General features: G+C 59.9%; 10 protein-coding genes, 2 long non-coding RNA genes and 1 other non-coding gene across 66 annotated transcripts; 6 read left to right on the forward strand and 7 right to left on the reverse strand.

Annotated features, from left to right (window-relative positions):
• Positions 1-734: 734 nt before the first annotated feature.
• CHAF1A (chromatin assembly factor 1 subunit A) lies at positions 735-27404 on the forward strand. 5 transcript variants are annotated; one of them, XM_070622610.1, is made up of 15 exons: positions 735-1044; positions 4299-4349; positions 5877-6739; positions 11544-11600; positions 13217-13446; positions 14169-14229; positions 14626-14694; positions 17025-17251; positions 17722-17890; positions 18066-18146; positions 18618-18710; positions 19654-19906; positions 20650-21140; positions 25842-25938; positions 26944-27404. In XM_070622610.1, the coding sequence occupies exons 1-15, from the start codon at positions 744-746 to the stop codon at positions 27042-27044; spliced, it is 3144 nt and encodes a 1047-aa protein (XP_070478711.1). In that variant the 5' UTR covers positions 735-743; the 3' UTR covers positions 27045-27404. The 5 variants fall into 5 exon arrangements, with proteins under 5 accessions (XP_070478711.1, XP_070478712.1, XP_070478713.1 ...); XM_070622611.1 differs by having other exon boundaries at positions 842-1044; positions 18069-18146; XM_070622612.1 differs by lacking the exon at positions 735-1044 and adding an exon at positions 1073-1366.
• Positions 27405-29346: 1942 nt separating this feature from the next.
• UBXN6 (UBX domain protein 6) lies at positions 29347-40341 on the reverse strand. Of its 10 annotated transcripts, XM_070622624.1 has the most exons (11): positions 39606-39630; positions 39262-39297; positions 35928-36091; positions 35458-35522; positions 34391-34519; positions 32488-32585; positions 31762-31837; positions 30834-30918; positions 30406-30756; positions 29961-30109; positions 29347-29497 (listed from the first exon to the last, which is right to left on the reverse strand). In XM_070622624.1, exons 3-11 carry the CDS (start codon positions 36013-36015, stop codon positions 29369-29371), a joined length of 1170 nt encoding a protein of 389 aa, XP_070478725.1. In that variant the 5' UTR covers positions 36016-36091; positions 39262-39297; positions 39606-39630; the 3' UTR covers positions 29347-29368. The 10 variants fall into 10 exon arrangements, with proteins under 10 accessions (XP_070478725.1, XP_070478716.1, XP_070478722.1 ...); XM_070622615.1 differs by lacking the exons at positions 39262-39297; positions 39606-39630 and adding an exon at positions 39939-40341; XM_070622621.1 differs by lacking the exon at positions 39606-39630 and having other exon boundaries at positions 39176-39569.
• A 10091-nt stretch (positions 40342-50432) lies between these two features.
• Positions 50433-70560, forward strand: HDGFL2 (HDGF like 2). Of its 3 annotated transcripts, none has more exons than XM_070622640.1 (16): positions 50433-50605; positions 53209-53285; positions 53382-53520; positions 59638-59829; positions 63678-63794; positions 63878-63949; positions 64992-65154; positions 65230-65305; positions 65375-65687; positions 66884-66981; positions 67769-67842; positions 68041-68111; positions 68470-68571; positions 68817-69030; positions 69738-69870; positions 70286-70560. In XM_070622640.1, exons 1-16 carry the CDS (start codon positions 50534-50536, stop codon positions 70374-70376), a joined length of 2004 nt encoding a protein of 667 aa, XP_070478741.1. In that variant the 5' UTR covers positions 50433-50533; the 3' UTR covers positions 70377-70560. The 3 variants fall into 3 exon arrangements, with proteins under 3 accessions (XP_070478741.1, XP_070478740.1, XP_070478742.1); XM_070622639.1 differs by having other exon boundaries at positions 70283-70555; XM_070622641.1 differs by having other exon boundaries at positions 64995-65154; positions 70283-70555.
• Positions 70526-81613, reverse strand: PLIN4 (perilipin 4). Of its 8 annotated transcripts, none has more exons than XM_070622631.1 (8): positions 81524-81613; positions 81338-81401; positions 80763-80910; positions 79903-79958; positions 74923-78574; positions 74613-74800; positions 72853-72939; positions 70526-72781 (listed from the first exon to the last, which is right to left on the reverse strand). In XM_070622631.1, exons 2-8 carry the CDS (start codon positions 81383-81385, stop codon positions 72449-72451), a joined length of 4512 nt encoding a protein of 1503 aa, XP_070478732.1. In that variant the 5' UTR covers positions 81386-81401; positions 81524-81613; the 3' UTR covers positions 70526-72448. The 8 variants fall into 8 exon arrangements, with proteins under 8 accessions (XP_070478732.1, XP_070478730.1, XP_070478733.1 ...); XM_070622629.1 differs by having other exon boundaries at positions 79903-79961; XM_070622632.1 differs by having other exon boundaries at positions 81338-81398; positions 81524-81577.
• A 2830-nt stretch (positions 81614-84443) lies between these two features.
• PLIN5 (perilipin 5) lies at positions 84444-92919 on the reverse strand. Of its 8 annotated transcripts, none has more exons than XM_070622644.1 (9): positions 92806-92901; positions 92194-92306; positions 91945-92006; positions 91246-91441; positions 90471-90553; positions 90023-90203; positions 89255-89454; positions 87714-87836; positions 84444-85419 (listed from the first exon to the last, which is right to left on the reverse strand). In XM_070622644.1, the coding sequence occupies exons 3-9, from the start codon at positions 92002-92004 to the stop codon at positions 84889-84891; spliced, it is 1374 nt and encodes a 457-aa protein (XP_070478745.1). In that variant the 5' UTR covers positions 92005-92006; positions 92194-92306; positions 92806-92901; the 3' UTR covers positions 84444-84888. The 8 variants fall into 8 exon arrangements, with proteins under 8 accessions (XP_070478745.1, XP_070478744.1, XP_070478752.1 ...); XM_070622643.1 differs by having other exon boundaries at positions 91945-92009; XM_070622651.1 differs by lacking the exon at positions 92194-92306 and adding an exon at positions 92340-92456 and having other exon boundaries at positions 92806-92869.
• Positions 92920-93911: 992 nt separating this feature from the next.
• On the reverse strand, positions 93912-96409 carry LRG1 (leucine rich alpha-2-glycoprotein 1). 2 transcript variants are annotated; one of them, XM_008511911.2, is made up of 2 exons: positions 96259-96409; positions 93912-95274 (listed from the first exon to the last, which is right to left on the reverse strand). In XM_008511911.2, exons 1-2 carry the CDS (start codon positions 96309-96311, stop codon positions 94293-94295), a joined length of 1035 nt encoding a protein of 344 aa, XP_008510133.2. In that variant the 5' UTR covers positions 96312-96409; the 3' UTR covers positions 93912-94292. The 2 variants fall into 2 exon arrangements, with proteins under 2 accessions (XP_008510133.2, XP_070478743.1); XM_070622642.1 differs by having other exon boundaries at positions 93912-95304.
• A 3152-nt stretch (positions 96410-99561) lies between these two features.
• On the reverse strand, positions 99562-123792 carry SEMA6B (semaphorin 6B). 2 transcript variants are annotated; one of them, XM_070622638.1, is made up of 17 exons: positions 123653-123792; positions 110072-110217; positions 109830-109953; positions 108498-108558; positions 108272-108334; positions 107748-107849; positions 107313-107403; positions 106917-107036; positions 106516-106604; positions 104561-104778; positions 103924-104055; positions 103590-103739; positions 102942-103124; positions 102712-102858; positions 101968-102045; positions 101793-101851; positions 99562-101462 (listed from the first exon to the last, which is right to left on the reverse strand). In XM_070622638.1, exons 2-17 carry the CDS (start codon positions 110187-110189, stop codon positions 100549-100551), a joined length of 2649 nt encoding a protein of 882 aa, XP_070478739.1. In that variant the 5' UTR covers positions 110190-110217; positions 123653-123792; the 3' UTR covers positions 99562-100548. The 2 variants fall into 2 exon arrangements, with proteins under 2 accessions (XP_070478739.1, XP_070478738.1); XM_070622637.1 differs by lacking the exon at positions 123653-123792 and adding an exon at positions 110732-111058.
• Positions 123793-125329: 1537 nt separating this feature from the next.
• On the forward strand, positions 125330-130212 carry LOC103544294 (uncharacterized). 2 transcript variants are annotated; one of them, XR_011540725.1, is made up of 4 exons: positions 125330-125625; positions 126940-127167; positions 128241-128305; positions 129610-130212. It is a non-coding gene; the product is annotated as an uncharacterized lncRNA (long non-coding RNA). The 2 variants fall into 2 exon arrangements; XR_543113.2 differs by lacking the exon at positions 125330-125625 and having other exon boundaries at positions 126626-127167.
• Positions 130213-149039: 18827 nt separating this feature from the next.
• On the forward strand, positions 149040-161936 carry TNFAIP8L1 (TNF alpha induced protein 8 like 1). 5 transcript variants are annotated; one of them, XM_070622666.1, is made up of 3 exons: positions 150952-151075; positions 154032-155672; positions 159714-161936. In XM_070622666.1, the coding sequence occupies exon 3, from the start codon at positions 159719-159721 to the stop codon at positions 160277-160279; it is 561 nt and encodes a 186-aa protein (XP_070478767.1). In that variant the 5' UTR covers positions 150952-151075; positions 154032-155672; positions 159714-159718; the 3' UTR covers positions 160280-161936. The 5 variants fall into 5 exon arrangements, with proteins under 5 accessions (XP_070478769.1, XP_070478766.1, XP_070478767.1 ...); XM_070622667.1 differs by having other exon boundaries at positions 150973-151075; positions 155536-155672; XM_070622668.1 differs by lacking the exons at positions 150952-151075; positions 154032-155672 and adding an exon at positions 149040-149393.
• Positions 161937-163348: 1412 nt separating this feature from the next.
• On the reverse strand, positions 163349-175436 carry MYDGF (myeloid derived growth factor). 2 transcript variants are annotated; one of them, XM_070622670.1, is made up of 6 exons: positions 174146-175436; positions 173051-173101; positions 167710-167771; positions 166111-166192; positions 165148-165220; positions 163349-163834 (listed from the first exon to the last, which is right to left on the reverse strand). In XM_070622670.1, exons 1-6 carry the CDS (start codon positions 174323-174325, stop codon positions 163755-163757), a joined length of 528 nt encoding a protein of 175 aa, XP_070478771.1. In that variant the 5' UTR covers positions 174326-175436; the 3' UTR covers positions 163349-163754. The 2 variants fall into 2 exon arrangements, with proteins under 2 accessions (XP_070478771.1, XP_070478770.1); XM_070622669.1 differs by having other exon boundaries at positions 163349-164029; positions 174146-174403.
• Positions 175437-179346: 3910 nt separating this feature from the next.
• DPP9 (dipeptidyl peptidase 9) lies at positions 179347-217634 on the reverse strand. 17 transcript variants are annotated; one of them, XR_011540733.1, is made up of 24 exons: positions 217388-217548; positions 216649-216701; positions 214365-214449; positions 213821-213868; positions 210770-211023; positions 205853-205965; positions 204247-204420; positions 204002-204170; positions 203274-203387; positions 200821-200949; positions 199474-199535; positions 197784-197884; positions 196478-196655; positions 196066-196228; positions 193529-193608; positions 190931-191083; positions 190355-190490; positions 188855-189000; positions 187777-187923; positions 186094-186246; positions 185842-185973; positions 185398-185540; positions 183759-183870; positions 179347-180142 (listed from the first exon to the last, which is right to left on the reverse strand). XR_011540733.1 is itself a non-coding variant. In XM_070622658.1 (23 exons), exons 5-23 carry the CDS (start codon positions 210990-210992, stop codon positions 180050-180052), a joined length of 2589 nt encoding a protein of 862 aa, XP_070478759.1. In that variant the 5' UTR covers positions 210993-211023; positions 213821-213868; positions 214365-214449; positions 216649-216701; positions 217388-217555; the 3' UTR covers positions 179347-180049. The 17 variants fall into 17 exon arrangements, 9 of the variants coding, with proteins under 9 accessions (XP_070478759.1, XP_070478760.1, XP_070478758.1 ...); XR_011540732.1 differs by having other exon boundaries at positions 185842-185976; XR_011540731.1 differs by lacking the exon at positions 213821-213868 and having other exon boundaries at positions 217388-217620.
• On the forward strand, positions 198610-205480 carry LOC139083795 (uncharacterized). Its single transcript, XR_011540734.1, has 2 exons — positions 198610-199554; positions 201350-205480. It is a non-coding gene; the product is annotated as an uncharacterized lncRNA (long non-coding RNA).
• Positions 217635-217786: 152 nt separating the features above from the next.
• On the forward strand, positions 217787-217858 carry TRNAG-UCC (transfer RNA glycine (anticodon UCC)). The gene has a single exon. It is a non-coding gene; the product is annotated as a tRNA-Gly (tRNA).
• Positions 217859-272923: the final 55065 nt, after the last annotated feature.

Below are 272923 nucleotides of genomic sequence, written 5' to 3' on the forward strand. Positions count from 1 at the left end.
CACTCAAATATTTATGGAGCATCTACTAATGTATCAGTCACGAATAGGTCCTAGACATATACTGATGAATGACTCCTCCCTTCATGGAGCTAATGGCAAAAACAGTAATTAATTCATGAATCAAATAATACGGTAGTAAATAAACCTAAGTTGTAACTGCTTCAAGAAAAAGAACAGCGTTGTATGAACTTCATTTTGTTGGGGGTAGGGGAGGAAAGGCTTCTCTGAGATGTCGATCCAAGATCTGAAAGTTAGGTAGAAATTAGCCAGGAAAAGAGCTGCGGAGAGTTTTCCAGGCACGGAAACAGCGTGTGCAAAAATCCTAAGGACTAGATCAGAAACATCCATTTCATGCATTCCCCCTGATTCTATTTACTGTGTATGTAACGCTTCTGAAGCGCTGCCCAGAGTTTATTTGTATTGCCATATAAAAAGCAATTTGTAATTTTAATTGCTGTTGCTGTATTCAGCCGATGTCCAATTCGGATAAACTCACAACTTCAGGCTTCCTCGAAATCGCAGCTTCAGGTTGTCACCCGTCGCCCTACGTAAAACGCCTCCTCGTGACGTAAGAGCCTGGTCCTCCCTCCTCCTACCGACCTATCCCACGCGCTCAGCCAATCACAGTGTCGAGCTCTCAGCTTGACACCTCCCACCCCCAATCGCAGGGCGCCTCCTCTCGGCCAATGACAGGCCGCCGAGAGGAAGCCCCCTCCCTCCGCGGGAATATCAATAGGGGAGCCATGGGAGGAATGGAAGCCTCGGCTCTCGCGAGGATGCTCCCGGCGCTGGCCTGTTCCCGAGGCGGGCCGTCACGTGACGCGGCCTCGCCCAATCAGCGCACGGGCTGCGGGGGTCGCCGCGGTTCCCGCCAAATACGAGCGCGGCGGCCGCGGCAGCAGCGGCGCGGGCGGGAGGGCGAGCAGCAGCGGCCGCCGGAGCGGAGCCCGCGCCTCCGCCGCCTGAGGGGAGCTCGAGCCGCCGCCGGAGCGATGCTGGAGGAGCCGGAGTGCGCGGCGCCGGGCGCCAGGGCAGCGGCGGCAGGTCGGTTCGGGCCCGCGGCCGGGGGAAGGGGGCGCGCGGCCTGTGCGGGCCGAGGCGGAGGTCGGGGGCGGACGGGCCTCCGGGCCCCGGGCCCGCTCCTCGGCGCCGGGCGTTCGGTCCGTGGGGCCGTCCAATCCCGAGGAAGGGCCTTGCGGCGCGGAGGGCGCGCTCCTTGACGTTATTGTTGCGGCCGCGACCATTTCTTTCCGGCGCTTTTGCGTCAGTTCGTCCTTCCAGGGCCCTGTGCCGTGACGGGTCGGAGCGGCCGGGAGGGGAAACTGAGGCCCGGGGAGGCGAAGGGGCCGGCTCGGCAGGTTACTGGGTGCGTTTGGGGCTCCTGAGCGAGTTGGACCCTGCAGCGGCCCTCTGGCCGAGTGGGGAAACTGAGGCCCGGGGTCACACGGGCTCGGGAACTCGAGCGGCTGCGTCTGCGGGGCCGGGCAGGCCCAAGGAAGAGGCCGGACGGGGGGATGGTCAGGGAGCCGGGTCTCCCGGGGTCTTGGTCCTGCCGGGTATGCAGGGTGACCTGTCCTCTCCCTGTGGCTTGGGGGGGAGGGCTTGCTAGCACCCCGCCGGTCCCCGAAACGTGGAAGGCAAATCAAGGAAGACCCGATTGCCCTCCTCTCCTGCCCGACTCTCATTTTCTCCCCGCCCATGCACGGTGCTTGGCACATAGTAGGTGGCCGAGAAATAAGTGTTGGTTGAATGAATAAGGGTTGGCCGGGACATCCGTTAGTCTAGTCCAGGGTTTCTCGACCTTAGCACTATTGGCATTTGGGGCCGTCCTGTGCCCTGTGCCCTGGCCTCCACCCCTTGGAGCCCCATAGCACCCCCTCTTCCCCAGTTGTGACAGCCCCAATATCCAGGCATTGCCAAGGGACCCCTGGGGGCCAGAATCTCCCCCCCACCCAGTTGAGAGCCGCTGCTCTAATTGTTTCCAGACTTTGGGATTTCACAGAGGCATAAAACTCATATAAATGAAGTTGGGACTGATGGTCAGGGACAGTCGTTTGGCCCAATAAAGATGTTTAAAAAGCACCTCTTGCTGCGACGGTGCTGTCATAAAAGGAACGAATGTTTTCATGCCAAATAACACGGGGAGGGGTGTATCTCAGCACTCAGAGCATGGCGAGTTTATACACGATGCGTGTTCGTTGTGTGTGCGCCTTCCAACCATCGGGATCCCTGCATGGAGTCCCTTTTTATGTCCACCTGAGGTTGCTTCCCGGCCTAGGTCACTTCTGTCCCACTTGCATCAAAGCTGGTGACTCAGGGCCATGCCAATGGATCCTTGTGGTTGTCCTAAAAATAAATTTAAGTGGCTAAAGATTATGTATCCTTCAGTTAAGGTGGGGCAGGAAATCCATGTTTTTGATAACTGAAAACTTGAGACCTATATTCTTTTGAAATGGGTAGAAAGGAAATGCGAGTCTTCTGGGTACCTTTCTTATATTCCAAGCTGGGAAGCGGGGGAGGGCAGTTTCATTTATGCACAATTGAATTTTGGGGTGGTTTTTTTTTTTTAAGATTTTATTTTTTCCTTTTTCTCTCCCAAAGCCCCCCGGTACATAGTTGTATATTCTCCATTGTGGGTCCTTCTAGTTGTGGCATGTGGGATGCTGCCTCAGTGTGGTTTGATGAGCACCCAGGATTCGAACCAATGAAACACTGGGCCGCCTGCAGCGGAGCGCACGAACTTAACCACTCTGCCACGGGGCCAGCCCCTGGCGTGGGTTTTTGTTTTGTTTTGTTTTATTTGGCGAGGAAGATTGGCCCTGAGCTAACATGTGTTGCCAATCTTCCTCTTTTTGCTTGAGGAAGATTGGTACTGACCTAACATCTGTGTCAGTCTTTCTCTATTTTGTGTGTGGGATGCTGCCACATCGTGGCTTGATGAGTAGTGTTTAGGTCCGTGCCCAGGATCCGAACCTGTGAACCCCCAGCTGCTGCCGAAGCAGAGCATGAAAACTTAACCACTACGCCACTGGGCCAGCCCCCAGTTTTTTAGAAAGCCTCGATCTGCTTTTAAAAAATACTTGTGTGTATCTTTTTAAAAAAATACGCAGATTGCCCAAAATAACTAAACTAGATTTTCTCCAAGCCAGAAGTAGCAGGTGTGAGCTTCTAAATTTATTCTAGCCGTTTAAAAATATTTATCCAAAGGCTCGGTTCTATTTATGGTCATTTCTGCATCGGCTTTGATATTATTAGATGCTTTTCTTGAGATTTCTTTGTGCAGGAAAAACATTCTCCCTTCTCATTTCCTTTTTTTTTTTTTTTTTTTTGAGGAAGATTAGCCCTGAGCTAACTAACTACTGCCAATCCTCCTCCTTTTGCTGAGGAAGACTGGCCCTGAGCTCACATCTGTGCCCATCTTCCTCTACTTTATATGTGCGACGCCTACCACAGCATGGCTTGCCAAGCGGTGCCATGTCCGCACCTGGGATCCGAACTGGCAAAGCCCGGGCCGCCAAGAAGCGGAACGTGCACGCTTAACCGCTGCACCACCGGGCCGGCTCCCCCCGTTCTCATTTCTTGACGACAGCACTTCAGCTCCAGCCTGGCAAGCTCAAAATGCTACCTTCATAAACTCTATTTTAAAAGAAAATAAACCCTATTGGAATTGTACAGATTTGGTGGCGGGAGGGGTTGCATTGGAGGAGGAAGTGTTGGGGTCCTGGTCATGGTGAAGTCGGTAAGACGCGGCTTTCTCTCACCTCTAGCTTTGCTCATTCCTCTTTTCGTTGCTCCCGTTCCTGTGGTCACTCACTTCCCGCGATGTGCCAGCCCCGGGCGAGGTGCTCCGGGACAGCGTGGAGCCAGTCTCCCTGCTGTCGCAGAGCTGGCGATCTGTTGGAGAGGAGACGTAATAAACAGCATGAGTCTCAGAGTGATCAGTGCTCGAGGAAAATAAGATGAGAAGAAGTGACAGTGTCCAGGGCACAATTTCTCAACCTCTTAACGTTTGGGGCCAGAGGCTTCTCTGTTGTGGGGGCCATCCTGTGCCTCGCAGGTTGTGTAGCAGTAACCCTGTCCTCTACCCACTAGATGCCAGCAGCACCCTCCCCCCAGTCGTGACAACCCAGAAAGTCCCTAGACATTGCCAAATGTTCCTCGGGGAGGCGGGGGGGGGGGGGCAGGTGAAAGAATCCCCCCCGCTGGACAACCGCTTTGTACAGGATCGGGGCTGCGTATGTATTTGCCGCTTCGTTATTGCCAATATTGAGTAACTTATCCTCGACTCCTGTCCACAGCCATGGATTCCAAAGACAGACCAGCTTTTCCAGTGAAGAAGTTAATACAAGGTAACTTTCTGGGAATGGGTTCAATATTGGTTCCTAATTTATATCCTTCATTGTGCCCTCAATTATATATATATATATATATATATATATTTCTTTTTTGAGGAAGATTAGCCCTGAGCTAACATCTGCCGCCAATCCTCCTCTTTTTGCTGAGGAAGACTGGCCCTGAGCTCACATCCATGCCCATCTTCCTCTACTTTATATGTGGGACGCCTACCACAGCATGGCGTGCCAAGCAGTGCCATGTCTGCACCCGGGATCCGAACCGGCGAACCCTGGGCCACCGAAGCAGAATGTGCGAACTTAACCACTGTGCCACTGGGCCAGCCCCTCAATTATATTTTTAATTCCCCTTGAGCAGAGGCCATCTATCGGGGTCCTCAGCAGAAGCGTCCGGGGGCTGGAGGGGAGCGAGACAGTTGCACCTCCCAGTCGGAAGCTGGGAAGCCCGTTTCATTACACTCCTGTTCCCAGGAGCAAATCCAGAGGGGGCTGCATTTGCATAGAGTTTCTCTACGTCAGCACTGCTGACACTCGGTAATTTTTCATCCGGGGGCGCTGTCCTGTATGTTGCAGAGAGTTTAACAGCACCCCCAGCCTCCCCTCCCAAGTTATGACAGTAATGTCTCCAGACGTTGCTGGATGTCCCCTGGTGGGCACCGGGTTGAGCCACTCTTGTACAGGAAGATAAGTGGCCCCCAATCTTTTTGTGTAAAATGGGGACTGCATTTACCCTTAGGCCAGGTTAGTGACTGGATTATATAAAAGACAGTGGCTTCTGGTTTGTAAAACTTGCTCCTCTGTCCCCTGTAGCAGTTTGCCTTCTCCTGTGACAACTCATAGCAGGCTTGGTGTTGGTGGGAAACGTGTCAAGGACAGGAGTCTTCTGAGGTTAAAGGGTTCGGGCAAACTGTAGAACCAAGGGCATGATTGGTTTATAAACTGATTCGGGCCGGGTTTATTTGTTTGGTCTATTACATCGTGAAAAGTTCACCCGATGTTTTGGCTTTTAAGTAAAAGTGGGCTCCTTAACAAGTTCCCTGTCTGACTTGGCTCACTCTCCTGAGGGCTCACCATGCGTCTCCTAGCCGGCGGCAGCCCAGCCAGCAAGGGGGGGACGCTTGTTTGATTGACAAGAAAAGCTAACAGCCTGGGATGCTGGGGGCAGAGAGAGGATCTTTCCACAAGTGGGTCTGTGTCTCTTGCTCTTGAGAACCTGTTGCAGTATCTTCAAACAGGATTTCCACCCATTGTAAATAAATAGGGAATTTGAACTGGATCCTGAACAGATCAGAAAACGTCTCTTTCAAGATTCTGGCACCCTCCCTGCTATAAAAGCCTGTCAGTTTGTTTTTAATTAGCATGTTGAAAAGGTACAGATTGAAAAGATAACCCCTCTTTAGGCCTTAAAATCGCCCCCTCCAAGCCCGCAGGTCGATCATTTTCAAGTGTACGGAGTATTAAAGCATCGATTGTCGCTCGTCACACTTTCACTAAAGAGACGGCCTCCTTCTCTCTTCCTTTCAGCTCGCCTGCCATTCAAGCGCCTGAATCTTGTCCCAAAGGAGAAAACCGATGAGGGCTCAGATGACGCGAGAAGCTGTCGGACTGCCCCTGCGCCAGGTCGCATCCCCGAGTTAGAAACCTCTTTGGACATCTTGGAGAGTGACTGTCACATGGGTTCTGATGCAGATTTTAGGCCAAAACTTGTCAATGGGAAGGGTCCCTTAGATTACTTTTTAAGTAGAGACAAAGCCAGTATTGAGCAGACCACGGTCATCATTGATTTGACGGAGGACTCGAATGACCAAACAGACAGCACTGTGGCCCACAGTGAACTAAGTGCTGCCGCCTCTCCCTCTGGGGCGCCTGTCGATGCGGTCAGAGAAGAAGCCGGACAGGCGAGGGGGCTGGCCAAGGCCCGTCTGAAGGATGAGCTGGCGTTTCCCGAGACTCTGGCAGACACTCCGTGCGAAACAGAGGAGGAGCGTGCTGGCTCAGGGGGCGCAGAGAGCAGGGTGGACGCGCAGAAAGGCTCACCCCAAAGCTGCCCCAAGCTGCCAGGCGGCCCGAGAACGTGCCCCAAGAAGGACCAGGACGGTTGGAGCAAAGCCGGGGGCATCCTGTTCAGAGGGAAGGTGCCCGTGGTGGTCTTACAGGATATCCTGGCTGCGAAAGCGCCTGGTGCCCAGTCTCCTCCTGGCACACCCCCCAGCCAGGCCGCGCCCTCCGAGGGCGAGGCGCTGGAGTCCAGCCCCGAAGAAGACTCTGTCCTCAGCCATTCCTCTCTGAGCTCTTGCTCTGCCACCAGCTCCCCCGAGGGGCAGTCCGCTCCCGAAAAGCAGTGCGGCCGTGCCAGTCCCTTCCCCGCCTGCACGCCGATCCACAGAGTGAGTATGTCCAATTCAGAGCCCTTCTAGTTCCGTCCCCTCGCTCTTCACCCGGGGACCCGTGTCACCCACGGGGCTGGTGGCCGACGGGGTGGGACCACAAACGAGGTCTTGTGACTTCCAATGCAGGATTCTCTCCCAAATCAAACACCACTGGGGGGTGTTCAGTGGGTGTCACTGCGACGTGCCAGGGGCCCGGGCACTCACCAGCGTCTGGACGCCATTCTGGGAGCCTGAGGCGTTTGAGTGAACGACGAGTGTGAGCAGGCAGCCGTAACCCCTCGTGTTGGGCTGTAGCTTCAGGCCCCTGCCTGCCTTCTGCCTGTTCCAACACAGACTAGGGGTGTTGGTGGTAAAAAGGCAGTAAGCATCGGCGGAGAGACCCCGAGACGACAGGAAGAATAAAATGGGGAATTCTGTAGCGTCAGCTCTGGTCAGCATGGCCACCCATCTTAAAAAGCTCACCCAGAGCGACAAGAACAAAAGGAGAAAGCTGGCACCATTTTTAGGGACCCCAGAAGGATGACTTTGGAAATGTGTGTTTCTGTTGCTGGTTTCCGATCAGCAGTGACGAACGTCTCTGTTCTCACCCATCCTTAAGGCCTTGTGGGTACCACTGAGAGACATCAGTCAAGAGTCCCACTGCGTGTTTAATGGTGTTCTTTAGTTTGGATCCTGGGGTGGCTCCTTCAGTCTGCTGTACCTGCTTAATTTGACCATAAACCACCAACCTTGATCGCTTTCTGAAATTCCATCACTAAGCAACCAGTTACTTTTCTAGATGATTCCATGTCTTTTACCTCCCGAGATTAGACAACAGAAAAAATGGCTTCCTCTTTAGGTTCACAAAGTGCCAATCAAGAGTAGAGTTACCTTTTTTAAGTTAGTGTTTTTATGCTCGTCGGCACGCCTGAGAAGTGGGGAGCCCCATAGTTGGGCATTGTCATGAGAAGTTGTACTTCTTGTCCACTGGCCCGGGGGGCCGGAAAACCGCCGAGCACGGGAACCAAGTGCTGCATCTGAGAAGCCAGGTCTTACTCTGAACACGGGCTCCGAGTTTTGAAATGCTCTCGAAGGCAGTGTTGTCACACAGCTTTGCAAAGAATTGATGCTGCAAGGGGCGAGGGCTTCAGACCAGCCCAGAGCCTGCGGCAGAAATTTGCCCCCGTCACCCACCGCGGGGAGTGAGAGCCGCCTGCAGTCGGGCGACCCCACAGGCCTGGGTGAAATGATCCTCCGAGGGCCTGGCTGGACACAGGCCACCTCCGGCCACACGCGCACGGCCTTCTAGTTTATGTCCTTGCCCCTCGGGAGCCTGGACTCTGGCTTGTTCTTGGCCTGTTAGTTTCACAGTTGGTACCTAGCACCTCTCCCTGCCGTGGGCCCAGTTTCTCCTGACCCTGTGCCTGGGGACGGTGCTTTTTCTCCATTTTCCCTCTCCACCTCTTCCTCCTCTCCAGAGTCTAGGCAGGAGCTCGTCGCAAGCTTACAGGTGGTTTCATGTTACCATGTAATGTGCGGTTTCTGTTGGGTTCTGTTGGTACCATGCACTCGCTGCGTTTGGAACCCCTAGGCGCTCACTCGGCCTCTGTTTTGTGTGTTTGTGTTTTTTTGGGGGTTTTTTTTTTTCCTTCCAGGGAGCTTGTTAAGGCACAGCTCTTGCTGTCCCGTCCCAGGGAGTCCGATGTAGTCCCCTGAGAGAGCTTTGTTTCTGTTGTTTTTTGTTTTTTGGTGAGGAAGATTGGCATGGATGTTAGCTCAGGGCCAATCTTCCTCTGTTCCATCTGGGATGCCGCCCAGCGGGGCTTGACAAGCGGTGCTAGGTCCACGGCTAGGATCCAAACCTGCCAACCCCGGGCCGCCAAAGCGGAGAGCGTGAGTTTAACCACTGCGCCCCCGGGCTGGCCCCTGTTTGTTTGTTTTCAAGTGTTCCCAGGGATAATTTAGGAACACCTCTTTTAGATGATCCAGGGTCTTTTCACTGGCCAAGGAGTTGCTCTTCAGCATTAGAGCTTTCTCCCATTTGGGCTGGAACTGTTTCTCCCGTTTGTTTGCACTTAGATGAGTCATTTCCCCTGCTTTATCGATGATTCCAGATTATCATTCCATAGATGATACTTTTTTTTTTTTTTGAGGAAGATTGGCCCTGAGCTAACATCCACTGCCAATGCTCCTCTTTTTGCTGAGGAAGATTGTCCCTGAGCTGACATGCGTGCCCAGCTTCCTCTATTTGATATGTGGGACACCGCCTCAGCATGGCTCAATGAGCAATGTGTAGGTCCACGCCAGGATCCAAACTGGCATACCCCGGGCCTCAAAGCAGACCACACAAACTTAACTGCTGCGCCACTGGGCTGGCCCCAGTAGATGATAATGTTGATACAGCGGTGTCCCTGGCATCTTGTCCTGCCTCTGTACAAACGAGCCCAGGTCGCTGGAACTTTTTCCCGTACAATCTAATTTATACAAATCTTAAATGCTCCATGTTTTAAAAAAAAAAGCATTGCAACATTGCAGCCCCCTTTGGCATTGCAGCCCCCTTTGGCTCTTTTCTCTCCCCCAGATTGTCATTACTGTCATCTTATATTTCCCCGTGTGGCGTGGATGTGAGAGAGCCCTTAGGAACACAGTCTTGTTTTCTGTACAGCCATACGCTGTGAATACGTTTCTTTTCCTTGGCCGGGTGTCAGATATTTCCTACTTTGGCGTTGGAAGGTGGGTGTCTTTAACTGCTGTGTACACGCCTGTGCTGTGGGTCTGTGCAGTGTTTCTGTTGTCTCTGATTCTCGGCCTTGACCCACGATAGTTGTAACGAGCGTCCCCCTGCCGTGCCCAGGCCGTGGTCTCGCAGACTCGCGGGCCCATGGGAAGGCGCGTTGAGCTGTGCCCGCTGGCGCTGCAGTGTGGCCCGGCCGCTGGATTTCTGTCTCTTCCCTCTGCCTTCTCCCCTCGGCTGTCGGGTCTTGGGCTGCTGCCGGCCTGCGTGTAGCCTCGTCTCCTCACCTTTCACTGCTGCTTCTCTGCGCCGGGCTTGCAAATCACGTGCCTTGTGGAGGAAATCAGATAAGCGGGCTCCGGGATCCCCGAACAGCGTGCGGGAGTTTCAGTGCCGGGCGTCCTTCCATCCGCCTTGACGGCGGGGCGGTTGGTGGCGCGCTTCCGCTGCCTTCTGGGATCCCGGGTCTGCTTTTCGGCAGCTGAGTTCCAGATAGGTAACAGGTATGGCCTGTATTTTGCGAGAGAGTTCCATAAGAACTTGGGCCAAATGTCAAGAGTTACAATTATTGGAGACCAGTAAGGTCCACCTGAATCTCCAGTGAAGGAATCAAGATACTGGTTTGAAATTGTCACGATTGCTCTGGTTGTTGGATGCCATTAAGCTGGCTCCTGGTAGTCGTGTCACCCCCGTAATTCCTGGACTCGCAGCAAAGGGGAGGCGTTCTAAAAGGCACTGATTCTGCAGCTGAGTTTCCACAAGTGCGGGCGAGACTAAGTAAATGGGTTTGCCGCAGTCTGGGGTCACGTTCAGCACTAGGATCTTTGAACACAAAGGACAGTGACAGTGAGGCGCCTTATGAATTCTGTGAGATCCTCTCCTGTGGGGGTGGAGCCGCTGGCGTGGCAGGGGGAGCGGACCCTGGAGAGCCACGTGCTCTTGCTTACGCGCTTGGGGAGACTGCCCTCAGAGCTGGCAGCGCTGTTGGCGCTGCTCCGTGGAGACGGGGAGCCCCAGCGTGCTCTCGGGGGCCTTCGAGCTCCTCCCAGCACGTGGCTTCTTATGCCTGTGCTCGGCCCTCTCCTTTCCTATAGGAAGGCTTAGTCCAGAAAGGCGTGCCAAGCAGGATTGCTGTCCTAAGTTCTTTCATCTGTCGCTTTTATTCGTGAGAAGTCTTAGGGCCGAGGTTTCCCCAGGTGGAGAAATAGCTGCTACAGTTTTGTCGAGACAGCAGACCGTTCCAAGAGCAATGGGCCTTCGCGTCTTCAGCTCGACTTCAGTCTCAGCTTTGGCTGCCTCTCCTGGCGCTTCTTTCTTCGGGCCCGAACTCTCTCCGTGGTTCTCCAGTCTTCTGGTGGTGGGCTATGAGGATTCCCTGCTCCGGAGAGAGCTCAGGCCCGCTTCTGCGCTCCTGGCTCGTAGTCCTGCCTGGGACCATCAGCCAGCGTGGGAGCGAGTCCAACCATGTGTCTGGTGGGCCCTGCGAGCCCACACTCCGTGTGAAGCAGGGCGCTGGAGCGTGCTGTGCTCTAGAATCTAGGGCTGTGGACCAGACCGTTCCGCTAGTCTGGTTGACCTCCGCGTCGTGGAAAGCAGAGCTGTGCCAGGCAGAGAGCGCAAATTGTGGCCCCCGGAATCCAGTCTGTAGACGCGTCTTATTTGATCCACATGGTGTTGCCTTTTAAACGTTACCTACAAAATTCATGTAAAAATCCCTCTAGCGGGTTCTTGGGAAAATCGGCCGTGCCGGGCTGCATGCCTGCAAGAGTTCCGTCCCCTTTGGCAGGGCGGGTCCTCTCTAGTTGGCCACCGATCCCACCACGCAGTGTCGTCTGCCTCCCCCATCTGCCCGCTATCCCCAGATGCTCGCCTGCCCTCGTTCACTGGGGTTGTGGGACTGCGACATTTTGGTTCTGTGGGTGGAAACTGGTCTCCTGGACAGCTTTCCATTTTTCTCATTGTGCAAAACGGTTTTTGAAGTGTGAGTCCCTCTTCCCTCCTCCCTTTCCCCCTGGACTGTGCGGGACAGTAAACGGGTTAAAGTGGTTAAAAACCGCGCATGTTTAAAGATGACGTCTTTCATTTCAGATAACTAAGAAATTGGTCAAAGGTTCTGCCGAGAAGAACAGGATGAGACTGCAAAGAGTAAGAGATTTCCCCTGAAACAGACACTCACCCACTGTGCTCTGTGCACTGAATAGTGAGCAGAGCCCCTCGCATGCGCTCTGGCCCGGGGCACACCTCTCCCCTCTGGTTCTCACCACCGTTGGCTTCATTTTACATAACTGGGCTTTGTGGATCGCATCGCTTTGGCTTTGCTCAGTCCTAAGGTTTGGCACGTAGCCTTTCTAAGCCATTGTTATTATTATTATCTTAATAGTTGGGCACCCGTTGTGGCTTAAAATTGCCCTCGCCCTGGTCCCAGTCTCCTGGCAGGGGTGGAAGCCCCTCCCCCGCGCTGTAACCTGCTGGCGGCCCTCACTCCCCATGGCTCACGATTGCTCAGTGCTTCTCTGCTAAGCCTTTGACTCTGTTTTCTAGAGTTTCTCTCTTTCTTCGTTGGAACTTCAGAGCTGGGCACAGGCCGGTGAGGGTGGGGAGGGGACTGAGAAGGAAGAGATGTGGTTTCCCATGGTTCCCAGCCCCCGTCCTCCTCTTTAGCAGTGGGCAGAGAGACTCCCCTCCCACCCCACGTTACGCTGCTGGGCTTGATGCTCGCCCAGACCAGGCACCTCTGTAAGTGTCCTGGTGTCAGAGGCGGGTGCGGAGGACAATTGGCAAGATGCGAATGTTAGACCTGTCTGAGGGCATGCCACCGGGGCTTTTGTGCCATCGACCAAGGGTTCCTGAGGGCGAGGGGGGAGTATTCTCTGGGGACGAGGGCACAGTCACACGCCCTCAGAAAGCTGAGCTGTCGGGCTCTTGACAGGTGGGAAGCCCATCCTTGGCGGGAACAGCCCTTGACAATGACCCTGAGCTGTGTCAGAAGCTGGCCAGCCCTTCTGTTGGGCAGGTGAACTGTTTAACATGAACTCACCGTGACAGAATGACTCAGGGTCCCAGGCCGCGTGCCACTGCTCTGGAATGAGGAACCGATGTAATAAAGGGACGTTCCCTCCTCAAAGACTAGAAAAGGAGCTAGCTGTTTCTTCCCGCGGTAACGACAAGATGCTCCCATCGGAATAGAGCCTCTGTGTCCTTTCTGACTGTCGCATCTTCTTTTCCCATCCTGAGAAATGGCTTAAAGATGTTTTCTTTTTGCTCTTTCTTATGTGTTCTCATCTGTCCCCTCCTGCTTTAAGACTCGCTCATCAGGGTCCCTGTCCTTGCCTCATCCCAGGCTTCTATTTCAAAAGAAATAAAGTAAAGCCTGTCATCGGGTATGGTCCTGGGGGGCCGGAAGAGAAGTGCCTCTGGTCTAAAGGTAGCGAGGGAAAACCTGCAGGGGCTTCTGTCTTTATTTTGCCACGGCTTTCTGAGTAGATAAATGCAGCTCAGACGCCACCGCGGGCCCCCTGCCTAGGCAGCCCAGAGGGACTTATGTAATCGTTTTTTATTCAGTAAAAAATAAACTTCACCCCACGTCGAAAGGCGGTATTTTAAATGAACCTTATTTTGAATTGCCCACGAGGCCCAGAGAAGGAGCTGATTGTCCTTTGCGCACGACAGAAGGCAGTGTGATGGCTCAGAGGATGCGGACGGGCGCGCAGGCCGCCCTCCCCGCAGCTCCGTGGCCGCAGCTGTGCGCTGTCTCGGTGCAGGATCAGGAGCGGCTGGGCAAGCAGCTGAAGCTGCAGGCCGAGAGAGAGGAGAAGGAGAAGCTGAGAGAGGAGGCCAAGCGGGCCAAGGAAGAAGCGAGGAAGAGGAGAGAGGAGGAGAGGGAGCTGAAGGAGAAGGAGAGGCGCGAGAGGAGGGAGAAGGACGAGAAGCAGAAGGCGGAGAAGCAGCGGCTCAAGGAGGAGCGGCGCAAGGAGCGGCAGGAGGCGCTGGAGTGAGTGCCCCACCCTCCTCCCGCGTCCCCTGCACGGGGCGGCCGGCTCCCCCTCCACGCCTCCCTGTGTCCTCCACATGAGGCAGCCGGCTCCCCTTCCACGCCTCCCTGCATCCCCTGCATGGGGCAGCCGGCTCCCCTTCCACGCCTCCCTGTGTCCCCTGCATGGGGCAGCCGGCTCCCCTTCCACGCCTCCCTGCGTCCCCTGCATGGGGCAGCCGGCTCCCCTTCCACGCCTCCCTGCGTCCCCTGCATGGGGCAGCCGGCTCCCCTTCCACGCCTCCCTGCGTCCCCTGCATGGGGCAGCCGGCTCCCCTTCCACGCCTCCCTGCGTCCCCTGCATGGGGCAGCCGGCTCCCCTTCCACGCCTCCCTGCGTCCCCTGCATGGGGCAGCCGGCTCCCCTTCCACGCCTCCCTGTGTCCCCTGCATGGGGCAGCCGGCTCCCCTTCCACGCCTCCCTGTGTCCCCTGCATGGGGCAGCCGGCTCCCCTTCCACGCCTCCTGTGTCCTCCGCGAGGGGCGTACACTGAGCCCCTGCTGGAAGGGAGGAGAGGAAGCCTCTGTTCTGTTGTGCTCCCCACTCCCCGCCCCCACCCTCCCGGCCCGTGTGTCTCCAGGGACACTTCTTCAGCCCCCAGCGTGCGGGTCTCACCAGGAACGCAGGCTTGGTCCTTGCGCATCAAGGGCTGGTCGGCTGACATGGAGTTGTGTGTCTCGCAGGGCGAAGCTGGAGGAGAAGAGGAAAAAGGAAGAGGAGAAACGGTTGAGAGAAGAAGAAAAGGTAGAACGTTGTCCCCGAGCCTCCACGTTCTGGCCTGTTCGACAACGGTCCTAGAGACGGCGGAAAGGGGATTTTTGCTTAATTGCTGCCCGGTGTTCCCCAGGTCGTGGGAAGCCGTGTGGCCCCACAGGGACTGGCGTGCGTGTGTAAATAGGTTCTTGTCCTTGTTCTCGTGCTGGCCTGTCACGTGCCTTTCGGTCCTTCTGCCCACAAGAGCATCTGGCACTTTGCAATTGGCTGGTGCCCGGTTGCAGGTCAATGGGTTTTGAGAGCTAAGATCAAAATAATGCTTTCCCCTGAAAAATTTTTGGGCTTCACTTGGGGGCCTTTGCACGCTTTAAACCCACGTGGTCTCTCTCCATTCCTGCGTCCTCCTCATCTTCTCTTCACTTGCAGCGCATTAAAGCAGAGAAGGCCGAAATCACGAGGTTCTTCCAGAAACCAAAGACTCCACAGGCCCCCAAGGTGAGCGGCTGGCTTCCCCTGGCTTCACTTCTGCTGTTGGTTGGCCCTTCCTTCTGAGGAGCAGAGGGCTGGCTTCCAACCAGCTGGCTGCCCGTTCGTCAAGGGGCCTCCGCCTGCACAGCAGCTTCTGTTTCCGGAGGCTCCATATTTTGTCATTGTCGCTGTCCCTGAAGAAGCGGAAAGTGGCACATTTGCTAAAACTGCCAGGTGTTGAGAGGTGGCCTCACGAGCAGTTTTGTGTTAGGAGGTGTGTGGGAAAGGGAGGGACGGAGACTGGGGCCTTTCCCCCGGGGAGCCTCCGCTCCGGGTGGCAGCCTCCCTGAGCCAGAAAGCCACGGGGTGGCGCTCTGCAGAATTCCCTTCCCCGCCGGCCTCCGTCACCCGCTGAACCAGCCTCTGCTCCTCGAGACCCCACACCTCCTTCCCCTCCCTCCCGGCTCCAGAGGTCACCTGTCTCCTCCGACGCAGGGTGTCCTTCCAGATCTTTCTCTGTGTGCTTACAGCCCCGTGTATATTTATGTATTGGTACACATATGAATCAGGAGTGTTCTGGATCGACGTTACTGCTCGGTGTACTTGCTGTATCTTGGATTCTTGCCATGTCGGCCCACTTCGATCTCCCTCATTGTTTTCCATTGCTGCGGGACATTTTGTGACGGGGATGGTGTCACTTCATACATACATTCCCTGTTGACCCCCTCAGCAGGGCGCACGCCCTTCCTCCAGGGGGCCACCTGCCAGGGGGCTTGCTGCTGGTCAAGGACACGCACATCCTCAAAATCGTAGCGGTTACTGTCCCGGGGCCCTCCCAGGGGAAACTCGGGGGCATGGTCCCCGCCACTCGTGCAGATGTGCTCTCCCGCCAGCTGCCAGCTCTGCGTGTGACGAGTTCTCTTTCCGATTTGCCGACCTGATGGGTAAAAAAAGTCATGTCCTTGTCCTACTGAACGTCTGTCCTTGGCCTCTGGTACAGTTCACCAGCTTTCCAAGTGTGTTTGCCATCTTCTTTCTCCTTCCGTGACTTGCCAATTCCTGTTTTTCACCCAGTTTTCCACAGGATTGGCTCCCCCCTCCCCCCGGATCTCTAGGACTTCTTTATGTCGCCTGGACTTGCATTTTTGGTGATAGACACTACAAATATTTCTTCTCAGCCTGTTCCCCACCTTTTAACTTTGTTTATGGGGTCTTTTGTTGCCCAGAAATTTTTTGTTTTAACGTCAACCTTTTTATTCTTTCACGGCAATTGGCTTTTGGTTGGAAAGCCTTGCATATCCTATGGTTATAGATACATTCTGATTTTTTTCCAGTTTTTGCGGGGTGTTTTTTAGCTTAAGTCTTATTTTTCATGTTGTGTTCCTTTGCTGGGACGCTTTGGGCTCATGGTATGGGGCATGCCCTCACTTTTTCCTCCTGTGGATCCCAATGTCCCCAGCACCCCTTTCTTAGGCAGGAGAACTCTGCTGCTTCTTGGCCTTGGCTCCGTGTTGGAATCACCCGGGAGCTTTAAAGAACACTGGAGCCTGGATCTTATCCCCAGAAATCCCACAGGCCTGGTCTGGGCATCGGGATTTCCAGCAGTTCCGCGGACGACCTCGTACAGCCAGTGATGAGGCCAGTGACGTTGGCTTTCACATGCAGATTTCATAGACGTGGCTTCTCCCCCTGCCTCCCATGTCGCGCTCACGTGCTCCAGGTTTCGGACCCCTAGACACAGACGTTAAAGCTGGTGGAGGAGCTCCGGGAAGAGAAATCCCATCCATTCTGTAAACCAGAATTTGCAGTGGGTGGTTCTTAGGAAATAGACAGTGATGTTCTGGGTTCCTGTCTGGCTTCGGTGTTGGAGTCAGCCGTGTCGTAATGTTGCATTGTCATGGGGTGGCTCCGGGTAAGCAGGTCACTCTCCTGGGTCTCTGTTTCCTTCCCTGGATCTCAGGCCTTATCGTCTTTTTATCTAGGAAAAAAAAAAAGCCAGGTTTATGGAGGTATAATTTTACAGTAAAATTCACTATTTTCAGGAATACCATTCAATGAGTTTTGACAATACACGGGGCCCCACGACCGCCATTGTGATCAGATCTAGAGTCTTTTCATCATCCCAGTGGGCTCTCTTGTAGTTGTCCCCTCCTTCCACGCCCAGCCTCTGGCAGCTGCTGTTGTCATCTCTGGCCCCCTAGCTTTGCCTTTTCCCGAAACCTGGGTAAATGGCATCATACAGCTGTTTGTGTGGCTCCTCTGACGCACCAACCCGGACGAATCTGAAAGCGGCTGCCACGTCCCGCGGCCTCCCCGCCCTGCTGGCTGGTGTGCCATCTCTCTCCTCTCCGTTCCAGACCCTGGCCGGCTCCTGCGGCAAGTTTGCCCCTTTTGAAATTAAAGAGCACATGGTCCTCGCCCCTCGGTGTCGGACCGCCTTTGACCAAGACCTCTGTGAGCAGCTGGACCAGCTCCTCCAGCGGCAGAGCAGCGAGTTCTCCTTCCTGAAAGATCTGAAAGGCCGGCGGCCCCTCAGGTCGGGGCCCACTGTGGTTTCCACCCGCAGCACGGGCATCGTTAACAGGTGAGTGCCGTGGGGGAGGCCAGGGCAGCTCGAGCCCTGGGGGCTCGCTCCTTGGGGCCTTGGGCCAGCGCCTCCTTCCCTGGGCCCGGACTCCAGTGCTCCACTGGAGCTCTCTGCTGGCTTCCCGGGGCCTCCGGAGTGTCTCGGCGCGGCTTTGCCGAAGGGCGCTGCTCTGGAGGGCAGCCCGGCCGGCGGCCTCCGGCTCTCTCCCAGCGGGGATCTTCCTGCTGGCCCCTCCTGGAAGGGCATCTCCCGGTTCTTGCTGCTGTGCTCGCTCCCCTCATGCCCTGGGGCACCTGTCTCCCTCCTCCTCGCTCCGTCCCGGGAGTAAAGGCTCCTTAGCTTCTTCCGGAGCAGGTGCTGCTGAATGTCGCCCGTCTTTGTCACACGCTGTGGCCGGGTCCTCCGGAAGGCTGGGTGTGGGGGAGCGCGTCGCGGGCGCGTTCGGACTGTGCGTCCTCCCCTCTCAGTGACGTGGTGATCGTGGAGAGCGGCAAAGTGGACGGCGTGCCTGACAGGAAGCAGTTCGGCAGGATGAAGCTCCTGCAGTTCTCCGAGAACCACCGGCCAGCGTACTGGGGGACGTGGAACAAGAAGACGGCGGTCATCCATCCGAGGGACCCCTGGGCCCAGGACAGGGTGAGCGTGTGGGCAGACGCGCCGATGGGCCCGGCGCCTGCCCTTCCGGGTTCCCTTCTCGTTTGCCTTCTTTTACGCTGGTCTCGGACTCCGTAAGTATTCCAGCTCCTCTGCCCCGCCTTTTCTTGCCAACGCTGGGAAGCGACCATAACGCCCCGCGCCTGTATTTCCCCAGAAGCTCCTGGACTACGAGGTGGACAGCGATGACGAGTGGGAGGAGGAGGAGCCGGGCGAATCCCTCTCCCACAGTGAAGGGGTGAGCACGGGCGGGGACCACTCCGGTGTCGGCCAAAGGCCCCAGCGTGCCCTGGGCGGGGCTCAGCACGGGCAGCCTGGGTCTGACCTGCGGTGCTGTCCGGACGCTGCAGCCCGCGTTTACCATCCGGGTTTCCTGTTTCTCTTGGAGAACCTCATCTGGTGTCACTGGCAGTGGTGGATGATCCTTTTAGACGGGGCGCCCACGCCTGGTTCTCCTCAGTCCCCACCGCTCCCTCTGGCCTTCCACCTGGGCGGCTTCACTTCCTCGTTTTCTGTCTGCCCTCCACCCCCAACTGTAATCTAGTGGGGTTAACGAATGGGGATTCTCCTGGTCCTCACGGTGTCCACAGGAACCACACTCAAAGCTGTAGATGGCTTTTTCTCCCTTAGATGACCACAGATGAAAATTTTAAATGAAGCGTATATTGTTTCCACATATTATGAACATCCTTCTTTTCCCCTTTCTGAGGATGATGATGATGAAGTGGGAGAGGATGAAGATGAAGACGATGGTTTTTTTGTGCCCCATGGGTACCTGTCCGAGGACGAAGGAGTAACCGAGGTGAGGGGTGGGCGAGGGGGTGACCGGCTCAGAAAAGAGCTCAGTTGGGGGCCGGACCGCGGTGGCTGCTGACCTGGGACAGTGATGGCGGGTCCTCTGCCCGCAGACGATGCCACACATGCCTCGCTTCTCATGCAGTCATCGTCATTGGTGGGGCTGCTTGAACCTGGGCTGGAATTTTGCCTGTGTGGGAAGGGGGTACGAGAAAATTCCAAGTGAGGGGAGAGGGTGAGAAGAAACCCTGCTCAGAGGGTGGCCGTGGTTTGTGGGTCAGGACACGAACTTTCTTTTCGCATCTTTTAGCTTAAGTATAATTAACATAGAACAAAACACAGATCTTAATTATCGAGTGTGATGACTTTGGACAATTGACTACATTTGCAAAACTGCCACTCAAAATGCAGTCTAGAACTTTCCCACCTCTCTGGCAGGTTCCCCTACGCCCCTCTGAGTTAAGCCCCCGCTGCCAGCTTTCTAAATTCTTCCAGATGGGGGAACTTTGGGATCAGCCGTTTCTGGGGTCCCGGAGGCCTGTCGGGTTGCAGTGTTTGGGTGGCAGAGGAACAGAGAAAACACACCACGCCCGGGGAACGGGCGTGTCTTAGCCAGAGCTGCGGGGCGTGGGTGCCTTGCACGTTTCCCACCAACGGGGTAGGCGTGTCTCGTCGCACCGCAGCAGCCCTGTCACTGAGCGGGATCGGGTTCAGCGTGGAGGCGGCCCGGCCCCGTGCGGAACTGGGCGTGCGATTGGGGGCTGGTGACTTGACAGCCCGTGACGAGAGGCGGGATGGCCTGGACGTGGCGGGGGCCCTGCAGGCGTGGTTTCCACACTGGCCCCACTGGAATAGTTCGGTCCCTTCCTCACCGTCCTGGGGTGGGGACCGGGGCACCCGGGCAGAGGGGAGCGGGGACCCCGAGTAAGCGTCTGCTCCTGTCCTGCAAGGAGTGTGCCGACCCCGAGAACCACAAGGTCCGGCAGAAGCTGAAGGCCAAGGAGTGGGACGAGTTCCTGGCCAAGGGGAAGCGCTTCCGCGTGCTCCAGCCCCTGAAGGTCGGCTGCGTCTGGGCCAGCGAGCGCGACGGCGGCGCCGACCTGAAGCTGCTGCGGCAGTTCACGGCGTGCCTGCTGGAGGCCGCGCCCTCCGAGGAGGAGCAGGCGCCCAAGGCCTCCAGGAGGGAGAAGAGAGACCAGCAGAGTGAGTGCGGGCGGGCAGGGCTGGAGGGGCGCCGGGGCCCGGGGAGCAGGGTAGGCGACCGGCTCGAAAATTTAGTTCTTTCGACAAAGAGCAAAAGCCAGCGCTTGCCGAGCACATCTGTTCGCTCTCTGATGCTCACGAGAGCCGTGCGAGGCAGCTGCTTCACTCTACCTGTCTCCCTGCGGGGACCCGATTCACACGCCGTGATGCCTGTCTCCCCGCGGGGACCCGAGCCACACGCCGTGAGTGCTGTGCCGCCCTGCTCTCCAAGCCCGGGAGGACCCGTGACTCCGCGCGAGCACCATGCCCGTTACTCAGGAAAAGTAGGCCCATAGAGTGAGGCGCGGCAGTTAATCCACACGAATGCCGCCATGTGAGGCTTGGGCTTCTCAGAATCTTCTGGAGCTGGTTCTTGTGTCTTAAATCTGCCCTGTAAAGGCCACCCCAGGGGCCAGCGTGGTGGCATAGTGGTTAAGTTCATGTGCTCCTCTTCAGTGGCCCGGGTTCCCCAGTTTGGATCCTGGGTGTGGACCTGCACACTGCTTGTCAAGCCATGCTGTGGCAGCGTCCCACATGTAAAATAGAGGAAGATGGGCACGGATGTGAGCTCAGGGCCAGTCTTCCTCAGCAAGAAAAAAAGTCACCCCAAAGCCAGCTGTGTCTGTCAACCTTGGTGACAGATTGGGAGACCATGTGCCATGTTTGTTCCGTGTCTCACACGCGCCCTGTCCCCTTCTCCCCAGTCTTGGCGCAGCTGCTGCCGTTGCTGCACGGGAACGTGAATGGGAGCAAAGTGATCATCCGAGAGTTCCAGGAGTGTTGCCGCCGGGGGCTGCTCAGCAAGGACGCTGGCAGCCCTGAGAGCAGCTCCGCCAGCCCCCCGAGCCCCGGCTCCTCCCGCCCACAGACCCCCACCGCCGGCGAGGATGCCACCGTCCCCTCCAAGGCCAGGCTCAAGCGGCTTATTTCTGAGAACTCGGTGTACGAGAAGAGGCCTGATTTCAGGATGTGCTGGTACGTCCACCCGCAGGTCCTCAAGAGCTTTGACCAGGAGCACCTGCCCGTCCCGTGCCAGTGGAGTTACATCACCATGGTGCCCTCGGCCACCAGGGAGGACAGTGGCAGCATCCCGCCCACGGGGCCCGTGCAGGGGACGTCCGTGTCGCTGAAGCGGAAGTCGGCGGGCAGCATGTGCATCACCCAGTTCATGAAGAAGCGCAGGCACGACGGGCAGGTGAGCGGCGCGGCCGGGAGCGCCCGCAGCGGCCTCCCGGTGCTCCACGGAGGGCGTGCTTTAGAGCAGTGTTAGATTCACAGCGGAACCGGGGCCAGAAACTGGTCCAAAGTTGAGGGGGCGATGCGGAGATTTCCCAGGTGCCCCGTCGTCCCAACACACTCAGCCTCCCTACTCCCAGCATCCCCAGCAGAGGGCGCATCTGGCACAGCCAAGGAACCTACACGGACCCGTCGCGCTCCCCTCAAGGCTGTGGGTAGGGGTCACTCTCGGTGTGGTACCTTCTGTGGGTTTGGACAGATGTAGAACGACATCGGCCGTCAATGTCACAGGCTAGTTTCACTGCCCTAAACGTGCTCTGGGCTCCGCCCTCCGCCCGCCTTCCCCGTCACCCCTGGCAGCCACCATCTATTTACTGTCTCCATAGCTTCGCCTTTTCCAGAACGTCCTGTGGTGGGAATCACACAGATCGGCTTCTTTCACGGAGCAACGTGCATTTAAGGTTCCCCATGTCTTTCCATGGCCTCCTGGCGGCTCGTTTCTTTTTAGCACTGAATGACGTTCCAAGCACTGAGTTTTTACTTCTTATTTATTTGTTTGTTTCTGCATTCATTCAACACAGCCATTAAGCACGTATTCTGCCCCAGGGACCCCGCTAGGCCTTGTGACGCGGTCACGAGCAAAACACTATCTAATGGGAGACACGGGCAGGAGTGCGTCAGGCCAAGTGCTGCATGATTGCAAACCGACCGGAGCGGAGGGGAGCGGGTGGGAGCCGAGGGCGTGTGCACGGGTGAGCGGGCTCCTGGGGCCACTGTGCTCCGTGGGCCCCAGCGCGGTGTCGTGCTCGGGGCGGCCCAGCCGCGGGGGCCTCTGCCAGTGTGTGAGCCGTGCGGTTCGCCGTGCTGGAGTGTGAGCGTCGGGGGGCTGCTGTTCCTGCGCCGCCTCTTACTGCAAACGTGTGGGGGGGTGAGCACGCGGCCCCGCTTTGAGCAGGCCCCCCACGGAGCTACAGACTTTGAGAGACTCGGTTTGCGAGGAGGATGAGCTGATGGTTTGCGAGGAGGATGAGCTGAAGCGTCGGAAGAGCTGGGCCTCCCGCTCACGTCCGCTGGCCTCTTCAGGAGGGCGCTGTGGCTAGGGGGATGGAGATGGTGACGGAGAGGGAGGGAGAGCAGCCCCCAGCCCCTGCCCACCGCTTCTGACGTCCGTCCTGTGCAGCTGAGAAACGAAGCAGCCGTCAGGGTGGGGGCCCTCAGTCGCTCCTAGAGGGGTGCCTGGTCTCCCTGCCTCCCGCAGGCGGATGAGGCCTTGGCTGCGTTGCAGACTTCCTTCTCACACTGCCACGGCAGAGGAGACAGCAGAGTGGCCCAGTGTTGTCACATCGACTGTCCCCGGTCCCTTCCAGAGCCTGTGTCTGTGCCAGGCTGTGTGGCCAGCTCCGCCTGGCCTGGGGTGACAACCTGGCACGGAGGGGAGCCCATGGGGTTGGGAGTTAGGGCCCCAAACCCACTGACACCCCCTCCCTGGGCCTCGGCGAGCATGAGGGGCTCCGCTAGCTGTGTGTGCTCAAGCAACAGAGCCCTTTCGTGGCCGACAGCGTTACCGAATGGGGTGGGGCGCCCCGGGTCAGGCTGCTCCGGTGGAGACCAGTGTGAGGCCCAGTTTGAAAATGGCTCAGGCCGGAAGACACCCCGATTTGTTTCCTTGTCCAGGCAGCGTCCGCGGCCTCTCCCCCCTCAGCCCCCCGGGGCCCCTCTCACCCTCTGAGCCCGGGGGGCTTTCGTTGGGGTGAATGTGGGGTCCTGCACAGTCTCGTGGGAGGGGCGCAGCTGTGTCCCTGAGCTCTGCGGTGCTCTTGCCCTCAGGGTGGCCGTCCTCGTTCGTGTTCACAGCCGTGTCCGTCCACGGGTTCTAGCCCAGTGCATGTGTCCTCACATGCGAGGCCCTGTGCTGGGCGCTTCACGGGGCTCCCTATGCTTCCGTGGTGGTAAGATACTTCCTCATCTTCTGAGCCACCAGGAAAGCGAGGGCTCCCGGGAGAAGGTGTGTGCCCGGGGCTCAGTGAACAGGCTTCCCCATGACACACGCATGGACAGCCCGAGTGGCCTCTGCTCCCCGTCCACAGGCGGGCGCCTTATAGAGGCTCAGTGTGTGGGGGACTCAGCGATAGCCACCCTATGAGCGAGCTGCACCCTGGGCCCACCTCACGGCTTAGCCACTGTGTCTGCAAGTCTAAAACTGCTCTGGCAGAAGCATCACCCCGAGGGCGGGACAGACCGTCCAGGTTGTGGGCGTGCTGGACCTCGTCTGCATTTTAAAAGTCCCTCTCAGGATCCCAGGTGAGGGGCCGGGACACAGCCTGGGCCACGTCACAGGAAGGGAAGCCTGAGCACCTGGTTCTGGGCCAGCTCTGTGGGCTTCGGCCTTGCTGCTGCTCCTGCGAGGGCTCGTGGGGGCACCTGCTTGACCGCACTTGGTGCCCTAGGATTGTGTTGGGCCACAGGTCACAGCCCCAGTCACAGGGTAAACCACAGGCTTTGTCTCCAGCAATAAGTAGTCCTGAGCCCCTGTAATGACACCGTCGTCCAGGGGCCAGGCTCCTCCCATCTCCCACTCCCTCCTTCCTTAGTGTGTGGCCTTTGTCTTCATGGTCGCAAAACGGCTGCTGCCCCTCCAGCCAGCAGGACCAGCAGCTGAAGCTGCCCATTTGGCTGGAAAGGGAAGCCCTGCCCAGCAGACCCCGCCTGTTTCTTTCTGGCTGGAATGCTTGGGCGCAAAGCTGCAAGAGAGGCTGCGGAAATGAGCCCTTGGCCAGCACCCCTGCCCCACAAAATTGCGGTTCTGTTTTGGGAGGGGGGTGGGAGAGTCGCTTTGGGGTGTGCATCGAGCGGGCCTGCTGCTGCACAGCACCTGCACGGAGTGGGGGACCCGGGACGGCTTTCTGGAAGGGAGGCCAGAGGCCGGGAGCAGTGGCGTGCTTCCCTGCGTCTTGGCAAGGCCGCAGGCTGAGCCCCCGACCCCGGGATGCTTGTGGCCAACGCCACGGGTGGACCCATGTCTTCAATTGGGTTGGGCTGCCTTACTTTGTGAGAAGTTTACAGTGTTTTCAAGTTCGAACCAGTCATAATACTCGTGGGTTTACAAGGTGTCAGGAGCTCGTGGGACAAACAGGCTGAGTTCAGGTGCCACTTCTGCCACCACGTATCTGTGTGGCCCAGGGCAACTCAACTGTGGGCCTCGGGGTAATTTTAAAGCAGGGAGGGGCTCCATTTGCACTCAGTCCAGGGTATCCTGTGATGGAGACGAGGGTCACAGAAGCACGATGTGACAGCCCCCCCCCCCACGTCGTTGCCGAGTGTCCTCCCGCTCTGCGTCCACCCACTGCGGAGGGACAGCAGGGTGACGAGCTTGCCTGTTAGGATGCGCTGCCGGCTCAGCTTGCACCTGGGAGGCATCGAGGCCTGTGCGAGCCTGGAGGGCTGTGGATGGTGACCCCTGAGCGCTGGTGGCTCCAGAGGGGACCTCGTTTGTCTGCACTTGCCTCTCCTGTCTGGGGGCGCGGGACTTGGAGGGGCTCTAAAGGTCCTTCCGCTTAACAGAGCACACCCCCCCGAATCAGCGTGACTCAGAGCTGGGCTGTTCTGCCGGCCAGTTGGGGGTTGCCCTCCGCGTCCCCTCCGCCCCGTGGTAGTGGCGCACCTGGGCGTGGAGCCCGGGCACCAGGAACTGCTGGGCTGCGCTGGGGACCCGGCTGCCAGGCCAGGAGCCAGCGTGCACGGCCGCCTTGTCACGCTGCTGCCCTCTTGCAGGCGGCAGATGAATTCCGGAAGCCTTTGGGGAAATGGCCTCCCTGTGGAAACTAGCTGGCTCCGCCGCCTCCGCTGCCTCTGTGGCCGCGGACAGGGCGCCTGCGCGCTCGCGGGGGTGGCGATGGGTACAGCCAGTCCTACCTCCCGCCTTCCGTCTTCCCCTCCGGCTCCCCGGAGAAGACAGCCCAGGAAGCTCGCTGGAAGCTGTCCTCGGTCTGGACCTTCCAGCCCCACCAGCCTGGCCTCTGCAGCCGCGGCGGCACCCCCTCGGGCAGAGGGTCTGAGCCGCTGGGCCCCGTCCTCAGCCACTGCTGTCAAACAGTGAGCAGGGGCAGGGCGTGCTCTGTGAGTTCTCCTTCACACCCAGCGCGAACCCGGAATCTTTCTAGTGCACGAACAGTGCACCAACTATTTTTGGAATAAGGTGAGTAACCGTGGAGGCAGGTTTCAGAGATCGAAATTTAATTCGTTCATTGGAGAGAAGCCCCAAGGTTTCCTTTGGTCACAGGCTGTCAAACGCCTCAGATTTGTTGTGCGAACGGCTAGAGGGGCCGCCCCGGGGCCGAGTGACTAAGCGCGCGCTCCACTTCGGCGGCCCAGGGCTCGGCCGGTTTGGATCCTGGGTGTGGACATGGCACCGCTCATCAGGCCACGCTGAGGCGGCGTGCCACATGCCACAGCTAGGAGGACTACGACTAGAATACACAACTGTGTAGTGGGGGTTTTGGGGAGAAAGAACAAAAAAGATGTTAGTTCAGGACCAATCTTTAAAAAAACGAAAAGCAACAGGTAGAGGCGGTCAGCAGGAGGAGTGGTGGCAGCGGGGCCACACTGTCCCGTGTCCCCATCCGCTGCCGCTCACGCCGGCCGTGCTCCCTTGTCTGTTCAGGTCGGAGCTGGGGACCTGGACGGCTTCCAGGCGGACACGGAGGAGGAGGAGGAAGAGGACGGCGACTGTGTGATGGTGGACATCTCGGCCGTTGGGGGTGAGAAGGGCCCCAGCACCCCCGTTTTCGTTCCACTGGCAGAAGGGACGAGCGCCCCCCTCCCCCGCTCGCCTGCTCTGTAAAGAACGGGGGTCGAGGCGGAAGCCCGGAAGGGCGCTGGGCAGGCTGGCCTCGGGGGCGGCAGGGCGCAGTCCGGGCCCTGGACGGCCTGGCTCGGTCTGAAGGCTACGTTTAGGAAACCAGAGAACGGGCACTGGTGGCGGCCGCCGAGGTGGAGGGTGGACGGGCCGTGTCAGAGAGGGAGGTTCCAGGTTGGGGGGACTCAGTCACCGGTGAGGGGCAGCCTGAGGCCCGGCAGTCCTCGATGGCATGTGCCCTGGCCAGCCCCTGGGCCTCGGTGCCCCAATTTCTCTTGTTTGCTGTGGGGCCCCTCCCTCCCTGGGGGCTCAAGGGTCAATCTCACTGAGAAGTGTCACTGAAAGCACACAGGTGCGAGAAGGACACAGCCCACACGTGAGCGAGCATCAGGGCTGCCCCTCCAGGTTCCCGGGTGTGGCTGGCGCCCTCTGTGGCGGCACGCATGCTCGCCCCAGGGCAGCCACGGCGAGGGCTGGCGGCGGGCGGGCTGAAGGTTCTGCCGCGTGGACGTCAGCACCAGACCTGCGGTAGCCCTCGCAGTAACAGTTACAAGAGACTGGCCGTGGGGGGCTGACCACGTCCTGGCACTGTTCCAGAAGCTTCCTACAAAAGCTGCACCCTAGGGGCGCTGACCCGGGGCGGGAGGGGACTCGGGAAAGCCCTCACTGCGGAGCAGGGACCTGAAGGAGGAGAAAGGGGCGCCCAGGGGATTCCAGGGGTCAGAAGGACGGGCTCAGGCGGTGAGGCCCTGTGCAAGGCATGTGTGTCAAGCAGGGACCAAGGGAGGTGAGGGAAGCCGGGGCTTGATGCTCGCTCCGGATCAGGCTCTGAGGGCGGCTGGGGGTGGGGAGCGCGCCCACCTGGGCTGGGGCTGCAGCCGGCTAAGTGCCCCCCCTTGCCTTGCAGAGGTCCAGGCCCCGTGCGGAACCACTTCGGGAGCCGGGGGCCCCGTGGGGCTGGACGGCAGCCCGAGCCCCGTGCCCGCCAGCGCGCTTAGCCCCTCCTGAGCAGCCGCCTGGCCGTGCGCAGGCTGGTTAGGGTCCTCCGACGCCCCTCCGATACTTGAAAGCCCTGGTTCCCGTGTAAAGAGCACTTTGTCCCGCGTCACAGACCTCCGCGGAGGTTTGGAAAGTTTTATATAGGATGCTTGATTAGTTCTCGATCTCTGTAAAAATCCCCCAGAGCTACATATCAACCCGCCCTCTAATAAAGCATTATTGCCCCGCGGGGACCTGCTCGGGGACGGCCGGCCTGGCCTGCGGACCCGAGCGGACGCCAGACGAGATGCTTGTGGATGAATTGTCCCGCGTGCTGCGGTGTGGCGCCGGGCCGGACGTGGATGTGTATAAACCTGCTGTCTCCCCCGATCCGCGTGTCTGTCGTCCTTCACACGCGTCGTTTCTGCGAGTGCGCTCCAGCCGCACTCGGTGCTGCGCTGTTGCTGTCCGGGGTCCACTCCCCCGCCCCCTGGGGCGCGCTGGTGTCCGTATGAAGGGTTACACTGTGGTGCTCTCCCCTCTCTTTGCTGTGGAGTCCTTGGCCTCCCGCCCACCCGGTTCAAGATGCGGGTGATGACGCTGGGCAGCGCCTCCTGCCCCTCGGGGAGGCGAGGACCTGAGTCCTGGCTTCCAGAGCCAACTGGCCCGGCCCACACCTGAGGAGCGGAACCCGCCAAGGACGCCGGAGCAGCCCTGCACTGGGGCTGGGAGCCCCCCGAGGTGTCTGAGCACATGCTAACACCCAGGGGAGCCGAGACTCGGGGAGAGTTCAGACGCCATCCCACCTGGACCCCGGTCCTCGTTTCGTCCCCGCTGCCCCCGGGAGATGAGCCAGCTGACACGTCAGCACACAGAGCACTTCAGCGGTGAGCCAGACCCCCCCAGGCCTGTGTCCTGCCAACCCCGATCCTTCAGGGGCCCCCAGCCCCCAGGCCCCATCTGGGAGGGGCTGACAAAGGCCCCCTGCAGGCTGAGGGCCCGGCCCGGCCCCGCCCCACCAGGCATGCCGCTGGCGGTGGCTACAGCTGTGTCTAAGGGCAGGCCCGTGGACCACACCTGGGGCCGCGACCGCCGAACCAGGCAAGGCCCCTTAACCCGCTGCAGGTGGCCACCTGACAACCTGCAGGTGGGGACAGGGGGGCGATGTGGGCGCTGAGCGCCAGGCCCAGGTCCTGCTCCCGTAGGAGAACCCAGCTGTGAAGCACAGCCACGTGTGGAGGCTGCTCACTGGCGGGGGGGTTGGCAAGACTTGGTTTTGGAGTCACATTTGGGGCCTTGCAGCATCGAGTCTGTCCATCACCCAGCTGGCAGTGGCCACAGGACCAGCCACCTCAGGTCTCCGTGCAGCAAAGGGTGGAGAAGGGCCTGGAGCCGGGGGCCAGCGGGGGGAGGAGGAGGGGACAGTCTGGGAGAGTGCCTGTGGTGCTCCAGGCCTTGGCTCCCCGTTTGTGGGCTTCCTGTGGCCGCTAGAGCAAGTCACCGCAAACTCGGTGACTTCATATGAGCGTGTTCTTTCAGTCCTGGAGATGAGAAAGAAGTCTGATACGGGCCCCACTGCGTTAAACTCCAGGTGTGGGCAGGGCTGGGGCCTTCTGGAACCTCCGGCGGGGAGTCCGTCTCCACCCCTTGGCCAGCTTTCAGAGGCGCCCGCTCTCCTTGGCTCGAGGCCCCTGCCTCCTTTGAAACCTGCAGTGCAGCGTCTTCCATCACTTCCTCCTCCTTCCACGTGTGACGACCCATGATGACGTGGCCCTCCGGGACGGCCACCCGGGACGGCCTCCCCGTCTCAAGGTCCTGCATCACATGCAAAGTCCCTTCTGTCACAGGCTCCAGGGCTGAGAACACGGACAACCGAGGGGAACCTGCTCTGCTGAGCCTGGAGGCCCCGGGACGCCCACCCTCAGCTGGGCGGTGGGGACAAGGTCGTGGGTTCCCCTCAGGAAAGCAGCGAAGTGGAGGGCTCGCCCGGGCTGTGCGGGGCCCTGGGCGCCCAGCCACCCACCACTGGCCCTGCCACACCACGCAGCCCCAACTCACTACCCGGAAGCTGGTCGACGCCCTATTTATTCGGGTTCATAATTTAGTGCTTACAGAACTGCGTCCTGGCAGCCCCACGTGTCATGCCCTGGGGCTGGCGAAGCTGAGACCAGCACTACCGAGCAGGACGGCACGGCGGGCCCCCGAGAGCCCTCCCCGGGCAGCGGCCACAGGCACGTGGCCCCGACCAGCCAGCACCCTCCGTGCGCCTGCGGGCTCTGCGGGCCCGGCCTCCGGAGCGGGGGACACAGGGGAGCATGAGACGGAGCCCGGCTGGAGCCAACCCTGCTTTTATTTCACGAGAGCTTCTCGATGGCCGCCAGGAGCTCGGGCTTCAGGATGGACGAGTCCAGCTCGGTGCCCGCGGCCCGGATGTCCTCCAGCACAGCCGCGTCCCACGAGAAGGTCAGGAGGGCTGAGGGCACCTGCAGCGGGGCGAGAAGCTGCAGCCTGGCCCTGGCCTTCCCGTGACAGCTCACATCTCCACGGGCGGTGCCCCGCCCGGCTGGCACAGTGGCACAGTCAGCCCATTGTCGCAGGGGGCCCCTCTGACGACGACCGGGGCTCGGGGACGCCCCCCGGCCCGGCTGCAGCCATGCCAGCGTCCAGACCTCCTTCCTGCCCGGTCTCCCGGTGTCAGGGTCTGCCCGCCCCCCGCCCCATCTTGCTTCTGCTCCTCAAAGGACTCCAACTAACACTCGCCACGTGCCCATTCGCCAAGTGGGAAACAGGCATAGAGAAGTTACTCACTGGCTCAAGGTCACCCCGTGAGCAAGTGGAAGGGCAGGACTTCAACCCGGGGGGCCTGGCCGCAGGCACCCGCTCCTAGCACGCCGGCACCAGAGAGCGCCGCCCTGGTGGGGAGCTTGTGCCCCGTCACCCACTCACCAGCCCGCACTCGTTGAAGGCCAGGTTCTCGTCCTCCGACAGCTTCTGCCCGCCTGAGGCCAGCAGCTCGAACGGCAGCCAGTCGCTCTGCAAGGCCTCCCGGACGAACCCGTACAGCGCCGCCACCCGCTCACGAGCGTAGAAGGTCCCTGCGGGCAGGACAGGCAGAGCGGGCTGGAGCTCGTGGCGGCCCCGGGCCCGCCAGCGCCGAGCCATCAGCGTCTAAACATGGAGCTGAGGGCCTCCTCCTAGGACGAGCTCAGAACAGAGAGGCCTCGGGCCCCTGCCAGGGGGCACAGCAACAGGCAGCAGGAGCTAGCACCCCGCCCAGCGCAGCTCCGTCAGCACAGATGCGGCTCCTGGGCCTCAGCTCGCACCCTTCCACACAGCCCTGCCCTGCCGGCGCCCGCCCTGGAGGGGACACCGCCGCGGAGGGGACACCCACCCTGGAGGAGGCAGCCGTCAGGGAAGCGCACGCGCAGCAGAGTGTAGGTGTATCTGCGCATCTCCCTCTGCTCCTCCTTCTCCCGCATGGCCTTGGTCCGCAGCACGCTCAGCCGCTCCACGGCCTCGGCTCGCAGCCTCTGCTCCCGCCGCAGCTCGTCGGCCGTGAGGTTGAAGAAGTCCCCGGGCAGGTCGAACTGCGAGGCCATGGGCGAGGGCCGGAAGACCCGGCGCTGGCGGGCCAGCGTGGCGCGCACCGGCTCGGCGTGCAGCAGCTGCTCCTTGTGGCGCTCCAGGCTCTGCGGCTGGGCCAGGGCGGCCACGCTCAGCACGTAGAACTCTTCCGGGCTCTCTGGGGCGGCAGGACGTCACTGCGGCGTGGGCAGACCCCGGAGCCGGCCCTCCCACCCCACTCTCCACTCCGCTTACCCTGATCAGGAACCGGGAGCAGTGCCTTCTGGAAGCCGATGGCCTCGAAAAACTCGTGGGTCCCTTCCAGGCAGTTAATGCGCTCCTGGGAGTGGAGCCAGGGGTCAGGGGGGCCCTGGGGCCCCCTCAAGCCCCACCCATCTGGTCCAGTCCCCGCTCTCGGAGCGCCCGCTGACCCCTGGATGGACTGGACCCCAGGAGCCGGCCACAGAGCTGAGCAGTAATACACTTGTCTAAGCAGAGGCTGCAGGGTCCCAAAGGCGGGGGGCTGTGTGTGATGGCGGGCATGGGGGCACCCGCAGGCGCCCTGCCGGCTGCACGGGTAACATGGGCCATGATGGCAGGACCCTGTGATTTCTCCACAGAAACCAGAAATCTGGGTTTGTGTGAAAAATTTCCCCAATGCTGATACGTTCCCAACTAATTCAAATTAAAGTCAAAACACGCCAGAGGAGGCAGCCCTGATGGCCTAGTGGTTAAAGTCGGGCGCACTCTGCTTCGGCCGCCTGGGTCTGCTTCCCGGGTGGGGAACCACACCACCCGTCCGTCCGCAGCCATGCTGTGACAGGGGCTCACAGACAAGAACCAGAAGAACCTACAACCACACACGACTCTGGACTGGGGCTTTGAGGGGAGGAAAAAAGAGGGAGGAAGATTGGGAGCAAATGTTAACTTAGGGTGAATCTTCCCCTGCAAAAAGGAAAAGGCACCAGGGGCGGGCGAGCAGACAACACGCACATGTTGTGCATGACCTGTGTTCACAAAGCTGCCCCTCACCACCTGCCAGCACTCTCTGCTGCCTCAGCCCGCACCCCTGCAGGAGGCCTCCCGCTGCCTGCAGCCCAGCCACCCCAGCGCCCTCAGGTCCCGTGTGACTGCGCAGCTGCGGTGGCCGTGCCAGGCAGAGGTCCTGCGGCCGCAGCCTCACCTGGAACACCTTGTTCTGCAGCTTGATCTTCCGGTACTTCTCCTCCTCGGGGTGCAGGTGGATGTTGTCCAGGTACCTGGGGCAGAGTCGGGGGCAGAGGACAGGCCCGGGTTGGCTGCCTGACTCCTCTGTACCTCCCGCCCCTGGGGGACAGCAGCTCAGAGCCACACCCGGCCCTGGGGTAGAGGGGAGAAGGGGCGTGGTGATGACAGGGGGCTGCCACCACACCCCGATGTCCCACAGAGCCCGAGCCCTGGTGACAACAGCCTGGGCCAGCGCAGGGCGCCACTGCCCACCAGGGGCCCGTCACGGTGCCGCCTCCTTGGTCCTGCCTCCCTTTGAGGCACCAACGAACCACAGAGGGGGTGGAATGGACGGAGCCAGAACAACGGGCCGCCAGAGCCAATGCTGGCTCGGGCTCACGAGCAACACGGATTTCTGGGGCCTCCTGGACCTGCCGGACCAGGAGCGTGATCCCAGGGACCCTGCCTCCTTCACATGTCCCTGATCGTCCCCAACGGAAGCCAGGGTGGGAAACCCCTGATCCAGGAAACCCCTTCATTTTACAGACAGGTAAACTGAGGCCAAGCCCCTCCCCCGCAGGCTCGGGGGGAGTGAAGGTGGGGCCCGGCCTCATGCCCAGTGCCCTGCTCGTTCCGGCCCCTCAGCAGGTCCTGATGGAGGCCCTCGGGGCTGGGCCCCCGTGCGAGAGGGGCGCCCACTCACTTGGCGATGGTGTCCACGCCCAGCTTCACCTTGTCGCGGTCCTTGTTGAACGTGTGGATCTTCATGATGGAGGCAGCCACGGGGTCGGTGGAGAAGTGCTGGGAGGAGGGAGGAAGGCAGGTCGAACAGGCGCCCCTGGGGCCTGGGGGCCACACCAGCGCGGACGGCCTGGCCCAGCTCCCAGGCGGCAGCAGTGGTAACAGGGGCGACCGTCCAGGGCAGGCCGGCAGCGTTTGGCCGGAGCAAACGCGACTGTGTGCCCGTCAGCTGACAGGCCTCTGCCGCCCCAGGTGCAGGTGGGTGCTGCGCTGGCATGGGAAGGGCACGGACACGGAAGGGCAGGGTGCACAGGTCTGCAGAGGAGCAGCAGCGGGATGGGCCATCCTCAGGACACGGCCGAGCCACGCTGGCCTGGACCACGCCAGGCTCCTCGGGACCGCAACCACCCCCCGGGAAGAGCGGCTGCTCACAGATGCTCCCAGGCGACCCACAGCCACGTTCACATCAGGCCCAGGGCGCAGGAGCAGACGAGGGACCAGGGGACAGAACGTCCGGAAAGGAACCAAGTCCCCACAGGGATTTACTCTCTGCGACGGGGAGATGCCACAGCTGGGGCCAAAAGTCAGGTGTTCTCAATAAAAGGCAATAAAAGGGAAAAAGTGGGTAACGATCTTGAAACAAAAAAATACCAGTCCATGTCTCATACTCTAGACAGCAGTAATTTCTATTTGGATCAAAGCTTTTCACGTTAAAACAAATGACAAAGGACAAAAAAGAAAAGCGCTGGAAAAACTGTGGCAGAATCTTTTTTTTTTTACTTGAGAAAGATTAGTCCTGAGCTAACTGCCACCAATCCTTCTCTTTTTGCTGAGGAAGCCTGGCCCTGAGCTGGAAAAATCATTTTAAGACCAACATGGGGAAGGCCTTTCTAAGTATGACACAAAACCCACAAGCCAGAAAACAAGACCAACACATTTAATTATACAGAGATGAGAAATTTCTACATGGCACAGTACCCACGAGCAGAGTCAAAAAACAAACAACTACGGGAGAAATATTTGCAACTCTTATCATTGGCAAAGGCTAATTTCCCTAATATGTAAAGAGTGCTGACAAATCAATAAGAAAAAGACCAACTGCCAGGTAGAAAAATGGGAAAAGGATGTATTCTATAAAAACATGGCCAACCTAACCCAAAATAATAAAAGTGGAAATTAAAGCTATCCTGAGATGTGATTTTCACCTTCAGTTTGGGTAAAGTTCGTTAACCCGCAGCAATGGTGAAGGAACGGCAAAAGGGGGGCTGTCCCACACACAGCCAGTAGGAGTGTGACCGAGACGACCCTGTGGAGGTTCACCTGGTGACAACTATCCAAAGCCCTATGCACACGGCCTCCGTCCCACAACTCCACTTCTGGGTCCGAGCCCACAGTGCGCAGTGATGCACAGATGAGGTTCCTCATCACGAGACTATTCTCCCCAGCAGAGGACTGGAACTGCCCGCGTGCTCGTCACAAGGGGCTGGCTAAGCAGTCACGGAACAATTTATGGCGGAGCATTACGCAGTCGCCCACGAAAAAGCAGAACTTTCAAATGGTTCAGAAGAAAACGGGTGACAGAGCAAACGGGGCAAAAGCGTTAACAGCCGACAAACTTTGGGTCAGGTGTTAGAGTAACAAAGACACCTGCGTCCCAGCCCCGGAGGCTGCGCAGGCGCTGAGAGGGAGGAAGTGGCAGCGGGAAGGCAGGCTGCGCGCCAGCAGCCATAACACGGGAGGGGGCCCAGAGGATCCCCAAGGCCAGGGTCGCACGAGGGCCCTTACAAGGGACAGGCCCACAGAGACGGCAGCCTGAGAACCACACGGCCGGGCCGTGAAGGGGGAGGCAGGGGCCACGGGCTCACCGAGAGAATGGCTTCTCTGATGCGGGCGTCGCGCTGGTCCTTGCGCAGGGTGGCCCCCGTGAGCGGGCAGGTGAAGTACACCCCAGGCACCGCCAGGTGCGCCGAGCCTTCCTCTCTGGGCTCCGGCGCCTGCGGGATGGGGTGAAGGGTCTGAGCCGGGGCTGTGCACACAGGCCACCCCAGGCCACAGCCCTGAGCGCGTGGCCCTGGCAGCCCGACGTCCCCGGTCCCAGCGCTGTCCCCTCGACCTGTCTGCTTGTCCACCCAGCCCCTCGCGCCTGGTTTCCGCCCACAGAACCACGCGGAAGTCGGTAAGGCAGGAAGGGGGCGCCCAGTCAGCGGCCGGCGGGGCCAAGGAAGGACAGTCCCGGCTCCCTCGGGGCCGCAGTCCTAGGCAACGTCTAGCGTCTCGTCTGTCCAAAGACTCAGTGAGACCTAGACAGTGGAGCTGCTCGGAATGCCCTTTCTGCCCAGCCCTCCTGTGAGGCCCGCCTCCTCCAGGAAGGCCTCCCCGATGACCTCAGTCTCCCAGGAGCCCTCCTGCGTCCCAGGAAGGCAGCAGAGGGCAGTGCTAAGGGCACGGCGTTTCGAGGTAGACAGACTGGGGATCCCGTCCTGCCCCTGCCGGATCCCAGGTGAGGGACCGAGAACAGCTGGCTTCACCTCTCTGAACCTCAGTCTCCTCTTCTGACAAGTGGGAACTATGCCAGCACCCACCCACGCGGGGTGACCGAGCAGACGGGACCCAGCCCCCCCCTCAGCGCCCAGGCCTGGCGTCATGAGGTGCCGAGTGTGGAGGTCCCAGTCAGCACCACACCCACCCGCAACCTGCCCCCAGTCAAGGCGGGGTCCCCAACCTGCCTGTGCGCCCCGAGGCCAGAGGGAACCTCCATCCACCCTGACGTCTCTTGCATGTCCCCAGCGCCCCCCACACCGGGTGCTTACGGCCCAGGGCTGGCACTCAGCTGCTGATCAACACAGGTGAGAACCTGGGAGGCCGTGTGGGTTCCCAGCCCCCCACCCCAGGCCGCCCCAGGGGATCAGGGTGTCACGCGAGGATGCTTTACCACGTTGGTCCCCGGGGCCTCCGTGCTCCCACTGACGGTGGCTTCCGCTCGAAGCTCCTTTCTCACTGGAGGGAAGGCAGGAGGGGGTCAGCGCGTGGGCCCCGCCCTGTCCCTGGGGCTGACCCCGGGGCCCCTCATCCCCCACGCCGCCTGAGGGCGACACACGTCGCCCCGGACCCTCGCGTGGGTCTCGTCCTGCGTCCAGCTCGGCCCCTCTGCGTGAACCACCTCTCCACGCCCCCCGCTTCATCCCCCTGGTCCCAGCGCCCCCTTCTCTCCCTCCCTGCTCTGCCTGCATCCCCACTCTCGCCACTGAGATCCCGAAGCCGTGGGCCGTCGTGATTTTCACCCCGGGCCTCGATCAGGGCCTGGGCCCGGGCACAGTGTGACCGCCTCGAGGAAACAGGGCGTGAAGGCGGCGGGCAGGCGCCTCGTCCCCCTCCCCCACGGGTGGGACGGCCGCGGCTCACCCTGGTTCCGGATGGAGTCCTGCGACGTGGGGCCCCGGGCCCGGGGCTGCTTCTGCTCGAGCCGGGCCAGGGCCGCAGCGGCCGCCATCTGCGCCTCATCCGTGGGGCCCTGGCGGGGCTGCCGGAGCGCCGGCGGGTTGGGTCTTTCCTTGGGGGCCTTCTCCCTGGGGAGAGACGGAGGAAAAGGGAGGTGACGCGGGGTCAGCAAGGCACTGCTGTCCCTCTCCCGCTCCTGGTCCCGCTCGTCAGTCAGACACGTCCCTCTCTCCAGGGGCCACCCACGGCCACCCGAGGGTTCTAACAGACAGCACAGCCCCCGGAGGCAGAGGTGGGTTCTGCTCCCAGCTCTGCTCCTCCGGGCAAGTCCCGCCCGGGCCTGCGCCTCTGGCTCGTCATCTGTTCAGTGGGGGCAACGGGGGCCGGCCCCCAAGGGGACCAGCACAGAGGAGCAGTGTGAAGTCACCCTGCACATGTGCAGGAAGCCATGAGACTCAAAGGCGTCCCCCATCTCCTCGCGCCCTGCCCTGGAGCCTGCGCCCTCACCGTCCACACAGCCGGCTGGCGCGGCTTCCTCATTGAGCGCCTACTGTGTGCCGGCAGTGTGCTCCCCTCCAAGCCCCAGAGGGTGGCAGAGGCCCAGGCAGCGTGCCAGGTCACAGGCAGGCCCTGGGTTACGCACATGACCCGGATCCACTTTACTCCCACCTCCACGCGGGAAACCGGCGCCAGAATGAGCCACACAAGGGTGGATGGGCGTCTCCCCAAGCTACTCGGGCCGAACCCACCCGGCCTGGACCGTCCGTGCAGAGAAGGACTTCCTCCCACCCCGTCCGACTCACCTGCCTCGCCCCCCTCCCTCAGGACCCTCTCCCGACCCCAGGAGTTGGAATCCTCTGTGCTTCGTCTCTAGAACCTTCTTCAGAGCCAAGGCTCCCAGTTCACAGCCCTCCTGCCACCCGCTCCACTCAGATACAGAGGCAGATGTCTTTTCTTGTCCCAAGGCCCCGGGGCCTGCTTCCTGCTGACCCTGCCCCGCCCCCACACGCTGAGAACCTCGGGTGGAAGACAAGACGGTCGCGGAGCCCTGACCCAGATCTTCCTAAGAAAATGCCACCTATCCCCTTCCTGGCTCCGCTGGGCGCCGGAGGGATCTTCCTAAAAGCTAAGCGAGCGCCTGTCACCCCTCGGCACCACGTCCTCCCAGCGCACGCACACCAGGACCCTGGAGGCTCCCTGGAACCCTCGCACACCCGGGGCACTGCGAGCTGCTGCAGCCACGATAGAAACGGTAGGGAGAGTCCCCAGAGAATTAGGAAGAGATCTACCATATGACCCAGCTATCCCACTGCTGGGTATTTACCCAAAGAACTTGAAATCACGAATGCAGGAAGATACACGCACCCCTGTGTTCACTGCAGCCTTATTCACAATAGCCAAGACACGGAAGCAACCCGGGTGCCCATCAAGGGATGGATAGATAAAGATGATGTGGTGTGTACACACAATGGAATACTACTCAGCCATAAAAAAGGATGGCGTCCTGCCATTCGTGACAACGTGGATGGACCCTCAGTGCATTACAATGAAGTAAGTCAGAGGAACAAAATCAGATACCGTATGATGTCACTCGTAAGGAGAGGATGAAAACGACAATCAAACACATAGAGACGGAGCTTGGCTTGGTGGTCACCAGAGGGGAGGGGGGAGGACAAAAGCGGGTTTAGGCCCATGTGTGGCGATGGGTGGACAGTAATCAGTCTTTGGGTGGTGAACACAATGGAATCAGAAATCAAAATATAACGACGTACACCTGAAATTCAATTGGTAAAACCAATTTTACCACAATAAAAGGGTAAATAAATACAAAATAGAAACAAAAGTCACACCTCCCTCGGCCTGCGGGCCCTTCACCCCCTGCCGTTTCCTATGTTCCCTCCGCTCTTCCCACGCTGGTCCCTGCTGTGCTGGCACAGGCCCCGCTGGCTCCCACCACAGGGCCCTGCGCCTTCTGTGCCTTGTGCCCAGAATGTTCCGCCTGGGGGGACGAGGAAAGGAGGTCTGGGCGGGGCTGGGGCTGCTTGTGGGGGGAAGGGGCGTGAAAGCGGTTGCTTTCCACAGAGCTGAGTCTCGCCTGTCCAGCTCTCGGTCAAATGTCACCTTCTCACAGCCCACCCAGGGTCCCACCGCCACTCGCATCCCCTGACTCTACTCATTGCCCCCGTGGCCCCGATCCCCACTGGAGCCTTGTCGCCCATGTGCTGGTTTATCGGCCCCCCGCCCCCCACCCAGAAGGTGAGCCCTGGGAGAGCAGGGATGTCCTCTGGTTCCGCTCTGACGGTGCCGCCCCCTCCCCTCCCCACCTCCAGTCTGACACACCATCACCCCCATGGCCCAAGCTCTTCAGGTCACTCCCAGGCCCAGGTGCCCCAGCGCCCGCCCCCACCACCACTCACTCAACAAACCACAGGACCCCCTTGTCTGGCCCCCACCCCCCACCCTCTCCCTGACCCCCCTTAAGCGGCCATCCTCTCCCCCTCAGGCTTTTGGGACTGATTCTCCCTACTCACGGACCTGGCCCTCATGGGCCTCCTGCAGCCCACTCAGCGCTCCCCGCTCAAGCAGCCCGGGAACCCCCAGTCCGCATCACGGATGCGCCGATGCCCCTGCCCCGCACCCACTCTCCCTCGCCCGCCCCACGCTTCACCAGTCCCTGACCACCCTCTCCTGCCCGCCTCCCCGCCTCTCCTCCCCACACAGCCCCCGGCTCTTCACAATCCCCTCCATTGTTGCTCAGAGCCCCCGCCCCTGCTGACCTCTCCCTCAGTCATCAGTCCCCATCCCAGACCCCCAGCGCCCACAGCCCCCTCTGCAGCTCCCGGCAGCAGCCCCGCCAGCCCAGCCTCAGTCCGGCACGCTCGCCTGCTGGGCCGCTTCACCATCCTCTGCACAGCCCCGGCCTCCACGCCGGCCCCACGGTCCACTCTTGGCCCGGCCGTCCTCTTCTCAAGTCCTCCCCAAGTCCCCCTCCCTCCCAGGGCTCCCTCAGGGCCTCCAGTCCCACCCACCCCTCACCCTCCAGGCCCGTCTCTTCCTTTCACAGACCCCCCAGCTCCCACCTCCACCCACCGCCGCCTCCCCCTCTAGAAAGAGCTTCCTGAGCACCCCGAGCCCCCCTTGACCCAGCCCTTCCCAGTCCCCGACGCCCCTTCCGACGGCGCGGCAGGCTCCCCGGCCTTCCAGCCTCTCACCCACTCCTCCGTCTGGCTCCAGCGCCAGGGCCCAGACCCTGTCGCCCCGGACCCTAAGCCTCCGGACTCTGCGATCTCAGCCGCACCTGCTTTTCCAGGCTCAACGTCCAATCTCTGGTCACCTAGATTCCCCCAAATCTGAGTGATGCCTCTCCAGGGTCCCTACTCACCCCCAGGCCTCTCCTTGACCGCCCTGCCCCCAAGGTCTCTTCACTCACCCCTCAATCATTGTAGCCCCGCGCCCCACCCCTCGTACCCTCGCTGCACCCCCGCCCCTCCTCCGAGACCTCCACTCTTCCTTACTCCCTCCCCCACCGTGCCCCGCCCCCAGGCCTGTCCACTCCCCCCCTGCCCCGCCCCCCAAGTTTCTCCCCTTCTATTCCATGTCCCACCCCCAGGCCTCGCCCCCCCACCATGCCCCGCCCCCTACCTTGCCCCGCCCCCGAAGTCTTCCCCCCCACCGTGCCCCGCCCCCTACCTTGCCCCGCCCCCGAGGTCACCCCCATGCCCCGCCCCCAGGCCGCTCCCTTCCCCCCTCCCTGCCCCGCCCCCGAGGTGTCCCCCATCCCTGCCCCGCCCCCGAGGTCTCCCCCCACCGTGCCCAGCCCCCGAGGTGTCCCCCCTCCGTGCCCCGCCCCCGAGGTCTCCCCCCTCCCTGCCCCGCCCCAGGACTCACCCCTCCCCTAACTCTCCCCCGCCCCTCCCCGCCCCTGGCCCTCTCCGGCCTCCCCCGCCCGTGCCCGCCTCAGCGCGCGTCACGCACCCCGCCGACTCCGTGAGCTTCTGACCGGGCCCCGCGCTCTTGAACTTGATGTCGGCCTTGATCTCCTGGAAGAATTTCTTCATGATGGCAGCGGGCCCGGCGGCGGGGGGCCGCGGGGGGCGGCGGGCGCAGGGCCCAGGCGGGGAGGAGCCGGCAGGCACCAACAACCGGAAAGAAAATACCGCACTGCCGGAAGTCCCGCCTTGGCGCGGCTGCCCACGTGACAATCGGCCGGGCGCGCCTCTCTAGCTCTCCGCGCCTCGCTGGCCCGCGGCGACCGCTCTGCATTCTCGGGCTGTGACTCGGTGGTTCTTCCGGACTCCGTTGCCAGGGGCGACGAGCGCGCTTCTCGCTGGAGGCTGTGCCTGCGCGCTTTCCGCGGGGTTCCCCAGGGCGAGAGGGCGAGGGAGGGCGCGGCGACTGAGCTAAGGGAAGAAGCGCTGGCCCTGACCTTTTCCCAGCTCAAGAACCTTCCCTGGCTCCCCAGGGCTTACGTGATCAGGTGCCAATTCAATGTGGAATCATTCAAGCCCCGCACAACCCAGCCCGGTAGTCAGCCCTAGTGGGAGAGGATGCACCCAGTTAGGGCTTGGGGACCCAAGATGGCGGATCCCCAAGGGGCTTAAATTAAAGAGATCGGAGTTTATCCTGAGGGCGTTGACGGGATTTAAGGAAGAATCCGGTGCAACCCAAACTTTAACCTTCCTGAGCTTCAGTTTCCCATCCGTGAAACGGGGATGAGAATAGCACCCGCCTCAAAGGATGGTAGGGATGATGGTGCAGTTGGAAAGCTCTCCATCAATGGCAGGCGTTATCATGATTTACTCCTTTAATATTTCAGGATAGTCCGCTCTGTACCAGCAGTGAAGAAAGCAGAGGAAATTCCCTAACCTTGCAAACCTCCTGATTTTTTTGTTTTTAGGTGGATGGGGAGGAAAGACAGACAATATGATAAATAAAATCTATGATAGGTGTTAAGCGCTATGGAGACAAAGTGGAAAACAGGAATAGGGGAGCACAAGGTGGGGGCAGTTTGCAGCATCAAATAAGGGGGTCAGGCACAGGAAAAGGACATTATTGAGAACACCAGGGAAATCTGAATGCGTCTGGGCGTTAGATGACGCAAAGGAGCTCTTGTTCAATTTGTTAGGCTTGATAACGGCAGGGAAGTTATGTTTAAATTTGTTTTTATCAGTTAGAGATGCATTCTGACATGTTTATGGGTGAGATGTGTTGAGAAATTCTCCAACAAAAAATACACACACGCGCACACACGCACTTAGGTAGGAATTGTCATGGCTGCATTTTCTCCCTGCAATAGAGTGCCGAGTCTATGAGCATCTGTATGTGTCGGGCCATCTGGATGTGTAGACTCATGGCAGACGCTCAAAGTCAGATAGGGACTGTGGAAATTAATAAAAGACACCTTAAAAAAATTAAATTTGCTATACTGAAAAAAAAAAAAAAAAGAAACCACTAAATTGAAGTCCCGAGGGCCTGCATGGGGAGCTCTCAGCCACTAGCATACATCGTCAATTACACCAAACAGGAAGTGACGTCATCTCCCAGCTAAGTGAAACTACTTTCCCACCGAAGGGAGCTTTCTCTCCGCCCCAGCAACAGCCCAGCCAATGAGACGCCACAGCTCAGCCAATGAGAAGGAGCCACTGCCCTGAACTGTTATTTTCTCCCAGTCGATTTTCCTTTAGAACCGCCTCTCCCCACGCCCCCTTTTCTCTGTAAAGGCAGCTCCCCTTCTTCCTTTGCGAGATTTGCCTGTGGTTTGCCATAGCACGCACATCCCAAATGGCAATTCTTTTGGTTATTCCCAGATAAACTCATTTGGACATAAAATAACAGGCAGATTTGCTTTTTAAGCTGACAGGACGTAGCTATTAAACAAATGCGTAATGGCAGGTGGCGAGAACTACCGTGAAGAAAAAATAAAGTCGGAGGAGGGAATCCTGCTTTAGTAGGATTGATGGGAATTCTCTCTTAGACAGGCTAGTCGTGTCTCACATTTGAATAGAGACTTTTGAAGAAGATGAGGGACCGATCCACGGGGGTATGTGGGACAACAGCATTGCAGGCAGAGGGAACAGCATAGGCAAAGGCCCTGAGGTAGTAGCTGACCCACAGAACAATGTGCCTGGAGCAGGGTGAGTGAAGGGGAGACTAGATAGACTCTGCTCTAAGAGCCAGTAACGTGTGATCTGATCATCCCCTGTATGGAATATTCTGTAGCCACAAGGCAGTGTGGTCACGGGAACTAAATAGGAGCAAGGGAAAAAAATCCTTGAGGAGGTGTATTAGTTGGTAATTACTGCATAACAAATTATCTCCAAATTGGGCAGCTTAAAGTTACAAACAGCATCTCATCACTTCTGGGTATCGGGCATCAGGAGGGGCTGAGCTGGGTGGTTCTGGCTCCCGGCTCTCATGATGTTGCAGTCAAGCTGTTGGCTGGGGCCAGAGTCCTCAGATCCTCCCTATAGGGACCCTCCTCTAGACTGCTCGAGTGTCCTCACAATATGGAAGTCGGATTCCTCCAAACGGAGGGGGGTGTGTGTGTCTATGCATGAGAGAGACAGAGAGAGAGAGGGGACAAGAAGAAAGCCGCAGCCTTTTTATAACCTAATGTCAGACTTGCCGTGCCATCATTTCTGCCATTTGCTTTGGGTCCCACAGACCAACTCTGCTACAGTGCGGGAGGGAACTCCACAGCGATGTGAATACCAGGAGGGGAGACCACCAGGGTCCATTTTGGAGGTGGTGTGCCATGCTAGAGCATTGAGTAAAAATGCCATGGACCATGCTGTCTGCCCGCTGGTTTACAGTGTGTAGAAAGCCTGCGATGGAAAAACAAGGCAGAGAAGAAGAACAAAGTTCTAACGTTGGTTATTTGGGTTGGGGGATTATAGAGGATTTTTCTCCCTTAGTTCCTAGCTTCCCAATTTTCTGTACTGGGGCTTTATGACTTTCACAATATAAGATAATATTTAAAAATACAAGACAATTGAATTAACCATCTAGGCCTAACTAGAAAAACTGCAAAGGGTGGAGAAACAAATGAAACAGCATCGTGAGGAAACAGATGAATCCTGAATGTGAGACATTTTCTAAGCCAACTGGGCTGGTTGCTCCCGGAAGTTAAAATTGTGAAAAATAAACAAGATTCTAATTAAAAGGAATTAGAGAAATACAACTTTTATAGGCAGTGCATGAACTTTCATTCGATCCTGATTCAAAAAAAAAGCTGCAAAAAAATCTCTTAAAACAGTTTTTGTTAATTTTTAAAAATTTTAAATTAACAACATTTCTTAAAAAAGAAAATTGAAAATGGACAGGATATTAAATACTATCATGGGATAAGTATGAATTTGGGGGGTGATAAAGATATCATGCTTATATAATAAAACGTCCTTATTCTTAGGAAATGCTGAAGTATTTAGGAGTGAAGTGTCAAGATTTATGAAACTTACTTTTAAGTATTTATAAACAAATACCTACAAATATTCACACACATATATAAATAAAGTACATATGGAAAAATGTTAATAATTGTCAAATATAGGTGTAGGGTTGTGGTGGTTTAAAAATTTGTCCATAAATTCTTTGACACTCTTCCCTTCTGAAGGTGGAGTTGAATTCCCCTCCCTGTGAGTGTGGTCTGCTCTTAGGGACTCACTTTTTTTTTTTGTTTTGAGGAAGATTAGCCCTGAGCTAATATCTGCTGCCAATCCTCCTCTTTTTGCTGAGGAAGACTGGCCCTGAGCTAACATCCATGCCCATCTTCCTCTACTTTATACGTGGGATGCCTACCACAGCATGGCGTGCCAAGTGGTGCCATCTCTGCACCCGGGATCCGAACCGGTGAACCCCGGGCCACTGAAGTGGAACGTGCAAACTTAACCGCTGAGTCACTGGGCTGGCCCCAGGGACTCACTTTTAACAAATAGAATAAGGCAGAAGCGATAGTATGTGATTTTGATTCAGATCATGAAAGGCACTGCATCTTCCTCCTTCTCTTTCTCTTGGATCCCTTGCTCTGGGGGGAAGCCAGCTGCCACATTGTGAGGATGCTCAAGCAGCCCTGTGGAGAGGCCCACGTGGTGGTGACAAGCTGGTGGTGACAAGCTGAGGCCTCCACCAACAGCCATGTGAGGGAGCCACCCCTGCTGGAGCCTTCAGAGGATGGAGCCCTGGCTGGTGTCTTGGCTGCAGCCTCATGAGAGACCCTGGGCCACCACCATCCAGATCCCTGACCCTCAGAATCTGCATGGGATAACTGTGGAAACTCATAAGAGAAACCTGAACTAAATCAGAGTGGGGAAGGCCTGTAGGGGGAGCTCTCATGCCCTATCACACATCGTCCATTGCACCAAACAGGAAGAGACAAAAGCTTGCATCTTGGACAGGAAGTGAAAGACTTTCCTACTGAAGGGAGATTTCTCTTTCCACCCGGCAACAGCCCAGCCAATGAGAAATGCCACAGCTCAGCCAATGAGAAGCCTCCACAGCTCAGCCAATGAGAAGCCTCCACAGCTCAGCCAATGAGAAATGCTGCAGCTCAGCCAATGAGAAGCTGTTGCCACCCTGAACCATTACTTTCCTCCAATGGACTTGCTTTAGGATAGCCCCTCCCACTTCCCTTTTTTCTCTATAAAAGCAGCTCCCTCCTTTGTTGTATTTGCCTATGGTTTACCATAGCCAGAACGTCCCAGATTGCAATTTTTTTTGGCTATTCCTGAATAAACACATTTTGAGGCTTTTCAAGTTAACATAACAAATATTTGTTGTTTTAAGTGACTAAGTTTTGGGGGGATTTGTTATGCAGCAGTAGCTAAATAATAGAACATACCATGTTCCTTGGGCTGCCCTTTTTATCTTTTCTAAAAATTTGAAATATTGAAAATTACAGTTTAGCTCTGTGAAATAAAGGATCATATTCCTTATAACCTCAAATAAACGTGAAGAGATGGCCCAAGGTCGCAAAGCCAGGCAATGGCAGAGACCCACCTCCCTTCCCTGAGAGGCAAGTCCTAAAAGGATGCTGAACCTGGCGTTCAAGATCCTGACGTTCATGGGAGTCTCAGAAACCTCATCTCTTGTCACCACTCATTTTTCCTTCTCTGCCTCAGGTACCTGGAGCTACTCACAGCTCACCTCCAGGCCTTTGCCAAGGCAGTCTCCTCGGCTGGAAGAGATCTCTCCTTGATCTGTCTAACTCAATCCTCTTCCTCCAGGAAGCCCTCCCTGACTACCTTCCTTACGCTGGATGGAGTCTACTCTGAGCTCCCGAAGCCCCTCCCTCTTATAATAATCATTGGTAATATTTACTGACCACTGACTAGATGGGAGGCACTTTGCTGAGGGCTTGGTCCGTATTCTATATGTAATCTTCACGGCAGCTCTGTTCATAAATCAAGCGCTGTTGTCACTCCCATCTTACAGATGAGGAAACTGAGGCCCAAAGAAATAAAGTCACTTGCCTAAGGTCACCTAGCTTATAAGAAGCAGACCTATGACTTCAACCCAATGGGGCCCATCCTCTTAATCCCTGTGGCCAGCAGAATAGTGCCCCCTGAAGATGACCACGTCCTGACCCTGAGACCCTGTGAAGGTGGCAACATTTGTGACAAATGAAACTTTGCAGGTGGGATTAAATTAAGGATCTTGAGATGGGGAGATGACCCCAGATTATAGAGCCAAGCAATGCGGGTGGCTTCTAGAAGCTGGAGAAGGCAAGGAAACGAATTCTCCCCTGCAGCCTCCTGGGGTGCAATTCTGCCCACACCTGGATTTTAGCCCAATGAGACCCATTTCAGGCTTCTGACCTCCCGAACGGTAAGAATAAATTTGTGTAAGTTATCCTCGCGGCTCACGTCGGGGGAAGCTCTGGGGCAAACGGACTCTGACACTTCGGGGTTCCAACCCCCGGTGCTGTCCCTCTGCCTCAGTTTCCCCATCCCCAAAGCAAGGATGAAAAATAACAACTGACATGGGAATGGAATTATCCATGTTAAACGCCTACTGTGTAACGTGCCCTGGTCGATAAATGTTCATTATCCCACCCGGGTAAGTGCACAGATTCTCTCGGAGAACCCTGCCCCCAGCTTCCTTCACAGCCTGATCTGTTTCCAGTTGCATGACATAGCTCAGCCAGGTCTGGGCAGGAAGTCGGTGGCAGGCTGGATTTCTGCACCGGCTCAGGGTCTGGGGGAGAAGTGTGCACTGAATAACTCTGGAGGGGCACGTCCAGCAGCATAGTGGTTAAGTGCATGGGCTCCACCTCGGCGGCTGGGGTTTGCAGGTTGCATCCCCAATGCAGACCTACACTCCGCTCAGCAAGCCATGCTGCAGTGGCGTCCTACATACAAAATGGAGGAAGATTGGTACAGGTGTTAGCTCAGGGCCAATCTTCCTCACCAAAAAAAAAAAAAAAAAAGTCGGGGGCATGCTTTGGAGGTAGGGGCCTACACAAGCAGCATGCTAACTCTTGGACTCAGTGTATGACCGCAGGTAAGGCATGCCCCTCTCCGGGCCTCAGTCTCCCCATCTGTACCCTGGCCTGGTTTGGGTCCCTGTGCACCATCTTCCTCATTCACTGTGTGACTTCCGCCCCTATGTGAGGGTGACCAGATGTACCAAAATAAAAATACAGGATGCCCAGTCAGGCTTGAATTTCAGATAAATAACAAATACTTTAATGTTATGTGTATAACATTAAATTTACAATTTTAATCATTTTTAAAGAAATATGTCAGCTACTTTTACTGATGATTTCTGTTATTAATTTTTTCAACTGTGGTAAAATATCTATAACATAAAATTCACCATTTTAATCATTTCTAAGTGTACAGTTTAGTGGGATTAAGTATATTCACCTTTTGGTGGAACCATCTCCAGAAACTTCCATGTGCCCAGACTGAAACTCTGTCCCCATGAAACACTAACTCTTCAAGAGATAACAACGTGTTGGAGAGGGTGTGGAGAAAAGGGAACCCTCATCCACTGCTGGTGGGAGTGCAAACTGGTGCAGCCACTATGCAAAACAGTATGGTGATTTGCCAGAAAAACTAAAAATGGAACTATCATATGACCCAGCTATCCCAATACTGGGTATTCATCCAAAGAACATGAAAGCAACAATTCAAAAAGATTTATGCGCCCCTACGCTCATTGCAGCCAAGACGTGGAAGCAACCCAAGTGCCCATCGACTGGTGATTGGATAAAGATGTGGTGTATACATCACAATGGAATACTACTCAGCCATAAAAAAGACAAAAGCATTTCATTTGCAACATGGATGGACCTGAGGTTATTAACGTTAAGCGAAATAAGCCAGACAGAGAAATACAAACGCTGTATCATTTCACTCACATGCGGTTACCAGAGGGGACGGGGGTGGGGATTGGGCACAGGAGACGTGTATGGTGACAGATGGGAGCTGGACTGTCGGTGGTGGGCATGCTGTAGGCTATGCAGAAAATGACGTGTAATGACGTACACCTGAAATTTCACCATGTTGTAAACCAGTATGGTCTCAATAAAAAACAACCCAAAAGGGGCCAGCCTGGTGGCGCAGTGGTTAAGTTCGCATGTTCCACTTCTCAGCGGCCCGGGGTTCGCAGGTTCGGATCCGGGGAGCAGACATGGCACCGCTTGGCAAGCCATGCTGTGGAGGCATGCCACATATAAAGTAGAGGAAGAAGGGCACGGATGTGAGCTCAGGGCCAGTCTTCCTCAGCAAAAAGAGGAGGATTGGTGGCAGATGTCAGCTCAGGGCTAATCTTCCTCAAAAAAAAAAAACAAAACCCACTGACTCCCCCAGCCCCTGGCCCCCATCATCTACTTTCTGTCTCTGTGGATGTGACTCCCCTAGGGACCTCCTGTGAGTGGAATCAGCCAGTATTTGTCCTCTGTGTCTGGCTTATTTCACTGAGCACAATGTCTTCAAGGTTCATCCATGTTGTAGGATGCGTAACAAATAATTTTTCAGTATAGTATATTACAAATATTGCATGGGACATGCTTATATTAAAAAAGTAGTTGCTGTGTTTCTGCAATTCAGATTTTACTGGGCATCCTGAATTTTATCTGACAGTTCTACCTAAAGCCCTTCTCCCCATAGCAGCCTAAGGGAGGTTTTTTAAAAACAGCTTTTTAAAAAATTATTATTTTTTTTGAAAGATTGGCATCCGAGCTAACATCTGTTGCCAATCTTCTTTTTTTCTTCTTCTCCCCAAAGCCCCCCAGTACATAGTTGTATATTCTGGCTCTAAGTCCTTCTGGTTGTGGCATGTGGGACGCCGCCTCAGCGTGGCCCAATGAGCGGCGCCAGGTTCGCACCCAGGATCTGAACCCACGAAACCCTGGGCCACCGAAAGGGAGCGCGTGAACTTGACCACTCGGCCACAGGGCTGGCCCCTAAAAACAGCTTTATTGATATATAATTTACACACCCTAAAATTCACCTGTTTTGTGTGCAATTCAAGGCATTTTACTGTATATTTACAGAGTCCTACATCCATCCCCACGATCCAATTTTAGAATATTTCCATCACCCTAAAAAGAAACCTCACATTCCTTCACACTTACTCTGGACCCCTAGCCCCAGCTCAAGGCAAATACTGATCCAGTCTGTCTTGAAAGATCTGCCTTTTTTGGACTTTCCATGAAATGTCATATGATGCTGGAATCATAAGCTATGTGACCTTTAGTCTGGCTTTTTGCACTGAGTATAATGTTTTTGTGGTTAATTAATCCCTGTCGTCACGTGTATCAGCGCTTTGTCTCTTTTTATTGCCGAATAGTATTCAGAATTAGGACAGACCACATTCGGGTAAGCCATCTTCCTGTTGATGGACACTTAGGTTATGTCCCCTTTTTGACTGTTACCAATAATGCTGCTGCGACTATTGGTGTCCAGGTCCTCGTGCGGATGTTTGACTTCCTTTCTCTCGGGTTGATACCTAAGGACGGAATTGCTGGGTCATGTGGCACGTCTAGGTTTAATTTTGTAGAAGAAAGTCTTTTTGGAGATATATTGCACATACATAAGGATTTTCTTGAGACCAAAGTATTATCTTTGCACCCTGGGATGAAATCTCGCCAAGAAAGCTTTCCCAAGAAGTTGAAGTAAAACCCAGATGTCTCCCTGAGGTTCGCAAGGCACCATGATGGACCCTCAGCAGACCCCTCCCTCCTTTCCTCCCTCCCTGCCTCCTCCCAGTGACTCAGTCATCCCAAACTCTGACTTCTGCTTTTGCTAATCCCTCTGCCCCAAATGCCCTTCCAGCGCCCATCTCACTATATCGGCCGATTTCTATTCATCTTTCAAGTCTCTGGCTAAGCCGCCTCCTCCAGGAAGCCCTCCCAGTCCCCCAGGATGGACGAAGGTTCCCCCATCACTCAGCCTTTTTCTTAAGCCCTCTAGCTCCTTCACTCTGAGTTCCCAACGCGGGTCCTAATTTACAAAAAAAATTAACATTTCTTTGCCCAGCTAGACATTGAGTTCTTCAAGAGCCTGGGAACAGCATGTAGCGCTCCCGGTATTTCCTATTGGCGGCCACAGGTTCGACCGTTTCTGGGGTAGGAAAGTCATTTAATCCCCACGCGCCTCTAAGATCCGAACCATCACGAGTCCCATTTTACAGGAAGGGAGACTGAGGCACAGAGGCATTAAGTGACTTGGCCACGCAGTGCTCAATACATTTTTCTTGACTAAATTAACATGTATATTGGATACGTCGTGGCTCTGGCACATGGTACTCAATGCACTTTCCGTGAGAGAAGAAACAGGACTCCTTTGTATTTTGGGGCTGTTTGTCCTAAGACCCACCCCTCTTGCCCCGCCCCTTTGCCTAAGCCCCGCCCCCTTGGGCAGGCAATGGCGCATCCTATTTTGAGTTCAACCTCTCCTCTTGCGATAGCCAATGGCGGAAAGTTGCTTAAGCCCCGCCTCCTGTGGTAGCCAATGCCCGCTCGCTATCTTGAGGAACGCCTCGTGGTATCCAATGGCCTGCAGCTCTATACAAGTCCCTCCTCTGGGGAGCGGTCTATCAATACCCGCCCCCTACATTGATTGGGCCTTCTTTCCTGTGGTATCCAATGGCCTGCCTCCTACCTAAAGCCCCTCCTCCTGTGGCGGCCCATGGGCCGCCCCCTACCTAAGCCCCGCCCCCGAGGAGCCTGGCTACCCTCCTCTTCACTCCCTGAGAGGAGTTTCCCTCCTCCCACTTTTCCCTTTCACCTCCCATAACCTCCGCCCCCTCCCATTAGGCCCCTGGGTCACGCCCCTTGGCTGTATCCGTTATCCAATCCCGTTAACTTGCTCTGCTCCAACCCCTCTTCTCATTGGTCCCCGCGCTCCTCTATCCCCGCACGTGGCCCTGAGCGACGGCGTCGCCCGCCCATGACGGCTGGAGGGCGGGACTTCCGGTGGCGCCCAGCCCAATAAGCGCGCTCCGGCCCGCTACCCGAGCCGCCGCCCCCGCCCCCTCGGCGCCCCGCTCCCGCCCCCGGCTTCGCCTCCCGCTGCCGCCGTTGCTGCCGCCGCAGCTTCCCGCGGCCTGGGCCTCCCGCCGCCAGCATGCCGCACGCCTTCAAACCCGGGGACTTGGTGTTCGCCAAGATGAAGGGCTACCCGCACTGGCCGGCCCGGGTGAGGCCGCGCGGGAGATGGGCCAGGCCGTGGGGGGGTGGGACAGTGCGGGCCTCGGGCCTGAGGGGCCCGCACTCCGGGGGTCTGGGGGGACCAGGGCCTGAGGGGCCCGAGCTCCCGGGGTCTGGGGGGACCAGGGCCTGAGGGGCCCGCTCTCTGGGGGTCTGCGGGGACTAGGGCCTGAGGGGCCCGCGCTCCGGTGGTCTGGGGGGACCAGGGCCTGAGGGCCCCGAGCTCCGGGGGTCTGGGGGGACCAGGGTCTGAGGGGCCCGCGCTCTGGGGGTCTGCGGGGATCAGGGCCTGAGGGGCCCGCGCTCCGAGGGTCTGGGGGGACCAGGGCCTGAGAGACCCGCCCTCCAGGACTCTGGGGGGACCAGGGCCTCGGGGACCCGCCCTCCGGGGGTCAGGGGGGACCAGGGCCTGGGGGACTCGCCCTCTGGGGGTCAGGGGGGACCAGGGCCTGGGGGACTCGCCCTTCGGGGGTCTGGGGGGACCAGGGCCTGGGGGACCCGCCCTTCGGGGTCTGGGGAGTCCAGGACCTGGGGGACCCGCATGCCTGGAGGTCTGAGGGTCCTGGGACTGGGGTACCCACACGGGGGTTCAAGGGCCGAGGGATGGGGTTCGCGGGACCTGGGGCCTGAGGGACCAGGGTTCAAGTTGGAGAGAGGTCGGCGGGTTTGAGGGGAACTGAGGGGCGGGATTTGAGGGGACCGTGAAACTAATGGGAGGGGGGTGCTCCAACCTGAAGGGCTTTACTGGGGGGCCAGGAGAAGCCACATTCTGAGGAGCTGGGGGCAGAGAGTCACGTGTGAAGGGGGGCTAGGAGTGAGGGGTGCAGTAAGGGAGGGGGGTTGAGGGTCAAGGCTGAGGGGGCTGGGAGAGGCCAGGGCTGGAAATGGGGCTGGGGGCTTTGTTCACGAGGTCTCTGGAGCTGAACATGCGGGGCTTCAGGGACCAGGGGTTGGAATAAGACTTGTTTGGGGGACCCTGGGGACTGGAGCCCTGTGAAGACCCCCACCGCAACGCCCCCCCCACCCCCAGACCCTGGTGGAGGGAGGCTTGGGGTGGGGTACTGTTCTGTCCAGCTTGAATCCGAGATCAGTGCCACACCGCAGGGGCTCACGCCCCACGGAGAGACATCTAAGGGAGGGGGCTGGGTAAGGCGACTTTGGGGTTCCCCTTTGGAGGGAGCTGGGATCCAGAGGACCCAGATGGTCCGAGGGGTCCGGGTCTGGAGGGCATCGTGAGCCTGGGAGTCCCAGGTCTGCAGAGAGCGGAGATCCAGGCAGTGTCCAGGGCAGGGCCGTGTGGAGGAGGGACCCAGAGGTTATTGTCCTCCCAGGTCTTAGGGCTGAAGTCACCCAGGGCTGAGGTTGGTGGAATATGCATGGTGGGACTGAAGGAATTTAGGGGGGTGGGGGCGGGAGGCCGAGGCAGCAGGAGGGAACAGTGGAAGATGGGGCTTCAATAGAACGAGCACGGGGAGTGCCCAGAGATTTCAGCTCGCTCCCTGCCTGTCGCACCCTCCCTCCCTCTGGAACGAAGGGCATCACAGAGCTGGGGGTTTGGTGGGAGAGGCTCCCACCGGATGCCAGGCTGGGGCTCGGGGACCACCCACTGGGCAGGCCAGGGCTGCTCCCGGAGCGGAACGGCTAGGATGTCTGGGCCTCACGCTCCGAGGCAGGTCCTGGGTGAGGCTGGAGCAGAAGCGGTGCCTGGAACGCTGGCGGGGCTGGTCCACAGAGTGATGGAGTTGGGGATGCTTCTGGCGGGAGCAGGATGCTTAGGCTGGATGCCTGAGGCCCACAGCGCGGCCCGAGGACTTTGGGAGAACCAAGGAAGGAAGCTGGTGGGGGGCGGCGGGAGGATGCCAGGAGCCCTCCAGGCGTTGAAGAGAATAGAAAGGAATTAATGGGGTCCAGGGAACCCGCTCTAACCTGATTGGCTCGTGCTAATTTCTTGGGGGACACGGGAGCGAGGAAACTTTACGGGCACTTCCTTTCTTCCCGGAGTCCCAGCTTCACCCTCTCCTCCGCCCCCCCTCCAGCCAGCTCTCCGAGCCCGGAACATTTCCAAGCACCTGATTGGAAGTGGAGGGGCTGCTGGCCTCCTGTGGGGAGGTGACTGACAGCTGCCGGAGCCCATGGGCCTGTCGGGAGAGGGTGGGACTTCCTGGATGCTCAGGGCCTGGCTCCTGCAGCCCACCCGCCACCCTCTGCATCCTTGGAGCTGCCAGCTGCGGGCTCTGCGAGACCCGCCAGCCATCGCCTCTTTGCGGGAGGGGGTCCGTGGGAGGGTCCTGGGAGTTCCTAGAAGCTGAGCTCGGCCCCGCCCCCTGGCTGCCCAGAGGACCATATTTGGCTTTGCTCAGGTGAAGCCCCTCCTTTGGCGACAGAGCAGTGTGGGGGAGGGGACAGGTGTGCAAGGGGGGTGGGGTGCAGAGAAGAATGCAGGTGCTTGACTGGCAAGTGATGCATCTCCCTAGGTTGAGGGCTCCCCTCCTCCCCACGTGCTTCCCCGCAAGTAACTTGGCTGATTTCTGCGTCAGTGGGTGAAGCCCCCCGCCCCCCTCCCGCCACCCCCTGACCCGCCTCTCCCTGCAGATCGATGACATCGCCGACGGTGCCGTGAAGCCCCCGCCCAACAAATACCCCATCTTCTTCTTCGGTACACACGAAACGTAAGTCTCCCCAGCGGGGGCGCGGTTTCCCCCCATCCCGGTGCCTCCCGGGCTGGCCCGGCTCACCTGGGACCGGCCCGTGGTTCCTTTCTCCAGAGCCTTCCTGGGCCCCAAGGACCTGTTTCCCTACGACAAATGTAAAGACAAATACGGCAAGCCCAACAAGAGGAAAGGCTTCAATGAAGGACTGTGGGAGATCCAGAACAATCCCCACGCCAGCTACAGCGCTCCTCTGGTGAGTTCCCGGGCGCAGAGCCCGCGTCAGGCAGGGCCTCGGCGCTCTGGGGCCCAGTGGGGGCTGCGTCACTCTCTGGGGGGCCGTCCTGGGGGCTTCGGGGAGTCGAGCAGCATCCCTGGCCCCACCCACTCGATGCCAGGAGACCCCCAGGTGTGACACCCACACATACCCGCAGACATGCCCCCGTGTCCTCTGGGCAGGGCAGAGGGGTGTAGGACCCCCTCGGTGAGACCCCCGCTTTAGGGTTAGCCTGCATTTAGAAGTGTTGTTATAGCTCTTACAGAAACTTTCACTTTCTTAAGGAAAAACATTTTTTTCGTCCGTTAACACCCTCTGCCTCCCCCCAGGTTTCAGACTCAAAAAAAAGCCACAGTTCGTAGATGTGAGAGTTCTTGCTCAGGTGGAAAAAAATGCAAGGGGGACAGAGATGACACCTCAGTGGCAAGTCGGTGTCTAGAAAGCTTCAGGGAAAGGAAGGCGTGGAGAAAAGTGGAAGCTGAATTCGTGAAGAATCCAGCCGTGGAGGGCCGCTGGAGGGTGGCAGAGGGGTTCCTCAATCGGGTATTTTGGGGTGCAGGGCAGATGTGGGGAGGCGGGTCGGGCTCTCCGCGCTGCTTGTGCCCACCACTTTGGGGGTTCCTGTGGGAGCCGTGCGGGGCGGGCTAGCCTGCCCTCAGGAGGGGCGGGGTGGGCTCGAGGGTGGCTGGGGGCCAATGGGGCTGACTGCGGGGGCAGAGCTTGACTGTTAGGGACAGAAAGGACCCTGCACGGTCTGGGCAGGGGGCAGGCATCGGAGAGGGTCTGGTTCTTGTGAGCAAAGGATTGAGCAGCTCCGTGGTATGGGCACCGCCTGAGAACGCGGGGTCTCCCGAGGGTCTGGGTGTGCCTCTCCTGCAGCTGAGGCCACCGTGGGTCCGGCACAGACTCCTGTGTCGCCACCTGCCACTAGTGCTTGTACTAGGGACCAGGAATCCGAAAGGACTCAGACACAGTCCTTCCCTCCCGGGAGCTCGAAGTCCAGAATCCGGGGTTCGCTCTGCAGATGGCTCTGGAGCGCCAGGCATTTGGCGGGCCCGCTGGAGGGGCCGGGCCCCGGTGAGCGCACGTCGGTGCCGGTCTCCCTCTGTGATGGGTCCCCCTGGTGTGGTGCCCGCCGCCTCTCCGCGGGCTTGCGTGGCCGCGACTTGGGTAAACAGATCGGAAGGTCTGTAAGGTGGCAGAGTTTCCGAGATCCTTTTCTGGCCCCAGCTCCAGCTCTGTTTGGTTACGTCCTAAGCATGTGCCCGCCCGGTGAGTCATGGCGACGTTTAATATTTGCCACACACCCCCAGCTTGCCAAGTAGCACACAGGTGCCTGCCCTGGAGGAACGGAACTTGGAAACGGTGCGGCCTTGACCCTATACCCGCCCCTGACAGCCCCCCAAGGTGAGGATGGCTGTTAGCTAGAGCTGCTCGCTGCCCTTCGGTTCTCTAACCTGGCCGCCCCTCCAAACGGCAGGCGGTTGGGAACGCAGCTCCCTGGGCCCCTCGATGGGGGGTTTCCCAGTGGAGGCCGGAGGCCTGCGCCCTCGAGGTGTGTCTTCCCGCTCGCGGTCCTCGATGCCTCCGAGGGAGCCGGCCGCAGGCGGCTGTTGCAGGCGCCGCCCCGGGGGACCTCAGCCATCTCTTGGTCCTTCAAGTTTGTCCTTTATTTTGACTTCTCGAGTGGAAATAGAGTCATGGTCCAAAACTGAAAAGGCCCCAGGCACACGCGGTGCGGTCAGTCCTGCCTCCCGGACACTGTTTCGATTTCCTCCCCAGACGGCCACCACTGCCGTTTCCTTCTGTGTCCTTCCAGAATTCCTTGTTCCTGTGAAATCCCGGGTAGCTTTCTTTTTTAAAGCATGGGAGTCCCTCCTTTGCTTTATTCCTCCAACCACATATCTTGATGACGGGTCCACGTCAGCACGCTGAGAACGGCCTCATTCCTTGCGACAGCCTTAACTCAGCAGGTGCTCTCCCCAAGGGTTTACAGCCAGGCCTGTCCCCACGTCCCCTTGCCACTCCAGGAGGTGGGAGGTGGTTCCAGCTGCACACACTAAGCCTGAGAGTGGGCTGGGCAGGTGGCGTCTCTTCCATTTTACAGGTGAGCACACTGAGGCCTCTTTGACCTAGACTGGGGCTTTTCAACATTCGAGGCCGGATCATTCTCTGGGGGGGCCGTCCTGTGGGGTGTTAAGCAGCATCCTTGATCCCCACCCCACGAAGTCAGGAGCATCTCCCCCATCTTGGTAACCAGCATGTCTCTGGACATTGCCAAGTGTGCCCCGGGGGACACGTCCCCCCTGGTTGAGAACCATAGACCTGGAAGGATCCGCCTAATGCGCCTCATCACGTGACAGAGGAAGAGGCACCTGTCCAAGGTGCTCAGGCTGGTTGGGGCTGAGCCAGGGCTGAACCCAGGCCTCCCGCCTCCCGCGCCGAAAATCTCTTCCTTCTGGTCGGTGCCTGGAGGAGGGGTCTGGGCTTAGGAGCCCTGCTGTGTGGACGCACGGCCCTGGGTTCGAGTCCCGGCTCTCCACCTTGCTCACCGTGCGCCTGGGGAGTTGAGGTCACCTCTCTGAGCCTCGGTCTCCCCTGCAACAGAGGATCGTGGCAGGACCGGCTTCTCACAGGCTTTTCAGGCGAATCCAGAAGCGGATGGGCATCCGGCACGTGGCACGGTGACACGCAGTCTGTGCTCGGTGGGAGATGGCGGGGGTAATGGGGAAGCAGAGGCCGGCTGGCTTTGCCCTTCGCTTCCCTGCAGGCCCCTCCCGATCCGTCACCGCAGTGGGAGGAAGGTGTGCTGGCGTGTCACTCAGCCGGCCTCGGGAAGGCTGGAGGGGGCCGGCTCTCTGCCTTTGTCCCCGGCTCCTCTCCGTGCGGCTGGCATTCCTGCCCCCCAGACGTCTCTATGTGGCCCAGGGGCCCACAGCCCTTACTGGCAGGCACTTGGATCCCCTGGGCTGGCCCCAGGAGACTCAGAGTCCTGGCTTCATCTACAAGCTCGGTGTGGGGCAGTCACTGACCTCCCCGGAGACTCAGTTTCCCCCATTGTGGAACCTGCCCATTCATCCCGGTCGCCTGACCTGGCTGTTGAGGCACAAATCGGATCACAGCCAGTCAAGAGCTGGCCAGGAGCACAGAGGGGTTTTGATAGGCGGTAGCTGTGTCCAGTGGCCCAGGCAGAGGCCGGGGCAGACACGCTGGCGTCCGGCTTTGTGGCTTAGTCGCTGTGTGGTCCTGAGCTGTCACGCTGCCTCTTCTTATCTGCACGTGGGGATGGCAGCCCCCACCCGGCACACAGACGATAAGCTCGCTGTCTGGCGCGTCGCCCTTAACCAGCGCCGGCTCTCGCCGCTGTGCTGCCACCCACCAGCCGTCCCGTCGTCGCTTCCCCTCTGCGCCGCTGTGCCCCCGAGGGGAGGGGGGATGGCATCTCGCTTCTACTCAGCAGGGACGCTCCCAAGAGAAACAGCGCCCTGGAGGAGAGGGGGCCCGACCCCACTGTCATAGCCTGACTTTTCTCTCCCGCCTTTAGGCTTGGGGCTTGACCTCCTCAGTCTTAACGTTTTAATCTTGTCACACATTACACAGACGCGGCCCTGTCACTGTGCCTCAGGGCCCCTGGTCACAGTGACTCAAGGGAGATGAAGGTGTTCGTGCTGAGTGGGAGGTCCTCTCGACACCTGGTCGCCCTTTCTCTCGCCTGTTCATTAGGGCTTGTGCATGAAGGCTGGGGGGCTCCCACCCGCTCGGGGGGTAGGGCGGGAAGCACACAAGTGCGATGGAGCCAGAGGAACGGCTGGACCCAGTTCCCTCCCGTCCGCTCCCTCCACGGGGCTCCCGGCTCCTGTGTCACCATCTGGGCCCAGCTCTGGTGCCCGCATGCTCCTGCCGCACTTCCATGCTCTTCCACACCCTTCCACGTGGTGTGCTCGCCTCTGCCTCCGGCCGGCCGTCTGGGGCCCTGTTCCCTCCTGTGGTCACGCGGCTGCACAGACTTCGCCTCTCGTAGCTTCTCGTCCCCATCTCACTCCGTGTGCCCGTCTGGGTGCCCCGGGAGACTCCTCTCGTGGGATCTCGTACACTTCGGGTCCTCCTCGCTTTCTTCTTGGCTGCCGCGCGTGCCCCATTCCCATCCATTGCCCTAACTATAATCGCACCAAGAGAAGGGGCTTTTTTTCTTGGTAGTAGTATTCTTTTTATTTTAGTTGGGGTAAAAGTCACATAACAAAATTCACCATTTTAACCACTTTAAAGATACACTACAGTGGTTTTTAGTACATTCACAATATTGTGCAGCTATCACCACTCTAATTCCAGAACATTCTGTCACCATACAAAGAAACCTGTTTCCATCAGCAGTCACTCCCATCCTCCCCTCCCCAGCCCCTGGCGCCCACGAGCCCGCTCTCTGTCTGTGGATCGGCCTGTTCTGGATGTTTCTTGTCAATGGGATCACACGCCGTGTGTCCTTCTGTGTCTGCTTCTCTCCCTGAGCGTCGTGTGTGCAAGTCCGTCCACGTGCAGCTGTGTCAGGGCCTCGCTCCTCTTCACGGCTGAATAGTATTCCATTCTGCGCTTTCCCACGTTTTGTTTGTCCATCAGTAGACGGACATTTGGGTTGTCTCCAGAGAATGTGGCTCTTAAAACTCCCAGTCTCTTTCTTTCTTTAAAAAAAAAAATCAGTTATTTAGAGAAGAAGTTCATGAAATAATGAGGTCAGGTTTCTCCCCGGACTCGGGTGGGCTGACTGCCTTGGGAGCCATAGTGGCACCCCATCTCGTGCCTGGTTGTAACTGTGTGTACTTGTCTGTCTCCCCATTAGACTGTGAGCCCCCTGTGGGCAGAGACCCTCTCTCACCCGTCTGTAGTCCCCAGCACGGGGCCGAGTGCATAGTAGGTATTCCATCGTGTTGGTTGGATGAGTGAGTGAGGGCTGGATACGACCAGGGTGTGTCCATTTTCCTCCCACAAACATACAGCATCCAGAACAAGTTCCCAAAGGGACCCAAGAAAGCCCGGTGGCCTGACTGTCATTGTGCCATCTGCCTGATGCCCCAGGTCCTCGATAACTCTGCATGATCCGGCCCCGGCCATGCCCCATCCTTTCCTCTGCCGTTTTCTTCTCCTTCACTTTGCTCTGGCCACACCGACCTCTCCTGCATCCAGGGACCTTCCCTCATGCCCTTCCTGCTTTCTGGAATGTTTCTGGCCCCCACTTTGCCACATGCTTGGGATGGCTCCTCAGCTAAGACGTCACGCCCTCCGAGGGTCCCCCCCAGCCGATCACCCACCGCGAAATACTCCCATACTTCGCAGCCACATACCAGTGGTTTCCTTTCTGCCGTCACCACGCTGGGACGTTGATCTGTTTACATGGCTGTGTTCGGTCTCTCCCGCTGGACTGCGAGCTCCGCGGGGCCAGGGACCACACCCCCTCACATCTGTGCCCGCCACCTGCCTCGCACACCGCCCGGCAGCCAGCCGCTGCTCACAGACGAGCCAGCACGTGCCTGGCACGGAGGAGGCGCCGGAGAAGTGGGGGCTGTCCTTGTGGCCATTTCTGCGGAGCGGGCATTTTGGGCAAAACAGAAGCAGCCCTGCTGAAAGCTGACGCTCTTCCGGAGGCCCAGTCCTGGGTCAGCGGCCCCCGCATGATAATCACAACAATAGTTACAGGAGCGAACACTGGCGGACCTCTTGCCATGCTCTGGGCCCCTCCTGAGTATGTCACGTACCACTTCTGTCTCATCCTTACCTCAGCCCTTTGAGGCCAAAATGGTGCCATCCCCATGGCTCAGATGTGGAAACTGAGGCCCAGAGAGGCTTAAGTCACTTGCCCAAGATTTGACCTTAAATCTGGCAGCCCTTGAATCCTGGCGCCCTCCACACGTGTCCATCGCACCCTCCTGCCTCAGCTCTCGGGGCTTTCTGTGCCTCAGTTCCCCCATTTGGGAAGCGAGGAGGCTGGACCCTGACATTTGAGACCCCGCCAGTGGGTGCTGTCCTCTGGGTCGCCATCCTGGTTGGGAAAGCCCCCCCCCCAAGCCTAGTGGTGACATGCTGTTTCTGCCCCTCCGCCCCCAGCCGGTGAGTTCCTCCGACAGCGAGGCCCCCGAAGCTGACCCGGCCGGTGGGAGCGAGGACGACGAGGACCGGGGGGTCATGGCCGTTACAGCCGTGACCGCCACAGCCGCCAGCGACAGGATGGAGAGCGACTCGGACTCAGACAAGAGCAGTGACAACAGCGGCCTCAAGCGGAAGGCGCCGGCCTTGAAGGTAGGGGTGGGGTGGGATGCCCTGGCCCTTCCCACTCCCACCCTGAGGTCGCATCCCACAGCCTACTCTCCCGCCCTGCCGCTCTTTCTTATCATGCTTTCTTTTAGAAATTAAAATACCATTCACATGCCGTAAAATTCACCCCTTTAAAATATATAATTCAGTGAAGTTTAGTACATTCACAGAGTTGTGCAGTCATTACCACTAATTCTAGAACATTCCATCACCCCAACAGAAACCCCCTTCCCATTAGCAGTTACCTCCCCCAGCCCCTGGCACCTATGGGCCTGCTCTCTGTCTGTGGATCTGCCTGTTCTGGACGTTTCACGTCAATGGGATCACACGCCACGTGTCCTTCTGTGTCTGCTTCTCTCCCTGAGCGTCGTGTGTTCAGGTCCATCCACGTGCAGCTCTGTCAGGGCGTCACTCCTTTTCACAGCTGTGTAATATTCCAGAGTGTGGGGGGACGTGTGTGTGTGTGCATTTGTTGATGGCCCCTGGGCTGGCTTCCTCTTTGGGCCGTCATAAATCACGCTGCTGTGAACAGGCGGGCACAGGTTTCTGTGTGCACAGGTGTCTTCGGTTCTTATGTATAGATTCTCTTTCCTGCCTCTTTTTTCCTCCTCTGCCCTTTGACTACCAAATATTTGGGTGCAAAATGAAAGGACCAGGTTCTAGGAGCATTTTTTTGTGACTAGAGTAAGGCATTCTTCTTACTATTTTTAAAAATAATATTTGTGGCTCCAATTATAATGGTAAGCCATTCTCGTTGTAGATAAGTTAGAAGATGCAAAAAGCGTAAAGAAGCTAGTCAGAAAATACCCATATTATCCGAGGGGGCCTCTGCACCAAGGACTGGACATCCTGATGTATTTCTCTGTCATCTCGTATGTGCCTCACCCGGGGGTGTGTGTAAAGTACAGAATTGGCCATCACACATCCAGTGTGTGTCTTGCTGTTTTTCTACCCAATATGAGCATTTCCTTGTCATTAAATATTATTTTTTAAGATGGAATTTTCAGTGTTTGAGAAGTAGTCTGTGATGTGGATATTATTAAGATTGTTGAGCATTTAGTTTTTTCCCTCAACTTTTTTTTTTTTTTTTTTGGTGAGGAAGATTTGCTCTGAGCTAACATCTGTTGCCAGTCTTCCTCTGTTTTCACTTGAGGAAGATTTGCCCTGAGCTAACATCTGTGCCAATCTTCTATTTTTTGTATGTGGGTTGCCACCACAGCATGTCTGACGAGTGAGTGGTGTAGGTCTGCGCCCGGGATCCAAACCCACGAACCCAGGCTGCTGAAACGGAGCACGCTGGACTTAACCACACACCACGGGGCTGGCCCCTTTCCCCCAACTTTTAATGATGTAGTTGGCATTGTTTTTTAAAAGCCCGTGTAATTTCTGTGTATAGTTGTTGGAGAAGTTCAGTAGAAACCTGTAGAAAACAACCCCCGCCATCCCACCCCCGAGACAGAAACCACTGTTTATGGGTCCGTATGCCAACTTGGCATTAAATAGAGGTTGTCATCACACTTTTTAACCACACTAGGGAAAAACTTTAAAAACCTTTTCACTTGGCGCCCCACCACCCAGCACGTCCTCGCTGTTCCTTTCCCGGTCTGCGGGGGGCTGTGGTTTTCCTGTGGGGCCCACTTTATGCTCTCTCCAGTGAACACTGTTTTGTTGGTGTTTTTCTGTGGATCCACGGACCTGGTCTTTGTAGTTATTCTTCTTAACGGCTCCACAGAAGACCTCTCATCAGGGTTTTCTGACACACCTCGGCCACCAGGTCTTGTGGTCGGAGGTCCAGCCAGGCACTGCCCACCCACCACCCAGGTCGCTCCTGGTCCTGGGGTCACAGGATCTCGCCCTCAGGGTCCCTCCTGACGCCTCTCCTTCGACCCTGGCGTGTGGACGTCAGGAGGGAGGGTCCTGCGTGGGGTCATCTTAGTCCTCGCGATTCCGGCCCTTTTGTCTGGGGCCCAGGCCACATCCCAGCTGGAAATGCTTAACCTGGAACTGCTTCGAGTCGGAACTCAAGTGTGCATGGGAGGCAGAAATGTCCAGCAATTCTGGAGGGTTCCCCGAGCGCCAGGCTTAGGAGTCCCTTGCTCATGGGGATGAGAGGAACACACAGGGCCCCCAACTCACATACTACTCTCCCCGCCGCCGGGCTGGGGTCCCGCCCGCCCCTGTGATGAGGGTGGCGGGGTGCAAGGTCCCTGACCACTCGCCAGCCACTCCGGCCTCCTTTCACGTCTTTGAAAACGCCAAGCTGCCTGCCACCCCAGAGCCTTTGTACTCACCGACTCCTCAGCCGGGAAGCTCCTCCGCCATCTGTCCCGCCGTCGTCCTGCAGGCTTTTCGGCGGCTCCCTCTGACCCCCCTCAAGCATCCTGTCTCCCCCGCAGGGCCCCCTTACTTTCACAGGACTCCCTCTGCTCTCGGGGTTCACTGAGCGCTGTGGGCTCTCCTGCCTAGACGGGAAGTTGCAGGACAGTGGGAGCTTCCTCTCCCATTGGCTTGTCACTCAGTGGAGTTGCTCACTTGGGTGGCCGGAACAGAGGACCACAGGCTGGGGGCTTCACAACAGACCTGTATATTCTCCCGGGGCTGGAGGCTGGAGGCCACGACCCAGGTGTCGGCAGGGCTGGACCCTGCGAGGCCGCTCAGCGTGGTGTGTGGATGCCAGTTCCTCCCTGTGTCCCCTCGTGGTTGTCCCTCTGTGCGTGTCTGCGTCCTCATCTCCTCTTCTTACAAGGACCCAGTCCTGTTGGATCAGGACCCACCCCAATGACCTCATTTTACCCTAATCACCTCTGCAAAGGCCCCTCTCCAAATGCAGCCACATCCCGTGCGCCTGGGGTTTGGCGACACAGTTCAGCCCATCACACCTTGGCCTTGGACAGGGCACGGGTTGGGGAGCCGCTAAGTTAACTGTTGTGACGAGAACCCCCAAGTCTCAGTGGTGACAGAATGGAGGTAGACGGGCTTTGTCACTGAGCAGACGCCCCGGCAAGAAGTAGCTGGTTGTCCCCAGGCAGGGGTCTGTTTCCAGAGCTCATTCTCCATGCTTTCTCTGTTCTTCCTTTGTGAAAATTCCTAAGTCGGCTTCTTTGGGTGGGTGTCACGGACTCCATGAAGCCCTGAAACTGAACTCACGTTGTGGACACGTGTATGGACGTATGTTTTTAAATTTCGTATTGAGGTGAAATTCACATACAACGAACCGCTCTGAAAGGTACGCACAGCGATGGTCTGTCGCACATTTACAGTGTTTTGCAGCCACCAAAACGTGTCCACGTGTCTTTCTGGGGAAAGGATCCCTGGTTTGGCTTTTTCTTTTTTTTTTCCTTTATTGCAGTAAAATATACATAACATGAAATTTACCATTTTAACCATTTTTAAGTGCACAGATCATTGGCACTAGGTACCTTCTCATTGTTGTGCAACCCTCCCCACCATCCGTCTCCAGAACTTTCCATCTTCCCAAACTGAAGCTCTGTCCCCATGAAACACTGACTCCCACCCCTCCCCCAGCCGGTGGCCCCCCATCCACTTTCTGTCTCTGTGGCTGTGGCTCCTCTGGGGACCTCCTGTGAGTGGACCACACAGTGTGTGTCCTTCTGTGTCTGGCTCATGTCACTGAGCATCACGTCTGCAAGCTTCCAGATCCCTGGGTTTTATCAGATTCTCAAAGGGGTGGCCCCCTGCCACCGCCCCCCCCCCCAAAGGTTCCAGAACTACAGCTCGTCCCCCGGCCGGGAGCGCTCAGGCGGGAGATGGCCCTGCCGAGTACGCAGGCTTTCCTGGTGGCTGATCGCTCGCTTGGGCTCCTCCCCTTCCAGATGTCCGTCTCAAAACGAGCTCGAAAGGCCTCCAGCGACCTGGACCAAGGCAGCGTGTCCCCGTCCGACGAGGAGAACTCGGAAAGCTCGTCTGAGTCAGAGAAGACCAGCGACCAGGTGGGCAGGTGGGGGGATGCGCAGGTGGGAGCAGAGGTGGCCAGCCCGTGCAGCCTGCGCTCAGCTCCCTTCTCTCCGCGCAGGACTTCACCCCGGAGAAGAAAGCCGTGGTCCGGGCGCCGCGGCGGGGCCCCCTCGCAGGACGGAAGAAACAGGTACAGGGGCTCTGGGTCCCTGTGCCCGCCTCGGGAGCTTCCCTCCTTGGTCACCTGCCCGCAGCCACAACTGGAGTCGGGTCCTTTTGGACGTGGGTCAGGCAGGGGCCGCCAGCTTCCGCCTGTGCCTTCACGATGGCTCACCCTGTCGCCCCAAGTGCTGTGTGGGCAGAGCACCTCCCTGAGGGGGCTTAGGGCCAGCCTGGAGCACGGGCTGCTGGCAGAGGCACGAGGGAAGCCCTCCGGAGGCGTGGGGGGCGGGAGAGCATGGGTTCCTGTATAGCTGTGTTGTGTGTGGTGTGCCTGTGTACACATGTGCTGTGTTTGTATGTGTGTTATGTGTATTTGTGGGTGTATCAGCGTGTGTGTGGATGCATGAGCATGTGTGTGGTGTGTATGTGTAGGAAGCTGTTATGTACAGGTGTGTACAGTGTATGTGGTGTGTGTGAGTGTGCACATGTATGAGTGTGTGCATGTACACGTGCATGTACATGGATGGTGTAGTGTGGCGTGCACACATGTGTATGCAAGTGTGCGTGTGTATGTGTGTTCTCACGTGTACAGGTGTGTACAGATGTGTGTGCAAGATCAGGGGCATGTGTTCGGATGAGTGTGTTGTGCGTGTGTGGTGTGTGTGCACGTGTATGAGTGGTGTGTGCACGTACATGTGTGCTGTGTATACGTGTGCATGCATGTGTACATGGATGGTGTGTGTGGCATGCGTCCACGTGTATGCAAGTGTGCATGTGGTGTGTGCGTATGTGTTCTCACGTGTACAAGTGTGTATGAGTGTGTGCATGATCGTGGGCATGTGGAGTTCCGATGAGTGTGTGTTGTGCGTGTGGGGGGGGTGTGTACGCATGTGCATGTGAGTGTGTGCTGTGGGTGCAAGGGAGCCGGGGCGGGGCCCCTGGGTGGCGCAGGCGGGGTTCCCGTCCGGAGCTCGGGTCCCCGGGAGGCCCCGCCGGCCGGGCCTGGGGGAGGCGGCCTGGCGGTGGGTGGGGGCGCCCGGCTGCCCTCCTCTCACCCTCCCGCCCCCCAGAAGGCGCCGTCGGCCTCGGACTCGGACTCCAAAGCGGACTCGGACGCGCCGCAGGGGGAGCCGCCGGCCGTGCCCGCGTCCGCGTCGTCCTCCGCGTCGTCCTCCGCCTCCGACTCCGACTCGGACGTGTCGGTGAAGAAGCCGCCGCGGGGCCGCAAGCCAGGTAGGGGGGCGGGGCGGGGCCGGCGGGGGCCCCCGGGCGGCGGGCGCGGGACGAGGCCGCCCTGCTCTCCCGCAGCCGAGAAGCCGCCCCCGAAGCCGCGCGGGCGCAAGCCGAAGCCGGAGCGGCCGCCGAGCAGCTCGAGCAGCGACAGGTGGGTGCCGGGCCAGGGTGGCCGCGGGCGCGGGCGCGCGCGGGCCCCTCTGACCGGCCCCTCCCGCAGCGACAGCGACGAGGTGGACCGCATCAGCGAGTGGAAGCGGCGGGACGAGGCGCGGCGGCGCGAGCTGGAGGCGCGGCGGCGGCGCGCGCAGGAGGAGGAGCTGCGGCGGCTGCGCGAGCAGGAGCAGGAGGAGAAGGCGCGGCGGCGCGCGCGGCCCGAGCGCGAGCGCGGGGAGGCCCCGGCCGCGGGCAGCGGCGGCAGCAGCGGCGACGCGCCGGGCGACGAGGACGAGCCCGTGCGGAAGCGCGGCCGCCAGGGCCGGGGGCCCCAGTCCTCCTCCGACTCGGAGCCCGAGGCCGAGCTGGACAGAGAGGTGCGGCCCCGGGGCCCGGGCCGGGAGGGTCACTCCGGGTGGGGGGCGACGCCGCGCGGGGGAGGCTCGGCCCCAGGGCCGCCGCTCGGTGCAGCCGTGGACGGGGCACCTGCTGGCTGCCCGCTGAGAGCGCCAAGCTGGGGCTGGAGCAGACACCCTGAGGGGCTGCCCCCGAGGAAGGGAGACAGGTAGTGGACGACAGGAGGACTGGTCATGGGGCGTTCTGTGCTCAGGAGGAGAGCAAAGCGAAGGAGACTGAAGCGTTAGGGGACAGGCTTCCATTGTAAGTAGGGTGGCCCTGAAGGCTTCAGAGGAGAAGGTGCCATTGAAGTAGGGATCTGAATGAAGTGAGAAGTGATCTGGAGGAAAGACGTCCCAGGCAGCAGGCACAGCCCATGCAAAGGCCCTGGGGCAGGACCAGGCCTGGTGTGTGACAGGAACAGCAAGGAGGCCGGTGTGGCTGGAGCAGAGGGAGCGAGGGGGACAGAGGGAGGAGGGAGGGCGGGGAGGGGACAGGGCAGGTCGTGTGGGGCCTGGTGGCCGCAGGGAGGACTCAGGCTTCTCCCCCGAGGGAGGGGGATCCTGGAGGGCTGCGGGCGGAGACTCAGGTGTCCGCAGGTGTCCTCTGGCCCCTATGGCAGAGCAGCTTGTAGGGTGAGTGAGGGGGCAGTTAGGAGGCTGGCAGAGGCGGTGGTGACCATCAGCTACCGTGTGGTCCCCTGAGCCCATCAGCTGCCCGGCCCCCTGACGTTCACAGTCCAGCCTGAACCAGAGTCTGCCTCCCAGGCCCGTCACCTTCTAGCCCAAGCCCAGGACCCCATGTGGGGCGGGAGGCAGGACGACCCCTGTTTTCTCCCCATCGCACTCCCTTTGGTCACAAAGAGGGGACTGAGTTCCCTGCCCCAGGAGGCATTGTGGCCACGGCTTCAAGCCCCTTGGCGGGGGGATGGGGCGGGGCTGCCCCTCGGCTGGGTGGCGGCTTGGACTCCAGCACCCCCAGCTCCTTTCAGGGCCTGAGAAGCTGCTGCCCGGGTATGGACTGGACGCGGGTCCTTCCTGTCCGTCCTGCCCGGTCCGCCAGCCCCCAGCAGCGCGGAGGTGGTGGCAGGAGGGGCCGAGTCTCTGATGGCAGGGCCGGGGTCTGGGGTCAGCCCCTGCTGCCACCGCTCCAGCCCTGCTTTCTCTGGCCGCCGCAGGCGAAGAAGTCGGCTAAGAAGTTGCAGAGCGCGGAGCCCGTGAGGAGAGCCAGCCAGAAGGAGAAGCGAGGGCGGCCCGACGACAAGCCCCGGGCCAGGTCCCCCACTCTGCCCCGCTTCCCCCGGCCCCCTGGGCCCTACCCGTCCTGGTGCCCAGCTTCCGAATTCATTCAGATCCAGTTGAAGTGTCTGTTTCTCGGGGCCCCATCAGGTCGTGTAGGAGCCTCTGATCCAGGGCTGGTCCTTTCCCTAGGCCGGGGTCTCGCCCAGGCGGGGCTGCCCCAGACGACACCGGGCCACATCTGTGGCTGTCACACTGGGGGAGCTCCTGGCATCGGGCAGGTGGGGGCCAGGGATGCTGTTCAACCCTCCGCAGTGCCCAGGACAGCCCTGATGTTCACAGGGCCAAGAGGGAGACCGTCCCCCAGACCAGACGTTTTAAGTCTGAGGCCCGCCGAGGTGGGGGACAGCCCATATCCCTCCCCACGGGGAGCTGGGCAGCCAGACTTGCTGGCCAGGATGTGGGCTTCTGTCATTGATCCGTGTCAGTTCGGAGCACCCTTGAATAACTCATTTGCTGAGTTTCCCATAACTAGATACTAACCCTCAGCCAGGTGTGAAAACAAAGAATTCTGGGATGTCACGTTGTTTGCTCGCAGGAACCAGAGGCAGGGCTGGTGTCTTTGTTCCCCTCGAGTGCCTGCCCTTGGCCAGGTCCCGCGCGGCCTTGACCCCGCCTCCAGGGCCTCCTAGAGGTTTGCTTACGCAGCAGACGTGGGTCCCCTGGCGGGCCCTGGCCCTCAGCGGGGAGGATGTGGTGGCCGCGGCAGGGTGGTCTCGAGGATGATGGGGAGGCGCCCGTTTGAGAGGCATGACTCTCCGCAGGCCTGTGAAGGTGGAGCGAACTCGGAAGCGGTCGGAAGGGTTCCCGCCGGACCGGAAGGTCGAGAAGAAGAAAGGTAAGGCCCGGCTGCCCTGGTCACGGTCTGAGGCCCCCGAGGTGGTGGGGAGGGAGGGCCCCAAGCAGCTGGCTCCTGTCCCTGGGGTGGTGCTCGGGCAGGTCCTCGGCAGGGGTGGGGGTCAGGCCAGCCAGTCCCCATAGCCTGGGCCTCTGTGGCCCTGCTCAGACCCGGGCGGGCTGTTCTCTCCTGGCCCAGAACCTTCTGTGGAGGAGAAGCTTCAGAAGCTGCACAGCGAGATCAAGTTCGCCCTGAAGGTCGACAATCCGGTGAGACGCTTCTCAGGGCCCTGGGGTCACCTCGCAGCTGCCTACCCTGAGCTACCAGTCCGTCTTTGCAGACCCAGGACCCTCGGGGTGCACAGGGTGGGGTCCCTGTTCCTACGTGTGTCCCCCAGCTTGGGGCCAGGCTGGCGTCCTGAGTTGCAGTGCTCGGCGTCCCCACCAGGGGGCGCCACAGGCAGACGCCAAGATCCTTCCATGCCATAGGTCCCTCCGCTTGTCCCCGGGTTCCCCATCGCTCAGCCCTCCCCTGCAGGGAGAGCCCAGGGGTCCTTCCCTGCCCCACTGGGCCCCCAGGACCCCATCAGCCTGCTGCTGCCCTCCTGACTCCCCTCCCACCCCACAGGACGTGAAGAGGTGTCTGAACGCCCTCGCCGAGCTGGGGACCCTGCAGGTGACCTCGCAGATCCTTCAGAAGAACACAGATGTGGTGGCCACATTGAAGAAGGTATGGCACGAGCCCGAGGGGGAAGGGCTGGCCGGCGGGGCCCAGTCCACTGAGGGAGACCACGTCCCCGGCCACAGCCCTCAGTCGGCGAGGAGGAAGCCAGCAGCGGGGCGGGTGCGGGGGTGAGCGTGGGAATGGCAGTCTCCAGGGGAGGTGCCCCCGCTGGGGGTGGCAGCAATCGGGGAGGGTCGTGGGGCGGGGTGAGACCAGCTCCCCGGCCTGAGCCAGGCCTCTTGGCGCGCCAGATTCGCCGTTACAAGGCCAACAAGGAGGTGATGGAGAAGGCCGCGGAGGTCTACACCCGGCTCAAGTCGCGGGTCCTGGGACCAAAAATCGAGGCCGTCCAGAAGGCGAGCAGACCTGGGACAGAGAAGGAGAGAGCCGAGGCGGAGAAGGCCGAGGAGGCGCTGGCCGGAGAGGAGGCCCCCACAGAGCAAGCGGAGGACGAGGCGAGCACTGGTGAGGAGCCGGCCGTCTGAGCCCGGAGCACAGCGTGGCGCCCTGTCCCAGACAGCCGCAGTGGCCTGTTCCTGCTGGCGCTCTGCGCGGGCCGGGCTCTGTCCCCAAGGCAGCGGAATGCACGCCTTCCTGCACAGGCGGTCAGGGGAGGCGAGGCCTCTGCTGGGCCTGAAGGGCCTCCCGAGCAGAAAGGGCAGCTCTGGCAGGGGCAGTGGCCGTGGGGGACGGGAGAGCGTTCCTGCCTGCTGGGGTCACATGGTCCGAGTGACAGCTGCTCAGGGCAGCTCTTAAGCCTGGTGTCAAGATGGCTCAGGGCTCGGGGCACGCCTCAGCCGCCGAGGGACCGCAGAGCAGGCTCTGCTTCTCATTTCTGTCCCAGGCTGAGAGGTGCTTTTCTCCACTGTCGCCCACGGCCACTCCTTTCCCGCCCCTCCCTGCTTCAGGTTCTCGGGGTCGGGGCCCAGCCGGCTGGAGAAGGGAGCCAGCCTCAGCCGGGCCCGGCCTGCTGGGAGCTGATGGTGCCCGTGCGGCCGGGGAGGCGTGGAGGTGGACGCTCACGCGGGCGCCTGGGGCCAGGGCCCTCGAGCGGGGTCCAGGGTGCTTCAGGACCCCTGTCCCAAGGCCGGCTCACTCGCTCTCAGCAGGAAGGGGTAAGGGGTCCCAGACAATAGCCTGGCGGTGTCCCACCCGCCCTGTCTCCCACCCAGACCTCTCGGCCCCGGTGAACGGTGAGGCCACGTCCCAGAAGGGGGACAGCACCGAGGACAAGGAGCAGGAGGAAGGACAGAACTCGGAGGGGGGGCCGGGGGGCGGGTCCTCCGAAGACCTGCTGCACAACGAGTAAGTGTCGCGGGGCCGCGGCCGTGGGGGCGACTTCCCGAGGGGGCGGTGTGAAGGGCTCCCAGCGTCTGTGCTGCTCCCAGTGGGCTGCTCGTCTGCTGAGGTCGCAGACACTTCGCCCCCCACTGCGCTGGGCCTGCCCCACCTTGGCAGCTGACCCCAGGCCCCTGGCGAGGGATCTCTGGGCTCTGGGCCACCCCAGGCCGGCCCTTGGGCGGGTGGCTCCCTCCTGGCACTCTGGGAGGGGGCACGCAGGCTCTTGCGCCAGCACCCGTCCATTCCGCCAGGCGGTGATCCTCTGTCTCCCTGTGGCCCCGCGTGGTGCACTGGGGGCGCGCGGGGCGGGTGGGTGCTGTCGGGTGCAGGTGACAGACGGCAGGCGGCCCGCTCACGCCCCGCGCCGCGCTCCCAGCAGCACGCGGGAGGGCCCCGGCCTGGCCGCGCCCGGGAAGGAGCGCGAGAGGGCGCGCGCGGACTCCGAGTCCGCAGACGACGAGGACAGCTGAGCCCCGGCGCTGCCTGCCACCCGCCGCCCGCCGCCCAGGGAGCAGAGAACTGTTGGGGAAACGCCGTGCTGTTGTTTGTATTTGTCCCCCTGGGTTTTTTTCTGCCTAATTTCTGTGATTTCTGACCGACATGAAATGACTATAAAGGGTTTTTTTAATGAAAAAAAAAATCACTTTTATTGGCTTGGCTTTCTAGCGTTACTGGTGCGGCCAGGCTGGAGCTGGGGAGCGGTTCGCCGCTCTCGGGCCCGTTTGGGACAAAGGGTTTTAAGCCATAGGGTCACCATGAACAGCGAACGTGAACTTGGTTCTGACGGTGTGCCCGGCCGGGCCCCGCGGGGCTGACGTGAAGGGGCTGGGGGGGTGAGACCTTGCCAGAAGTAAAGGGGACATCAGACACACCGTTTGCTCTTCCTGCCCAGGCTGCAGGTGGCTCTGGGACCCCCAGGGAAGGACCCAGAGTCCCCAGCAGTGCCAGCTCAGGGCATTCAAGCCATTTAGGCTGGGATGGGTGCTGGCGGCTGTTGGTTGCCCTTAATGTTCAGAGGGCTTGAGCGTTAAGAGTTGGCTTTGCTGTGTGACCTTGGACAAGTGGCACTCTCACTCTGGGCTTCTCTTTTCTCACCTGGATATGGGATGACCCCTGCCTCACAGAGCTGACTCAGCACGTGTGCGCAGCTCCCAGCCCCTGCTCATGACAGTTACTGGTTGAATAGCGGCCTCTGCTGTGTCCCCTGCCCTGCCGGGGGCCGAGTCCCTCCGTCCCAGCTGAGAGAGGCCCGTGGTGTGCGTGGGACTTCCTGAGCCTGGCGCCCTGTGTGGTTTGGCTGGACTGAGGTCAAGTTGCTGTGCTCAGTTTCTGTGAGTGGCTGTGTTTCCCGTGTCACCGCCTCTGACAGCCGTGCGTGACAGAGACTGAGGGCGGCAAGGCTCTGGGGGCTTCCTGACCCCTGTGGCTCCCCACGCCCGGCGCCCTGTGCAGAGCCCCTGGTGGCTCCTGGGAGCCGAGGGGAGAGCCAGCCGATCCGTCCAGGCGCTCAGGCCCTGGCTCCGTAAGGGACCCGGCCAGACGGGGGGCTCGCCTGGGCTTGGGCCGCTGGCGCTCTGACGCAGCGGCGGGAGCATCTCGTGTCCAGGCATCCTGTTTTCACAGGGCCGGGGCGGGGGGCGCAGGAGTGGGGGCCTGGACCTCTGCGGCCCGCCTCTCCGCGCTCAGCCCACTTCACAGGGCTGCCCTGAGCATCTGGGGCAGCACGGCCCGCTGGCGCTGTCCCGGCCCCGTCTCCAGCCCAGGGCGAGGGATGAGGCCTGAACTCGAGTCGAGTCTGTTTGCCACATGCCCCCTAAGGAAGCCCTTTAGTTCCTTCATCAGCAGCCTCTGGCCAGGCCCCTCGGGACCACCGGTCATCAGGTCTGGGAGTCTGGGTCTGATTGGCCATGCGGGGCGGGCCAGGTGGGCGAGGGGCCAAGGCAGGAAGGCGCTGGTTTTGTCACCCCGCCCCAACACTCCAGTCCTCCAGCCTGGCCAGTGCCAAGCCCAGGCGATGGCTGCTGTGGCTTTGTCCTCAAGAGGCCCCCTGGGCCGCACAGGGGTCAGCGGACGCAGTGGGCCTGCTTCGGGATGACGGTGGCACGCTGGTCCACTCCGGTCAAGGGAGCACGGCCTGCCGAGGGCTGGAGCATGGGCCTTCCGAGGGGGCCGGGGATGGAGGGCAGGACCGCCTGCTCGGGGCCACTGCAGGACCCAGACTGGAGCGGTGACCCCGTCAAGATAAAGGGGCTCCTACTCGGGAGCTTGCTGAATGAGCACCTTCCAGACCTCGGCACGGTTCCACCTGCGTCCTGACTGGAGTGCTCGCTTGACGTCCTCAGGCGAAGGCCCTCTGTCCGCGGCCCCCGCAGCCCGGCCCCGGGCCTGGAGAAGGGCCTGCCTTGCCCGTGCTCAGGAAGGAAGGGCCACCGGCTCAGGCAGACCCGGAGCCGTGCAAGGTCGGCTCAGAGGGTCCTCGGGCCCTCACGGGCACGCTCCTGCACCAGCCCGAGGGTCCGGCGCTTCGGCAGTGGGGGGGGACCTACAGAGGCTCCCCGCCAGGGTGCAGGGCGAAGGGCCCCACGAGCCAGCCGAGGGGGGGGCTGTGCTGCATGCTCTCCAGCAGCTGCTCCAGCCCCTGCCACGCCCGCCCAACGCTCTCGCGGCTCTGCGCCAGGCGCTCAGCCGGCAGCTCGGTGACGGAGCCGGCGGAGGACATGACGCTGTAGAGCGCGCACAGGCTGCGCCGCGCCTCCCCCACCGGGCGCTGGAGCTCGGCCGGGAGGCCCTGGAGGCCGGCGGCCAGGGCGCTGTAGGCCACGTGCAGCTGCTGCAGGAGCCCGCGGGCCCGCGACAGCGCCCCGGCGGCCAGCGCCTGCGGGAGGAAGGAGTGGGGTGAGCTGCCGTCCGGGGGCAGGAGAGCCCGCCCCCGCCCTGAGTACGCACCTCTCGGTCACTGGCATCCGCCACGTGGCTGCTCGGACCCCGCTCTGGCCCCGGCTGCGCTTCTGGAACCTGCTTGGCCGTTTCAATCTGGAAAGAGAGCCCAGCAGAGGAACGATGGCTTGTTGGCAGGGACCTTTCACACACTCCCTGGGGCGCCACGAGGGCCTGGGCGGGCATCCTGGCCGGGCCCGAGCCTCGTGTCAAGACCTTTCCTGTGGTGCGGTGGACAGGCCACCAGGTTAGAGCCGGCCACACAGGACGCACTGTCTCACGTAAAGAGGCAGGGTCCACGTTCCCCGCGAGGTCATCTGGGAGATGGACTGTCACTTGGATGGGTCCTGTCGCTGCCCAGCTCCAAACCCTCCCATGGCTCCCCAGTGCCCTTTGGCTCAAACCCAGCTCCTCACATGGCCTACGTGGTCTGGCGCCCAGAACGTCTCAGACCTCATTTCCCGCGGATACCCCAGCGTGCTCTCTGCTCTGGCCACACTGACCCGCTTTGTCCCCTGACCACTTGCGGCCGTGGCTGCCTGTTCAGGCCGGAGCGTGCTTCCTCCACCCCTTCCCCTGGGCCCTTCACCCTCAGCTCCAGGTTCCCTCCAGGCAAAGCTTCCTGGCCACCCAGTGCGGTGGCCCCAGCCGCTCCTCCGTGTCCCCTGCTAAAATTCTCCGAGGCCTCCTGGGTCTTCTCACGTCCCATGTCTGGCCTGACGGCAGACCCCGGCCGCTCTGCTTTGGAAACACATCTGGAACGCAGCTGCCTCCTGCCCCGACTGGTGCGATTCCCAAGGCCCCGTCGTCCCTTGCCGGGAGTTCTGCAGAATCCTCCTCGCTCAGCTGCCGGCTCCGGGCCGCCACCCCCCTGGCCCGTCCTCCCACAGCAGCCAGAACGATCCCCTTAAACAAAACCTACTTTGGACCAGGCCACTCCTCGGCTCGTGGTCCTGGGCACCGCGGCCTGAGCAGCATCCTTGGCCCCACCCACTCGATGCCAGGAGCTCCCCCAGTGTGACAGCCACAGATGTCCCCAGACTATGGCCCGGAGTCCCCTGGGGGTAGGATTGTCCCTGTTGAGACCCTCTGGATTGGAACAGTGGTCCTCAGGCTGCGGTTCACCACAGACCCCTGGGGCGCACCTCACGGATCCTGATTCGGGGAGCACTCCCGGCTCTCCACCACCCACGTAGGCGGGACTATCATACAGCTAAGCCCCGGGACCTTGGGAACTCGGAGGTCCTCAGAGCCGGTGGCCATCGCCATCTGCATCAGGGGTTCTGCTCGCCTTCCTGCCGTGCGCGTCAGCCCCCACCCCCACCCTGAGAACGAGGGGGCACGAGTGTCGGGGGAGAGCAGGCCCGCTTGCCAGGCGTCCGACCCGCGGGCATCCAGGTCACCTCCAATTGGGTCCTTTCTCGCATCACTGAACCCCCACCGTGTCCCCACTGTCGCCCCGTCACCCTGGCCCCTGCTCTGCTCCTGGGACACATCCAGCTTGTTCTCAGGGCGCTGTCCAGCCTTGGGCCCCCTCGGCATTCCCGACATAGCTCAGAGGAACACCCGCTGCCCGGGCAGACCCTCGTGTGCTTTATTTGCATCCCCCTGCTGTCTCCCTCCCTGGGACGTGGGCCCCTGAGAGCAGGTCCGTGGCTGTCGTGGTGGCCACCGGGCGTGCTCTGTCAGTGTCAGTGGAGGGGACGGGACGGGAGGGCCTGAGATGTCCTGAGGAAGACGCCCGCCGGAGGGGTGGGGGCGGCTCTTACCAGCCTGAAGGAGTCCTCCAGCTGGGCCAGCGCCGCCCTGGCCTGGAACTGGCCGTGCTGCAGGTGGCTCAGCGCGTGCTCGAAAGCCCGCTGGCGGAAGCCGGGGGCTAGGTCACCCAGACGCACGAAGTAGCTGCCGTGGTCGGCCGCGGGCACCCTCGGCCCGGGCTGGGAGGCAGCCAGCTGAGCTGGAAGGGAAGACGGCCTGACTCGATCTGCCAGGCCCCTCGGGCATCGGGGGCGTGGGTCACACAGACGACAAGCCCCCACTAGGAGCGGGGACCCGGGCCCCAGCCTCTCCTGTTCTCACCTTGCTCCTCGGCGTCCATGGGCTGGAAGATGTCCCCCAGGTCCTCCAGCTCGTCCCGGAGCACCGCGAAGCCTGTGGCTCCTTCACGACTGCCCGTGGGGGCCACGTGCCCTGCAGCCTCCCTGCCCAGGGTGGCCCCTTCGGGGAATGTCGCCACAGTGGACACAGGGCCCTTGGTGCCGGCAGTGGCTTGCCCGGCAAGGTCCAGGCCTGAGCACAGAGGGTCCGGGGGGCTGGAGACCCCGCAGGAGACAGCCGGTTGGGGGCTGAGAACAGTTTGTTCCCCTCCTTTGTCTGGGGCCCTGGAACTGGTCAGTACACCCCAGGCGGGGTCCTGGGCACCAGGTAACCAATTTTGGATGGCGCCAAGGCCGGTCTCCATGGCCCCCTTGGCCGCGCTGCCTGCCCTGGGGAGCCCAGCGGACATGGCATCTTTGGTGCCAATCAGGGCATCCTTTGAAGTGTCCAGGCCCCCCTGGACGGCCCCTCTGGCCACATTCACGGTACTGGTCACTCCACTGCAGAAGGTGTCCTTGGTGCCAGGCAGCACAGTCTTAGTGGTGTTGATCCCAGTCTGGACGGCCCCCTTGGCCACACCCATGGCCCCAGTGAGCCCAGTGGACACAGTGTCCTTGGCGCCCGTGAGGACAGTCTTGGTGGTGTCCATGCCCATCTGGACGGCCCCCTTGGCCACACCCATGGCCCCAGTGAGCCCAGTTGACATGGCGTCTTTGGTGCCTGTGAGGACAGTCTTGGTGGTGTCCATGCCGGTCTGGACAGTGCCCTTGGCCATGTTCACTGCCCCTGTGAGCCCAGTGGACACTGTGTCCTTGGTGCCCATGAGGACAGTCTTGGTGGTGTCCATGCCAGTCTGGACGGCCCCCTTGGCCACACCCATGGCCCCAGTGAGCCCAGTGGACACTGTGTCCTTGGTGCCTGTGAGAACGGTCTTGGTGGTGTCAACTCCAGTCTGGACAGCGCCCTTGGCCACACCCATGGCCCCAGTGAGCCCAGTTGACATGGCGTCTTTGGTGCCTGTGAGGACAGTCTTGGTGGTGTCCATGCCGGTCTGGACAGTGCCCTTGGCCATTTTTACTGCCCCTGTGAGCCCAGTGGACACTGTGTCCTTGGTGGCCGTGACGACGGTCTTGGTGGTGTCCATGCCGGTCTGGACGGCCCCCTTGGCCACACCCATGGCCCCAGTGAGCCCAGTGGACACTGTGTCCTTGGCGCCCGTCAGGACGGTCTTGGTGGTGTCAACTCCAGTCTGGACAGCGCCCTTGGCCACACCCATGGCCCCAGTGAGCCCAGTGGACATGGCGTCTTTGGTGCCTGTGAGGACAGTCTTGGTGGTGTCCATGCCGGTCTGGACAGTACCCTTGGCCATGTTCACTGCCCCTGTGAGTCCAGTGGACACTGTGTCCTTGGTGCCCGTGAGGACAGTCTTGGTGGTGTCCACGCCGGTCTGGACAGCGCCCTTGGCCACACCCATGGCCCCAGTGAGCCCAGTGGACACTGTGTCCTTGGTGCCTGTCAGGACGGTCTTGGTGGTGTCCATGCCAGTCTGGACGGCCCCCTTGGCCACACCCATGGCCCCAGTGAGCCCAGTGGACACTGTGTCCTTGGCGCCTGTCAGGACGGTCTTGGTGGTGTCAACTCCAGTCTGGACGGCCCCCTTGGCCACACCCATGGCCCCAGTGAGCCCAGTGGACACTGTGTCCTTGGTGCCTGTGAGGACAGTCTTGGTGGTGTCCATGCCAGTCTGGACGGCCCCCTTGGCCACACCCATGGCCCCAGTGAGCCCAGTGGACACTGTGTCCTTGGCGCCCGTCAGGACGGTCTTGGTGGTGTCAACTCCAGTCTGGACAGCGCCCTTGGCCACACCCATGGCCCCAGTGAGCCCAGTGGACACTGTGTCTTGGGTGCCTATGAGGACGGTCTTGGTGGTGTCCATGCCCGTCTGGACGGCCCCCTTGGCCACACCCATGGCCCCAGTGAGCCCAGTTGACATGGCGTCTTTGGTGCCTGTGAGGACGGTCTTGGTGGTGTCCATGCCGGTCTGGACAGTGCCCTTGGCCATGTTCACTGCCCCTGTGAGCCCAGTGGACACTGTGTCCTTGGCACCTGTCAGGACGGTCTTGGTGGTGTCAACTCCAGTCTGGACGGCCCCCTTGGCCACACCCATGGCCCCAGTGAGCCCAGTGGACACTGTGTCCTTGGCGCCTGTCAGGACGGTCTTGGTGGTGTCAACTCCAGTCTGGACAGCGCCCTTGGCCACACCCATGGCCCCAGTGAGCCCAGTGGACATGGCATCCTTGGTGCCTGTGAGGATGGTCTTGGTGGTGTCCACGCCAGTCTGGACGGCCCCCTTGGCCACACCCATGGCCCCAGTGAGCCCAGTGGACACTGTGTCCTTGGCGCCCGTCAGGACGGTCTTGGTGGTGTCAACTCCAGTCTGGACAGCGCCCTTGGCCACACCCATGGCCCCAGTGAGCCCAGTGGACACTGTGTCCTTGGTGCCCATGAGGACAGTCTTGGTGGTGTCCATGCCAGTCTGGACGGCCCCCTTGGCCACACCCATGGCCCCAGTGAGCCCAGTTGACATGGCGTCTTTGGTGCCTGTGAGGACAGTCTTGGTGGTGTCCATGCTGGTCTGGACAGTACCCTTGGCCATGTTCACTGCCCCTGTGAGCCCAGTGGACACTGTGTCCTTGGTGGCCGTGACGACGGTCTTGGTGGTGTCCATGCCAGTCTGGACAGCGCCCTTGGCCACACCCATGGCCCCAGTGAGCCCAGTGGACACTGTGTCCTTGGCGCCCGTCAGGACGGTCTTGGTGGTGTCAACTCCAGTCTGGACGGCCCCCTTGGCCACACCCATGGCCCCAGTGAGCCCAGTGGACAGAGTGTCCTTGGCGCCCGTGAGGACAGTCTTGGTGGTGTCCATGCCGGTCTGGACAGTACCCTTGGCCATGTTCACTGCCCCTGTGAGTCCAGTGGACACTGTGTCCTTGGTGCCCGTGAGGACAGTCTTGGTGGTGTCCATGCCGGTCTGGACAGTACCCTTGGCCATGTTCACTGCCCCTGTGAGTCCAGTGGACACTGTGTCCTTGGTGGCCGTGACGACGGTCTTGGTGGTGTCCACGCCGGTCTGGACGGCCCCCTTGGCCACACCCATGGCCCCAGTGAGCCCAGTGGACACTGTGTCCTTGGTGCCTGTGAGGACAGTCTTGGTGGTGTCCATGCCGGTCTGGACAGTGCCCTTGGCCATGTTCACTGCCCCAGTGAGCCCAGTGGACACTGTGTCCTTGGTGCCTGTGAGGACAGTCTTGGTGGTGTCCATGCCGGTCTGGACAGTGCCCTTGGCCATGTTCACTGCCCCAGTGAGCCCAGTGGACATGGCATCCTTGGTGCCCGTGAGGACGGTCTTGGTGGTGTCCACGCCGGTCTGGACGGCCCCCTTGGCCACACCCACTGCTCCTGTGACCCCGCTGGCCACAGCCTCCTTGGTGCCCGTCAGTGCGGATCGGGTCATGCCCACACCTCCCTGGACCACGCCTTTAGCCGAGTCCACCACAGTGGCCACCCCGGACGAGATGGCATCCTTGGTCTTGGTCATCTTGGAGCACACCAGGTCCTTCGCCCCAGACATCATCTGGTGAGAAAGGACACCTGTGGTCAAGAACCGAGCTGGGCGGCACCCCGCCCCCGACCCCTCCGCCGCGCTGATCCCTGAGGTGACTTGGGGAGAGGGACCTGTCACCAGAGGCCCTGCCCCTCACCTGCCGCCCTGACATCCATCCCTCACCAGTTTTATCCAGCCATGATGGGGACCCGGCCTTCCAGGCCCTGTCACAGTGCCAGTCCTGCCCTGATTCACTAGCTCCCCGTCGCTGACAGCGGGGTCCTGCCACCTCTGGGACCCTTGCCGAGGTCCCTCGGCCTTGGGCTCAGCAAGCCATCGAATTGCATCGAATTGCTCCTCTCGCCTAATCTGTCCGTGGCCTGTTTTGAGGCCGCTTTCCCCGTTACAGCGGGAAGAATTGCTCCTTAAAGTGAACGTGGTCGCGACAGAGGAGGGGAGCGGCGTTCCGTTCAGAAACCGACAGCCGGCCCAGCGCGGGGCCGAGGGCGGGTGTGGGCCACAGGAGGCCATCTGCTTTGACCTATCCGAGTGCTCCCCTCCTGCCCCTCTCCCAGCACTGACTCGAGCCGAGCAGGCACCTCGGGCTCCGTGCCTGCAGAGACCCGCGTTCGAATCCCGGGCTCTCCCCCGCTCGCTGTGTGACCTCAGGCAAGCCACCTCCCCTCTCTGAGCCTGGGACGGAAACAGCACCTCCTTCAAGGGTTGTGGCGGAAATGAGTCCAGGGGCCTGACGCCCTTTGCAGGCGGCAGGTGCTCAAGGAAAGCGAGCGCAGAGGAGCCGCGGAGGAGGGGCACAGGGTGGCCTTGGCTGCTGGGGTCCCTTTTAATTTGGGCCAGAAATTCCTGCTGCCGGTGAGCCTGGTGGTTCTCCAACCTCTGAGATGCTCCACCCTCAGAGCTGGCCGAGCTGAGGCCAGAGGCGAGTCAAGGAAGACTCTAGAGCAGGGCACGTGCTGGGCGGAAGAGCCGTGTCGGGTCTCTGCCAGCCTGCCGTGGCCCTCAGCTGCCTTACGTCGGGGACACCATAATGCGGACAGTCCCCGTTTATCCAGGACCGAGTGTCAGTGATTATTCACCCTCTGACCGCCCAAGGTTCGAATCTCACGCTCCCATGAAGGTCCTGCTGTGTGACCTTCGGCAGGTGGCTCGCCTTCTCTGTGCTTCAGCTACCATGTGGGGCCTTATTGCTCCCTTCGCCGCGGGGCGGCTGGGAGGGTTAAAGCATGTAGCCCGCACCCTGACCCATGACGGGGTGTCCGTCCCCTCCTTGGGCAGGAACTGAGACGTCCCGGGAGGGCCCCCAGGGAGGCGGAGACCATCAGCCCAGCCCCGCTCACCTTGTCCGCAGGCGGCAGCAGCTTCGCCCCGCTGGCTGTCTGCTCCGGCTCGGTGGCTGCTGTGGGGACAGGAACCGGTCAGGCACCCCAGGGAGGGCGCGGGACGCGGGCTGGCACCAGCTGCCCGTTGCACAATCTACGGGCACAGCCCGAAAGGTCAGGCGTGTCCCAGCCAGCCCGCCAGGGACAGCAAGAGGTGACATCGCCGGCCGGGGACCGGGCTCCCCCGACCCCCCGGGGCCTCGTGGCCTGGAGTAGGGGCTCCCTGGGGTTTCGTGGGTGCTGGGTGCCCACGCAGGGGCCCCGGGGAGGGGAGTCGGGCCGCCCGCTCCGCCCCCTGCAGCTGGCGGCCTCGGGTATGTGGAGCAGGCGTCAGCTGCCTGCGGCTCGGGGCCCGGAGTGAGGCCCAGTGGGCAGCGCCCCAGCCCCGGGCCTCCGTGCGCCAGCCCCTCCGCGGGCCCCGGGGCCACCCGGGCACCCCCGCTCGGCAGCTGGAGGGTGGGAGGCCCCCCGGGCTGTGTGACCCCAGGGAAGCCTCCACCCCTCTCTGGGCATCCTCGATGAGCCCCTGGTCCACGGAGCTGGGAGCTCGGAAGCAGGGGACGGGGTGGAGAGCCCGGGGTGTGGCGGGCTGTGCTCACGCCCCCACTCTCGCTGGTGAGGCCACCTTGGGCCACTCCCCTGCCGTATTTCTGCCTCAGTTTCCCCATCTGGCACTCAATGAGCATGCCAGCCTTGTAGCGTCTGTTGAGACGGTGCGGGCATATACGAAGTGCCCCCCCAGATGGCCAGAAGTCCCAGCTCGGGGACTCCTGTTCCCGGGGTCCGCTCCAGAGCCCCCCAAGGAGCTGTCCGCTCACCCTGAGCCGGAGGCTGGGCCGCCTCGGGGGCGGGCGCGCCGGCAGCATCCGGGACCGGCTGGGCCTCTTTCGCTGCGCCATGGGCGTTGGCCACCAGGTTCCGGGCAGAGCTGAAGCCAGGCAGGGACCCGAAGAAGCTGCTCAGCGTCTACACGGGGCAGGGACAGCGTGAGCAGGGCCAGCCCGCGGCGGGGGAAGCATCGGGCAGCGCCTCGGGCCCTCGCTGCTGGGCGACCTCAGGAAAGTGTCTTAGCCACTCTGAGCCGCAGTTTCCTCGCCTAGGCAGTGGGCAGATTCCGCCCACCTCCCACGTCCTCTGGGACGTCCTCCTTCCTTCCACAGCCCCCGTTTCACAGATGGGGATACTGAGGCTCAGAGAGGGGCCGTGGCTGGTCCAAGGTCACACAGTGGGAAAGGAGCTGAGGTCTGCGTGAGCCGCCCACCCCCGCCGTCCAGCTGGGGGCAGCAGGGAAGACTCGGCCCTCCCCACCCCGGGAAGCCCCTCCGGCCCCCAGGACAGAGGGGTCACCCTCCCCGGGTGCCGGGGGTCCCCAGGCCGCCACCCCGCCCCTCACCTTGCCCTTGGGTTTGGGGGGATCGCGGCCTCCTCCTTGAGCAGACATGGTGAGCCTCACGCTGCTGGAAGGGGGCAGAGAGGTGGCGTGACGGGGGGCTCAGGGCCCTGTCCCCAACCCCCGGGACCCTCGCGGCCCAGCGGCCCGACCACCCCCCCAGGCCTGGCCTCCCCCGGTGTGGCTCACCCGGGCTGCACGCCCTGGCCCTCAGAGCGACGGGTGGCGCAGCGGCTGCCTCTGCCCTCGGCTCCCAGGCCTTATAGGGTCTGGGCGGCAGGGCTGGCGGCCAGTGGCGGGGCGGGCCCGGCGGTCATGTGTCGCCCTCCCTCCCGGCCCAGCGTGGGCCCGGGCCCAGCACCTTTCCCCTGCTCCCCGCGCCAGGCGGCCTCTGCCCATGGGGCCTCCCCCGCCCCGTTCCCATCCATGACACGGGTGCAGTCCAGGTCACGCCTCGGCCAGGTCACCGTCCTTGTGCCTCAGTTTCCCCCTCCAGACTCTTCATCAGGGCCCACAAGGTCCTGCTCCCTCACTGCCCTCGCTCCTCCCTCTGTCCCAGCCACATGGGCCTCCTCGCTGCTCCTCCCACACGCCAGGCCCGGGCCTGCCCCAGGGCCTTTGCACCTGCTGTGCCCTCTGCCTGGAGCTCTGTTCCCCAGACACCCACGCAGCTCCCTCCCTCACCTCCGTCAGGCCTGTTTGGTTCTCTGCTGCGGCCCCCACCATAGAACAGTACCTGGCATACAGTTGGCGCTTAATAAATGTTTCGCCAAATGGGCCAACTCCTAGGGTGGTTGCGAGCTGAAGCGAGATCACGCTGTCTGCCCTGGCGCTGGGGCCCCGGCAGGTGCTCCGCCAGTGCTGGTTTCGCATCGTGGGGGCTGAAAGGGGGCCGTGGGGAGTGGGGCTGTCCCCAGCCAGGCGGGGGGCGGGGGGGGGGCGTCACCCTCCAGAAGGGACTTCGCTTGAGAGAGAGGCGGGTGCAGCCCACGGTGGGCACGGCAGAGCGGGGGGCGCCCTGGGAGGGAGACGCGCCCCTGGGGGGCTTGGGCCAACTCAGGCGGCTTCCTGGAGGAGGCGTCCAAGGCCTGGTGTGAACCCGGGCGCAGGCGGCAGGGGAGGGATGCGCACGCTCCCCGGGCTCAGTTTCCCCCTGTGCGCCCTGGGCCCGGCGCCCAGCCCCGTGCTGGTGGCTCTGGGCCCTGCGCTGGGAGCGGGGAGAGTCCACCTCGGGGTGGTGACCCCCAGGCCGTCTCCCTGGAGCCGTGGCTTTGTTTGCCAAACAGTCGGGGAGCAGAAGCTCGGGGCCGGGCCCTCTCCTCCCCGCCAACACTTCCCAAAGGTGGCGGGAGGGGGGACCCTGGCGTGCCCGCCCCGCCCCCCCCCCCCCACAGGGCTGCCACAGCACAGAGCGGAAAGCAGCCAAAATAACCCAAATCCGCATAAACACTGAGTCAGGGCTGCCCTCCTCCACCCGCAGCCCTCCAGGCTCCCCTCCCTCGGGGAGAAACCGAGTCCTCCCCGCGGCCCCCCAGGCCCCGCACGACCTGCCCCGTCCCCTCCCCGCCCTCCCTCCTCCCTCTCTCCCCCTCCTCCCTCTGCTCCAGCCACATGATCCTCCTCACTCTTCCTCCCACGCGCCTGCCCCAGGCCCTTTGCACAGGCTGTGCCCTCTGCCTGGAATGCTCTTCAGTCTTTGCTGATATGTCGCCTCCTCAGAGAGGGCTCCCTGGCTCCCCTCCTCTTGTTTAAAATGCACGCCCCCTCCTCGTCCCCCCGCACACTCTCCATCTCTCTCTTTCTCATCCTCTGCTGACGCCAAGACAAGTAATCCCCTCCTTTGTCTTGTCTTCACTCTGTCGCTCCTGCGGCGTCATCGTAAGGGCCTGGAGGGCCGGATTCTGTCGGTTTTGCCCACCGCCCCGTGTCCCCAGGGCGAGGAGCTGCCCGGCACACAGCAGGCGCTCAATTAGTGTGGAATGAACAGACAGTGAGGGAATGACGCGTTTACTGGGATCGGGCCCCTGCCACCCTCGGACCCTGTCAGGGAGGAGGGAACGGGGGCAGCGTGCCCGCCCGGCTGGAGGCGAGGCCCCCCGCTTCCAGTTGTCCCCCCTCGCCTCTGTCTGGTCTAACCCGTCCCCCCACTGCCTCAGCCTGAGCCGCTCCCTCTGCCCAAATGCCCTTCTGCCCGGCCCGCCAGGAGCCCAGCTGCGGGGGCTCTAAGGCCGGGAGAAAGGACTTGGCGCCCCAAGAAGGGGGCGCTCCCGCTGGGGTGGAATCAGGGGGAGCTTCCTGGAGGAGGCGGCGTAGGGTCTGGGACTGGGTCAGATGTGTTTGAGAAATGGGTGGGGGAGTGGGAAGGGCATTCCCGGCGCAGCCTGAGCAAAGGCCCTGGGGTCAGGGAATGTGCCCCGTTCAGTGGGAACGCAGCGGGGTCTGTGCAGGGCCCATGGATGAAGCCGGAAGTCCTGGGTGGGGACTTGGACGTTTGGTCTGAGGGCCACAGGGAGCCATGGAGGGTCCTGAGCAGGGGCAGGGAGGTGAATCAGCCGGCGGGAAGTGCTCCGGGCTCCCAGGGCTGCCCCTGGGCCGGGTCCCAGGGAAGCCAGGGGCCACCCTGACCTCATTGCCGCAGACCGTGGTTTCCCAACACCCCGCCCAGCCGCGGGGGAGCCTGGGGGACAGCCGAGAATGCGGTCAGAGGACAGGAGGGCCCCCGCGAGACGGGCCTGTGGCTCTTGGCCTGCTTCTGTCTGCCCCATCGCGACGGGCGCAGCTGGAGAAACACAGCGGGTCCAGGGAGGTGGGCACAGGAGGGGTCACCCCGTCTGACTTCTTCCTCCTCCTGATCCTGCAGTTGCCGAGGAGTTCATTTACACTAAAGTGTGAACAGCTGCCAGTCCAGGAAGCTGCAGCTGAGTGCTTGACCCAGGTGGGCTGGGTGCTCCTGGCGGAACGGCAGACAGGGCGACAGGCTGGTCAGGGAGGCCTCGCTCCGTCCAGATCTCGAACCCCGGCTCGTGCCACGCAGACACGCACCCCTGCGGCCCCCAGTGCCTTGCCACCGAGTCCCACCCGGGCCAGAACAGAGGCCACAGCACAGGCCTTTGGACGACACGCAGCCCGTTTATTCTTGAGAGCCACCCCTGAGCGGCCAGGCGGGCGGGTCTGGCAGGCCCAGCAGGTGCGGCGGGCGTCCGTGGGGACCCGTCAGGCCAGAGGGACGAGCTGGGGGCGGGGGGCGGGGGGCGCTCACTTCTCAAAGCTGGACACACTGTGTGCTTCTCTGGGGGGGGTTGATCCGCTTCTTGGGGTGGGGGCCACAGACAGATGCACCCAGCTTGGGGACCTGACTTGGGGGTTCAGGTCCCCACGTGTCCAAGGGGGAGGCCGGGGAGGGCGTGCGTGCTATCATGACCCGGTCCAGGGTTCCGAATTCGGCCACACCGCGAGTCCCCGCCGGGGCCGAGGGCCAGGCGCTGGTGTTGGCGCCCGGGTGTGGCCACCAGGGGGCCGCAGGGACCTCGAGGCCAGGAGGGTGGCCGGTGCGCTCAGAAGTCCAGCTCGGGCATCAGGGTGTGCTCGGGGCGGCGCGGCTCCGCCTCCTCCTCCGGGATGTCCCCCGGGAGGTCCCCCGGGAGGTCGCCGTGCTGCGCGCGCCAGGCCCTCTGCTGCGCCGGCCAGTCTAGGTGCGCCCAGCGCGGGTCGGGGCCCCCCACGACCTCGTCCACCAGCGCCTCCAGGTCGGGCGGGGGCGCGGGCCGCTCCACGAGGACGGGCGCGAAGGGCCCCACGAGCCAGGGCAGCGGCACGGCGCGCAGCGCCAGCTCCAGCAGCTCGTCCACGCAGGCGTGCGCGCGCGCCACCCGGCCCCGGCCCTCGGCCAGCGCGGCGGCCGGCACGTCCCCGAAGCGGCGCGCGTCGGCGAAGGCGGCCTGCAGGGCGTGGGCGCTGCGCCGCACCTCCGCCACCCGCTCCTGCGCCCCGGCGGGCAGGCCGCGCACGCTGCTCTCCAGGGCGTCCACCGCGCCCTGCAGCTCCCGCATCAGGCTCCGCGACAGCGCCAGCGTCTCCAGCTCCGCCTGCGGGGGGCGGGGGACGGGGGGCGGGACGGGGCTCAGCGCCCCCGGCAGACGCGCGCCGGGACCGCCCCCTTGCCTCGGTTTCCCCGGGGACACACAGCGGGACTGTGGCTCTGCCTCAGTTTCCCCCCTGGACCCACAACAGAACTGATGCCCTGTCTGTTTCCCCAGTGGACACCCAATAGGACTGCATCACCCTGCCTCAGTTTCCCCTTGGACGCCCAATGGGACCATCGCCCTGCCTCGGTTTCCCCGAGGACACACAGCGGGACCCGTGCCCTGCCTTGGTTTCCCCGGGGACACACAGCGGGACCATCAGCCTGCCTCGTTTTCCCCAAGGACACACAGCAGGCCGTGCCCTGCCTTGGTTTCCCCAGGGGCACACAATGGGACCGTGGCTCTGCCTCAGTTTCCCCCATGGACACACACTAGAGAACTATTGTCTGTTTCCCCAGTGGACACCCAATAGGACTGCATCACCCTGCCTCAGTTTCCCCTTGGACGCCCAATGGGACCATTGACCTGCTTCGGTTTCCCCGTGGACACCCAGTGTGATAGTCTCCCTGCCTCAGTTTGCCCAGGGACACATGACAGAGCCATCAACCTGCCTCAGTTTCCCCAGGGACACCCAGTGTGATCATTGCGCTGCCTCAGTTTCCCCAGGGACACACAAGGGGACCCGCGCCCTGCCTCAGTTTCCCCGAGGACACACAGCAGGACCCGTGCCCTGCCTTGGTTTCCCCGGGGACATACAGCGGGACCATCAGCCTGCCTCGTTTTCCCCGGGGACACACAGCGGGACCATCGCCCTGCCTCGGTTTCCCCGAGGACACACAGCGGGACCCGTGCCCTGCCTCGTTTTCCCCGGGGACACACAGCGGGACCATCAGCCTGCCTCGTTTTCCCCAAGGACACACAGCGGAAATGCGCCCTGCCTCGGTTTCCCCAAGGACACACAGCAGGACCCGTGCCCTGCCTTGGTTTCCCCAGGGGCACACAATGGGACCGTGGCTCTGCCTCAGTTTCCCCCATGGACACACACTAGAGAACTATTGTCTGTTTCCCCAGTGGACATCCAATAGGACTGCATCACCCTGCCTCGGTTTCCCCTTGGACACCCAATGGGAACATTGACTTGCTTTGGTTTCCCCATCGACACCAAGTGTGATAGTCTCCCTGACTCAGTTTGCCCAGGGACACACAACAGAGCCATCAACCTGCCTCAGTTTCCCCAGGGACACCCAGTGGAATCATCGCCCTGCCTCAGTTTCCCCAGGGACACACTGTGGGACCTGCACCCTGCCTCGGTTTCCCCGGGGACACACAGCGGGACCCGTGCCCTGCCTCGGTTTCCCCGGGGACACACAATGGGACCGTCGCCCTGCCTTGGTTTCCCCGGGGACACACAGCGGGAATGTGCCCTGCCTGGGTTTCCCCGGGGACACACAGCAGGACCGTCACCCTGCCTAGGTTTCCCCGGGGACACACAGCGGGACCTGTGCCCTGCCTCGGTTTCCCTGGGGACACACAATGGGACCGTGGCTCTGCCTCAGTTTCCCACGGACACACAACAGAACTATTGTCTTCTCTGTTTCCCCAGTGGACACCCAATAGGACTGCATCACCCTGCCTCAGTTTCCCCTTGGACACCCAATGGGAACATTGACTTGCTTTGGTTTCCTCATCAACACCAAGTGTGATAGTCTCCCTGACTCAGTTTCCCCATGGACACACAACAGAGCCATCAACCTGCCTCAGTTTCCCCAGGGACACACAGCAGGACTGTGGCTCTGCCTCAGTTTCCCCATGGACACATGACAGAACAATCGCCCTGCCTCAGTTTCCCTGGGGACAGATAATGGGACCTAAGCCCTGCCTCAGTTTCCCTGGGGACACAGAGCAGGACCCGCGCCCTGCCTCATTTTCCCCAGGGGCACACAACGGGACTGTGGCCTTGCCTCAGTTTCCCCATGGACACATGACGGGACAATCGCCCTGCCTCAGTTTCCCCCATGGATACCGAATGGGACCATCAACCTGCCTCAGTTTCCCCACGGACACCCATTGGGATAGTCTTCCTGCCTCAGTTTCCATCAGGGACACAGGACAGAGCCATCAAACTGCCTCAGTTTCCCCCGTAGACACCCAATAGGACTGTTGACTTGCCTCAGTTTCCCCGTGGCCACCCCAGCCAGCTGACCTCAGCCCTTGGTTCGCGACAGCTCGAGCCCAGCCCCTGGCAACCCTGGGCCGATCCAGAACCTTCTCCACCCCCCCGCCCTCCCCCATCCCACCTGGCTTTGGCGGCGGAGGCGGCCGTTCTCGGGGGGGCGCTGGCTCCAGTCCTCCCACAGCTCGTGCACCTTCCCAGGCCGGGCCGGGGCTGCGGGGGTGGCCCCGCACTGCACGCAGTCGATCTGCGGGGTGGCGGGCGGGGGTCGTCAGAGCGGGAGGGTTTGGGGGCGGGGTCCGCTGTGCGAGCTTCTGCGCCTCCTGGCCCGGCCGGGTCGCCCGCCCGCTGTGTTCTCTGTCCTCAGAGTCACCGCCCGCCCTTCACCCACGCTGGGGCCTCCGCCAGGTGCGCTGTTCCCTCCACCCATCCTCCAGGGCGAGCCTGGTGGGGACATCACCTCCTCCAGGAAGCCTTCCCTCCCCTTCCGGCTGGGCAGGTCCCTCCTCGGGGTCCTGCCACATGTGGCGCGTCCCCCGTCACAACCCTGATCCCCCTACTGGGCTGTGAGTGTCCCGAGGGGGCCACTGTGCCCTCAGCGCCAGGACAGGGCAGGTATCAGACGACGAACAGAAATAAGCCATCGTCCATCACCCCCTGGAATATTACGCAGCCATGAAAAGGAAGGAAACTGACACCTGCTCCCACGTGGACGGACCTGGAGGACGTGATGCTCAGTGACATGAGCCAGACACAGAAGGACACACACTGTGTGGTCCACTCACAGGAGGTCCCCAGAGGAGCCACCTCCACAGAGACAGAAAGTGGATGGGGGCCAGGGGCTGGGGGAGGGGTGGGAGTCAGTGTTTCATGGGGACCGAGCTTCCGTTTGGGGAGATGGAAAGTTCTGGAAATGGATGGAGGGGATGATGGCACAACCATGTGGATGTGCTTCATGCCGCTGAGCTGTGCGCTTAAAGTGGTTACAATGGTAAACTGCGTGTCGTGTGTTCACCTTGCACACAAACAGCGGGTGTTAGCACAGCGTTGGTGTGAGATCCTCGTACAGCGTTGTGTGGAAAGCATGCGGCATAGTGCCGGGCGCTCAGTTGAGTCACCGAACAAGCATTTATTGAGCTCTTGCTGTGTGCTAGGTGACAGGAGTAGAGCGGTGAACGGGCCAGCCATGCAGTAAGCACTCAATAAATGTCTGTTCAATGATGGAGCAGGTAGGTCCCTGCCCTCATGGAGCCATCAGTCTGGGGGGACGCGATCAACGAGTAAGTGAAGAAGCAGATCACGTGCGTTCTAGGAGCAAGAAGCACCAAGAAGGAAAATAAAGTGTGCCAGGTAGAGGGCACAGCGTGTGCAAAGGCCCTGGGGCAGGATTATGCCTGGCATGTTGGAGGAGCAGCGAGGAGGCCCGTGTGGCTGGAGCAGAGGGAGGAGGGAGGGCAGGGAGGGGACGGGGCAGGTCGTGCGGGGCCTGGGGGGCTGGGGGGAGGACTCGGCTTCTCCCCGAGGGAGGGGAGCCTGGAGGGCTGCGGGCGGAGGAGGCGGTCCTGACTCGGGGCTCCCGGGCGCCCTCTGGCGGGGGTTGCGGGGAGCACAGGCTGCAGGGTCCAGGGAGGAGCCGGGCAGCAGGTCCCCAGCCCGCGCTCTCACCAGCTCCAGAGTCTCCTGCAGCTGGGCCAGCGTGTCCTGGGTGTGGTGCTTCCGCTGCCTCAGTTTCCCCAGAGAGTGCTCATAGGCCAGCTGGCGGAGCCGCGCCGACAGGGAGCCCAGGCGCACGAAATAGCCCTGGTGTCTTCTCTGCTCTTCCACCGAGCCCACTTCAGGGCCCTCGGCCTCGGCCGCGAGCGCCGCTGGAGGGTGGGACCCGGGAGCCGGGGGTCAGTGTGGCCACGCCCTCCTCGTCGGCGCCCCCTCCCTCCGGGTCACCCAGCCTCCCCCAGATTCAGTTTCCCTTTAGACGGACCGGCTCAGTTAAGCTTCCCCAAACCCTACTGTCATCAGCCCGTTTTACTGATGGGGTAAACTGAGGCAGGGAGTGGCATAGGCACACAGTAGGTGCTCCATAAATGCCTCGCAGCCCCCCGGCCAAGGAGGGAACACGCTGACATGTTCAGCTCGCGCCATAAGGCGGGGCCGGGAAGTCAGACTGTGTCAGGTCAGCAGATAAGACGCGAAACGTTGGAGAACGTGGGGTATCGGGGAAGATGGGGCAGAATCTGATTGTCACACGCGTGCGACAAATTCAAGCATCTCGTAGGATGCGGGCCGGGGTGCCTCGGAAGCAGACCGGAGCTCTGTGTGTCCCGCAGGTCTGCTGTGTGGCTTTGGGCGGGTCCCCGCCCTCTCTGGTCTGTACCCTCCGGGCATGGGGACGGGGCGGGAGGATCCGGGGTGGGGAGGGGAGGACACTGGCCTCACCCAGCTCGTCCTCGGTCATGGGCAGGAAGTGGGCCACCAGCTCCTCCGACTTGCCCAGCACGACATCCACCGCGTGGCTCACTGAGCGCTTCAGCTCCACACTCCAGCGGCGGCCCTGCCGGGCCAGGCCCGCCACGCCCGTCACGCCGCTGGCCACCGCGTCCTTGGCCGAGGTCACCACCTGGTGGGAGGGCCGTGGGTCTCTGGGGCTGAGGGTCAAGGACCCGTCGTGGCCCCTTGCTGGCTCTGTGCCTCAGTTTCTCCTCTCAGGTAAAACGGAGGGAAATCAAACCTCGCCCGCCCCTGGGGGCGCATCGTGAGCACTCAACAGTGTGGGAGCCGATGCTTTCAACCCGACTGGCGGCTTTTGAGGGCGGGTCGGGGACCAGGGACCTCTTCCCTCCCACTCCACCCCCGCAGGGCCCCGCGGGCCGGTCGTGCCGGGTACCGTCTCCGACGGCTCATGGAGAAAAGGCAGCTTTTCCTCCAGTTTGTCGAGGCCCCTGCAGGCGAGGTCATTCACGGTGGCCACTGGAGAGAGAGAGAGAGGCCAGGGCTGAGAGTCGGGGGGACGTCGAGGGAAGAAGGGACACATCGAGGGTCATAGAGGGAGGGGGTGCTGGAGGGAGAGGCAGAGAAAAAGGAGGGGGGCAGAGAGACAGGGAAAGGGACAGAGTAACAGACAGCGAGGACGGCTTGGGGCCACAAGGGGGACCTGGCTGGCCCCCGGGGAGGGGCTGGGGACCCTGAGAGCGAGCGCGTGGGCCACCAGGCTGGGCCCCTCCTCGCCTCCGCCCTGCCACCGGCTGCCGCCAGCACCAAGGTGACTCCTCACCCACGCCCGGCTCAGATGGCTGGGCGAGCAGGCTCAAGGTCACGCCAGCCGGCCGAGAAGGTGTGGGGGCACCCCGGGGACCCCCTTCCTCGGTTGGACGTGAGGTCCCCGCACCAGGTTGGACCCCTGAGCTGGTCACGGGCTCGGGGCAGACGGCGGTGGCGGGCAGGCTGGACAGTGAAGGGACCACGGTGCGCCAGGCCATCCAACAGAGAGGGGGCGCAGGTGGCACAGGCAGGCCTGAGCGAGGCTGACACCCCGGTGGCCGGGGGACAGGCGGCCCCAAGGCACGCGCGGACTCGGCGAGACCGAGGAGGGACACCCAGTGCGGGCGGGGTGCACCCCCGGGGCGCGTCCCCCCCGGCCGGTGGCCGAGGGGCGGACTCACGCTGGGGCTGCAGGTGGCTGAGCAGCGGCTGCGCGCGGTCCAGGGCGCGGGCGGTCAGGCCGCACACACAGCGCTCGGCCAGGCGGCACGCGGAGCCCAGCAGCGGGTGGCTGTCCTTGGCGGCCCCGTAGGCATCGGAGACGGCGGCGCACGTGGCCCTGACCAGCGGCAGGGCCGCCACGCGCTGCACCGCGCTCTGCGGGAAGGGGCGGCGTCAGAGGGGGGGCCCCCCCCTGGGGAGAGGTGGGGGGCTCGGCCACACCTCCGCCCGCTTCCCCGCCCGCCCTGGGTGTTGCCTCGGTCTCCCCATTGGTGCCGTGGGTGCTAGGGCTGTGATGGGGGCTCTGGGGCCCTGTCTGATGCGGAGTATCTGCTGTGACTGCTGCTATTATTACTGCCGTCGTTGTTGTTGAAGGGCGCCATGATGGTGGACACAGGCCCAGACGTGGGACAGGGGCGTTGGGCAGAGGCCAGGTAAACCGCTGGTGCTCGGAGAGACCCCCCCCCAACCCCGCCCGGGCCTCGCTGTGCCCCTCGGGGAAATGGGTGGGAGGCGCCACCCCATCCTGGGCCAGTGTCCTTCAAGAAGGTGCTGGAAGCAAGGATGGAGGTCGGGGGTGCCCGGTCTGAAAGCATCCCAGGAGGGCCTCTCCCCACCCCTCCGGGTGCCCCTGCTCCATGGTGGGGGCAGCCCCTCACCTGCTGGTCCTGCTCCCACACGCTGGGTCTGGGGGCCTCGGCCGCCTCGTCTTCTGACATGCCTGCTGCAAAAGGGGGGTCACCGTAGGGGGCAGGGCAGAGCGAGGGAGGGGGCCCTGCACGCGGCCCTTCCAGCTCCCACCCAGGCCTTGGGTTCTCTCCGCGTGGGCTCTGTGACCCAGGCAAGGCTCTTTTCCTCGTGCGGCCTCAGTTGCCTCATCCGCAAAATGGGGTAATAATAAGACCGACCTCAGAGCGTCATGAGGGGCCCGGACAATGCGTGCACGGGGCTCTGCACACAGTAGGTGCACACCAGAGAGCGTCTGGCCGGGGGGGCGCTGTAGTGACTCAAAGCCTGGGCTCTGGGGAGAGAAAGGCCTGGGTTCGAATCCTACCGTGACCTGCTGTGTGACTTTAGGCAAGTGCCTTCACCTCTCTGGACTGTTTTCTCTTCTGCAAAGTGCGGGAGGTCCCAGCCGCCCGTCCCCCAGACAGAACTGCACAAGCAGCCCCTGCAGGGGTGCAGGTGGCAGCTGCGGAATCCCAATACACCCACAGTCCGTTTGACAGGCGGGGAAACTGAGGCACGCAGCGGGTTCAGGCTGGGCCCAAGGTCACTCCGCTAAGCAGGGTCAGAGCGGGGAGTTCGACCTCAGACTCCCCGGCTGCAGTGCTAACCCTGTCCCCACCCCGCGCGCCCTCAGAACCCTGATCCCCGACCAACTGGGTCCTGAGCCTCCGCCAACTGGGCCAAGGGTCTCGGCCACCTGCTCCGGCCCGGCACCCCCTCTCCTCCCCACGCCCCTGGACCCTGTCCCCCGACCCGATCGGGGGGCCCCCGGGCCTGCGTGTGGCACTCACCCGGGCGCGCGCGGCCTCAGCGCCCAAGTGTCCCCGCGGACCCCAGATTCCCACTCGCGTCCCCGCCCCGCGCCGGCTCCCCTGCCTTATAGCGGCTCGGGGGGCGGGGCCTCCGGGGGCTGGCCAATGGGGAGAGGCCTGCGGGGGGCGTGTCCCTGGGGGCGTGGCTCCAGGCTCCTCCCCCTCCCCGGGGCTCTCGGGGCGCTCAGCGGTTGCCACGGCAACCCGGGGACGCCGGATGCTCTAGGATTGCGCTACTTTCGCTGGCCGGGTTTGGCCCCCTGTCACCCTCGCTGCTGTCACCGCGGCGACAGGGGAGGGCACCCACAGCCCCCACCGCCTGGCCAAGTGACCTTGGGCCAGTCCTCAAGGTCTTTCTTTTTACTTTTTTTCAAGTTGCCCTTTAACGAAGCCAGGAGCCAGGCTGGCCCATTCCCTGGAACCCCCGTTTTGCAGAGAAGCAAACCGAGGCTCAGAAAGCTTTAAACCGCCACCTCCAGGGCCCCCAGCGATGGAGGGTTCCGGTTCAAACCCGGCTCTGCCGGGCTCCAGACACCCCTGGCTTTCGTCTCCGTGCCTGCAATGACCACGGACGTGGGCACGACCCTCCTTCCAGGGAGCTGGAGAGAACGAGCATGGCCCCAACCAACCCCCCCAGGGGCCCCCAAATCTGACCCCGGCCCCCAGCATGCCCAACACTGTGTCGGCAGGTGACGACTCAGGCCCTTCGGCCTCTGAGCATCTGTCCAACCCCGTCCAGCCTGCCCACGCTTGCCCTGGGTGACTGTCCCCTGGGTTGTCACCAGCCAGCATGACAAATTGTTTGGAGACCTGAAGCAATCCGGTTTAATTTCAACCTTCCTCGGGACGAGCGCTGGCAGGAATCCACCCGTAAAATGACACCCGGGCCACGGTCAGGATTTTCTTTCCAGTTAAGCCCCGGGAAGGGGGAGGGGGCGGAGCAGCTGCAGGCCATCAGATGACCCCGTGGAAGCTCCTGTCCCCACCCCAGGCTCTGGGTCACACTTCTCCTTCCCTCCTTCATCCCGGAGACCCGGGACGGCGACTTGGGAGGTGATGCAAGGAACACAGCGAACGCCAGTCCGTCCCGTTCCATTCAGCGGCTGTTTATTAACCCCTCGGGTGTCACCCTGAATGGGTGACGCTGGGTGACAGACAGGGGCCTCGGTGCCAGGCGCCGGACTCAGAGAGCCCTGCAAACTGGGGGAGGCGGAGCCGGGGAGAGACAACACCTGTGCGTGGGCCAAGGCTGGATCCGAGGGAGCCCCGAGCCCAGGAGCTCTGGGAGACGGAGGAAGGACTTTCTGGAAGAGGGACAACTCGAGCGATGACAAGGAGGCCGGCCGGAGAGCCCGTGGGAAACATGGGCAAAATGGGTCCCAGCAACAGTGGCAAGGCCTGACCCTTAGAAGGTGTGGGCTGCGGTGTCCTGCCAGGCCCCGTCCCCTCGCCTCCAGCCCCAGGCCTCAACGGGACTCGGCCACCTCCAGGAGCGTCTGGCCCTTGAAGGCTTCCGGGCCAGCACAGCGCGTGTCATTCTGAAAGAACATCTTCTCTTTGTTGTCCACGAGCCACCGAAAGAGGTCGTGCAGGTGCCCGTCACAGACCCAGGGGTTGCGGGAGAGGTCGAAGCCATACTGTAGGTTCTGGGTGGGCCGCCCCAGGCTGGCCCAGAGCCCCTTGGGCACGCTGGTCAGAGAGTTGTTAGACAGGTCCAGCATGTCCAGCCGCCGCAGGCCCCGGAAGGCGTCGGGGGCCACCTTGGCCAGCTTGTTGTCACTCAGGAAGAGGTATCGTAGGTCCGCCTGGGGCGCCAGGAGGTCCTCTGCAAGAGCGCGCAGTCTGTTCCCCTCCAGGTGCAGCCGTTCCAAGCACAGGGGCCCCCTCAGGAAGCCGGAGGGCAGAGCCTCCAGCTGGTTGTCACTAAGGTCAAGGACACGCAGGTTGGGGACGTTGGCCAGCAGCCCGGCGGGCAGCGTCCGGAGCTGGTTGCCGGACAGGTCCAGGTGCCGCAGGGCCGTGAGGCCGTGCAGCCCCGAGGCGTCCAGGGCCCGCAGCTGGTTCTCCTTCAGCACCAGGGTGTGCAGGGCGGCGGAGGCCCGGAAGAGCCCGGGCGGCAGGCGGCTCAGGGCGTTTCGGGTGAGGTCCAGCACCTTCAGCCCGGGCACCGGCTGCAGCAGCTCGGCCGACAGGTTGTGCAGCCGGTTGCTGGAGAGGTGCAGCTCCTGGAGCCTTGGGGCGCCCCGGAGGAGGCCGGCGGGCAGCCGGGTGAAGTTGAAGAACTCCACGGCCAGGTGGATGGTGTCAGCCGGGAGGCGGCGGGGGACTTCGGCGGGCGGCTTGCAGGCGATGGAGGTCCCGTTGACCGACTGGAACACCAGGCAGGCGGTGGGGTCTGGGGGGACCCCCTGGGCCGAGGCCACGGAGAGCAGCAGCAGGAACATGGTTCTAGAAAGATGGGGGTTCAGGCCCCCTGGGCTGCCGGCAACGACAGAAGGGGCTCAACAAGTCAAAACGAAGATATCCCCAGATGGGTGGAAATACCCCAAATGCGCCTCCCTCTTTCCGTCTCTGCTTCCATCACCCTGGACCATGCCGCCTCGTTGCTCACCTGGACCACCGTCCAGGTGCCGTCACCTCCTCCTCCTCCTCTGGTTTCCACCTTCGCCCCGCGACAGCGGCCATAAGTAGCCTCTATTACAGGGAGAATTCTAATCCTCTGAAACCTAAGTTTCTTAGTCTGACCCCTAAGTGCTACCCTACCCCATTGCCAGCTCAGCCGCAATGGGCTGTTACTTATCTGCAGTCCAATTTGCTAATGTCTAGCTGGTTTTCTGGGTCATTTCTTATCTCCCTGGCCCCACGTTTTGAAGGCAGAGCCAGTGAACTCCTATTCATCCTGCAAAGCCCTAACTCCAATGCTCCCTTTTCCATGAAGCTGTCTCTGACCTTCCCAAGTAGAGTTCTCAGTTTCCCCCTCTGGGCTCCTCCTCTTTCCATCCAGCCCTGACCAGACCAGGTTAGGTAACCTGGGCCCAGCTCCATCCTGCTCCTAAGCACTCAGGTGCAACCCAGGTACATAGAGGATTCTGAACATGAAAAGTGCATCCTGGTTTGCGCAGTTCGGGGGGCGGGCATTTGGCCTTGGGATGGCATGGTTTACAGTTGGCACCGTAACCCTTAGGGGGCTGGGGCTTCTGTCCCTCTGGGTCCTTCTCTCAGGTCTGTGATGGGGGCTGGGCTCCCGCTCCCTGCCTGGCCCGGGGCCCACCTGGGGAGCCGGTCTGTCATAGTTCGAGCCCGAGGGTAGGTCCCTTCCAGCCTGCAGACCTACATCCGGCCCTTTGGCTTCAGTGGGTCAGACAGAATGTCTGTGTATCCCGTGCTGCCTGGCGGCCGGGCCTGCCCAGGATGGATGGGGTGGGGACCTACCTCTGGTTTCGCTCTCGGCTCCAAGAGGACATGGTGGCCTCTTTCCCTCCCATCCAGGTTCCTTTGGCCTGGCGAGGTGGCCTTCTACCTGCCTGGGCCGGGGGAAGTGGCACCAACCCTGGGGGAAATCCCTGCCCACATTCTGTTCCCGTTAGGGGCTGGACCTGGGCCAGGCAGGGGGAAGGGAGGGGCAAGGATTGCAAAATTCCTTCCTGGCAGGGGGTGGAGAGCAGGGGGGCAGGGTCCGCCCATTTCTTGGCCCTGCTTCTGCCCGGTTTCTCCTTCCTGATCCCTGCTTTTGGGGAGTGGGCACCCATGAGTCTCTGGGGCTGAGTTCCCAGTGCCCCCAGCCCAGGAATCAAAGTCAAGTTTGCAAGGGGGCCGGCCTTGGGGATGGAACAGCCATTTGAGCAAGATGTGCTATTTACGATAAATTTGAGCAACCAGGAAGCTCGCTCGGTAAAAAGAACAAAAAAAAAAAAACAAAAAACCCACTCGTCTTGAATTCGTGACATATTGCTGTTGGGTTGCTTTTTTTTTTTTTTTTCTGTAATGAAATAATTTTTTAACAAATAGAATTCAAAAGGGAGCAGTGCCAAAATGCTCTAGGGTCTTGGAACAAAGGCTTGGGAGGGACTCAACCTGGCTCTGAATCCCGGCTCTGCCAGGAACTGCCTTGCTTTGTGACTTTCGGCGAGTGGCTTAACTTTTCTTGGCCTCGGTTTCCCCATCTGTGAAGCTCAACCTCAGTCTCCAAGGGTCCCTCCTGCTCTTTCTTTTTTCCTCTCAAGCTGATGTGCTGTTTATTTGGGATCTTTCTCTTTCCTAATAAATGCATCTGGAGGCTAGAAATTTCCCTTTGAGAACGGCTTTGGCTGCACCCCATGGGTTTGGCTATTGAGCGCTCTCATTCTGGTTGAGTTCTAAAGATTCCGGTGTGATGTGTTATCTTGATCTGCACCCAGGACTTCTGTCAGGCCTGGCCATGGCCTTTTCCCCCCAGCCTGGTCTCTGAAGGAATTCGTCTCTGTTCTGTCTCAGTGGACACACAGGTTCAGAGACAACGCACAGGCTGGCGTAGACAGGCACAGATAAAGACAGACAGACAGACATGCACATGGATCCACAGCTATAGATACTGACACAGAGAGAAGCAAAAATACACAGACAGAACCAAACAGAGACACAGACAGAGCAGGAGAGAATGACAGACCTGCAGAGACAGACACACAAAAACAGACACACAAAAATGGGCAGAGGAGGGGCCGGCCCCGTGGCGCAGCGGTTAAGTGTGCACATTCTGCTTTGGCAGCCCGGGGTTCACCGGTTCGGATCCCGGGTGTGGACATGGCACCGCTTGTCAAGCCATGCTGTGGTAGGCGTCCCACATATAAAGTAGAGGAAGATGGGCACGTATGTTAGCTCAGGGCCAGTCTTCCTCAGCAAAAAGAGGAGGATTGGCAGCGGATGTTAGCTCAGGGCTAATCTTCCTCAAGAAAAAAAAGAAGAAAAGTGTAGGCGAGGATGTGGAGAAAAGGGAACCCTTGTGCATCGTTGGTGGGAACGTAAACTGGTGCAGCCACTATGGAGAACGGTATGGAGATTCCTCAAAAAAATTAAGTCGATCCACCACAGGATCCAGCAATTCCGCCGCTGGGCATTCATCTTGAAAAGCGATGTGCACGCCGTGTCCACGGCAGCATTATTCACAGCAGCCGGGACAACAAGATGATCGAAGCCCGAGGCCATTATGCTCAGCGAAATAAATCAGGCGGAGAACGACAAGCACCGTGTGACCTCACTTCTATGTGGAATCGAAAAAATCCACACTCAGCCACCGAGAGGAGAGTGGCGGTTGCCAGGGGTCGGGGGTCGGGGGTCGGGGAGATGGCGGCCATGGGATACAAGGTTGCAGTTGTAAAAGGAGTCCCGGGGGTGGAAGGTACAGGCGGTGACTCAAGTTACTGATACTTTATCGTATCCTTGAAAGCTGCTCCCAGAGTAAATCTTCAAAGTTGTCACCGAAGGTAACAGTGTGACTGAAAGACGCGCAAACTAACCTCATCGCGGCCACTGTGTTTGCGGCACACGCGTGTCACGTCATCACATTGTACACCTGACACTCACACCATCTTCTGCGTCCCATGTATTTCAATCGAGCTGAAAAAATCAGACGCAGGCGCGGGAGGACCTGGCAGATGCCATCGTGACGTTTTGTGGATTTTCTTTTGTTGTTTAAATCAGTGTCCCCATAACGAGGGGACACCGGGGCTGTCTTGTTCACCGCCCCGTCCCCGGAGCCCAACACACACAGTAGGAGCTTAATGGACACGGGCTGGAAGAAGGCGTGTGAATTGTAATGACATAATTACGACCATCTCTCGAAATGAAATCGGATCATGTTCCCTGCTTAAAACCCTCTGATGGCTGCTTGTCCCACTTAAAATAAAACTCCTAAGGCTGGGGGTGGGAAGGAATGGGAAGCTGGTGTTTCATGGGGACAGAGCTTCAGTTTGGGAAGATGGAAAGTTCTGGGGTGCTTGCACGACAATGCGAATGGACTTCATGCCGCTGAGCTGTGCACTGAAAAATGGCTCACACGGTGCATTTGAATTTATGTGTACTTAAGTATTTTACAATGCAAAAAAAAAATTCATACTCCTTACCTTCGAGGCCCTGCCTTCCTCTCTGTCCTCATCTCCACCCCCTGCCCCCTCCCTCACTCACGCTGCTCCAGCCCCACTGGCCGCCTCACCCCTCCTCCCAGCTTGCTCCTACCTCAGGGCCTTTGCACTGGCTGTTCCCGCTGCCTGAAACACTCCCTCTGCACACGTCCCCACGGGTGCTCCTTCTCACCCATCCCATCTCGGCTCAAATGCCACCTCCTCCGGCAGGCCCTCCTTGACCACCCCGTCCCCACCCCCCACCTTCCTGACACATCATCTGCCTTTTTCTTCATTACATATTGCAACCTCAAATCAAGTCCTAAGTTGCTTGCATGTGGTCGGTCTGCCCCACCAGGCTCTGAATTCCACGAGGACGGGGTCTTTGTCCCCACACAGTGCCTGGCACATGGTAGATGCGCGATGAATGTTTGCTGAAGGACCAATCGATGGCCCGGCCCCCTCCAGATGAAGACGGGGACCTCCCCCCAACTCTCTCTCCTCATTTCCACACCAGCTTCCCAGAAGTCGCCGGGATGACCCAGCCCCGAGTCTCTCGGAGGCTCCCAATTGCCCCGGGCCACGCCATGATCAGGCGGGTCCCACCCCCAGGGGACAGAGCAGACCCAAAGCCTTGGGGGCCGGTGGTTGTAAACAGTTTTATTGACGGGGAGGGGGTGGGGGAGGCAGACTCCAGAGAGGAGCCAGGGCTCAGCCGGCCACTCAGCTGGCATGCATGGTCAGCTGGAGGTCAAAGGGGGAGGTCACAAGGGGACAGGTGGCGTGGGACCCTCTGACCACCCTGGGGCCATATTTACAGGGGGGCCCGCCCGCCTTGGCCGCGCCCCCACCCCGAGACCGCCGAGCCCTTTAGACAGCTGCTGCCACAGTGACTTTTGGGCAGGCCCTCCCAGCCCCCCCTGCCTGAACCCCCGTCCCCAGCTCCCCCTGCGACTTCGAACCGGCACCTCGACGGCCCCCCGGCCTTCTGGAAGCCCCGGCGTCAGCTCAGCGACGCCCAGGCCGCTGGGGCCACCGCAGTCGCACACAGACACGCGCACACCGCACGCGCACGCGTGGCCCGCCCCACGCACACGCCGGCAGCAGCCCTCGCGGGCGCACACACACGCACACGCCACCCTCCCCTTCCCGGCCCCTTGCACACGAACACAGCATGCACACGCACACACACCCACACACGCCAGGAGCCTGGGGGAAGGAGGGACTTTTCGGGGGCGGGGGGAGGCGGGGAGGGGCCTCGGGTCTGCGGCTGCGGCCCCCTCTCCCCATCCCACCGCCTCCAAGCCCCCCGGGCCGCAGCCCCGAGAACGGACTTGTGCAATTGAGTAGAAAACAGCAAAAGAAACGCAAATCGAAAACAAACCAAAACCCACGCGCAGAAGGTCACCCGCAAATCGTGGCACGTTCCTCCCGCCCACCGCCCCCCCCAAACTGCCTCAGTGTCCTGCGGCCGCAAGCAGGTGGGGGGCCGGGCTCGTTGTGCTTCCGTGCGGCGGAGGGGGCCTCCCCCGCGGCTGGGGTCGGGGGGCCGGAGCACCCACTCGGAGCCGGGCCCCCGTCCTAGGTTCCTGTGGCTGGCACCGCTGAGGCGTCCGGGGACCCCGGCCTAGGGCACGGGGGGCGCAGTCCTGTCCGGCCCCCCGTAGGACAGCAGGTGGGCCAAGTCCGTGCCGGGCCGGATGTGGCGGCCGCGGTGGCGGTCCCCAGGCCGGCCCTCGCCGCTGTTGAAAGTGTGTGTGCGGCGCAGGGCGGCGGCCGGCGGGGCGTGGGGACCCGGCCTCCGGAGGCTGCCCGTGGGCGGTGGGCTCCAGGGCCGCGGGAGGCTGTCGGCGGCTGAGCTTGGGTCCAAGGGGCCCGTGGGCGCTGACACCACCCGCCGGCGGTCCGGGCTGGCGTGGGGGGTGAGCGGGAAGTCGCCGTGGGAGGCCCGGCCAGGCCGGGTGGCATAGAGGCGGGGATCGGGGATCGGGTCGCCGGGCGCTGGGGGCTGCTCGGGGGCCCGGGCAGGGGCCAGCAGCAGGAGGGAGGACGAGGCGGAGGCGGGGAGCAGGGGGTGGCCGTGCTCCCAGGTGCGGGGGCCCAGCGCATGGGGGTGCGGGGTGGGCAGGCGCTTCTGCGGCAGCGGCGTCTGCTCGGGCGTGGGCAGCAGCCCCGAGTCCAGGTCGTGGGGGCCGCCCTGCAGCAGCGTGGCCTTGGCCCAGCCGTTCTGCATGAGCGGGGCCAGCAGGGCCTCGGGGGGCCCCCCGGCGCCCCCAGCGCCGCCCCGGCCCCCGGGGCCGCCCGCCCGCCGCTCGCCCAGTCGGCTCACGCTCAGCACGGCCTCGCCGCCCCCGTGCGCCAGGATGGCCTCCTTGTCCTTGCGACGGGCCAGCTCGCGCCGCTCGCGGAGGCCCACGTACCAGCCCACGCTGAAGCCGGACACCACGGCGCCCACCACGAAGGCCGCCACCGACGACGTCACCAGCAGGTTCACCGACACCAGCCCGGCACGCTCCTCCGAGAGGCTGGCCCGCAGGAGCCCTGGCCGGCAGAGGGGCGTGAGAGGGGACAGCCAGGGCACGGTCCCCGCGCCTCCCGCTGCCTCGGGCTTATCCGTCCATCCGTCCGTCCGTCTTCTCAAAGTTCATCTGTCTGCCTTGGGCTGTCTCTTTGTCCCTGTCTCTCAGCGTCTCTGTTCCCCTGGCGTCTGTCTGTCCTTCTCCTGCCTCCCCGCCCGGGAGTGGGACCCCCTGCCCGCCCGAAGTCCTGATGGAAGCCAGTCCCCCCACCCCTCTGGGCACAGCGGCAAAGGGTGTGAGGACCAGGACCAGCGTTCAGGGTCCCCAGGCCTCCTACCCACGTCCCACTTACCCGTGCAGTCCCCTAAGCCTGCCGTGCTGGCCCCGGACACGTCCTGCTCGAAGGGGGCTCTAAGGGGGGGGGGGGGGGCGAGAGGCATGGTCAGCAGAAACCCCCGTCAGGGCGCCGAGGTGGGGGAGCCCCGACCATCAGGAGGGTCAGACACCACCCCTCCGCCCCCCGGTACCTGGTGCCAGGGCTCAGGAAGACGCAGGCGCCGTCGGGGGCCCACCCGCAGTAGGGGTCCTGGCTGCCGATACAGTTCCTGGAGCAGACAAGGGGCCCGGGGGGGCCATCAGCCTCGGTCCCTTCCACGGCGGCCCCTGCTATCGACCCCGGGAGTCCTCCTGACAAATCTTTGCAGCGGGGGCCACCCCTGCCCATTTTCCAGATAATGACACTGAGGCTCAACAAAGTTCAGTTTCATCCAAATGGCAGAGGCGGCACCGGAGCCCACACGGTCTGCGCCCTGGCTCCGGGCTGTGGCAACATCATGGCCATGACAGTGGGCGCGGGGTGGGGGTTTGCGTGTGGGGGCCTCACACCGAGCCGAGGGTGGGCTGTGCTTTATCTGCGTGTGATCTTTCCACCTGTTTTAGAGGCAGAGAAACAGCCGCCTCCTTGTCCCCTGGATGCTGCTGCTCTTAAAAATGTCAATCACATCCCGCCCTCCTCCGCCTGCAGCCCTCCAGGCTCCCCTCCCTGGGGGAAGAAGCCGAGTCCTCCCCGTGGCCCCCCAGGCCCCGCACGACCTGCCCGACCCCTCCCTGCCCTCCCTCCTCCCTCTGCTCCTCCCACACGCCTGCCCCAGGGCCTTTGCACAGGCTGTGACCTCCACCCAGCTCATCAGTCAATGAGTCAGGATTGTGCCCTCTGCTCCCATGCTCATCTCCCTGGCCTCCCTCCCCAAAGCCGGCCAGGGGGCACTCACTTCATGCACCCCGAGTACTGCTGGCAGCGGGCCACGGGTACCCGGACCACACAGCGGGGGAAGGCCGCCAGCAGGCCACCCGAGGCCACGTCCAGCTCCAGGCTCAGCAGCCGCTGCCCAGTCTCGCTGCCGCCGGTTCGTCCGCACCTGGGTGAGCGGACAGGTGAGAGTCACGACAGGCGCCCCACCACCCCGCCCGCCACCCCGCGTGCGGCCACGGCCACTCCCACCTGTCGGGCCGGTAGGTCTCGAACTCCTCCAGGAGGACGCTGGGCCCAGTGGCGCCCGGGGCGCTGGCGTTGGGCCACACGAGGAACTTGAGGACAGTGCCCACCTCGGAGCCCAGGAAGACCACGGTTTCGTTGCCCCAGGGCCCGGCGGCCACGTCCACGGCCACGCGCGTCAGCTGGTGCCTGGGCCGGGGCAGGTGGGGGGTCAGGCTGGCCCGCAGCCCTGCGCACCCCCAGCCCGCCTCCCACCTGCACCTGTGGCCCTGAATGTCCCCATTGTCTGGCTCTCTGAGCGTCTCTGTCTCTGACTGTCTCTCTCCATCTTTGTCTCTCTGTGTCTCTCTCCGTCTCCTCGTGTGTCTCTCTGTCTCCATCTCCCCGTGTCTCTCTCTGTCTCTGTCTCCCCATGTCTCTCTCTGTCTCTACGTGTCTCTCTCCATCTCTGCTCCCCCAGGTCTCTCTCTGTCCCTCTTTGTCTCTCTCCATCTCTGTCCCTCTTTGTCTCTCTCCGTCTCTGTCTCCCCGTGTCTCTCCGTCTCTCTGTCTCCGGGCAGCCCGCGCCCACAGCCGTCTTGAGCGCCTGGCTTCAGCGGGGCCGCCCTCCATCCTCCCGCCGTCCCCGGGCCCTGGCCACGCGCAGGCACCCACCGCATGAGGGTGCGCACGATCCAGGGCCCGTGGCCCAGCGAGGGCACGGCCTCGTCCATCAGGGGGTGGGTCTTGACGAAGCTGAGGATGTCGTCGGGGAAGGCGCTGGATGCGTTGTACTGCATGCCGGGAGCCGCGCAGCAGCCGGGCCTGGGGGACGGGGCGGGGTCACGGCGGCCGCGGGGGTCCCGCCACCCTGCTCGGAGGGCTGCCGTGTCCCCCACGTGTGTCACAGGTGCAGCCGGACTCAGCCACGGCTCAAACCCCGTGTGGACGTCCGGCCGTGGGGACAGGCCCCCACATGACACCTGTCCTGGGACGAGGGGGCTCTCACCGGGGCCGCGGCACCTGGTCCTCGGGCACCGGCGTCCAGATGGACTCCGGGGACTTCTGCTCGCGGAAGCGGCCTTCGAACACGGCGGCCACCTGCGTCATGTCAAAGGCGCAGACGGCTGAGCCGGGGATGCTGGTGGGGGGAGTAGAAGAAAGGGAGGTGAGCCCGGGTCGGGGCATGTGGCGGAGGCTGCGTCCTCTGAGCTGCCAGAGGGTCAGTCCCCTGGGCCGGAGACACCACCCACCCGGGTCCTCTCTCTGTTGTTTAAACAACCCAAGCTCATTGCAGCCTCAGGGTCTTTGCACAGGCTGTCCCTCCAACTTGGAACACTCTTCCCTCTTCCTTCATCTCACACCCATTGAAGCCTAATTCCAATGTCCCCTCCTCCAGGAAGCCCTCCCAGATTTCCTCCAAAGGCAAGAGATGAGGACACCCCCCCCCCCCCCACAATCTGCCCAGTTCTGACCAAAGGGCCTTGGAGGGTCAGTGTGTGGCTTTGTCCCACCCTGGCCTGGGGCTGAGACCTCTCCAATCTTTCCGAGCCCAGGACCCAGGGAATGTTTGCCGAGTGACTGTGGGGCCTCTCGGCTCACGTCCACCCGAGGTCCCCCATCCGCTCCCGTTGGGGCACGCTGACCTGTTGCTGGGGGTGGAGAAGACGGCGAGGACCACAGGCCGGCCGCCCAGGCTGACCACGCCCGTGACGGCCTGCAGCACGTTGAAGTAGAAGTGGGAGTCACCGGGCACTGAGCAGTTGAGCCTCGCCTTCAGGAAGGACGTCCACTGCTTCTCCAGCACGCGCGGGGAGCCGCCCACGTCGTTCTTGCACACCCGGGCCACGCGCGACACCACCACCTGGCGCCACAGCGGACACACGGGCGCCTGAGCCCCGGGTCCAGGAAGGCCCATCCGCAGGCCGCGCTGCCCGCCACCCCGGCCGGGAGGAAGGACGCTGGCCCGGGCTCACTGCCCCGTAGCCATCTGGGCGCCAAATCCCCCAGCGGAAACGTGGGGACGACAGTGACGGTCAGAGCAACGTGACAATCGTAATCATCACCGCTTCCATCTATTGGTCGCTCAGTATGTACCAGTACTTCATCCCCATCTTTTCTTGCTGTCCTCCCAAAGCTCTATGAAGGAGGGCTCACTGTAGGGATGGGGAAACTGAGGCACGGAGAAGGGGAAGTGACGAGCCCAAGGTCACACTGGTAGTAAACGGCAGTCTCTGCACTTAACTGTCTGGCTGCGTGATGAATTGAGGGGCCGGATGGATGGGTAGATGGATGGACAGACGAACAGATGGATTGTGGATGGAGGGATGGATAAATGAGTTTGAAGGAGAAAATGATGGATAATGAAGGAGATAATCAATAGATGGAGGGATGGAGGGGTATGTGGATGGATGAATGGTGGATGGATGATGGATGGATGGTGGATGGATGGATGGATGGATGGATGGTGGATGGATGAATGGTGGATGGATGGGTGGGTAGATGGATGCATGGTGGACGGGTGGGTGGGCGGGTGGATGGATGGATGGTGGATGGATGGATGGATGGATGGTGGATAGATGGATGGATGGATGGATGGTGGATGGATGAATGGTGGATGGATGGGTGGGTAGATGGATGCATGGTGGATGGGTGGGTGGGCGGGTGGATGGATGGATGGATGGTGGATAGATGGATGGATGGATGGATGGTGGGTGGGCGGGTGGATGGATGGACGGGTGGAGGGGTGGATGGACGAACAGAAGAGCAGATGGATGCGTGCGTGGATGAATGGGTAGATGGGTGGGTGGGTGGGTGGGTGGATGAAAAGACAGGTAAGTAGATGAACGGTGGTTGCATGGAGAATGAGTGAACGGGTGGGTGGCCCATGGCGATGGGTGAGCAGATGCATGGCTGGACAGAAAGTGGAACAGAATGGACGAGCAGGTTATGAGAGGAGCTGGGTGGCTACGTAACTGGCTACACAGAAGGGTGTGGAGGGAGACGGAGACACGGATGGCGGATGGATGAGCAGAGGGTAGGAGGACAGATCAACGGATGGTTAGGAAAACGAATGAACGGACAGTAGATGGACAAACGGGTGAATAAGTGAGCGAGTGGGACATGCGAGGACAGATATAGAGGAGCATGGAAAAGGTGGGCGAGCGGCCGGCCGGATGGAGGGTGTCTGAGCTGGTGGGTGGGCAGGTGGGTAGCTGGGCATGGCCGGGGGGCGGGCTGAAGAAGAGACAGACGGGCGGCGGAGCAGGCGGGGGAGAGGGCAGATGGATGGACGGTGGAGGGAGGATGGCAGGCGGATGGCGGACGGGCGGGTGGGCAGCACCAGAACCGGATCCCAGGGGTGTGTCGGACTGCAAAGCCGAGACCCTCGCCCAGGGCTGTGCACCCAGGTTCTTCCACAGATGGCTCCACCTCGGGCGCCCGGCCCTTGAGGACCGGGGTTGGGGTGGCACCCTCTCACCCCCCGTGGAGACTCATGGATCCGCCTCTGCTCCCCGCTTCCCACGATCAGAGCCTCTCAGCCCTGCGCCCCGCTACGCCGGCCTCTCTGGGGGGCCGAGGGGGGGGCGTATGGCCTTACCTTCTCCAGAAAGTTAAACTCCATCGCGATCTCCCGGAAAAAGAAGTAGATGTGGCTGCCCCACTCCACCGCGTGGACGAAGTAGGGCTCTGTAGGAGAAGGGGGGTCAGAGCCCAGCCCCCGCCATGAGAAAGCGTGTGCTGGGGCTGGGAACACATCCGCCTGGGTGCTGCTTTTATTATGAAGGGGGGACATCACCCTGCCATACCCTTCTTATAGTTCCATTTCAGGCTTCTAAGCCACCCATTTCCAGCAAGTTCTACTTTAGATCCAACTTAAATCTTTCCTCTAGCTTTAGCTTCAGAGAGACCAGTAGGTTCCAAACACGAGATGGGAGGCCCCTCCCTGTCTCCTTGGAGACTCTTATTCTGGTGAGGGGATTTGATGAATGCCCACCCCACCTTTGAACCACTTGGAATCGTGTTTCACGGTGCGCAGGGTAGGCCGGTCCCCGAGGCTGCGGTAGATGACGGCGTCGATGGCTAGGAAGTCCGTGACGGTGGCCGTGAAGAGCATCCCTTCTGGATGGGGGTGAGTCGAGGGGGAGGCAGGTGAGAGATGAGATCAGAGAGGCCAGGGGCTGGTGGGTCAGAACTTGATCTTCCAGGACTGAGCCCACGTGAATCCTGTCCACACTCCAGGGTATGCCCCAAGCTGAGCCCCGACCCCGGCTGACCCCAACCGTGGTCCCCTAGCCACCTTCTAAACAACCCGGACTCCATTTTCCGGTGGAAAATGCCACCACGCCTTGCTCGGGGACGGGCCCCATCAGAGGGTCAGAGCTGGGGGACACTCACCAGAGAAGAGGGCCACGTTGGCGTGCTTGGGGTCGTACGGGCAGCGGGCCATGCCGCTGATGTTGTCCCCGAGGGGCTGCAGCGTGTCCATCTGGGGGGGGACAGGGTCTGAGTGTCAGGGCTCCTAGCAACTCCCCCGCTCCACCAGCCCCCATTGCAAGGGGAATCCTGGCTCCTGTTGGATGCTGTGTGACTTGCTCAGTCCCTTAACCTCTCTGGGCTCAGCGTGTTGGTCTGTAAATGGCGCTGAGAGTCAATCCTAGTTAAGTGGCTGGGGTTCCCTGACCCCTGCACAGGCCTCCTTTGGGAGCCTCATCCTTAGCTCGAGGTGAGGGGGCAGGAGGGCATATCCAGGAGGGCTTCCTGCAGGAGGTGCCGTGGCCGAGGACAGGGGAGCACAGGCTGGGAGCAGGGCTCCGAGGGGCGGAGACTCACGCTGTAGTTGGCACAGACGGGGTTGAACGCATTGGATCCGCATACGAACAGCGTGGATTCGTCCCGAAGCAGCAGCACCTTCACGAAGTTTCGACACTCGCCCTGGGGAAGCCAAGGTGGGCGTGGCCACGGGGGCGGGGGCGTGGCTACGGCGGAGGGCGGGGCCAGGGAAGACCTGGGGCCTTGCGGGGAGGGGCCAGGGATGTAGGCGTGGCCAGGACGTTAGGGGCGTGGCTCAAATAAAACTGGGCTGGGGGCGTGGCCATGACTGAGGGCGGGGCCAAGATAGGGAAATACTTTGTATCAGCGGCCATTGGAGGGGGTGGAGCTACGGGAAGACCAGGGCTGTGGGCGTGGCCATAACTAAGGACAATTTTGGGGGCGTGGCCAGGCTCTGGGCGTAGCCATGGCAACACCAGGGTCCTAGCCTGGGATGAAAGCCAGGAGGATTTTGCAGTGGGCGTGGCCAGGACGGATCGGGGCGTGGCCAGCGCGGGCTGGGGGCGTGGCCAGGGCCCACTCACCTCCTGCTTGCCCTTCATCCGACACACGTTGATGTCGCTGGGGTTGGAGCGCCAGGTCAGCTTCTGGGGGCACAGGGAGCTGGTGAGGGGAGCGGGGTCCCTGACAGCCCTAGGAACCCCCGCCCGGTAGCCCCGAATCCACCTTGGTCCCCAGGAAAGTGTCAGGTCCCCTTGGTGGGAACCCCGAGCGCTGTCCTCTCTCCCCCCACCTGCAGCCCATCCTCACCCGCTGGTACCGTAGCTCCGAGGACGTGGGGGGCTCCAGCTCCACCCGGTACAGGTTGTCCCTGGGGGGTTGTAGTTAGTGAGACTGGGGGGGCCTAACCCCCCACGTTCCATCCTCCTGGTGGCAGGTGTGGCGTGCAATGTGGCCCATGCCCTCACATGCTTCTGCAACCCCTAACACGCTTCCTCGGGCCCTAAAATGACCCGCAGGTTCTAGCACACCCCGTGGGGCCCTGACCCACCACCTCAGGCTCACACGGCCCCGCCGAGGGCCCTCACTCAACGTGACGAGCTGCCGTGCCCTCAGCTCCTCTCAGTTCCCCGAGGCTGCAGAAAATGCCCCGGCCAGGGTCAGTGGCCACGTCGGGTTAAGTCCAGCGGTCACTTCTCTGTCCTCCTCCCCGTCTCCACAGTGTGTGACCCGGCCAGTCCACCCTCCTCCGGGGAACTCCATCCCCACGCAGCCCCGGACCTGCCACCTGTCCGGCTTCCCTCCCATCTCTCTGGGCCCCCCTCGCTCTCCCTCTTTCTCCCTCATGGGCCCAGGGCTGGGTCCTTGGGTCTCTTCCCTCCCCCACCCGCACCCCTCCTGGGTGGTCTTGTCCACTCTCAGGGCTTGGACCCCATCGATGCCCTCCACGGCCACCATCTTGGTCCAGCATCCATTACTGCCCGCCTGGACCAGTGCAGTCCCCTCTGCCCTGGGGCCTGGCTCCCACCTTCACCTTCAGTCTGTCATCCCCAGAGTAGCCACCAGAGGGCACGTGGAGCCCCCAAGTCAGGGCCCGCCCTCCTCTGCCCGCAGCCCTCCAGGCTCCCACCTCCCTGGTGGGCAGGAGAAGCCCGAGTCCTCCTGTCAGCCCCCCAGGCCCTACCCCACCTGCCCCATCTCCTCCCTGCCCTCCCTCCTCCCTCTCTCCTCCTCCTCCCTCTGCTCTGGCCACACGGGCCTCCTCCCTGTTCCTCCAAAACACCAGGCCCACTCCTGCCCCAGGGCCTTTGCACAGGCTGTGCCGGCTGCCCGGATTTCTCCCTCTCCCCCAGATTTTCCCCATGGCTGTCTCCTCATCATTCAGGTCTCCACTCTAATGTCCCCTCCTCAGGGAAGCCCTGGGGCGCCACTTCAGCACCCTCTGTAGGCACCCAGTGAGTTTTAACTAAACAGGTGTCGCCACCTGTTAACACACCATCACAAGCTCTGGGCTCCAACCACACCCAGAGTCCAGCACCCAGGGGGACACAGTCACACTCCAGCCCAACAACAGGCCCCACCACGCAACGCCCCCAGGAGGACCACCACCGGCTCCCCACACGGCCCGACAGTGCCCCATACCTGTCCCCAATGAACAGCGTCCTGTTGACCCGCAGGACGCGCTGGATGTTGAGGTCCTCAGAGCCCTCTGCGGGGGTCAGGCGGCCCGGCCCGCTGCCCACGAACACGGGGTAGTGGTTCAGGTCTGGGGAGGGGGTGTGGAGGGGTGTGATCCAGGGCTGGGGTAGGCCTGGCCCGGGGAGCCCCCTGGGGGAAGGGGACCCTCCCTCAGGACGCCCCCTGCCCCAGGGACCCCCACTCACAGTCCCTGGGGGCGATGCTGAGCGGCGGCGACTCCTCGGGGAAGAGGCCGTGGGCGCCCCCCAGGAGCAGTAGGAGCAGCAGCGCCGGGCGGGGAGGGGGCGCTCGGGGGGTCCGCATGGCGAGGCCGGGCGACCGGAGGGGACACCTGCGGGCGGGGGCGGGACGCTGAGCGGCGGCAGATGGCGCTCCCGAGCCACGGTGGCCCGGCCCTTCGCTCCCCAGAAAAAGCCCCACAAAGATCCCAATTCAAACAATAACATCCGCCGGGGCAAGACAGTAATAGTTCCAGCGCCTATTTTATTATCCGAACGGCTTTCCGATGCCATTTGCATTAAAACACAAAAACCTTAAAATGAAAGGTTCAAAAAAAAAAAAACACATTTAGAAACCACAATCTGGGAAGCCCAAGACTTTAGAATTGCAGAATATTCCAGCTGGCCCGGGCCTCTCAGAGACCCCCGGTCAGAGTGATTGCCTTCCCGAGTTCAGACTTTCGGGCCTCTGCTGGAATACCTCTGTGATGGGAGCCTCACTACCTCTCCGGGTGGGGGGGCCGGTCTCCCACGCCGGTTCAAAGGAATTTGAAGAACCTTCCAGGCGTTTGGAGCAGAGGCGCCCCAGGGGGTGACGGGGTTGGTGGGAGTGTGGCCAGAACTCACCCGCTGGTACCCAGCCCTCCAAGCCCCTTCCAGAAGGGGGGGCAGCCCGGAGGTGCCGAATAAGAATGCATCAGCCTCGTCCATCCGGGAAGTCTCTGGCGAGCCCCATGCCTCAGTTTCCCCGTCGGAGCAGCAAGGACATCTCGGAGCCCTTGCCCCGACCTGGGGCCCCAGGGGTGCGCCCCGGGGAAGCGAGGGCGGTGCGGGAACTTTGGCCCCGGAGTGCCTGCCTCTGAGGACTCGGGGCCCAAAACAGGAAGGCCCTGCGTGGCCCGGCACGGCTTCCTCCCCGTGACCCTCGACTTCCAGGATTTGTGACTCAGCGGACGCCCGGATCCCACGTGTGCGCGGTCACGGCCCCACTTCCCCGGGTTTCCTTCCCTGACTCCTCCCCGCCTCCTCGGCCTCTCGGGCTCCCAGGGACCCCCGAGCCAGGGCCCTGCCGCCGCCGCTCGGCATTCAAGGCCCCCGCTGCCTACCCCGCCCCACAGCCCCTCGCCCGCCTGCCGGGTCAGCCTGGCCTCTCGGGCCTCCGTCCACTCTGTGCCTTTTTTGTTTTTTTTTAACATTTTTTTACATTGTGGCAAAACGTATATAGCATGAAATTGGCCGTCCTCACCATTTTCAGGGCCCAGCTCAGCGGCATGAAGCACATTCACACGGTTGTGCCACCGTCCCCTCCATCCGTCTCCAGAACTTTCCATCTCCCCAAACTGCAGCTCTGTCCCCATGAAACACTGACTCCCACCCCTCCCCCAGCCCCTGGCCCCCCATCCCCTTTCTGTCTCTGTGGCTGTGGCTCCTCTGGGGACCTCCTGTGAGTGGACCATGCAGTGTGTCCCTCTGTGTCTGGCTCATGTCCCTGAGCATCACGTCCTCCAGGTCCCTCCACGCTGGAGCAGGTCTCAGGATCTCCTTCCTTTTCACGGCTGCGTAATATTCCAGGGTCTGGATGGACACATTGTGTTTCTCCATCTCCATCCGTGGACACTCGGGTTGCCTCCACCTCTTGGCGATTGTGAATTCCGCTGCTGTGCACACGGGGGTGCAAATGTCTTCAGGACCCTGCTTTCAAATCTTCTGGGTCTGTCCCCAGGAGCGGGACTGCCGGGTCACGCGGTCATCCTAGGTTTGACTTCTGAGGAACCACCATCCTGTTCTCCAGGGGGGCTGCTCCCTTTTTCATCCCCGCCACCAAAGCCCAGGGTCCCAATTTTTCCACCTCCTCACCGCCGCGTTATTTTCTGACGGCAGCCGCCCTAAGGGGTGTGAGCTGTGCCTTCTCCCCCGCCCCGATGTTTCATCAGAACAATATTTAACTTAAGAAACTTCGAAACGACAGCTTCCATTTACCGTCCACGCAGCATCGTGGCTGGGGGCGCGGCTCCAGAGCCCGGCGGCCAGGGTTCAAACCCCAGCTCTGCCGTTTACATGCTGTGTGACCCCCGGGCAGGTCAGCCCCCTCTCTGAGCCTCAGTTTCCTCATCTATAAAACGGGCATGGTGACAGGACTGACCTCAGAGGCCTGGGGGGTGTTAGCACGGCTCCTGGCACACAATAGGTGCTCAAGAAACACTTATGCTCATTGCTGTTGGTGGTGGTGTCATGTTAAGCACCGGACGCTGGGCCGTGTGGCTTCCAGGAACAGTTCATGACCCCCCTCCATGGCTCTAGCGGGGTTGCTGCCACATTGAGCGCATTCTGCAGATGGGGAAACTGAGGCACCGATGAGGGGCCTCGAGGGAGGACCGGGCCCGGGGCTCTCTGGCTCCGGAATCTGGCTCCAAGGTGTTGGGCACGGTCGTAGCAAGATTAATAAGGTGAGGGTCGCTCGTCCCTCACCCCCGGGGGACCAGTAGCCATTAATACCCAGCTCGCAGACGGGCAGACTGAGGCCCAGGTGCGGAGGGGACCTCAGGGCTCGTTTTCCCCAACTTTGCGACGCAGCCACTCGGGGTCCCCGTCGTCCTCGCACCACGGCTGCCTCCAGCCCCACAGAGCGGCCCGAGGACCCCGCGACCCCAGCCGGGCTGTTCCGGCCTCACACTCGCTTTTCCTCCAGGATCGCCGACGCAGCGACGGCCCCAGCGTCCCTGAGCCGAAGGCCGCGGCGTCCGCCTCCCTGTCCCCTGTGTGGCCTGTGTCACCACTGCTCTGAGCGCCCCCTAGCCCGGCTCCCGCCTCCCACCCGGTCCCCAGGCCTCCGGGCCTCCGCCCCTTCCACATCCTCCTCACGGTGGCAAAGGATCTTTCTAGAACTCAGACCTTCTCTGCTTCTGCCCCGCCCTAAACCAGGGTGTCCCCTCGGCTCTGCTGACATCGGGGCCGGGTCATCTCGGTGGGGCCGTCCTGGGCGCTGCGGGGGGCTGAGCAGCATCCCTGGTCCCCACCCACTTGATGCCAGGAGCACCCCCAGTGTGACAGGCACAGATGTCCCCAGACATCGTCCTGTGGCCCTTAGGATGGAAACCCACCCCCAGCTGGAAACCTGTGCTCTAAACCCTTCTATAGCTCCCTAGTGCCCTCGGAATGAAATCCCAGCTTGCCCCCTCCCTTCCATCTCCACCTCTGGGCGTCTAGCACATGCTGTTCCCGCTGCCTGAACACTTTCCTCCTGCTCCCAGGAACCAGGTGAACCCTGAGGTCTCAGACGCCTCCTCCAGGGAGCCTTTCCAGATCTGCCCGGACTGGCTTCGCCCTGGGCACCCCCCCGACGGTGCGGCCCCCGTCAGCGCCCCGATCACCGCATCTTCTAAGCGCCTGGTTAAGCGTCCATCTTCCCCCCTGGACTGGGAGGCCCCTGCGGGGGTGGGACTGGGTCTGTCGCGGCCGCCACTGCGTCCCCATCACCGGGCATGCAGTAGGAGCTCAATAAATAATAAAAACAGTGAACACCAAGCACTTGTTGTGTGCCTGGCATTGCGGTGAGAACTTAACTCGTTAATCGGCTCAACACGCCCACGAGGTGGGTGCTGTCAATACACCCCTTATACACGTGGGGAAACTGAGGCACGGAGCGCCAAGGTCATTGGCCCAGAGAGAAGCGGTGCGGCCGAGCCTGAAACCTGCTGAATCAGCCTGAGTTCTTTCCACGATAATGCAGAACTGGAGCCCACGTGCTCTTTTGGGGGGGTCTGGGCCACTTCGGGGCTGCCTCGCAGGCCCTGGCCTCAGTTTACCCCCCTGACCCGGAGTTCCCGGAGGCCTCAGCACCTCCCCCACCCTCTCCAAGACCATCTGCTTCTCTTCGTGAAACTCGAGGCGCCCCTGCCAGCAGCCGCCCGGCGCCCGGCGCCCGGAAGCGGCCCCACCACCTGCCCCGCCACCTGGCCCCCCGGAGCCACCCAGGGCAGCAGAGGGGGGTGCCGCGGGCATGCAGGGCTCCCCCTGCAGCCCTGGGGACACGCGTGCACGGCCCCAGGGACGGTTACAAAGCCGTGAGCGCCAGCCCCTACCCATGCCGCCTGACCCCTCAACGGTCACTCAACTCTTGGCACACGGTCCCACTGCTCAGATGGGGAAACTGAGGCAGAGATGGACATTCCCTCGAGGCCACCTGACTTCATCGCCTCCCACCCTCCTGAGGCCCCCGGACCATCCTCCTAGGGGACCCTGCCGCCTCAGTTACTATCACTTCGTCATAGCTTCGAATTTCCTTCTGGAACATTCCTCCCACCTGGGGCGTCTTCGGGCCGGGGAGTCTGGGCTCCTTGTGGCCCCTGACCCCCCCGGGTATAAATTTTAGGGTCAGCTAGAAAGTTCCGAGAGCTCAAGTCACGTCTGGGACTTGTGCCCCGACCCCCGGGCCCCCAGCCTCCTTCCCTCACCCTCACGTTCGAGGCCAGCAAGGCCCGTGCGCTCTGCCTGCGAACGGATCCCGAATTCTGGTCCCTTCCAGGGCGGCCCCCTCGTCCAGCGGTCACCTCCGGCCTGGACCAGGGCAGCCTGTGCTCCCCGCAGTCGCCACCAGAGGGCGCCCGGGAGCCCTGAGTCGGGCCCGCCGCCTCTGCCCGCAGCCCTCCAGGCTCCCACTCCCTCGCAGAGAAGCCGAGTCCTCCCCGCGGCCCCCCACGTCCTGCCCGTCCCCTCCCCGCCCTCCCTCCTCCCTCCCTCCCACTCCTCCCTCTGCTCCAGCCACATGGCCTTCTCGCTGCGCCTCCAAACACGAGGCCCGTCCTGCCCCAGGGCCTTTGCACGGGCTGTGCCCCCACACCTGTCTCTTCTCTCAGATACCCACATGGCTCTCCCGAGATTTCAAGTCTCACCTCCTCCGAGAGACCCCCTGGCCACCATCCGGGATCCGCAGCCTCCTCCCTCCCCGGGCACCCCCACCCCCATCTGGTGTCACACACCCTTAGACTGAGAGGGGTCCTCCGACCAGCAGCCTCAGTCTCCCTCGGGAGCCGCAGGGAAGGCAGAGCCCCGGCCCCCCCAGACCTGCCCAACCGGAGCCCGCGTCTCAGCCGGATCGCGCAGGGACCCCGGGGCACAAGAATCCTGAGACGCTCGCCTTGTGCCCGGATGTCCCCCCAGGAAGGTGCTGTCTGGATCCCCCCACCCCCCACCCCGTGGTGGCTTTGGGGCCGTCACTTTCCGAGGCCCAATTCACGGCGGGCGCCAGGCTGCCCAACGCGCATGCGCACGCGCCCTCCCACCCCGCCCAGCCCCCTCTCGCTGGCCGGCTGGGGAAACTGAGGCCCCCAGAGGGAGAGCTGGGCGGACGACACGGGCCGCTGAAGAGCCTCGAGTCAGCAGCTCGGTCCCCGCGTCACACGGCCCGGGTTCCACCCCCGGCTCTGCCTCCAGCAGCCGCCACCCCCTGCCTGGGCCTCAGTTTCCCCATCGACCACCTGTGGCTGTTTCACTGCAGCGAGGGACGGAAGGCCCAACGGAAGCCACGCACGTGGGTGGCCTCCGATGTCCCCGAGGCTGGGGGCGAAACGCGAACCCCGTTATTTGCAGCGTCATCAACGGAGTCATTATTATTATTAATATTGTCACTGTCGTTGCTATTATTCAAGAAATAATAATATGTTTCAATTCGGGCGCCGGAGGACCCGGCCGCATGCTCCCTGGAATCAGCCGGCTTAGGGAGGACCCCGTCCATCTGCCACAAGCCCCTCCTGGGCCAGAGGCTGCCGGCAGCGCACGGCGGGGGGCTGGCGCTCGGGTCCCTCCTGTACTGGCGTCACCAGCTCCGCTCAGGCCCTGCGCCTGCCCTGCTCTAACACCCTCCATGGCTCCCTTGTACCCAAGGAGGAACAGCCGATTTCCCCGCCTTGACGCTTAGGGAGCCTCCCGGCCTCCTCCCGCTCGCCCTCCCCGCCTGCCAGGCGCGCCCCGAAGCCACCAGCCCGCCCCCCGGCCCTGGCTCAGGTGGTGCCCTCTGCCCCCGGGGCCCCCGCCCCATCACCCAGACGTAGTATCGTCACTCTCCCTCCTTAAAGCCCCACAGCCAACTCCCACCCACCAGCCGAGGCCACATGTGCACGTCCCCTCCTCCAGGAAGCCTTCCCTGACGGCCCTGGCCTCCAGCCTCAGTTTCCCCGGGGCTCCCGGGAGCCATGCCTCCTCCCTCGGCAACCCAGGAGCGTCTGCGTCCGGCTCTGGCTCCCTGTGCCCGGCATCGGGAGCTCTTCATCGGATCCTTGTGTGAGCCATTATTGAGCGCCAGCTGTGTGCACCAGACACTGTTCCAGGCGTGGGGACACTGCTGTGACCAGGACAGCGGCAAAGTCCTGCCCTCGGGGGGCTCCCGGTTCCCTGGGGAGACGGAGGTGCGCACGGTGCCAGGTAACAGGGCTCGGAAACTTCTGGTAACGATGAGGAACACGACGGCCCAAATCCACAGAAAGACAGCAGTGATGGAGGAGCTGGAACCGCTCAGGGAGCAGCAGGAACGTCCCGGGGGGGCTGCCCTTCACGACGGGGACCCCGGGGACTCGGCCCCTTTTCCAGACAAGACCCGGAGCCCCGAGTTTCTCGTCTGTCCAACGGGGCGCTGGAACCCGACCGGGTCCACGCGCTCGCTCTCCGTGAAATCACCCTGCTGGGTGACCTTGGGCCAGCGGCTCGCCCTCTCTGGGCCTCTCTGCACCACGGCAGGGCCTCGGCGACGCGGGGCCAGGCTCGGACCCCCGTTTCTCCATCTGCCACGGCAGCTCCGGTTCCACAGGAGGAGCTGCTGTCGCCCGGCCAGCGTCCCCGGGCGGATCGGGTGACCGCGCAGCCGGGCCCGCGCCGTCCAGGTCTGGTTACGGCCGTGCTTCCAGCTGCCCCACAGCTGCCGCCGCCGCCCGGGCTGTCTAGGAACGGGGCCCGCAGCCGGGGGTCCCTCTCCTGCCCGGGACGCGCCCAGGGCGTCCTCCCCTCCATCCTCAACCCTCCTCCCTGTGTTCTCGAATCCCGGAGCCTCAGTTTCCCCATCAGTGAACCCAGAACCCGCGTCGGGTGATCACGAGGTGCTCAGAAACGGTGCCAACTGCTGTGCAGCCTTGGGTTACATCCTTCCCCTCTCTGGTCTTGCTTCCTCCTCTGTAAATGGCGCACGAGGACATCGGCTCCCCAGGGCAGTGGCCTGACACACAGTAGATGCGAAGACTCGATGAAGCCCCTACTGTGCGCCAGGCGCGGGCCAGCCCTTCCCGGGTGGGAACTCGCCTCCTGCCCACCCCAGCCCCGTGCGGCAGAGACCGGCACCCTCGTCCCCATGCCGCAGAAGGAACAAGCGAGGCTCAGAGAGGCGAAGCCACTTGGCCAAAGTCACACAGCACGGGAGGCTGTGGACGAGACTGGAACCCAGGCCCGGTGGGTTGGGTCTCCCGCCTCTCGCGGACATTTGCTGAGCGTCCCCGAGGAGCCATCTGTCGCCGGGGCCTAAAGGAACATTCTGGAGCAGAGACCCAGACAGAGGCTGCCCCGTGCCCGTCCCCGGGCCACTCAGGGAGCAGCCAGGTGGCAGAGGCGGGACCTCGAGGCTGGGACACGGACCGGGATGGGGGGCTCCCGGGTCATTAACTGGAATCTCGGTTCGGAAACTGGGCCACCAGGAGGCAAACCGGAAGCAGCAACTGGTAAGGGGGGGTGGGGACACATTCCGGGGCATTCCGCCACCATCGGAGGAAGCCCCAGTGTCACTGGGAGGGGACCGGGGAGGGGGCCGGGCGCCCACAGGTTCCCAAGTTGGGGGGCCCCCCGGGCAGATAGACCCCGCCCTCGGCCCCAATTTGGAGGAAATTCGGAAAAAGTGGGGCCCCATTTTGGGGGACACAGACGTGGTCCCCGCCCTCGGGGTCGCGGTCTGAGGGCAGAGGAGGAGTCGGTCCCCTCAGCGGGGTTCTCCCCTCCCCCAGGCTGAGCCCCCCACCCCACGGGGAGGCCACGGGGGACCCCCACGGGGGACGGCAGGGGGACAGAAGCGGGGCAGGAGGCAGGCGGGGCCCCGCCAAGCGCTGCTGGGAACGGAAGACCTGGCGAAGGAACTCGGAGAAGACAAAGGCGGGAAACAGGTCCCGGGGGGGACGGCCCCGGGGTCAGAGCGGACCACAAGGCCCGTGAGTCAGGGCTCAGGAATGGCAGGCGGAGGGCGGGGGACGCGGGCCCCGGGGGAGGGGGCGTGAGAACTGGGCCTCCGCGGGGCCCCCCGTTCGCTGGGGGACCTCGGGGAATCGGCCACCCCGGCCCGGGCCCCTTTTCTCCACAGAGCTGGGGCTCCGAGCTTCAAAGCGGAGTAAGAGCGGACACTTATGGAGCGCCGACTGTGTTCCAGGCCCCGTGCCACCGGCTTTCCGGAAAGCGCTGCTGGGAGGGGTTCTTCGCGTCATTTTACAGGCGAAGAAACTGAGGCCCAGAGAGGGCGAGTGAGACGCCTGAGGTTGCACAGCGAGGAAGTGGCCGTCCTGGGATTCCAGCCCAGGCCATGGGGTACAGACGCCACCTGCCCCGGAGAAAGGGGCTCCCAGTCAGTCCCCACGTGCTCCCATCAGCGAGTCCAGAATCTTCCCCGTCCACCCGCTTCTTTCCCCTCTACCGCCGCAGCCTGGCCGGCCCCCAGCATCCTCCCCTGGACCAGCTGGGTCCCCTCTGCCCTGGTCCCCTGGCCCCCGGCTCCCATCCTTGCCCCCCGCAGTCTGTGCTCCCCGCAGCCCCCGCCAGAGGGCACTGGGGGCCCCTGAGTCCTTCCCACCCTCCTCCTCGCGCAGCCCTCGAGGCTCCCATCTCCCTCGGGGAGAAGCCGAGTCCTCCCCGCGGCCCCCCAGGCCCCGCACGACCTGCCCCGTCCCCTCCCCGCCCTCCCTCCTCCCTCTCTCCCCCTCCTCCCTCTGCTCCAGCCACACGGCCTCCTCGCTGCTCCTCCCACAGCCCAGGCCCGGGCCTGCCCCAGGGCCTTTGCACGTGCTGTGCCCGGTGCCTGGAATGCTCTTCCTCCAGATCTCTGCACGACCGGCTCCTCCTCATTTTCCAGCTCTTGGCTCAAATGACACCTCCTCAGAGACACCCTCTGTGACACCAGCAGCTAAAACGGCCCCCCCTTCTCAGCTACAACACCCCGCTTACTGCCCTCAGGGCTCGAGTCATCCAGATTTATTTTTTTTCCCTGAGTAAGTCCCCCCCTCCAGCCAGGAGCTCGACAAAGGCAGGGCCGGGTCGGCCTCGGTCACTGAGGTCCCCAGCACCTGGCACAGTGGAGGGGCTCATGGGATATCTGTCCACTGGTCACACGACAGCAAAGACCCCTCCAGCTCCCATGAGACCTGGGCTGAGGCCACAAGTCTCTGCTTTCCAAAGTTATTCCTTTTTCCAGAAAAAACCCACAAAAAGCCAGAACTATGCCCGGCATGTTGCCGGCCTCCTCTTGTTTGAACGTTTAACCCTAAGGGAGAGAGAAGAGCAGCATCTATATATTACAGAGGGGGAAACTGAGTCTCAGAGAGGGTGCGTGAGTGAGTGAAGAGATGGATCCAAACCCAGGTAAGCCTGATCCGACCAGGCAGTCTCTGAGGGCGAGAATTCAGAGTCTCGGCTCCCTGGGGCCTCTGACTCCTTGGGCTCCGGGTAAGGGAGCAGGTTCTGAAACCATCAGCAAACACGTGGCCTCCTCGGGTGAACTCCTACATATCCGTCACGGCCCTAGCAGCAATGCCCCTCTTTGGTGCATCTTCCCTGATCCCCTGGGCAGAGCCCAACCGTCCCCAGCCCATTCGCTCCCTTTGTCCCGGCCCTGAGCCCACGTAGCAGAGAGGGCCACTGTCTGCCTCTGTGTCCCCTCCTCCAGCCCGGAGGCGCCTTGAGGGCCAACTAGTCACCACAGCTGAATCCTCTCTCTGGGATCACAGTGTCACCCAGCACCGGGCATGACACACGGGGGGCCCCTGGGAGCGTCTGTTGAGTGACTGATCTCCCCAACGGCCCCGGACCAGGGCGCCCCCAGGACCCCCTGAGTACCCACAATCCTTCGGGCTCCTGCAGTCGGGAAGTTCTCTCCTAGGTCTGCCCTTGGACGGCAGGCTCGGCCGGGGCCAAGGTGGATCCTGGGAAATGTAGTCCTCACTAGGCTGGGCCTTCCTCCCAGCAGGTCCTGGGGCGGCCACCTTTGGTCCCTGGGGCCGGACAGCGAAGGGTCACCGAGGGCAGCTGGGGGGAGGCCCCGTCTCCCTGCCCGGGGGGACGGAGGAGGGGTCCCCCACCTCCCGTGTCCCCTCCTGACGCCACTTTCTCTGGACGTCCCCAAAGGACAGGGGACAAACAACCTGGACAGTAAAGGAGAATCATATGGCTTAGGCCGCTCACTGAGCCTGCGCCGTCCGCCACACTGGGGGTGTTGAGGCCGCCTCGAGCCTCAGTTTCCCTTTTTCCACTCAACACGGCCACCCCGACAGTCCACCAGCATCCCTGCTGGGTCTTAGAGGAGGATCAGTCTGGGGGTCCGCGGCCCCTTCAATGGCTTAGAACTTCAGAATGATGGGCTCTTAAACGTGACGGTTCAGAAAACCCGCAACCCCTGGACATTTCAAAGAAATCTGGATGGTCACCTGGGCCTGATGGGGATCAGAATGATTCTTCCAGGATTCTGGAAAGATGGCTGTCCAACCTCACTTGCTTGCCTCCAAGGACGGGAGGCTCAGCACCTCTCTGAGCAGCTCGCTTGGTTTCCAGGAGCCTGTCTCTGTGGCTGCTGCAGGTCTGAAGCATTGCCCATTCCCTCCTCTGCTCTAAAACCTTCCATTGGCTCCCTACTGCCCTTGGGATAAAGCCCGCTCTGCAGCCTGGCGTTCCCGGCCCCTACCCACCTCTCAGGCTTAAATGCTCACTGTCTCCCATCCTTAAAACAGCCCAGGCACTCAGCGCTCCCCCAGCACACCCCGCCGTGGCTATCCTTGCCACTCCCGCCATCTGGAGTCCCTGTCCCCTCTCTCCTCCTGGCAACATGCTTCTCAGCCTTCAAGCCCAGTGCCGGCACCCCCTCCTCCAGGCAGCCCTCCCTGCCTCCCCCTCTCCTGCCTCCGCCCGAGGCCTCTCCGGGCCCCCAGCATCGCCCATCACAGGACAGGGCCACACCCCGGGGCCGGCCAGGGACGCCTCCTTCCCGGGAGACGGGCAGCGGCCGGCGCGTCCTTCAGCCCCCGGGGACCCAGCTCACCTGGCCCGCCGCTGACGTCAGGGTTACCTTGCCAAGGACACTTGGGTTTCTGTCTCCCGGGCCAGCCCCCGGGAACCCAGCAAGGCCCGTCCCAAGGCCAGGTCACACTGCGGACGCCAACCCCCCACAGCGCCCATCTCCAGAACCTTCCGTGCCCCGTGGACAGCCCGGAGCCCAGAGGAGGAACGGCCCCTCCCAGGGGACAAATTCCCTCTCACCTCACAGCACAGGAGGCGACAGGACCCTGAGGACCCACGGGCCACGGAGGGAGGGGTAACAAACAGGTCCAGGGTGTTCTCGGGTGACTTCTCTCTCTGCCTCGTCTCCCTCCACTCAGGTCCTGAAACCAAGAGCTCCTCCCGGGGTGACCACAGCCCAGAGAGGGCTAGCGACCGGGCTGAGGCCACACAGCGGCGTCCTGCCCTCAGTCCCCTTCTGTGCCCTCTAAGCCCAATTTTAGGGGGGCCGGGGGCGGGGCGTTGGAGCTCCAGGCCCAATTTCTGCCCAGCCCAGGCCCAAGCAGCCCCAGGGACGGAGGGGCCTGGCTCCCCTCTTCGCCCCCTCTGCCGCCTGCCTGGGCCTCAGTTTCCCCATCTGCTCTTAGGACGGACACACTACAGTTTAATGCAGTTTCCGCCAGGCTGCCACCCACCCACCACCCAAGGGGGTCTCCTAGGGGCCACCGTGACCCCCAGCTGCCACTCCCGGGCCAGCCCTGACCCCGCTCACGACCCCCAGCCACCCACCCACATCCTGTACTCGCTCTAAATCGGGTTGACCGCCATTGTCCAGGAACACCCCAAATTTCACCCCTAAAAGAAACCGTGTCGGCCAGGATGTGGGCCAGGGGCTGGGGGCTGTGTGAGGCCATGGGGGAGGGGGTGTCCCAGGGGGGCTGACTTTTATTTTGGAGAGGGGATTTGGACCCCTTGAGAAGGAACCCAGAAAAATAAGAAGGGATGCAATTTTGCAAATAGAGTGGGGGGCAAGGGGGGCCTTCTGGAGCACCAGCCATTAGGCCCCTGTTCCCCCAAAGCTTGAGGGCCCCCCTCCTAACGCAAGCCCAGGTCCCCTCCAGCCTGGGGGTCAAAGCTGACAACCTCACGGGGAGGCTGCTAAGAGCTCAGCCCTAAAGGGCCACACAGGGGCTGAGGGTCTATGACCCGCCCCCAGCCCCGGGACTCCAGCTCCAGCGTCTACACGTCCCCCCCGGGCAGGGGCAGGGCCGGGGGTTCCCACCAGCAGCGCCCCCTCTGGGAGGCGCCCCAAACTCGGAGGGCGCCCGGAGGCGGAGAGCAGGACAGGGGGGCACGTGACCCCCGCCCCGGGGACCAATCAGCGCCCGCAGGAGGGGGGCCCCACTCTGCGCCCCCCACCCCGCCCGGCGCGCACGGAGAGAGACGCTTTCTTTGTCCCTTTGTCAGCTCTTGGGGGGCTCCGAACCCCCGGGCCCCCCCTGCAGAGGCGGATCCGGCCTGGCCGGCCCTCCCCCCGCCCCCCGCCCCCCGCTGCCGCTCCCCGGGGGCTCGGGCCCTGGACTCGTTCCGGGCCGGCGTGAGCCTGGAGAGGGCTCCGGGGCGCCCAAGGCGCGGCGGCTGGAGCGCGGAGTGGGGCGGAGGGGCCTTGCCGCGCCGGGACCACCTCAGCAGCCCGGGGTCGGCCCGGACTTAGCTCTCAGGGCCCCGCCCCCCAACACCACCCCCAGCCCCGGCCAGCAGGCCCCCTGCCTGCCCTGAACCCCCCACCTGGGCCCCAATCCAGCTCCCCAGCGGCGCAGCCGCGAGCCCCCATCATTGTGCCTCCCACGGCCCCCCCCAGGACAAAATCGCCACCCGCTGCGGTGCCGCCAGCACCCCCATTATAGCCGCACATCCAGGCCCCCAGTCCACGATCCAGGGGCCCCCCCCTCGGCTGCGGTGCCATGAGACACCCCCATGATGGAGCCTCATTCAGCGCCCCAGGCCCAAATCGAGCCCCGGAAAGGCGCTGCTACCGGAGCCCCATCACACCGCTCCAGACAGCAACCCCCCCAAATGCAGCCCCCTCCCCAGCTGCGTGGCCCACAGAGACTGGCCTTATAGCGCTCGAACCTCCCCCTCCCCGGCCCCAAATCCATCGCCCTCTCGCTGGTGGGGCCCTCGGGGCCCCCACCCGAGTGCCCGACCCGGCCACCGCAGCCGACAATTGGGGCCCCCAGCTGCGTGCCGACAGACCCCCCCCACCCCCAACGGCGAGCACCTCCCCCCACCCCCAGCCCCTCGCAGACGCCCCGGGGCGCTTACCTCGGAGCCGCGGGCGCCGCGAGTGCGCGGGAGGGAGCGCGAGGGCGGAGGGCGCGGGCGGGGGCCGTGCGCGCACCTGTCCCGCCGGCCGCTCAGCCCGGCATCCCGGGGGGGGGCGCTGGGGGCGCGCGCTCTCCCCGCCCCCGGGCCCGCGGCGCTGCGCGGGGGAGGGGGCTCAGCCCCGGTCCCCGGCGCGCTGGCGTCGGCTCCGGGGGGGGCGCTGCGCGGCGGCCGGACCGGGGGCGCGCCGCGGCCGCATCTCCTCCGCCCGCCGCGGCCGCCGCTGCGACTCGCGGCTCCGCCACCTCCGCCCCCCCCCCCCCGCCCTCTTCGGCACCCCACCCAAAGCCGGGCCGGAGCCGCGCAAAACCCGGCGCGGAGCGGAGGGCGGAGCCGGGTGGGCGGCCCGGAGGCGCTGGGCTGGAGGAGGAGGGTGGGGGAGGGATGGGGGAGCGACCCGAGAAAAGGCGCTCTGCTTTTGTGCGCGGGGGCCGCCTAATGGGTCCCCCTGACTTCCCGCCCCGGTCCACGCCGGCCACACCGCATCCCAGGACCCATCCCCCGTCAGCTCCCCCGGGGAGGATGGCGAGGATGCGCGCGCGCGTCAGGAGCCCCCGTGGTCCCCATGGCCCCCTTCCTGCGTGAGGTCGTTTGTTCGGTCCACAAGCATTACCTTTAACAACGTTCGGTGGACTTGTGAGGAAACTGAGGCACGGGGAGGCGTCTTGTCCAAGGTCACCCAGTTTGAAAGTGGCAGAACCAGGCTTGGAACCTGGGCAGGCTGTGTGGCGCTCGGCGTGGCCCCCAGCTCCTGGAGGCTGTCCCCTGTCCTGGCGCCCAGTGGGCCTGGCCGGAGGGGGCTCCTAGGGGGGCCGCAGCTCCCCTTGGGCCCTGCCTGTGGGACTCCAGGACAAACCGGTCTTCCGGTTTGGGACACCTCCTTGTCATCTCTCCCGCTCTCTGCGACCTGAGAACAGAGACAGCCCCTCTCAGGGCCCCAGTGTCCCTCTCTGGCCAAGGGACCGCCTCGCATGACTGTGTATGTCTCCGCCACTGGCCTGCGTGCTCTCTTGGTCCCTTGGGCATCTCCAGTATACAGCAGGCGCTCCATAAACGTTTTACGATTATGTATTTATCTGACGACATTTCTTGCACACCTACTGTGCGCTGAGGCCACTTCTGAGCGTTTGATGCATAAGTGTGATGCATTCGCTCCTCAGGGCAGCCCCACGAGGCTCCCGTAGATGGGAAACTGAGGCACGGAGAGGTCAAGGAGCTTGCCGGAGGTCACAGAAGGATGGGAAGAGAGCCTTGGTCCTCTTGCTGTGGGATATTGATCAACTCCTACGTGTCCCTCGCCCGTTTGGTCCCACCCATGGCTCCCAGCAGTCGGGGGGCCCAGACAGGCTGTGTGACTTCCCAGCGGCCCCACGGGCAGTGGGAACACGGGGAGGAGAACTTGAACCGTGCTCCTCGGGACCACTGGGCCCTGGGCAGCCTGGAGCCTCCCTGGCGACGGTGGCGTCTGCCCAGGGGCCAGCCGGTGACCACAGACCTCCGCCAGCAGCCGGGCCTTCCTGCCAGCGGTTTGGCCCTGCCCGCCTTTCCGGCCGAACCCGAGTCCCAGGCAAATGAGATGCCACCTGGCTGCGTGCAGCCCGTGTGTCCCGCCCACCTGGGGACACTGAGGCCTCGGCTTGGCATCCGGGCTGTGCGCCTTCCTCCCGCCTCCACACCCTGGCGTGCTCTCTCTCTCTCTCTTTGCTCTCTCTCTCTCTCTCTCTCTCTCTCTCTCTCTCTCTCTCTCTCTCGCCTGCAGCCTTGGGCCAACTGGCCTCCTCTGCAACCTATTTCTTCCACAAGCATTTATTGAGCACCTACTGTGTGCCAGGTCTCGGGCTGAGCGGTCAACAGGAGCACCGGGCTCCCTGCCTTCCGTCTGGCAGCCGAGACAGGAGGACCCAGAGGCAGAGGTAGAGGGGGGCGCTGGGACCGGGTGGGGGTCCGGGAGGACCACGTGGAGGTGACCTGGGGGCCGGGGCAGGACCATAGACAGATGCCGCTGGGGTGGCGGGAAGGGCAGACCGGGCAGCGGGGCCGGGCTTGGACAAAGGCCCTGGGGAAGGCCCCACCCCCGGGCCGCTCAGCTGCCACCCAGCCTTCGGCGGCCATGAATGGCTCTTTCATGCCCCCCCCAGGGCAAGGTCAGGCCAGGCTGCCCCGGGTCCCTGCCCTGGGCTCCCGACTGTCTGCGCCGTGACCCGGAGGAGGGGACAGGAAGTTCACAGCTCAGGCTGAGCCTCGGAGCCGGCAGCACCCTCCTATTGTGGGGCTCCGAGCCAAGCCCCCGCCCCTCTGGGCCTCAGTTTCCCCGCCGCTCAGGCCGGGTCGGGCAGCGCCGCGCTCCCGTCCCGCTCCGGCCCGGGCGCGATCCAGTGCGGGCTTTGCGGGCGCCCGCGGCCGCTGACACCTTCATCCCTGCGCGGCGGGGCTGTGGCCCCGGGTCCGAGGGGGCCGGCGGAGACCCCGAGGGGGCCGGGCGGCCATCGGGGGCCCAGGGGTGGGCTGCGGCGGGGCCGGGCCCCGGAGCCTGCGGGGAGGAAAACGCCGCCCCGCTGCTGCGCGCCCCCAGCTGCGCTCCCCACCTCGCCGCCCCGCTGTGTGACCCCCGCCGGTCCCTGTCCCTCTCTGGGCCGCAGTGGAGCCAGGCCGGAGTCGGGGAGGGGGTCAGCAGCTCGGAGGGGTCGCCTGGGGGGCGCCCCCTCTTGGGCGAACCCCAGCCTCAGTTTCCCCGGCCCGGGGCGCGCCCTCTTCGAAGCCCAGGTTGGGGGATCGTCCCTGCTGGGTCGTGCCCAGGGTCCCGGCTGTGGCCTGGGAATCCCCCGGGGGGCTCGGAAAGGGCAGCTCTGATTGGCTGAGAGGCCTGTGACGTCAGGGCCTCCCCGAGGCCCCCGCCCCCGGGAGGCACGTGGGGGCAGCCCGGTGGAGGCGGGGGCGGGCCGGGGTCCGCGCGGATTCGGGGTGTCCCCCCAGCCGGAGCCGGCAGCTGGGCGGCGCGGACGCGATTCTCCTCGGACAGATTTCTCCGAGTCCCGAGTCCCCCTCCGGCCCCCCCAGCACGACAGCTGCTCGGCGGCAGATGCGCCGGCTCAAGCCGCCCAGCTGGTCCCTCCGCAGAGCTAACCGCCCGAGCCCGGCCGGCGGGGGGCGGGGGGGGTCGGTGTGTGCGCGTGGCGGGGCCCTGACCCTCCCCTGCCCCCTGCCCTTTGACCCCTGCCTCCTCGCAGGGCAGGGGCGCTCCTCTCCTGGACCCCCTCCTCCAGTTGAAATGCCCTCCTGGAGGATTTGGGGAAACTGCGGCCCAGAGAGGGTGTGGCCCTTTCCAGAGACTGCACAGCATCCCTGTGCCGGCTGCCCAGAAAATGCCCCATGTTGTGCCTGTGATAAGAATTCCAACGATGAGCTAACATGGATTGAGCACCTGCTGTATGCAGCCCCGCGATTCTAGAACACAGGTACGGCTCCATCCCGTTTTCAGGCGTGGAAACTGAGGCCCAGGGAGAAATGGCTTGGCCGCTCAGCCAGGAAATGGAGGCAGGATTTGAACCCCAGCTTTTTGCCATTTCCAGGGGCTCAGACTCCCCAGCTTGGATGGCTCTTAAGGCAAGTGACTTGGGACCTGGCCAAGTGAGTGGGGTCTCAACGGCCTCTCCCTGCCCTCTGCTTGGGTGCCTCTGAGCCTGGCGCCCACCCTCCCTGCCTTGTTCTTTCCGCCTCCCCGTGGGTGCCACTCTGATCTGAAAGCACTGGAGATCCAGGGGGGCTTCCTGGAGGAGGAGGCGCCACTCTGAGATGTTGGGGTGCTGCTGTTAAGGGCTTGGCGGTGTCTCTGAATGTGCGGTTTTGTACCCAGCCTGTCCTGCCCCAGGGCCTTTGCACTTGCTGTTCCCTCTGCCTGGAATGCTCTCCCCACAGATCTCCATAGGGCCCGTCCCCTCCTTCAAGCCTCAGCTCAAATGCCACCTCCACAGGGAGTCCCACCCTGACCTCTGTGGCCACAGCAACACGCCGTCCCTTTCTGTCCTCTCGCCCTGCCTGACTTGGTTTTCTTCATTTTGATTTTCACAACCAAACGGCGCCGTTTTGTTCCCTACTGAATCCTCATGGCTTAGAACAGTGCCTGGCACACAGTAGGTACTCAGTAATTGCTTGTTACCCAGAAATCTCAGGGACAAGGGCACAAATGGGGGCTTTTGCACAGCGGGCAGCCATGGGCAAGGCCCACGTCTGTCTCGGTGTGTGTCTAGGATCCTCGGCCATGACCCTGTCCTGCGTCCCCTTCATCCAGAAGTCACCCCAGGCCCCACCTCTTCCCGCCCTCCCTCTGTCACTCTGCTCCAGCCACACCGACCGCCTCCCTCCTCGCTGTTCCTGCAACATGTCAGACAGAGCCCGGCCCCAGGGCCTTTGCACGGGCTGCATGCTCTCCCCCAGATCTCAATGGTTGCCTCCCTCACCTACGCGAGGTCTTAGCCAAATCTCCCCCAACGTCCCCCCTCTAAATAATCACCCCCTTTTCTCCGTGCAGATTGCTTTGCAGGGCTGGGCTGGAGTGAACCTCTGTCTCCGCTGTGTCTCCGGGGTGTAGAGCAGGTAGGCGCTGAACAAATGTGTTGAACAAATGAATGAATGAATGAATGGGGGCCTGAGAGCTCTCCGGTGCCTGCCCTCACGGTATGGATGGGGAAACTGAGGCCCAGTAGGGCAGGGAGTGAGCCCAGGGTCACTCTGTTCTCTCATTGACAAAATGGGGCAACAGGAGGCCCCCCCCAGGCTGGGGGAGGGGTAACGAGTGACGGAATAACCTCAGGAGCATTTATCAAGCACCTACTGTGTGCACTGCCCGACTCCGGGCATTGTGCGCATTTTGAGCGGGGGCCGGGATTTGAACCCAGGACGCCTGGCCCCAGTTTGCCCAAGTCCCCTCCCATCACAGTGGGGACAGGATGCGGGTGCAGCTGGCCGCACAGTGGGTCTTCAGCCAGGCAGCTGGTGGGGAGCAGCTGGAGGCCGCCAAGCCTGACACCCTCCTTCTCCAGCTCCCTGGACCCAGGGCCGTGGCTCCGCCGACTGTGTGTCACACGGGGGCCATGAGAGAGCTGAGTGGCCAGATTTGCCACCTGATTTGCCTGATTTTCGAGTGGAAATTAGAGAAATTACGGCTTCCAGCACCTCCTCTGCTCAGAACCAGTGAAATGCCCCCCAAAATGCCCTGGATTGTCCCAGAATCCTCCTCCCCCAAGGCCTCATCTGCATATGCAAATGAGGCATGGGCACTCCAGTCCCCAGAAGGGGGAGGTCGAGAGGGACGGAGGGACCTTCGGACTCTCTGGGGTCTGTCCTTGGGGATGGATTGGAAACTGAGGCACAGAGAGGGCAGGAGACCAGCATTCCTTGAGGGGAAGGGGAAAGAGTCACATTCTCTCTGCTCGAAATTGACACTCCCCTGGGCCCCCTGTCCCAGCCTAGTGGACACAGAGAGCTCAGTCCTACCCCAGGGCCTTTGCATGGCTTCCCCCTCTGCTTGGGAAGATCTGTATGTGCTTGGTCAACGTCCTTTTCTCCCAGAGACCTTCCGTGAGCATCTCAAGTGGAGGGAGGGCACCTTTTACCACCCCCGGTGTCTTTCCTCTGAAAGCATCTTGCTAATTCATCTTTGAATCAGTGATGGAGTGGTGAGCTGCCCGTCATCAGGGGCAAGCAAGCCAGAGGTGGAAGGGGTGTGCCCTCTGCAGGCTCGTAGCCGGGCCTTTGCCACCTCCCACCTGTGTCAAAGTTGTTTCACTTGAGAGGGTTTCTAAAGATGCCAGAGCCTGGCACATAGTAGGTACTTTATAAATGTGGGTTCCTTCTCCCTCCCCGTGAGATTCTGAAATTCTGCGTTTCTTCTCCCTGAGGCCTTTCCCCCATCTTCATCCTCCCTTGAAAGTTGCAAGAAGGCGATTGGATGGTCCCGACATTGTTCAGGGCATCGGCGACAGAGAAATGAAAACAGGCGGCTGGAACGGGTGCTTGTGTGCCAAGATCAGCTCTTTGCACACCCGTGTTCACAGCAGCATCGTCCACACCAGTCCAAGCTGGGAACACCCCGGGTGTCTGCGCACGGAAGATGGATCCACACAGCGTGTCCGTCACAGCCTGGAATATTACGCAGCCGTGAAAAGGAAGGAGAGCCTGACACCTGCTCCCACGTGGAGGGACCTGGAGGACGTGATGCTCAGGGACGTGAGCCAGACACAGAGGGACACACACTGTCACATCCACAGAGACAGAAAGTGGATGGGGGGCCAGGGGCTGGGGGAGGGGTGGGAGTCAGTGTTTCATGGGGACAGAGCTTCCGTTTGGGGAGATGGAAAGTTCTGGAGATGCATGGAGGGGACGGTGGTACAACCGTGTGAATGTGCTTCATGCCGCTGAGCTGGGCCCTGAAAAACGATTAAAACAATAAATATTGCGTTATGTATATTTTACCACAATTAAAAAAACAGAGAGAATCCAAACTGTTGTGGAGAGAAAAACAGACGGCGACAGCGGTGGGGGGGGGGGTGGTGTGTGAATGACCTCAGCTGGTGGCAATCCGGTCATTGCCACCAGGGCTCGAGACTCAAGTGACGCTGACGTCAGTGTGCGGAGGTGCAGGTGGCGGCCCTGGGCTGGCGGTCCCCACCCCTCCGCCCGTTCCCTCCGCCCGCCGGGGGGTGGGGGGCAAGAGCTCTGACATCTTCAGGAAGCTGAGCCTCGGTGACCCACTTATTCGGGTGACTTTATTGAGCGCCTACTGTGTACTGGACTCTGCTGGGCCGTGCTGGGGACGCAGCGGTGACCGAGACAGAGCCGGGCCCTGTCCTGGGCAGAGCTCGGAGCTCAGGGCAGGCGATTAACTTATTTAAGTATTTATTGAGCACCAACTGCATGCCCGTCTTGATGTAGTCACTGGGGACAGCAGCGCACAGAACGGAGGAGTCTCTGGCCTGGTGGAGCTGACGTTCGAATGGGGCAGACGGACAAGAAGCAACGGAAAGGAAGGAAGTCCCTTCTGGGCCAGATGATGCTGAGGGTCGAAATGCAGCAAGGAAGGAGGACGGAGAGGTCCGGGTGGCGGAACCTGGGGGTCCCTTTGTCCAGCCTCAGTTTCCCCATCCAGAAGATTCCAAAGGCTGCCATCAGGGTGGGGATGGGAAGGTCGCTCCTGGGATCCAAGTCCGTGGCGGGCCCTCCTGCCCGGCCCCTCCTGGACTCCCTCGGCCCCTCTCCCCGTCTCTCTGTGCCTGTCTCTCCATCTCCCACCCCCTTCCTCCTCTCTCCATCTCGTTCTCTCACTGTCTTGGCCTCAGTTTCTCCTTCTGTTCCCCCCCCAGCCTCACCCCTGGAGGGTGGATCCCCCAGGGCTGTGGCTCAGACAGCCACCCACTCCCCAGCTTCCGGGTCCCCTGGGCCACTGGGGAATTTCTGGGGGGAGGGGGGGGCTGAGAAAGAAACACTCGTGTCATTTACATAAAATCTGCATAATTAGCATATCAATCACAAGCGTCTGCCGATGTTTGCCAGGGAAATAGTAACTCTGATGACTAATGAGGCAGGCAGCCACCCCACAGGAGCAACTTGGCACAAACCCGCCCCATTTTACACAGGGGGAAACTGAGGCTCAGGGAAGCGAGGTCCAGGCGGGCTCTCTGCCCTCTCGGGGCATCCACGGACAGAGGACAAGGAGCGAGTGGATGACTAAAATAATTTCAGAGCATCAGAAGGGCCGAGAAGAAAAGAAAATGAGGCACAGCCGCTGTTTCGGGGCATCCGGGGGGGGCCTCTCAGAGGAGGCGACACTTGAGCTGAGACCTGAAGGAGAAGTAGGAGGTAATTTGGGGAGGAAATAAGGAAAGGGCAGTGGGAATAGCATGTGCAAAGGCCCTGGGGCAGGCCCGGGCCTGGCATGTTGGAGGAACAGAGAGGAGGCCCGTGTGGCTGGAGCAGAAGGAACCATGGGGAGAGTGGGAGGGGGGCATGGGGAAGAGTTTGGGTTTTATTTTAAGGGCACTGGGGAGCCATGGGAGACTTTATAGTGAGCAAGTAAGATGACCTGATTTAACTTTTGAGAAAGGTCCTCTGGCTGTCTTGCAGAGGACAACACACCCCGGGCAGGAATGGCCGTGGGGACCAGGGAGGAGGCGACTGCCCTAGGGGAGCGACAAGACACGGGGGCCTAGACCAGGCAGGGGCCTGGAGTGAGAGAGGAATAGGTGGATTTGGGGGGCATTTGGGCTGCAAAGACATGGGGCCTGAGGAGGGAGGAGGAGGGAAGAGTCCAGAAAGACTCTGGACCCCTTCCCCGGCAGCCTCCTCCCCACCCTGGCTCTTGGCCTCCCCTCTCTCCCATCCTGTGTTCTCAGTGCCTATTGCCTCCTTCAGGAAGCCCTCCAGACTGCCCTGGCCACATCTGAACAGTCTGTCTCCCCTCCCAGCTTAGCCTGGTTTTCACATCTGGGAAACAGGGTGAATAACACTTGAGGACTCAGAATAAGAAGGCACTCAACACAGCCCCAGGCACAGAATATGCGCTGCAGACGTGTGAGCTGGTCTTATCCTTGGTGGTGGTGGTGACCAGAGAGGTTGACTAACTTTCCCAAGGCCACACAGCCAGGCAAGGCCCCAGCTGGGAGCTGAAGTGGGGGTCCTTGCGGCTAAGGTTGGCAGGAGGGCCAGCCCTCTCTACGGGGTCAAGAGGGACAGCGCTGGGCCTCTGAAGACCTGGCGCCCAGGCTCCAGGGTTAAGCCCGCGCGGCAGCTGAACTTCCGTGCAGCCACTCGTCTGAAATCCCTGGGAAGCAACGCATCAGATGTTCCGGAACAGGCGGCCGCTCTTGACAAGCCGCGCACACATGGAGGGACAGCTGGCGGAGGGCTGGGGGCCGCGGAGGAGGGGCCCCGGGGAAGGGGCACCTTGGCCAGAAGGAGAGGTCACCAGCTGCCCCGACCCCGCCCCCTCCAACCCCGAGGGATCAGGCACCTCCATGATGGTCCTGCAGACCTCAGCTTCTTCCCCGACATTCTGCAAACATTTATGGAGCGCCTGTTGCATACCGGGTGCCCTGCATGGGTGAAACCAAGGCTCCGAAAGAGGCCGTCACCTGTCCAGGTCACAGCCAGAACAACCAGCAAAGCTGGGACTGCAAGCCAGGGCTCCTGCCCCTGCCTCAGGGCCTTTGCGCTTGCTGTCTGTCTGCTTGGAAGACCCTCCTTCAGCCCCTAAGGCTTTTGGCCCTCAGATTAGATGGAGCCTTCCTGGTCCCCGCAGCTCCCCGACCCCCATCACTACGCTGGCGGTCTCCCCCACCGGACTGTGAGCCCCCTCAGAGCGGGGCTGCATCCCGGTCCCCAGCCCCCGGTTTGCAGACAGCAGGCGCTCATTAAGTGTTTGTGGAATAATATGAGTGAACGGATGACTGGATGAACCTCCCATCCCCCGTTTCAGGATCGGCTCCTGGGGGGTGGGAAGCGCTGCAGGGGTCCAGGCTGCGCGCTGCAGGGGTGTGGGTGGCGGAGGCTTCTGGTGCGGCGCCCAGGGAGGGGCCGTCTCCGCAGAGATTTGCGGGGTGGTGGGGCCCGCGGGCGCCCCGGGCAGGGCAGAGCTTCGAAAGCTCTGGCTGTTTGTGTCACTAAGTGCGAGGGTGGAATGAGGGCCACGAGTGAAGGGGTCGCGCTGCTGTCTGGACTCTCCGGGAAGGGGCTGTCCCAGGCCACCGCCTCCGAAGGGGCTGAAAGATGGCAGGGGGGCTCGGAAAGGGGCGGGGCCTGAGATAAGGGAGGGGGCTCAGGAGGAGGAGGAGGGGGCTCAGGGTGGGGCGGGGCTGAGAGGGGGGCTCAGAAAAGGACGAGGGGGTTGAGAAAGGGGCGGGGCTCAGAAGGGGGCGGGGCTGAGAGAGGGGAGGGGATCAGGAGGGGGTGGGGCTGAGATGGGAGCTCAGGAAACGGAGCTGAGAAAGAGGTGGAGCTGAGAAAGGGGCGGGGCTGAGGTAGAGGAGGGGCTCAGAAGGGGAGGGGCGGGGCTAGAAATGGGCGTGGCTGGGGAGGGGAGGGGCCCAGGGGGCAGGGCTGAGATGGGGCCTGGGAGGGGCTCAGAAAGGGGCGGGGCTGACAGAGGAGGAGCTCAGAAGGGGAGGGGCTGGCTAGAAGGGGCGGGGCTGAGATGGAGCTTGGCTCTGGAGGGGCTCAGAAAGGGGCGGGGCTCAGAAAGGGGCGGGGCTGACAGAGGAGGGGCTCAGAAGGGGAGGGGCGTGGCTAGAAAGGGGCGTGGCTGAGAAGGAGCTTGGCTCTGGAGGGGCTCAGAAAGGGGCGGGGCTAGAAAAGGGGCGGGGTTGAGATAGAGGAGGGGGCTCAGAAGGGGGCGGTGCTAGTAAGGGGTGGGGCTGAGGTGGGGCGGGGCTTGGGGAGGAGCTCAGAAAGGGGCGGGGCTGAGATAGAGGAGGGGCTTGGAAGTGGGAGGGGCGGGGCTCAGAAGGTTGAGGTCCCCCCCCGGGAGGCCCCGCTTTCCTTCCGTCCATCCCCCGGGGCCCCAGGACGCGGGCGTCCGGAGTGTATCATGTCACCAGCTTTGCGTCCATCCAGAAAGTTGACCGCGTCCCCTGGGCTCAGGGTCGTCCCCCATCCCGCACCCGACCCCCTCCCGTCTCAGGTCCTCCAGGTTCCCTCCCATCTCCCCCCACCCCAGCCCCCAGTCAGCTGCGTCCGTATTTATAGCGGTGCGGCCCATGTCACTTCACTTCCGAAAGGGATCGTGTCCCTTATTCCTGCCTTCAGAAGCCCCCACACCTGTTCCCGGCACGAGCCGGTGGCCCGGGGAGGGGGCGGGGGCCTCGCTTTCTGGAGCCGCGTGGGGGAGGGGGCTAAACTGCTTCCCCTCCTCGGGGCCCCTCCTCCCTTGGTGCGCCTCCCTCCCCTCTCAGAGCCCCCTTTTCTAAATCTCCGCCCCCCCCCAACTGCCATCCCCCCTTGGAGCCCCTTCGGATCTCAGGACCCCCGCCCTGCACTCCATTCCCCTGCCGCCTGGTTCCCAGGCCCCTCAAGGCCCCAGCCCCGCCGGGCCCCTCCTCCGCTGGCCTGCCCATTGTTCTGGATCCGGGGTCCGGGGTCTGCACCCCTTGGCTGGCCGGCCTGCTGCCCACCCATCTGTGGGCAACGCTGGCAACCCCCCAGCGATGCTCCCCTTCGTAAGGCTGCTGTGACAAGTATTGGAGTTTGCACACAACCCCACTGGCACGTAGGAAACCCTTCGTAAGTGTCAGCCGTTACTCGGTTTCTCCCTCCGAGTCTGTGTTCTTCATGAGGCTCAGAGGGGCTGTGCGGTGGGGAGGAGGGGGTGGTCCCCAGGCTTGAAGTCAGGGACTGAGGGAGTCAGGGACCTGTCCCCTGCCTGCTGAGTGACATAGCACCTTCCCCCACCTCACCCTCCATCTCCTCCTCCTGGACGGTGTGGCCCACCCAGACTCCAGAAGTTGGGAGACCCCCCCGACTCTGAACCTGTCTGGATAATCCCAAGAAAGTGAGCAGCCAAGCTTCCCTCCCCCCACCCTGGGCCGTGACTCCCCACCCCGGGGGGAAGGGGGGCTGCAGGTGCCAGGCCAGCTGCCCCCTCCACCTGCCCCGCGGTCACCCAGGTGGGCGCTCCCACCAGTGGCATCCTTGCCAGCGCGTGGCTTCCTGGTGTGGGGGACCCCCTCAGAGAGGCTTCTGGAGCGGACGGTGAAGGGGACGTGGAGACAGTCAGTGTAGACAGACGAGCCGGGCATTTCACTATAAGAACAATGGGGTGGTCCCCCGAGAGGGACGTGGGATCAACAGAAGAGATTTCGAAAGTGCCTCTGACAGTGTCGCCGCTCACCACGTGGGTACGGCCAAATGTACTTTTATTAGATAATAATTAAAGTCGTTATCCTAATGACGGTTCTTACCGGTTCCCCACGAGTGGGTCAAATCCCAAAAGGCTCGAAAGGCTGTCATCCCCTTTAGCCCACGACGGAAGGGCTGATGGCGACAGCAGGCTGCGGGGAGCTCGCCGCCCAAGGTCTAGGCCCTGGGGTGGCCACGTGGACGCTTTGGTTTCTATTTTAATGGGCTGCTTTCAAAACCCAGGAGGCTGCAGGTTCCTGCCTCGCGCACCTGGGAGCAGTAATGAGGCCTCTCCAGGGAGGGTGAGAGGCTGGAAACAGCTTCTAGAAGTGTGGTGGCCAGATGGGGACACCCCGGATCAAGGCTGGGAGTGGGGAGCCCGGCCTCCTCCAGCTGCCAGTTTGCGGGTTACCTCTGGGAGGCGCTGTGTCCCGGACCTGGACCCGAATGCTCGTACTTTCAGCCGAGGTGCGTTTATGAGCGCCCACTGTGTGCCAAGCTCTGGGAACTCAGTGGCATCTGTGACAGATATTAATGAAAGAAACTCTAAAATACATATACACCTGCAGCCAATAGCATTTCAAGGAGTCCCAGAGGAAGGGTGCCTGGCAATGGAACAACAGCAGGAGCAAAGGCCCTGGGGCCACATGGAGCACGGACTGTTGCAGAAACAGTGTGGTCCCGAACAGGCCCATTTTCTTCTCATCTCAGAGCCTTGTTTGCCCATCTTGGACAGGGGAATAATTACAGACCGTCAGAGATGCCACCTCGCCCCTCCGACCTGCACCCCTTCCTGGCTTTCTGGGCCTGGCAGGCAGTAGTTGCTTAATTAATACTTGCCGAATGCGTAAATGAGATGAGAGAACACTGAGCGTGCGCCAGCCCCATGTTAAGCATTCCTTCAATCTTAACTTACGTAATTCTCCCAGAAGCCCCGTGGCTGGGGGGTGCTATTATAACCCCATTTCACAGATAGGACAGAGCACAGGGCGCCTCTCTGTCCGGATCGGTGGGCTGTGGGTTTGTCGGCGTGTGTTCACGCGTCCCTGTGCATCTCAGCATGCTCTTGGTGTGGCCAAGTGATAAAGATAACACACCGGGGCTTGCACGGGGCCGGGACGGGGGTCCTGAGCCTGCAGGTCCATCCCGGGGGGGGGGCACCCCCGACCCCGGCGGGGCAGGAGGTCCAGCCTCGGGGCCTCGTTCCCTCTCCGAGAGCCGGCCCCTCCCCCCTGCCGGGCCTGGCCCCCGCCCAGCCGCCGACCTGGGCAACTCGAGTCCCCCGGGGGACGTGGGCAATCAATTAACGCTGGCAGAGCCGCCTAAGTAAAAGGCCAGCTGTAACCAGGAGCAGCTGCTGTGGGCAGGCGGGAGGCGCCGGGCAGGGCCGGGCGGGCGGGGCTGACGGGGTCCCGTGGCCACCAGCGCCCACCGCCTGTCATGTCCCCGAGTCCCCTTGCACGTTCTTGTTCTGTTCCTCATCGTCAAGCCTGAGCTGTTCCCAGGCCCGAGTGGGGCACCCTTGCAGACCATAAACATTTATTGTGCGGGGTGCAAGGGGACCACAGGGACGAGACACAGGGGTCCCCCTGCCCTCGGGTCTTGAAGTCTGGTAGGGGTGACAGACAGGTCACCAGGTAACCCACACAGGCTGGTAAGGGCTGTATCGGGGACTCCCAGGAAGCAATGGGGACCCCAGAGGGCATCAGAGTGGGCTTCCTGGAGGAGGTGACACGTAAGCTGAGATGGGAAGGATGAAGACGAGTGAGCCGGAGGAGGGAAACGGGGAGGAATATGGTGGCATGGGTAGGAATCAGTGCCCGTGTTCTGGAAGACTGGGCCAGTCGCTGCCTCTGTCATCACGTGGCCGTCTTCTCGGTGTGACCCTCTCCTTTCTCATAAACACGCTGGATTTCAGGCCCACCCTAAATCCGGGATGACCTCACCTCGAACTCCTTAATGAATGTCGCCTGCAAAGCCCACAGTTCCGGGGATGGCCCCATTCTGAGGTTCCAGGGGGCCTGAATTTGCTAGGAGGGGGCACTGCTTAACCCCCACGTGTATACCCGTCTCGGCCCATTTCCTCCCCTGGAACGTCCCCTCCAGGACGACAGGAATTCTGTCCATCTTGGACCTCGCGGTGTCCCCCAGGCCTAGAAGACCGCCTGGCACACAGTAGGCCCTCAATAAGCGTCCATTCATCCAGCAAACAATTATGAAGCACCCACTGTGGGCCAGGCCTGCTGGGTGCCAGGGCCTGTCCTCGGGGACCCAGTGACAGGGTCTTGATCTTTTCACACACTGAGGGAGTTTTTCGATTTCTCTGGAAAACAGAGAAAACATCGGCTTCTCCGTTGTCCCAGGGGCCGGGGGCGAAGTGGGTGACGGACGGGGGAGCCCAGGGGACCCGGTGGAGATTTCTGGTTCGTCGCCGGGCAGCCCTGGGCGCCACCGGCTGCAGTAACGAGGGACCTGGAGGCTGGGGGGTGGGGGGGGTCGTGCTGATGAACGTGGAGCTTCTGTGGACGGAGGGGGCCCCCTCTGGGGCGGGGAGGGGACCCCGTGTGTGGACCCAGATGGGGGAATGGACAGAGAGAAGCAGAGCCCAGGAGGACGAGGATGGAGGAGGCAGAGAGACGCAGAGAGAGATGCACAGAGACAGAGACACACAGAGATAAAGAGAGGCACAGAGAGACAGAGACTGAGAGAGACCCAGAGGGAAAGACAGAGAGACAGAGGGAGACAGAGAGACAGGGAGCAGAGGCTCCCAGCCCGTGCCCCACTCCTTGTCCTCTCTGGGGCACCCCAGGCCCTATGGCTCTGGCCCCCACCCCATTCCCCTGGCTGGTGCTTCGACCCCTCCCACAGGACCAGGAGCCACTGAAGTGGAGACTGGAAAGCTGAGTACGAGTAGAAAGAAGAGAGGATGTGGGCAGGCAGGTAAGCAGCATGTGCAAAGGGCCTGGGGTGAGAGCCAGACAAAGGATTCTTTTCAAGAACCAAAGAAGGAAATACGAAGTGGATGATGTTGGTAAATGTCCACAGGTGCAGGGGTAAGTCTGCTTTATTATTTTAGGGCTCTTTTCGGGGTTCATATTTGCCTGGTAAATCTTTTTTTGTTCTTTGACTTTTAAGCTTATCTGCATTCTTCTTCTTCTTCTTCTTCTTTTTTTTTTTTTTGAGGAAGATTAGCCCTGAGCTAACATCTGAACCGGCGAACCCCAGGCCTCCAAAGAGGAACATGTGCACTTAACCTCTGCACCACCAGGACGGCCCCTGCAATTTATTTTTTGATGACAGAACATCCTGTTTTAGATGCGCGTCCTCAAAAGAACACAGAAATAGCTTTTGCTTCTCTGCTGTTTCTGTGCGTCCAATCTGAGAGTCCGTGTCTTTCAAGTGGTGAGTTTAATCCGTTTACATTTATTGCATTCGTGGACGTATCTGGATAAACTTCCATCAACCTTCTGTTGTGTTTTCTGTCTGACATGATTTTCCTCCATTGCTTTCCCTTTGCCTCCTTTTCAGCCTTCTGCGGGATTCGTCCGATTTTCTTTATTTCCTTTTTTCATTCCCGCTATTGACTTGGCAATCGTTCATTCCGTTGCTGTCCTCTGGGCTGTCACCCTGACACTTGTTGACATGCGTCCTCAGCTTATCATGGTGGAAGGCTGGTCAACGTGTGTTCACATCTGCTAACAAGACACGACCTTGGGATTCACGCACACGGGGCTCACCCCCGACCCCGCCGTCTGCACGTCACTCCTGTCCGGCCTTTGCATCCCGCCTGGGCCCACCCGGGGATGGAGATGGGGGGCTACCCACGCCCTCCATCACTTGCCCGCGGGCCTGGCAGCCAAGCCGGAGACGGACTCCAGAGGCCCTAACAGTCTAGGTGACTCCAGGCGGGTCCTGTTTTGAGCCTCAGTTTCCCCATCTGTAGGAGAGCATCGTGAGCCCCTCCTGTGCTAACGTTGAGGATTTTGAGCCCCCCCTACTCTCTCGTTGGTCCCTGTCGCTCAGGCAAAGCCGTGCAGGCGGTTACAGTACAGGAATGAAATCCGGGGGTGTCGGAGGCGGGAGGACGCGGAAGTCATTATTTACTTCGCCGAGCGCCGTCGTCTCGGGAATCGCTCATCAGAGCCGGATAATTCGATTGGATTTCACGCGCAATTAGGCCTTCAGAGCTGAGGCGTTGGCGACGAGTTCAGGGAGGAGGCCCCGTCTCCCCGCCAGGGAGGCTCGAGGTGAGGGGGCAGTGGGGGAGCCCCCGGCCCCAGCAAAGGGCCAAATTACATATGAAGTCAAGGGAATAAGCTCACGTGAGGACCATGCTCGGTTCGTGAACACCGTTAATTGTTTGTCATTTTTGCCTCAGGGTTTTGTTTGTCTTCTTATGTGAAAGAACCAGAATGACGCATTTAAGATCTAAGTGACATCCAACCCTCCTCCGCCTGCAGCCATCCAGGTTACCCCTCCCTGGGGGGACAAGCCGAGTCCTCCCCGAGGCCACCAGGCCCCCCACAACCTGCCTCATCCCCTCCCTCCCTCCCTCCTCCCTCTGCTGCAGCCTCACGGGCCTCCCCGCTGTTCCTTCAACTTGCCAGGCACGATCCTGCCCCAGGGCCTTTGCACGCGCTGTGCCCTCTGCCTAGAATGCTTCCCCCCACAAGTCTTTTCTTCCTGGCGACTGGTGGCCTACTTGTCCCTTAAGGCCCTGGCCCCAAGCAGTCTCATCCCTCATGCCGGCTGGTGCTCGTCTCCCTGCTCCCCTCTGGACAGGCCCCCCCGGCAGCTCCAGCTCCCTTCTGGCCCAGCCTGACCACCCGGGGCCACGGGGTGGTCTGTAGGGGACCTCCTGGGCGGAAAGAACACAAAACAGCAGTTCAAGCATTCGTGTCCCCGGGTCCCTCTGAGTCTCTGCGGCTGCCCAGGTGTCTCCCTGATCCCGGGATTGTCTCTCCTTGTCCGCGGGGGTCTCTGATCCCTCGTGTCTCTCTGGGTCTGTGCCGCCCTCCCTCCGTCCCCCTCCCGTGGGCCGCCTGCCTCACTCACAGCCTCTCTCTCCTCCTCAACCTCCCTCCCCCGCAGCCCCGTCCCCCGCTCCCCCCTCCACCCCCCCCCCGGCCGCTGTGGACCCGCGTGCCCGTCTGTCGCTGGTCACAGGCTGGCGGGGCTCTGGCCTCCCTCCATCAGGCCCCCCACCCGCTCCCGTCTCTCTGCCTCTCCCCTGACATTGTATTTCAGTGTCTGTCTGCAGGAATCTCAGATGTGCTGGGCGCCCTCCCCCAGCGCTGCCCGTCTCTGAGCTCCACCTTCCTCTTCTCCTCGGGGCCGGGGTGGGGCCCCCCTCTATTTTGGGGTCCCTCCATCTGCTCCCCGCCTCCCCAGGTGCTCAACTTAGCGCTGGGAGGCGGAATCGAAATGTCTCCCGTGGCCTCACCTTCTCCCTGCCTGGCCGGGAGTGTGGGTGGGGGGACCAGAGAGGGAAAGGGGCCTCCCCAAGGCCACACAGCACCTGGGCTGTGAACCTCTGCAGCCTGGGCTTCCAGTCCCAGCGGCCCCCGCTGGCTGTGTGACCCTCGGCAGTTCAGCTTCCTCTTCTGTGTGGGGACAAGGAGAGGGCCACCTTGCTGGGTGATGATTACTCAAACCAGCACAGAGAAGCTGCTTAGACCATGAGAGAAGCACAGGAAACGCTGTAGACACAGCCGTATTCCCAGGAGGTGGAGGGAGGGGGTGGTGGGGGCGGGGGTCGGCTTGCTTTGGGACTCTCACCCAGAGGCCCACTTGGTTCCGAGACTACGGACGTCCCGGAGTCTGCGGTGGGGACACTAATATTCAGGATTTGGCTGGGGGGGTGGGGCAGACATTAATCAAAGAATCTGGGTGTCTGTGTGTAGAAATTCATGTGTTCAACTTGTATTTATTGAGCACCGACTGTGTGCCAGGCAATGGAAACACCGCAGTGAACAAACCAGGCAGGAGTCCTCACCCTCGTGCAGCTGACATTCCAGCGGGGGAGACAGAGGGTCAGCAAGATAAGTGTAAGGTCAAATGATGAGCCGTGATGCGGACAAAACAAAGTAGGGTCGGGGGTCGGGGGGGATGGGACTATTTTAGACAGAGAGTGGTCACGGAGGGCTTCTCGGAGGAGGTGACACTGGAACACAGGCCAGAAGGAGATGAGAGAGGGAGCTATGCAGAGAGACGAAGGAAGAGCATTCCAGGCAGAAAGCACGGCATGTGCAAAGGCCCTGAGGCACGGCCATTCCTGGATTATGACGGATGCTTATATACATGCATTTTTTTTAACAGTAACAGGATAATATTCTAAATGAAAACTCCCTATCACTTTTAACAGCTGCGTAGTATTCCACGGTGAGAGCATCGAGTGCCATCCTCAATGAGTCCCACTTCTAGAAGGGCCCTTGGATGATCTCCGGCTCCTGCTTTATCCCATCCTTGGGTATTCTCTTCCGGTGGGTGAGTGGCGCCAGGCGCTCATTTCTAACAGAGAGAATGTAGCAAAAGTGATACAATGTTATTTCTGAGAAAATGTAGCAAAAATGATACAATGTTATTTCTGAGAAAAGATAGCAAAAGTGATACTGGGCTATGGGGGGGGACAGGCTTGGGGGGGGCCGGGTCTGGGACCCCAGGAGTCTCCTGTCCTCGCGGCCCGGTCTTCACCGTCGTCTGCATCCCCCTGTCCCCGGCCGCTCCCTCCGCTGCCCGTGCCGGAGAATGGAATTATATTTTTATAGCTTCTTGTTTTTCCCGCACCGAGTTCCATGTGCACGGGGCTAAATTTAAAATGCGATGGATGTGGGGCCATCGCGCTCGCGCTCGCTCCCCTCGGAGGAAAATAACACGGCTCAGGTGCTGCTTCCCGCAGGGACCCGGGAGGAGGGGCAGGCGGCATTTTAGCCGAGGAGCCACAGGGCCGAATCGGGCAAATTCATACCTGGACCCCAGATGCCTCTTCCCTGACCCCCCGTCTGAGCCAGCGGCCGCCTCTGGGGTTCCCTGTCACAGCCCGGGTCCCCCTGCACCGGAACCGCCTGTGTATATGTTTGTCGTCTCCTCGGAGCCGTCGCCCTTGCTGTTCCCTCTGCCTGGCACACTTTTCCCACACCTGTCTAGGGCTGGCTCACCCTTCCGGTCTCAGCTCAAATGGCACCTCCTCCGGGAAGCCCTCCCTGACCACCCTGGCTCAAAAAGCTACCTGATCGCTTTCTGTCCCGTCATCTTCTTGCCTTTTCTTTCTAGCATCTGTCGCCACCCGGAATTCTCTTAGGCTGATGATGGCAATTCATTGAGTAAAATTAAAAGGACTGGATCTTGACCCCCCCCAACGGTTCTCGAGTCCAAACTACAGGCTGGCAGAGGCCCGCCCATCCCCCTCACCTTCTCTACTCGTCTTCTCGAATAATTCCTTTACCATTCGGCAAGCCTGTTTTGAGTGGCTACTGCACTGGACCGTGTAGCCAATGCTTCCCAAGCCTGTGTGCATATTAGGATCCCCTGCGGAGGTTTTAACTCCCGCCACCGCCTTCCACCGGACCCCCCCCCCCACCCGCCCCACGAGGTTCTGAATTAGTCGGTCTGGACTTGGGGGCTGGGGACACGATTCGAATGTGCCCCCAAGGTCTAGAATGACCGCTCTAGGTTTCCTGATTTCCCAGAAGGACTATACTCACCGCGGCCTCCAGGTCTTTGCTGCAGCTGGCGCCTCCGCCTGGAATGTTCTATGGCTTCTGCTCCACCTATTTCAATGCTCCGCGACTTTGTCTCTTCGTTGTAATCACTCGTTTTTAATTTTGAGTCGGAAAGAAAGAAAAGCACGAAGACGGACATAGCAAACACCTGCGTGCTGTCCACGGGGGCTGCAGATGAGGGGTTCGCCCATCACGTCAATTCAGGTCTCTCTCCACTTGTGAGAAACAAACAAAATATTAGAACAAAAGATGGAGTCTCATTGGACCCCCGCGTCCACTCACACATTTTTGTACGTTTACATACGTGCACACTCTCACACGCATGTGTCCATGAACAGCGAATAGGAGGATTTTGTGCATTAAAAACAGACATTAATGTACTCCCGTGTCTGTAGAATTCTGAAACTTGCTTTTTTTTCTCTGAATATTTTATCTTTGACTGCCTGGGTTTGAATTTGAGCTCTGCCACGTGCAGGCTCTGTGCCCTTGGCAAAGTGACTTAACCTCTCTGGGCCTCATTTCTTTCATCTAGGATAGTAGGTATCCACTGCTGAAGAACAAAATACCCTGAAACTTAACAGTTTAAAACAACAAACCGGGGCCGGCCCGGTGGTGCAGCGGTTAAGTGTGCACGTTCTGCTTCGGTGGCCCGGGGTTCACCGGTTTGGACCTCAGGTGCGGACATGGCACCGCTTGGCACGCCATGCTGTGGTAGGAGTCCCACATATAAAGTAGAGGAAGATGGGCATGGATGTGCGCTCAGGGCCAGTCTTCCTCAGCAAAAAGAGGAGGATTGGCAGCAGATGTTAGCTCAGGGCCAATCTTCCTCACCAAAAAAAAAAAAAAAAAAAAACCTCATAAAATTTCTAAGGATCAGAAATCCAAGAGTGGTTTATCCAGATGGTTCTGGCTTGGGGTTCGTCCTGAGGTTGCACTCAAGACATTGGCCGGGGCTGCATCATTGGGAGGCTCGACTGGGGCTGCAGGAGCCTCGCCGTGACCAGGCTCCGCACACCTCCGCATGCCCCTGGCAAAATCCCTCTCGAGGGACCGTGACTAAAAATGGGACCGCCGGGTCCTGGGGTGTTGGAACCCCGTGAGCCTCAGTTCTCTCCCATCCTCTCTCCGGCGGCGCCAGACTTAACGCCTTTGCACGTGCTGTTCCCTCCGCCCGGATATCGAGCCCCCATCACGTCCCCACCTCAAGGCCCTCGACTCCAGCCCGTTGTGCAAAGTCCCCTTTGCCACGGAAGGGGACAGGTGCCAAGGTCCTGGGGCCCGGACGGGGACATCTTTCCGGGGAGAACCGCCCTTCTGCCAACCACCAGGAGAGGAGGACGTAGATCCGTGAATTCCCTCTGCGGACATGGATTGAGCGCCTACTGTATGCCAGGCCGTCCTAGGTGCTGGGGACACAGCAGGGAACGAGGCAGACAAATGTCAGGGAGGGTCCCCCGACCGGGTTCTAGAACCTTCTGGCCAGCAGATTTACGGATGGGGACGCTGAGGCCCAGGGAAGGGGGAGGGCTTCTCATGACCACGACCCACTGGAGGGAATGGGGGTCTTTCTCCGCGAGGGGACGGGGGGAGGGAGCAGAAGCCACTCCATCCTCTCCTCCGGCCTCGCCCTCAGGGGATGAGAAGACGCTCTATGCAGACTTCCAGGAGCAGCATCCCAGGGGCGGGCTCGGCGCGTGCAAAGGCCCTGGGGCAGGCGTGTGGGAGGAGCAGCGAGGAGGCCCGTGTGGCTGGAGCAGAGGGAGGAGGGGGAGAGAGGGAGGAGGGAGGGCGGGGAGGGGACGGGGCAGGTCGTGCGGGGCCTGGGGGGCCGCGGGGAGGACTCGGCTTCTCCCCCAGGGAGGGGAGCCTGGAGGGCTGGGGGCGGAGGCGGCGGGAAGGACTCAGGGGCTCCGAGCGCCCTCTGGCGGGGGCTGCGGGGTGGAGGCGCGGCCGCCGAGCCCTATTTCACGCTCTCGGTTCGCCTCGCGCCCCCCGCCCCCACCGCGAGGTGGGATGAGGTCACGGCGCCCCCCTCCTCGCTCAGGCCCCGGATGAAGTCACCCAGACTGCCGGGCGGCGGGTGTGAACACAGCGGCGGAAATCGATTTCCCACCCGCGCCCCGCACCCCGAGAGGCGCGAACCTCACCTGTCGCGCGCGGTCGCCTCGCGGCCCCGAGCCCCCTCCTGCGGGAAGCCCACCCGGATTGCCTGGACCCTCCGGCCCGGCAGGAAGCTGCTGCGGGCTAGGGTGTCGGGGAAGCAGCGAGGCAGAGGAGGGACAGAGAGTCAGAGAGTGCTCGTTTTACAGCTGACAAAGTTGAGGCTCAGAGAGGGCCAGGCACTTGTCTGGAGTCACACAGTAGACCAGCAGAGCAGGAATTTGAACCCAGCTAGGAAAAGTTTGTTGAATGAATAAATGATCGTGGGTTCATCGTGCGGCTGTCCTTCCACTGGAACTCCTTGCGGCTTCCTTTCCTTTGGGACTGAGTCTCGGGTCCTGACTTTCACGGTCTCTGTGGATCCTTCAGCTCAAATCCCCTCCTCATCCCTCCCCCGCCCGCCTGGCTCGAGTCCGCCCAGCCGTTATAAGCAACCTGTCGTTTTCCCACCTCTAAGCCTTTACCGCTGATGTTCCCTCTTCCTGAAACACTCTCCCGCTTGTTGCCAAATGCTATTGGCTCCTGGAAAGCTCCTATTCAACCATCAAAACCCCAACTGCAATGCCCCCTCCTCCATGCAGCCCACCAGAACCCTCACAGATAAACTCTCTCCCCTGCTCCCTGACCTCTGGGGCCTCCTTCTCCTGGGAGGGTCTGGGTAGAGTTCTGTTCCCCCCAAGACTGGGGGCTCCTGGAGGCCCAGGTCTGGAAGGTGAGGCCACTCTGAGCCTGGGGCTAGGAGGTGGGTGGGGAAGTCACGGCCGAAACGGTGGCTTGGCACCAACTGTGTCCCCACCACTGACCTTGTCCTCCACTCCGGCCATGTCCCCGAGCAGCTGGTTTCTGCATCTTGCCAATAACCCCTCCCCACTACCCCCACAAATCTCTCCCCCCAGGAAAGGCCGCTCAGCCAGGTCCCCTCACCCTGGTTCTTCCGGCATCCACTCTGCTCTGGGTCCCCAACAACCTCCCCTCCACCCCCCTGGGGTGCAGTGGGGGCCAGGCGCCCCAGGGCACCCTCTCTCCTTCCTCCCCCCCTCCTCCCTGGCGTCCCAGGTCCAGTCCCGCCCACCGCCGTGCGCCCCACGCTGGCCGCTAGAGAGAGATTCCAAAACCCTAATCTCTCCTTGACTCTAATGCCATCCATGGCTCCCTATTACCCTCCAGATCAAGTCTGGATTTCTACAGCCAGCCTTGGATGGCCGGAGGGCCCCTGTGGTCTGATGAGGACACACACTCTTGTAGGTCAGCCCCCACAACTTTCCAGCCTCTGCGCCCTTGCTCACGCCCCCACTGCTCTTCCTCCATCAACGCTTCAGCCTCTCCCAGCGTCCTCATGCCTCCCTCCTGTAGCCTGGGGGCGCCTGGAGGTAGGGAACAGAACCCCCCAAACACCCCTCATGGGGCCTCCTGCCCGGTGCTCGTGCTGGGTCCAGCACCTTCCCGCGTCCTTCAGCCGATCTTTGTGACCGCCCCGCGGGGTGGGTGTCATGAGTCTGATTTCCAGATGAGGAAACAGAGGCTCAGAGTGGACCTAGGATTTGCCCAAGGTCAGCAAGCCACGAATAAAAAGCCACGAATGACTCCTGCTCTTTCTTCAAGTCTCAGCTCAGCTGTCGCCTCCCCCTGAAAGCCCCCCTGGGTGCCCAGGAGGGGTCAGGGGCCCAGGCGGGGTCGCACGGCTGCCGGCCTGTCCCTATCGCAGCCCCCCGACACGGCCCCGTGGCCTCTGGCGGAGGTGATCTCCGAATCTGGCGCTCGGCGGCCCCCATCTTCCAGACGAAGCAACTGAGGCTCCAAGGAGTAAAGTTTCCTCCTTCCAGGAGTGACGGGGGGCTCACTACCCGCGGCCATCCCCCCATCCACACTCCTGCTCCGTCCCTGCTGCAGGGAGGGAGCTGGGGGTCCATGGGGGCGACCGAGGCGGAGGCTGACCTTGTGTCAGGACCTCCTCGCCCCACTTTCCTTCCGGCCCGCCCCCCCCCCCCGTTAGCGGGGCAGACGGGGTCGCCCCGGACCCTGTGACCTTGACCCCAGGCTGAGCCCGGGGTCAAGCCAGCTCCCCCCGCCCCCCCAGCTCAGCATCCTTGGGAAACTCCCACGGACCTCCGGGCCCGGCCCGCGGTGGGGGCTCCTCCTCCGGTCCCGCCCCCCACCCCCTTCCTGAAGTGGCCTCGGGAGGGGTCTTGCGGGGACAGACAGATGGCCTGGGGACAGATGGATCTCAGCACGTGGGAGTTGGGGCGTGGGGCGGGGGGAGGGTGTTCTGGCCACCGCCACGGGTCCCCAAAGCGCGCCGGCGGCGGGGAAGCCCCCAGGCGGGGGAGGAGGGGCTCCCGGGGGTCCCTGGGGAACAGGTGTCCCCCCTCCCCCATCCCCCAACTCCATCCCCCACTCCCCAGCACCGTGGTCCCATGGCGCAGGCGCGAGGTAGAGGCCCAGAGAAGGGGATCGCTCGCTCCGGGTCACACAGCCCGGCAGGGTGCGAGGCCTGATCTCGGGGTGCGGGGGACGCTGCATGGGTCTGGGGTCTGGGGTGACTTGGACTTGGGGACCCTGCTCGGCACGCAGGGGCCGCCCCGCGCCGAGACCCGTTCCCGGGCGGTGGGCCGAGCGCGCCCCCTGCTGGACACGGGCGGAGTCGCCGCCGCCACCACCGGGCCCCCGGACCCAGCACCCCCGCCCCGGCGGAGCCTCCACCCGGGCCAAAGCCCGACCCCGCGCCGAACCCCGACTCCGGGCTGAGCCCCAGCTCTGAGCGGAGCTCCGGACCCCGGATAGGGCCCCTGGGCCATTTTTGCAGGGCTCAGTCCCCTGCCCGGCGTGGGGGAGGGACCCCAAAGCTGTCGGGGCCACCCGGGGGGAGCTGGTGCACGTCACTCCCGGCTCAGACCCTCTCAGGTTCGAATCCCACTTCGGCCCCGACCCGGCTGGGGAGCCCTGGGACGGGCCGCCGGCTTCCTCCGAGCCCCGGCCTCCTCCTCTGTGACATGGGGCGCTGGCGCCCCGTCGCCGGTTCCACGCGTGGGGTTTGGCTGAACGAATTCCGGTCACGTGCTGACCGCGACGGGCGCGTTAAGGGCTGATCAATAGATATTCGCGGTAACATTGTCGCGGTTCTGACCCGGCTGTGCTGCTGGGCACTATTTTTTTTTTTTTAAGTCTCTTTATTGGGATAGATTCCACGTGCCATACCGCTGGCCCATTTAAAGCATCAGTTCAGGGGCTTTGGTATATTACATCATTCATTTTTTAAAAATCGTGGTAAATATATAAGGAAATTTACCATCGTGACCATTTTCGGCCACAGCTCAGCGGCATGAAGCACATCCACACGGTTGTGCCACCGTCCCCTCCATCCATTTCCAGAACTTTCCATCTCCCCAAACTGCAGCTCGGTCCCCATGAAACACTGACTCCCACCCTCCCCCAGCCCCTGGCCCCCCATCCACTTTCTGTCTCTGTGGATGTGGCTCCTCTGGGGACCTCCTGTGAGTGGACCACACAGTGTGTGTCCTTCTGTGTCTGGCATCTTACGTTTTCAAGGTTCATCCACGTGGCGTGAATCAGAACTTCCTTCCTTTCATTGTGGAAGAAGGTTCCATTGTCTGGATGGACCGCATTGTGTTTATCCGGCATCCGAAGATGGACACACGAGTCGTTTCCACCTTTCGGCGATCGGGAATCGCGCTGCTGTCAACATCGTTGTGCGAATAGCCCTTTGGGTCCCTGCTTGCAACCCCTTTGGCCGTGTACACGCCTGGGAGTGGAATTGCCGGGCCGGTGGTAACTCCGTGTTCAGCTTTTTGAGGAACCCCCAAACTTTAACAGCCGCTGCCCTGTGTTTCATTCCCACCGGCTACGAGCGAAGGTTCTCATTTCTCCCCATCCTCCTGGCGCTGTTTCCTCCTTGTCTGGTATGTGGGTCTGTGGGCTTGATAATCCCCATGTCACAGATTCAGAAAACTGAGGCTCCGAGACGGATGAACACACGTGGGCAGACGGCGACAAAGCTGAGTTTGAACCCACCTGGGTCACACTCCGCCCGTGCCCTCCGTGGACCCCCCGGAACCATCCGCTGGGGTTTGGTGGGATGTTAAAAACAGCTCCCTCTGCCTCTGTGACCCCCATTAGCTACCCTGATCCCCAAAACAGTCTCTATAATTTGGGCCCAGAGGCACGAAGAGATGGGTCTGGAACAGCGGGTCTCCGCCGGGGGCGATCGTGCCCCCAGGGGACACATGGCAATGACTGGAGACATTTGTGGCTGTTATGACTTTACTTGCTGGGGGAGGCCGCTGGATTGAGTGGGTGGGGGCCAGGGGTGCTGCTGGCACCCCACGCCGCATGGGCAGGCCCCTCCCCCAGCAGGAATTGCAGGCCCCCAATGTCAACAGTGCTGAGGATTGTTACCCCCGGGACTGGAGACAGCGCAGGAGGGTGAGTGCGAGGAGGTGGGTTTGAAACCTGGCCCTGCCACTTGTGCCTGTGCATCCTCAGGCCAGTCGCTTGCCCTCTCTGGGCCTCAGTCTCTCCCTCCAAAACAGCATAAAGAGACATTGTGTTTATTTTCGCCCCATGCTGTCGATGCCAGGGTTGCGTGTCCCCCGCGTGGGTGCAGGACAGGCACTCGACACAGCTTGTTGTCTGGCCTCCCTGGCCTTGGCGGCAAGTGGGATCCAGGGCTGCGGCTGCAGAGGAAGCGCGCAGCGGGGAAGCCGGGAGCTCTCCTGGGCCGGTTCCCAGGCCGCGCAGCTGCATCCTCCCGGGTCGGCCCCAGCTGGGCCCGGCGCCCCGCCCGCGGGCGGCCAGGCGGCCCCATTCCCACGGAACGAAGGCTGCATCCGCGAGGCCCGCGGCGGGGTCTCCACCGAGCGGCTGCCTCACGCCCCACCCCCCAATTTACCTGCGACCCCGAAAGATTTATCTTCAAATAATTCAGATTCGGCCCACCTTGGCGGGGGGGGGGGTCAAGAATGGGCATTTTTTTAAGGGGCTCCCGGGGGATTCTGATGGCGAGTGTTCCTCGGGGTTGCACTCTAAGATACATGCTTTTGCCCAAATCCCGATTACCCAGCTGGGTAAACTGAGTCCCCAGGGAGGAGGGGCCTGGCCAGAGCCACCCGATTGGTCTGTTCCTTTCTGGCTCTGTCTCCTTCTCTCTTCTCTCTGGTTCTCTCTGTTTTCGCCTCTAGGTCGGTCTCCTTCCGGTCCTTTCTTTGCAAGGGGCCCCCAGCAGGCCGCATCCCCCGCGCCCGCCGCATCCGGCCCCTCGGCGATTCCGGAGGAATCCCCCAGCCTCTTGGCCCCGCCCCTCCTGCGGGGTGGCTGCTCCCATTGGTTCTTTCGTACGCCGCTCGCCCTGCCATTGGCTGGGCGCATGCCCTCGGCCCGCCCCCTCCGGCTGGTCCTGTCCGTCCGGGCGGGGGCGGATCGGGGGCGTGGCGACGCGGTGGGCGTGGCCGTGGTGGGCGTGGCCAAGCTCCGCCCCGCCCCGCCCGGTCCCAGTCGGCGGCGCGAGTCCCTGGCCGTCGCTACGGCCCCTGGAGGCTGCCGGACAGAACCCCGACGGCCCGACCGACGGCCGGCACGAGAGCAGGTGAGCGAGCGGGGCCCGGCGCCCCCCAGCCACCCTCGGTCTGCCTCTCCCGCCCCCGTGGCCCTGCACCCCCAGTCTGTCTGTGCTCCTGCCTCAGTTTCCCTCTCCCTCCGTCTCCCTGTCGCCCTCTTGCCGGGTGGCGTAGGGGGAGGCAGAGTGGGTGGCGTGGGGCTGTGCTCGGGACCAGCCCCCCGTCCCTCGGGGACTCTGATGGACTCTGCCCCCTTCGCGCTTCAGGGTGCCAGGTGCCAGGGCCGGATTCCAGGGTCGGGAGGGCGTTCCAGGTGGCGCGCGGCCCTGGCAGAGGCGCGGGGGTGGGCCTGAGGGTGGCATTTGGCCGGGCCAGGCGGCCGGGAGAGCCAGGGCCACCCAGGATGGCCACCCGGGCGCTCCCCAGGGGCCCGAAGGCCTGGCCTCAGTTTGGCCAGGTGCGAACTGGGCCGGTGGGCGCCGGGGTGATTGGCGGGTGACCTGACCCAGATCCGCGGGCATCGCCACCCCCACTCCCAGGAGGCCGTCCTGGAGGAGGGGTGGCCCCAGCTGTGAACAGCCTCTGGGTTTCTTCTGGTCCTGCCTCAGCCCAGCTGGAGGGGGGGGCGGTGAATGCCCTGGGCGCCCCCCACCCTGCCCCCCGGTGGGGTGAGGGCGGTTCAGCCCAGTGGTCGGGGACTTCAGACCTTGGAATGGGACAAACGTGGGTTCCTGTTCACCATGGGACCTCGAACAAGGCATTCGATTCTCGAAGCCTCGGTTTCCTGTGTGTAAAATGGGCAGGGACGTAACTCCCTGGGGCTGCTTCCAGGATCAAAGGCAGGCGTGTGGGACTCACCTGTCCCCTCCCTGCCCCCCTCCCCCTTCCCTCCCCCTCACTCGCTCTGCTCCAGCCGCAGGGGCCTCCACATTCCTCCAACCCGCCAGGCACAGTCCTGCCTCAGGGCCTTTGCACGGGCTGTTCCCTCTATGCCCGGCCAGGTCCACAGGCGCCAATTTTAAAACATAACATATTGCTTCGTGGGCCGGGCCCAGGGAACGAGGAGGCAAGGGCTGGGCGGCTGGGAGGGGCGGAGGCGGCGGGCAGGGACGCTGTACCTATGGAAACCAGAACAAAGAGCTGTCGCCAGCCACCAAACACCTGGGCTGCGCTGTTCTCACTGGCTGGCCAGGCGGCCTGGGATGCCGGTGGCGGGTGAGCGTCCAGACCCCCTGGGGGCGAGTGTGGGGGGCTCCGACCCCGCTCTGCAGGGGCACAGGGGGGGCCCAATCGAAGAGACTAGGCAGGCAGGTGCAGATTCGAGGCCCCACGGGGTCCCCTCCCGCTGTGTGGCCTTGGGCCAGTCAGGTGTCCCCTTATCTGAGGCCCCAGCCGCCGAGGGGCCTTTGGGTTGCTTGGCGATTCGATGCGAAGGGTTCAGGGGCCTCAGTGTCCCTGTCTGTCCACTGGGGCCGGGGGAGGGTGCCTGGGGACAGAACTCCAGCTGTTGTCATGGGAACGTCCCGCCCAGCCGCAGACGCTGGACGGTGACTCCCGCTGGCCCGGGTCAGCCCCAGGCGTGGGACAGAGTCGGGGTGGGGGGGCCTGGAGACGCGGTCTGCGCACCTCCCCTGGGATCCCAGCCACCCGAGCTTGCCCCGAGGCACCCCTCACTGAGTCCTTGGGGTCTGCTAAGGCCCTGTCCTCCAGGCCTCAGTTTCCCTGGCTGGCCAGTGGGGCTCTTGGATGAGATCTCTGACTCTCTGGCCCTCTGGTGCTGGGAGGTCATTTATTCATTCAACAAACAGTTTTTGAGCACCTACTGTGAGCCACGCCTGGTGCAGGACCTGGCAGTGGCCAGGGCCGACCTGGTACCCTCCCTCCCTCGGCTCACAGGATCGGGGGAGCCACGTTCCTCCAGAAAAACCCTTACGCTTAGTGGTGATTGCGTGCTGGTGGTGGACGGACAGATGGATGAAGAAGGTAGTTGAGATGGGGGATCTGGGAGGCCCTCCTGAGGAGGCGACATTTCACATTCAGAGGGCTGAGTGACGAGAAAGAGACAGCCATGTGGAGACCTGGGGGGAAGAGCATCCCAGGCAGAGGGCACAGCCCGTGCAAAGGCCCTGGGGCAGGCGTGTGGGAGGAGCAGTGAGGAGGCTGGAGCCGAGGGAAGAGGGGCAGGGAGGGAGGAAAGAGGGCAGGGAGGGGACCGCGCAGGTCGTGCGGGGCCTTGTGGGACACAGGAAGCACTGGCTTCTGCCCCAGGGAGGGGAGCCTGGAGGGCTGCGGGCGGAGGAGGGCGGGAAGGACTCGGGGCTCCTGGGCGCCCTCTGGTGGCGGCTGCGGCGAGGACAGACCGTGGGGCGAGGGCGGGAGCTGGGGACCAGGACAGAGGGCGTGGAGGTGAGCAGCGGATGGGGCCGTGACCCCTGTAGCTGCTGTGTCCCCTTCCTGCCCGGTGACCCTGGAGCCTCCATCCCTTTCTCTCAGTCGGAGGCGGGGCTGTCTCGTCCGCGGGGTCTCCCGACGTGTGTGTGGGGCCCCCCAGCCCCCCCGGAGCCCAACAGGCGGCCGGACCCTGCCCGTCCTTGGGGTGGCCCTCGGGGGCTCCGGGGAACCCAGTCTGAGAACCACTGGTGTCCCCCTGAGCCGGGCCCGCGGGTGCCCCCTCCCTCTTGCCGCGTCTACATGGTCTGAGCGCCGGTGGACAAAGGGCTCGAGTTGGAGGCTCCGTTGGCGGAGGGCGTCGTGTGGGGACAAGGCCTGGGGGGGGCATTTGTCACGGCCGGTGGGGCCTGGAGGCCACCCTGGGCACTGCCACCAGCGCTGAGCGAGCAGAGACGGGGCGGGGTGGGGGGGCCCATGCATTATTGATGCCCTTTGTGCGGGGCATGAAGAATTCATGCGGACGCGGCCCGGCTCCCGGGAGCCACTCGCTGTATTTTCCGGAATGTCGCCATTTAATAATTTTGTCGTTATTAGAAATGACAGACTGTGATCTCACAGTGAATAAGTGATATTGGAAACAAAGGTGTGGACTGTGACGCGGCCGTGACGAGGAGCGAGGCCCCGATACAGCCGCACGTGGACGGACCTGAACCCACGACGCTCAGGGAGAGAAGCAGACACAGGAGGCTTGTGGTTCCTTTTTTTCTCTTTTGAGGAAGATTGGCCCTGAGCTAACATCTCCTGCCAATCTTCTTTTTTTTTGCTGAGGAAGACTGGCCCTGAGCTCACATCTGTGCCCATCTTCCTCTGCTTTCTATGTGGGACGCCTGCCACAGCATGGTGTGCCAAGCGGTGCCATGTCCGCACCCAGGATCCAAACCTGCGAACCCCAGGCCACCGAAGCAGAATGTGCGCACCGGGCCGGCCCTACAGAAGGCTTGTGCTTCTTTTTATATGAAATATCCCAGAATAGACGAATCTGCAGAAACAGAAAGTAGCTCAGTGGGTGGAGGGGGGTGTGTGTGGCTGCTCATGGGGACAGGATTTCTCTTTGGGGTGATGGAACCTTCTGGAATTAGCAGTGATCATTACCCAGCTCTGTGAATATATGAACAGCATTGAACTGTCCACTTTCAAAGGGCGAATTTTCTGGTCTGCAAATTATATTTCCATAAAAACTTATGAAAAAGCAAAGGTAATAATCCAAAATCATAACTTTCAGATTCTTTTATGACATTTTGCTGTGACCTCTGCTCTTGCTGCTCTTCTCACCCGGGGCATCTGTTTGGTGGAAACGGCGAGCATTTCTTCCCAACTCCGCGTTCGCGGACAGCAAGTTGGAAGCTTCAAATGGGCCATAGCGGGAGAATCTACACCACAGAAATTAGCGGACACCACAAATCAGGGCCTTGATTTATGTTCTATTGATTGTCTAGCCCAGGGGTTGGCATATGTTTTCTATGAAGCCTCAAAGAGTAAATTTTTTTTTTTTTTTTTTTTTTTTTTGCTGAGGAAGATTGGCCCTGAGCTAACATCTGTTCCCATCTTCCTCCATCTTGTATGTGGGACGCCACCACAGCATGGCTTGATGAGTGGTGCCATGTCCGCACCAGGATCCAAACTGGTAAACCCCGGCCGCCGAAGTGGAGCATGTGAACTCAACCACTACACCACGGGCTGGTCCCAGAAAGCAAATATTTGTGGCGTGGCAACCCCACCGTCTCTCTGGCAGCGGCCGTAGGCTCCATGTAAATGAACGCGTGTGGCCGTGTGCCAATAAAACTTTATTTACAAAAACAAGCCGGGGGCCGGAGTTGGCCAGCCGCTGGTGTCACTTAGGGGAATGTCCAGAATGAAAAGTAAACTTAAAAGTGCGCGTGTCTGCGGCGCTTTCCTTGTGAATGGCCCCGGCGCCGTGAGGAAATAGGCTCGTGCTCTTCGAAAACTCGTCTCCAATTCGGGAAAGAAGCTGCCCACGTGGCTGATGAACCCGAGTGGCATTCTCCTTGTCCTTGTCCCGCGTTGGTCTCGTTCACAGACAGGAGGACAGCGAATGACGTCCGTGTCAGAACCGCACTCGAGTGTCAGTGGCCACAGGGGTTGGCTCGTGACGTGAATCTGACAAAACTCACCTGGAACGTTCTGTGGGACTCAGTCGTCTGTGTGGAACTTACGGTAAAAAGTCCTGTGTCGTTTGTCACGTCTGTGAGCTGTGTGCACACAGGGTAAACCCAGGCGTGGTCGTATATGGGGACATGGGTTTTTTCTGGAAACCTGGTGGTTAGGAATTTTCGAGTGCGTGTCGAATGGGAGGCGGCAGTCACGGGATCCCCGAGGGGCAGCGAGGACCGTGGGAGGTGGGATGTCCTGCCCTGTTGCGTCCCCATCCCCCCCACGCCCCTGGCAGCAGGTGCACAGCACGTGCAAAGGCCCGGAGGCCACCAGGTTGCAGGGAGAAGGACACGGTGAGGCTGGAGCCGAGTGAGTGAGCGAGCGGGAGACTGGAAGGAGGGGAGGTTGTCGATGTCACGAGAGGTCGGCCCCGGCTCCTGAGTTTGGGGCCTGGAGGGACTGGGAAGAACGAGGTCCCCGGGGTCTGGGGCCATTCGCTGCCCAGGGGAGGCTCAGACACAGAGCTGCCCCGGGGCCTTTGCACTAGCCGTTCCCTCTGCCTGGCTCATGTTCCCCCAGACCTTGTCCTTCCACTCCCAGCTGGAGGGACGCCACCTCAGAGAGGACTTCCTGAGCGTCTCGGCCAAGGTCACCTGCTGTCCCTGGCTGTCACCCCCGACCCCCCCATTATCCTGTTTATTTCTGTGTTCACTGGCTTCTGGCGTCGCCTCCTTCCAGCAGGGGCGACACCGCCTCTTAGGGGCTTGTTTGGGAAATCCGGAGGGCTTTCTTGTCGCTTGTGACAATAACAGGATGTTCTGGCATCTGGGGGGGCAGGGACTGGGGACCCCAGGCGTCCCGCCACGCTCCGGGCCGCCCCTCGGCCCCCACGACTTCCTACATCCCGCCAGAAACCTAGACCCACGAGGGGGCGTTCTGCCCGGTTTTAATTTCCAGTGAATATTCCCCAAATGCAAGTCCTGGGTGGACGGAGGGCGGATGGTGCTCTGCTTTGAGCAGAATGTGTCCCGGTTCCCGCGATGCCCCCAGGGACAAACCACCGAGCTCGACTTTTCCATTCGTGCAGACCCAGATGGAGACACGGAACGTGGAACATTCTAAACCCTCTTCTGGCTCAGTCTCCCTCAGATTATGAGCTTTATCACCATCTGAGACTTTTAGTTTATTTTTTTATTTTTATTTTTTTTTGCTGAGGAAGATTTGCCCTGAGCTAACATTGTGCTGATCATCCTCTGTTTTTTAGTATGTGGGCCACCAGCACAGCATGGCTGCAAAAAGGAACCAAACCCAGGCCCCTGAGGCGGAGGGCACTGAGCTTAAGCACCAGGCCGCCGGGCCCGGCCCTGTGAATTTTATTTTTAAACTGGCAGGTGGAGGCGGACCACAGCGTCTGTGGATTCCACTTCAGGGAAACGGGGACACGCGGGTTAACAAGGTGGCCTGAGGTCTTGAAGGCTGGGATCCCGGGAGGGCAGGGTTACTGCTGTGTCCCCAGTGCCCGGGACACAGTTGGCGCTCCCTAACCGTTTATCGAGTGACTGAATGAGTGTTCCCGCTGAGCCTCCGAAACTTTAGGGGGACTTTGTGGCTTGTGATGGGAGTGGGCTGTTCTGGTACTCGGTGGGCACGGACCCAGGACACTGGCCATCTGGTCCCCAGGCCCCTCCTGGCCGCCCGCCCTCGGGCCCGGGGAGCGTGGCCGCAGGAAGGAAGGCCCGGGTTTATTCTGGTCCTCAGGCCGCTCCCCTGGGACAGCTGTCATCCCCCTGGCTGGCCGCTCGGATGGGGCGTTTCTGGCAGAACAATGGGACGGGGACGGGGACGGGCCCAGGTGTCGCCAGGCAGCCGGGGGCCGGAGGGGCTAGGAGTGGGGTGGGGAGGGCGGCGCCGCGGGGGCCCAGGCCCAGCGCCCCTCCTGGACCAACAGGCCCAACCTCAGGACTCGCAGGTGGGAATGCCAAGGCCCAGAGAGGGGCAGAGCCCTGCCTGGGGTCACACAGCAACCGAGACAGGCCCTTGGGGTCCAGGCGCCTGGGCCTCGTCGCAGGACTCAGGAGAAGGCCTTTTCCTCCCTGAGCCTCGGTTTGTCCCCCTGTAAACAGGGGAGACTGGACCCAGGGCCTCGAGGCCCCTCTTGATTCCGAGGTTTGCAGACATCCTTTCCCGCAGGCATTCAACAAACACTTATGGGGCACCTGCTGTGTACCAGGCCCTGGGCTCCCCCTGGAGACATGGGGTGAACGGGGGACCCAGCCCCTGCCAGCGCCGCTGGGCCAGGGACGGGGACACGGAAACCGGGGTGCTCAGGGTGGCGATAGAAGAGGCCCAGGGCGCCGTGGGAGCCCAGCTGGGGCATCTGGGAAGGCTTCCAGGAGGAGGTGACAACTTGAAGGATGAGCAGGAGTTGATGGGATGAGTAATGGGGGGCAGGGGAGTCCAGGTAGAGGGAACAGAATAGAATGTTCTAGAGAAACTGGTGGGAGGGCATCCGGGAACCAGCCCAACCCTGCTTGCAGCCCGGGGGGCCCTGGGGTTGGCCACAGACTTCTTCCCCAGGATCTGGTTACAGCTGATCGTCCCCATTTTACAGATGGGGAAACTGAGGCATGGGGCATTATGTTGCTCGACCAGGCGGTCAGAGCCGGCAGCAGGCCCTAAGTATGGGGCTCGTTTTGTCGCGGGGGCAGCTCCTGGCCCCCCAAGACTCGGGGTGCTGGGGAGGCATCAGGTGGGGAAGGCAGAGGGAGCGAGGCCTGCAGAGGCGGCAGGGGCAGGCAGTCACTGTGCTGCTGTGTGGCCTTGGGGAAGTGGCTCAGCCTCTCTGAGCCTGTGTAATTTCTTACTCAAAACAGGCAGCTGGCCCAATACCAGGGGAAGGGACGCAACGGGCACCTGCCGCCAGCTCAGGGCCGGCCACGCGGGGCTGAGTCCACAGCAGTCCTGGTCTGGCCCCGGCCACGGAGCCCCGGGGTCCGTGACTGGTGTGGGGGGCAGGGAAGGCTGGTCCAGTTACCCTTGTGGCCGCCCTGACCTCCGAGGACAGGCGAGAGGGTGGCCGAGGGTGGAGTCTGGGCTCACACAGAGACAGGCTTTGTGGGGGCTCCGGGGCGAGTGGGCGCCCGTGTGGCATTCCTGGCCCAGCCGGGCGGGGGTGGGGCTGGACTCTGACCAGGGCCTGGGCCAGGGTGGGGGCTGAGGGGCCTCGCTGTCAGTCTGGCTGTTCAGGGGTGGCTTCCTGGAGAAGGTGGTACCCAGGCTGAGCGAAGGATGAATATGCAAGGGGAAGAGGCAGGGGCTTAGGGGCTGGGGCTTTAGGGGGTGTGTAGGAGTTCACTAGGGAAGAGGCAGGGGCTTGGGGTCTAGGGTTTTGAGGGATGTGCAAGAGTTTACAAGGGAAGAGGCAGGGGCCCAAATGGGGAGGCCCTAGAGCCTGGGAGATCTGGAGACCACCATGCAGGAAGGATGAAAGGGGGTGGACGTGAGGAACAGACAGAGGGCCAGGCCTCTGAAGGCCTGCCCAGATTCCACCATTATACATTAATTCCTTTGACTTAGCCTTCTCTTTTTTTTTAAGAAACAAATTCCCTTAGGCCTCTTTGGGTCCCTCGTGTCCTCATCTCTTTAGTGTGGATGCTGTTTTGTCACGAGCTTCCCCGATGCGGTTTTCACGCTCTGTGCTCCCGCAGCTGCTCAGAGAGGGGGCCTCAGAGCAGGCGGCTCTTTTAGCCTGGGGTGCGCTCCCCCATGTTCTCCCCATCCCTCCCTCCAGGGGCCTCCTCACCCTGTGGGGGCGCCCCGCTGTGGCTCTGTCGCCTCCTCGATGGCGGCCCTCACCGCGCCTCCCTCCACTCCTCCCCACCTGGGCGCACAGTAGGTGCTTCACGGGAGCTGTGTGGCCCGGGCACGGCATGTCCTTCCCGGCGCCCAGAGCCTCCGGGCTGCCCTGAGACACCGAGTTGGTGAGGGAGGCGGCCGGATCTGCGCGGCCCGGAGCTCGTGCGCCCAGGACACGGACCGGGGACGCGGCGGGAGCCACCAGCGGTGGCGGCGGGGCCTGACGGGCGTGTGTCTTTCCTCCCGCAGGCCCGATGGACGCCTTCAGCACCAAGAGCCTGGCCCTGCAGGCGCAGAAGAAGCTGCTGGGCAAGGTGGCCTCGCGGGCGGTGGCGGTCGCGTTCCTGGACGACGCGAGCAGCGAGGTGCTGGACGAGCTGTACCGCGCCGCCAAGGAGTTCACGCGCAGCCGCAAGGAGGCGCAGAAGCTGGTCAAGAACCTGGTCAAGGTGGCCCTGAAGCTGGCCGTGCTGCTCCGCGGGGGCCAGCTGGGCGCCGACGAGCTGGCCCTGCTGCGCGGCTTCCGCCAGCAGGCGCGTCGCCTGGCCATGACGGCCGTCAGCTTCCACCAGGTGGACTTCACCTTCGACCGGCGCGTGCTGGCCGCCGGGCTGCTCGAGTGCCGGGATCAGCTGCACCAGGCGGCCGGCCGCCACCTCACCGCCAAGTCCCACGGCCGCATCAGCCACGTCTTCGGCCACCTGGCTGACGGCGACTTCCTGGCCGCGCTCTACGGGCCGGCCGAGCCCTACCGCTCGCACCGGCACCGGCTCTGCGAGGGCCTCTCCAGGATGCTGGACGAGGGCAGCCTCTGAGCGCCCCCGGCGGGGAGGATGGGGTGCGCGTTTGTCTTTTTGGTCCTTTCGTCCCAGTCCACCCACTCTGTCCCAGGCCAGACCCCCCGCGGCCGGCGCCCCGTGCCCGCTCGGAGGGTGACAGACCGCTCCCCACAGGACCACGTGCCTCCCCTCCCACCCCCTCTCGATGGGGAGATGGACTCGGCGTGGGGACCTCACGCGCACCTCGAGGTGGCCGTCTGAGCCGCGACAGGCGGTGGGGGACGCGTCTGCACCCTCAGACCACCGATGGCTCTGAAATCGGGGCTGCCCCCTCACGGGGTCCCGGCTTTTTCGTCCTTTGGGCGGCGTCCTGGGGACCTGGAGGAGCGGGGGCGTCAGGGCCGAGCAGCGTCCCCCGCAGACCCCTCGGTTGAATTCCTGACCCGGCGCCTCCCGTGGCACCTGGCTTGGAAATAGCGTTGCTGCCGAGGTTGTTCGCTGAGCGAGGTCATTGTGGAGCAGGGTGGGCCCCGACCCCGGGGGACTGGTGTCCTTATAAAAAGGGGACATTTGTGCCCGGACACAAACGAGAAGGGCGCACAGAGATGGAGGCAGGAGTCGGATGGATGCCCAGGAAGGCCCGCGACCCCCAGCGACCCCCGGCGGGAACCGGCCCACCACCCCTTGATCTCCGACTTCAGCCTCGGGAACTGGAAGTGCACCCGCTTTGGCGGTTCCAGCCGCCCCGTCTGGGGTGCCCTGTCCGGTGGCCCCGGGAACAAGCACAGGCAGCTGGGCTGCGGGCTACGGGGGGCCCATCGGCGAGGACGCCTCCATTGGGTCCAGATTGCCACCCTGACTCCCACATGGAGTGGACCAACCCTCCACATGCGTGACTTGTGTTTGTCAGAAGGGGGCATGGGTTGGAGAAGGTTAAAGGTCGCTGCAGGTCTGGCCACATTGGGGTCAGGATGGTTGTCCCGGGCGCCCCGGGTGGAGGGGCAGCGGCGTCTCTGACTGTTTTGCACAGCCGGGTCTGCCGAGGGCAAAGGTCACTAACAGGAGGCCTGCCGCAGGCCTTATTAGGCGAGAAGCTGGCTTTGCTCCATCCCATCGGGTGTCCAAGACGTTTGGGGTCAGCTGCCAACCTGAAAACCGAGGCAGTTGCAGCTCCCCATCTAGAATTGGAGTTTCTCTCGAAAACTGGCTGGTGCTTGCACTGCCTGCCCGGGAGCCGCACAGAGCTGCCCCGTCCCTGCTTTGCCACAGTCCCCACTGCTCCCTTTTGCCTCTCCCTGGCCTGCTGCGCCGGCTGGGAGATCCCGACCCCGGATTCAGGGCGGCCTGGCTGTGGTTTGGTTTCTGCTTCCCTGAAATAGCCAAAGGCTGTCGCGTGGGGGCCGGCTGTCCCTCCTCGGCCTCCCTTCTGGGCGAGTGTCCCCTCTCATCTCCAGTCGTCGAGACGGCTCTGCAAACTCAAGCAGGGACGTGCGTTTTGATGACCTGGAAGCCCCAGATGCCACCCTTTGCCCTCGGCTCTGCTGACTGACTCTGTCCACGCGTGTGGTCTCTGGACCTGGTCCCCACTGTGCTGTCCGGCCCGGCTTGGCTCTTTTCACAAATTTGAGATTGAATCTTAAAAAACCAAAGAGCATGACAGAACCCTTTAAATAAAGGCACATCTCCCATTTGCTTCCTGTGCACGTGGCAGTTCACTCGCTTGGCACCGTCTGACGGTTTCCTTGCACCCTCCCAGGGTTTTGCCATTGAAATTGAGGTTGTGTGGAATGTCACATGCCGGTGGCTTCAGTGACAGGTTTGGTCTCCGCTCTGCCAGGATGGCAGCAGGCCCCCACGAGCATTCCGTTCAGCTCCTCATCATGTGCAAAGATCCTGGGGCCGGGGCGGCTTAGATCTCGACATTATCTGAAAGCTACATAAGGATGCATGCACGTGGCACGCAGGGGAACAGGGGAAAGCTTGTATGTCCCGAGATGCCCCCCCCCGTGTCCCAGCGCACCGCACCCACTCGCTCTGCATCCCTGACGACGCCTGGGGTTGGGAAGTGGTGATCCAGGCTGAGTGTGGGCCGTGTCCCACCGCCTGGGGCTGCGGGGGCCCCGGGCCATCCTAACCATCTCCTGGCCCCTGTTGAGACGCGCTGGGTCCGCTGAACCTCCAAGTCGGGAGTGGGAGAGGCGCCTGGCTCTCGGCGTTGTCCCCACGACCCCCACAGGTCCCCATGCTCCCAGCCCTCGAGGCCGGGCTGTTCTTGGTCGAGTGACCCTCCTGTGGCCGCGCGCCCTTCACCGCTCCTCCCACAAGGTGGCACAGGCCACGTGTGCTCGCAGTTAAGGTGGCTGATGCTGTGCCCCCCGTGCCCCAGGGCCGGGTCCCCCTGTTCCTAGACGGTCCTCCCTCCTGCTCACGCGCCTGGCCTGACACCGCTCTACACGGGCAGCCGCTGCGCGTGTGGACGGGATGGGGGCCTCGCTCTGCTTCCTACGGGTGGAAGGAACCCTGACGCCCCCGGCCGCTTCTCCCCTGCCAGGTGGGGTCACAGAGGGACAGAGAGGCCTCCATCCTCCAACACGGCGCTCCGAGGACGACCCCCCGCCCCACAGCGCTGGGGCCCGGCAAAGGTCTCTTTCCCATTGTTTGTAGGTGCAAAGACGCAGTCAGAGGTCAGGCTGGGGGTCAAGCCGGGGGTCAGACTCCCAGGGCCCCTCTGAGTGGCTGGGAACTTTCGGGTTCCATCCATTTATTTTTCTTTGCCTGTGGGTGTTTTTTTTTTTTTCTAAGTCACTGTGTTGCAATGTGGCTTTAGAAACGTCGCAAGGCCACTCCCGGGGCGCAGAAGCGGTCGACCCTGGAGCCCTCGCCCTCCGTCAGGCCCGCCCGTGGGACTGCAGTGGCCGTGGCCCAGCCCAGCCCCCGTGGGCTCAGGAGTTCCAGAAAAATCCTGCCCAGCGTGATGCCGCTCAGCTGCTTCCAAGGGGTAAGGGACATGGGGGCGGTGAGCCCCCCGCTGCTGTCCCGGGGTGGGGACCCAGCCCCCCGCGCCCAGCCCGGCGGCCGGCACTGCCTGATGCTGAATCTCTGTGGTCGCTTTTCAATCGTCTTTTTTATTCAAATATGAAAGAACATGTCATTTCTTCCTGCTTGGTCTGAAAGGAGGTCCCCTGGGGAAATCTAAGAGAACAGTCGGCTCGAGGGCAGAGGGCAGCTGGCTCGCTGGTCCCACGGGGACGCACGCTGGCTTCAGAACAGCCGCCGGCCCCAGGCCCCTCCTGGTGGGAAAGACGAGTGGCCGCCCCAGACCACGCTCCAGGTGCAGAGCGGGCGCGGCGGACTCCGTCCCGGGGCCTCTGCCGCCCTGAGGACCCCTCGGAACAGGGTGACAGCAGCGTGGGCAGAAAACCAACAGTCCCCCCAGAAAACCAGGGATGCGCCAGCCCCCTGGGCCAGGCTCCGCCAGCAGAGACGAGAAGTCGCCTTGGCGGGGCGCCGGTCACAGCTCGCTGCGCGATGCCTTGGCCACAATCACCAGCTTGGAGAGCTCGGACTTGAAGGCGCCGGGCCTGTGGGACACTGCGGAAGAGGAGACGCTTGGGAGGGCCCTCGCCGCCCCACAGATTCTCTGGGTCCTGGGCTGGGCAGGGGAGCCGTCCCCGTGGAAAGGCCCCTGGCCCCGAGGGTCTTACGGGTGAGGGACTGAAGAAAGGTCGGGAGGTTGAGGGCAGCAGGAGCCACGGGAAAGTGAGGTGGGAAGAGCCATGGTCATTTCTGCCACAGGGAGAGGGGACGGGGGTCGGGCTGCGTCACCTCCTGCTCACATGGGCAAATCTGAGGCCCAGACGATGCTCTTCCAGCAGGACCAGGGAATCCGGCCTCCACCTGCCACCCGCCCCCCCAGCTGGACTGTGACACCCTGTCCATCCTGTGCCCTGGGGCTCGGGGTTTGCCAGCAACCCCACCTCCCGTCCTTGACCTTGACTCTGAATGGTCCCGGGACCTCCAGGACCCAGGCCCCTCCCTATAAGCCCCCTGCTCGTGCCCTCTTCCTCCTCTCCACTTTCGAGCCTGGTGACACCCACAGCTGCATGAGACCCTTCGCCTCATCTTTCCCCGTCCCTCAGGACCCTCACGGCTCCCCCAGACGCGGCTAGCTCCCACGTCCCCTGTCACCATCACCTGCCCCCTTGCTCTTGCACGCTGAGCCCCAACTCGGGAGCGTCTCGCTCATCCTTCTGCTCAGCATCTGCCTACGCGGCTCGATGTGCTTCAGAGGACACTGGGGCGTGACCCGCTCCCCCGTCACACACGCGGTCCTGACCTCAGTGCCCTGTGGCCACGATGCTCTAAACTCTCGAGGCCGTTCCTGGTCACAGAGCCCAGCCCGGCCAGGCAGGGTGGACGTCCCAGGTGCACCCCCCCCATGGAGCACACCGGGCTCACGATTCTCCATCGGGGGTTGGCAAAGCTGGCCCGCTGCCCGGGAGCTAACAGTAGGTTTCACATTTTTAAACAGCTTTCAGAACAATGGGAAGAAAACGGAATTTTGGGATGTGGGAAAGTGACGTGAAATTCACACGTCGTGTTCACACAATAAAGTTTCACTGGGACGCGGCCACGGTCCAGCCACCGACACAGGACTCACGCCCCTCTGCCCGCCGGGGCCACCCAGGTGGACTAGCCCACAGAGACACCCCGAGCTGCCCCACAAAGTGAGAACTCCGACCTTCTGGCCCTTTACAGAAACAGTCTGCCGACGCTCGGCTCTGACCCCCAGGACCCGAATGGCAGTCCTTGTCCCTGCCCGCCCGCGGTGGGTGCCGTCAGCTCCCCCACCCTCCCCGCTCCAGCCCCGGGTCCCGAGCCACGACCCCTCCATCTTCACGCACCTGCTGTTTTGGTCACCTCGAATTCCTCGCTTTGCAGGGGAACATCGCTCTCTTTTTCAAACGCAGCTTTCGACTGAAAGAGAACCAGGGGTCCTGTTCTAATCGGGGGAGGACATGAGTCGCGTTGCTGCCCGAGAAGCACAGGCTGAGGGCGCGCGCGGAGCCTCTCTCAGCCCGTGAAGGAGAACCCGCTAGAAGAGGCTCGGTGACCCCCTAAGAGCCTGTCCACTGGCTTAAGACGTCATGCCTTTGCGGCAAATCCTGGGAGGAAGGCACTGAATTCCATTTTTTCTTGAGTTAATTTATGGAAAAGACACAAGCCTGACAGTATCAAACATTGAGCGTAATGTTTAAAAGTCTGAGTCGTGTCTCTTTCAAATCAGCTAAGAGAAGAGAGTTTTAAAGTGAGAAGGGACCCTGGAGAACAGCTGGTTCAAGGGCGTGCTGGTCACGCTGATGTGTGGACTCGGGGCAGCCACGGTCCCCACTCACATGGACTCTGCTGGCGGGAAGGAAAGTCTTGAAGAGGTGATGAAAGGCCACCCTGAGCCGACTTTGGGTAAAGGGCACGGGTGGGCCTGGTTTAGTCAGGTGAAGGGCCTTCACAGCAGAGCCGAGGCCCCCTGGAGAAGACAGGATGCCCATGCGGTTGGCAGACCCTGGTGGGAGCAGGTCCCGGCCACGAGTCTCCAGGCCTGTTTCCCACCAGTTCCGCTTCTGGAACCGACAAGCATTTTTCTAACTGCTTCTGACCCAAACGCAGGAGCGGGGGGCCCTGCAGTGTGGCCGGCCCTGCTAGGGGCTGCAGGGTCGGGAGCAAGGCCGAGGCGCTGACCACGGGGCGCCGGAGCCGCGCCAGTGAGCCACGCCGCCTGCTTCTCCGGGTCCCCTTGCGCCCGCGCTGTCCCCGCTCGTGTCCTCGCGGTGCCCCCGCCCCGGGCGCTGAGAGGCGCCGGTACTCACGTAGGCCATGCCGTACTCGACCTCGGCGCCGCGCACCTCCGCCCGGAACTGCGTGAAGTAGAGGTAGGACTTGCCCTGTGGCCTGCAGAGAGGGGCTGGGTCAGCCGGGCCGCGTGCGCCCCGCTTCCAGGACGGACGCCGTTTCGGGCGCCGCTGACCGTGAGGAGGAGGGGCCCCCTCAACTCCATCCACCCCTCTTTCCTCTTTGCCGGAACGTTCTCCTGGCCCCTTCCCTTTCGGGGCTCCAGCTGGCCTGGGCCCCAACCCCGTGTTTGTTCCCCGAGTGCTTTTCAGTTGAGCGCCGGCGACATTCCAGGTGTTGCAGTGAGGGCGGGGCCAGCAACACCCCGGGGCCTGAGAAGTACAGGGGTTAACTAGGAAGGGGGGGCGGGGCATCTGCAAAGGTCCCGTGGAGGGTGCAAAGGGGACATCGAAGCAACCGCAAGGTCGGGTGACCGGAGCAGAGAGGAGCTGAGCGGGGATGACTGGTGTCACAAGGGACGAGGACATCCGCGTAGGGCTGGGGGTGGAGGCAGCAGGGAGGCTGGGAGGGGGTGGCGGGGATGGGGGGGCGCATACAGGTGGGTGGGGGCGCCAGGGGACCCCCAATTCTCTCGGCTCGTGGCTGCCCAGGGCCTGGCAGACTGAGGACCCATCAGTGTCTGAAATCTGGAGGCCAGGCCAGTCACGCTCCACCTCCTGGCGGGGCGGGGGCCCAAGGTCACAGGTGGCTGGGGCTGCGTGTGTCTTTGGGCACCTGGGGGACTGGTGTGCACGCCCCGTGCGGGGTGGCGATATGCACGGGGAGGGTGCAGACGGGGGCCTTCCTGTGACACGGGCGCCCCCGGGCATCCTGACGAGGACTCGGGGCTCCGATAGGGGCCGGTCCCACAGAGCGGGTGGGGCTCCCCCACTACTTAGTAACACCTGCTGTTTGCACGGCATCAAGCAGGGCACTGGGATGGCGCCACTAGTATGATTAAAACTCGCGTGTCCTTTAATTAAATGTCACCGTCACCACTCCCTGATTGTGTTCCATTTGTAATCTGTGCCCCTCTGACCCCGGTGCCCTGGGGGGCGACCACGGCTTGGACTTCTGCGTAGCCGCAAAGGGCCTGCACTGTTCCAGGCGCACAGTAAAGGCTGGAGAAATGGGTTCTCTTGGGGTGATGCGTCCCAGGCCGCGGAGCACAGGGGAGCGGGGACAGGCCCTGAGGCAGCTCCACCCCCTCATCCCCACACTCCCTGTCAGGACGGGATGACGGGAAGGATGGACAGGGCACTGAACCATCACCGTGACTGCAGGGGACCAGGGCTGCTCACACTGCCTGGCCCACACTCCCCAGGGCCCCGACCCCTCTGGGCCTCAGTGTCCACGCGCTTCCCGGCGGCGCCGTCCTCGCCCCAGCCATGCCCCAGCCCAGTGTGGCAGCCCCTCTCCTGCCTGCAGTCACGTGACCCGCTCCGCCGGCCTGTGCACCCGGGTGTGCCCTCCAGGGCTGTGGGCCCATGTCACTCTGCCTGACCCCTTCCCCTGCAGCAGCCCTGAGCGAAGGCGCCTCCTCCGGGGGCCACGCCGCCGCCAGGACCCACACTCACCTCCAGATGGTGCAGGTGAAATGCTGGTGGTCTTCACTGGTCCCCAGACTCATCTGCCACCTCTGCGGAGAGAACATGGACACGCGTCAGGCCGGACGCACAGCCGGGCGGCGCGGGCTCGCTCTGTCTCCAGCTCCCTTGCAGTGGTGCAAAGGGCCTGAACCTTCCTGGGGCCACCTGGCTGGAGCCTGGCCTGCAGGTGCCCCCACGCTCTGCTCGGGGCCGTGGACCTCCCCTGTCACGGGGCGTACGTGCCATCGCACGTTCGTGCACGCCCACAGGACGCATGACACCACAAGTGACCCCTAAGGTCACCGATGGACTTGGGGCGACGGTGACTGGGCCACATAGTTTCCTCGATCGCCACGGATGTGCCCTCTTGGGGAGACGTTGATAATGGGGGAGGCTGTGCATGCGGGGATGGGCGACCAGAAAGAGATCCATCTCTCTACCTTCTGCTCAATTTGGCTGTGAACCTACAACTGCTCTAGAAAATAAAATCTGTTAAGGAAAATAAAAACAAAAAGACAAGAAAGGAAGACAGCGCATTCACACTGGCTGGTATAATTATAAGGAAGTCCTGGGAGAAGACACAAGATTTTCATCATCGCCGTTACACCAAGGACGTGGGCGGGAAGCGGACAAATGGAAGGTGCTGGAAAGCTTTTCATAGGCTTTTCTTTTTGAACAATGCGAATGTATTAGCTTTTTTAAAAAAAACTAAATTAAAAAAATTAAAAACTTTCCATGCTTCCCCAACACATCGCCACCAGTTTATTTGGATTTTCACGGGCTCTGAAAACCCAGCCAACGGGGAACCGTAAACCTGTGTCACTTCTGGGCATTTTTGCGTTTTGCCAGCAAAATGAGAGATTACAGCCCTCTCCTGAGTAATAATGGACCCAGGTTTAATGTCAAGGCCTTTCCAGAAGGGAAACAAGTCCATTTTTATGGTAATTATCAGGGGAGTAGATGGTCACTGAAGCCGTTTGCCTGCGGCAGGAAACCGGCAGGACACGCTCGCTGGGTGCCAGGCCAGACCTGCCACTCGGCCTATTTATTTTCTATTTAATAATAAATACCTGTTGGGCTCCAAGGCCTCTGAGAACCAGAAACGGTTTTATGCTGTGAAATAGGTCTGGAAAAATTTTCCACAGCTCTTAAAAGCATCAGGAGAAGAAAGGCCAATATTTAACACTAAAAAAAAAATTAGGAATGCAAACAAATTTAAAACCAAAAGTTTCTTGGCAGTAGGGTCAGTGTCCCTCTGAGGGGACTTGTGAAATGTGGACTTGACCGTGGGCTCGTGGCTGCAGGGCGGGGGCCGGGCGAGGAGGCGCCCAGTTCAGCTTGAGCCTCTGGAATGTTCTCTGTAAGGCCAAGGGGGTTAGGGTCCTAAGTGGCCGGGCGTCACAGACGACACGCAAATGGGAGCCACTATTCTTTTTTATTAGGATGTAAATGCAGCCAGTTCCAGGAGTCTGGCCTACGCATCCGGGTGCGTCTCCTTCGCCCCATCAAGACCCAGATGGGTTCTCTGTTGCCAAAGATGCTCCCGGTTCCCTTGGGGTCAACCCCTTCCTGCAAACTCCTGGTGAGCACGGATCTGACCTCAGTCCCCATCGCTGTGCCTCTGCAGGCCACCTGTGCGGACCATCAGTCTGTGGTCAGTTCATGTAATGCATTCGAGGTTTGGCAGCTTGCTGCGGGCCTCCACAGTTCACTTCCTTTTGACGGCTTTATTGAGAAACTGTACAATTCACCCTTTCAAAGTGCACAATTCAGTGTTTTCTAGTATATTCCGGATTGTGAAACCGTCATCACACTCTAATTCCAGAACATTCCATCACCCCATAAGGAAACCTCGTCCCTATCAGCAGTGCCCTCAGCCCCTCCCCAGCCCCTGGCGCCCACGAGCCCGCTCTCTGTCTGTGGATCTGCCTGTTCTGGACGTTTCCCGTCCATGGGATCACACGCTGTGTGTCCTTCTGTGTCTGCTTCTCTCCCTGAGCGTCGTGTGTGCAGGTCCGTCCATGTGCGGCTGTGTCGGGGCCTCGCTCCTCTTCACGGCTGCATCGTGCTCCAGCGTGTGGATGGCCGCATCTTACTGATCCACACACCCGCGGATGGACGTTTGGGTTGCTTCCACTTGTCGGCTGTCCTGGATCACGCGGCTACGCACAGTCCGGCCCAGGCTTTTGCGTGCACCTGCATCTTCACGTCTGCAGGGTCGACACCCAGCGGTGGAAGTGTGGGGTTGTCTGGTGAGCATGTTTACAAGAAACGGCCAATTTTCCCAAGTGGCCACAACTTGTTGCCTTCTCGCCAACCGTGGGGGGCACCGGGAGCTCATGAACAAGCCTGTGCCCACTGTCACCTGACACCACTGGCTTCTCAGGCGACCCCCAGAGACACAAACCACCGTCAAAGAAGCCAGAGCCGCTGCTGCCCTCAGAGGCCTGGGCCCCCGAGCTGGACGTGCGCAGCCCCCCCGACCCCACGCCCACAGTCCTGAGGGCTCCTGGGCGCCCAGACCGGGAACCGCTGGCCACCCGCGGTGTCCGACTGTCACAGTCCTAGATCAGCGCTGCCAGAACGAGACGGCGCCAAACACGTCTCTCTTCTCTTGGGTGATTCGCTTCAGGAGGAATCCGCTCAGCCGGGACCAAAGGACCAAGCCTACGGCTGGCTCTAGTCTGTGACTGCACTGCTGCTCCAAGAGACGGCCCGGCCTGTGGTCACACCGCCCAGAGGGAGCGACCGCCACTCTCCCCCAGCGCCAGAGCGGACGGTCCCCCTGAAGCTTAATCAGGGAGGCACGTGTGCTGTTTTCCAGGTTGCCGGTGGCGCCGGGCGGGTCCCGGCACAGAGCTGTGGGGAGGGGCCTGTGCCCTGGGGACCTCCGTCACCTCCCAGCTCGGGAGCCTGGAAATTCTCCACCTCTGGGCCTCCGTGTCCTCGTGTGTGAAAAGGGATGATGTGGGGACAGTCCCGCCTGCTGGCACGGTGGCGAGATGAGACGAGGTGTGCGTGCCACGGGAGCAGCGTCACCGCGATGTCACTGTCCAGTAGATCGATCGTCAGCACGACAGGGCTGACACGTGGACGAGGGCGCGCTGGGTCGCATCCCGGGGCTCTCGGGGCGCAGGGCTGGACCGCGGGCCCGGGGTTACTATTCCGAAGAATGTCCCACAGCGGAGTGGACGCCTGGGAGCAGAGGCTGGGACGGGGGTCTCCAGTCGTTTGCTCCAGGCTGTTAAAATGTTGCCGCTGGGAATCACTGACTTTCATTTACAAACTGGACATGTCTAAAATCCTCAAAGCGGGCTGCATGTCCCTCTTGCCCCGTGGTTGTCAAGTGGGGATCACTTTGTTCCCCAGGGGACACTGGGCGACGCCTGGGGACATCTGTGGTTGTCATGACTGGTGGTGTCCTGGTGTCGAGTGGGTGGGGCCAGAGATGCTGCTCAACCCCCCACAGTGCCCAGGTCGGCCCCGCACAGACAGTGACCGGGCCCCTACGTCCACAGTGCTGGGGGAGAGACCCCCTCGCCCATTTCAACGTCCTGAGTGTGAGACAAGGCTATGGCCCGGAGCCAGCCTGTTGGGGGGCCGGGCACGTGCCGTGGGGGTTCCCAGGCCGCCTCTGTCTCTAAGACTCCACGCTGTTCTGGGACGCAGAGCCACAGACTGTTCTGGAATGAGAGCCGTGTCTCCCCAAGCCTGGGTGTTGGGGAGGAAAACACAGTGAGGGGCACGAGAGACGGGGCCACTGTTTCCGCCGTGACAACGAGGCGTGACAAACCACCCCAGATCTGGTAACTTACGACAACTGACATTTACTCCCTCACCTTCCGGGGCCCGGAAGTCCCAAATCCAGGTGTCGCAGGCCCGCGCTCCCGCTGCAGGCTCTGGGAGAGGATCCTTCCTGCCTCTTCCAGTTTCCGGTGGCTCTGCATGTTCCTTGGCTCGTGGCCACACGTGTCACCCGGCCTCCCCTCTGCGTCTTCTCTTCTCCTATCCAACCTCCCCCGTGTGTCTCTTATAAGGACTCTCGTCACTGGACTCGGGGCTCCCCTAACAATCCAGGAGGATCGCTCCATCTCAAAACCCTTCACTTAATCACATCTGCAAAGACTTTCTAAATGAGGTCACCTTTACGGGTTCCATGAGTTAGCATGTGGATATATCTTTTTGGGGGGCTCCCTTCAACTCCCTACGCCGCGCACCAGATGACCACAAACTGAGCAGGTCGACAGCAACGCCCCTTTATAGCTCGGAGCTGTGCAGGGCAGAGGGCCAGGCATCGCGAGGCTGGGTCCCTTGCTCAGGGTCTCACCAGCGAGAATCAACGTGTCGGCCACACTGTTCGCGTCTGGAGCTCGGGTCCTCTTCCAACTCCCGTGGTTTTGGCAGAATCAGTTCCCAGCGGGTGAAGGACTGAAGCCTTCATCTCCTTGTTGCCAGCCAGGGGACACCCATCTCTCCTAGAGGCCACACGTGCTCCTTGCCATGCGGTCCCCACAAAGCTGGCAATGGGGCATGTCGGCCGTTTCATGCTTCAAATCTCACTTCCTCTTCTGCCACCAGCTGGAGCAAACAGCCCACGAAGACACAGGGGCCTGAGCACTACACTGCAAGGCACTGGATTCTAGCAACTTCCACGAGCCTCGAAGGGGATTCTCCCAGAGCCTGTAAATGAGAGCCCAGCCTGGCTGACACCTTAATTTTTTTTTTCTTTTTTTTTGGTGAAGAAGATTGTCACTGAGCTAACATCTGTGCCAACCTTCCTCCGTTTTATGTGGGATGCCACCACAGCGTGGCTTGACAAGCGGTGCTAGGTCCGCGCTCGGGATCTGAACCTGTGAACCCTGGGCCGCCAAAGGGGAGTGCGTGAACTTAACCACTACACCACTCGGCTGGTCCCCTGATTTTGGTTTTATGATGCGCCCCACTGAGCCGCTGGGACGTCTGACCTCCAGGACCCTGAGGTGTTGTTTTAAGGTTCGAACAAATGGGTGTTGTTTTAAGGTTCGAAGTCTGGGTGATTGTTACACAGCACAGAAAACGAAGACAACGCCCCTAACAGAGGCCCATGGGAGTGGCAGCTTCCCACCCACGCCGCTCCTGCTGTCCAGACGCGTGTCCGCTCTGTGGAATTACGAGTGGAACCTGCCACCACTAGTTAACTTGAGCACTCTCGCTTTTCCTGGTTAAGCAAGAACAGCCTTATGAGTGGAAGTTAACGCACGCACGAGCCAAGCCCGCTGTCCCCGGAGAGCGTCTCTGTGTGACAATGGCTGTCGTCATGCTGAGCGACATGGAACTTTGAACAACTCACCTCATTGGTCCCTCCTTGAGAAGCGTAGGTGAACACGCAAGAGTATCTGTCCTAGAGAACAGAAGGAAAGAGAAAGGCTTGGGAGGGGGTCCTGGGGGCGGCAGGGTCTCGGGCCGTCCTTCTGAGGTGCAGAATCAAGATGAGCCCTCTTTTGAGCATCTGTTCCCTGGGGAAAGGAGGCAGTCTGCAGACCTCCTGGGTCAGGACCAACGACCCACGTGGCTTCTAGCGGATGAGGAACAGGAAGTGGGAGGTCACACCCCCTCCAGCACCCACCAAGCAGGGACACCTGGGGGCCCCTCTCTGCTCTGCTGTGCCTAACACACAATGTATTTGCACAATACCCGCTAGAAGGAAATCCTCAACAAACAGTTGGAGGACTGATAAGGAGGAGTGGGGAGGAAGCCTCTCCAAGGAGCTGGGGACAGGGCTGGGCTAGACCCGCCTGCCGCCTCCAGGTAAAGAGGGCCTGGCCTCACACCTGGGGGGAAAGGATGTGGGACCTTGTGCAACGGAAGGAGAGAGCCACGCCCGTCCACTTCCTCCCGAGCCAGCGCTGCAGCTCACGACCTGCTGCACAGCCTCGGGGCGCACACCCCTCAGCTCCAGCTCCCCTCTCCCCATGTGCTGCGCCCGCCCTGCTCGCCAGTGGCCGGACACTCGCCTGGGGCTGGGGGACAGGGATGCCTGGCACTCGGGGCATGTGAGAGGAGACGGGGACTCAGGTCGGTGACCCAGGCCCCTCAAAGCCCTCAGCCCCCAGGAGGCCCTAGAAGTTCAGTTCTGTCTCCCGGACGACCCTGCACTGGAGCCCAGGACCACCTCCTCAAGCCCCGCCCCCTCATCGAGCCCCGCCCCTGGGCTCCACGCCACACCACAAAAACCCCGCCCCTAGGGTCCACACCCCTCCGCAAAGCCCCGCCCCTTCGGTCCATACCCATCCGCAAAGCCCCGCCCCCTCACCGAGCCCCCTGGGGCCACGCCCCTCCAAAAAAGCCCCGCCCCCTCCTCGAGCCCCGCCCTAACGGTCTCTGTCCCCTCCTCGGGCCCCGCCCCGGCCACCCCTCGAGCCCCCGGGGAGGTTGCGGCACGTACCCCCGGGCCCGCGTTCTGGGAGAAGGAGTGCACGACGCCGCCGGGCCGCACGTCAAAGGCCACCGTCGTGGGCTCGGACACCGCCTCCGCCGGCCTCAGCGCCACGGCCGCCAGGAGCAGCGCGACCCACAAGCTCGCGCCGCCGCCGCCGCTGTGCCTCCCGCCGCTGGGCGCCGCCATCTTGGACTGGGCGCGCAGGGCAGGGGCGGCGACGGGGCGCGGCGAGGGACACGTGGGGCGTCCGCAGGGGGCCACGTCTTCGCGGCGCGGCCACGTGACCCGGCGCGCCCTGCCCCTCTCCCGCCGGCGCCGCCATCTTGGGGGCGGGACTTGGGGCTCCTCGGGGAGCCCGTGGGGTGCGTGGTCTTGGAGCCGGGTTTCTGGGCTCGGGGTCCCGTGGGCCCTCACTTACTGGCCGTGGACTGACCCTGCAGCCCTTGCAATCAGTCAGTGTAGACGGGATGGGGGAAATGGAAAGTCACCACTGGACTAACCATCATCGTTGCAGCCAAGATCCGTGGATGGAGGCTCCAAATGGGTGGGGGAAAATGTGATGAGAACCAGCCTGTTTGCACAGTCGCAAAGTACTGCCCCCCAAGATACGTATTAGTTACAAAGAGAAAAATAGTAATTTACAACGGAGACCCCATCGTTAGCCCAATGATCCGAGTTACCGTCCCCCAACATGAGGTGGCGACACCCCGGTGCCGCAGACGCGCCTTCCCAGGGGCACCTCTGGATTCGTCGCCCCAAATGCACGACCTCAGTGGAATCACAAGCCAACATCAGACAAACCCGAGACGCAGGATGTCCTACAAGATACCCGGGCAGCAGTCTTCAAACATGTCCTGGCAGACGGGCTGAGGGTCCGCCCAGGACAAGGAGAGGCGGTGTGAGCCCTGGATCGGTCCTTGTCTTGGTTCGGGCTCTTGTAACAAAAATGCCACAGCCCGAGGGCCTTAAACAACAGGCGTTTATTTCTCGGGGTCCTGGAGGCTGGAGGTCCAAGATCAAGGTGCCGGCAGATTCGGTGTCTGATGAGGACCCGCTTCCAGGCCGCAGATGGCGTCTTGTCCCTGTGTCCTCACATGATGGAAGGGGGAGGGAGCTCTCTGGGGCCCCTCTTGTAAGGGCGCTAATCCCATTCACCAGGGCTGCACCCCCAGGACCTCATCACCGCCCCAAGGCCCCACCTCCAAATTCCATCCCCTTGCGGGGGTAGGATTCAACATACGAATTCTGGGAGGACACAAACATTCAGTCTGGAACAACCCTGGACCAGAAAAACGACCTTCGAGGGAGAAACGGTGAAATCCGAATGAGGTCCATATGTTAAATATATTAATTTAAAACTTTTAATTTTAGTTAGTATATTAATTTATTAGTATATTAATATAATATGTAATTACTATATTATGTATCAATGCAATTAATATATAACTAAGACAATTATATATTATATATAAAAATATAATTTATAATATATAAAATAATGTTAATAAAATTATATATTAATATAACTGTTTAATAATATTAACTTAAATTGATATAATTTTAATTAATAGTTTGTTACAATTAAATATATTGATTAGTTATATAATTTAATTATATATTAGATGATAGGATGGTACTGATGTTAATTTCCTGGCTTCAATAACCCGGCTTATACCACAGTTACATAAGATGTTCACATTAGGGGAAGCTGGATGAAGGGCATTCTGGAACTCTACTATTTCTACAGCTCTTCTCCGAGCCAAAATTCATTTCAAAATATGAAATGAAAAAGAAAATAATTCCTACCTTGGGGGGTTGTCAGGAGGATTAAGTGAGGGCAGGCAGGCAAAGCTCCTACAAGTAAGAACTCTAAATATTAGCCGTTACCAGCGTTAGATGCCAACGAAGAAATCCCAGATTTCCCGCTACGGAAGGAAAGCTTTTGTGGGGGGGGGGGGGGGTGGGTCACAAATTGCTTAAAATTTTCAAGAAAACACCCGTGGCCAGATCTGGAGTCTCCAGAATGAAGCTGGTTTTCCTGGTCCTTCCCGACTTGAAAGAACGGAATGCAGACAGCAAATGTCACAGGGGACCCCTCAGCTGGGCTCCATCGCACCACCCTATGAGGAGGGTCCTGTCGGAGGCTGGCGGCCCCCCAGATAACGCTACCTGCAGGACTCATGCTTTTCTGCGGCAGCAGCCTGGCCTAAATTGGGCTGGCTGCTCTGGGGTAAGGAATTTCTTCCTCCTCGCCACTGCCTGCCCTGGATCCATTAGAAACTGGCTCCACAAACCGGACCCCCGCCGTCCTATCCCTCCGGCGTTTTGCTCAGCACGGCTCCGTCGACGTCTTTCCCACATCCTCACTGCGGTGCTTGACCTTCAGCCTGTCACTACGAAGGGTGCGATTGGTGGCCAAGCGCTGATGCTAAGATGTCTCCACTGTGAGCTGAGTCTCCCACGCAAGGGGGTGGGTTTGTGCGTGTGTGTGTTTTCTTTTCAGAAGGACTGAGCCCCAAGCGTCTTGCCTTTCCTTTTGGCTTCCAAAAAAAAAAACACAAAAAAACAAAAAAAACCCCACACTGGAGGCATTAAGAGAGAGAAAACCATCATTCTGAAGATCCTGCTTTCTAGTCTTTAAAGGAAAAGATTAGATAAGAGAAATAGTACAATTTCTCTCTCTATGGTCAGGACACCACGAACAGCCGGGGGTGTGGATCTAAAGGGATTGGACGAAGCGGCTCCTTCGTGGTGAATAAGCAACTCCGTATTTTGAGGGTGGTGGTGTTACAGGAATCTACACAGGTGGCAGAGTGGAACAGAACTGCACACACACACAAATGAGCACGTGGGAAAGCTGAGAAAATCCAAATAAGGTCTGGAGTCTCGTTAAGTGCACGGTGCTCATGTCAGCTTCGCCTTTTGCCCGAGCTCGATGGTGTGGAAGGGCTGTAACCTGGGGGAAGGGTAGATGGGACTCTGTACTATTTTTGCAACTTCCTATGTGTCGATAGTTACTATTTTTTTGAAATACCATAAATAGGTTGGAGAAGAAAATGACAAACCAGGAAAACATCTGCAACCGATATGACACGGGGTTTTATGTCCACACCTATGGCTTCCTGCCAGTTAGGGAAGAGATGAGCCGTCCCACCAGGAGAGGAATCAAACGCGTGTGGATAACCTGAAACAGCATTGGGGACCCTCCCGCTGACGGTACCCCCACCAGCGGGGGAGAACGCTAGCGGCTCATGTATCAACTCAGAAGAAACAAACACCTCTTAACCTGCCACCTCTGGGAGCCCGAGACCTTCTGCCGGCAGACACTTGTCCTTTTGTAGCTGCCCATGATCCATTGCCACTTCCCATTGGCAACCCACTTCCGTTTCTGGGCCTCATTCTTGCTGTCTCGTGACAATCTGAGGACTGGCTGAGTGAGGCAGGGGCGGGAGGTTCGATGAAGAGTTCCTGCTTTGAGATGATCATGGGTTCCCAGCTGCCAAGCCTCCTGAGGCAACTCCAGTGCCCCCTTTCCCACCACTTTTGTCATTCCGTGACTTGTGATTAGTTCCCTCCTCCACTTTCTTTCACGGGGGATTAAGTGAAAGACAGCTTGCTCCTGAGATGATTTTAAACATTCATTGGCTGAGCTTCCAACCTGTAAAACGTTTTGAAATCGGTGACATAGTTCAGTTTGCAACATGTATGACAATGGACTGGTTTCCTTCATATATAGAGTGTCTACAAATCAATGAGGCCAACTGGTCAAAAGAAAGGTGGGCAAATGATTACTAGTCAACAGATGTCATCAAACATGGAGATTCCCACACATAAAAGAAATCTGAATTCAAATTACAGTGGGATGACATATTCACCCATCAGAAGGGCAAAGATAAAAATGCAAACACCTAGTACTGGGGAAGGAATGGAGACGCAGACACACTCCTCCCCTCTCAGCAGGAGTGTACTCTGAGGCATTCTCTTTTGACGGCAATTTGGCATTCTTCAAAATTAAGAATGAATATGCTTTTTGTTAATTCCTAGAAATATATTCCTAGAATAGTTTACCCTGTAAACTCAAACATATGCCCCAAACAGGCACCAGGCTGTTTCTTGCCGTATCACTTATACCAGGGCTTGGCCAACTTCAGCCCGAGGGCCAAATCTGGCCGGCTGCCTGGTTTTGCAAATAAAGTTTTATTGGCACACAGCCACGCCCACTCATTTACATACCCTCCACCCCCTCATTTACATACCCTCCCTGCCTGCTGGGAACTCCTAGGGCAGAGTCGAGTAGCTGGGGGAACAGACTGGCCTGCAAAGCCTAAAATATTTACTGTTTGGCCCTTTACAGATAAAGTCTCCTGACTTCTGATTTATACTGACTTACACAAAAAGCCAAGAATAACCTGTTTTCCTTTGATAGGTACCCAGCAAAATAAATCATGACGCATTCACAGGGTGGAAGAGAATGCAGGTATCAAAAATGGAGATTGGGGAGCCAGCCCTGGTGGCCTAGTGGTTAAGTTCAGCACGCTCCACTTCCGCAGTCTGGGTTTGGTTTCCGAGCACGGACCTACACTTCTCTGTTACCGGCCATGCTGTGCTGGTGGCCCACATACTAAAAAACAGAGGAAGACTGGCACGTATGTTAGCTCGAGACAATCTTCCTCAGCAAAAAAAAAATAAATAAATAAAAGCAGAGCTTCCTAAAGATGGAGGGTGACCGTGCGGGGCAAGGCCATCCTGCTGTTAGAAATTCAAGTGGAGAGTGCTGTCTGCATGGCTGAGTGGCACAGAGACCTGGCTCTCTTGGTCTCTCGGTTGTTGGTGTTGGGACAAACATGATGAGGTGCAGGGCCTGCCCTCCCTGGTCGGCGGTTCCTGAGCCCTGAACCAGGGAGTGAGGCATCTGGACAAGCACAGATGCAAAAGGTAGTAATGGTGGCGGGCGGCGGTGGGCCGGGCGCGGCCAGGAGGATGTGGCCTGGGCTGTGCTGTTGCCCTGGGGGCTGGGGGACCGGCTGCGGCCACATCCTGTGCTGGGTCCCTAAGTGACACGCTTGGCGGCATCAGGGCGGCTGGGACCGTCCCCCCTGGACCACTGATGAGGGTGGGGCATCTTCAGCGAGGGGCAGGCCCCCCCCCTTCAGAGGAGCCCCCCACGAGCCGCGGGGCCGGGAAGGAACCTCACTGAGGCTGGTGGCCACGCTTCCATCTGGAATCGTTTAATGAGTCGACTTCTGACACGCATAATTATAAAAGAATAAGAATCGACAAAAATATTTTCTTTCCATAATATGTAGAGGTGGTTCGTTTCTGGTGGGGCTTTTTTTTTTTTTTGCTTCTGTTTTGCTTTTTGCCCCTGGCGGAACTCTTGGCGGGGAGGGAAAGGAAGGAGGAAGGGTCACCCTGAGGCGGGGATGGCGCCACGGCGCCCCCGGACCCTGGTGTGCGCGTGCGGCCGCCCGGGGGGCTGGCTGGGTCGCACCCCGCGGGCCAGCGGCGGACCCCGATTCTAGACTGAGGCCCCCTCGTTTCTGTCCTTTAAACAATGATGAAAAACACCCTCCAGAACAAAACGCGGGGATGCGGTGGGCGCGCAGAAAGGCGGTCGCATGCTCCGGGCCGCGGGGGCGGGCCTCTCCGGTGGCCGCGGGCTTGACCTCCTGCTCCCGGGCGACACGGGGACAGGAGGGGATGGCTTGACAAGCGCCTCGTGGGCGCGGCCTCGTCTCTCCCTCCCGGCGACCGAGAAGCAACAGGCAAGAACCCAGGAGCATCGAAAACCGAGAGAAGGCGGGGGCGCGAAGGCGGCGCCCCTGGGCGCGGCGGGGCGGGCCACTCGGTCCCCCGGGGGCAGCGGCGGCGGAGCCACTTGTGCTCTGGACGCGCCGGCGGCCGCGGGGCTCAGAGGTATTCCTGGAGAAAGTGCAGCAGCGTGACTTCGTAGTGCTCGCCGGACTCGGGGCAGCGGATGCTGTGTCGCTCGTTGGGGTAGATCTGGGGGCAGAGACGGCAGGGCTGGTGGCACCGAGGGACCCTCCCCGAGTCGCTCCCCACTCCGCACCCGGAAGCCCCTCCGCCCCCCTGGCTCGGGCGGCTCCCCGGGGCCCTGCCACCTCCCATCCCGGGTGGACGGGGCGGACGGGGAAGGGCAGACGCTCTGGAACCACAGGCCTGGGTTCGAATCCCCCTCTGCCGCCAGCTTGCTGTGTGCCTCTGGGCGAGTGAGAACCTCTCTGGCTGTGGCCGCCCCCCACAACCGGGAGAAAAATACGGCCCCAGCGGGGTCTCGGCGAGGCGCTCACACGCACGGCCCCGGCGCGTAAGGAAGACCAGAACCCCGACAGCCGCGGTCCCCAAACCCCATCTCGGCGGAGGGGGCGGGGCGGCAAATCAGCGACAGCCGAGCCCCCACCCCAGCCATTTCCACTTCACCGAAAGGCCTCGTCTGCGCGGTACATGCCAAGGCCCCCAGGGCGCCCCCCTCAAGGCTCTGCCAAGTGGTTTGTGGGCCCTCACACCATCCGAGGGGGGTCATCCCCAGACAGGGACAGGGACGTGTGGGCCCCCAAGGCTGTGCCCAGGGAATCAGCGGGTCCCTGAGACCTGGCTGGTCAACATCCAGGCCCTTGGGTGGATGGTGACAGGGCGCAGGTCTTGCCTCTGGCCATGAAGTGAGGGCTCTCGCACCCCAACTGTTCCCTGATGGCACCTTGGGGCTCACGGGACAGGCGTGAAACCAGTTCCAGATTCACCTCAAGAACCCAGCCGCGATCCCACACTGGGGCTGGGCAGTCCCAGGGTCAGGCCCCATTCCTCACCTCTTCCTACCAGCAAGCTGGGTTTCTAAACCAAACTATTCCTTCCTCTCCCGGCCCACGACCACAGCCTGGGCCCATTACCCTAGGAATGCATCAAACTGCTCAGAGGTCTCCCCTCCTCTACCTTTGCCTTCTTTAATCCGTCCCTGGATGAATCACAAGTCTGACTGCACTGTGCCCAGCTCAGACTCCTCTAAGGCCTTGGCAGCCTGACATCAAGAGCCGGATTCCTGGGTCCTGCTGCCCCTGCAGCCTCACGGGCCCCACTCCTCTCTGGCCCGGGGCACCTGCTGCCTGGGGCAGACCCTGCTGCCCCCAACCCTTCATGCCACCCTGGGTCCCGGCTGCCTGGTTATTTCTTCCTCCCTGTGGGCTGTGAGGGCAAGGAGGGGGTCTGTCTGGGTCCCCACTGTGCTCCCAGCCCCGCTATTTCAGGGTGTCTGAAACAGAAAGCGGGGTGCACTCCATTGCCCCCAAACACTGCCCCATCCCCAGCTCAACCCTAACGGTGTGCTTTTTCTCACTTTCAACTTCTCCTGGGGAGGTAGGGGCACAGGACTCGGGACCCAGCCCCAGCACTAAACGCTTTTCCCGAGAGAACTGGCCTGAACAGCCTCAGTGGAGATGGAAGTCATCGAGCCCATTTCGCAGATGAGCAAGCAAGGCCCGAGGTTCATGGACCTGCCACCCACGGCCACACAGGGAGGCAGTGGCTATCCAGCTACCTGGTTTAGGATTTTGGGCTCAGAAGGGACACTCGAGGTTCCATGTGGGCCCCCCTGACGTCTTTGCCCTGACCTGCAGCTGCCTCTGATGTTTTCGAGGAGCGCGTGTGGTGAGTGGGGGCTGCCACCAGCACCTGGACAGCTATGCACCCCCACAGGGTGCTCTGCCTCCCTCCTGCCCCCTCTGGCAAGTGTGTGCCCAGCCACAGGTCCCCGAGGCCCAGCCGTCCTGCCCGATGACCCTCCATTTCCCCAACTATTGAATGGCAACGTGGCACGCCCCAACAGATCAGAGTGCATGCAGGGGACCGGGAAGCAGGAAGACTGTGGCAGGAGGTGTAACAAAATCCAGCCCACTCACTTCCAGCACTCCTCCCGAATCCGCTGGGCCTCTTGCTCCCCACCAGGGCCCTCTCTCCTGCCAGGACGACTGACAGTGGCTCACGTCCCACTGGCCCCTGGCTACAGGAGAGCCAGAGGGATGCTGGTCACACGGCAGGGAGACCAGTCACAGCCCTGCTCACAGGCCAGGACACCACAACTCACCCTTAGAACAAAAGTCAGTTGAGGCCCCGCCCCCTTACTGCTGGAGCCCCACCCCTCACCTCCAAGGCCCGCCCTCTTACTGCTGAAGCCCAGCCCCTCACCTCCAAGGCCCACCCCTTACTGGTGAAGCCCCAACTCTGACCTCCAAGGCCGGCCCCCTTACTGCTGAAGCCTCGCCCCCACCTCCAACAACCGCCCCTTTATTGCTGAAGCCCTGTCCTTCACCTCCAAGCACTGCCCTCCCTGAAGCCCCATCCCACACCTGCAAGGCCCGCTCCTTTACTGTGGAAGCCCCGCCCCTCACTCCAAGGCCCACCCCTTACCGCTGAAGCCCAACCCTTCACCTCCATGGCCCACCCCCTACTGCTGAAGCCCCACCCTTCCCCTCCAAGGCCCACCCCTTACTGCTGAAGCCCCACCCTTCACCTCCAAGGCCCACCCCTTACTGGTTAAGCCCCGCCTTCACTTCCAAAGCCCACCCCTTACTGAAGTCCCACCCCTCACCTCCAAGACCTGCTCCTTTACTGCTGAAGCCCCGCCCTTCACCTCCAAGCAATGCTCTCACTGAAGCCCCATCCCACACATGCAAGGCCCGCCCCCTTACTGCTGCAGCCCCACCCCTCACCTCCAAGACCCGCCCCTTTATTGCTGAAGTCCCGCCCTTCACCTCCAAGCACTGCCCTCACTGAAGCCCCATCCCACACCTGCAAGCCCCGCCCCTTACTGCTGAAGCCCCGCCTTCACCTCCAAGGCCCACCCCTTACTGCTGAAGCCCCACCTTCACCTCCAAGGCCCACCCCTTACTGCTGAAGCCCTGCCTTCACCTCCAAGGCCCACCCCTTACTGCTGAAGCCCTGCCTCCACCTCCAAGGCCCACCCCTTACTGCTGAAGCCCCACTCTTCACCTCCAAGGCCTGCCCCTCACATGCCGTCCACCCACCACCCCTGCCCTGGTTCCAAGCTCCTTTGGCTTGCTCCCGCCACCCTGGTCCTGTCCAGGAGTGGCTCCCTCCTACTCATTTCCTGTGCCTGGTGTCAGCCAAGCGGGGTACCACCACCAGGCCTAGCTGATTCCCCTTAAATGTCACATCCCCAGGGAATTCTCTGATGCCAGTCAAGGTGACATCCCCTTAGATGCTTTCAGCACCCGGTACGCTTCCTCCAAAGCACGTTTCTTGGTTTGAAACGAAACATGTGCACAACAACTTCGGTGCCATCCAGCTCCCTCCACCAGGCCATGAGGTGGGGTCTGGCTGCCCCTGGTGTTCCCGGCACACTGGGCAGCGCTGACCGGGAGCGATCAGGATGTGACCGCTGAATAACAGAAGAATGCACGTCGCCACATGGGAGCCGGGGGGCAGTGTGGAGCACTCGGGGTGCGGGTGGAGGCGGGCAGTGGAGGGTGAGCCACAGATGGCCTGGGAGGTGGCACACGCAGTGGGAGGCGGCTCGGCCCGACCTGCGGCTGCCCACCCTGCCGGCTCCTGGGGAGGGGCCTGGACACGTCCAGCAGCCACCCACCTGGAGCTGGTAAGGCTTTCCCGCTCGGATCAGCTGGGAGACGAGGAAGTTTGTGTGGAAAAAGTGCACGTTCTCATCCAGGAAGCCGTGCAGGATGAGCAGGCGGTTGGGCCTGGAAGACAAGGGCGGGGCGAGGGTCTGAGAGGGGACCTCCTCTCCCGGGGCCCCGAGTCCCTCCCCAGCCCCAGCGGCAGCGAGGACAGAAGCAGCAGCTCGGCAAGACGGTGGCGGGCTGGAATGCTGGGGCACGCCTGGCGGGTCTGGGGGGCCTCCTCGCTCCCTTCCAGGCGGGGAGAGAAGAGGGGCGTGCGCAGGGCTGTGCGTGGAATGCCCTGAGCTGCAGGGAAGCTTCTAGAGCAGCGCTGTCCCATGGCACTCTGGGAGGATGGAATGTTCTAGACCTGTCCCGCCAACGTGGTCTCCACCATCATCACCATGTGTGGCTGCTGGGCACTTGAAATATGATGAGAGTGGCCAAGGAATTGTACTTTTTAAAGTTTGATTTTCGAAAAAAATTTATTGAGATGAAATTCACGTAACCTAAAATTAACTCATTTAAAATTTTTTTTTTGAGGAAGACTGGCCCTGAGCTAACATCTGTGCCCATTTTCCTCTACTTTATATGTGGGACGCCTGCCACAGCATGGCATGCCAAGCAGTGCCATGTCCGCACCCGGGATCCGAACCGGTGAACCCTGGGCCGCCGAAGTGGAAGATGTGAACTTAACCGCTGTGCCACTGGGCCAGCCCCTAAAATTAACTCATTTTAAATCAAATGATCCAGGGGCATTTGGTGCATCCACAGTGCTGCGCAACCATCACCTCTCTCTTGTTCCAGAACATTCCATCACTCCAAAGCAAACCCTCACGCCCGTCAGCAGTCGCTCCTCATCCCCGGCAACCGCCAATCTGCGTCTGTCTCGGTGGGTATACTGGTTCAGTGAATCTGAATTTAAGCGACAGGGGGGCTGTGGGCTCCCGTGGTGGATGACACGGGTCCAGAGCACTGGGTCCCGAGCTCGGCCGCATGCTGCATCCCTGGGGGGCCCAGGCCACACTCCAGACCAAAGGGACAGCCTCGCTGGGAGGGGGCCCAGGCGGGGTCGGCCTGTGACAGAGCCCAAGAAGGCCATCACAGAGGTGTGGGACGCACGGTGCACGGTCCCCAGACAGAGCCACACCGGGAAGTGGCAACACCATTTTCTTTCAATCAGAGACCCCGAAGCCAGTGCCAAAAGCGTGACGTGGGACATGAGAGCCGGTCCGACAGACCGGATGTTATGACCATTGTGGACCTGTGTCGCGAGCCACAGAGTCAAAATCTGCAGGACAGAGGCCGCCCAGGTTCCAGACCGACGGGTGGGCCCATGGCGGGCCGCGTGCTTGGGGGATGGGGGAAGCCGGTGCATGCCAAGTGGCGTGACTCTACACCCTCCCTTCCGTCTTCCGGGGGGCCTCCCACTCCTCTCTCGGAGCGCCCCGGACGCCCCCTTCAGTGAGGAGCCGCGACGAGGGACGGCTGCAGGAGGGGACGCGAGGCACAGGCAGACAGGGAGGGCGGAAGCCACAGGAGCGCAGCGGTGCGGGGGGCCAGCCCGGGGCCTGGGGACCTGGAAGGCCGGGCGGCCGGGGGCCTTACTCGTTGGGCAGCTTCTCCACGTGCAGGGCCACGGACCCCGCCTCGTAGCCGACCTGGTTTTTCTCCGGAACATCCATATAGCGTTCCGTGTACCCTGTGTCGTAGGCCATCCAGACCGTGACCGGGGCGCCCGCAATGGCCACCTGAGGGCCACAGGGGATGGACAGGCAGAGAGAGAGAGAGAGAGAGGAGAGACATACAGGCAGGTCAGGTCCCGGGGCCTCCCCAGAGGACGTGAGGAGCGGGCATGCACGGGCGCTGGCGGGGAGGGGCCCTCAGACCGTGTGTCCCCCGTGGACCGTGCGCTGTCGAGGGAGGGCGGGACCGGCCCCTCCCTGGTCCCACTGCCTTCCTGCCTCCTCCTCCTCATCGCCGCCCGCGGTGCCCTGGCAGTGCGGCTGGCCTGGGGGCCCCTCCCCCGACGCTCTTCACACCATGCCCCACCTCTGCCCATCCGAGGCCGGGGTCCCGGGCTCAGCCTCCCACAGAGAGCTGCTGGCGGGGTTTTGTGCAGCCGGATGCCATCCTGGGGTCCGCAGTGGCGGGCAATGAGGAGGGGGGCTCGGCCCCATGGGGCTGCTGCGGGGAGAAACAGCCACGTGGCAAGGCCCCTGCCGAGATGCCTCCCCTGGGGGGGCGGGCTCCGAGGGGCCCGGGCCGGCGCGGCAGCCAGGAGGGGGCGGGCGCGGGACCCACCTTGAAGACCTGGGGCTTGTGGATGAGCCCCATGAGCGAGAGGAAGCCCCCGTAGGACCAGCCGTGGATGGCGACCCGGCTCAGGTCGATGAAGCCGTACTTCTCAGCCACGAACCGCAAGCCCTCCACCTGGTCCTCAATCTCCACCTGGCCCTGGGGACGAGGCCGGGCACCTCTCAGTGGCCTCCTCCCGGCCGCGTGCCCTGCTGTCCCACCTCTGTCCCTTGCGGGGAGCCCTCTCCTTCTTGGATAGAAAGCAGCTCCCTCCGGGCCCCGTTCAAACCCTGCTCTGGCTGAGTGACTCGGAGAAAGTCATGCCCCCTCTCTAGGCCTCAGTTTCCTCATCCCTAAAATGATGGCGTTAACATGAACGAGACCCATTTCACAGCGGGCAGGAGGATGAAACAAGATAGTGAGTGTCTTGCACTTAGAGGCCAGGCACACATTAAAGCTCCATGAATGGCTGGCATCCGCACTGTCATTGTCATCACTAACACTGTCACCATCATCTCCATCCTCGTCATCACCATCATCATTGCCACCGTCCTCGTCATCTTCACCACCATCCTCATCATCCTTGCCGCCGCCACCACCACCATTATCACCGTCACCACCACCACCGTCATATCACCACCATCATCATAATCACCACCACCACCCTCATCATCACTATCATCATCGTCATCTTCACCACCATCCTCATCATCCTTGCTGCCAGCAGCACCATCATAACCACCATCCTCATCATTCCCACCACCAGCATCATCACCACCATCACCACAGTTGTTACTATTACCATTATCACCATCACCACCATCACCATCACCACCACCACAACCATTGTCATCACCATCACCACTACCTCGTCACCATCACGTTGTCATCATCACCACCATCATCACCACCACCACCATCATAATCACCACCACCACCATCATCATCACCACCATCTTGCCACCATCATCACCACCACCATCATCGCCACCACCACCATCGTCACCACCACCATCATTGTCACCATCATCACTATCATCACTACCACCACCATTGTCACCATCATCACTATCATCACCACCGTCATCATCATCATCATCACCATCACCACCATCATCACCATCACCATCAGCACCATCATCACCAGCATTAGTATCACCGTCATACCATCGCCACTGTCATCACCATCATCACCGTCACCATCACCATCATCACCACCATCACCATCACCATCATCACCAGCATTAGCGTCACCGTCATACCATCGCCACTGTCATCACCATCATCAACGTCACCATCACCATCATCACCACCATCACCATCACCATCAACATCATCACCATCATCACCAGCATTAGCGTCACCGTCATACCATCGCCACTGTCATCACCACCATCACCATCACCATCAGCACCACGGCTACAGCCACCACGCCCTGTCTGGCCCAGCCCTCGGGACTTCCTGTCACTCGGGCCTGTGCTGACGTGTCTGGCTGGGTCCCCAGGCACCAGGCGGGATGTGTGTCCACCTGTCTCCCAACGGGGTGCAGCTCAGAGCCGAGCAGCAGAGCAGATGACCCCTGGGCTCCCGAAGGCTGCCCCCTTCCAGCCGGCACCCGGCCAGCACCGGCCCTGAGGAGGTGCCTCCCCTCCCCACACAGGCAGGCCCGGAGCGCGGGAGAGAAGGTACCATTTGGTTTTTCAGGGCCCCCTCGAAGCGAAGCCCTCGCTGACACGAGCCCCGGCCGTCGATGACCACCACGGCGTAGCCCAGGGACGCCAGCGTGTTGAGCCGCAGATACTTGATTCCTTTGAAGGAGTTATTCACCAGCTGCACCTGTCGGGAGGAGAGGCGAGGACATGGGGCTTCGGGCGGGTGGGGAGACATCCAGCGTGCGGCCCAGGCGGGACGGGCCAGGGCTGGACGGCCAACGCCAGCCGGCTGCGTGGCGGGGGGCTGACAGCCTGAGGAGGGCGCCTGCACTCTATCACGAAGGCCACGGATGGCCTGGAAGGGCTGTGGACGCGGGGAGTGACAGGTCAGACGGGCCCCTTTGCCCTAGGCCCCGTGCTCGGGACGTGCGACAGAGGGGAAGAGCCTGACAGGCTCCGTCCGCGGCCGGGGCCTCTGCGCCAGGCCTCCCTGTAGCTAGTGCCCTGTTGCTTCAGCTCCCTTCTGCCTCCTTTCTCCCCTCAGTCATCTCGCGAGAACAGATGCAAGCCCTGCTGGCGGCGGGCGGCTGTGTTCTCCGAGGAATGGGATTTAACCCAGGTCCTCACTTTGGCACTTTTAATATTCAGGGCCGGGTCATTCTCTGTCATGGGGCAGCCGGGGCACGATGGGGTGTGGACGGCATCCCTGACAGCCACCCGTGAAACGCCGGGGGCAGCCCCCGCTCCAGTTGTGACAAGCACAGCTGCCCCCAGACATCGCCGTGTCCCAGGGTGCAGAACCCCCCGGGTGAGAAGTGCGTCTCAGACGGACCTGCCTGGCCCTGTCCCCTTCTCCAAGCACTGGGCCCAGGACCCAGGGCCACCTCTGTCCCCACGAGGTGTCCGGGGTGAGGGTGGGTCACTGCGGGGCAGGCAGCCCGGACAGACACGGGGATCAAGGGGGCTTCCCAGAGGGACAGGCAGCATCAACAGGTGAGGGGAGGCTGCCTGGGGGGTGGGCTGTGCGGACACCCGGAGGCAGGAGAGGGAGGGACCCGGAGCCCGAGTGCTGAGTGGGGAGGGGGCGGGGCACTGGGAGCAGGGCCGGCACCCACCTGGGGGCCTCCATACACGAAGAGAACGGTGGGGTGCTTCTTGCCCGGCTGCACGGCGTGCGGCTTGTAGATCATGCCGTAGAGACGCACGTCGGCCCGCGTGTGGAAGTGGAAGATTTCCGGCGGCACGTAATCCGGGGGGCAGCCTGCAGTGACAGAGTGGCTGTGGTTCCCAGGGAGGCCGGCTCGGGGCGGGAACACGGCCCAGCGACACCCACACTCCCCTGCTGGCCCAGGCGCACCCCATTTGTGCTTGCCCCCGGTTTAAATCCGAACCCGAGGGCCGCCAATGCGTCTGCGCCCCATGAGCGCGTGTCAGGCCACACTCGGGCGGGAAGGTCCCCAGGGTGCCTGACGCTCGCTGGGCTCCTGCAGGGCCGCCGCCACCTCTGGGATGTGACTCATGGCCAGTGTGGTGTCCACCCTGCTCTGATTTTTAGGGTTGCGGAGCGACACTGGTTTGCAGTCAGAATGAGGAGAAATCTTTCCTCAAACTCATTTAGGCAACTAGGGCGAGTGGACTCAAAAATCAAATAAATGAACGGTAACGTGGGCCAGGGGTCGTCAGATGTGCTCTGTGCAGGGCCAGAGCATGAATATTTTTGGCTTTAAGGGTCATCTGCATCTGGTGCTTCGGCTTGGCTGTCTCGGCCCTCAAGTGGCCACACAGTGCATAAAGGATAGGCCCGCGGGCTGCACTCTGCGGCCTGGTCACAGAGGCAGTCACAGACACGGCGAGGCCGGGCGTGCCGGGCCCCAGCCCGCTGTGGCAGCCCAGGGCTGGCACAGGCGGGTCCTTGTCTCTAAAAGCAGGCAGGGCTCCTGCTCCGTCACGCCTGGGGGGCACGAGGAGTCACAGTCCGAGCTGGGGGATAGAGGAGGCATTTTATTTGCTTAGATGCCAAGGCGTGACGATGGTACAAGATGCTTTCTAGTCCGTCCAATGCCCCACCTATGCCAGGAATTCCTATTGCCTAGAATGTTCTGGAAATCCAGCTGGGGGAGGTTGGGGGTCAAGGAAGGGCATCCTTTTAGTGAGAGGCGCCTGTGAGCTGGGCCCCACACGGGCACTGACGTCCACCCTATAGACGGCCGTCGGACCATTCTGTAGATAAGGAGATGGCCCTGTGGCCAGCATGGGGACCGGGGCCACCAGAGCAGAGCCCTGGCTGCACTCCAGGCTCCTGGGCAAACTCTCAAGCTGTCCCCTGGGGCCCCCCTCATGACTGTTCCCACCCCCCACCCCCTGGCTCCTTCCACAGACAATGGCTTTGCGTGTCTGCTCTGCGTAGGCGCCCTCGGGGACGGCCGCCATGAGGACGAGGACGCCTCGTCCCCTCTGCCCCTGTGTCGGGCAGAGCCGGCTCCTGAGCTGAGCCTGCGCTCCGTGGGTCAGCCACAGACGGTGGCCCAGGAGTGAGACTGCGTGGGGTCACAGTGCCCGCGGGACAGTGGCGGCCGTGTGGGAGGATGAGCTCCCGGGGGCTGGGGGCTACTCACTGGCTGCCTCCATCATGCTGGCCCAGAAGCGGGGCTGCTTGTGCAGAGGGTCGTCGTCGGGCCCGCTCAGCTTGTAGACGTGCACGCAGGGCGGCGTGCCCACGCTGCTGTAGTGGCTGACGAACATGTCGAAGTTCTGCGGGCGGACGGGGCGCTGAGCACGGCGCCACGCCCGCGCCTCCCCGTCCCCGCTCTGCTGTGGCTCCCTTGGCCCCGTCGCCTGCCAACCTTCACCGCCTTAGCTCTGGGTGTTCCCTCGTTTGGACCTCAAAACCCTACCCACACGGGTGCGTGCTACAACCAGCAACACCATTTTGCAGAGAAAGAAACTGAGGCTGAGAGGAGTCTGTCCCCTGGCCAGGAGCCCCGGGGGCTAACTGACGGGCCCGGGGGTCAGACCCAGGTCCATCCAATGCTAGAGCCCACTCATCCCGCTGGCCCTATGGCTGGCAGCCTGCCACCAGATGCTCGCCCTGGACTGGGAGTGGCCCTGTGCACGGCTGCTGCCTGACGTTCTAGAATGTTCCAAGAGGTGAAGGGTGGGTGCGGGGCCGGCGCTGTCGGGGAAACACCCACCTGGCTCATGGAGCAGCTGTGGGAGAAGCCGGGCGTGGTGAGGCGCACGACCTCGCCAGCCGACTCGTAGCTGACCACGTAGAGGTGGTGCTCCAGGGGCGTGTCCTTCGTGCCCTGGAAGTACACCAGCTTCGTCTCCTCGTTGACCCAGATCTGCGGGGGCACAGACGCCTCGTGACACGGCCCCAGGCTGCCCGTGCCTCCCTTCCCACGGTGGCTGCGGGAGGCAGCTGACGCCCAGGGGAGGGGTCCTGGTCCCCCTTGCTGCCCCTCCGGAAGGGCCCGCGTGCTGCGTCAAGGGACCCGTCCTCCCCCAGGATAGCTTTAGCCTGCGGGCTGGAGAACTGTCTGGGAGAGAGGTGCTTCTCACACCCTGTGGGGCAGCAGCAGACCCCGAGAGAGCCCAGCTGGCTGTACGTCCTCGACTGTGACTTGGAATCAGAACTCTGGCCCCACACGGCTCCTCCCAGGCTGCCTGGAGCCTCGAGTGGGGGGCTGAGGGCGCGGGGCCTGGGACAGAGGCTGAGGGAGGGGCCGTCCTGGGCCCTTGGCACGCCAGCCACCAGCCCTGGTCCTGAGTGGGGTCGGCCCATCCCTTGGAGTGGGGTGATTGGTTCCTTAATTATGGCACAATTCTGTGGCCACACAAAACCATTTTCAAAAACCCCTACAAATCCCCTAAAACAACGGTGCCATATGCGTCCCATGGAGACGCGTGGAAATAAGACAGCTGGCAGTGACATGCCCCCACGGTCGCTTCCCAGGAGGGGTAGAGGCGACGCGGCCCGGGGTGAGGATGGAGGGGATTCCGACTTCAGTCTTATCTAGAACTAGTCAATTTTCACAACAAACGCCAACGTGTTTGTTGTCACCAAACTCTTCAAATAAATGCAGGTTTTGTAAAAGTCGAGAATGTCATTGGAAAACCCCAACCACATGTAGTCACGCACCAGTTCTGTCACAAGGACGAGACACGATGAACAAGGGGGGAGAGAGGTGTCCTCCAGGGAGTGGGACCCCCGAGGCCGAGGGGCCTTCACGGGGGTGGGGGCGCCAAGACAGCAGGGCAGGTCAGGGCCGCTCCCGCCACCAGCACGGCCACCTCGAAGGCAGACCGCGCACAGCAGCACACGGGGACAGCAGAGGGCCACGCTTCCCCTTTTCACTTTTTAAAATGCTGCTGCTGCTTTTTTTCTTAGGGAAAAAGATAAGGTGTGCCAACAGTAAAACACTCACGATGACAGAGAAAGGTTTTCATGCCAGCGTGCGTGTGTGCCAGAGGCTACGAATGCCGAGGGCTCCAAGTACTGAAAACAGAGTCCTCAAGGGGCAATTCTGCCCCCCAGGGGACGTTTGGCAACCTCTGGAGTCATTTGTGGTTGGCACGCCTGGGGCGGGGCTGAGGTGGTCCTGGCATTGAGCAGGTGGGGGCTGGGGATGCTGTTCAACCCCCCACAGAGCCCAGGACGGCCCCCCGCAGAGGACGTAGACCCGAAGCGGGGCAGTGGCGGGGGGAGAGACCCTGCTGTGAAGATGAGAGGACGAGAACCACCTGATGGTTCTCTTTGCAGAGGAAGAGGCTGGGGCGGGGCAGAGCCGGGCTGCGAGCTGGGGGCGCCTCCGGCAGGACTGGCTGCAACCAGGGCAGAGCCATCCTTTCTCCCGTGGGTGGCCAGCCTTCTGCTCTCGCCTCGCACACAAAGACGTGAACATGAACTCCAGCAGATCAGACCAGCTGCAAGGTTTGCCAACTTGACAAGACAAAGTGATGTCTGTGTGCTGACATCTCGGATGTGCCCTGGGATGACCTCAGAGGGTGCTCGCCTACAACTGGGGCTGCCGGGTCAGACGAGCCACACGCTGACGTGGTGGTAGAAGCCATGTCTGCCCCGAGCGGGCTGCACTGGGGTGCCTGGCCCGTCTCCTGCCCCTGTGCAGCACGCTGCTGCCCCCACCTCTGGACTCGAAGAGTGCCTCCACCCCCTCCTCGTCGCTTGTATGGTTTCGCTCTTTACATCTAAGCTTTGGGTGCTGGTGTGAGGTAGGGATCCGGGATGTCTGATGGAGGGATCCCGCTGTAAAATCGGGAGTTCTGTACACCTGGACCCTGGTGAAGACACCGTGGTCAGAGGCAAAGTCTCGGCACGTGTTTGCGATGGTGCCTTTGGGGGAGTGGAAGGTCGGCCTCTGTCCTTGCAGCTGTGTCTTTTGTTCCCGATGCCCCCAGGGGCAGGCGTCGGGCTGGGCTCAGGTCAGGAGCCACAGGGCAAGGCCATGGTGGCACCAGGACTGTCCCACAAACTGGTGGAGCGGAAGGAGGCTAAGTGGCTACCCCAGGTGGCACTGAGCGTGGGCCAGGCCCCTCCCACCAGGATCCAACAATGGGCGCTCGCAACAGTCCCTGAGTCCTGGACCCAGCGAGTCTCCTGCTGGTGGGGACAACAGCCCCGGTGGCCCCAAGGGAGCAGAGCAGGAGGAAGGAGTGGCCGGGAGGGAATAGAGAGGGCACAGACTCGAGGGATCTGGGGGTGGGGGGTAGGGAGCATGTGTGTGTGTGCATGTCTGTGTGTGTACAAGTGTGCATGGAGACCCCGGTACCTTGGAGCCGTGCCTCGCCAACACCTCCCATTCACCGCTGGTCAGCGCGACCTCCTCCTTGATGGGGCATTTAAATTCATCTGGAAGTAAAGAAAGGCAGAGAGATGACAGGGGATCCAGGAGGCTGCGACACGGACCCCAAGGCACCGAGAAAAACTCCACCTGCACAAACCCGTCACGGGGCCCACACGTCCCAGGCCCGGGGGTTGACGCTGAGTCTGAGACAGGGCAGACCCAGGACACGGGCCGAGGGGGCTGGGGGAGCTCCTACCACATTGACGGGAGGCCCAGCATTTCCCAAGACAAACCAGGAAGCTGCATTTTTATCCGAAGCGCCCAATTCTAGACCCCCTGCAGGCCAAACCGCCCGCTCCGGGCCCTGGACCAGTGACCGCATAGGGCGTGCTGGGATCCTGGAGGACCAGACCTTGACTGAAACGCTTGAGGCGAGTGCAGGCTCAGCTGCATTTTACGATAGGTCTCCGGGGTGGAGCTCTTTGACTTTTCACAGGGAAATGACGATAAGGGATGTTTGTTGGCGTGTATTAGAAATTGAGAAGACAGTTCAGAACCGATGGCTAATGCTTCTTTCGCATCCTTTTGGGTCTAAAGCAAATTTTGGCAAACGTTTATCCAGGGAGGGAAAATGCCTGTGTGCAAATAACCAAGCGTGGGCAGACACAAACTTCTGGGGCAGCGACGCGGGCCAAGCGACATGTCACACCAAGATCCAGGAGGGCCAGGTGCTTTTCCTGTGTCCCTCCCTCCCTCCAGCGGAGGCTGGACATGGCCGGCTTTCTGCCCCTTCAAACCTTGGCCGGCTGCTCTGTCGGGCCCGTGGAGGAAGGCGCGGGGTGGGGAGCTGAGCTGCACACGCCCGCGTCGGGGCCCCTGGGGGATTCACCAACTACCGGCCTCCAGCCTCTGCATCCTCGGCCGGGCGGGCCCCCCAGTTCTCCCGCTGTCCCTGTGAGGCCTGGGCAAGGGCTCCGCCTGGCTGGCTGCCCTGCCTCGCAGCGCCTCCTCTGAGGCCTCCGCTCCCTCCTGCTCCAGTCTCTCTGGCCGTCTGGATTCAAGCCCACGCTGCTCACGCCTGCCGGCCCTCCGTAGCAGGGCCCTCCACTGCGAAAGCCCCCGTGCCCCCTGACCCCTCCTCCTGCCAGCTCGGTCCCTGCTGCTCGCCCAGGCCCCAGGCTCCTTGAAGGGCCTCACTCCTCCTGCTCATCTGTTCAACTGCCGCCTAGCAGGTGCGAGCCACGTGACAGGAAGGGCGAGCTGGGGCTGCGGGTGGCCCCGAGCAGAGTGGATGGGAGACCGCGGGTGCCCACCGCACAGGCAGGAGGCCCCTGAGGGGCACCCGCTGCGAGTTCTGCTCGACGACCACCAGGCAAAAGGCCCATTTCCAGAGGCGGAAACGAGGATTTTCCAAGGGGAATCTCCCAAGGTTAGCGGGTGACAGTGCAGTCTGACAGACAGACCAGCTGAAAAGCAAGACGCTGACAGTGTCAACGTCCACCCAGAGTCAAATCCACCCAGGGCACACTGCCACAGCCGTGACCCGGTCCTGTCACCTCTCCTCACCTCTCAGGCTACGCTCCACAGAGCAACCAGGGGAATCAGATATAAGATCAGTGGCAGAAGCCCAAGCCCTCACTGTGGCCCAGAAGGGCCACGTCCCCTCCCTGCCCTCCCTCCTTCCTCTTTCCCCCTTGTGCCCTCTGCTCCTCCTATGTGGGCCTCCTCGCTGTTCCTTCCACACGCCAGGCCCGGGTCTGCCCCAGGGCCTTTGCATAAGCTGCCCCACAGCCTAGAGTGCTCTGTGTGGCTACCTCTGCCACCTCCTCCAGGTCTCTGCTCAATGGCACATTATCCAGAGATGCCCTCCTGGTCTCCACTTCTAGAAAGAAGGCGCTCCCTCTCTAATCTCTCACCCTGCAGCATTTTCCTTCTCCGTGATCACCGCTCCCGACACAGTATCCTTCCTTGTTTGGGGATTACTGCCTATCTCCTAAGCTAGAGCACGGTTTTCCTTTTCTCTTTGTACAATGACATTCCCAGCACCAAGAGCAGGGCTTGGTGACTTTTCCCATAAAGGGCCAGATACCAAATATTTTCAGCTTTCCGTCACACTACTCAACACTGCCCGTCACACTACTCAACACTGCCGTCGTGGCAGGAAAACAGCCACAGACGATACAAAAGTGAATGGGCATGACCGTGTGCCAATAAAACTTTATTTACAAAACTGGGGGGGGGGCCGGACCTGACCTGCGGGCTGGAGATGGCCGATGCCTGGCGTGCAAAGGGCCTGGCACGTATAGCTGCTGAGTAAACACTGGGGAGTGACTGAACGAAGAGCCTGCTGGTGGAACCCCTGCCGGAGCGTGAGTGATTTGCACGAAGGGCGGCCGTCTTACTCATCGCGCCCCTCCCTTGCGGGGCGCGCCCGGCCACGGGGAGGGGTCCATGAACAAACAGTGCACTGAGCCACAGACGGATGACTGGACGTGCCACGGCCTGAGTCAGGCTTTGCTCACCTTCCCCGGGGCTGAAGGGCTGGGTCCAGTCGTAGCCGTGGGGCTTGAGAATGGCGGTGACCTTGTACAGGTGGCAGAAGCCCGTCTTGCACTCGTTGGCGCGGAGGAAGCAGAGCTCGTCTTCTCCCTCTGACTGGGGGAAGGGATAGAAGATGTCGTGAACCTGTCCGGGCAGAAGACAGAAGACGCGTCAGAAGGCGGGGGCAGAAACACGGCGCCCCGCCCCGCCCCGCCCGAGGGGGACGCTCCGACAGGGGGCCGGGCTGTGGTGGCAGGGAAACTCCGCAGACTCTCCCCGCCGCCCGAGCTCACTTCTCCCCTCGGGGGCCAACTCAGCCCCTCGCTGGCTTCTGCCCAGCTGGGGACCTGGGGGCCCAGGCGGGCTGCACCGCCGGCACCTCCCTGCCCTTACGTTGATCCACACGTCGGTGACCTCCTCGTACACCACGTAGGGCTGCACGTCCCTGGGCACGGCTCTGGCGAAGGCCGCCCGCTGCTCCTCGTCCTGGGTGGTGGGGATGAACAGGGCCGGGGGGAGGAGGACCAGCTGGAGTCGCTGCTGGGGCCGGTCCAGGAACATGGCCCAGGCACTGAGAGGGCGAGGAGAGAGAGAAGCCTGAGGCCTCAGGGGCCATCGGAGGCAAGCTGGGTGCTGGAAGCCACCTCTTTGCTGACTTCGCCTATGCCTGACCACGGATCATGGCGCCTGTTCTGGAAATGTCTCACATCTTTAAGACTTAGGACGGCGTTTCACAAACTTCATCATTTCCGCCAAATTCTCAGCCTGTGCATACTATCCTGTATTTCATACTTGGTTGGAAATGGACAATTTTTTAACTTAGATGTATTTTTTTTGTTTCTGTTTTTTTTGGTGAGGAAGATTGGCCCTGAGCTAACATCTGTAGCCTGTTTTTCTCCATTTTGTATGTGGGACACCACCACAGCATAGCTTGAAGAGTGGTGTAGGTCTGCGCCCAGGATCTGCGAAACCTGGGCCACCGAAGTGGAGCCTGCAAACTTAACCGCTACGCCACAGGGCCGGCCCCCTAAATGTATTTTAAATGGAGTCCTGTCGGCAGTACAAATGCCAAAAAAAAGCATAAAGACAGAACAGTGAAAACCAAACCAGAGAGGAGATGTGGATTCGAGCGTGAGCCCGCGGCCGGCTGCGGTGCTGGGCTGAGCCTGGCCGTCTCTGTGGGGAAGGGGCCTGGCAGGTGTCTGGAGCGCTGAAGGCACCTTTTTCTGTCAAGGGGCCAGCGAGCAGACATCTCGGCTTTGTGGGCCACACGGTTTTGTTCAAAACTACTCAACGCTGGCGGGTGGCACAAAGGCGGCAGGGGTGACCCGTAACCGAACGAGTCTAGCTGTGCGAGGCCATGTGCCCGTGAAACGTGACTCATGGACGCTGAAATGGGGATTTCATATCGTGTTCACATGTGATGAAACGTTCTTCTTTGGATTTCTCCCCCCCATCGTTTAAAGACATAAAAGCCATTCTTGGCTCGTGGGCCCCATGAAAATGGGCAGTGCGCTGGACGTGGCTCGCGGATGGTGGTGGGGGGCCCTGACCTGGAGATTTCTGTCCTTGCTGCGGGCAGCAGGGGTGGAAAGTGAGTGAAAAGCGGACCCTTCTATTCGGTGTCCCGTGTTTCTCACCCCTGGGTCCCCAGGCCCCGGCTGGGAATGGCTCGGATTGTATCCGATGGGGCACTCACTATTTGCCGTCGCGGGTCCAGCCGGCCCTCGCGATGTACTCCACCTTTGGGAACAGCGTGCCGAAGGGCTGCACCAGCTCCTTCTCCTGGGTCGAGATGATCTAAGGGGAAGCAGACTCGGTCACCCTCCGGCCTGACCACGTGCTGCCTGGGCCACTGTTAGGGGTGCAAGGTGGCCCCTCCCAGATCCGTACGTTGAAGTCCTGACCCCCGCCACCCCAGAGTGGGGCCTTATTGGAAAGAGGGTGGCTGCAGACGAAATCAGTTAAGATGAGATCATACCGGAGTACGGTGGGCCCAATCTGACAGGACTGTCCTTATAAAAGGGGGAAATGTGGACACAGACGCCACAGACGGAGAGAAGGCCTCGTGCCAAGACACAAGGAGAAATGGCCGGCTATGAGCCAAGGAGACAGGCCTGGAACAGCCCCTTCCCTCACGGCCTCCGAAGGAACCAGCCGGACGACACCTTGATTTCAGACCCTCAGCCTCCAGAACTGGGAGAGAAGAAACTTCTGTGGCGTGAACCGCCCCGTCTGTGGTACTTTGCTAGGGCAGCCGACTGGCTGGAAACTGAGGGTGCTGGCCGGGGCGGTCAGGGCAGAGCCAGGTGGCCACGGGCAAGACGTGGTCCCCGGACGCCGCGGCCTCCTTGAGCCTACAGGGGGCAGGCACAGCATCTGCCGGGTAGGATGGAGGGGAGACGGCAGGCGGGGCCTTGGGACATCCCGCAGCCGAGCAGGCCGCCACTCCCACGTGCCCTGGCTGCTGCTCAGCTGGCACACCTCACGCCCACCGCAGGACCCTGCTCGTCTGATGGGGCCAGGCACCCTTTCAAACACTGCGGGAGCTCAGCAAAGCCGCTGACGGCAGATCCCTGCTCAATCTGCCAGAATGTTCTGGTCATGAGTGGAAAAGGGGTTTGGTCATGGCCTAAGCGTGCCCCCCAAAAAACCAACCCCCAAATTATGCAAACGAGTATAGTTTATCTTATGGTTTTTTCTGGAACGTTACACAGGAAGGCGTTTGGACCAAACTAGGCCCGGGCTCCCTCGGTCTGCGGGAGCTCTCGAATCCCTGACGTGGGGGGTGCTTCCCTTTGACACCTGGCGCCCCCACGGCCAGCTGCCTTCTTGGCTGCAGCCTCTTTTGCCCTCCTGGCTGTGGGGTCCTGACTCCCTGGGGGATGAGGACCCTTGTCCTTGATGCTGACCAGGTGACAAAGAATGAGCCAGACACGGATGGGTCTGGGAAAGTGATACGTGAGGATCTGTGCCAAACGCTGGGGTGAGGGCAGCCCAGTCTGAGGCTGGGGTCCCTCGGACAGCTGTCCCACAGAGCTCTCTCTTCTGGGAGCCCAAAGAGAGGCCCGGACCTCCAAGTCACCGCCCCCCGCAGGACTGAGAAGGCCACAGCCTGATCCCAGCGGGACCTCTGTCAAGGCTTGCTCGTTGGCATCACTCCTCGTGCCGCGTGACCCCTGGAGGGACAGAAGGCCACGCCCACCGCTCCCGGTTTCACAGACGGAGGCTCTGGGTAGTGCCTTTCTGGGTGCAGCGGGCCAAGGGGGTCACCTGTCCCTGGGAAGGGGGCGAGCGGCCTGCTGGTGCCACCCGACTGTCTCCCACACACACCCCGGCCCCTCCTCTTGGCATCTGGAAGCTTCCCCGGGGGTGCCAGCCACACATACCTTGCCCTGACCGTCCGTCTGAAACTCGGCCAGCTTCAAGGCAATCTTGGGATTCTTGCTGCCTGCGGAAACGAGGGCAAGGTGAGCCTGGCAGCTGTCGCCTGCATGGGCTGACAGCAGGTGTGTGGGGCAGAGGCTGCGGGGGGGGGGTGGGCCCACTGCGAGGTGCCACAATGGCATGGGGGGCCGTCCAAGGTCCTCTCTGTGGACATGTCACCCTCTCTGGACCAGGCACAGTGTCCCTCGGGCAGACTTTCTGACTTTGGGCTCTGACTCGCTCCTCACAGTGACATGACAACCACCTTTATGGTTTTAGAACAGAGGCCAGACCCTGTGCTGGGGGGCACGCCATGGGAGACGCGAGTGGGAGGAGGACGCCGTCCTGCCTTTGGAGAGTTTGAAAGCTGGTTGTAAAGAGGGGACACAACCATAATAAAACGACTAAGGGGGCAGGAAGGTGGCACACGTCCACGAGACCCAGCTGGGCCCGAGCCTTCTGGAGGCAGGCGGCGTCCAAGACCCACGTCCCGGAGGAGCGCTGCGTCAGGCTCCAGTAACTGCTACGACGAATCTCAACCCCGCCCTCACGGCTCTAGCGGCCCTGGGCAGGTCACATCTCCGAGGCTCACTTTCCCATCTGTCAAACGGGGGAAAAGAGCGACCTTCCCCATTGCCCTGGGATCGGAAATGTCCTCTGGGAAGGCTCTGTAGAGCAGGCACGTGGTAGTGCTAAGTTAGCAAGGGCGCGTCTTCTATATGCTTCCAGAAAGGTCACGAGTGGGAGGCCTGAAGGCCTGAATGTGTATTTTGTGTGGTTTAGGTTTTTTTTTTTTTGTTTTTTTTTTTGTGGTGAGGAAGATTGGCCCTGAGCTAACATCTGTGCCTATCTTCCCCTATTTTACGTGGGATGCCACCACAGTGTGGCTTGATGAGCAGGGCTAGGCCCATGCCCAGGATCCAAACCTGCGAACCCAAACCACCGAAGCGGTACATGCAAACCTAACCACTATGCTACCAGGCTGGTCCCTACTGTGTTTTTAAATAATTCGAGCACTATTTAAGCATTGGGAGATAACGCAGATGAGTCTGGATTTCTAGCTTCTCCCGAGAAACAGGCAAACTCGAGTCCATTCTCACAGGCCGTGGATATCCCGTGGGGAGACCTTGGGGTCTCGTGGGCCTCGAGGCAGAAAGCTGGCCACACTGATGGCGGTGCAGGTCCTGCTCTGGCCCCTGCACCCAGCCTGCTTCCCTGGGCCCTGTGGGCCCGGCCTGGCCGGTGCGCCGTGCTCGGGGAGGCCTCAGCCGCCGCCGGCCCGCCCGCCCGCCCGCCACACCGGCCCTCACCTGTCCTGGGGTAGCGGTAGGAGTCTGTCTTCCTCTCCTCCAGAGCCGGGGAGGGCACGTGTATGATCTCCACCTCCGACTCATCCACCTCCTCGTAGAGGATGCGCAGCGTCTTGTGGCCTTCGGGACCTGGCAGGTGGCGGGGGGCTGCTGAGGGTCCCGGAGTCCCCGCTGCCCCTCCGCCCCCTCCTCATGCAGGGGGACTCCGCTCTCCCACGCTGAGCCCGGACAAGAGTGGGAGCCCTGGGGTCAGAACCCTGGCTCTGCCGTTTAGCCCTTAAGCCGGTCACGTCCCCTCTCGGGGCCTCAGTTTCCTTACTGTGCAACAGGCACGAGAACTCAGCTATTCCCAGCACAAAATGGCGAGGAGCCCACATGGGATGTTCTGGGCTGAACGGTCCCTGCTGAAGCCCTAACCCCAGGACCTTAGACCGTGACGGTACTTAGAGACGGGTCTTTAAAGAGGTGATTAAGTTAAACTGAGGCCATTAGGGTGGGCCCTGATCCAACAGGACTGATGTCCTTACAGGAAGAAGAGATGAGGACCCAGATGCTTAGAGGGGGACCACTGAGGACACAGGGAGGAGACTACATCTACACACCCAGGAGAGAGGCCTCAGGAGAAGCCAGCCCTGCTGACTCCTCCATCTCGGACTCCAGCCTCCAGCACCGGAAGGAAATAAACGTGTCGTTGAAGCCCCGGGTCTGCGGGACTTTGTTATGGCCAAGCGAGCAAACTAAGATAGGGCTCAAGAAAGGCAAAACGAAAGCCGCTATGAGAAACACGTGAATCACCGGGCGGGGACAGCCTGGCAGGGAGTGTGGCACTGGCGATGCTGACGTCACGGGACGGAGCCCACGGCTGCTCCTTCCTGAACAAGCCCTTTCCTTCCTCAGCTGCCGAAGGCTCTCGATCGGCTGCTTCCTGTGCCCTCACCTCACACTCACCCCGACTGGCCAACGACGTCTCCAGAATCATCCCGACCGGGGACCTTGGCCAAGCCCCACGCTGCCCGCAGGCCGGCCATGTCCACGCCTGCTTTGTGGGGCTGTGTGGAGGCCCTGGGGCTGAGGGGCTGGCCTGAGGCCGTCAGGTGGGAGGGGCAGGGTCGTGGTTCAAATTCAAATTCAGTGGCCGGGACCATCCGCTGGGCATGGGTCATTCAGGGGCTGAGTGTGTGGGCCAGGAAGGGCCCTCTGGGGTCGGCATGGTCAGTGCAAGACACTGTGACAGCCCCGGGGCGCAGTGTGAGGAGGGGGCCACTCCACAAGGGATGAGCAGCCCTCTGGCGCAGCTCTCGGGGCCTTTATTAAGGGGGTTTTGAGCCGCTACAGAGCACCAGAGTTAGGACCTTTGACGTCATCTAGGCCAGTGGATCTCAACCGGGCCATTCTGTGCTTCCCAGGACACGTGGCGATGTCTGGAGACATCTGTGGTTGTCACAACTCAAGTGGCATATTGAGAGGATAGGGGTCAGCCATGCTGCTCAGTGCCCCACAGTGCCCAGGACGGCCCCCAGAGAACGCTCTGGCCCCAGCGTCCACAGGGCGAGAGACCCTGATCTTGGCAACAACCTCATTTTACAAGCTGGGAAATCGAAGGGAGGGATGGCCACTTATTCAGGCCCGCAAGGAGCCACAGGCTGCACGACCTGACCCAAGACGCTAACGCCTGGTCTGGGCCCCGTTCCCAGGGACATGGAGCGCTGGGGCGCACAGGGCATCGCCAAGACCCCGCCCAGGCGGCAGGGGGTCGGGGAGCTCCCCCAGAAAGCTCGGCTTTTGCGGCCACGTGTTCTTCTGAAACACGCAGAAGTCAGCGCTCAGGCCACAGATAAGTCAACTAGCCGCGAGGCCTGGCCCACGCCAAGCCCGGGGCGGGGGGACGCTTGGCGGGGCGCCTGTGAACAAGGAGACCCCGCTTCCACGGCTGCTCCCGCAGCAGAGGCTCAGACGCTACTGGCGCCTCCCCGGAAACAGCTCCCCAGGCTCAGAAGAGGGATTCTGCTTGACTGAAGGCGGGGGAGGGAATCAGATGCCCCCACTCCAGGCATCGGGCAGAGAAACAGGCACAAAAGGACCCGCCCAGCTGGCTGCTTTCAGACACTGTTGGCGAAACCCATCAAGATTTAAGATACCCGAAGCTTCAACTCGGCTCTCAGAGCTGGAACTCTCTCTACGGCAGGACTTTTGGTCCTGAGCGCTGTGGGCATGCGGCAGGACCATCCTCCGGGGTGGGGGTCGACCCTGGACTTCTAGCCTCCAGAACCGTGGGGAAGAAAGCTCTGCTGTGTCTAAGGCACCGTGTTGGAGCAGCCCCGGTGGACCAAGACTCTGGTATCGAGGGAAAGGTTGTGAGGTTTACTTTAAGAGCAAAGAGCAGAAAGACGGACTGATTCTGTTAACCAAAGGAGTGCGTGCAGACGCATTTTACAAAACGGAGAGGAACTCACCCTCCCAGGAGGCCGTGGGGCACCACCAGTAGCCAGTGAAGCGGTCGAACTCCTCCTGGATGACGAAGGTCGCCACGCCCGCAGACTTGGGGTCGTCGAGGACACTGGATAACCCTGGGGTGGGGGGGAGAGCCAGCGAAAGGTGAGGAGTTGAGTGGAGGGCAGGCCAGGGCTTCTCCCACTCGGTGCTGCTGACATTTGGGGCCAGAACGTTCTCTATGGGGGGCCATCCTGGGCACTGTGGGGGGTTGAGCAGCATCCCCGGCCCCCACCCACTCGAGGCCAGGAGCTCTGAAGCCAGCTGTCTCTGGACACGGCCAGTGTCTGAGCTGCCCCCAGACGAGCAGCTCAGGTGCAGAGGGCGCCAGGGCTGAAGGGCGGGACGGGGGCAGGGATCCGGGCTCCGAGGCCGGGAGCGGCAGAGCTCACAGATGTCTGCACCTGGCAGGGTAGGCGGGCTGATACATGCAGAGAAAAACCACACACCAGGTGGCGGGACTTCCTGCGAGCCAGCAGAGGGCCCAGGGTGGGTGACCAGTGAGAGCGTGGTCCAGGGAGGTGCTAGGCAGTACAGGGAGTGGACTGGGGGGAGAGAACTTTCTAGAAGCTGGACTGGCAGCTAGGACGGCCGTCCACAGGAAGTGCTGGCCCGACCCGAGAGATGGCACCCAGGGATACAGGCTCCCATGCGCCCCGGCCAAGACCACAGGGCCCCCCGCCCGCCTCACCTCGGTGGCAGAAGGTCAGCCGCCGCTCCTCGCCCGTCTCGAGGTTGGCCACCCACAGGTCGCTGTTGTTGATGAAGGAGAAGAAGGCGGGGTCGGCGCGGCAGATCTTGGGGTCCATCCTGGGCCCCGAACACTGGGTCTTGATTTCCAGCGGCTTCATGGGGGACACCTGGGGACAGACAGACCCGGCTCAGGGGGGCAGGCCCCCGCCCGGCCGCCCGCCCCAGCCAGGGCGCGGGGCTCACCATAAAGCCGTTTTTGCCCCCATCCCGGCAGTGGAAGAGGCTGTTGCTGGCCTGGAAGAGGAAGAGGCCGCTGTCGCTGTGGAAGTCGTACGAGGTGATGCCGAAGACCCCCAGGCGCTTCCGCTCCCGCAGCAGCTCCTCCTCCCGCGAGTAGACCCCGTGGTGGGGCGTGGCCTGGGGACACACAGACGGGAGCGGCGTCAGCTGCTGGAGGCCCTGGCGCCCCGGGCACAGATCCTCCGGCCTGCGCCTCCCGGGAGGAATCTGACCATCCAACTTTGGTCCACGCCAGAGAGAACTTTCTGATGAGCAGAGACGTGCTGAGCAGGACGGGCAGCAGAACCCCAAGCGGGTGGCCAGAGGGGTGCCCCGGCCCGGAGGCCGTGAGGGGGCCCAGTGGGCTTGGAATAACAGGCCCGGCTGACGGGGTGTCCGGGGCTCACCTGGAGCTCCCCCCTTCTCAGCCCCGTCTCTGCACCTGCCCAGGCGCACATTTCCCCAGGGAATCTCTCTGAGGCAGACACAGGGCACAGAGGGACACCGCCGGAGTGCTCATCCCTGGTCCCAGTGCCAATCCTACAGACCCCTCCCTTCCTGCCCACTCTCAGCCCACTTCTGAGAATATCCTGTCTGAACCCCCCAATGCCACACGTCCCTGCTTTCTGCGCAGGTGGGAGACGGGGCAAATTCAGGACCACCTGACCCCCCAGACGCCAGGCCTGGGCGGGGAGGGGGTCCGGGCAGGTGAACTATTGTGGGCACCCCACAGCTGTCCCAAGGAGGATTCTGAAGACGACGTAGAGATTCGGAGGAATGTTAATACGTTTTTTCCTTTTCCCCAAGGCCCCAGTGCATGGTCATGCATCCTGGTTGTAAGTCTTTCTACTTCTTCTGTGCAAGCCGCCACCACAGCATGGCTACTGACAGAAGGCCGTGTGGTTCCACGACCATGAAGCGAACCCGGGCTGCCGAGGTGGCGAAAGCGCCAGACTTTAACCACTAGGCCATCAGGGCTGGCACAATACGTTCTTAAAGACAGAATCCAAGGCAAAATTACCCCCATGCCGTGACGCAAGCTACGTACACCTGAGTTGGTCGGCGTGGGGGCTATACGGGACAGCTACTGTGTGGGCATGGGGAAATTCAGAGTGTGTCATGTCACCCCCCACCCCCTGGTGTTGTTATATTACTTTTACAACCAAAAAGAAACCCAAATAAACTAACACCAAAGGCACTCGGGTCCCTCACTTGGCATCTTCTCCCCAGAAGAAAGCCGACTGTGGAAGACATTAATTACTTGCCAAGCCTCCAGACAAGGGCCTCGCCCAAGCCACTTGCAGGCCTTCGGCGAGGCATTTACAGGGAAGAGAGGCTCCTGAGAAGAGTTCTCGCGGACACCTGTGCTCTGGGGCTGGAGCGCAGACTGGGGAGGGGAGGGTGCGTCGCACAGGGACAGAGCTGGATGCTCTCCTCTGCGGGCGCTGCGGTGACCGCGTGGCGGGCCAGGGCCCTCGGCGGTTGAGGGTGCCTGGAAATCGGGCGCCACCTGACCTAGCGGCCTCGTGCCCACCCCCCTCGCCCCTGGCAGGCCCCCCTGGGCGCTCACCTGGAAGTGATCCAGCATCTGCTTCCAGGACAGGAGGAGCAGGGCCTCCTTCCGGACCTTCTTGGGAATCTCAGAGTAGAGCAGGGAGTTCTCTCGGCTGCCGTAGGGCATCCCTTCGGGGAAGAGACAAAAACCGGTGTGGGTGACTCGGCCCAGGACGGGGACAGGGGCGTGGCGGCGGTCTCAGGCCACGACTCGGGCTCCCGCTGCTTCTACGTCATTCTGCCGGGCTGGCGGCACAGCCCACCCGCCAGATAAGCTCCGGACCCGGGATTCAGGGCGTCAGCAGCAGTAACAGAGTCCTCCAGCTCTGAGAGGTCCGGCTGAGGGTCTCGGCCTAAATGACGAAGAAACGGCGCGCGACAGAAGAAAAAGTCAGGGTCACCCAGCTCTCAACCGGTCAGGCTCTGGCCCCGAGTGTCCCTCTCTACGAAAGGTTTTTGCAAAGGCCAGGACTCAATCTAGGAGGCGGGCAAAGCGTGAAAAGGAATCGGGAAATGTGCGTCTGACCCAGCATCTCCTTCCTGCACCCTGTGGACCTCGGGGCCGGGTTGCTCTCTGGGGGGCCGTCCTGGGCGCTGTATCGGGGGGGGGGGGGGCTGAGCAGCATCCCTGGCCCCAACCACCCGATGCCAGGAGCTCCCAGTGTGACAGCCACAGATGTCCCCAGACATGGCCCACTGTGCCTGGGGGCAGGGCGGCCCCGACTGAGAACCACTGATCTGATCTACCCTTCCCCATGAGATGACAGGAGCTGTGAGCTACTGAGGACCCGCGAGGATTCACTGGGGTAAGGGGCACAGACCCTCAGCACGGCCCAGGCTGTCACTCGGGAGCTGCAGCACCTCCACAGCAAGCCACGGTTTTTCACATCCTACGTCTCTAAGGTCAAGACGGGTCTTGCTCTCGAGGGCGCTGTCACGCTCTTTTTTTTTTTTAAGATTGGCACCTGAGCTAACAACTGTTGCCAATCTTCTTTTTTTCTTCTTCTCCCCAAAGCCCCCCAGTACACAGCTGTACACTATAGTTGTGGTCCTGCTGGTTGTGGCATGTGGGATGCCACCTCAGCATGGCTTGATGAGCGCTGCCATGTCCGCGCCCGGGATCCAAACTGGCGAAACCCCAGGTGGCCGTAGCAGAGTGCGCCAACTTAACCACTCGGCCACGGGGCTGGCCCCTCTGGTGTTCTTAGCGGCAAATAAACTCAGGGCATATACTCTAGCTGGCAGCGTCTTTAACTCGATGGATGGCGGTCCTAGTGTTAATAACGTCAGTGCGCCCCCCGCACGACCCTCCAGCACTGGCCAGCCCAGGAAGGGGCCGTGGGCTGACGACAGATCAGAGAGCACGAACCCCTCTCTGATCCTGAGTGCCGAGCTTCCCCGGGAGGAAGACCCGGTCGGGAGCTGGCCTCTGCGCATGCCCTCCGCCAGCGGGCTCTCGCTGGTAAGAGTGACAACGGCGGGAGCCAGAGCTGATGGAGACAACCCGCTCTGTTCACAGTTATTTTCACGGGCAGCTTCTCCTTATGGCAAGCGACTCGGGCTTTCCACTGAGGATAAAGTTTGCTCGTGAAGGACAGTTAGTAAAAGAAGAGCGGATTTAAAGAAAAAGATTAGCTTAATAAGGTTTCCTTGGAAAACAGATTCAGGGACCATGCAAAGTTAACTGAGAGGCGTGGGAAAGAACGCGCACAGCGCCATCTCGAAGGACTCGTACGCTGCCTCGGTCCCACTCATTTCCAGGGGGAGGCATGGACATGACACTGCCCATCCAGGCCACCCATGGGGCCTTTCTCCTTCTCAAGCCCACACGACAAGTGGGGACGAGAATGAGGAGGTGTGGGATTCCATTTCTATGAAACATCCAGAAGAGGCAGATCCACAGAGACAGGAAGTGGGTCAGTGGCTGCCAGGGGCTGGGGGAGAGGGTGCGGGGTGACTGCTGACGGGGACGGGGTCTCTTTTGGGGTGATGGGATGTTCGGGCATTAGACAGTGGCGATGGCCGCACAGTACTGTGAATATACTAAAAACCAGCGAGTTGTCCACTTTTACAGGAGTGAATTTTATGGGATGTGAATTACACCCCAATTTTTAAAAACAGCGCCTGGGGCAGCACGGCAGGCTGGGAGGGAGCGGGTGGCCATGCTGGCTCCTTCCCCACCAGGCAGTGTGTTCTGGACGGCCCCCGCCGCGGGGCTCTCTGGGAGAGCCAGGGCTTCCCAAACAGGAAGTCGACAGTGCGGCCTTGCCAAGGACACTGGGAGCCACCTCACCGCCCTGCTGATTAATAAGTGATGACACCACGCGGCCCCAGCCAGCACATTCTCGTGCTCAGCTGCTCTCGGCACCTGTGACGGGGACATTCAGCATGCGAAGCGGGGGTCTGAGACAGCCGACGACAGCTGCTGATTTCTGCTGTGGCTGCCTCTCTCCTGCCATCTCTGACCAGCTCCGCCCCCTCTTTGGGGACAGCACCCCCACCCCCACTGGTCCGGCAGGTGGCCCGGGCCTGTGCAAGCGCCCTTTCACCCCGGTGCACTGTGGCCTTTGGTGACTGGCCTGCAGGGCACGTGACTCTGGGTCTGGACCAAGACACAGAGGTCTCGCTTTCCCCTCTAAGGGACTCCCCCAGGGCCCTGCACCCTCCCCGTGTGACCCAAGGCCCATCTGCGGCGGGGAGCAGGAGAGTCAAGATGGGAGGGTTCCCGCCACCGTCTGAGCCCTGGACCCCGAGCCGCTGCCATCCTGCCTTCCTGGCAACAGACGCTGGCACATCCCCTTCTCTGCTCCGTCCCGCTCGCGTCAGGCTGCATCATGCGCATCCACGAGCCTTCCCTGGGGGGCCGCCAACTGCTCCACGTGCCCCGCAAGGCAAGCCGAGGCAGGGGCCCCGGCAAAGCAGGGGCCGGGCTGCACGCTTTGAGCCAGCACCCACCCAGGGGCTGGGCTAGCCAAAGAAGTATGAGCAACACTCGGGGACTCCTGGGAGGCCCGCCCCAAGAAGTCGGCATGAAGAGAGGTCAATGGTACCCCAAGGGCAGTGAGCGAGGCAGGCTGGATCGGCCCCAGGGGGAGCAACACCCCCCCAAGAGACAGCACAGCTCTGGGCTGTTCCAGGAATGTTTTGGGGTCTCTGCCAGGCCACACCCCTAGCGGGCCCTAAATGCAATCAGGTGACAGACAGAAGGGGAGGAGGCCACGTAACCATGGAGGCAGAGATGGGAGGGACGCGGCCATGAGCCAAGGGATGCCGGCGGCCCCCAGAAGCTGGGAGAGGCGGGGACCAACGGTTCCCTGGAGCCTCCGGAGGGAGCGCGGCCCGGCCGACACCTGGGTTTCGGCCTTGTGGTCTCCAGAATGCGAGAGACGCAATGTCCACGGTTTTAAGCCGCCGGGTCGCTGGTGAACCGTAACCCAACAGCCACAAGAAACTCATAAAAGTACCTTGACCCGGGCGGCAACCTGAACTTGAGCGAGTGGCCGGCCAAAGGCTGTGCTGGGAGAAAGGGCTGTGCAAGCCACAGAGCCATGGAGATAAGAGAGGGAACAGCCACCAGAGAGCATGAGTGTCGGCCACTTTCAGTGCAAAGAGCAAGCTCTCCCTCGGCTGAGCGTGACCTGAATACGCCACGGTCTAACCTCCCCCAGGCTGGAGCTGGCAAACTCTTTCCTGAAAAGGGCTGCATGGCAAATACTTTTGGCTGTGCGGACCACATGAACTCTGTCGCAACTGCGCTCGAAAGCTGCCATCGATGGTACGTAAACGGACACCGGTGTGGCCAGGCGCCAGGAAAATTAGATTTCCAGAAACATACGGCTGTGGCTTGCCGACCCTGTTCTAGATCCTTCCTCTTGTGAACGCTGTGCTTGCCAACCACCATCTGGGCTCCCCCTGGGTCTCTATAAAGAGGGGCTGCACTAACTGTGGGCAGGGGACAGCCCCCTGGCGTCCATCTCGGCCACCGTCGTGGTCGTTAGCGTGGAGTCAGCCTCAGGCAGGGAATCACCTGCAGTCATGGGTTCTGTCATTTGTGTTGACTGAGGGCCTGACCAGGGGCAGGCATTGTCCCAGGGACTGGGACACAGAGAAGGATGTGGCCCTGGATGTCGCGAGTGCGGAGGGTGGGCCATCAATCACGTGTCATGCCATTTTCCAAGGAGTACACTCCCCTCCAGCCTGTGAGACCCCCAGGAAAGGGGGGCAACATTTCAGGGCTCCACAGATGGCGACCGTCCACCTACCAGGCAGGAGCCAGGCGCTGGCCCAGCTGCTGAGGTGACAGGTGTGCGTGAGGCCTAACCCACGCCCTGGAGGCCCTCCCTCGGCCGGGCCACCGCAGATGGCGCTGCTCACAGGCCCATGCCCGGAGCACGAAGTGATGCGCGAGGATCACGCTCATCCAGGGACCTCGGGCAGGGACAGCAGACGCATGGCGGACCACTCTCTGAGGTTAGCGCACGGCGGACGCAGTTACGCAACCTCGGTGCCTTTTGGTGAGCCTGAGCTTTCTTAACACAGCCCTCCACGGCGAGCGCCTACTGGAGTTACTCACGACGCCAGCTGCCGGGGGAGCCCTAGTGTTCACGGGGCCAGCCCAGCCCCGGGGACTGGGCGCTGACTCAGGGCACGGGCCCTGCTAAGGTCTGGAAACAAGCTGAGCACCGCAGCCCGGCTGCAGCACGGGCGGGCAGGACTGCCCTCCGCTCCACTCCCCGGGGTACTGACTCCGTCGCCGAACCTTCGCCCAGAGCTTCACTGTAAACAGCTGTCACCTGTGGGCAGCACGGCACCCAGGGCCGGGCCTCTCTCTCTGGACCTGCTAACTGAGAGGACCAGCTGACCTCCGGGGACCAGGGGACCCGGTAGCAGCTGTCCTGGAACCATGGCCCGCTCAGGGCAGCCTGGGGCTTACCCAGGTAGTAGAGGCGGTGCGAGTGGGGGCCCGACTCGTCCCTCTTCTGCACGAACTGGAAGTCGTGTGGGGCCTTGTTGACGATCAGGCCTGAGTTCTTGCGGCTGCCATGGATGATGTCGCGGAGCCCATCCCATGAGTGTTTCTGCACCTGGAAGCGACACGCCGGGTCCTCCATCTCCACCGCGTCACCCCGGTCGGACGTGGGCGTCCCGGTAGCCATCCTCTCGGCCCCCTCGGAGTTCAGCGAGAAGCTGTGAGGGGGAAGGGACAGCGGTGGGAAGACGGTGAACAGGGGCTGGGACCTGAGTTGCACTTACAGGCTGCCCCGCGCCACACTCCAATTCTTCCAGAGGAGCCTCACGCCCGTGCAACCTTCCCCAGCTCCTAAATATTTCTCAGATTCTTCCGCTTCAGCTGACACCAGGAGCACATCTAAGGTCCAGGCCCCTGTCACCTCTCGGCCGAATGCTTGGAACCGTTTCCCGGGTCAACCCCACATATCCATTGCAAATCCGATCTCGTCACTTAAAACGCCCCCTCATTTTCCACAGCCTGGATGGCGAAAACTAGCCCTCATCAGAGCCTTCAGGGCTCTCCGACCCCTGCTAGGCTCTCAAACTCCATCCCCTTTCATCGCTATGTCCCGGCCAAACTGGCCTTCTCTTGGCTCCTCAAACAGGTCAGACTCCTTCCCACCCCAGGGCCTTTGTACATGCTGTCCCTTCTGCCTGGAACACTTTTTGCCCTCTTTGCTTGAATAACTTCTAGTCAGATCTCAGCTGAAATATTTGCCAGGTGCTCAGAAACCTATGACCATCCCTATGGAGGCTGGTCTCCTCGTTAATCTTCCCCATCCCACCTTTCTCTGCCCTCAGGATCCTCACGCAATGGCTGTTCATTGATTGCTGGTCTCCCCCATGCCTGTCCCATTCGTGGCAGTGGCCCCAGAACCTCCCGCGGTCCCTGGAACACAGTAGGCATTCCAGGGAGAGCCGAGGAGTGGCGATCTCTCCTTAACCCCGCTGGGAGACACGCTCGCCCACACACAGAGGCCTAAGCGCAGGGAATTAGCCGGCAAACCTCACCCCTCCTGCCGTCAGCTTGCTGTCCAGCAGGGGCAGCCCCCGGACCTTGCTGGAGGAGCTCAGAGGGGCAGGTCACATCCGCGAGAATGTGAGGACTCCAGGTGGGAGGGTGGCCGTGTCCCTCCCTCGGAGGCCATCCCACTGTCCTCCCTCTCTGGGAGCAGCTGCTGCCCTGCCACCACCCGCCCCCCACCCCCACCCCGCTGCTGAGTGCACCTCTTGACCAGACTGGACTGGCCCAGCAAATATTTGCTCAGGGAAGTCTAAACATGGCCATGGGGACCCGGTTCTGGAGGAGCCACATGAGTGGGGCCGGCCGTGCTTCCCTCCGTGGGCGCCGCACGGCTGAGGGCCTGGCTGGACGCCGGGTCGCCTCGTCCGCTGGGACAGAGGCTTTGCTGGTGCAAGTCGTGTGCACTTGCAAGAAGCTGGAGCAGAAGCTACTGCTGCACCCGCGGGCTGAGATGGCACGGGCAGGGCTGGCGCAGCCCCCTCCCTTTCCCGGAGGCCCGGCCCCCTGCCCATCAGAGACCCCGCCGAGGGTAAAGGACCCTGCCTGCTTCAAGACGCAAGAGGAGCAACAGAGATGCGGGCAAGGTGGCTTGGGAGCATCCACTGTGGGCCCCCAGTCGGGGCCAGGACCTGCCAAGTGTTCCAGAACCAGGCGGCCCCCAGTGCTGCTGGCAACAAGCCCAGAACACCAAGCTAGGGGAACTCCTCGAACCGGCCTAACTGCCCCCAAACTGCGCCACCACAATTCAAGCCTGGCTCACGGCAGAGAAACGGCCCAACGAGGACCCCTGAAGCTAAGGGCCCGGCGGGAGCAGCTCACAAAAGCATGTGGCTCCCTCCCACAGCAAAGAACAAGAATGGCCTTGCCTCTGATCGCCGCAGAGAGCCCAAGGAGCAAAGATGCGGTCCAGGAGCGGAGAAACGAAATGGAACATCGGGGGGGTGCTGCGCAAGCCCCTGGCCCTCCGCTTCCTCTCCTCTCCAGAGACAGAGCCTCACGGCAGAGACGCTGCGGACAGCAGAGCCGAGGCACAGGAGAGGCCCATCTGTGCCGGCCGCTGCTCATTCTGCGGCAGCCTGTGCTGGCCTTTTGGTCAAGAGTTTACACAGCCGAGGAAATGCGAGCGGATTCCAAGCCACTTAGGCCAGGTCCACCTACACTCGCCTCTTGCCAATTGGCCGGAGACCTCGCAGCCCATGATGCCACAGCAGACAGCCCGCGGCCTTCCAGGGCAGCCACTGTCAAGGCCCCGGGGGAGCTCTGTGACGTCTGTCTGAGCTGGGGCTCCGCGAGCCGGGGCCACCAGCCCCAGGGCATCTGCCAGAGGCCCCACTGGGGCCTGGGAGGAGGGACGCAGGCGAAGGCGAGAAGGAACTGTGGGCTCGGTGCTGGCTGCGGGTCTGGAGGGTTCAGGCCGACCAGGGTCATCAGCAAGAGGGAACGGAGGCCAAGGCGAGGGGAGCCAAGGGGCAGGGGGCTCGCCGTGCTCCGGAGGGAGGAAAGGCTTCCCGGTGGTCCTGGGGACACTAGCCGTGTCCCTGCAGGTGCAGGTTCCCGGGAAACGGCATGCCACCCGCTGCCCCACGAGGGCTGCCCGGGCCTCTGCTCTCACACCCAGCCTCCGAGGGGGCTCGTGGGCCAGCCTGTGCCCACTGGCGCCCCACGCACGCGAGAAGGGAGACTCGGTCGCCACCACTAACTGGCTCCTGACGCGTGACCCACCAGGCACGGGGACCGCCCGCTTTCAGAGCCTGCGCCTGGGGAATGGCCCACTGTGTGGACATCACTCTGTCTTCCAGAACCGTCTGCTTCCCTTCCCGCCTCCCCAGTGGCTCACGCTCGCCAGAGCAAACAAGCCTGAGGGTGTTGGAGAAGGGACCCCGAGGGGTCAGCTCGTGGGGGACTCTTGCCTGCTCTTCGGCTCGTGCCGGCCCAGACAGGGAAACTTACCCAGCGCCTGGGCCTCGCGTGGAGAATTACGTTTAAGCCTCACGGTAACTGCGGGAGGGGAGTTCCGGGTCACTCCATTTGGGGTACTGGAAAGTGGGCTCAGAGGGGCCAAATGGCCCGCCCAATGTCACCCACGAGGAAGGGCAGGGAACCCAAGTCGGTTGGACGTGAAGCCCACATCCTAATCACGAAGCCAGCAGTCTCAACCTGGGGAGGCGCTGCCCCTGGGGACACTGGGTGATGATGGGGACACGTGTGGTTGTCACGAGTTGGGGAGCTATTGGCAGAAAGCAGGTGGAACCCAGGGATGCTGCTCAACCCCCCGCCGTGCATCGGACGGCCCCCCAGGGAATGACCCAGCCCCCCCCTCCCCCCGGGCCCCCGTCAAAGATGGCGAGGCGGAGAGACGCTGCCTCCTCACGCGAAGCAGCCACAACTATGCCCGGGGAAACGCAGAAATGGGGCTGGAGGGGAGGGGGAGGGGACAAAGGGGTCTTCCCAGACCCAGACCTGGCGGGAAATTCTACTCCCGAGCCGCGCCCACCTTCTCCAACTTCCTGTGTTCTCGTTGTCCAGGCGCAGCTTCTTGACCTTCCGCATGAACCACTCGGCGACCTCAGGAGAGCAGCCTGCGGGCGGAGAGAGCAGAGCTGCAGCTGCGGGTGGCTGCCTTCTCGCCCCTTCTCCCCCCTCCCATTTCTCAGGTGGCTGTCCCCGCCTCCGGGGACACTCAAGACCAAGGGCGTTCTGACAAGGCGGGTGGTTCAGGCCTTAATTGCCTTGAAATTCAGGAGATGCCAGGCGTTCGCCAGAAATCAGGCGGGGCTCCCAAGGTGACAGCTCCCCGAGAGGCTGGGCTCAGGGATGCAACCCGCGGGCACCTGCCAGAAACCGAATGAGCCCCAGTCCCCACTGTGACTGCTCTAGGATGCCTTCCTGACCTCAACCTTCTCTCTCCGCCCTTGACCGTGATCTGCAACCACCCTGGGCTTGTTCTCCTCTAAACACAGGGACTCATTCCCACCTCAGGGCCTTTGCACTTGCTGGTCCCTCTGCCTGGGATACCTGCTTCCTGCTCTTCACATGACCTGCTTCCTCTTATCCTTTGGGTCCCAACAGCACCTCATCAGAGCTCTCCCCCGCACTCAGCTCAAAGCTGCCACCTGGTCACCCTCCTCACAACACCGGGTCTTTCTGCACGGCACTCACCCTTGGACAATGGCTCTCCATGGGGGTGATGCTGCCCCCAGGGGACCCTCGCAATGTCTGCAGACAGTCATGGCTGTCACACTGGGGATGCTCCTGGCATTGAGTGGGTGGGGTTAGGGATGCTGCTCACCCCCCACAGTGCCCAGGACAGCCCCACAGAGAGTGACCCGGCCCCAGTGTCTACAGTCCAAGGATGAGAAACTCACCATTAGGCAAAAAAACTGAGTTTGATCCCTGGTCACAGTAGACACCGGAATAAAACCCTGATGGTCAGACGGTGGAGGCCAGGGTGACCCCCCCGCGTCTGAGTCCTCTCCTCTCTCTCCCACTCAGTTTGCGTCTTTAAATGTGTGGAGCACCCGAGGTCCTCCGTGGACCAGAGGATAAGGGAATGCAGAGTCTCTTGGGGGTCAGGAAGCCCCTAACCCAGGGGGCCTCCCCCTGGGATGATGTGCCTTCCCAGGGGTGGTTTCTGGTTGACACAACTGGGAGGCGAGCTACCGGCCTCTGGTTGGTGGAGACCAGGGATGCTGCTGAGTATCCCACAATGCACAGGGCGTCCCCAACCCCACTGCAAGGGACGATCCGGCCCCAAACACCACTAGCGCCAGCCTGACTAGCCCTGCCCTGGGGAAGGAGCACTCCCTGCTGGGACCTCAGCACCACAGGGCAGGCCCACCACTGTCCTCTTCATGCTCTCATCCCTGAGCCCAGAGCCAGACCTGGCACACAGAAGCACTCAATAAACATTTCAGGTCGGACGACCGAGTCCCTGGCCTCACTGGAGCGCTGCCTAAAGTCAAAAGGACCCCTGGTCTGGCTGACAGCCAACCACCTTCTCAACAGCCAGGCCCCAGGATGAGCAGGTGCCCAGATGCTTAAAGACAAAGAAAGCAATGCCTGGTCACGGGACAGAGATCACACAGAAGAGGCGAAGCAAAGTGTCCCCATAAAGAAGCACTGGCTTAAACCTCAGTCCGGTGGTGAACCGAGTGGGCTTTGCTGTCCAAGATATGGGTTCAAATCCCAGCTCTGCCACTTCTGGGCTGTGTGACCTTGGGGAAGCCACTTAACCTCCCTGTGCCTCAATTTTCCCAGGTATAAAATGGGACCTCAGTACCTACTCTTGGGGCTCCTGCCAGGAGGAAATGAGATCGCACAGGTTCCCGACTAGCAGGAACTACATGACAGCTAATACTGTCAACTAAACAAGTAATTTAAAATCACGCCAGAGGGAGATTTGGATGAAAGTCCCTTTCAGAGCCAGAAGCCACACCATTCGCTGACTGAGTGCGAGGTTCTGTGTCAGGTCCTAGGGGGTTACAGCCACACCTCCGCCAAATCCAGCTGGAATCAGCGTCCCCCTCCCCTATTTCCCCCCGAGTCCCTCAGGGGGTTCTTCCTGGGGCGGCTGGAGGGGGAGGCTGGATGGAAAGAGAAGCGTCCAGAAAGAGCACACAAAGCTGCAGCCCCTGGCCTAGGTCCCAGCCAACTGTCCCGGAGGGCAGTGACCCCAGGAAAAACCACTTCCTGCCAACTTCTACACCCTGGAGCCAGCAAACGAATCCCACCGGCCCACCCGCCGGCCTTCCCGGCCACCCCACCCCGGCGCAACTGACCTTCTAAAGGGTCGAGAAAGCCTCCATGCCGGCTCGGCCGTGGGACACGGACCCTGACAGAGGAAACATGTCATGAACACGGCGGGTTAACGCCGGGACTGGCCAACCACCCTCTCTCCTTCCCCTGGGGAGTCCCCATCAGCTGCCAGATCCTCTCCACCCGGGTGATCCCAGCCACACCTCACAGCCCTGGGGCGCTGTCTGTCGCCCTGCACCGCACGTGGGACAAAAGTCTTCCCACGGGGCCCGGCTCCCCCCAGGACCCGGGTTGGGGGGGGAACTCCAGAGATGGGTGACCCCCGTGCACGCCTCCTGGGCCCTTCCAAGGCGGGCAGGGTCTGGCCGCGAGGGCGAGGAAGTGACTTCCTCACCCCGGGGGATGGGAGGGGGGAGGCAGCGGTGGGGGCAGAGGGACGGGCCACCTCCGATGGGTCGGCGGCGGCAGCCATGGGGAAGAGTCAGGGCTGGGCTGAGGCTGTGCGGCAGGAAGCGGGGCCGGACAGGCCTGGGGGGGCCAGGGGGAGGGGGTGCAGGGAGGTGGCCTCCGCTGTCACGCAGGGAGAGGGGAGGGGGGACCCCCGGGGCCTGCGGGGAAGGGAGGGTCTTCCTGGGCGCGGCCCCCCACCCAGGGGAGCGGGGAGGAAGGGGCGCGCGGAGGCCCTGGGAGGCCGCTCCACGGCGGGTCCAGGGTCGCGGCCCAGGCAGGGCGGGTCAATGGCGGGCGCGGGGCGCTGCTCACCGGGGCTCGGGGCGGCGGCCGGGCTGGGCAGGGCGTCCCGGGGCCGGCGGCGCCTCACGCTCGCGGCTCCATGCCCGGACGGCGGCCCCGGAAGTGGCGGGCGTGGGGGACGGCAGGGGCGGCAGACACTGGGGACCCGGCGGCCCAGGCCCCTTTGACCCGGAAGTCGAGCGGTCCAAGCGGCGGCCTAGGATTGGCTACCTCCCGGCCGGCACCAAGGCTCCCGCGGCTCTGGGGGGCGAGGCCCGCGCGGCTCGCGGCTCGGAACGTGCCATGGGCGGCGCCTTCCGGTGCGGAGGGGGACGCTGGGGAGGAGACACCCCCACGCAACTTGGTATCGCCCAATCCAACCAACAATACTTCTATTAAAGGTGCCTGGCGAGACTTTGCCTCGCCGATGCGTTGGTGGTATAGTGGTTAGCATAGCTGCCTTCCAAGCAGTTGACCCGGGTTCGATTCCCGGCCAACGCAGAAGTTTTGGGTTTCACTCTTGCTGCTTTTTCTTTCTCGTTAATTGCAGCTCCCCTTTTCTCTTTTACCATCCATTTAAAATTTTCCAGTCAAATCAGCCAACTCGAATTTTTTGACTTTGAAATAATTTTTAAAATTCCATCATAATTTCTAAAAAGGCAGGAGAAATAAGAAAAGAAAAGAAAAAAAAGCGAGGACCAAGAATTTCTATGACAGTTTTAAAATTCCATCAGAAGGAAAAAAACATACGAGCACGTTTTCGCCGGGACTGAACCGAGGACGTTGGTGGATGTGGAGTCAGCGTGCTTAACCGCGGCCCTGCGGAAACTGGCGGAGGTTGTAACTCTGGGGACTTTAGATAAACAATGTTGCAAAGAGTTGTTACATTGTAGCTCCTGAAAAAGAACATTCTACGCCTGCGGTCGGCCGAGATGATTTTCGCGCTTCCTGAGGACGCGTGCATCGCTCTGCTTGATGCAGAGGAAGCTGGGAGGAGGAAAATACAGAAGAAAGCGTGCAATAAACACAATCCCAACACACACACATACACACACCCGCCAGGATTATGGTGAGGAGGGTGAGACATCCGCCTGAGGTGCAAAAATTAAGAGGACATCCCAAAACTCAATAATCAAGGTAAATAATACTTTAATGCACTATTCTAAAATATCAAATTAATGGCGAAACGACCCCCCTAAGGACAAAATATCAAAATTTTAAATCAAGACAGATGTTGGCAGGGTCTTGCCACGCCGCATTGGAATCCGAGGAGGGAACAAAAATTTGTGCCGCTCTATACCTGTTTTTAATGCACTTTTAATGACTATTTCCCCCCCCCAGAACATCGTTGAAAAAATATTGAAACTTAAAACTAGACATATTAAAATTCACGACGTTAAGAACTGATTAGAATTTTACTTGCCTGCCTTTAATGGTAACAAACATATTGATAACATTTCACCATCTACTGGGGGGGGGGGTTAACCATTAAAAAATTGCATAAAGCGTATATTGAGAGGCACACATTTTCCCTTTGTCTCAGACCCAGGATGGCTGGGCAGGGCACTGTCACAGTAAGACATCGCAAAGACCTTCTCTATTCGTCCGCTATGGCTGCTGTGACAAATTTCCATAAACAGTGGCCGAAAACAACACAAATTTATTTTCTTCCAGTTCTTAGATTTTGACTCTCTTGCCTCCCTCTTAGGAGGACCCCTGTGATTACATCAGGTCCACCCGGATAATGAGAAATAATCTCCCCATCTCCAGATTTTTAACTTACTCTCATGTGCAAAGTCCCTTTTGCCACGGAAGGGAGCATAGTCACAGGTTCCGGGCATGAGGATGTGGATGCTGAGGGGGGCGTTGTTCTGCTGACCTCCTCATTAAACATTCTTCTGTAACATCATTTTTGACAGCTGCATAATATTCCATTCATTCATTCATTGAACAAGTATTAACTGACCACCTACTTTGTGAACTTTGGAGGGGGGGTAGACCAGGGCAGATGTTCAAGTTGGCCCGGGGCTGGCGATGAGTGGGCTGACGTGATGGATATTTCAAACCTAATAGCAACCGGACTGGCCACTTCCCACCTGCCAGGATGGCTGTCATCGAGAAGACGGACAGTAACAAGTGTTGTGGAGGATGGGGAGAAACTGGAACCTTCCTCTGTTGCTGGTGGGAACGTCAAATGATGCAACCGCTCTGAAAGACAGTCTGGCAGTTCCGCAGAAGGTTAAACACAGAATTATCATCTGACCCAAGAGAACTGGGAATGTACAGCCACGCAAAGTTGTGCATGGATGTCCACAGCAGCAGGACTCACAGTAGCCGGAAGATGGAAACAACCCAAACGTCCAGTGATGGGTGAAAGGATGAACAAGGTGTGGTCTGTCCATACAATGGAATATTATGCAGCCGTAAAAAGGGAAAAAAGGGAACTTTGAGCCAGCATCCAACCTGGCCAGTCCCCACTCATCTCGGGAACTCTGTTCTCACGCAGCCCCGGACCCCGAACTCACCCGGCTCCCCTCCCACCTCTCCAGCTCCCCTGGGACTCCCCCCTTTCCCTTCTTGGCCCAGGGCTGGATCCTCGAGCCCCGTCTCTCCTCCACCCACACCCCTCCCCGGTGGCCCCATCCGTCCTCTGGGCTCCGACCCCATCTGTGCCCTTTCGACGCCCACAGTCTTGTCTCCAGCCCAGGCCACTCTGAGCTCCAGGGTCCCATGCAGCTGTCCCTCCATGTCTCCACTAGGGTACGGGTGGGGGAGTCACGGCCATCCCAAAATTATCATGACCCCAACCGAGCTCCCTATCTTCCTCTGACCTGCTTGCTGTGGACCGACTGTTGGTGTCCCCCCCACCCCAAATTCATATGTTGAAACGTAACCCCTAAGGCGGTGGGGTCAGGAAGTGGGGCCTTTGGGAGGTGATGAGGTTGTGGGGGTGGGGCCCCCATGAACGGGATTCGTGCCCTTATAACAGAGACCCCACAGAGCTCCCTGCTGCTTCTGCCACATGAGGACACAGCCAGTCTGTGAACCAGGAAGCAGGTTCCCGCCGGACACGGAATCTTCCAGCGCCCTGACCTTGGACTTCAGCCTCCAGAACCGTGAGGAATAAATGTGCATCGTCTATAAGGCCCCCGTCTCCGGTAGTTTGCAACAACAGACCAGACGGACTAAGAAACTGCTCCTCCCTCCATCTCCCCGTCTCAGCTGAGGACGCTGCTTTCTCCCGGGGGCTCAGCCAGAACCTGGGAGCTGCCCCGGGCTCCTTGCTCTGCCGCCCACATGCAGCCACTCAGCAAACCCGATCACCCCTGCTTTCCAGTACAGCCAGGATCCGATCGCTTCTTCCTCCCTCTGTGGGCGTCTCCCTGGTCCAGCCCATCAGCGCAGGCCCCTGCATCCTGGTCCCCCCGTCTGTCCTCCCCGCAGCCGCCACCAGAGAGTGCCTGGGAGCCCCTGAGCCGGTCCCGCCTCCTCTGCCCACAGCCCTCCAGGCTCCCCTCCCTGGGGGAGAAGCCGAGTCCTCCCCGCGGCCCCCCAGGCCCCGCACGACCTGCCTGTCCCCTCCCTGCTCCCCTCCTCCCTCTGCTCCAGCCACACGGCCTCCTCGCTGCTCCTCCAACACGTCAGGCCCAGTCCTGCCCCAGGGCCTTTGCACGAACTGTGCCCTCTGGCCTGCCCCAGGTATCTCCCCCAGGGCTCACACCCTCTCCTCCTTCAATTCTTGGTTTCAATGTTACCTCCTCTGAGAGGCCTTCCCTGAGCATGGCTATCTTTGATCCTCTCCTCCCCCCACCTTGGCACCCACAAATTCAGTCTCTGTCGCATCACCAAGTTCTTTCAACGGCTTCTTAGTCCCTGAAATACTCCCATTTGTAGATTTGTATGTTGGTTTCTCCTCTGTCTCCTCCGCTGAGGTATGAGTTCCACCAGCACAGGGGTTTTTTTGTTGTTGTTTGATTGTTTAAAAATATTTAGTTCCCTGCATGTCCCCATGGGCTCAGTAAACCTTTGTTAAAAGGATGAACAAATGAACAACTGGCCAGAGGAGAAAAAAGGCCTCGGAGTGGGGATGGAGCAATCCAGGTGGGCTTCCTGGTGGAGGAATAAAAGCTCGGAAAACACGTTATCTCATCAAGGCCTGAGACCTCACTTACCTGTCCCCCCAAAACAGCTTCCTTTAAAATGATATCTTGGGTCCTTCAACACCCCCTCCCCTGGGGCAGCCGATGTGCTGTGTGACGCCCAGCAAGTTGCTCCCTCTCTGGCCCGGGTCTGTCTGCGCGACATCTCGTAGATGTTCTGGGGGAGACCTCAATCTCGCAGAGGCACCCTGGCTGAAAAGGATGCGAATTCCGTCCTTCCACTAGGTGTCAGCAGGAGCCCGGCCGTCGGGCATCACGCAGTGTCCCCTCGCCGACTCCCACCTCAACCTCCCTCCCGGCTCCACTGTGAGCCCCGGATCTCAGCATCTCAAAGTCAGGCGCTTACCTCCCCCAGCGCAGGCCCCAGGATTTGCAGAAATGTCCCTGGCCCCAAACAGGCCGCCTGAGCAGGCGGGGGCGCTGGCCTGTCCTACCGGGTGTCTAGCCGATCCAGGAGCCCTCAGCAAATGTTGGCAGGAGGACGCGGGAAGAGGAAGGAAAGAAGAGATGCGCACGGAGATTCAGTGTTTCCAGTCTGGGAAACATTTCTTGCAAATGCTCACTGCCTCGGATCCCCTTGTAGGTCTGGATGCATGAAATGATGGAAACGTATGCTGGGAACCGTTCCAAGAAAAGGCCACCTTTTGGACTCATTTAGTCCTCCTCAGGAGCCCACGGTATGGGGGCTGTCATCATCATCACCCCCCTTTAAGTTGGGGAGGAGACCGAGGCACGGAGAAGTTAAGTAACTTGCTCATGGAGACACAGAGAGGTTAAGTAACTTGCACAAGGTCACACAGCTTCTAAGTAACAGAATCGAGATTTGAAGCCAGATCTGTCTGCAAAAGTCCACGGCACAAGACAAGGCTGCTTGCCACATGGATGAAGTTCCAAGTAATCAAGTAACTGAAAATAAAAATTTTTGAAAAGGCGAATGGTGAATCTGAACCAGCTGTCGGAACATCCGGCCTGGGCCTTCACGAGGTCACAGGTATATCAAGACACAGCAGCCGGAGAGCTTGCTGAGCCCAAGAACAGAAACAGCCAGTGTCCACCCACAGTTTGGGGGGGGCACACAACGAACGAGGGGGCCCTCTGTGTTCTGAGCTGGGGGGCAATCTGAGGCCGTGTACGTCGTGAGCCACCCTTTATAGAAACCGCGGTCCAAAAGGGACACAATATGTGAACCTGGTCGTGCAGATGCTCGAATGTCTCCGGAAGGATCCGACGCCCCTGGGGGGAGGGGGGCAGGGGCTCCAGGGAGGGCGACACCTCTGTGCTTTTACTCGAGTTGAGTTTCTGTTTTCTAAATGGTCTCGAACATACGGCAAAGCGGGCGGGGCAAGAAATCACGGCTTTCGTACAAAATGCCTTTTCTTCTACAAACTCATTTAGAGAAAGATTGGGATTCCCGAGGGAGCAAGGAGGATGTGCTGATGTCGGAAGAGCTCCTCCTCCAACGTCTTCAAAGTCAGAAAGAGCAGCAGCCCCAGGTTTGCCGGTTTGGGTCCTGGGTGTGGACATGGCACCACTTGGCACGCCATGCTGTGGTAGGCGTTCCACATATAAAGTAGATGGGCATGGATGTTAACTCAGGGCCAGTCTTCCTCAGCAAAAAAAAAAAAAAAAAAGAGGAGGATTGGTGGCAGATGTTAGCTCAGGGCCAATCTTCCTCAAAACAAAAAAAGAAAGAAAGAAAAAGCAGACCACACCTTGGGCTGGCCGTTCTCTTTTGCACGTGAAAATGCTGGAATCAGACAAGAGACAATACTAGTGAGTTTCTGGAAGTAACAAGACCAGATTGCCCTCCTCGTAGGTGAAGTCTGAGGGAATCAGGATAACTTAGAATAAAGCCAAGGACCAGTGGCTCATTTCGAAAGGGCGGAGAGACAGCTGCTCTTGGGTCCTGTTGCATTTTCATGTCCGGTGTTATTTTCATGACTCAAATGCATCCAAAATGGTAAGAAAACAGAATAATTGCTTCGAGTCTCTGAGGAACGATGAGGAAGTCGTTTCTGAGACGGACGATGTTCTCCGGGAGCTGGCACCACTTCTGCAATTAAAAATTCATTAAGAAAATAATGACCCGTAACTACTTCTTAATGGATTTGTTAACTAGTAGTTAAATAATGAGAAGGAAGGTGCCGGGTCCCGAATTAAGTGTTTTCACTGCTTCTTGATTGTAACCGACCGTAGAGGGGTAGGGGCGCGACTCTCATCATGCCCATTTGACAGATGGGGAAACTGAGGCTCAGAGTTTTAAGTTGCTCAAGGAGCTGTGGGCTGAAGGAGAGAGATTTCATGCATAATCTGACGCCCTTTGCCCCAAGTCTGGCCCTCTGCAACGACGCTGTTCCAAGTAAGAGGAATTTTTTGCTATGCACAGAGACTTTTTTTTTTTTTTGAGGAAGATTAGCCCTGAGCTAACATCAGCTGCCAATCCTCCTCTTTTTTTTTTTTTTTTTTGCTGAGGAAGACTGGCTCTGAGTTCACATCCGTGCCTATCTTCCTCCACTTTCTATGTGGGACTCCTGCCACAGCATGGCTTGACAAGTGGGGCCAAGTATTTGATTGATAACCCGGGGGGGGGGGGCTGGTTTGCCTTAGCTGGAACTCCCCACAGCACATAATCTTTGCAATTTCCATCGATTTGCGAATGGAAATCTTTCCTCCGCAGCCCACGCTGGGGCCCCCCGGGGGGGTCCTTCAATTCTGTCCCACACGCCCCCATGGCCACCACCACACCAGCAGCTGACATTTAGCAAAGACCCCAGGGCGCTGGGCCCTCTTCCAATGCGTTTCATCCTCGCAGCTGCCCTCAGAGGGGGGATTACAAATCCCACTTGACGGATGGAGAAACTGAGGCCCGATGAGGTGAAGCCACGGGCCCGGGCAGCCAAGGAACGGGGAGCTTGACCCTGAATTCTGACGGCAGGACGCATATTTTGAAACCTCTCCACAGGTGCCCGGCGCCTGTAAATATAGTAACGGCCTTCTCCACCGGGAGATGGTGACAGAGGGGGCTTGTTTTTGCCGTGGGGACACAGGAACGGTGCGGTCGGTGGAAGCGACAGGAGGAGTCTGGGGGGCCACGTGAGGACGAGACTTCCCTCCCTCTCTCTCCTTCCTCCCCTCTCTGCCTCTTGCCTCCCTGCATCTCGAGGCCACTTTGCATTGTTCCGAGATATTCTTAGCTCCGTACAATCAAACCGTCACCCGGTTGAAGGCTAAATGTACAGACAGAGGGGACGTCAGACACAGTGACAGATGGACGTGAGAAGGCCCTTCTTCTCCTGGTCCCTCTCTCCGCCCCCTCCACACACACCCAGAACCTGCTGGAATCTCCCCAGCTTCTCTCTCAATCTCTCCTGAGTGGCCAGCTAAACTCAGCCTCGCTGTGTGACGCCGGGCGGGTGGCTTTCCCTCTCTGAGCCACAACTTCCTCATCTGTGAAATGAGGAGTAATCATAGCGCCCCCATGTGGAGGGTCATGGGAAGAATAAATGAAAGAAGGGCGAACCATAGGGAATTGGCGCTGAGTGAGTTTTATTTGGCCCCGGGGCCCCTCCAGGTGGGGACACTGGTATGACTTCTGCCTTGACTGGAGGTGTCATCACACGGGCACTTATCAGCTCCTTGGATCCGACATGCGGATTCTCACCCCAGAAGCCCACACGGACACCATCATCAAAAGGAATCTCTCACCCAACTGTTGACGCGGCTGAGCCGTCTCATGACAACTCTCACCGTAAATCTGCAGCCAGCTTGTCGGGTTCCTTGGCTGCACACTCTCCGTGCCCTGACACTGCCGGAGGGTCCTGTAATAAATAAAGAGCACCCACGCTCCAACAATCACAGCTGATGCGTGTCGGGTGCCGCCTGTGATGCTGGGCGGGCAGGGCCCTGTGGCGACCTGGTTTCTGTCGTCTGAAGGATGGCGGTTCCCATAGCACCCGCCTCCCGGAGTTGTCGCCAGCACTAGATGGGCAGGGATGTGCACGAGGGGCTTCCCGCCACGGGCAACTGGCACCTGGCACCTGGCAACAGGTGACACGCCTACTCCTCGATGGCCCCTTGACCTGTCCCCACGCAGGCAGGGGCACACTGCAGTCCACAGGTCGCCCCATCGCAGGTCTTCTTGCTGTTTCTGCTTTGCCCCAAGCCGGCTCCAGGGTCTGGGCCATTGCTCCACCCACCCTGCAAAGCCTGGGGGTTCAGGGAAGACGGTAACTGTAGGAATGAATGAGTGAATGAACGAATGAAAGTTTCTGACTCCCTTCTGGAAATCTCTTTCCTTTGAGGAAAAGTCTGCTGCATTCCCTGCTATGTATCACCCGGAGGTGGTACAGGCACCGTGGGTTCGGTTCCAGACTGCACAATAAAGCCAAGGTCGCAATAAAGCGGGTCTCACGATTTCTCGGGTTTCCCAGCGCGTAGAAAAGCAACGTTCAGGGGCCACCCGGTGGCGCAGTGGTTAAGTGCACACATTCTGCTTTGGCGGCCCGGGGTTCGCCGGTTCGGGTCCCGGGTGTGGACATGGCACTGCTTGGCACGCCATGCTGTGGCGGGCGTCCCACATATAAAGTAGAGGAAGATGGGCACGGATGTGAGCTCAGGGCCAGTCTTCCTCAGCAAAAAAGAGGAGGATTGGGGGCGGATGTCAGCTCAGGGCTAATCTTCCTCAAAAGAAAAAAAGAAAAGAAAAAAGTCATGTTTGCACTCCACTGTAGGCTATTCAGTGTGCAACGGCCTTATGTCTATAAAAACAATGTGCATCCTTTCATTTAAAAATACTTTATGGCTAAAAGGTGTTAACCATCATCAGAGCCTTCGGCAAAGCCGGAATCTTTTTGCTGGAGGACGGGCTTGCCTGGTGGGCAGCCGTCACCACGCTCCATCTCCAGGTCCTGTGTCCAGCGACCTCCTGGGCCCCACGCCTGACCGCTCTGAGGGCTGGTGTCCGGTTCTGGGTGGCCCACGTTGCAATCCGGCCGATGTTTCTGGAGCTCCCTGGGGGTCCCAGCTGGCTCTGTAGGGGATGGGAAGGTGGCGGGGTGGGGAGGGCCGAGGGGCCGACCTGGCTCCCAGCGTGTGAGCCTCTGACTTTGGGGCTGGGGGCCCAAGAGGTCCCGGTCGCCCTTTCCTGGCAGGGTGACTGCGCAGTCTCTGTGTGCTGCCATGGGTACCGCCTGCTGTCCCCGTGTCCCGTGACAGGGGGAATGTCCCTACACCCTTAAAGGGCCACCCACCCCATTTCTCAGAAGCCTGTTCTCCAAGTTATGTCCTTCCCAGTCGTTGGGGAGAATCTCCCTAATTAGAGGAGAAGCTGACAGTGTGGACGGAGCTGCCCTTCATGTTCTTTTTTCTTTTTTTTTTTTTGAGGAAGATTAGCCCTGAGCTAACGGCTGCCAATCCTCCTCTTTTTGCTGAGGAAGACTGGCCCTGAGCTCACATCCGTGCCCATCTTCCTCTACTTTATATGTGGGACGCCTACCACAGCATGGCTTGCCAAGCGGTGCCGTGTCCGCACCCGGGATCCGAACCGGTGAACCCCGGGCCGCCAAAGTGAAACGTGCGAACTTAACCTCTGTGCCACCAGGCCGGCCCCAATGTTCTTATTTCTGAAAACAGAAAGGTGCCAACCCTCAGGGGTGCCCTGGACTATTACTGGCTCCTGAAATCAGAAGTCTTACTTCGGGGTGCCCCATCCCGGATTCCTGGGTCTGGAATGCGGCCACTTGCCACCGACACTCCTTCTGACACTGGTGCCTCCATTTTTTGTGCGCACATTCACTCAACAAACCTTTATGGCATCTTTCTGTGGGCAAGCGGCGTGTGAGGGACGCCTCGGGTGGGGTCAGACTGGGAACCAGATGAGACAAGGTCACTCATGCGTGGCTCCCTCAACACCCCACCCCAGCCAGAACCAAGTGCCTCCCGACACAGCTTTTCCCACCAACATTTATAGAGAAAAGCGTTCCATATGATAGAAAAGTGTCGTGTGAGAAGCGTCGAGATCATTCTTCTGGTGGCAGTGGAGACGCCCCAGGACTGGGGGCCTTTTGGGACCTTGCAAGTGTCCAAGATGCAAGGGACCAGCATCGCCCAGAAGCTGCTGGAGCGGGCAGCCCATGACCTGGACCAGCCGGAGACCTTTCCAGCCGTCCACTGGCAGACATGCCACGTTCCTTTATGTGGACATCTCCCCGCGCTCTGCAAAGCGGGTTTTTCATCTTCCTCTTCCCATTTCTGGAATGGGTCAGGGCTTCTGGAATGGTGGCCCCGCGAGGCCAGAGATGCAGCTCTGAGGAGCGCAGCCTGGGACGAAGGTGAGGCTGGAACCTGCTCCCCGTCGGGGTGAAGCGCCTGGAGCCTGGATGGCGCCCTGACACGTGTGGCCGTGAGCCCCTTGAAGCTGGGGCTTCGTCCCCGGGCCGTCCCACGGCTCCGTCTGCCCCAGGAACTCGTCCCCACCTGCATTCACTGCTTGGTTCACCAACAGCAGAGCCGCCCACGCTGGTCCGGGGAGGACGCTGTCCTGTTCATGGGGACCGTGCTCCAAGGCACAGGTGCTAAATAAAGCATTGGGGGTCCATGTGGGACCCCTGGATGAATAGCCACTGTTCAGACATTATTCCCTGCTGCACAGAACTAGATGGAGTTTGACTGTTTCTTTTTTTCTAATGGAATCCATTTCCCAGCCTTTTTTTTTTTTTTTTTTTTTTTTTGGTGAGGAAGATTGGCCCTGAGCTAACATCTGTTGCTGACTAGATGGAGGGGTTCAGAGCAGTCCCTGCGCCCACCGAGATCATGTTCTCGGGGGATGGTCGCCAGCCCAAGGAAGCAGTCACAGTGACCCTAACAGCCTACTGGACCAGTGCGTGGGGAGGAGCAACGTGAGCTCAGGGATGGATGGAGGGGCTGGGTGACGGGCTGGTTAGGGGATCCTCTCTGTGGGGGTCCTGAGGAGGGTCCATGGGGACCAAGGCGCATGGAGATGAGGAGGAGCCAGTCATGGAGGGGGCGACACAGGCCTGGGGGGGCCCCCGAGGGCAGGGTGGGGTGAGGAGCTGGCGCCCTGGAAGCCACGAGTGTTCGAGCAGGGTGGACAGGATGCGGCCGATGTGCTGGGATGTCATTCGAGCTCCCGCGGAGGGAAGGGCAGCCCGTGGGGGGCTAGGCTGTGGTGCTGCGGGCGGGGCGGGGAGGAAGGGGGCCAGGGTGACACTTCACTTAGGGGCGTGAGCAAGGGGGAGGATGAGGCCACTTGTGGATGTGGAGTTGGGTGACCATCTCTCTAGGATTCGTGTGGCATTGTCTCATGGACCCCAGGCCCTCCCTCTGCTCTCCCCCCGACCTCTGTGCCCAGCACAGCCCCCGCCCTCGATGCCCAGAGATGCCCAGTGGTCATCCTTGTCAAACTGGCAGACCATGGATGGAGGCCCCTGCTTCCATCCCACTTTGCTGCATCTCCTTTCAATTCATGTTGTGTTTTTGGTTTTGTTTTTGTTTTGAGGAAGATTAGCCCTGAGCTAACATCTGCTGCCAAGCCTCCTCTTATTTTTCTTTTTTTGCTGAGGAAGACTGGCCCTGAGTTCACATCCACGCCCATCTTCCTCCACTTTATATGTGGGATGCCTGCCACAGCATGGCTTGCCAAGCGGTGCCATGTCTGCACCCAAGATCCAAACCGGTGAACCCCGGGCCACCGAAGTGGAACGTGTGCACTTAACCACTGTGGCACCAGGCTGGCCCCTCATGTTGTGTTTTTGGCAACATCTATGCTGCTCTGATTCAGAAATGACTATACGTTCATTCTGTGTCCCCACGGCCAGCAGGACAGAGGCTGCCTCAGGGCCCCCAGCACAGATGGCTGCGGAGCGAGGGGGCTGCAGGGCCGATCAGGCAGAAAGGGGGGCGGGGAGGGTGTCCTCCCTCCAGTTGAATTGTGGGACACACAATTTATGGCAAACCTGTCACACGAATGAGCTGTATTTTCCATCTGCATTGAGAAATCGGACATTCAAAAACGGAATATTGAAATATTAGCTTTCCTTCTGCAATTGGACCCCGAGAGACCCGGCCCCTCTTCTCCGGGGCCCCACACAGTGGTCACACCTGATCTCTGGGTTCGTCATGTGCGATGGAGGACTCGGCCCGCCTAGCTTTGTTCAATCACAGCAGGAAGCAGAAGTCGACGACGGCAGGGGCTTCCCCACGTCACTGCCCTGCGATGCTCCTTCAGGCTGACCTTCCTGAGATGCCCACAGAGACCTGAGTCCGGGGAGTCACCCCTGGGCGTCGCTGTGGCTGCCCCCCGAGCCACCCCTGCAGGCCCTGCACCCTGCGGTCCAGGCATCCCCCCGCCGTCACCATGCCTCTGGTCTCTCGCTCCACGCTGGGCTCTCCCCGCACACTTGCTCACCGGAGACCCGCCTTGGCCAGGAATCTGTGGCCGAGAAGCACCTGGCAGCCGTGACATCGGGGGGCCAAATGCAGGTTAGCCACAAACCGGCTGCAAGGTCTCCGGCCAGAACTGGTCTCTGCCGAAATGCCCGTGTGTGGACACTCCGCTCCCGCGCTCCTTTCTACCAGGATGGTGCCCACCTCGGCGGCCGGCTTTGAGTCTTAGAGGAGGGGACGGGCAGGCTGGGCTCAGTGTCAGCTCCCTGTGGGTCCCTGACACCTTCTCAGAGCCACGGGGACCCCTACCCCCCTCAGGGCTCTGTTCTCAGGGTCTGTTTAGACATCTGCCCTGTCGAGACCCATCCAGCCGGAGAACGCGATGACCCATGGGGCCGGGGGCAGTGACTGTGACCCCGGGCTCGACATTACAATTGCCCGGGGACACCTCTTCTGTCTTCCAACACATTTATTTAAAAGTCGCATCCGTCAGGAAGCTCGCATCCTCCACTCCGGGAGGTGACCCACATTCCGCCCCAGCTCTCCTTCTTTGACCTCTTGGGTGGGTGTCGGGGCGGACATCGCCCCTTGGTGCTGTGCAAACGTCATCTAGAAGTCAGAGGCTCCCAGAAATCCTTGAATTTCCTCATCTCCCGCCGTGTTGTCCAGGGCGGCCTGGGCTTCCGGAAAGTTCTTTACATCGTGTCCTTCCCATGATGCCAGGTTGACGAGTAGACTTTTCAGCTTTTGATTTTCTCCTTCACACGGTTTTGGGGAATCCTTTAGCTCACACACTTCCTTAGATTTTTATTAATTTCCCTGAGCCGTTTTGGTCAATTTCAGCTTTCTCTGGTTAGCGGACCTGGTTTATTTTTGCCCATCACGTGGAAAACCAAAGAAGAGGATGACGAGATTGCAGCAGAGAGAGGGTTTAATCACAGGCAGCTAAGCAAAGAAACAGGTGAACGAGTCTGAAATCGGCCTCCCCAGAAATGGGGGCTCAGGGGTATTTATGGGGTAGGGGGCAAGGTGGTCCAACGTGCGGAGATAGGTGACGGGAGGTGAGGAGAGTTGAGGGAATTGATGATCTCTACAAGCACAGTCAGACTCCATGCTTGTTCATAGGACCCATGTTCACAAAATGGTGACATTAGCATGATCCAAGCGTGGAATTTTTAGCCTCCTGACGTCAAAAGGTCACTTATTGGGCATCTGCACAGGCCTCGTTGAGGCGTTGATGGTCTCAATCAGCCTGAACTGGACAAGAGGGTCCTAATTCCTGAAAAACAGCTCACACACCCATTCCCATGGTGACCCGGCCCCCAGGGGGATGTTATCCACAGGAGCCTAGCGGGAGCCAGGTAGCATATTGCCTAAGCAGCACAGGTAACCGTGGGCCGGGGAATGACCAAAACCTATAATCAGTAATTGCAAAAGGAAAACAACTTTAGTTCCTAGCTACTTAACCATCAATGGCTAACTGTTGACCAGTTTCACCCTCAGGGTCTGTGCAACCCGTATCTGTAAGTTGGATTTCCGTCGACAGCTCTTCCCATTTCCGGCCTTTTTCTTATCCTAAGGCACAACAGCCTTTGCTCCCTCTGAACAAGAGAACTCTCCAGAAGAAAAAGCCTCCCCAAGGCATATGCCACGAGGTCTTGAGGCCTTGAGCCCACCAGCACCTCGGCACAGTGACCCATCAGGGGGAACTGTGCTCTGACCGGCTCCAAGCACCCAGCCACCCAGCACTGACGTTTCTGAGCTGGCTTCCAACAGAGGCAGAGCTGGTGGCGATGGGGCCCACGATGACTGCAAGGAGGTCGTCTCCTCCACCCACGGAGCAGCCTCTTCCAGCCCGCTCGCCTGGGCCTGGCAGGGCTGCTGACGGCCACACGCAGACGAGGATTCCAGGAAGGCCCAGGGAAGACTTGGGGCTCGACGCAGCGTGCAACCGCGTGGGGCCCGCAGGCTGGGAGCGGGGTCCACGGCTGCCCCGAGCTGCGCTGGGTCAGGGGGCTTTGCAGTTGGCCGGGTGTCGGTGGGGAATCGCTCACCCTCTGCTAAGCTGGGTGGGAGGGCTCCCCCTGGCCTGGTGTCCGGGGGATTCGGCCACTCTGTGCGAGAGGCCCTGGGCAGGACGAGTGGGATGGGGGTCGCTGTCCTGTGGGGCGGAGAATGCAGCCATGAGCAGCGGGAGCCCCACCCGTAACACCGTCTGTCCCTTCAGCGAGGCCTGGGACTGGCCCCTGGCTTTTATACCCACCCCTTGCGTCACACTGCCTCCTCCTGACGTCACGGCTGTCCCCTAGCCAATCATCAGGAGGCTCTCAGCTCGGTCTCAGGCGTGCAGCAGGCGGGCTGTTGGTCGCGCGGTGTGGGTTCTCCCTGGGACCCCGCCCATCACCAAAGCTCCACCCAGGAGTTTCCATGGTGACCCTAAGCCAATCATCAGGAGGCTCTTGGCTCGGCCTCGCTTGTACAGCCAATCACCAGGCGGCTCTCACTGTGGCCCTCCTGACGTCACCACCCCCATCCCCTATGAGGCCCACCGGTGCCCAAGCCCGCCCTTCATGCACTGCAGCCCGACCAGGTGGTCCCAGGACCCGCTGGGATCTGAGAGCCCACGTGGTGGTGGTTCGTCACGTGGTGTGGGTCCTCTCTGGGGCCTCGCCCATCAGCAAAGCTCCACCCAGGGGTCTCCATGGTGACCCTAAGCGCGCCTGGATCCTGACTCTGCAACTGCTCCCTTTGTGGCATCAGCTTCTCCCACCTGACGGCTGGTTCTGAGGACGGGGCCGCCAGGAAAGGGCGATGGAGGGCGGGACGCCTGGGCTGCAGGTGGTCTGGGGCAAGGACAGAGGAGGAGAGACTCCAAGAAGGGGCAGGTCCTCACACCCAGGGTCCGGGGCAACAGAGGGAGTAGGCTCCCCATCCAAGAACGTGGAAGTGCTGTTCGTGCACAGCACCCGTCACCCCTCCCGTGCAGCGGTCTGCCCCTTCCCCATCACTGTGCTCATCACTGAAGCCTCTAGCCAACTCGCTGCCGGCGCCTCCACAGCCCTGTCGTCATTTCCGGGGTCTCCTACATCCACAATGCCAATCCATTCCAACCCTGGACTTTTGGTCGTTGGTCTCCTTGCCCCTGTTGCCAACATCGCTGGTATTTTCCCCAGCCGTCATTTCTTTCTTCTCCGCTAAATGGCAGGAATACTAATCAATACCGTGTCCATTGCTCTGGTCTCCTGAGGCGATGGGCTCAGGGAAAGCGGTCCGGGCCCAGGGAATGAATCGAGACTGGAGGAAATCGATCATGGTCCCCCTCTTCCTCTTTGCTAGGATTGGTTAGGGGCGAGCAGGGCATTTGACCCCGTTCGGGCCAAAAGGGCCCGGGAGATGCCTACTGTAGGAGATGCCTCTCTGCCTTTGACCTGGCAGGGTGAATATGTGATGTTAGCTGCTGCAGCAGCCACCGTGAGCCCATGAGGAAAGAGGTAAAGAGAATCCCAGAGGAGCTGATGAAAGGCCAGCCCTTGCTGACAGGATGCGTTCATCAACCCTGGAGCCTCCTGCCTCTGGACTCCTTGCTGGTGACATCATAGCCACCTGCATTGAAGCCACTTTGGGCCAGGATTTTTTTTTTTTTTTTTAAGATTTGCACCGCTAACATCTGTTGCCAATCTTTCTCTTCTCCTCCTCCTCCCCAAAGCCCCCCAGTACATAGTTGTATATCCTAGTTGTGAGTGCCTCTGGTTGTGGCATGTGAGACGCCACCTCAGCGTGGCCTGATGAGCGGTGCCACGTCTGAGGCCAGGATCCGAACCGGTGAAACCCTGGGCCTCCGAAGCAGAGCGCGCAAACTTAACCACTCGGCCACGGGGCGGCCCCCAGAAACTCTTTGACAGGAAGCTGAAGGCATCCTAACTCATCCATTCCGTCCCCAAAATAATCTGAATATCTATACCGCTTCCACTTTCTCACTATGAAAATTCGCATTTATCCTGATGAGACAGAGACCACCGTAGGTCAAAGTTGTGTCTGGCCCGTCTCCTTCGCGCCCCTGGACCTCTGCCTGGGCGCCTCCCTCACCCTGGAGTGTGGGCCGCCTGGCTAGTCCTGCCCGTCATCCACTCTCAGTCACTTCCTCCAGGGTGCCCTCCTGGTCCCCCGCTGGCTCAGACCCCCCTGACGGCCTCTCCACTGCCCTATACCCGTTATAATCACATATGATTTGTGCGTCTGTCTGATGCATGTGCCCCTTCCCCATGATCCTGAGCACCCCAGAAGCGGGCAGCCTTCTGTGTCCCCTGTGTAACTCCCCACCCTGAGCCCGGTCCCCACACACGCAAGAGGCTCGCACACGCTGAGTCACGGCCTCGTGAGCCTTGATATGTTTCCGCCTCCCGGAGGTCAAGATGCTCCTTGTCAGCACAGACAAGGCCGAGCAGGGACACTGGCCTCGGCCAGAAGGCCTTAGCGTGGATGCTTTTCTTAACCCATTTCTCACCATAGAATTTCAGGCAGGTGACCCCTGCCACCCAGAAAGTGGGCATCACGCAAGACCCAGCTCCCGGGGCCGTGGGGACAACCCCGTGAAAAGCACAGGGAAATGCTGGCCCCCTGCCCACCATGGGCCACCTCCTTGCCCATCACAGCCCCAAGGCAGATACACAAGTAACCCCCATTCCCTCCGCTCAGGTCCCTGGTGGCTGAGGCCGTCCCTCCACTTCCCATCCTTGGAGGCGGGTGACAAAGGAGGTCATGGGGCGGTCCGCCAGCCTGTCCAGTGACAGCGACAGCACCCCAGCTTCCCGCCCGCTGGCTGGAGACGCCCTTCCCCTCCTTGAGAAGACACAGACTGGAGATCCCATGGGGCGGGACCTCCGATGGGTGAGGTTATGGGGGAGGCGGTTTGTGGGGGCAGTTAGGGGAGATGCTGAGAGCTTGAGGTGGGCGGAGATGACAGGGCGACCCGGGAGGATGGCAGAGCGAGGAAGAAGTTCCCGAGTGGGACAGACGGTGGGCACAGCCTCAGGAGATGCTGAGCTGGGGCACCATGAAGGGTCTGAGCTTCCCCCCGGATGGCTTGGCTGCGGCCACGGGGTGGGCGGGGGAGACATCAGGGATGGGCAGGTGGGCTCTGGATGCTGCTGGTGTGGGTGGACCCCAGGAGGGAGGCTGGGCAGCACTTGAGGGGTAGAGGTGAGGGCCCCGGGGGTCAGCTGGGACTGGCCAAAAGGCAGACGAGGGGCAGCCTCGAGGGCCAAGCATGCCAGGGTGTCGGCGGGTCTCTGCCTGGTGTCACAGGCTTTCTGTATCTGGCCCGTAAGAACTCCCGCGGATCTGTCAAGACTCAGGGCAGACAGCCCCACCCCCTGCTCTCCCAATCCTGCACATTCCAGGCACGTCAATATGATCCTGTGGGTCTCCACCAAGAGCCTCGTGGGGTCAAGTGCTCTCCGTGACTGCCACTCCCTGGCCAGGTGGGGAGAGATGTGGTCATCTCTGCATTTTCCTTCCTCCCCCTCCCCCTCCCACCCACCCAGAGGGACAGTCGTCAGCTGTTCACCAGACCTCCATGTGGTGGCGCCGTCATGACCTCCGTTTTCCAGCAACCGTTTCACCCTCCCAAACCCCATGGGGAAGATTTTGTCATGTTGTCCATTTTCCATCAACCCCCTTCACCCTGCCCCCCAGCCACAAAGAAGGCACCGTCAGGTACCACAGCCTCGTGGTTGGGAACGTAGGCATGGAAGCCACATGGCCTGGGTTCGAATCTCAGCTTTGCCACTTAATTGCTGTGTGACCTCAGATAAACCACTGACCCTCTCTGTGCCTCAGGTTCTCCCTTGTGAACTCTGGATGTTGTGAAGGGTTTAAGGAGCGAATCCTTGTGAAGAATGGTTTTCCATGAGGGTTAATTTTCTGTGTCGACTTGACTGGACCACGGATGCCCAGGTATCTGGATATCTGGGTGCCCAGGTATCCGGAAGGCCGACAGGAGATCCACCATTGGCTCCCTCGCCTCACCCCTATGACCCCCTCTGGTGCTGCGCCCCGTGTTGGTTTCCCTTGACCCCGTCCACGACCTCCCGTGAGCCAATGTGTGGGATTCTCTTCCATCTGATCCACCGTTTAGAGCAGGCCAGCTCCATCCTGCCAGGACCCTGACCCCCTGGGACACACCCCCAAACCCCATCGCAAACCTTGACCTTGAATTTGGGGAAGAGCAAAGAGAGAGACAGAGAGAGGAGGGCAGGGGGTCCAGAGGGAGGGTGGGGCCAGCCAGTGTCTCTGGGACATTGGCAGGGGGCCGATTTGAGCAGGGGCTGCCCAGTCCCTACGGTGTGGGGGAGACAGGAGGACCCCAGCTCCTGGGCGCCCATGCTGTGACCATTTTCTCGATGGCAACACTGAGGCTCGGACAGCCCTTCGGCTGGTTATTTCCTGCCCTCCGCTGGCTGGAGGGAGGGAGGGGAGCTGGTGGCAGGAGAGGATGGAAGCTGGGGAGCTAGGCGGGAGGCGAAGCCGGGTTGGGGTCTGTTAATTAGCTCTAATCGCTGCCTCCAGAGCAGAATTAAACCAAATTATGGCAGCCGCCCTTAAGGGCTGTGGGCTCTGGGCATTGTCTGCGGGAGTGGGGAGGGGGCGGGGGGCCAACTCTGGACAATGGAGCCCCCCCAGTTAGCCAGGCAGGGAAGCGGGAGAGCGGCTGCCCGGCCCCCCCACCCCCTACCCCGGGGCTGCAGATCCCGATGAATTCAGCTCCGTGAAAGATGGCAGGGGGCTGAGTCAAGAGGGGGTGGACCGACAGGGAGCCCTGTGTGGGTAGCCACTCCCTGGGGGCATCTGGGTTGCTCAAAGCACAGAAAGGGCAGAGTTCCATGCCTGTCCCCTCCCACCCCGATTAGAAAGACAGGGATGCCTGTGGGACCCAAAAGGGTGACAGAACCTCCTGGGGGCAAAATACACAGAAGGAAAACCTGGCAAGCACCCCCGCAAAGGGGTCACTCATGGGGTCCACTCCTGGGGGGGGGGGAGTGGGAGGCACCCTCCCAGGGGGAAAGCAGGGCAGCCTCCAGGAAGTCCTCCAGGATTGCTGCAGGCCCCTTGCTGGGGATTCCCCAATGCCCAGGTGCCCGCCCCTCCCCCCTCTGACTCCGCCCACCTCTCTTGGAGCCTCCTCTCTTTCTTGAGCCCCACACCCCTCACCCCTGTCCCCATCCCCTGGAACCTGGGGCTGGAAGTCCTCAGCTGGGCCTGGCTTGAGAGGCCTCAAGATTCTTGCCCAGCCCGGTTTTGGGGGTTTGGGGGGAGACAGTTCCTGCCCACCCACCTTCTCAGCGTCAGAGCAGGCTGCTGTGGGTCTGTGGCTGACACCTTGTGAGCGAGATGGGGTAGCGGCTGCAATTTGGGACCACTCTATGGCTGTCAGCCGTGGGTGGGTCCCCCTGGGGATTCGGTGCACACAGGGGCTGCAAGATGAATGTGTGCGAGGCATCAGCCGCTCCCATGGAGACCTCACTCAGGGGAGCTGCCATCTGCACACACACACACACACACACACACACACACACACCAGGCCCCTTTGCCCACAGCACCGGCAGCCGGGGAGACCCAGAGACGGAGACTCAATGATGAAAGACAGAGAGACATGGGGAAAAGCTGGGAGCAGACACCTTTGTAACAAGAACCAGCCGTAAGAACATCTAGAGGCGGGGCATTCTTGGAGGAGGGTATGGCAGGTGCAAAGGCCCTGAGGCAGAAGCCAGATTTAGCTCCTGTGCCTTCAATGCTCCACGCCTTATTTTCTCCATCTATAAGATGGGCAGGATCAGAGCATCTGCTTCTAAAAGAGGTCAGGACGGAAAAGGAGTCAATACAGACAATCTGATTAGAGCAGAGCAAGTGCCTGGCGCACAGTGAGCGCCCACGCCCGTCGGCTGTTGATACTGTTATCACCATCGTTATTATTGCGGGTTTGATCTTCACGGTGATGGGACTTAGGGGGAGACTTTAGGTGAAGGACGACAGGACCAGATTCACCATTTGAAAGACTTCCTGGCCTGGGGGGCCCGGAGTGTCCCATGCCACCAGCTGGATGGTGGTGACACAGTCTACACAGAGGTATAAATTCGTTGAACCGAACATGGAAGATTTGTCTGCGTCACCACGAGCAAGTAATGTCTCAACCAAAAGCAGAAGAGAAATCGTACAAGGTCCCCTTGGTGCCTGTGTGCAAAGAGGGCTGGAGGGGGGTTGCTGGGCGAAGGTGGGACACGTGTCCCTGGAACCCTGATGTCCCCGTCCCACCCGGCCACCTTGGCGTCTCCATCCTGAGTTTGGCTGGGGGTTGGACGTGTCAGCAAACCTCCAGCACAGAGGCCTGAAGGCCCGGAGTCTTGAAGACCGGCTCCTTCAAACCTTCAAGGAAGACTTGTGACACTGATGAGTCCACAGGCCCGGTTTCCTGCTGGCTCTGCACCCCCCGCCCGGGCCCTCAGCCGCCTCCCAGCCAGAGGAGCCGGGCACGGGGCCCCGGAGGCCCCAGGCTACAGAGAGTGGACGAGGGGACCCCCCTTCTGCCTTTGCGAGCCTACAAAGGTGACCCTAATTCGTGGGGTTCCATGTTTCCCCCTGAAATTCGCAGCCAGCCGGAACCTCCAAATGTGACCTTGTTTGGAAATGGGGTCTTTGCAGATGCAACTAGTTCAGCTGAGGTGAGGTCATACGGCGTTAGGGTGGGTCCTGACTCCAGGGACTGGTGTCCTTAGGGCAAGAGGAGAGAGACACTGAGACCCAGAGAAGGAGGTGCTCATACAGAGGCTGCAAAGCTGTGTCTACGAGCTGAGGGCTGGCTGCCCCCTGGAGTGGGGCGAAAGGCGTGGGATGGCGTGTCCCCAACAGCCTCCAGCAGCAGCCAACCCGGCCGGCACCTTGATTCAGGACTTCCGGTTTCCGGGGTTGTGAAAGAAGAAATTTCTGTCATTTTAAGCCACCGAGTTTGGGGTAATTTGTAACAGCAGCCACAGGAAAGGAATACACTTATGTTATTAGATCCACAAGGTCATAGATGTTTATTGTAAGAGTCCTTAGAAAATGTATATTCGATCTAGAGATTATAGTTGGGCACACCTGGGCTCCCAGCCTGACTCGCAGCTCTAACTAGCTGAGCGCTCCTGGGCAAGTTGCTTCACCTCTCTGAGCCTCAGCTTCCTCTTCTGCAAAATGGGATAGCCACGCCTGTCACAGAGGGCTGGGGTCCAGGTCAAATGAAACAACCCACGTGAAGCACTTTGTGCCCAGGACACAGCAAATGCTCAGAGAGGGGTAAGAGTTCACAGGCGACAGACCCTGAGTCCAGTTCTATATCCTTTAACATTTGAAGAATAAATTTTAGGGGCCGGCCCAGTGGCACAGTGGTTAAGTTCGCACGTTCCACTTCGGTGGCCCAGGGTTCGCCGGTTCGAGTCCCGGGTGTGGACATGGCACCGCTTGGCACGCCATGCTGTGGTAGGCGTCCCACATATAAAGTAGAGGAAGATGGGCATGGATGTGAGCTCAGGGCCAGTCTTCCTCAGCAAAAAGAGGAGGGTTGGCAGCAGATGTCAGCTCAGGGCTAATCTTCCTCAAAAAAAAAAAGAAGAAGAAGAAATTTTAACTGTCATGATTACCACTGATAACCAGGAGAAAACAGCAGCCACTCATAATTCCACTCCCCACTGGTAACCTTTTGTTGAAAAACCTTTTGGATTAAAAAAAAACTAAAGAAGAAAAATGTTCTCCAGCACCACGTGTGGGCTCTTTGAACAAACCAATCGTATCACAACTTCTGTGGGCTCTGACAGGCTAGGCCACGCTATTAAGCAATTACTGCTAGTTTTTTAAAGAGCAGTGATGATATTGGGATTGTACTTTTTAAAAAGAGTCCTTTTCTTTTTGGAGTCTGTTAAAATGGTTGTGAATGAGACGTGATGTCTGGCAAAGGCTGGGAAATTGAGACGAAGCGGGTGGGCGCATTTGTATAATAGAGAATGGAGCTGCTCTGGGTCCCAGGTTCCTGGAAGAGAACCTCTAAGTGCCTGGAACTTGCTGGGGTGTCGGAACGTCTGTTTTTCACACCGGGGTCAACCACACCTGAGTTTATGCAAAGGAGGGGACCCGGGGGGGGGGGGCTGCTCATGCCGGAAGCACTGACCACGCAGGCTGAAGGGCTGGAGAATGAGGTCCATGCCACGGCCCACGATCTGATGAATCCTACCAGTGCCACGAGACCCCAATAAAAACTCTGGACGCCAAAGCTCAGCAGAGCTTCCTGGTAGGCAAACACATCTGAAGGGAGAACAGTGTTCTTGGAGACTGTGCCCCTAATTTATGGGGTCTCGATAACTCCAGGGGTAGTGTAGGAATGGTAGTTTATCAAAAAATGCTGGAAATAACCCAGATGTTATTCCAGGTGAATGGATCAACTGTGGTGCATCCACACAGTGGAATACTACTCACCAATAAAAAGGAACGAGCAGGGGCTGGCCCAGTGGTGCAGCGGTTAAGTCTGCACTTTCCGCTTCAGCGGCACGGCTTTCATCAGTTCGGATCCTGGGTGCGGACATGGAACCTCTTGGCATGCCATGCTGTGGTAGGCGTCCCACATATAAAGTAGAGGAAGATGTGCACGGATGTTAGTTCAGGGCCAGTCTTCCTCAGCAAAAAAAAAAAAAAAAAGAGGAGGATTGGCAGCAGATGTCAGCTCAGGGCTAATCTTCCTCAAAAAACAAAACAAGAAAAAGGATGAATCTTGCACAGTTGAGTGAAATAAGCCAGACAAAGAGAGCAAAAAGAGTAAGATTCCATTTATAGAAAACTCCAGAAAATGCAAGCTCATCTATAGTGACAGGAAACAGGTCAGTGGTTGCCTGGGGACTTGGGGTAGAGGTAGGAGAGAGAGAAGACAAAGGGACGCGAGGAAAATTTGGGGGCGGATGGAAGTGTTCACTATCTTAATGGGGCGATGGCTTCACAGGTGTAGATATATGTCAACACATAACAAATTGTACCCTTTAAACATAGGCAGCTCCTCATATGTCAATTATACCACAATACAGCTGTTTAAAAATGCACCCATTTGTCAATAAATTTTGATTGCGCACCTACTGTGTGCCAGGCCCTGTTCTTGGAGCTATGGGCACAGCCGTGAACAAGATAGACAAAGATCGCCGTCCATGTGATATTTTAGCTGGGGAAGAGAGAAAACAATAATAAAAATTTGAAAATATTATATATAGACACAAACATATATATATATATACACATAACTATCTATAACATATATTCTATATATATACATATCTATATCTATATATCCATCTATAATTGATGGTTATTATTTGTGGGTTCCATTTTTGTGAATTCGCCTATTTGACAGAATTTATTTGTAACCCCAAAATGAATATATATGGTTTCCACAGTCATTAGCGGATGTGCACAGAGTGATGAAAAATATGTCCCCTGCCATGCGTGTTCCCAGCTGGGGTTGAGCCAGGCCATGCTCTGTCTTCCTATTTCAGCTCGCACGGTCAACAGGTATCAGTATGCATTTCCAGGATCTATCGAATGCCATGTTTTTTGCATTTTTGTGCTTTTTTTGGGTGATTTGCTCTTTGAAATGGCCCCCGGGCATCGAGCTGGGGTGCCGCCCAGTGTTTCTAAGCACAAGAAGGCTGGGACGCGTCTTACAGAGAAAATACACGTGTGTGAGGAGAGCTTCACTCCGGACGGGTCACAGCGCTGTTGGCCAGGAGGTCGACGTTAATGAGTCAACAATATATATTAAACAAGGTGTCTTTGAACAGGAACACACATAAAACAGGGTCATGGATGGATTCGTTGAGGAAAATATTGCAGCCAGAGGCTCGCAGGAGCCCACCCCGATATTCCTCCCCCGGAGCAGGGGCTCCCTATTAGCCAGGTCAGTGTTCGTGATGACTTTATGGAACAGAACCACCGTGGCTCGGGAGAATTGACTGTCACACAACAGCTGGTAACAAGTAAAAGAAGAAACTAAAGGGGAGCAAGAAATACAGAGAGTGGAGGCTGCTTTTTAGAGGGTTTCAAGGCAGACACGTTTGTGTGGAGACCTGAATGAAGGGTACGAGCGGGTCACGTGGATCTGGGAAGAAGCCCTGAGGGGCGTATGCGTGATTCAGACACACGTACATGGAATCGCACTGTGCATATCCTTTGTGATCTGCTCTTCTCCATTGAGGTGAGATAAACAGAGTGTCATGTCCATACGGGGCCCCAAGAACATGTTTTCTAATTTAGGTATTTGTCAGAGGAAGAATTTATCACCTCTAAAAAATCTTGTAGGCCAAGCCACTGTGGAAAAAAAGGATGCAGGGTCCTCAAACAATTAGACACAGAATTACCATCGGAGGCAGCATTTCCATTTCTGGGTATACGCCCAAAAGAATTGGAAGCAGGGGCCCAAACAGATCCACGCACATCCATGCTCATGGCGGCGTGATTCACGAAAGCCAGAGGTAGGAGGAACCCAAGTGTGTATCATTGGATGGACATGATGTGGTCCATCCATGCGTTGGAATGGACCTTTAAAAGAAAGGGAATCCTGACACCTGCTCCCGCGTGGACGGACCTGGAGGACGTGATGCTCAGTGACATGAGCCAGACACAGAGGGACACACTGTGTGGTCCACTCACAGGAGGTCCCAGAGGAGCCACATCCACAGAGACAGAAAGTGGACGGGGGGCCAGGGGCTGGGGGAGGGGTGGGAGTCAGTGTTTCATGGGGACAGAGCTTCCGTTTGGGGAGATGGAAAGTTCTGGAGACGGATGGAGCGGATGGCTGCACAACCATGTGAACGTGCTTAATTCCATCAAATTGTACAGTTCAAAATGGCTAAAATCCAAATTTTTTGTTGTGTATATTTTGCCACAATAAAAAAAAAATGGGAGAGAAAGCTGGATGCCAAAAATTTTAAAAGCCCTGAAAAACTGTCACGGCAAAGATTGCCATGGCTGCAAGGAGGTGACTCCTGAAATTTTGCAACCAAAGCAATTGGCCTTTATTCTCATGGTTGACTTTCAGGTTCTGGATGACAAGGTGATGGTTGTCGGTTTCATCTCAGCAGGGTTGCCGGCTCCCCTGGTGGCCGCTGAACTTGGGCGGCCGTGGTAGTGGCTGGTTTTAAGTTCTGCCTGGAAAGAGTTAAATGCTTAAAAAGAACCGTGTTCCCCAGACCTTACATGCAACCTCAGGGACTTTGTTAGCACTCGAGAGAGCCCTTGGGGTGGGCTCAGAGGACAGTGGCGTGGGAGGAAATGAGGCAACATTCTTCCCAAGATGAAAGCCACTCTCCCCAGGATCCAGATGTCCCCTGGTGGGAACACTCTATTAACCGTGCCTTTTAATTTCCGATGCTTTGACATCTGGGGCCTCGCTGACCCTGGAGGGGTGGCCCCTGCCACAGCTAGGTAATTCCTAAAAATAGTAAACAATTTTCCCATGAGTTCACTTTTCAAAAATAAACCAACCAGGGCAGTGCCCACACCACCACCACCTTTATCAGGCTCTCATTCTCTGGGCCACTATCCAGGGCCGGGTGCCAGACAACCAGGGACAACCCCTGCGCCCCAGAGCCAGCCGAAATTATTCCATTGGCCCATCCCAAGCCTGTTTACTCTGTATCACCCATTTCTTCTCTTCTTTTTTTTTTTTCTTTTTGAGGAAGACTGGCCCTGAGCTGACATCCATGCCCATCTTCCTCTACTGTCTTGTGGGACGCCTACCACAGCATGGCGTGCCAAGCGGTGCCATGTCCGCACCCAGGATCCAAACAGGCGAATCCTGGGCCACAAAAGTGGAACGTGCGCACTCAATGACTGTGCCACCAGCTGGCCCCTGTTCCTTCTCTTGGAAACCACAATAAGGGCTCTGGTCCATGCTTCCCCCCTCCCTCTGCCTCCTGACCAGTCCTGGTGCTTCACAGTGTGGCCCTGCGTGATGTGCCCTCGCATGGTTGTGCAACCATCGCCACCATCCGTCCACAGAACTCTGCATCTTCCCAAAGGGGAACTCTGTCCCCACGAACACTGACTCCCCAGCCCCCCTCCAATGCACTGCATTTGAAAACACGCCTGCAGAAGTTCCCCCAGGCAGGCGTGAAGCTGGGGTGCCCAGGATGTCACTACAGCATTATTCAAAAGCCACCAAAATGCCCCCTCCTGGAGAACTGGATCCATCAACTTTTATGGATTTATCTGCACGCTGAAATGTTGAAAGAAGGAAGGCGCTGTGAAATAGGAAGCAGGAGGCTCTTGAGGAATGGATCTGGAAAGATCTCCGACCTGGATTGCTAAGTAAAAACAAAGTGGATCACAGAGGGTGTAGGGCACGCTATCTTTTTTTTTTTTTTTGAAAGATTTTATTTTTCTTTTTCGTCCCCAAAGCCCCCTGGTACGTAGTTGCATATTTTTAGTTGTGGGTCCTTCTGGTTGTGGCATGTGGGACGCCGCCTCAGCATGTCCTGGTGAGCAATGCCACATCCGCACCCAGGATTCGAACTCACGAAACCCTCGGCCGCCAAAGCGGAGCGTGGGAACCCAACCACTTGGCCACGGGGCCGGCCCCCCTAGAGCACACTATCTTTATGTGAAAGGATGGCAACACTGTATCTTATATTTGAAAGTTGCTAGGAGAGTAGATCTTAAAAATTCTCACCGCATGGGGCTGGCTCCGTGGCTGAGTGGTTAAGTTCGTGCGCTCCGCTGCAGGCGGCCCAGTGTTTCGTTAGTTCGAATCCTGGGCGTGGACATGGCGCTGCTCATCAAACCACGCTGAGGCAGCGTCCCACATGCCACAATTAGAAGAACCCACAACGAAGAATATACAACTATGTACTGGGGGGGCTTTGGGGCGAAAAAGGAAAAAAATAAAATCTGGAAAAAAAAAGTTAAAAAAAAAAATTCTCACCGCAGGGAAGCAAATTTGTAACTATGTGAGGTGACAGTGTTAGGGAAACTTAGTATAATAATCATTTCTTGTCAAACACTACAATGTATCATTTCACAATATATACATGTATCAAATCACTACATTGTACACCTGAAACTAATACAATGTTATATGTCAATTATATCTCAGTAAAACCGGGGAAAAAAGTAGTAAGGATATGTTTTTCCAAAATCTAAAAACACACTTAACTGTGGAACTGGGCAAAGGGTGGACAGAGCTGCGAATCTTTTCACTGTCTCTCTCTCTCCGTCTCTCTACATATAGATGAATTATACATTTTATATAAAGATCTATGTTATATTTTGTATAATGTATATACTCATTCTATATGTATATGTTATACAATCTCTATACATTACTTTGTATATAGTAATATACATCTGTTACATATCATATAATGTACACATACACCAAGAGTCCATATTTATGTGTATACTTGCCCCAATAAGACGAAAATCTCAGAAAAGGACAAAAGGAGCCAGCATTTCTGTGACCAGGGAAAGACTTTTCAACATAAGCTCTTTCGTGCCTTTGGAATTCTGTCCCAGGTACGTGGATTACTTATGCAAAAATAGATACCGTTTAACAAACAGGGAGAGAGTGGCAGATCTTTATGCACCGATTTTTAGTGATGGGTGAAATCTGTTCAATGAAAAATCAATGAAACGATACTTTGTAAAGTAAATCTGTGGGACGGAGGGAGAGAAAGAGAGAGACAGAGACAGAGATGCCATCTGAGTGCCATCAGAAACGCCCATGACACTGAGGCCGTTCTGTCTACAGAGTTGCTTGTGGGGGAACTCTCTCCTTGATTTAAACACTTTAAACAGATAAGAGATTATGGTGACCTTACAGGGCATTTTTACACCCTCTTTCCGTGTTTTTGGACCTTCCAAATCTTTGCTAATGAGCATACGTTGCTTCTGTAAGCAATGCTTGTCAGGTTTGCGGGGTCCCCTGCGAACGTCCCTGGGTCACACGAATCAGGCTGCTGTGAACGTGCTTGCAGCTATCTGTGCAGACACACGTTTTTGTTCACCTGAGTAGATACCTGGGAATGGAATCGCTAAGCCATATGGTAACTCTGTTTAACTTTTGGAACAACCGCCAGCCTGCTTTCCATCGCAACTGCACCATTTTCCGTCCCCACCAGCAACGTGTGAGGGCTCCAGTTTCTCCACCTCCTCATCAACACTTATTATTGTCTGTTTTTGTATTTAGCTGTCCAGATCGGGGTGCCGTGGTATCTCATTGTCCTTTGAACTTGCATTTCCCTGATGACTGATGATGTTGGGTATCTTTTCACATGCTCTGGGGCCGTCTGTGTATCCTCTTTAGAGAACTGTCCGTTCAAATCATTGGCTTTTTTAATTCTTTATTTTTTAATTGTTCTTTTTTTCGTTCTGTTAGTGTTCACTGTCACCCGGCCTGGTAGAGAACTACTCTTTTCCCCACTTTACAGATGAAGAAACTGAGGCTCAGGGAGGGCCACTGACTTACCCAAAGTCACAGAACAAGAACAAGCCACATCCAGGACTGGAAGCCAGGTCGGTGTGACGTCAGTGACAAGAGGGGGGTGTGAGGGCTCCTGGGTGGGGGCTCCACCCACGGAGGGGGGATGGAGGGACCTCTGTTCTCGCTCAGCACCAAAGGCAGCCCCCGAGGGCCCTTGAGAGAGATGAAGAGTGAAATGAAGAACTCGGCTGTCTGGGGAAGCAGAGGCTGGTCTCAAACCCAGACCCCTCCCCAGGGCCCCCACCCCACGGCCAGCAGTGCACACACACAGGCACACACTCCTGTGTTAACTCATGCATCACAAGTGCAAAGGTGCACAAACATACACACACACACACGCAAACACACCCAGCCACACGCGTTCCACTTCTGATTCTTCAAAATCAAAGCTTCGATGAGAACCCAGCTCAGCCAAGTGGCCTCGCTGCCTCCTCCCGGCTGGGCCTCTAGGCCACTCATGTGAGTGTGTGTGAGTGTGTGTGTGTGTGAGTGTGGCAGAAAGACCCAGATGAGGCAGGCCCGCAGAGAGCAGGACGGAAATCCAGGGAGAGAGACAGAAGGAGGCAGGCAGACTCGGAGTGATGGAGAGGGCAGGAGGCCCCCGCCCCCCGTTCCCAGGCTGAGATGGCATCATCCCACAGCGCTCAAAACAGGCCCTCGAGATGAGGACGGTGAAGATCGAATGTTCTAGAAGAGAAGGCGGAGGCTCAGGGACGGGGTGCCCAACGGTTAGCGATGTGGCTGGGGTCCCTTTGCAAGCTGGAGCCTGAGATCTAGACCGTCGGCTCTGCTCCTTTAGGCTGCATGCCGCTTCTTTTCTTTTACAACTTTTTTAAGTGATTTCACATAAAACCCAGATTGCCAGCTTCTCTGGAAAAAACTGGCAGATCAGGTCAGGCTGGGCTGGCTCTCCTGCCCTGAGAGCAGAGGCTGGGGTGGCCCCACGTGGCTGGCTGTGGTTGTGTGTGTCGTTGGTGACCGTGCCGTCGTCTGTCTCTGCGTGTGTCTGCCGTGTGTGGATCCGTGAGGCTGTGTGTGTCATGACGGGTGGCACCTGACCACAGATATGAGGGCGTGTGACGGTGAATGTGCAACCCGCATGTGTTGGCACGTGGCAGCTGTGTCTATCCGTGGTTTGTGACCTGTAAGTGTGCGCACAGCTGTGTGCGTGACTGTTTGTGCATTGGTGACAGTGTGCCCTCTCAGTTCTCGGTGCCTCTCGGTGCTGTGTGTGCGTGTGTGAGCATCTGAGTGTGTGCTATGATCGTGTGTCTGTGCCCATGAGGGAGAGTTCCGTGTCTGTGCCCCGGTGTGTGGTTGTGTGGATGAGGTCTGTGATCATGTCTGTGACCATGTGGGCGTGAGTGAGGACATGTGTGCCTGTCTGTGAGCATGGTTGGATTTGTGACATGTGTCTGCGAGTGTGTGCGCAGGTGTCTGCACATTTGCTGGTGTCTGTGCTGCATGTGCATGTGAGCATGTGTGTGGATGTAAGTAGACGTGTCTGTGTCTGTGTGAACCTGTGTGCTCATGAGTACATGTCCCCGTGACTGAGTGTGCTTGTGAACATGTGTGAACACATCTCTGTGTGCATGCACATGTGCGTATACATGCATGTGAGCACCTGTGCAGGCACATGCCTGGCTATGACTTGTGAGTGTGCGCACATGTGTGTACACATGCATGTGGACATGTGTGGGCACACGTTGGCGTGGCTTTGACCCTGTGTGCATCTGTGGCTGTGTGTGTGCACATGTGTGGACATGTCTGTAGATGCGTGTAGTATATCTGTGGCTGCGTGTATGCTTGGCCGAGCGTGTGTCTCATGCATGTCATGTCTCTCTGTTGGATCCTCTGCAGGTGGCCCCAGGCGCTTCTCCCAGCAGCATGTGTCCCCGGTCCTTTGCTTGGCGTGTCTGTGCCTCAGCGGGCACACCTGCGCGACGTGTGGTGGTGAGATGTGTCCCGGGGCCTGGGACGGGGGCCAAGAGCTGCTCCAGTAGGGGGCGGGCGTGGCTCTGGGGTGACCCTGAGTGGGAACATGTGGGTGGTGTGGTGCTCCTGGGGTCTGAAGTCCAGCCTCCCCGCCCCCCCAGCCAGCCCAGTGCATTTCCCCAGGACAGCACAGGCCTACAGTGGAGACGCGGCCCCCTCCCACCTCTCCCCTCCCTTCCCCTCCTCCCTTCTCACCTCCTTCCCTTCCCTCTGCTCCCCTCTCCCCCTCTCTCCTCCTCCCCTTTCCCAGCCTCCCCGTGGTGAAAGCAGCGGGAAGAAGTGGCCACAGGCTGCCATCAGCTCCAATGGGCCTAAGTGGCCCATTTCCTGGGCCGGCTGGGCGCCCTCCGCAGACGCCATTAGGGTAATGAGCCCGCAGCCCCTCCCCGCACCCTGGCACCCGGGCAACCGAGCAGGGGGGTGTCCCCAGGCCCGCGGGGCTGCATTTCCCTCCCGTTTGTGCTTAAAGGGGGTGGGGGCAGGGAGCCGGGAGGGAGAGCCCCAGAGAGAGAGGCGGAGAGAGAGACGGCAGCAGAAAGACGGAGAAAGAGAGAGACGAGAGGCAGAGACGCAGAGATAGAAGGGGACAGGGGGACAGAGATGGAGGTAATTACAGACAGACCGAAGTCAGGCGGGAAAGGAGACAGGAAAATGAGCCAGAGAGGGGAAAATATCGCAGGCACAGAGTGACCCAGGGGGAGAGCCAGGGCGGATCAAGAGAGACGGGACAGAGAAAGGAGGAGGTAAGGGGAGAGAGAGAGAAAGAGAGAGAAAAAGAAAAACAGACACAGGGGATCCAAGAGCGTCAAGAAAAAGAGAGACAGAGAGAAGGAGATGGAAAGACCCAGAGACAGACAGACAGACAGACAGACAGAGAGGAGAAAGACACAAACAACCAGACAGGAACAGAGAAGGAGGTGCAGACCCACAAATCAAACAGCACGTGATGGAGGGGACAAGAGAGAAAGACAGGGACACTCTCCCAGGGAGGGGGGACGGGGCGGGGACCAAACACAGACTCGGGGGGACACAGTGGACAGAACAACGGAACCAGCCCACCCCCCCACGCTCCCTGAGGGTTCTCGGCAGTGAAATCAGCGGTTCGCAGGTGGCCGTGTTCCTGGGGTGCAGGGCACCGTGCGAAGCTCTCGATGGGCCTCACTTCCTCTCTTTAACTTAACAAATATTTATCCAGCACCTGCTGCCTGGGAGGCACTGGGCTGGGCCGTTGGGACGGGGCGTTGAAAGAAATGTAGGGAAATCCCATCCTCGTGGGGCTGACCTTCCAGTGGGAATGGACAGTTCCACGAGAAACTGATGGTCGGAGACAGTGGTTACGACTGCCCGGCGTGTGTGTGTGCAGGGGTCATTCAGCGCCTCCCTCTCCTGGACAAGTTAAACACGGAGTTGCCGCGAGACCCAGCGTTTCCACTCCTGGGTCTACACCTAAGGCAAATGAGAACATACGTCCACACAAAAATGTAGACACCAGTGTTCATGGCAGTAGGGTTCCCAATAGCCAAAAAGTGCAAGCAGTCCAAATGTCCGCGGATGGATGATGGATAAACACAATGTGGTCCAGCCAGCCAGTGGAATATTACGCAGCCAGGAAAAGGAGTGAGGCCCTGACACGGCCGCACGTGGACGGACCTGAACACACGACCCTCAGGGAGAGAAGCAGACACAGAAGGACACACGGTGTGTGACCCCATTGACGGGAAACATGCAGAACAGGCAGATCCACAGACAGAGAGCGGGCTCGTGGGGGCCAGGGGCTGGGGAGGGGGGTGATGCTGATGGGGACGGGGTTTTATTTTAGGGGCATATTCTAAATAAGGCTGTGGTGATGCTTGCACAACTGTGAGAATATACTAAAAACAGACAGAAAAAGCCAGTATGAATAGTATCCTTTAAAGGGGCAAATTGTATGGTATTAAAGTTGTTTTTTAAAAAAACCATCCCCGGATCCAAGCTGAAACTCCTGAGAGTGTCCTGAACCTCGGCTCTCTGTAGCGGCCCATTTGAAAGGATCTGGGGACAGACGCTCAATGAGGGAGGGGAGGAAGCCCTGGGTTGGGATGGGGAAAGGAGACAGGCCGGGGAAGGGGCGACGCGGGAGGCGTTCCCTGTGGGACTCAGGGATCCCGCATAGAACACGCCTCAGGAGTTGTCGCTCCCTTCATCCACCAATTCCTGTGTCCCACCAGTTGAGGGTCACGCTGGGGTGCTGGCCTCCCCCTGTGCTGGCCGAGCTCAGTGCCCGGACCACAGATCACCCTCTACTTGCAACATTCAGGGTGACAGCGGGTGACCTCTGGGGTGGGCTGAGGGGACGTGGGCGGGCACAGCAAGTGATCAAAGTTAATGCCATTGATGATGAGACATATTGACATCATGTCCCTCCTGATAGGATGCACTGAGCACATGTCGCTCCTGCAGTGTCCTTGCCCAAACTGCATCAACTCAATGTAATTATGAGCAAATATCATAAAAACCCAAATGGGGGACATTCTACAAAATAACTGACTAGTGCTCTTCAAAAGTGTCAAGGTCACGAAAGACAAGATTGGAGGAGACCACATGCCCTGTGGGATCCCGGACCAGAATCCTATTAAGATTTAATAGGATTAATTTAATAATTTTTACAATAATAGGATTAATAATCGAATAATATTAATCCCATTAAGAGGAAAAATTGGTGAACTTTGAATAAGAGCTATAGTTCAGTTAAATAGCATCGTGCAAGGACATCAATGGGACAATTAGTGAAATTTGAATAAGGTCTTTTTTAAAAATTGAGATACAATGGACATGCAACATTGTGTAAGTTTAAGGCGTACAAAGTGTTGATTTGATACATTTATATGTTGCAACATGATTACCGCTGTCACATTAGCCTCCATCACGTCACACAATTACCATTTCTTTTTTTGCGGTGAGAACCATTAAGATCCAGTCTCTTAGCAACGTTGAAGTTTATACTACAGTGTTGTTGTCTATAATCACCGTGCTGAGTGCTAGATCTGGAGAGAACGTATTTACCTGGTTGCAAGTTTGTCCCCTTAAACAACGTCTCAAATTTCCACACCCCCCCACCCCAGTCCCTGGGAATAACCATTGAGCTGTTTTTATGAGCTCAGCTTTTTCTAGATTCTGCATGTAAGTCATATCCTACAGTAGAGGCATGCGCCCCACAACGATATTTCAGCCAATGATGGACGGCGTATATGCCGGTGGTCCCACAAGATCAGTACCATGTGGCCTGGGTGCGTAGCAGGCTATACCGTCTGGGTTTGGGTCTGATGGTCATTGATGACAAAATTGCCTAATGACGCATTTCTCAGAACGTGTCCCTCTCATTATGTGACACGTGACTCTATCTGTCTTTCTCTGTCGGCCTTACCTCACTCAGCATAACGCCCTTAAGGTCCATCCATGTTGTCACGAGTGGCAGGATTTGCTTCTTTCTCGTGGCTGAATAATATTCCATTGTGTTCATATGTATATATATATGAACAAGGCCTTAAGATCAGTTCATTGTGTTGTATCAACGATAATTTCCTGTGGTTCCGAAAGATGTTAAATTCGAAGCTGGGTGGAGGGTAGAGGGGAATTCTGTGTACTATTTTTGCAACGCTGTATAAGTCGAAAATTATTTCAAAGTAGAGTGAAAGAAAAAGAGAAGCAAAACAGGATCTATGTAGAATCCGGCTTCTTGGAAGCAGCTTCTCCAGCCCCAGCCGAGCCTTCGGATGGTGCAGCCCCAGCCGACAATTTGATGGCAACATCGCAAGAGATGCTGAGCCAGACCTGCCCAGAGAAGCGGCTTCTGGATTCCTGAAACTGTGAGATGATAACTGTTCATTGTTTTAAGTTGCTACATTTTTGGGTAACTTGTTACACAGCGACCGCAGGCTGATACATACTAACCGGACAGCTACAGAAGAAATGTTTCAAAGGCAGCCTCCAAGAGTCTGGGGACACTTAAACGCCCGCTTGCTCATGGTGGTCCACGCAGAACACGCCTGTGGGGAGCTCTAGACCTCCGAGAGGGATCCACTCACTCATTCAATCGGCATTTATTGAGTGCCTACTGTATGCCAGGCACAAAGCAAGGAAAACTCACTGCCCTGGTGGAGTTCACGCTGTAGCGATGCAGCTGGTCAGGAAACGGTATCAGAACATAAACTGTATTATATTAGTTGGTGCTAAATGCTAAGGAGAAAAATAAATCGGAGAAAAGAGATGGGGAATATGGGTTGGGGAGTGAAAAATCTTAGAGAAGGTGCCCAAAGATGCCTCACTGAGAAGTCAACATTGGAGCTGAGGCTTAAAGGAGGTGAGGGAATGAGTCGTATTGAGACCTGTGGGAACAGCATTTCAAGCAGAGGAACAGCCACTGCAAAGGCGTTAAGCAGAAACATATTTCACACACACGCATGATCAATTAGTAACACACCACTGGGCATTTTGCTTTATTCATTTAATGATAACATCCTGAAGGTATTTCTGCCTCACACACAAAGAGCTTTGCTGTTCCTTTTACCAGCTGTATAATATTCCACTGCATGGATGTCTCATAATTGATTTGGCCAGCCCCCAGTTGCTGGACGTGGAGACGGTTTCCACTCTTTTGTTGCACACACGGTCCTGTGAGAAATACTCACATTTAGCACATGAGGGGTTCCACCTGGAGTGCAAATCCTCTACAAGAGATTGTGGACTCCAAGGGCACGCTTGTTTGTAATTTGGGTGGATGTCACCAGATTGCCCTCTTGCAAAGTTTTTGTTCTCATCGTTGTTTTTAAACCGCTTTCTTTCCACTGGTGATTACAAATCAAGCTGCTATGAACGTTTGCGGACACGTCTTTCTATGGACACGTGTTTTCATCTCTCTCGGGTAAATAGCAAGGATTGGAATGTCTCCGATGAGAGATGCACATTTAACTTTTTTAAGAAGTTGCCGAATGGTTATCCCAAACGTGCTCAGGAGGGTGACCGGCTCAGGCTGATGTTTCCAGGAGCCTCCTGGGGACATGGGGGGAAGGTGGAAGTGGAGGTGAGGGGCTAGGAGGGGGCTGGAGCTTCGTTCAAACCAGTGATGCCGGCAGCCTGGACCCGAGCTGTGGTGGGAGGACGGAGAAGCTCCGGGAGGGAGGAGAAACCTTGGTGACCGATGAGAACGAGGCTCAGGCTTCGGCTGGGGGTCCACGGCAGAGACGCTGGGGTCCAGCGCTGCCTGGTCTCCTTGGGCACGGCTTAGCACCCTGGCAAGAGCCGGATGAGATGGGGTAAGCCAGGCCCTTCCCCAGCTCTTGCGGGCCGCTGGGCTGGGTGGCTGAGCAGACAGGCCATCCCTTCCAGGATGGCTCTATTTGCAGCCACCGTTATTTCAAGGTGGAACGTTCAGATGGCATGGGCAGCTGGGGCCTCCTGTTGCAAATTACCCTCAAGCATAGTCACTTCAAGTGATATTCGTTCTCTCCTCATTTCTGAGGGTCGGGAGTCTGGGCTGGCTCAGCGGGGTGAGTCTGGCTCAGGGTGTCCCCCGAGATTGCAGTCAGACTGTTACTGGGAGCTGAAGAGGTGGCCGGAGCTGGAGAATGGCCTCAGTGGGGGTGGGGTCATTGGGGACCATGTTGGAGCTTGGCTGCCACACCTGCTGAGCTGGAGGGAGGGTTTGGGTTCCCTCCTCTGAGGGACAAGCTCACCAGGATCTATGACATATGAGAGGTATGCTTGTTTTCTAGGGTGCCAGGGGCTTCTCATTTCAAACCAGTTCTCTGGGCGTTTGCAAAAGGAAACGTGTCCCTTTTAGGAATCTTTTGGTTGCAAGTGAAAAGAACTCAACTGCAGCCGCCTTAAGAAAAAATATAATAAAGGGAACTTGCTGGCTTGTGGACGTGGGAAGTACAGGGTTAATCTGGCTTCAGACATGGCTGGATCCAGGGGCTCAAATACTATCATCTCTATCTTCCAACTCTCCCTGTAGTCACCAGCTCCTCAGGCCCACATCCTTCTCTCTTAGCAACTCCAGAGACAGACAGAGTCTTTCCCATTAGACCCAGCAAGAAAAAGTCCCGAGGAAGTAGCTTTTTTTTTTTTAATTGAGGTAACATTGGTTTATAAGATTATGTAAATTTCAGGTGTACATCGTTATATTTAGATTTCTGTGTAGATTACATCGTGTTCACCACCCAGAGACTAATTACAATCCATCACCACACACGTGTGCCCTGTCACCCCTTTCAGCATCCCCCCTTGCCCTTCCCCTCTGGTAACCACCAATCCAGTCTCTGTTACTATGTGTTTGTTCGTTGTTGTTTTTATTTTCTATATATGACTGAGATCATATGGTATTTGACTTTCCCCCTCTGACTTATTTCACTTCTCATAATGCCCGTGAGGTCCATCCATGTTACCACAAATGGCAGGATGTCATCCTTTTTTATGGCTGAGTAGTATTCCATGGTGTATAAATACCACATCTTCTTTATCCATTCGTCCCTTGATGGGCACCTAGGTTGCTTCCAAGCCTTGGCTATTGTGAATAATGCTGCAATGAACATAGGGGTGCAAGTATCTTTATGCCTTTGTGTTTTTAAGTTCTTTAGATGAATACCCAGCAGTGGGATAGCGGGATCATATGGTAGATCTATCCTTAATTTTCTGAGGATGCTCCACACTGTTTTCCACAGTGGCTGCACCAGTTTGCACTCCCACCCGCAGTGTACGAGGGTCCCCTTCTCTCCACATCCTCTCCAACATTTGTTGTTTCCCGTCTTGTTAATTATAGCCATTCTGACCGGAGTGAGGTGATACCTCATTGTGGTTTTGACTTGCATTTCCCTGATAGCTAATGATGTTGAGCATCTTTTTATTTGCCTGTTGGCCACCCGTGTATGTTCTTTGGAGAAATCTCTGTTCAGATCTTTTGCCCATTTTTTAATTGGGTTGTTAGTTTTTTTGTTGTTGAGCTGTATGAGCTCTTTATATATTTTGGATATTAACCCATTATTCGATACATGGTTTGCAAGTATCTTCTCCAGGGAACTATCTGATTGGCCCAGCTTGGATCACCTGCTCATCCCTGAACCAATCACAGAGGCCAAGTGGATGGATACTCTGATTGGCCAGCCTGGGTCACATGTCCCACCCTTTGGTCCTGAGAGAGAGGAGCACCTAAATGATGCCCCCACCACGTGCCATTAAAAAAAGAAAATATACCCAGTTAAGCCTTGACATGCTACTGGTTATAGGGCATACCCTGCTTTCATGGATGTTAAAAGATTCCTGACTTAGAGTCAGTGAAATGTGGTATTATTATGCCCATTTTACAGGTGAGAAAGCTGAGGCACAGAAAGGGTAAGTAACTTGCCTGGGGTCACACAGCCAGGAGGCAGACGGGCCAGGGTTTGAGCCCAGGCAGCGTGGTCCAGAGCCCCTGCATCTAACCACTATGCTACACAGCCCCACATTCAAAGCTCTGTTGGCCCGTGGCCTCTGCCACGTCTTCCACGTCTTAGATGAACACAGACGTCTTTTCACAGCGGGCCTGTGGCTGCACGCCTCAGAAACATTCCCGCGTTCCCAAAGCCTGTCCTAATATTCTCAAGCGTGCTTCCCGTGTCCGTGGAGCGGTTTCCACTTCGAGAGTCCTCAGGGCCCCCTACACGGACCGGCAGCCACGAACACTCCTTGGCCTCTTTCTATTTTTTTTTTCTGGAAGCTTCTCTGGGTTCGAGGCCTTGTAACGTAATGTTCAAATGCTTTACAGCCATCCTCCCTAGGTTCAAATTCCTTCCCTCTGTTGCTCCGAAGCTGTGGGTTCTTGGAAAATATACCTAACCTCTCTGTGCTCAGTTTCTTCATCTGTCAAGTGGAGTTGCGCAAATCAAATAATTCCTATCAAATGCTTATAATAGAGCCAATATCTATTAGCATTGACGGTAGTTGGCCTTAGCTAATATTTCAGTATTTTTTTTCTGGTGCGAGTGTGTCATTTCTAGAGAAAATCTTCCTTTCCATATCCCCTAGGTAATGCTGTTCCCCGAAAGATTTCCAGTTCTTTTCCCAGGCAGAATTGCACTTCTCTGCCCCCCATGAAGCCAGATGGGGGCACGAGATTTGCTCCGACCAATTAAGTGTGAGCTGGAGTGACACACGCCCCTCCCAGGTAGGAACCTGAACAGCCAGGAAACAACTTGACACATTGTCTCTTTCTTTCACCAAACCTCAACCGAGGGGCTGACACAAGCAAGAAATACTCGGGGTTTCGAGCCACTGGCATTTGGGGGAATGTTTGTTACTGCGGCCTGTCCTCGGCTTTCTCTAACTGTTACACTCTTGCTTTCTGAGATCTCGTCGTTTCCACCACAGACCCAAGCAGAGATTTTGTGTTATCTGGTCTCATATAAGAAGCCGTAACTGTTGGCACGTCTACACCTAGGACAAGAGAGGTCATTTTTGTGCCCCGGGACCCTGGCAACATGAGCCACTGCGCTCTTCATCCAGAAACCCAGATACTGAGTGAAGGGCTTGACCAAAGCATCGTCCATGTCACTCTTTCCCCTGATGTCCGTACGTCTCTCTAGCGTTTCTCAGAGCTTGTCACCCCAGTCCGGTGACATTTTAAGGCTCTGCCACTCAGCTACCTTGCCGATGACTCATTTTTCAGTCCTGTTCTCGTAGCAATCCTGAACGCAGAGAAATTTTCTCCCCTTCGCTCCCACTCCTGTCCCCTCACCCGAGTCACCAGCAGGAAAAGAGCTTCACGTGGCATCACCGTGTGGTCCTGGGCAAGCCCTCCGTCCCTGCTGGACTCAGTTTACCTTGCTGTGGTTCACAATAGTGTTTTTCTGAGGGCCACTCTGGCTCTGCTATTCCATGGGAATGCAGCATTGTTGCTTTTCGCTTGGCTTGAGCTGGGAACTTGATGCCACGGAGATTGTTTTCCTGAAATGCAATTCTCTGCTTGTTTCTGTATCAAACGCCCATCCGTGCAGACTTCGCCTTCCCGACCACATGGCTTAGTGTTCGTCGGGTTGCAAGTGACAGAAAGCCCACCTCCAGCAGGGTTAACTGGTCAACAGCTGCCAACGACAACAGCGACAAAAACGGATGCCCCATGCCCTGCCTTCCAACGGCCACAAAAAATGGCACCTGGACCCTCACGCCCCTGTCCCTACCGTATCACCACCGTGCAGGCCGAGAAACACAGCCCAGATGGGGCGGAAACAGCCTCTGCAACTGAACAGCGCGGGACTGTGTTCCATTAACAGGACTTCCCGGCATCCTGAGCTGAGCTGCAAGGCATCCTGGGAAACGTAGTTTCCGGCCTTCCGGCCGCCCCACAGGCCCCAGACTGGGGACGTGAGCGCCTCAGACTTCCCAGCCCAGCTTAGCCGCCCTTGGAAGGCAGCTGCGTGAATGAGCCCGGGCGAGAACTACTCAGCCAAACCACAGAATCCAGAGAAATAATGAATGGCCATTGTTTAGATCTTCAAGTTTTGGGGGTGATCTGATATGGCACAGTAATAGGTAGCTGATTCATTACTGGCCTATTGAGAAAATGCCACTGGAGGGACTGATTAATTGATCCATCCCTTTTTTTTGTTTTTTTTTCTTGGGGAGGATTAGCCCTGAGCTAACATCCGCTGCCAATCCTCCTCTTTTTGCTGAGGAAGACTGGCCCTGAGCTCACATCCGTGCCCATCTTCCTCTACTTTCTATGTGGGACGCCTGCCACAGCACGGCATGCCAAGCGGTACCATGTCCACACCCGGGATCCGAACTGGTAAACCCCAGGCCGCCGAAGCGGAGCGTGTGAACTTAACCGCTGCGCCCCCGGGCTGGCCACTGAGCCATCCTTCTAAGCAAGCAGACAAGGGCTCAGTAGATGCGTCAAATGCATAAATGGTTTCTCTCTGTGTCTCTGCCTTTCTGTTTCTGTCTCTCTCTATCTCTTCATGTCTCTCTCTGTCTCTGTCTCTCCCTCCCTGTCTCTGTTTGTCTCTCTCTCCATCCTGCCTGGCCTCCGTCTCTCTCCTTCCCCTCTTCGTTCTCTCTCTGCATCTCCACGTCTCTGCCTCCCTCCCCACCCCCACACCCCTTCAACCCGGGACCCCGGGGTTTGGGGGGCGGACCCCCACGGCGGCAGGTGGTCAGACAACCTGACACCCCGGGGATTAGCTGCTCTGCCCTCGCTCCCCCGAGAGATTTGACGCTGCTCACTTTTCCTCTCCCCCTTGATTAAATTTCCTCGTCTTCACCTGTGAAGTCCCGCACGTTCATCAGGGCACCTGATCCTGGGCTCCACTTCGCACGTCCTGGGTCCCCCCGGGTCACCACACGGCCAACGAGCCTGATGAGGCCGCTGCACCTGCCGGGGTCGACTCTGAGTCTCCCCACCCGGCCTCCGCCCCCCAACACGCACTGAGCCTGGATCCCCAGCCCCGACCTGGACACTTGGAGCATCAATTATGCTCTCAGTTAAAAAATCTTACTTAAAAAAAAAAATCATCGGTTGGCAGCTTAGATTTTTTTCCACTTTCCCCTGCTTGTTTTGAAGAGGCTCAAAAATGTGTGAAATTCATGTTTCTCATCCCCAGATTTTTTTTTTAACTTTGTATTTTTTTCAATAATTATAGTCTCTACAGGAAGTCACAAAAATAGCACAGACGGTCCCTGGTACCCTCCCTGCAGCTTCCCCCGATAGTAGCATCTTACATAACTCTAGTACGTTCTCAAAATCGGGGCTGTTCACCACACTGTGGGTTTTCAATTCCCCAGTTTTATTTTAAGCTCCCCGCGTGTGCGCACACACCCAAGTGCGTGTGTACACACTTCTGGAGTTGCACACACACGACACACCCATGCACCACACACATGGGCGTGCAGACACACATGCGCACACACGCCGCCTTGCCCATACAATAACCATACTGGAAAAATCCACACCATGCATGATTATGAACATCATCGGCGCCCCCTCTCCTAAGCCACGCTGGTCACCATGGTTTCAGGAGGCTGTCATCTGCATTTGCCAGTTTCTCTCCCTCCCCTCCCCTCCCCTCCTCTTCTCTCTCTCTCTCTCTGTTTGCAGAAAACGTTTGCTACCTTGGTATAAGTTTCTCTGGCTTTGGATCCGATAAACATAGAAAGTTCTGGAAGGGGAGAGAAAGGAGGCTGGACCACGGTCTGCAAGTGTAACCCTCACAGACCCCTCCCCAGGCTCTGTCCTCATTCTGGTGGTGGATGATGGTGTCCCAGGGGTGGGCATGGGGATCCTGGGGCTGGTCCCCCAGGCCCTCAGCCCTGTCTGTCCGTCTGTAACCTTGTTGATACCCCGAGTTCCTCCCCCCCACCTCTTGACTCCCTCCTCAGCTCCTCATCACCAGCGGGTAGCTCACAGCATCCAAACCCCAGCTCCTGGTCCATCCGCTATAAACCTGGCCCTCATGGAGCCTCGCCACCATCCATCCTGGGAATCTTGGGGATCCCCTCGACGGTTCCTCTGCTCCCAACCCAAATCCCACTTCTCCACACTCAGCTTTGTCCCAGCCAGCATCATGATCAGGACCCTTCCAGTGACATCTCCAACTGGGGTCCCCCTCACTCGCTGCCCTCCACACCAGCCTGGTTGCAGTCCCTAGAATGGGCCACGCTCCCTCGCACCTCAGGGCCTTTGCACATGCTCTACCCACCTAACACTCTTTCCTCTCTGAGTGTCATAGTTGTGCCGATACATCCTTCAGTCTCAGCTCAGATGTCACCTCCTCAGGGAAGTCTGCCCAGGTCACCTGTTCCATGTCCGCTCCTGTCACCCTGTACTTCTCTCCAAAGCCCTGTGTTGGAACGCTTCCTTGCTTAGTGTCTGTCTCTCTTTCTAGATTACAAACTTCATGAGGGCAGGGATGTTTGTCTGTCTTCCTCATTGCTCATCTAGAACAACGTCTGGCACACAGCAGGTGCTCAATAAATATGTGCCAAATGAACAAATGAGCAAGGAAATTTTCAACCCTCAGGTCACGCCACCATGAGAGTCCAATGGGCCCAGCCTTTTGATGTGATTAGAACAGAAAAAAGAAGGAACAGAGATGGTCTTATTCATTTTAAAGGAGATTGTATGGTTAAGAACAGAGTAAGCTCCATATTTTGTGGAAGTGAAATTCACGAACACAGGTTTGTGTCCATATAGAAAAACTTCTGACAGGATGTGCTCCAAACTGTCTAGAGACGTTGCACCAAGTGGTGGGACTAACTGAAATGTTTACTTTTCCTCTTTGTTTCCTTCTTTAAACTTCTCCAAAACTGCGTTTTCAAATTGCATTGTCACTGATAGTGCAATTATTAACTGCCTTGCAGTTGTGAGTAGCAGAGTAGTTACTGAAAAAATACTTTAGGGGCTGGCCTGGTGGCACATTGGTTAAGTGCACACATTCTGCTTCAGCGGCCCAGGGTTCACCGGTTTGGATCCCGGGTGCTGACATGGCACCACTTGGCAAGCCATGCTGTGGTAGACGTCCCACATATAAAGTAGAGGAAGATGGACGTGGATGTTAGCTCAGGGCCAGTCTTCCTCAGCAAAAAAAAAAAAAAAAAAAAAAAAGAGGAGGATTGGCAGCAGATGTCAGCTCAGGGCTAATCTTCCTCAAAAAAAAAAAAAGAAAACTTTAAAATGAGCACATTTGCTGATATGGCAATTCTGCCTCCAACCACTTATCTTGAGGAATTACATGAATATGTACAAAGATTTAGTCCCAAAGAGCTCCGTCACAAAGTCGCTTTACTCCTAAACTGTGAACAACCTAGATGTCCAATGATGGGACAGTGGTTACTTAAACTGTGGGGCGGCCACATCAGGAAACACAATGTAGGAGAGCATTTCAGGACACAAAAAGATGTTTTCCATCTATTCGGCGGCGAAATGATGTGCTGGATGATTCCATTTTTGTAAGTAGATGGAGGAGAACACAGATATATTAGGCAAAAGTCAGGGGAGGATATTAAAAACTGTTAGCCGCCATTCCCTCTGCATGGGGTAGCTGTGGGTGACCTGTAGTGTGTTAGTTGTTTTTTTCCTAATTTTTAAATTATCTATAGGAAACATGCCAATCTTCCTCAGCAAAAAAAAAAAAAAAAAGAATAAATAAAATTCTCCAGATTTTGCCAAATGTCCCCTGGGGGGCAACCACTCCCCCCAGTTGACTACCACTGGTGTAGACACGTGAGTCACAGCCCTATATGACTGTCCACCCACACAGGCCCTCCCTGTTTCTCGGGCCCCTGAGCTGGGACACTCTGCAAAGGACAAGAGTGACACAGGGATTATCAAGCTTCGTCCTCATCAGCGAGGCCTCCCTCCCAAGCCCCTCACCTGCCTGGGGCCTCCCCGCAGCCGCCCTGGGCTGAAACCCGAGCCCCTGTTCTCAGGCTGGCGACAGAGGCTGGGTGGGCGGGTGCACCCAGACCCAAAGGGACGCAGTGCGCTCAGGGGGGAGGGGGGCCCCCACCGGGCCGGGCAGCGAGACCACAGCTTGGAAATCCTACACTCGCGAAACCAGAGATCTTAAGCCCAGAGAAGCTTAGAAAGTATCAGACTTTAGCCTCATTGGCATCTCCTCATCCTTTGTCGTTTTGATCTGCTGACCGTGGGTCGCTTCCATCACTGTCAATTTTTTTTGTTTGTTTTTGAGGAAGATTAGCCCTGAGCCAACATCTGCTGCCAATCCTCCTCTTTTTTGCTGAGGAAGACTGGCCCTGAGCTCACATCCGTGCCCATCTTCCTCTACTTTATACGTGGGATGCCTACCACAGCATGGCTTGACAAGCTGTGCTGTGGCTGCACCTGGGATCTGAACGGGTGAACCCCAGGCCGCCGAAGTGGAATGTGTGCACTTAACTGTTGCGCCACCCGGCCGGCCCCAGAGTTAACTTTATTTACTATGCATTCAGTATTTACCCGTCTCGCCATGTGTGGCCCCATTGACTTCTCAGATCACCCATAAGTGGTGAAGACTAGTACTGGCCGCATTTTCCAGATGAGGAAACAGAAGACCAGAGAGGGAAAGTGTCCGACACAAGGTCACACAGCGAGTGAATGGTAGAGCCAGATGTTCAGCCAGGACGGCTGGAAATCTCCAAGCGTCTCTACAACCGATCCGCTTGACGGTTTTATTACACAGCTAGGAAGTCGTGTTTGCCGCACAACGCCAGTGCCTGGCATGCAGTAGGCGCTCCATAAGTGTTTTTTGAAAGAAGGAAATGAATTAGAGAGACCATCGGAGAAACCAAAATCGAAACCAGTTACGACTCAACTTCTCTGCTCTCTTCAAATGTCACAGGAGACAAAGGCGGCCGGTTCAGACAGGAACACCGAACGCAACATATAAATCTGATTAGACCCCAGATCGAAAGAAAAAAGGGCTGTAAAGAACATGATGAAGGGTCCGGCCTCATGGGCAAGTGGTTAAGTGTGCGCGTTCCGCTTCGGCAGCCCGGGGTTCACCAGTTAGGATCCTGGGGGTGGACCCACACACTGCTCATCAAGCCATGCTGTGGTGGCGTCCCACGTAGCAGGACTAGAATGACCCTACAACTAGAACATGCAACTGGATTGTACTGGGGCTTTGGGGAGAAAAAGAAAAAGTGGGGGAGGATTAGCAACCGATGTTAGCTGAGGGCCAATCTTCCTCACCAAAAAAGAAGAAAAAAAAAATAAAAACATGATGCAGAGCCAGCCCTGGTGGTCTCGTGGTTAAAGTTCGGTGCTCAACGCTTCGGTGGCCCAGCTTCGCTGAACCCCACCACCCGTCTGTCAGCAGCCATGCCGTGGTGACGTCCCACACAGAAGAACTAGAAGTACCTACAACTAGGATACACAGACGTGCACTGGGGCTTTGAGGAAAAAAACAAAAAGATTGGCAACAGATGTTAGCTCAGGGCAAACCTTTCCCTGCAAAAAACAACACGATGCAGAGTCTGTGAGATCTAAATATGGATTATATGTTGGACAATAACATCGACTCCATGTTAAATTTCATGAACCTGTTATATCCCGATGACGTAAGAGGATGGCTTTTTTCTTAGAGGTTCAGAGTCGCTCAAGGGGCCGGGGGACAATGACGAGATGCATATATTAAAATGTTGACAACGGATGATGTGGGGCCAATGGGCGCCCGACAGGTCATGGTACGATTCTTGCAAGTTCTGACGTTCTTTTCAAAATAAGAAGTGGTGGGGCCGGCCTGGTGGTACAGCGGTTAAGTTCGCACGTTTTGCTTCAGCGGCCTGGGGTTCACCGGGTCGGATCCTGTGTGTGGACATGGCACCGTGTGGCAAGCCACGCTATGGCAGGCGTCCCACATATAAAGTAGAGGAAGATGGGCACGGATGTGAGCTCAGGGCCAGTCTTCCTCAGCAAAAAGAGGAGGACTGGCAGCATATGTTAGCTCAGGGCCAATCTTCCTCAAAAAAAAAACAAAAAAACAAAAAAACAAAAAGAAGAAATGGAGAATCAATCTATGGAACAACTCAGCAGTTAAAAGGAACTCGCTCCTGATAACGTGCAACAATTTGGATGAACCTCCAGAGAATTCTGTTGAGGGAAAAAAGCCAATCTCCAAAGGTTACACACCGTATGCTGCCATTTATGTGACATTCTTGAAATGACGAAATGGTAGAAATGGAGGACAGATTGGCGGTTTCCAGGGGTTAAGGGGGTGGAGTGGGAGGAAATTGGGGGCAGCTATAAAAGGACAAGCGGGATCCCCGTGGTGACAGAAATGTTCGATGTCAGTATCCCGGACGTGCTCTCGGACTGTAGCTTTGCGAGACGGTTCCGTCGAGGGAAGCCGGGAAAGCGTCCCCTGCATCTCGCTGTGTCACTTCTCATAGCCTCATCTGAACCTACAATTATCTCCAAATTAAAAATTTAATAAAAAGGATACAATACTGGCCCAAAATTTCTAGGCACTTCTTATGTCCTAAGCACCGGTTAGGTATTTTACACGTGGGTTTAAAAAAAAATACTCACCACCACCTGTCAGGTAGGTCCTGTCATTGTGTCCACTTTACAGAAGAGGAAACCGAGTTTCTGAGGCATAAAGGGACTTATTTGATCAGAGAAAGCACGTCAGAATCTTTGGGGGTGATGTGAAAGCTTTAAAAAGCCCACCTAACATGATAATCATCATAGAGATAATTATAATCATGGTCGCTGTCATTTCTTGCGTGCCAACCATATGCTGGCACCGTTTAAGCACCCTCCCTGTGAGAATTCATTTTATTCTCACTACATCCCAACTCCTTGATGCTATTAGCAGCCCTGTTTTGCAGATGAGTAAACTGAGGCATGGACTTTATCATGAGGGCAATAGGGAGCCATAGAAGAGTTTAGAGCAGGAGAGGAACGTGGTCGACTTTGCTGACACCGAAATGTGTGGGGGTTTTTTTCCCCCACACTGAGCAATTCTCGGATGCCAGCTGGCTGTCCTGCAGTTTAACTCAATTCTGACACCATCTCCCTGGAGAGAGCGTCGGATCCCACAGGTTATGGTCTCAGTCCCATGAGACTGTCCCCCCCGCCACACACACACATCAGACCACACTCAAAAGTCCGGGTTGTCACCTCTGCTCCTGACCGACCGGCTGTAGACTGGAGGTGCCAACATCTCCCTCGTTTGGTTGGATAATTTGCCGGAGTGACTCCCGGAATTCAGGAAAACAGTTTACTTGCTAAAATATGGATTTATTATAAAAGGATACAACTCAGCAACAGTCGGATGAAACCGATGCGTGGGGAAAGGCATTCGGGAAGGGGCGCGAAGTCCCCTGCCCTCTCCTGGCGCACCACCCTCCCGGCACCTCGATGTGCCTCCCATCCAGGAAGTTCTCCAAACCCCGTCCTCTGGGGATGTTTCTTATGGAGACTTCATTGTGAGGGCGTGAATGACAAAATCACTGGCCGTTAGAAAACAAAAGACACCCATTTCCCCTTTATTGCTCTTGCCACTTAGAAAATTCCAAGGGTTTTAGGGGCTGCGTGCCGGGAACAGGGGGAAAAGACCAACCATCTCTCTGTCTGGGTCCAGAGCCGCATTTATATACGTCTTCTTATAAATCACAATGTCACCGCCGCCCCGACGAGCCCTCCCACCAGCTTTCCTCGCTGCGTTTTCATTCCATAATCCTCTCCACATCTTTCCCCATCACCCTAAACCTTTGGGGTGAACCTGGGACTCCCGTTCCGTGGCCGTCAGTGTCTCCCCGTCCTCAACCGCTCCTTGTCCTTCAAGCCTTTCCAACTCACCTGGCAAGACCCTGATACTCAATGTGCTTAACTCTCACACCCATTGGAATAAAAAAAAATATAGCAAGTGTTGGCGAGGACGGGAAGTCGGACCCTTGAGAACTGTTGGCGGGAGTGTAAGATGGTGTCGTCACCGTGGAAAACAGTATGAACAGTAGGAAGGATGCTCAAAAGACTAAAAATCGAATTACCCTACGATCCAGCAATCCCATTTCTGGTTTATATAGAAAAGAATCGAAAGCAGGGGGTCAAAGGGCCATTTTCACACCCGTGTTCACAGAAGTATTATTCACGACAGCCGAGAAGTGGAAGCAATGCTAATGTCCGTCAATGAATGGATGGATAAACACAATGCGATGTTACGTTCCATCCATGCGATGGAATACAACGCAACCATGAAAAGGAAGGATATTCTGACACCAGCTATGACACGGATGAAGCTTGAGAACATGATGCTAAGTAAAACTAGGGGCACAGGGGGAGGGAGAATGGGGAGTTTTTCATGGACATAGAGTTTCTGTTTAGGGTGATGAAAAATTTTGGTTAAAATGGCAAATTTTATATTATATACATTTTACCACAATACACACACACACACAAAGGAATGGGATGTCATCTCTAAGATTAGGTTATAAAGACTGACTTCCATCTTGCTCACAGACTGTTGTCTCCTGGGCTTGCACACTTTTTTTTGGGAGGGGGGGAAGATTAGCCCTGAGCTAACTGCTGCCAATCCTCCTCTTTTTGCTGAGGAAGACTGGCCCTGAGCTCACATCTGTGCCCATCTTCCTCTACTTTATATGTGGGACGCCTGCCACAGCATGGCATGCCAAGCGGAGCCATGTCTGCACCCAGCATCCGAACCCACGAACCCCAGGCCCTCGAAGCAGAATGTGTGAACTTAACCATGGTGCCACCAGGCCGCCCCCTGGCTTGCATACTTTAATGAAGCAATTTGCAGTTGGAGAGACCCACATGGCAAAAAAAAACGTGGGCTCAAGAAACTGGGTCCTCCGAACAACCCCATGAGCTTGGACGTGGAACCCTCCCCACTCAAACCTTCAGAGGAGACCGCAGCCCTGGCCAATCCTTGCTCACAGCCCAAAAGGCCCTGAGGCAGAGCTCCCAGCTAAGCCACGCTCGGGTTTCCGACCCACAGAAACCGTGAGACGAGAAATATTGTTATTTTAAGCCACTAAGTTTGGGGTAATTTATTTACCCCAATTTATTGTTATGCAGTAATAGCTAATATATTATTATTATTGTCGTTGTTGTTGTTATTATAAGTTACGTAAAGTGAATAAGTATGTGGACTTTAACCAACACTCCTGGAGGGTGGCGTCCTTGCCTCCTAGCTAGGTGCTGGCCCCCTCCTGAGCATCAGTTTCCTCATCCGTAGAAGGGGATCAGTAGAGGGGGGTCACGAGGATGAAATGTGGGTGAAGCACCCCGAGGAGGCCCTGCCGGGGGGAGTGGTCGGGGGGCAGGGGCTCCTGTGATGAGGAGGGTGATGACTCGGGGACTGTCTCATCCTTGTCTTGTCTGGCGTCACCCGCCCTCTGAACACAGGCTCTGAGCCTGGCGCACTTTTCACAGCTGTTCAAGGCAAGATGTGTGTGTCTGTCTGGACCCCCTGTCTGTGCGTGGGGTGGGGGTGGGGGGTCCCGGGCCTGGGGACCGTCCCTGTTGGCGGAGTGCGTGTCCCGGGCGGGGTGGGTGACCCTGAACCTGCTGTGTCCACCCACGTGGATGTCATGGGGGGCCCTGGGGAGAGCTGGGGGAGGCGGGCAGCTCGCCTCGCGCTCCCGGGCCCCCCTCCCGGCCTCCAGCCCGGCCTCGAGCCCCCCAGCGCAGCCACTTCTGCCCGCGCTCGGCGGAGAGGATGCGCGGCCCGCGTTGCCCCGGCAACGCCGCGATGCCCAGCAACAAGTCGGCGGCGCGGGTCACGTGGCCGGCGCGGCCCAATCGGCGGGCGCGGCCCGAAGCAGGTCAGCCTGGGCCAAAGTCCGCCTCCCGCGCCTCCCGCCCGGGCGAGCGGCTCCCGGCTAATTACCGTAATTGCGGTGCGCGAGCTCCCGGGCGCGCAGGGCCTGGGGCTGGGGGGCTGGGCAGGCCCCGAGGGGCTGAGCGGGGAGGGGCGGGGAGGCAGGACCCGCTTTCTCCAGCAGCCTCGCCGCTGCCTCCGTTGCCGCCTTCAGAGCGCTGCTTAAGCGCCTACTGTATACACCTGTAGGAGAGGAGGAGGGTGGGAGCGCTTGCCTGGGGGGTGGGCGCCCTAGCCTCCAGCTTGGGTAAATAAATCTGGGTTTAGGGGCGCGATTGAAATCAATGGGAGTCTTAAGATTTGAGGCCTCAAAGGAACTGTTCGATCGCTGTTGGCTGTTGGCTCGCACCCCACCGCCGACCCCCATCCGCTGAGTCTCGGTTTCCTCCTGTGCAAAAATAGGGAAGCTCTAACTCTTGAGCGTAGGAAAAGTCTTAGTTCTGGGCAGATGAGATTCGAATCCCGTGCCGGCCATTTCCCGCTGTGTGACTCCAGAGGAGTCCCTTACCCTCTCTGGGCCTCGGATTCCTTATCAGTTAAAAAAACAAATAAGGGGATCTGACTATTTATTTGCGGGAGTTGTTTTATTGAGAGAATGTCTGTGAAGCATACAGGAGGCATTCAATAAATAGAAGCGAATCGTCATCGCGGCCCCAGCTCTTTGTTATGAGTCATGAGAACTTCCAAGAGTCATTGAATGGCTCTGAAGTCAGTTTTCTTCCCATAGATAAAATGAAGGGACTGGATAAGAGGCCTCACAGCGAATTGGCTGTCCCTGGGGCGAATCACCCCTTAGATGAATGTATATATTTTTTAAAGAGCTCAAATTGGGGCTTTCACGTGAAACGTCCCTGCAGACATTTGAATTCTTGGTTCCTGGCCTGGCTGACCCCTCAAATCCCTTCCAGTTCTCTGCTTTGTTCATTCCTTCATCCGCAAACGTTAAATGAGCACCTACTGTGTGCCAGGCACTGCTGTGGGTCTGAGGCCAAAGCCTCATTGAGGAGAACAGAGGCCACAGCAAGCGGCTCAGGATCGCAGTGGACCGGACGGCACATCCAGGCTCTTTTCGGTTTCTCCGATGCTGGTTCTCCCCGCCAGGCCTTAGCACCTGCTGTTCCCTGTGCCTGGAAGGCTCTTCCGGCTGGTTGGCTTCTTCTCCCCTTTCCTGTCTCTGTGCAAACGGCACAGCCTCGAGGGGCCTCACAGACGCACTCCTTATTCTCCAGCTCAGCTGTGAATGGTCTCCCCCCTCCCAGGAACTCTGCTCCCGTCCCCTCCTCCACCCCGCCGATGGGCAGTCGGGGGAAGGACGGTTGTGGGGGAGGGCTGTACCGGGAAATTTGTCAACCCGTGTTTCTGAAAGCTCCGAAAGCTGAGATGGAGAACACGGCGTTCGTTCAAGGTCCCCCCAGGACTCACGGCTGCAGAGGAAATCGGGTCTGTAGAGATGTGGCTTTCCTCCTTGACTGTGCACCCCGAGAGCCGCCCTTGGGAGACGGGGAGGCCTGGCTCCCCTCAGGACACAGACACCAACTGCAGAATGCGGCTACAAGTCGGGGCTCTGGTTTCAATCCACAACTCTCCCTCCTTCCCTGCTGTGTGAGCTTGGGCCAGTGTCTCAACCTCTCTGTGGCTGCTTCCGCCTCTGGGAAATGAGGCTAATAGCGCCGAGCTTGGGAAGTCAATGTGAGAAGAAGTAGAGAGAGCCCGTCCCCACTGGGTGCTCATAAGTGGTAGCTGGCGTTGTTGTTTAAACAGAAAAGGGGTTTATTGAAAGCGTGTTGTGAAGGTTGCGGAACCCACAGGAAAGTTATAAGATCGGTTTCGGAAACAGGCAGATGTGAAAGAGGACCATTCAGGGGATCAGCACGATGGCGATGGGGAGAAATTTCCAGCCCCGTCCGGCCACCCTCTCCTGGTGTGACCACGAGCCAACAGCCCGACGTCTCTGTGTTTCCCTCTTCCCTTCCTCTTTGAAACAAGGGCCAAACTCCGTGTCCTGGCCTTCTGGAGGCATGTTCGATCAGAGCAGAAACCTGAGAAGGCTTCTGGAAGGTTCTAGAAGGCCCTAACTTGGTCCTCACAGCATCATCCGCAAATGTCTGTTGGGGCCCAATGTTGGTGGGACTCCGTGCTTGATGCTAGGGCTGCAAAGGACTATGGGAGAGGTGAGGAAAAGAGCACCCGAGCGAGGGCTCGGTGCCCGACACGCTTCGTGAGCTGAGAAAGATGCTGTCTTTCTTGGGCCTCATGGAAATGAGGGATAGGGGAGTCCGTAATAGAAAGAAGTTCCGTTCAGATCCCCCCCTGCCCCCTACTTGCTGGGCCGCCTTGTGGGGGACCCCTCCACCTCTCTGAGCCTCAGTTTCCACATCTGAAAAATGGGCTGCGGTAATTATTCTGCAGGCAGCGGTGAGGAGGAAATGATGTCAGTCATTCATTCGCTCAATGACTATCGATTCCAGGCATTGGGAGATACAGCGGGGGTGAAAATGGGCAAGACCCTTGCCTTTATATGAGATCTAGGACTCTTAGCTAATGACGAATGAAAGAGCATCAGCATCGCCATAATTATTTTACACCAAGTGCGCAGTGCACGGCGCAAGACAGATGCTTGGGAAACGCCAGCTCGGACGGTTGCAGTCACCGCAGGACACGCACGGCGAGAGGCTCCTCTCTCCCGGGGGCTGAGGCGGTCGAGACCCCGGCCTGTGGGGTGAGTCTCCTTCGGGAGGCCGGGGACTGAGACCTTCATGAAGGATCCCCTGGTGGCCTCAGGGTGGGAGGGCGACCCGTGTATGTGGCCCTGTTTGTGCGCTCTTCCCCTTCTGGGTAAATGCCTCCATTAATCTCTCCCTTCCTGGCCTGGAGGCTCAGGTTTCGGGGCCCCAGGCAGCTGTTGTCCAGCGTCGCCCTGTTCCCTTAATCCTCGGGGCTCCAGAAACTGTCCTTAGGAGAAAGAACAACAGGCCCGCTGAGGCCACCATCTGTGCAGCCCTGATTTGCAAATGCTCATGAGAGTGGCGGGAAGGTCTCTATAGTAACGGCTGGGGAGGGGGCTGCGTGCGTGTGTGTGTGTGTGTGTGTGTGTGTGTGTCTGTGCACACGCGTGGAAGGCAGGGGACAGAGGGCCACCCCAGCCCCTTGTTCCTAAACCTTTCTTTCCGCCGTGATGAGCTGTTAATTAATACCCACCGCTGGCTTATTATCCCAGATCATTAGCTACTGTTCCTCACTGGAGTCTCGTGGGGCGCGTTTTCTAAAGACGTTCAGTCATCTCTGCCCACCTGCGCCTGCCTGGGACACAGGCAGATGTCGCGGATCCCGGGGACCCAGAGGGGAGAAAATGGAACAAAGAGAACTCTCCGTGAAGCTGAGATTTCCCCGCGAGACGACGAGGGCAGAGCCCGAATTAGCAAGGGCACAGCCAGTGATTAAAAAATGCCAGCTCTGATTATTCTGGAATGCTGTTCTGGGAGCCTTCCGAGGTGCTGGTGTTGGCGAGGCAGAGTTGCCATCTCTGTTTAAATGGACCAGCCAGACCCAAAGGCAGGCAGAGAGAGGGGAGGGGAGGAAGGACTCTGCACCTGAGGGGTCCTGGTCCCCAAGGCTCCAAGGCCAGAGTCCCCTGCTGGCCTTTGCACGTGCTGTTCCCCCTGTCAGGAACACGCTTCCTGTCACTTCACCCAGCTCACTCCATTTCAGCCTTAGGTCTCGATTGAGAAAGTGGCACCTCCTCCAGGAAGGCCTCCTCAATTTACCCCCTCCTTCCTCCACCTGGACTGGGGCAGGTGACGCCCCTGGGTCCCGCCAGTGCCCTGAGTCTCCTCCATTGCAGCTTTGTTCCCTCTGTCTGTCTCTCCAGCTAGACTTTTTGTTGAGGATTCTGGCTTGTTCTACACATGCAGTTAGGTGAAAAAGAACACCTTTTATGAGGTGTGTATAGAATGCTCCTTTATGTCTTAAAAAGGAGAAGACACTACACACTTATTAGGTGTCTAAAAAAGAAACAGACAGGGGCCGTCCCAGTGGTGCAGCAGTTAAGTTCGCACGTTCCGCTTCGGCAGCCCGGGGTTCGCAGTTTCAGATCCTAGGCCCTGGACCTACACACCACTCATGGAGCCACGCTGTGGCAGCGTCCCACAAAAAATAGAGGAAGATTGGCACAGATGTTCACTCAAAGCCAATCTTCCTCACCAAAAAAAAAAAAAAAAAGTCGTTTTAAAAAAGAAAGGGACAATACCAAGTGCTGTTAAAGACATGGAGCAAGTGGAACTCTCATCCGTCACTCACGGGAAGGCAAAATCTTGCAGCCACTTTGGAAAAAGAGTTCAGAAGTTTCTTATAAAGCCAAACACGCCCTCCCCGTATGACCCAGCCAGCCCACCCCTCGGTGTTTACCTAGAGAAGTGGAAATGTATTGACCGCACAGACAGCTGCACGTGAATATTTGCAGCAGCTTTATTATAATCTCCCAAACCTAGAGATGTGCCTGAATTAATGTCCCCGCGCCGGTGAGTGGATAAACAGGCTGTGTCCGTCCACATAATGGGACGCCACTCAGTATTAAAAAGGAGCTAATTCCTAGTGTACACGGCAACACGGACGCGTCTCCGGCGCGTTGTGCCGGGTGGAAGGAGCCGGACAGAAAGCTGCACACCGTGTGACTCCATCTCTGGGTGACATTCTGGAAAGGAAAACTCTAATGACAGAGGGCAGATCAGCTGTCACCCGGGAATTAGAGGTGGGAGGAGGGGCAGGCCACACCGGGGGCACGGCGGAATTTTTGGGGGGTGTTGGAATGCCTCTGCATCTTAATTACGGCGTTGGATACATGACTGGGCCTTTGTCAAAATGCATAGAACTGTACACCTAAAACTAAGAATGTCGCTGTATAAATACACCTGCCTTTAAAAATAAATTCTTTAAAAGGTTAAAAAAAAATGTGTGTGTGGGCGACCATGATGTATCAGCTGGTATATGCATGAAGGAGCTCTGGAGGGGAACAAAGGAGGGAACGGACAATTGCCAAGAACTCAGATGTTGGAGGTGGCAGACTGGGGTCCCCATCCCAGCTCCAGCCTCCCATCCCTGAGACGCTGTGCAA

Source organism: Equus przewalskii, chromosome 6 (assembly GCF_037783145.1).
Source record: "Equus przewalskii isolate Varuska chromosome 6, EquPr2, whole genome shotgun sequence".
NCBI lineage: Eukaryota > Metazoa > Chordata > Mammalia > Perissodactyla > Equidae > Equus > Equus przewalskii.

Coding starts and splice junctions, on each gene's coding strand:
- CHAF1A (XM_070622610.1), top strand. CDS start 744: ATGGGAGGAATGGAAGCCTCGGCTCTCGCGAGGATGCTCCCGGCGCTG. Junction 18,147..18,617: donor CCCTCTCCCACAGTGAAGGG/GTGAGCACGGGC, acceptor CCCCTTTCTGAG/GATGATGATGATGAAGTGGG. Junction 25,939..26,943: donor GGACATCTCGGCCGTTGGGG/GTGAGAAGGGCC, acceptor CTTGCCTTGCAG/AGGTCCAGGCCCCGTGCGGA.
- UBXN6 (XM_070622615.1), bottom strand. CDS start 40,021: ATGAAGAAATTCTTCCAGGAGATCAAGGCCGACATCAAGTTCAAGAGC. Junction 35,523..35,927: donor GGACTCCATCCGGAACCAGG/GTGAGCCGCGGC, acceptor CCTTCCCTCCAG/TGAGAAAGGAGCTTCGAGCG. Junction 32,586..34,390: donor TCAGAGAAGCCATTCTCTCG/GTGAGCCCGTGG, acceptor CCCTCCTCCCAG/CACTTCTCCACCGACCCCGT.
- HDGFL2 (XM_070622639.1), top strand. CDS start 50,534: ATGCCGCACGCCTTCAAACCCGGGGACTTGGTGTTCGCCAAGATGAAG. Junction 50,606..53,208: donor ACCCGCACTGGCCGGCCCGG/GTGAGGCCGCGC, acceptor CTCTCCCTGCAG/ATCGATGACATCGCCGACGG. Junction 59,830..63,677: donor GGAAGGCGCCGGCCTTGAAG/GTAGGGGTGGGG, acceptor CTCCCCTTCCAG/ATGTCCGTCTCAAAACGAGC.
- PLIN4 (XM_070622625.1), bottom strand. CDS start 81,385: ATGTCTGCTCAAGGAGGAGGCCGCGATCCCCCCAAACCCAAGGGCAAG. Junction 80,911..81,337: donor CCCCCAAACCCAAGGGCAAG/GTGAGGGGCGGG, acceptor TGCCCCGTGTAG/ACGCTGAGCAGCTTCTTCGG. Junction 78,575..79,902: donor TGCTGCCGCCTGCGGACAAG/GTGAGCGGGGCT, acceptor CTTTCTCACCAG/ATGATGTCTGGGGCGAAGGA.
- PLIN5 (XM_070622646.1), bottom strand. CDS start 92,004: ATGTCAGAAGACGAGGCGGCCGAGGCCCCCAGACCCAGCGTGTGGGAG. Junction 91,442..91,944: donor TGTGGGAGCAGGACCAGCAG/GTGAGGGGCTGC, acceptor CCCTTCCCGCAG/AGCGCGGTGCAGCGCGTGGC. Junction 89,455..90,022: donor CATGACCGAGGACGAGCTGG/GTGAGGCCAGTG, acceptor CCCACCCTCCAG/CGGCGCTCGCGGCCGAGGCC.
- LRG1 (XM_070622642.1), bottom strand. CDS start 96,311: ATGGGAGGGAAAGAGGCCACCATGTCCTCTTGGAGCCGAGAGCGAAAC. Junction 95,305..96,258: donor AGCCGAGAGCGAAACCAGAG/GTAGGTCCCCAC, acceptor CGTTGCCGGCAG/CCCAGGGGGCCTGAACCCCC.
- SEMA6B (XM_070622637.1), bottom strand. CDS start 110,802: ATGCATTCTTATTCGGCACCTCCGGGCTGCCCCCCCTTCTGGAAGGGG. Junction 103,740..103,923: donor GACCAGGTGCCGCGGCCCCG/GTGAGAGCCCCC, acceptor CCCGTCCCCCAG/GCCCGGCTGCTGCGCGGCTC. Junction 101,463..101,792: donor AGGCTTAGGGGACTGCACGG/GTAAGTGGGACG, acceptor TCTGCCGGCCAG/GGCTCCTGCGGGCCAGCCTC.
- MYDGF (XM_070622669.1), bottom strand. CDS start 174,325: ATGGCGGCGCCCAGCGGCGGGAGGCACAGCGGCGGCGGCGGCGCGAGC. Junction 173,102..174,145: donor CCCAGAACGCGGGCCCGGGG/GTACGTGCCGCA, acceptor TCTGTTCTCTAG/GACAGATACTCTTGCGTGTT. Junction 164,030..165,147: donor CGAGGTGACCAAAACAGCAG/GTGCGTGAAGAT, acceptor TCCCTGTGGCAG/AAATGACCATGGCTCTTCCC.
- DPP9 (XM_070622654.1), bottom strand. CDS start 217,097: ATGGCTGCCGCCGCCGACCCATCGGAGGTGGCCCGTCCCTCTGCCCCC. Junction 199,536..200,820: donor CTACCGCTACCCCAGGACAG/GTGAGGGCCGGT, acceptor TCGTTTCCGCAG/GCAGCAAGAATCCCAAGATT. Junction 196,229..196,477: donor TCACCGACGTGTGGATCAAC/GTAAGGGCAGGG, acceptor CTGCCCGGACAG/GTTCACGACATCTTCTATCC.